This window comes from Ochotona princeps, chromosome 6 (genome assembly GCF_030435755.1).
Source record: "Ochotona princeps isolate mOchPri1 chromosome 6, mOchPri1.hap1, whole genome shotgun sequence".
NCBI classification, from domain to species: Eukaryota; Metazoa; Chordata; class Mammalia; order Lagomorpha; family Ochotonidae; genus Ochotona; species Ochotona princeps.
Genome location: NC_080837.1, coordinates 13,893,266 through 14,126,439, shown reverse-complemented (window position 1 = coordinate 14,126,439; position 233,174 = coordinate 13,893,266). Strand labels below are relative to the sequence as shown.

The 233,174-nt window shown below is 50.9% G+C and overlaps 2 protein-coding genes across 2 annotated transcripts; one reads left to right on the top strand and one right to left on the bottom strand.

Annotated features, from left to right (window-relative positions):
- The first annotated feature begins 10,560 nt into the window (after nucleotides 1-10,560).
- Nucleotides 10,561-25,141, top strand: FEM1B (fem-1 homolog B). The gene is made up of 2 exons (XM_004577949.3): nucleotides 10,561-11,286; nucleotides 21,089-25,141. Exons 1-2 carry the CDS (start codon nucleotides 11,039-11,041, stop codon nucleotides 22,719-22,721), a joined length of 1,881 nt encoding a protein of 626 aa, XP_004578006.1. The 5' UTR covers nucleotides 10,561-11,038; the 3' UTR covers nucleotides 22,722-25,141.
- Nucleotides 25,142-38,561: 13,420 nt separating this feature from the next.
- Nucleotides 38,562-128,731, bottom strand: ITGA11 (integrin subunit alpha 11). The gene is made up of 30 exons (XM_004577948.2): nucleotides 128,575-128,731; nucleotides 109,112-109,223; nucleotides 93,174-93,274; nucleotides 90,445-90,536; nucleotides 88,146-88,260; nucleotides 85,296-85,423; nucleotides 83,518-83,666; nucleotides 79,188-79,332; nucleotides 78,650-78,815; nucleotides 76,455-76,525; nucleotides 70,165-70,309; nucleotides 69,622-69,770; nucleotides 67,285-67,425; nucleotides 66,896-67,099; nucleotides 65,561-65,691; nucleotides 61,916-62,082; nucleotides 61,011-61,153; nucleotides 59,740-59,850; nucleotides 56,859-56,944; nucleotides 55,770-55,977; nucleotides 50,042-50,140; nucleotides 49,043-49,119; nucleotides 46,773-46,862; nucleotides 46,055-46,145; nucleotides 45,126-45,239; nucleotides 44,877-44,963; nucleotides 43,629-43,739; nucleotides 43,363-43,458; nucleotides 40,448-40,561; nucleotides 38,562-39,840 (listed from the first exon to the last, which is right to left on the bottom strand). The coding sequence occupies exons 1-30, from the start codon at nucleotides 128,624-128,626 to the stop codon at nucleotides 39,769-39,771; spliced, it is 3,567 nt and encodes a 1,188-aa protein (XP_004578005.2). The 5' UTR covers nucleotides 128,627-128,731; the 3' UTR covers nucleotides 38,562-39,768.
- Nucleotides 128,732-233,174: the final 104,443 nt, after the last annotated feature.

Here is a 233,174-nt window from a genome sequence, read left to right as displayed (position 1 = left end):
TTTTGGATGCCTGAATTATTCAGAAGTATTATTGACAGTTGTCTTGTCATCTAGGTATGACAGATGTCTGGCTTAAGTCCACAACCAAAGAACACACTTTGGGTTTCCTTTCCTCTGAAATTAGGTAAGGTTTGAGTGTGTCTCAGCATGTGCTTTACCTGAACATAAAATGCTCAATGTAAATTTGAAGAGATTGTGTTTTTGGTTGTTGTTGGGCAAAATGTTTGAGTTAATTAGCTCAATTTTTCTGGTGCCATTGCACAAATCTTTTATATCTTCACTGAGTTTGCAAAAAGATTTATTTGTTTTACTTGAAAGTGGGGGTTACAGAGAGGGAGAGTCAGTTACTTTAAAAAAAAAAGATTTTTTTTTTATAGAGAAGAGATACAGAAAGTTCCTTCATCTGCCAGTTCACTCCTCAAATTTGCAAAACGGCTGGAGGTGAGAGGATCCCAAGCCAGGAACCAGGAGCTTCCTCCAGGTCTCCCACATGGTGCAGGGACCCAAGGCTTTGGGCCATCCTCTACTGCTTTCCCAGGCCACAAGCAAGGAGCTGGATGAGAAGTGGAGCAGCCAGGGCACGAACAGGTGCCCATATGGGATTCCTGTGCTTGCAATTTAGTCATTGAGCCATTGTGCCAAGCTTGAGAGATGATTTTTAAAAAAGATTTATTTGTTTGAAATGCAGTGTGACAGAAAAAGAAAGACAGAGGGCTTCCATTTGCTGGCTCACTCCCCAAATGGCTGCAGCTGCCAGAGCTGGGCCAGGCTGAAGACACAACCCAGGAGCTTCTTCCAGGTTTCCCAAGTGAGTGCGGGGTCCGAGCATCTAGGCCAGCCTCTGCTACCTTTCCCAAGTGCATTAGCAGGGAGCTCGATTGGAAGCGGAACAGCTGGAACTCAAAGCAGCATCCACACGGGATGCCGGCACGATGCTGCAGGAGGAGGGTTAAACCAATGCATCTCGTCATTAACCTTCTTGTGCTTGCACTATCAGTTATCAGTAGCGGTGAGTTAAAATTTCCAGTCCTAAGTGTAAAGCTGCCTGTTTGTTTCACTTCTGTGTACATGCTCTATTTTTTTAAAAAAATTTTATTGTAGATGATGTTTACATAGTTGATCAAGGGCCAGGGAAAAGTGGATGTGATCATTGTTTCCAAGTTTTTCATTTCTTTTTCCTGCACCTGGGGGAAGGGGAGAGACAAGGGGAGCAGCCACACCCAGCCTTTCAACCACCCCAGCACCCAGAGATGGGCAATGACCACCTGATATCAACCCAGGGTCCTCATGTGGTGTACGTTCTGAGGGTTCTGCCCAGGTGGTTTCGATAGTTCTGAAATTTGTCTATCTTGCCAATCCAAGAGTGAAGGAACACTTTCAATGTCCATTGGCTGACACAGTTGACCTTAGCGTCTCCATTTGCCCTGATATTTGCTGTTGTCTTTGGGCTGGGGTAGCTGTCCAATCTGTTCTGTTCCTCCTCTGTTATGCTAACAGATGTCTTCGGAAGGCCCTAATGGCTCTGGGCTCCTGGCTTCAGATCAGCATAGCCCCAGCTGTTGCGGCCGCTTGGGGAATGAATCAACAGACGGAAGACCTTTCTGAATCTCCTCCTCTCTGTATATCTGACTTCGTAATAAAAATAAATAAATCTTAAAAAAAAAAAACACATCTCCAGTAAGTAGCAAATACTTGCTTAAAACACCCTCAGTGACAATTTTAGCCTGCTAATTGGATCATTTTACCTATTTAAGTTTACTATAACTAGTGATCTAATGCGAGTTACAGCTGCATGTGCTCCTTTTTAAAAAATTTTATTTTTGATAGCGTTCACCAAGTTGATCAGGGTGGGAAGGGCCAAGGATCAGGGGAAAGCGGGCCAGACCCTTGTTTACACATTTTCTTTTTCTTCTTCCTGTATCTAGGGGAGGAGGGAATATCATGGGAGACATCACGCCCAGCCTCCCAACTGCCTCACTACCGATGTCATCCCAGGGTCCCTGCGGTAGAACATTTTCTGAGGATTCTGGTGAAGTGGTTTTGATGGTTCTGAGATGCTTTCCTTTCCATGAAATAGCGTCCCACTCTTCCTTAGCTAGCTTGTCCTGTTCTATCTCCAATCAACACCTCTCTTCCTCCTCCGTTGCTCTCATGGCAGTGGCTTTGCTGCCAAGTGTGTTATTGACCGGTACTTTCCCCCTTGGTCTGGGGTTTTTCCAAGTTTTGTTCACTTTTTTTTATTGGAAAGTCAGATATACAGAGAGGAGGAGAGACAGAGAAGGATCTTCCGTCCACTAGTTCATTCCCCAAGTAGTTGCAACGGCTTGAGCTCAATTGATTCGAAGCTAGGAGCCAGGGGCTTTTTCCAGGTCTCCCACATGGGTACAGGATCTCAAGACTTTGGGCCGTTCTTGACTGTTTTCCCAGGCCACAAGCAGGGAGCTGGATGGGAAGTGGAGCAACTGGGATATGAACCGGCACCCATACGGGATCCTGGGGCGCATTCAAGGCAAGGATTTAGCCGCTAGGCAATTGCACTGGGCCCTATAGGTTTCTTGAATTACAAGCATTTTTCAGTCTTGTTGCGTAAATCTCAAAGTTTCAGTTATGCCACTACCTGCTACTTTAAGCTAGTGTACACTTAGAAATGTCGGGGCACTGAGCTATTGTCCTTGTGCAGCTTTATGGGTAATGTTTCATTATGTGAAACTCCTGGGTCAGAGATAAAACACCTTATGATTTACGGCAAAGCCAGTAGCCAGGGTCAGTGTTTTTGTACTGTTCTCTCAGATCTGATTCCTCCAGGGAACACTGCCATGTTCATAAGCAGTAGACTACATCCCATGAATGAAGACAAAGACCAAGGACTTCCTGGGCCAACAGCAAGTGTAGCAAGCAGTGAGGTTGGCTTGCGCTCTTTAAAAGATTAGCTCTAGAAACTGCTCGGCAGCAGGCACATCTTGCAGGAATGTTCCAGACATTTGGGGCCCAAGGTGGACCGACCCTCAACACTTGACCTTGTCACTTAGTGTTTTGGTGAAGGAGTGCAGGCAAGCTGACACCACATTTCACTCTTACATGTGGTGTACCTAGCTTCCACAATCAGCCCTGGGTTCCTACGTGGTGTGTTACCCTGAGAAGAGGTTGATGAGCTTAACCAGACTGCCGACGGTGTCCATGGCAACTAGCAGGGTTGAGACACTGATTTTCAAAAACATTTTCACCAGCGGGCACGGACATACAGAGGAGTGTTGATCGCAACCCTGTTACCCTGGTAAACAGAGCTTTCCCTGTCTGGAAGGCAGAGTGGACGGGGTCCTGGCACTGACCAGGGGGGGCAGGACTTGGGGGGGTGTCTCTATTGCAGGCACTTGTGGCCAGTTCTGCTTATCCGTGAGCTGAACTGTTCAGTTAATGTCACTCGCCTCAACAGAGCAAGAGGCAGAGGTGTGTTTGCACACTGCCTGGGGGTGAGAAAGGAATGTGGTTTCTGGACATTGATTCCTGTTTACCCATTACTGGCCCCTTGTCTGCAGGAGACATGTTCCAGGACTCCTAATGGATGCCTGACAGCACAGGTTCTAACCAGTCCCATGGGCACAGTGACTTTTTTCCCCTCATATAGTCACAACTGTGATGAAGTTCAGTGTGTAAGTCAGACATGGCAAGAGCATGACAATAAGCAAGATTAAAGCAAGACATTTGTTAAGTACTGAATGTCCCAGAAGCTATGTAAATAGGATCACACTCTCTTGAAAGAGTCTAGGCAAACAGACAAATCTGAATTTTTTTTGAGTTGTCGTTGTTTGTGGGTAATTGAGACTACGGCAGTTGAAATTGTAAGTAAGAGGAGAAGGCAGAGGGAAAGATCTTCCATCTGTTGTTTTACTCACTGAATAGTTGCAATGGCCGGAGCTGAGCTGATGCGAAACCAAGAGTCAAGAGCTTCTTCCAGGTTTCCCACATAGGTGCAGGGGCCCAAGGATTTGGGAGCATCCTCAGACGCATTCCCAGGCTGTAAGCAAGGAGTTAGATTAGGAGTGGAACAGCTGGGACTCAAACTAGTGACCATACGGGATGCTGGTGCTTGAAGGTGGAAGACTGGCCTGTTAAATCATGGGGCCAGCTCCAAAATAAAAGAAGCCCGACACACACACACACACACGCACGCACACACACATACACACACACAGAGGCAGGATTGGGGGGTGCTGCAGCCAGGAGTCCTGAACTCAGTTTGGGTCTCCCAAGAACTTGAACCATTACCCGTTGCCTGTCAAGGTGTGTGCTAGGATGCAGGGCTAAATACCTGCCCCTTTGTAAACACTGTGAATGTTCAATAATTAGGGTGTGGCTGCAGGGATTGTGACGTGCCTAGCTAGTCTCATAAACACAGCCATTATACATTATTACAGTAGCACATTTAATAACAAGAAAATATTCATGATCTTATGTTAAGTGCAAAAAAATACAGAACTCTTTAAGGGTATGGCTGTCATTTTGTTTATTGAACTGTGCATAGATAGACATGAGGATTATATGTGCATAGATAGATATGAGGGGGTTTTGAAAAGATCATGAGAAATTTAATGACAAAGGAGGTTTAATTTGGGGGCCAAAACAGGAATCCCATGCATAGCTCTTTTTCATAATATGCAAATGGACTGGAAACCTTATTGCTACTTGCATAATTCTATCTTGGTATCTGGCATTTAAAAATTTACAATGGAAAAAAGATTTCTCAATAAGTTTATGTTGCTTGGTCATCAGAGAAGCAAATGCATTTGAAAAAGGACCTCAGGATTAAAGCTACATGTATCAAAGTGCTTTGAAAGCCATATTTGCTCCGCCACAAATGTGTGACACTATTTGCATTTTTCCAGGGCTTTAGAAGCACAACCTGAGTAAAGCTGTGAAGTCGACTGTGAAGGGGTCCTTCTGCTGGGCTCCTGGGGCCCCGCCCACCTGCTCACCCTGGCCGCTCACGAGCCCCGCCCCGCTTCCAGCCCGGTTTGTTTTTCTTCTAGCCCTGGATCTTCCACCTTGCTCACGGGGCTGTCTGGTCTTGTCTCCCGGGTGATTCATGCGTCAGAAATGGTAGAAGCCTTAAGGCCAGGGCCTCTCTGCGAGAGCTGGGGCCCAGATTGCACGGTGACATCACCATGTGCGTGATGAGGGTTTTTGCCTGCACATTCCAAGCTGGATGGCAGGCGTGGGCGTCTCTAAGCTAAGCTGCGGGCAGGCTGTGATGCAGTGCTTAGGTGTTGTGGCCAGATGCAGGTGAGGGCAAGGCCACCACTGCCCCTCTTCCTGTGGACTCTCTCATCTCACACTGGCTAGTGCTGACTCATTCTCTTCTGTTCCTGAAGTGGCCACTACCAGGCAGGCTGCTTTGCAGGGAAGTGGCCTGATAGGAGTAGACAGGGCAGGCTCCCGCCCAAAAGCACAGACCAGGGGGATAGCTGGGACTGGGTTTGTAGCCCCTGAGACACTACCTACTCGGACACAAAGCACTTCTATGCACCTGCCAGGCGCAGTTCCAGGTGACAGTCCTCTATTAGCTCACTTGTTCTCTACAAGCAGCTCATTAGGCAGTTACTCTTGTCATCACACCCACCCTACAGATGGGGAAACTGAGGCACTGGTTGGCTTAGTGACTGGCTGCAGGTGTCAGGATGGGGATGAATCCAGGGGCCGAGTTTCTTGGGTACAGAGACCACAGTTGGGAGCCATGCTTGCTGGAGGAAGTAATCACATGACAACTACTGTTTCCCCAGCGCCAGGCATGGTGCTGGATGCTATGTAGTGATGTTCTTGTGCAGCCATGCCGATGCCTTGGCCGAGAACGAATGTCACACGAACTCCCAGCCAACAGGACAGGATACCATTTGTAAGACTCCACGTCAAGGACTGGGCTTCTTTGAGATTACTACAGCTTGAAGAGCCAAGACGTGTTCATAGATAACCATGACTCAGGCTCGCATCAGAGCTTGATGAAGCTGGGGAAGGCTCAGAGGTCACAGGGTTTAAACTCATTGGAACCAATGGCAAGAACTGACTTGCTTTGTTTAATCCTGCAAGGATTAAGGGGCAAACTCAGCAGGAGAATAATAATAGCCCACACTGGCTTGGTTTGGTGCTGTGTGTGTGTGTGTGTGTGTCTGCCAGTCGTCCAACCAGAAGCCAGAGGTACTATTATCATTCCCATTTCAGAGGCAGGGAAACTGACCCGTAATGTCACACAGCTGTCAAAGGGGGAGGGAGCGAGGTGGCCAGCCGAGGGGGATCCAGAGTGTGGGTCTGTCTCTGTCACGTTCTCTGCCACGTTTGGTTGGGCCTGCGAGGAAGGCACTATAGGGGAGAGTGCTTTGCAGGGTTATGACAAGCTGTACACCGAAGAGTTCTTCTTAGGAGAAGGCAAGGGTCTCAAGAGATGTGTCAAGTGGCAAGTTTGGGAAGATCGCCAGGAGGGCAATTTGCTCTGGACTTGAACCTGTATTCCCTAAGCAGTGCCCGGGGTGGGTGAGAGATAGTGTGGGTGGAATCACCTACATTTCCTCCTGACACAAGATGGCTGATGAGTTTCTCTACTTGGCTCCTTGGTCCTAGTGAAGTGATGGGAACCAGAAGGAAACCTCTGGCGGGTGCCTAAAGCTGGGATCCCAACTGCAGAGAGCAGCACGGGCTGGGAGGGGAGACAGAGAGGCACAGGAGGTGGCTGCCAGGAGCCGAGATGTCAGGCGGCTCTCCCACACTCTACTTGGAGGTGGTGCTGTGGGCAAGCTGCTCAGCATTCCTCTGCCTCAATTTCCTCATCTGAAGAATGCAAATGATGGTGTACTTCTAAGGCGCGGGTGGTTTCAACGCGCCAACCTGTGTAGTGTTTACTCCCGTGCCTGGCCCAGATAAGCATTCGATAAAAGCTGGCTGTTGTTATTTCTGCCATCATATTCCCAGGATATCCGGCTGGTGTCACTGTGCCAGGAGGAACGGGACAAGCTAGAACACATCCAATCCAATCTACCTTCCCAGTGTGTCTGAGTTGAGCAGGGGTGATCTGGTTTGCAAAATAACACACAGTAGTTCCCCACCTCACTACCTTTGGTTCTGTTTTTGCTCATCGATGGACGTATTCAAAAAAAGTCTAATTTTTTAAAAATCTATTTTTGAGGGCCCTGGCGTGGTAGCCTAATGGCTAAAGTCCTTGCCTTATATGCGCCAGGATCCTATACAGGAACTGGTTCGTCCTAGTTGTTTCACTTTCCATCCAGCACCCTGCTTTTGGCCTGGAAAAGCAGTCGTGAACAGCTCAAAGCTTTGGGACCCTGCACCTGTGTAGGAGACCTAAAAGAAGCTCCTTATGCCTGGCTTCGGATCGGCTCAGCTCTGGCCGTTGTGGCTACTTGGGGAGTGAATCAGCAGATAGAAGATCTTTCTGGCTCTCCTTCTCTTTTTATATCTGATTTTCCAAGAAAAATAAATAAACCTTAAAAACTTAAAAAAAAATTTGTATTATTATTTTTACAGAGAGAGAAGGAGAGGCAGAGAGAAGTCTTCCATCCACTGATTCTCTCCAAAATGGTGGCAACTGCCAGAGCTTCACCAATTTGAAGCCAGAAGCCAAGAATTTCTTCCTGGTCTCTCATGTAGGTGCAGGGTCCCAAGACTTTGGACCATCCTCTGCTGCCTTTCCAGGCCACAAGCCGAGAACTGAATGGGAAATAGAGCAGTTGGGAAAGGAGCCGGTGTCGATATGGAATGCCAGCATTACCAAGTGTAGGATTACCTCACTACCCCACCATGCCAGCTTCACTTTTGCTTTTTTTTTTTTTTTTTGCAAGATTTATGTATTTATTTGAAATGTAGAATTACAAAGAGGGCCACATACACAGAGGAAGAAAGACAGAGAGACTTCCTATCTGCTGTATAATTCAACAAATGTCCACAATGGCTGGGAATGGGCCAGGCAGCAGCTGGCAGCAAGGAGTTTTACCCAGACCCCCTGAGGTGGTGGCAGGGACCCAAACACTTGGTTCATCTTCCACTGTTTTCCCAGGTGCATGAGGTAGAAGTTGGATTGGAAGTGGGGCAGCTGGGACTCCTATGGGATGCTGCTGCAGCAGGTTGTGGCATCTGCTTTTCAGGCAAAGACAGAGAGACAGGGAGCAGAGGAGGCAGAGGTCCAACGGCTGTCTGTCCTGCAGCCTGGGCTCATAGAGGTTGTTCACCATAGGGTCTGGGCCATCACCTGGATTTCTGGAAACTCTCTTGTGTGAGGTTTGCTGGAGTTCCTACTCTTGTCACTTAGCCTCCCCACCCCAGCCCAATCCTGTGGGTTTACTCCCCATTTTCAGGGACAGGTGCATTCCTGCAGGGAAGATGCATGTGGGTGGGAAGTGCTTTCTCTTGCTGGGGGCCTCCTGGGCCGGCAGAGAGGCAGACAGGAAATGAGTGCATCTGTAAGAGTACATTTCTGTGGAGGACGGCCTAAAGTCTTTGGGTCCCTGCACCCGTATTGGAGACCCAGAAGCAGCCCCTGGTACCTGGCTTTGGATTTGCTCAGCTCCAGCCACTGCAGCGTTTGTGGAGTGAACCAGCAGATGGAAGATCTTTTCCTCTGTCTCTTTCTCTCTCTAATCTGCCTTTCCAATAAAAAAGGTACATTTTAAAGTGGTTACTGAGTAACCCAGGCAGCCCAGAACCCTCTCCTATGCAACAAACATAGACAAGGCAGCAGCTCAGAGCTCCTGCCTGGGGGTTTTTGGGGGCAGAGGCATCTCCCTGTCTGGCAGAGGAAGCCACAGAATGCAGGATCCGAGCCTCTTTCTGGTGTGCCTCTTGGTCCTGTCACCCCTTCTGGTCCAGTTTTATTCCTCAGTTGCAGTGGGGAGGAAAGAGGAGGTCTCTTATAGAGCAATGAACATCTGCAAGAATCAGTTTTCCCTTAGAAGGCAAAACTGGAACGAGGCACTTGTGTTCTGATTGGGAAGGGGGTGCTGCAGAGAATGGCCATGACAGGTGCTTTTTCGGGGGTGGGAGGCAGGTCGGCTTCCTGGATTGTCAGCTTTTGCCCAGATAATCCAAATTGGAGGCAGGGATAAGAGAAGCAGCTCCCGAAGTCTGTTCTATTAGCTCTCTCAGAGACACTTTCAGGAGCCTCATCTATGGCCCTGATTTTCCAACTGTTTTTAATTTGGGAGGGAAAAACCCAACCCTCATGTAAGGATTTACAGATAGGGAAACCAGCGCTACAGATTGGAGGGGAGAATTTGAAATCAGGCATGTGGACTTTGGAGCACAGCTCCATTTCTTGGAACCTCAGGAAAAAAAAAAAAAAAAAAGACGTGTCCCTCCTCTGGGAAAGGTGGGCAGGTGAGAAGGGAGAAGCAACTTCCACGGGCCTGGAGCCTCATCGCCTCCACTGGTACCATCCTGGGAGCCCAGCGTCTCCTCCTAACTGACCCCGCTGCTTCTAGTCTTAACGTCCAGATCATTGTTAAAACAGCAGCCGCAATGATCTTCAGGGGGGAAAAAGTACCAACAAGGCTCTTGTCATTTCCCTGCTCAAAACTCTTAAAACGCCTACCATCACCTGGCAGAACGTAAGCCCTGTGCCATGGGTCTTGGGCCAAGTGTATTCAGCTGCCTTTCTCTCTCCATCCCTTCTTAGGGCGCTAGCCACATCTGCCTTTAGGATCCTGAGCTGAGCCCACTGCTCTGCAGTGCCGGGCCTCCACACCAGCTAGTCCCTCTGCAGGACACCCTGGGGTTCATCCTGGGGGGGGGCTCCCATCACTCCTTTCATTTGTTTCATAGCCAAGGATGATAATGAAGTGCCTTGCCTATCGCTTGTTTATTGTCTGCTGGCCCCACCACACAAACCCCAGGGGAGAAGGTCCTGTTCCAGCAACTGAGCAGAGCCTGGTACACACTAGAGCTCTAAGTATTGGTAGCATAAACGAGCCTTTCACATCCTCACAACCATCTTGGGAGAGATGGGAGAACACGGGGGTTCCAGCACTGCCTGACCAGGCAGGGGCCACCTCGCCCCTTCCACTGCGGGGATGGCTTCCCCCTCCATCTTCCTCTCCCTCCTAAGCCCCCATCCCCAGGGAGGGCCAGCCGCACTTCCGGTCCCTTCGGAGAACTAGGGCGGGGGCGGGGTGGACTCGGACCCTCCCTGAGCCCCCCATTTAGCAGCAGAAGAGGCGCCCGCAGCATCTGTAGAGAAGCGGGGTAGAATTCCCCGGTCCCCTGGCTCGGGACTCCCACGGCCCTCAGGGTCGAGAGCGGGAGAGCCGGAGGTCCCGGGGGAGCTCCAGGAGGCCGAGGCCAGCCAGATCCGCGCGGCAGAACCTTTCTTCCGCACGGCCTCGCCTGCCCGCCGGCCGGCTTTGGAGGAGACACCTCGCCCCGCTTAACCGCCCCTCCGGCTCGGCCCGCCCCTGCCGGCGCCGTCGGGGAGGTGCGGCTTCCTGCCCGCCCCGAGTTCCGGCGGCGCCGCTCCCGGGACCGGCCACGCCGGGAGGAGCTCTCGGTCGCCGTCAGCAGCGGCCAGCGCCGGCGGCCCGAGTCCGGGGAAGCCCGAGGCTGAGGCGGCGGGAGGCCCGAGGGCCCCAGGGCGGAGGCGCACCCCTTGTTCGCCCTCGCCGCCGCCGCGCCGCACACGCGCGCGCTCCTCTCCAGCGGGACCCCGCCGGCGACCCGTAGCTCGGGCACGCGCCTGTCGCAGCCCGCAGGAAGGAGGGGTCCGGCCCGAGGCCCGGGGCGGCGGCCGCCATGGAGATGCGCTGGGCACGGGGCCGGCGCCTGGGGCGGCCGGGGCGGCCCTGAGCGCCCTGCTGCTCGCCCCGGCCGGGTGGCGGACGTGCCCCCGGTGCGCTCTCCGCCCGCGCTGCTGCCTGGGCGCGGCGGCGGCGGCGCCCTGTTGAATGGGCTGGGAGGGCCCCAGGTTGGAAGTGCTGGCGGACGCGGCCTCCGGGGGCGCAAGGCAGCAGGCGCGGTGGCGACCAAACGGGTGTTGGAGTTGGCGGCGGCCATGGAGGGCCTGGCTGGCTATGTGTACAAGGCGGCCAGCGAGGGCAAAGTGCTGACCCTGGCCGCCTTGCTCCTCAACCGCTCCGAGAGCGACATCCGCTACCTGCTGGGTTATGTGAGCCAGCAGGGCGGGCAGCGCTCCACGCCTCTCATCATCGCAGCCCGCAACGGGCACGCCAAGGTGGTGCGCTTGCTGTTGGAACACTACCGGGTGCAGACCCAGCAGACGGGCACCGTGCGCTTCGACGGGTAGGTAACAGCCCAGCTCCAGCCTCCCTTCCAGCCGGCGGGGTCCCTGCCCTGCTAACGCTGACTTAGGTCCTCGAGGCTTCGCTCTCCAGCCTCCTACTGGACTGGCTACCCTTCCTGGGGGGGCTCCCTAGCCGGTTCCCTCCGTAGGCTGCGTGGCCACACCCTGGTCTTGAAGAAACCGCGTCGTCGGCTGGACTGGACGAGCCTTGGGCGAGCAGGTGGCTGCCCTTCCAGCGTTTGTTGTCTTTCTGTCCTTGATAGCCGAGGTTAGAAATAAGCAGCGAAGACCTGTGATAGGACTGGTTCTCAGGCTATCTGATCCTTACCCACCACCCCTAACCGTGCTCCCGCCGCACCTGCTCCCCGCCCCGGGTTCCCTGCAAGTCCCGGGTCCCCTGCAAGCCCGCCGGTCCCAGAAAGGCGGTCCAAAGCAGCCCCCAGAACAGGCCGCAGCTGCAGCCTCTTGAGGCATCTCTCATGCAGCCAGACATCTCGATCCCGGCTTTTCCACCTTTCTGGAGTCCCCAAGGCTGGCTTCAGACAAGGCCCTGGACCTGCCATTGTTGAAGTTGCTGGTTGATACCCAGGAGGGAGGCCGAGCAGGTGCTTGGCTACTTGCTGGATATTGGAGGTTGGGAGGAGGACTTCTTGGTTAGGAGATGTGGCCTGTGAGTCTAAGTGTACGTGTGTTGGGGTGTCACGAGGACCGTGGAATTGTCTAGTTCCACCGTCGCCCCTTTTCTCTGTGCCGGAGGACCATGAGATGTCTGGCAGGTGACAGCTGCCTAAGGATTTTGCCTCGTCGGGGTTTGCTTTTGTTGACCTGCACCCGTAGGTGAGCCGTCTTAGTATTCTCTGCTTGCGAAGTGGACGGGGTGTAGGCGTAAAAAGCCCAACGTCCAGTGTGGGTGATGGAAAGCTGTCTCTGGCAAACCAGAGGGGAAGGGTAGTTCTTTCAGATGACTAGCATGGTGTGCATTCTTCTTTTTTTTTTTTTTCTTAGATTTAAGTCAAAAGCTTTTTTTTTTTCTGTTGGAGATGACAAAATATTTCTGAGCATTACATTTTAATGCGATGATAGCCCGCGACGTGGAGGCTTTTCTCCGCAGCCGCCTCTGTAGACATTAAGGATGTGGTGTTTCCACCCTCTCTCCCCCCCCCAGTTGACCAAAGATGGCAACCTGATTGGCGGTTGTTTTCTCTTGCTGGCATCTGTGCTTCCGTCATTCCCTGCATTCCCGGGACTACACCTTGAGGAGGAGGGCCACGTAATGACCCCTGACCCTGCAGGCGCCATTCCAGCTGGACAGGCTCAGGCATTCATCACGAGAGACATCTTGGCGGTAGCAGCAGCTGCCTTGAGCTTGCCGAGGCCTAGCTGGATGAGAGAGAAGAGTCTGGAAGGAACACAGTTTTCTCAAGAATTTAGACGAGCTTCGTGTGTTGCTGCTTTCCTAGATCAGTAAAGAGTGGCAGTTACAGTCGGGAGTGACTAGAGATGTAGCACTGAGACTAGGTACTGGCTTACCTTGCCCAGTGGTCCCTAGTGACATTAAGGGGTTTAGTCAGCGTCCGCGTGAGCTAGCTTCTGTGGTGGGTGCTGGTGTGCAGAGCTGAGTGACATAGTGTTCCCATCCTGAGGGAAGACTGCCCGGGGCAGGGAGGGGATGGAGAGAGGGCAAGATAAAGGGGGGATGGCTATGTCAGTGAGTAATTGCAGGCGCCAGCTCGTTTGCACTGGTAGGAATCTTGTGGACTGCTGAGGGTGAACACAAGGAGGGGGATTGCCCAGCTTTCCCTGGGAGAACTCGGACAGGTGTCAGCAAAGAGGTGATGTTGGAGTGCTGTTTTCAAGCTTGGTAGGACAAAAAGTGTTTGGGGGGGATGTCCCATGGTGTTTCAGTGCTATGGCACAGATTCTGGCTGCAAAGACTGGGTGACCAGAGAGAATTTGAGGGTTCTTGTGTGAAACACGGAGAATAAGGAGAAGAAGGAGAAGAAGGTGGTAAACCGCAGTCTTCCATGCTTCCATTCTTTGCAAGTTTCACCTGAGCCTTTTCTTGCAACTGTGTATCTGTTTAGCCTCTGGATCTTTATAATTAGGAATTTACTAGCTTCTGTGTTACAGTAGCTAGTATTTATTTAATGCCTATGATGGGCACCACCCCTGGATCATGTCCTGTGCAGGATGAAGAGGACATGTAAGGGTTCTTTTGAGGAGTTTATCCATTAATTTGTAAGAGAAAAGGACTGAATCTCATGGCCACCCTTCTACCCATTCACACCTCTCAGTGAGATTGTGCTGTAGTTTGTCACAGTCATTTTGACATGTCTGGACCAGAAAGTGTTGCTTGCAAACGTGATCATTTTCCTGTGTGCTCTTTGCAGCTGTTGTGAGAACGCCCCCTGAGTGATGCTAACCTTGGCGGTGCACTCTCCCTGCAGGGGCTGGCTGTGATAAGTGCTAGGCCTACACTGATTTCCTCAGCTCCTCGGACCCCTCCCCGCCCCCAGATGGGGACTGATAGCTTCCTGTGTTTGCTCCAGTAGAGTAGGGTTTTTTAGTTTTAATCGCTTGTGTACCATCTTGCCAATTTTTTTCTTTTAAGATTTATTTATTATTTTTATTGGAAAGTCAGATTTACAGAGAAAGAGACAGAAAGATCTTCCATCCGCCGGTTCACTCTTCAAGTGGCCACAGTGGCCGGATCTGAAGCCAGGAGCCAGGAGCTTCTTCCAGGTCTCCCATGCGGATGCAGGGTCCCAAGGCTTTGGACAATCCTCCATTGCTTTCCCAGACCACAAGCAGGGAATTGGAGGAGAAGTAGAGCAGCAGGGACAGGAACTGGTGCCTGTATGAGATCCTGGCACATTCAGGGCGAGGATTTACCTATAAGACTATCATGCCAGCCCCTTTCCCAATGTTTTCACTGAGGTATTCACCATCAGTTTTGCTATCAACTTTTAATATCTTTTAAAAAAATATGTTATTATTAATATACATCTTTAGACTGTCTCAGTTTTCTCCTGTGACCCAGTATCCGTGCCATTTCATATGCTAAGTTGCATGGACATTGAGTGCACGCATGTGAGACAGAGAGGAAGACAGATGTTACAATAAATATCAAACAATCTTAAAATATGTGTTCTGGCTAAACCTTTTATAATGCTTTAAGCGACTAAAGTAAACTGATGATACAGCCTCAAGCGGGGAGGGGATCACCCTTCTAGATGGAGCTCTGAAGATAGCTGAGCCTGGTGCACAGTTCTAGGAGTTTATATTTGAGATTATTTTACAATGACTTAGCATGTAGACAACAAGATGGATGTGAATGGAGTATAGGAAACTGTTCAAGAACATTATAGACATGGGGGACGTGGTGGTGCAGTGGGTTAAGCTGACGATCAGCATGCCTGCATCTCATTTCAGGTTGGCTGTGGTGGAGTCCTGCCTCTGCTCCTGATCCATCCTGGGAATGCTAACCCTGGGAGGCAGCATTTGATGACTCAGCTCCCCGAGCCCTTGTCACCCACGGGGGAAAGCTGGATGAAGTTGCTGGCTCCTGGTGTTTTCATAGCACAGCCCTTGCTATTGTGGGCATTTGGGGAGTGAGCCAGAAAGTAGAAGGTGTTTCTCCCATCTCTGTTGCTGTGACTTTATTATACATATATTAAAAATTTATTTTTGTTTGAGAGGCAGATTTGACAGAAAGAGAAGTTTTCCATTCACTGGTTCATTCCACAAATGGCTGGAGCTGAGCTGATCTGAAGCAAGGAGCTTCTTCCCATTTCCCACACAGGTGCAGGTCCCAAGGACTTGGGCCATCCTCTGCTGCTTTCCCAGTCCACAACCAGGGAGCTCGATGGGAAGAGGAGCAGCTGGGACAGGAACTGACACCCATATGGGATGCGGGGGCTGCAAATGGAGGATTAACCTGTTACACCACCACATTGGCCCCTAATATATTTTTAAAAAATAAACAAAAATCTTCAAAGAATGTTCTGGAAATGGAGCAGAGCAAAGGGGAGGTGTTCTGTGTCCAAAGACCAGATTGCTTGGTGTCAGTTTGTGGGGACTACCTGTCCTTGAGGATTTGCCGACATCTGAGAATTCCGACGGGTCTGTCACAGTCGGCACTGGTGCCCATGTTGTCGGCACACGTCCTGGAGAGCTCCTCCGTCAGGTGGCTTCATCCAAAGCCAGCAGCAATGTAGTAAGGAGCTACATTCGGTCTGATAAATGATTTTAAAAGTTCTGATCAAACAGTGCTGATCAGTTACATTTAATGAACTTTCCATTTAAAATGCATTTCTGTTTCAAATTGGATCCGGAAGTAAATGAGTTTGACCTTTGAATTTGTATTTAGTGTTCTCTCATCATGAACAATTCTGTCATCTGATAGATATCTGTTTTTTCTTTCTTTTTTTTTTTTTTAGACCAGTCAAGTGCAGTAGTGAGGAGGGGGAAAGAGTTGAACGAGGAGTTCGACCTGTAACTGACTGTAAACAATCAATTGTGATGGCTCACTACCTTCGGACCAGCCAGATATCTGTTTTTAAGATTTATTTATTTTTATTGGAAAGGCAGATGTACAGAGAAAAGGAGAGGCAGAGAGAAAGATCTTCCATCTGCTGGTTCACTTCCCAGATGGACAGTGTCCAGAGCTGAGCCAGTCCAAATCTGAGCTGACTGAAGCCAGGAGTCAGAAGTCTTGTTTGAGTTGCCCATGTGGGTGCAGGGTCCCAAGACTTTGGACCATCCTGTGCTGCCTTCCCAGGCCATAGCCAGGGAACTGGATCTGAAGTGAAGCTGCTGGACACGAACTGGTGCCCCTGTGGGAAGCCAGTGCTTGCAGGTAGAGGATTAACCTATTGAGCCGCCCACTGGCCCCATATGTTTTGCTTGAAAAGGTGGCTGTCTCATAAAATATGTACTAGAATTAGCATCTGGTTTTTGACTGAATCTGGGAAGGAGTGTTGTGCTACAGTATTTCTCCTTTAGGAACTTAGTGAATATTAATTTGATTACATTTTATGTTAAAATGCACAGTGTTTTTTGTTCTATGGCATCATTTTAGCTAGATTTTATAGATGTAGGAATGTGTTTGGTGTTAGGGTAATTCCTTTGAATCTGCTTAGTATTTTGGTTGCAGTGTAGCTGTCCTGAATTCACGAAGAGTAATGGATCTGAGGAACTGGCTGTCATTACTCTAACAGAATCCCCGAGGCAGGTGTTATTTTGGCTCATGGTTCTGAAGGGTCACAGTTCAAGATTGACTGGGCCCATGGGTTTGACCTCTGATGCTGGGGTTCTTATAGCCCCAAGCTGGTGCAGGGCAGCATGTGACAAGGGAGAGCAGATGTGTGTCTCTGTGTGTGTGACCCTTTTCTTCCCTCTAAAGCCACCAGGATTCCATTATGAAGGCTCCACCCTAGGGACCCAGGTCCGTCTAATTAGTTCCCTAAAGTCCTGCCTCTAAACCATATCTGTACCACTGCCATGGATTTAGAGTGTTAAAGCACTGTCTGAGTTGAGGCCAGATCCTGCACCAAACAGCAGCAGTAGCCATTTTATACATTTGCAATGAATTTTTGAAAAAGATTTATGTATTTATTAGAAGGGCATAGTGATACAGTGAGAGAGAGAGAGAAATCTTTTTTTAAAAAATATTTATTTGTTTTTATTGCAAAGTCAGATATACAGAGAGGAGGAGAGACAGAGAGGAAGGTCTTCTGTCCAATCATTCACTCCCCAAGTGGCCGCAGTGGCCAGTGCTGTGCTGATCTGGAGCCAGGAACCAGGAACTTCCTCCAGCTCTCCCACATGGGTGCAGGTTCCCAAGGCTTTGGGCCGTTCTTGACTGCCTTCCCAGGCCACAAGCAGGGAGCTGGATGGGAAGTGGAGCTGCCGGGATTAGAACTGGTGTCCATATGGGATCCTGGCGCATTCAAGGCAAGGACTTTAGCTGCTAGGCCACTGTGCCGGGCCCAAGAGAGACAAATCTTTGACCTGCTTGATTATTCCCCAAATGCCCACAACAGCTAGAGATGGAGCCAGGAGCTTCCTGTGGACTTTCCTGTGTGTGGAAGGAACACAGCACTTGGGCCATTGTCTCTGGTCAGGTACATTAGCAGGAAATAGGATCAGAAATGGGGAGTGACAGACACTAGAACCCAGCACTCCAGTAAAAGTTGGGGTATCTTGGGCAGGGGCTTAACATGCTGCACTACACTGACCAACCGATGAGTACCTATTTTAATGTTGCATTTCTTTAGTTTTAGGTAGCTTAGCTTCATATTTCTGGCATATAATAATTGCATAATTTAAAAACCAGTACAAAGAAACATTGTGATTAACCATGTAAATGTAACTATATATTAACTATGTATTTTTTGATAGATTATCAGTCAGCTTGACAAAATGCTATTTCCATTAAACAAAATGGAACAATGTTATACTGTGTTTTAATTTGATGCATTTTGTGGTATTCAGAGTGTGTTGGAACACAGTCAGGTGTCAGTGAGATGGACACAGAGTGTCTGATGGGTTCTACAGGCTGAGGGTGAGAGGAGACAAGACAGAGCTTAGCATGCTCAAAGGGAGGAAACTATTTGTGTTTATTTGTATGTGTGTGTGTGTTTCAAAGCCCTTTGATGTTTAGTGTGAAGTAGGAATCAAAGCCAATTATTTTCCATTCAGATTGTCTTGTTGCTCCAGCTGGTGTGAAAGAGCAAGTGTGAAATTCTACCTGAATTTCACTGGAGCCTTTGTCATAAATCAAATGATTCTTTCTCTTGGTAATACTTGGTATCTTAATTACTGTGGTTTGTCCTCCGACTTTTGCTTTGCCTCAGTATTCATCTTGTTTGTTTACATTTCCATGTGCTTTATAGAATTGGCCTGAACACGCTTTCACAGGTGCTTATATGCACCTACCAAAAATATATGCCACACAATCTGCTGGGATTTTGATTTGGATTATATTTATCCTTTTAGGGAAGAATTGACCTCTTTATGGAGTCTTCTGAACTATGCGTATGGAATATGGAATATTTCTCCATTTATTTAGGCTTTATCTCAGGAGCGTTTTTGCAATTTTCAATGTAGAAGTCTTGCATTTTTTAAAGAACATTTTTATTTTATTGGAAAGGCAGATATACAGAGAGAAGGAGAGACGAAGATGTTTAGTCAGCTGATTCACTCTCCAAGTGGTTGCAATGGCTGATCTGAAGCCAGGAGCCAGGAGCTTCTTCCGGGTCTCCCACGCAGGTGCAGGGTCCTAAGGCTTTGGCTGTCCTCGACTGCTCCCAGGCCACAAGCAGGGAGCTGGATGGGAAGTGGGCAGCTCGTACCCAAACCTGTGTTCACATGGGGTGCTGGCACATGCTAAGCGAGGATTTAGCCACTATGCTACAGTGTTGGGCCCAGTGTTCTGATTTTTTAAAAGAGTATTTTTTTTTATTTGAAAGACAGAGTTAGAGAGTGAGGAAAATAAAAAAGCAGAGAGCCTTTCATCTGCCTGGTTCCTTTCTGAAGTGGCCGCCGTGGTCAGGGCTCAGCTAAGCTGAAGCTGGGAGCTTGGGACTCCGTCTGGGTCTCTTTCCTCCTTGTAAGTGCCTGCTGGATACTCAGACTTTCCCAGCACTTCAGCAGGGAGCTGGAGTGAGAAATGAACCAGCCTGCAAATGGGATGCCAGTGTTGTGCCGACAGCTTAACCTGCTGTGCCGTTGCACTGGGCCCTTCTGTTTTTTTTTTTGTTTTGTTTTTTTTTTAATGCTTCTTAAATAAAGTAAAATGCATGTATGTGAAGTGTATAGTTTTATGAAAAAATATTTCCTTGGAATACCTATCCCTGTGGCCACCACCTGATTGGTTCAGGATCTGGTACCTTCAAGTGTGTCGGTACTGCCACCTCCTTCCACAAGTGACCGCTGTTGCTGAGAAAGTTTTTGCTTATAAATATTTTGTCATTATTTTAAATGGAAGGAAGTAATCACTTGAATTACTATAAAGCAAGAGTTTTATTTGCAGCAGAAAGGGAGAAAGTGTTATTTTTGTGTGTTGCGCTCTGGAATCAAACTTGTTTATGTCAGTGTATTTTGTGCTGCTATAGCAAAATATTTGAGACTGGGTAATTGAGAAAGTAATTCATTTCTCAAAGTACTGGAGACTAGCCCAAGATTAAGTTGCCTGTAAGTTTGGGTGTCTTATGAGGCCTGTCTCTTCTGGCAGGGAGCAGAGGGTCTTGATTCACAAAGGGCGGAGCCCTCTGGCCTCTGTCGCCTGGTTAAAGGTCCCATCCCATAATACTGTCACATTGCCAGGTTGAATTGTGGAGGGGACATGTTCAGATCACAGCACTAGGAGAATTGTTCTTTTTTTCGCAGATAACTGGCCCTGTGTTAGAGCATAACGTTGATGGGAGAAGTTCAGTAGTGAGGTTCTTGGTATATAGACTGGATTATGCTGGTGAATATTGCTTTGGTCAGCTTTTTTCCTTACTGTTATTGGTTCTAGCATAACATCTAAATATGCCTAATAAAAATCTGCTTTTCAGGCCTTTTGGTAAGTGCTAGGATGGAAATGAGTTGAGGCTGGAGAAAATTGAAAGAGTAATGATGAGAGGCTCATTTTGTACGTTAAGTAGAGAACCTAGAACATAGCGAATGTTCAGTGAGTAGTGAGTGTGAATCCATCAGGTCAGCCCTCTGGGAAGGCACCTGCTTGGTTTTTTGAAAATGTTCTTTGCTTCCTGCTGTTAGTAGTTTTTTTTTTCTCATTTAGTTGAACACATAGACTGTAAATACACTAATACATGCATAGTTTTAAATCATTAATATATCTAAAGACAAGTTAAGCAGCTTTTACAAGATGAATATAATGGACTGAGTGTGCTACTCCCATTTACTACCTGCCTCTGCCAGTGCATTAGCTTGTTGATTAAGAAGTTCTAATATTCCTTATATTTCTTGTGTGTTCTGGTGATTCTTTGTATTTTTTTTCTTCAGATTTATGTATGTCAATAATAATAGCTAGCCCTAACATTAACCCTCACCTTAACTCTGATCACAACTTTAGCCATAGCCCTAATTATAACTTTAGCCCTTGGCCTACTCCTGATCTTAAAAGTTAATGATAGGGCCTGGCGGCGTGGCCTAGCGGCTAAAGTCCTCGCCTTGAAAGCCCCGGGATCCCATATGGGCGCCGGTTCTAATCCCGGCAGCTCCCTGCTTGTGGCCTGGGAAAGCAGTTGAGGACAGCCCAATGCGTTGGGACCCTGCACCCGCGTGGGAGACCTGGAAGAGGTTCCAGGTTCCCGGCTTCGGATCGGCGCGCATCGGCCCGTTGCGGCTCACTTGGGGAGTGAATCATCGGATGGAAGATCTTCCTCTCTGTCTCTCCTCCTCTGTGTATATCTGGCTGTAATAAAATGAATAAATCTTTTAAAAAAAAAAGTTAATGATAACCCTAACCCTACCTCAACCCTAATCCTAGCACTGACCCTAACCCAGGTCCTGTCTTTAAGTCTAGCCTTACTCTATCACTTAACCCTAGCCCTATCCTTACTCTGGCCCTAATGCTCCTTTGAACATAACTGTAACCGAGTCTAACCCTAATCCTACTAGGTACAAGTGCCATGCAAAGTGCTTTTTGAACTATCTGTCTTTATTTTCACAGAATCTTGTCTTTTAATGTGCTAGAGAGTGAGACTTCGGTTGTTTCAGGGAGTGTATCCTTTGAACTTAAGACGTGTGGGTGGCTGCCATTATGTAATGGTTTGCTGTTTCCGTGCACAGGTATGTCATCGATGGCGCCACTGCTCTTTGGTGTGCGGCGGGAGCTGGACACTTTGAGGTTGTTAAGCTTCTGGTCAGTCACGGGGCGAATGTGAACCACACCACCGTCACCAACTCGACCCCCCTACGGGCAGCGTGCTTTGATGGCAGACTGGATATTGTGAAATATTTAGTTGAAAATAATGCCAACATCAGCATTGCCAACAAGTATGACAACACCTGCCTAATGATTGCAGCATATAAGGGACACACCGACGTGGTCAGATACCTTCTAGAACAACGGGCTGACCCCAATGCTAAAGCACACTGTGGAGCCACAGCATTGCATTTTGCGGCTGAAGCTGGCCACATAGACATTGTCAAAGAACTGATCAAATGGCGCGCTGCTATCGTTGTGAATGGCCACGGAATGACACCCCTGAAGGTAGCTGCCGAGAGCTGTAAAGCTGATGTTGTTGAACTTTTGCTCTCTCATGCTGATTGCGACCGAAGAAGTCGGATTGAAGCTTTGGAACTCTTGGGTGCCTCCTTTGCCAATGACCGTGAGAACTATGATATCATGAAGACATACCACTATTTGTACTTAGCTATGCTGGAGAGGTTTCAAGGTGATAGCATCCTTGAGAAGGAGGTTCTGCCACCCATCCACGCTTACGGGAACAGAACTGAGTGTAGGAATCCTCAGGAGCTGGAAGCCATCCGGCAGGACAGAGATGCCCTTCACATGGAAGGCCTTATAGTTCGGGAGCGGATTTTAGGTGCCGACAACATTGATGTTTCGCACCCCATCATTTACAGAGGGGCTGTCTATGCGGATAACATGGAATTTGAACAGTGTATCAAGTTGTGGCTGCACGCTCTGCACCTTAGGCAGAAAGGCAACAGGAACACCCACAAGGATCTTCTTCGATTTGCTCAAGTTTTCTCACAGATGATCCATTTGAATGAGACTGTGAAGGCCCCCGACATCGAATGTGTTCTGAGATGTAGCGTTTTAGAAATAGAGCAGAGCATGAACAGAGTAAAGAATGTCACAGATGCCGACATCCACAACGCCATGGACAATTACGAATGTAATCTGTACACCTTTCTGTATTTAGTGTGCATCTCCACCAAAACGCAGTGCAGCGAAGAAGATCAGTGCAAAATTAACAAGCAGATCTACAACCTGATTCATCTGGACCCCAGAACTCGGGAAGGCTTCACCTTGCTGCATCTTGCTGTCAACTCCAATACCCCGGTGGACGATTTCCACACCAACGACGTCTGCAGCTTCCCCAACGCGCTCGTCACCAAGCTGCTGCTGGACTGTGGCGCCGAAGTGAACGCGGTGGACAATGAGGGGAACAGCGCCCTGCACATCATCGTCCAGTACAACAGGCCCATCAGTGATTTTTTGACCTTGCACTCGATCATCATCAGCCTAGTGGAAGCTGGCGCTCACACCGACATGACAAATAAACAGAATAAGACTCCGCTCGACAGAAGTACCACGGGGGTCTCGGAAATACTGCTTAAAACTCAGATGAAGATGAGCCTGAAGTGCCTGGCTGCCCGAGCAGTTCGGGCTAATGACATTAACTACCAAGACCAGATCCCCAGAACTCTTGAAGAGTTTGTTGGATTCCATTAAGTGACTGGACATGTAAAATCGTTTAATGTGGTGCTAAAAAGTAAAGGATTTAATCACAGACAATAGAATTATGTGTTCATAAATTCCGCTTTTTCTTTCCACTACCCTTTCTCCCAACCCAGCCTTCCTTAGTCCTGTATTTGTTCTTCTTGCCTCCTATGGGAATAGATTTCAAACACACTTCAAACAAAGCCACATTGTTTAGGTGTAATTAAGAGTTTGAGGTCTTTGGATGTTGGTCACCTAGCAATTTGTTATTTTTGTTTTTCTTCTTTGAAGAAATGAATATAAAATATATTGTTTATGTAGCAAGGGACATTTATGATTTCAAGTTGGTGATGTTTAAACAGCTGCCTACACAGTATTTCTGTTAAGCTGGTGTCAGCATGTTTTCCATGCAGCAGTTTTGAGGATCTTGTGAAGAGAAAGAACCACAGAAGAAGGTTGAAAGTAGTGGGATTGTCCAGGTGTTCTGCACGTGCCAAGCTGCTGTGGGTAGCTGTCGCTCCGCCATTGTTTCTGTGGAGTGGTACAACCCGTGTTACCATCGGGAGGATTGAAAAAAAAAGAAAAGAAAACACAGCTGCAGATTAATTTCAACAATGTGCTACTTTAATAATAACAGTTGCAAATGTATAAAGTTAAATCCTTTGAAATTGTTGCATTTTTGTGGCTACTATATACAAAGTGATAGTAATCTTAAAAGCCAATTTTTCAGAGAATACTGATGAACTCTTTGCCTTTAGTGCAAATTCTTCCAAGCCTGTTTCAATGAAATTGATCTAAATTGCAGCAGTCTGCATTTGATTCACTTTATGGACATGTAAAAATTATGAATTCTGTGTTTTTGTATGCTCCAAATTGTCACAAGATGGTTACACTTTCTATTTCCTTTTTTCCCTTCCCTCTTGTGTTGTGTCTTTCACAATTTGGAAAACTCCTTTTCCAGAGGGCATCATTTGTGCCTCCCTAATAAGGTGTTTGTGACAGATGAAAAGGAACCAGGATATTTTTGATTTTTTTTTTTTAGTCATTCTTAGTCTGTGACAAGAAGTAGAAAAGCAGGAAAATTACTAGTGTGGTCTAGGAAATAAAATGTTTTTGAGGATGAAGATAATTCTTATTTCCACTTGAAAGGGATTTTTTTTTTTGTCAGAACTGCAAATTTTTCAGCCACCCAATGTTCCCTATTCTGACAGCTCTACAGAAGTCTTTATGATTTTGTTTTGTTTTGTTCTGTTTTATTGGCAACATTTTAACTGTCAGATACTGAAAGTATTCTGTGGTTATCTTTTCAGCATCACAAATTCAAGTAAAGGGTACACATCTCTTTCTCTTGATGTTAAAATTGATAAAGTAAAATTAGCTGTATCTGTAATTTTCTCTAGTGCCAAATGAATGCCTTAGCTACTCATAGTGCATGGTACTTACTGTAAGTGAAGACCTGCAGCTTTCTTTTCCCTTAATGAAAAGCATTATAATGATGTAGGTACATCAGATATACACTTAGACAAACCGATAAGGTTTCAATGGACATTTTGTGTATGGTTATTGCTTTCTCAAATCTAAGAGGAAAGTTGCAGTTGGATCAGTGTAAAACAATGACCAAGCCAAAATCAGCACCTAGGGCCTTAAATACAATGGAGATACCCTGCGGAAAGGAGTGCTTGGAAGGGTGGGAGGAGATGGAAGGGGTTTAACAACTTCTCCCTTCCAGGATGCAAGATGCTTTTATTGCTGCTGTAGTTTACACTTTTGAGTGTTGTCTTGCTTCAGTTAGGGAATGTTTTAATGAGAAATTCTGTCCTGTTGATAGATATATGATTTCCTAACATGAGATTTTATAAGAAAGATTTTTTGGGGATGGCTTAAAAGAAGGTATTTGAGCCCTAATTTGAAAATTACCAATCTGGATTCTGCTGGTATGAGTCAAGGAAAAACTTGTACCATGCTCTTGACAGCTTTCAGTGGCCTGAAAGAGAAAATGCACTTCCTCCTCCAGGTGAGTGGATCACACCTCCTCCACGGCTGCGCTCAGACCCGCTGTCCTTCACACCACAAGGCCTGCCCAGTGGACAGTCTGTGGAATCGCTACAAGACTTGGTGTTCAGTTGGTTCCATTCTTAATGTGTATGATTTTGAAACACCAACCTTGAAATATCAGATAACGTTGCATGTTTTAAAAACACATTTCATCCGCTTGGCTACCCAGGACCAGCGCTATTTAAGACATTGCTTACACAATGAAGAGACTGATTATGTACATATTCAGACATCAACATTTAATGTCAGTGTCATTGAGAAGGGAAGACTATGCTAGAGAAAGTCAAACTCTGCCGACTGGAATGCTGACAAAGATGGAGAAAGAATTGAGAGTGAAATAGATATGAACTGTGCTCATGGTAACTAGATTTTTTTTTTTAATTATAGTGTAGTAGTACATTGTGAGTTATCTTGCTGAGGATCTGTCTTGTAAAATCAATGTGTTTTGTGAAGCACCTGTATAAAACCATTCTTGAAGCAAGTTACCTACATGCCTGGTTTTTAAATTTTTTGGGGGTAGAGTTATTTAAAGGTGTGTTTAGCTAAACCCTTCCCCAACTTAGTATTTTTTGTTTGTTGTTTTAAAAGGAAAATAGATGATAAAGGTGATAGTTGTACATCTCGGCTCACTGAGAGCCCTAGGCTGTGTCTGTGTCCGTTGTGCAGCCACTTGGGTTTTTTGACTTTGATTATTGGTAAGACTCTGCACTGAACTGAAAGCAGCCCAGGTTCCCTGAGGACTTCTGCAGATCCTGATGAAATAGAGGCCTGGGTGGATGCTTTGTATTTGCAGATCTTGACTTAGTGGACTTTATACTTGTAAAGGAATTGAACTCTGGAGTTAAAATAACTCAAGGAGTGTTCAACAAGTCCACTCACTTCCTTGATGCCGAAGAACCGATGCTGACATCCTCTAAGTTGGCTCAGTCCACCCTGGCTTGCTCTAGTAGGGCCACAGCCCACATGCCTAAGGTCCTTTGCTGTGGAAACTTACAAACAGATAAACTAAGAAATGGCTTCTCTGCAGACCGTGGGCTTTCTCCTGAGGGGTTCATTTCGCTGATTATAGTGACTGCGAACAGTGAGACCATAGCTTGGTGTTAGGCACTGGAATGAGGTAGGATGGGGCAGCTGCTCCCCGCTGCCTAGTCTGTTCGGTGGTTTTGAAAGTCAGCGTTTCCAGGGAGCAACAGCCTTGTAGGTTTCCACTGTAGTGAGGCAGCTTACTTTCTGAATGAGACCACTTCGGCTAATTGAACCTGAAGCATTTTTTGTGGGGGGGGGGGTTGGGGGGAGGATGCAGATGGATGTGCTGTACCTGGGATGAATTACGGGTTGCTGGTTTAGAAGCAGCGGCAGTTGAACTAGCGAGTAGATGAAAGAGTGTAATGGGCTTATTTTCATGATCGTTTTTCTGTGAAAACCTTTCCTGTTCCACTTCAGAGTAGCCAGCTGTGTTAATGCCCACCCAGTTGGCTAGTCTGTTTTCCTCACTGATTCTACTATAACACTGAAAGGGGTTAAAGAAAACCAAACTTTGCCTTTTTCGCTCTGTGAGAAGATTTCAGTCCGGAAGGTTGTCAGCTGCGTGTTAGTTCCTCCCTTAGAGATGCGCAGCTGTATTCTGGACAGCACCTCATTGTGTGTCACATTGCAGGACTCTCACCTGTTTCTGGCAGACTTGCCCACAGTCCCACGGGCTGGCTTGTACAGCGTCCCCTCCCCCAGATACAGGATCTGAAATAAATACTACGTTGGTAGTGGTGATATGTTCATTTTTTGAAACTGTAAAGTAAATGTGGTCTCTAGTCCTAGGTTTGTGCTGTGTACTTTTGTGTTACTGTGTAGAGCAGGGGCAGTGACTTGAAGGCTATGGGGCGTGTCTTGCTGTGTGTGCAGGGGTGAGCACTGCTGAAATACTAACAGCTTTTCATTTGGGGGTGATCACGGGATGGGCGGCCTAACCAGAAAAATGACAGAGTGACGAAGCAAGCTTGCCAAGTGACGACATGGACAAGGGTCTGTATCTATTTTTTATCCAAGTGTTGTAAAATTTGTGCATGGCTTTTTTCATTGTTGCTTAGTAATTGGAGAGGAAAAAACAACAAGAAAAACCCTCCGCTTTCCTAACCAATCTTTGCAGGGGTACATCATTGGGGAGTAAAGTATGACTGGCCTAAGCTATTGATTGGAAGCATCTGTCCCTGATAATCTCCGCCCCACCCAGCAGTCCTCTGTGGGTGTACTTCACTGTGAATTCTAGCAAGCCAGTGATGTCCTTCGATTGTGTACTTTTGTCAACTCATCAATGTGACTTTAATAAACTAGTGAAACTTGCTGACTGCGCCAGAGGTCTGTTAGTGATTTGTATATTGCATGGCATTTCTTTTTTGTTTTTTTCTATTTTAGTTTGATAAGTAGAATCATTTTTAAGTTTGTGGCAATTGACAGTCCTAAAAATTGCTCAGCTAATTTGGAACTAACAATCTTGCTGTATAAAAGGAAAAATATGGTGTTTGTGTTCAGTAAATGTTTGAAAAAAGAAAAACCACCTTGTAGTTTGTGTCTTTATTGTTCATTGTGCCTAAGTTGAGATCATCTCTTGTTGGTTCATTAAGAACAAGTTGTTGGAATTATACATGGGCATGGCAAAGATTTCACATGGTAAAGAAAAATTCGGGCCCGGCGGCATGGCCTAGCGGCTAAAGTCCTCGCCTTGAATGTGCCAGGATCCCATATGGGTGCTGGTTCTAATCCTGGCCTGGGAAAGCAGTTGGGGCGGCCCAAAGCTTTGGGACTCTGCACCTGTGTGGGAGACCTGGAAGAAGTTCCTGGATCCTGGCTTTGGATCGGCCAGGATCCGAATCATCTGACGGAAGATCTTCCTCTCTGACTTTCCAATAAAAAATCATTAAATCTAAAAAAAAAAAAAAAGAAAAAAAAGAAAAATTCAAATAATTGCCTCCACTTCCTCTTTGCATTGTGCAGAGGTGGTGGGCAGCTTTGCAGTCTTTTTTCGGCATATAGGTGTGATTTCTTGTCCTAAGATGCAAGTGCACTTCTGGCATGTAATGCATTTTAGGAATTTTTTTTTTCATTTCCGCATGTGCAAATGTAAAAAAAGAAAAAAATAACTTCATGGCATCTAGCTCAATTGTCTTTTTTTTTTTTTCTTTGCTGTCTCAAACCGACCTGCGGGAACATCCTTCAACATGACTTGTATAGAACAGTTTCACTCCCAACACTGGAACTTGTGGGTTAGTGACTGGCATTGAAAGTCTTGACAGAGGTGATCTGGTTGCCTTCATCCCCCCCTCCCCCATACGTTTGTTAGCATCAGATATTACCTGCTTGTTTAGTCTGTCAGTGATTAGTGAAAAGTGGTATCTTGTGGTTTTGCTTTGTGTACTTTGCATTATGAGTGAAGTGGAACACTATATACTCCCTGTTGTATCTACCACAGTTCCTTTGTGGCACACATCTCATTCCTGGCCAGAATTTCTAGAAAGTTCAAGGAGATTTTATCATGTAACTTCGTAGTTTTTCTTAACCTGAAGTGTAGTTTTTATATTAGAAGTGTAAACAGTTATAAAAAGTTGATTTTATTTTGAGTTTCATATCCTGCTTTGTAAGGTTGTCTCCATTTAAACACCAAAACATGCTTTTCATCATTCTTGCTTTTAAACTTGGGAAAGATTTTATGGCCTTCCTCCCCCCCCCCCCTTTTTTTGTTTTAAAGGCAGATATACAGAGAGAAAATAAAGATCCTCTGTGCTCACTCACCTCCCAAGTGGCTGCAACGGCTGAAGCCAAGCTGATCTGAAACCAGGAACCAGGGGATTCTTACAAGTCTCTTACTGGTGCAGGGTCCCAAGGCTTTGGGCCATATCCTACTGCTTTCAGATGCCACAAGCAGGGAGCTAGGAGGGAAGTGGAGCAGCTGGGACATAGACCGGTGCCCATATGGGCTCCTGGCACATGCAAGGTGAGGATTTAGCCACTAGGCCGTTGTGCTGAACCTTCCTTCTCTCTTTTATGTGTTTAAGTTTTTGACTTACATTGCATTTATTTATTTTAAAATAGATGCGTTTGAAAGGGAGAGTTAGATAACTGCTAGTTCCCTTACCAAATTACCGCAGCTGCTGGAAATGGGCTGATCCAGGAGCTAGGAGTTGCTTCCAGGTCTCCAATGTGGGTACAGAGTTCCAAGGTCTTGTGCTACGCTCTGCTACTTTACAGGCCACAAGCAAGGAGCTGCATTGGAAGCAAAGCAGCTGGGACTTGTTACTGGTGCCCAAAAGGGATGCTCTTGCTATAAGCCGAAATTTAGCCTACTGTGTCATGGCACTTGCCCATATTTATTTTGATGTAAGGTTCTAGCTGTCTAAAGAATATAAATTCCCACAATGTAATTGTATCATTTCCTAGTTTGTTATAAACTCTAGGGAATAGTATCTAGGTTGAAATACTAGCTCTACCACATAACTAGCTCTGACGTTGGGCAGCTTCTGTAAATTGGAATGGTAAGATGATCTAGGGCCCAGCGATATGGCTCAGTGGCTAAATCCTCACCTTGCATGTGTGAGGATCCCATTGTGGGTGCTGGTTCCTGTCCTAGCAGCCCTGCTTCCCATCCTGCTCCCTGCTTGTGACCTGGGAGAGCAGTTAAGGACAGCCCAAAGCCCCCACGTAGGAGACCTGGAAGACGTTCTAGCTCCTGGCTTTGGATCGACTCTGTTCCAATGACAGTGGTTACTTGGGGAGTGAATCTTTGCACAGAAGATCTTTCGGTATCTCTGTAAATCTGCCTTTAAATAAAAATAAATCTTAAAAAAAAGATTATTTAACATGGGCTCTGATGAGCAAATGAGATAATTTTAATGCTTACCATACTGCCAGCTGTAGAAGAGAGTGCTTGGTTGAGGTTTATTATGTGTTATTAGGTGCACTAGTAATTCTTAATTTGTTTTTGGTTTTTTTGAAGTGGCAGGGAGAGATACTTATTTCATTGTGTATATCTCTTTCTACTTTGGTGTCATTTTATGTTGAAGTATTTTGATTAGCATTGGATTGATAAGAGTTTTAACTTTTCTGTCAAAGATTTGTTTATTTGAAAGGCAGAGTTACAGAAGTTGGGGGAGACGGAGATCTTCTCACCCACTGATTCACTTTCCCATGCCTGGGGCTGGGCCAGGCTGGAACCAGGGTCGGGAGCTGCATGCAGCCTCCTGCCTGGGGCCGTGTCGCCTTCCCAGGTAGGTCAGCAAGCTGGAACAGGCGTGGAGCAGCTGCGTCTACACTGGTGCTCTGATAGACGCCAGTGTCTCAGGCAGCAGTATAACTTGCTGTATCACAAGACCAACTCCAGTTCTGAGCCTTTAACTACAGAAAAAGGAGATAATTTTCATTTATCCAAGTCATATATGTCCTTCCTAAAGGAAATATCTGTTTTCATTTGATTGTTTACATTGCTATATATGCTAATAAATATCAGTGTTTTTACATGGGCCCTTTAATTATCTGACCTTTTTAAAAAAAATGATTTATTTATTTTTATTGGAAAGTCAGATAAACAGAGAGGAGGAGAGACAGAAAGATCCTCTCTCTCTGCTGATTTCACTCCCCAAGTGGCTGCAATGGCTGGAGCTGAGCCGTTCTGAAGCCAGGAGCCTCTTCGGGATCTCCCACATGGGTGCAGGGTCCCAAGGGTTTGGGCCGTCTTTGACTGCTTTCCCGGGCCACAAGGGAACTGGATGGGAAGCGGGTCTGTTGGGACACAAACCGGTGCTCATATAGGATATCCTGGTATGTGCAAGTTGAGGACTTCAGCCACTAGACTGCTGCGCTGGGCCTAATTATCTGACCTTTTTATGAAAAAAAAAAAGTTTCAGTAGCTTTTTTTAAAAAAAGTGTTTCTATTGGAAAGGCAGATTTTCAGAGAGAAGGAGAGAGAGAAAGATCTTCAGTCTGCTGGTTCACTCCTCAAGTGGCCTCAACGGCCCGAGCTGAGCAGATCCAAAGCCAGAAGCTTCTGGGTCTCCCATACGGGTGCAGGGTCCCAAGGCTTTGGGCCATCCTTGACTGCTTTCTCAGGCCACTGGCAGGGAGCTGGATGGGAAGTGGAGTATCCAGGACACAAACCAGTGCTGATATGGGATCCTGGGCCATGCAAGATGAGGATTTAGTCACTGAGCCGTTGTGCCGGGCCCCCTTTTATCTCTTTATTTGTGGTAGTCACACCTGTTTTATTTTCTTAAGTGCAGTGGTTACAAGATTGCCAGGAAGGCATTAAATGGTGGTTTTGGAGCCCATGCTTGGTACCTGTGTTTGAATTTAGATTTGGGATGGCCACGCTAGCTTCTGTTGTCTTCACTGTATGGTGTAACGCTCACATTATTCTGGACTGGAATGAAGGGACTTGTTTTTCCAGGTCCACACAAGAATTGCATGTGTTTGCAGATCAGAGCTCGGAGCATGCCATGGATTGACACCCAGAGTGTGCCCTTACTGCCTGGCTGCAGTCTGCAGCCCCTCTTCCGGGTCACCCAGCCTGGCTTCATCTTCCGTGTGAGAGCAGTACCTTGGTGCTGGCCCCAGGCTTTCTGGCTTTTTTACCCACAGAAATAGACAAGAGGCCCATGTGCTACCCAAACTGTTGGCACCCTGCGCCTGTGCTGACACAGGGGAGCTGGGCAGGGGCTGCTGTCAGCAGGGGAGGGAGTGGTGGTTCTCCTTGGGGCATGGCCTGGAAATGTCTGCCACTCTTCCCTGCCTCCCTACAGGTATTTGGCTTCACCCAGGTTGCTTCTGTGCAGGCTTGGTTCCTTTTACACATTACATTCTCAAGTGGCAGTTCAGCTAACTGCTCTCACCCTAGGAGTGACCTACTGCTCATATCAGGCTAGTCCGGGCATGTGTGTAGGCTGGGGAAATCCCACACAAGGCAGTGTGGGTCTTTTGCAGTTAGGGTCTGGATGTGCTTGGTTCTGGAGGATTTGAAGCTGTGCATGGGTACATGTCATGGGATGCAGTGGGGACCAGAATTAATCTCTCTCTCTTTTTTTTAAAGATTTACTTATTTTTATTACAAAGTCAGATATACAGAGAGGAGGAGAAACAGAGAGGAAGATCTTCCGTCCGATGATTCACTCCCCAGGTGAGTGCAATGGCCAAAGCTGTGCCTATCCGAAGCCAGGAGCCAGGAGCCTCTTCCAGGTCTCCACGCGTGTGCAGGATCCCAATGCATTGGGTTGTCCTCGACCGCTTTCCCAGGCCACAAGCAGGGAGCTGGATGGGAAGTGGAGCTGCCGGGACTAGAACTGGCGACCATATGGGATCCCGGGCACGTTCAAGGTGAGGCAACGTCGCTGGGCCCCAGAATTCAACTCTCTCTCTCTTTAACGTTTGTTTATTTGTTTGAAACATAGAATTACGAAGAGGGAGATACACACACACACACACACACACACACACACACAGAGCTCTTCCATCCAAATTCACTTCCCAAATGCTTGCAGTAATCAGGGCTAGATCTGGCCAGGAAGAAGCCAGGAGCTTCATCTGAGTCTCCCATGTAAGTGCTAGAGCCCAAACACTTAGTCCATCCATCTTCTGCTGTTTTCCCAGGCTCATTAGCAGGGAGCTGGATCAGAAGTGGAGCACCCAAGACATGAACCAGTGCCTATGTAGAATGCTGTTGTCACAGGCAGCGGATTAACTCACTGCACCACAGTGCTAACACCCCTGAGTCTTGTTTCTATCCTGTTTCAAGATGACTAAAGAAAATGTGGGGCATAACATATTTCTGCAGATACTTGGTTCAGAAAATTCTGGTATAAGAGGTATGAATTTCAAGTGTTTCACAAAACCTTAGCTTGTTGGCTAATTTTAGGTACAATTACCTTTACAAATTTGGGCTTTTAAAATTTGATGTACTCATTCCCTGAAAGTGGACACTGGGGTTTTTCTCTTGCCTCAACTAATGGGAACAAACTTGGGTATCAGCGACTTGGTGGGCACTTGTGTGCCTGGCAGTGAATGAGGTAAATGCATCAGAAGAAAGAAAGATCACCCCTGCCCATAAGAAGTTTGTCACCCTGCTGGATAGCCATGTTTAAAACCCAATTTTCTATTTTTTGGGGGGTGGGTCAAATTTTAATTTCCCAAGTAAACATAATTTTGTTTTGTTGTTTTTCTGGACTCAGGCCTCAGTCACCTTCTGGAAGCATTTCAGAGAACTGTACTATTATAATAATATAGGGGAAATCAGTGAGGGAGGGAGGATTTTGAGAGAGGATAAGGGAAATCCTAGAGCCCATGGAACTGTACCATAAAATAATAATAAATAATAATAATAATAATAATAATAAGGTCTTTAGCTCGCAGCCTACTTTGAGCCTGATGAGCTGGCTGGGTACAGTTGAAGCAGAGTCCTGATGGACGTTTCAGAGCTCAGGTACGAGGCCGCTAGCAGGTTAGCCCTGTCTCTTGCTGCTGTACCTGCAAAGCTTGACTGTTCATGTTTCGTTTGCTTTCAGAACATGCTGTCCCACTTGAGCGTCATGCCAAAAGTAATGGGCTTGCCAGTGACGCAAAAGCACTCAGCAAATTCTATTGTGGTCAGCTTGGCTTGACTGCCCTTTGAGACGCAAGTCGATGTGACTATGCTTTTTCGATCTTCTTCCCCCCACTTTTTAAAATTAGATTTATTTGTTTTTATTGGAAAGATTTCTCGAGAGAAAGAGATACAGAAAGATCTTCTATCCATTGGTTCAATCCCTATGTGGTTGTAACAGCTGAAGCTGAGCCAATCTGAAGCCAGAAGCCAGGAGCTTCCTCTCGGTCTCTCATGCAAGTGTAGGGTCCCAAGGTTTTGAGACTTTCTCCACTGCTTTCCCAGGCCACAAGCAGGGAGCTAGAAGGGAAGCGGAGCAGCTGGGGCACAAACCGGCAACCATAGGGAACCCTCACGCTTACAAGATGAGGATTTAAACACTGACTCATCATGCTGGGCCTGGTTTTTGAATCTTTTAAGCATTGTAGCAAGTAGTGCAGACTGAGGGGCTGATAGTGTGTCAGCTGTAGGTAGCAGCAGAGGTCAGGGTGATGCAGAAAATGGGTCATTCAGCCCGGGCACAGCTAGGGGATGGAGGCAGCAGGCCACCTCTTGTTTGGGGTGAGGCGTGGTTGCAGTGAGTCAGAATGCCAGGAAGGAGCATGGTGAAGCCTGCTGTTTTTACTGCAGCATCCTGGCCTCCTGGGCTGGAAGCCAGGGACACTGGCTCCTTGTGTCTTGTCTTGGGATAGTGTGGCACTAGAAGACACTCTTGATTACAAGGGTGCTTCAGAAAGCAATTGGAAAAAAATGGACTTAAAAGGTGTTTGTTTTGGTGTAAAAACATTTCACCATATCCATACCTGGTTGTTTCCTAATACACAGTTTTCACGAACTTTTTGAAAATCGCATGGATTTCACCTTTTTTCTTAAAACCAAAATGAACTTTTAATTTCTTAGCCCATAGATATTTTCAAGGCCACTTGACCTGTTGGAGGTGGCGGTTTATCTTGCAGAGACCTCCAGGCAGGGACGGGTCCCTAGAAGCTCCCAGAAACTCCCCCATATGTCCCCAAGTTCTACTTCTCTGCTGCGTTCACATGAGCATTTGGCCCCTCTACCTGGATACTTGTTTGGTTTAAGAAAAACCACCATCCCTGAGGCCAGCATGGTGACCCAGCACACTAATCCTCTGCCTGTGATATCGGCATCCTAGATGAGCACTGGTTTGTGTCTTGGCTGTTCCACTTCCCATCCAGCCCCCTTGCCTGGGAAAGCAGTGGAAAATGGCTCAAAGCCTTGGGTCCCTGCACTCATGTGGGAGCTTCCTTGCTCCTGGATTTGGTTCAGTTTAGCTCTGGTCGTTGCAGCTGTTTGAAGAGTTAAACAAGCAGATGGAAGATCTCAATCTCTCTCTCCCTCTCTTTGTAAAAATCTGCCTTTTAAACAAATATAAATAAATTTTAAGCAACATAACACCTTCCTCAGGGTGGGGCACAGGCATTTGGCACAGCAGTTTTAACCCATATGGGACAGCCACAGTTCATATTTGAATCTTGGTTCCCTTTCCAATCCAAGCTTCCTATTGAATGAAGATCCTGGGAAGCAGCAAGTGATGGCTGAAGCACTTGGGTCTCTGCCACCACTGTGGGAGCCCAGGATGAACTTCAGCCTTGTTCAGCCCCAGCTGTTGTGAGGAAAGTGAACCAGCAAATGGAAGAGCTGATTCTCTGTATCTGCCTTTCAAAAAACCATTAAAACAAAAACAACACCTTTCTTGCCAAAGTCAGCCCATTTTAAGGCACTGTTTCCATTGTAGGATGCGCTTTGGGGGTATTTTTTGATGACAGCTGCCACCAACAGCAGCCCAAGCATAGCTGGAGGGCTGGCTGAGACAGGGTACCCTATTTAAGAAACTGATGCTAAGGATTGCTGATTGTGCAAGTTTGACCTGCTTGGTCTTGGATCTGTGAAGTCCTGAGCAGAATCCTAGAGTCTGTGGTTGTCACTATGGTGGCCATGGGGCCTCACTCAGCAGCTCAGCTCAGATGGTGGCGTGTGTAAGGACCGCTCGACCCTGAGCCCACTTCATCTGCTGCCAGCTGAGAGTAGCCCACTTGTCTGGGTTCCTGCTCTCGGCTGGCCCTAATGGATGCCCCTGCCCCTGAATAATCTAGGTCCCCTGGAGGACCTGTCCTCATCGTGGGAACAGGGGTCTCCTGGGTGCAGGCTCTGCTGGCCCCAGAGGCCAGATTGGGCCACATGACCTTGCTTGCCTGTTGTGTTCCACAGCTCTTTGTTGGAGGTCTGTTCCTACTACAGGGCCTGGAATGTGGAAATCCTCCCAGTGCAGGAGCCACATTTAAAACCACTTCTGCTGTTCAGTTGGTTTACAAATCAGGCTTTACTCCAGGCAGTTTTCTGTCCTGGGCTGATCTAGTCTATACAGCCTTGGCTAAAGTGTGGCGTGACCATAGGAGCTCAAAGCCCCTTGTTTACACTGATGTCTAGAGGACCAATGGCGCTTTTCAAAGAAGGAAGTACTTTTCATTTGGTTGTATTTGCTGTTAACACAGGGGTTAACCCTCAGCTCCAAGGAAGGTGGGTAGAACATGATGAATTGCATCCATCTAGGAAGCACAACATACATTTGATTGCACGTGCGTGTGTGTGTGTGTGTGTGTGTGTGTGTGTGTGTGTTTGATTCACAGGAGTGTTTATTCTGAGCTCTCTTGAGATTTGTGGTCAATTTGACCCAAGCTTCATTGGCCCAATCCCGGGCACTGTGCCCATAGCCAGTGTGTGCAGAGGCACTGTTGCCTGAGGCAGGCATGGATGGAGACAGCCTCTGCGGCTGCCTGACCAACCTGCCTCTTCACTGTGCTCCACTCTGAAGCTGGATCATCAGCACTGCCTACAGTGCTGTCCACCCATGGGTATTTTAATGCGGTCTTTTTTTCTAAAGTTTTTATTACTGTTGGTTTTCAAATTAAAATGGTTTATTTTAAAGGCAAGCAGAGAGAGAGATCTTTTATCGACCAGTTCACTCCCCAGACAGATCAGAAGCAGTCAGGACTTGAGCTAGCACACAGTGGTCACAGTGCCAGCCCCTGAGAATTTTAAGTTTACAGAACAGAGCACAATGTGAATTGTAGTACTGATGTGAGCTTGCATCTGGGCTGCTTGCCTCCAGGTCTGGAGCTTGTCTTTTCAGACCGCTGTTCAGCTCTCCTCCTAGACCACAGCTCAAGTGCCCGGCTCCTCCAAGTGCCTCCTGGGGGGCGCCCAGAGGACCCAGCAAACTCAGGGATATCTGGAGACTGCCATAATTGGAAGGTGTTCTAGGATAGAACCCAGTTAGCTTTTCTTTTTAAGATTCATTTATTTCAAAGACAGAGTGACAGAGAGGGGGAAACACTCCTCTGGGTCTCCCAAGCACTTGGGCCCTCAGCCATTCCTTCCCAGGCACATTAGCAGGGAACTGGATCAGAAGTGGAGCAGCAGGGATTTGAACTGGTGCCCAAATGGGAATCCTGTGTTCGAGGTGGTGGCTTAACCCATTGTGCCACAGTGCTGGGTTAACTTGAGTGACACTGGTGACTGTAGAAGTCATGTGTGCATGGTAATCTGCTCGTTTCTTCATTCTTCAAACCCCAGAGTTCACTTGAGTATTGAGCTCAACTTGAGGGGAATTGGAAGCAAACAAACAGGATGCCCTGGTCCCCCTACCAACCAGTGAACTCTGAGTGCCTGGGAACTGGGGCCCATGTACCTATACCGCCTGAGAGCTTCCAGATGATTCTAGCAGGAGTTGGGAGTGTGAAGCCACTCTCAGCATGAAATTCTGCTGCCTGGAAGACATGTCATCTGTGTTGACCCTGCCAGGCTCTCTCAAGGCCAGCCTTGGGCAGTCATGCTTCAGGGCAGATGGATTCAGAAAGGGAGCACTGGTGAGAGTGAGGGGCCAAAGGGGAGAGACACAGGGTAAGCCTCCTGGCGTCTTCACCTGTGTTGACCATTGGCATTGGCCTGGGGTTCCAGGGCTAAGGCAGCTGGCCTCTGACTGTGAGGCCAGAGGTGGCAGTGGCCCCTGGGCTGCATCTGCCCAGCATGTATACACTCTGTCTTGCCCATGTGTCAGCTGTTTCAGTCGTTAAGCTTGTATGCCAGCCTCCTCAGAGTTTTCCACGATAGCAAACTCAGATCCCTTGACAGAGGAAGACTGTTCCAAATCACATGGTGCACTTTTGACTGTAGGCTTGTGAGCTCTTAGATCACCCCATCCACCAAGGTGGTGACTGAGGAGGTATATGATTTAGTCATGCTTCTGTCTGCTTATTAGAAGGAAGAATGGAGGCCTAGCATGATAGCCTGGTGGCTAAATTCTTGCTTTGCATGCCTGGGATCCCATATGGATGCTGGTTTATGTCCTGCTGCTCCACCTCCTCTCAAGTTCCCTGCTTGTGGCCTGGGAAGGCAGTCAGGGATGGCCCAAAGCCTTGGGACCCTGCACCCACGCGCAAGAGGCTCCTGGCTTCAGATTGGCTCAGCTCTGGCTGTTGTGGCCACTTGGGGAGTGAACCAGTGGACGAAAGGCCTTCCTCTCTGTCTGTCCTCTCTGTATATCTGCCTTTCCAAAAATAAATAAATAAATCTTAAAAAAAAAGGAAGAACAGATTTTGATACTGAGATTTCAGTCTTATTATTTTCACCTTTTGCTTCTCCTTCGGCCCTGCTGGCCAGGCCTGTAGTGACAGCTCTACTTTAGAGATGGTGGTCCTGTGTGCATCCTGGATCTTGCAGGGGGACCTCAGGCTCTCTCGTGAATGTCTCTGAACGTCCTCATTTATGTAAGGGATAAAATCAAGCCGCTTCTAAGGTTTGGCTACTTGGGGTTCCAAGACGTGACTGGCACAAGAATAGAGTGGGGATGCCTTGGTTTAAGAGCAGCTGGTGGACAGAGAAGTCAGAGTGTGCGAGAGGCCACATAGAACCTCCAGCCTGGAGAAGACTGGAGGGCGTGAGGCAGCCGAGCAGGAGCTCCAGTGAGGCAGCCGTGTCCTCTCCAGCCACACTAGCCAAAGGACAGAATGGGTGGTCTTGGCAGGGAGGGGGAAGAGGCACCACCTCTGGAGACAGGCATACTGGAGGCAGTAGTTGGGGCGCAACCACCTCCTTAACATTTAGCATTGGCTGGAGGGAAGCAGGGTGCCCTCTCGCTCCTCCTGTCCTTTTGAGAAATAGTGTGGCTTGCTAGGACATCTGCCCACAAAATGGGGTATCAGCACCTTGGTTGGTTTTAAACACGATTTTTTTAATTTCTTAAAAATACGACAGCAAAGGTCGTACTATGCATAGGGGAACAGATGCCTTTGATGTGTCCCCTTCAAACAAGGTTAAGGCATAAATTACTCTGCCGGGCAGCAGGCATGCCCCTTGTCATTGGGGTGCCATCAGTGGTGGTACCACTCGGTCCCGGTCTCTTCACTGCTGGCTGAGACATTGGCCAGTGAGGCTGCCCAGGCTCCCAGGGCCTTGGAACAGGTTTGGTTCAGTGCATTCCAGAGAGGGCCCCTCTGAGCCTTTCTCCCGCATGATGCTGGGCATAGAGGGGGTTGGTAAGCGATATGTTCCTGTGGGTACGCAGAGGGGTGACACAGGGAGGGAGTCCACACTCTGGTCAATGTGTCCACATCAGCTGCAGCCTGTGGCCAGGCCCCAGGCATTGCATCACCCACATGCCTCGCTTCCGCTTCTGTGAGGTGCCCAGAAACACAAGCAGCCTGGAAGAGGCAGCAGTAACTGGGGTGGGAGGGGCAGGAGGCTGGGAGCTGGGTTGGAAGGAGTATGGGTGGGAATGCACGTGCCAGGATAGCCAGCTGCCGTCCAGGCTCAGCTGGGTCCAAGCGTTCTGGATCCCACTGCCCCTCAGCACAGTCTCCACATCCCAGATTCTCCCATCAGTCCCTGGTGACAGCTGTCATCAGCAAGCACTAGGGTTCCATCTGGTTCATCTGTGGGGAGCCCTGGAGGCCTGTCTCGGGCTGGCATTGGGAGTGATGGGATGGCAGGATTCCCTTGTGCTGGGCTGCTGTGTTCTCATGGAGCCAGGGGGAGGCCTGGCCTGTGCACAGAGGTTCATGTTTATAGCCTTCCTCTCGGGCTTCTTCCCAGGATACGGATGGTGGCAATTCCTGGCACCTCAGTGGCCAGGGCAGCCAACGACTTCCACAGGGGTCCCTCAAGTCCCTAGGAGCTGTGCTGTGGGTGTCCCAGCCTTCCAGGAGTCGGCTTGAGTTCCATTCCAGAGGGAGCAGGTGCCATCACTGAGATGAGGTCAAGTGCAGAGCCAGCTGGCATCCTCTCGCTCCAGCTCGGTGGGGCCCCAGGCCTGGGCCTGCACACCGTAGGGACTGGTCCCCCCATCATCGCGAAGCTTCCTGCAGAACCTCACTCCAGCACTTTGGGGGCGGGGTCCAGGCCAGGCTCCCTCCTGCGCTTGGCGCTTTGAAAGAAGCCGAGCTGTGGGGAGACAAAGGCAGAAGCAAAAGTGTCAGGAGGTGTCTCCCTGTCCTGTGCCTCATGGGATACCCCAGCACCCTCTGAGTAGCCCACCAAGCAAAACTCCTTGTGCCTGTAGCAATGTTAGAGGGAGCCCTGGGAGGGAGGCAGAAAGTTATCCTAGCTGCCCCTGATAGGTTGTGTGGGCCCTGCTAGGGTCAGTCTCCTGCTCTGGGTCTCCCTTACTGCAACTGAAATGGGAGGAGATTGGAGACAAGGCAGGGGCTCATTTCAAAGATACAGAGGGCTTTGATGGATTCATTAACAAGCCTGGCACTGTTGGGATTCTGTGTATACAGAATCAGCTAAGAGGAACCCTGGTTTTCATCCGGTTCTCCAGGGGTCCACCCAAGGCTTGTAGCCTTAGATTGAGCGCCCTCTGCTGTCAGTAACCAATCTGCCTGCTGTGGTGATGGAGCTGCAGACCCAGGAACAGGAGGAGTTGCAGGAAGCCAGGGAGTGAATGCTGCAAGGGCCACTGGGCCTAGGGCTGGCCAAAGAACCCCACCCGGCCTGACTGCAGCTGATGCCTCTGCTGTGTCATCGTGGTGGGGTGGGGTGGCCTTACCTTCCATAGCGCCAGGACCAGTAGTGCCAGTAGCAGGAGGCCTCCCAGTGTGCTGCCCAAGATGATCCACAGGGGAACGTGTGACTCTTCCTCCTTGGAGATCTCAAACGTGATCTGTAGCGGGGAGAGGGAGGATTGACAGCTTTGCTGCATTGAGCTGGGCAGGGCAGCCCTGGGGCTCGGCCCAGCTGCAGCCCTGGCTCAGGAGGAGCCGGAGTGATGGGTGGCACACAGCCAGCCGGGGTCTCGGGGCAGCCGACCATGCACAGGGGACTCCTGAGTTAGGTGGCCAGGGAAGATTCCCTGGAGATGCTGGCTGTGTCAGGCCTGGGCATCTCTTTGTCTCCAGTCATGCTGCAGGTGAGCTCCAGACTGATTTACCCAGGAGTCACAGCAGGCCTGATGTGTAGGCCTCCAGGGGCCCAGGACTATCTGATTTTTTAAATTGGGAGAATGCATATAACCCTGGCTAGATTCTATGTGTTCACTGAGGTAGTAGCATGGTTGGATGATGTAATGTGATTGTAAGATTCACGGGGCTCAACCAGTGAGGGAGCCCTGCCCCTTCCCGGTCAGGGAGCCAGATGTAAGATTTGCCGACCACCAGGGAAAGAATACCTCAGCTGCATATATGAAAAGAATTTAGGTGGTCTTTATTCCAAGGAACCACGGTCACAGGCTTCCCTTCCCCGTGTGGCAGATGTGAAGGAGAGGGCTACAGAGGAAGAAGAGCCAGAAAGAGAGGCGCAAGGGAGATTTAAACCCCTCTTTACAAGGAAGCCGAATTGGGGGTCACTTCAGCTTTTTATTGGTGGAACGGTGATTTCACTGCTCCAGGCCCCCCCCCCCCCAAATTTTGTCCTTGTTGCAGCCTGAGATTGGGGCTCGAAGCAAGCTCTGCCCTCCTTCACTTACCAGGGCAACCGTCAGTGATGTCATAATAAGCACATATGATATTTGGGTGGGGAAAGGAGCTCCAAAGCCTGGGATTGGGGTCGGGACAGCTTCAAGGCAGTCCCAGAACACCCCCAGTCCTGCAGCTTTCATCCCATGCTGGTTGTATTGCAAGGAGCTCTCTCCTTTTCTGTCCCACCTACACTCCAGCTGCATTCAAACTCACGCATGTACTTGGTCTGCTTGGCCACCATGGACCCTGGGCTCCATCACCTGCCCCCAGCCCAGCCCTCTTCCATGATTTCTTGGCAGCTCTGTGCATGCCTGCTGCTGTCAGGCTCACACCTGCTTTCCCTTCTGGTCCCCTGTTGGAGGACCAACACTCCCAAACACCAAGTGTCACTCTGCCAGCCTCCAGCTTCTGTCTGGCCCCTGCAATCCACTGCACAGCAACTGGGGAATCTTTTAAACAGGAGTACTGTGCTCACAGCAGCTGCCAGGGGGCCCCGTTGGGCTAAGGAAACTGAAGTCCTGGCCTGGTGCTGGGCTCCAGTTCCCAGCCTCCCAGTGTGCTCCCAGCACCCCCTCCCCAGCATGCAGGCTCTGGCTCTGCTGTCTCTTTACTGGAGCGGCCTTTCCTTGCATGTGTGTGTTATCTCTTGTACAGCCCTTTTAACTACTCTGTCCTTCTTCTGGCCTAGCATGTTTCCTTCAGGGGAGTGGTGCCAGCGTAGGGAGTTTGGTTCTCTGCTTTGTCCTAGGGTGTGGAAAAGTGGCAGGGCTCTGAGTGCTTGACTGCTTTGGCTGCTGGCTGACTGCAGCTTGCTGCATCCCTCTGCCTGACCTGGTGCAGCCTCAGTTTCCAGATCAGAGCAATAGGACAGCAGGACTGCATCTCACAGCATAGTGAGGAGTAGGATAAATGAGGGGTGTCTGTTGCAGTGTCTGGGGGCATACTCAGCATGTACTGGATGCCTTAGGCACTTTCTTTCTGTCTTCAGAGCTGGGACATTGTTCTGCCTGTCTACCATCACCTGGTGCAGACACACACACACACACACACACACACACACACACACACACACACACACACTCTCCCGCTCCCTCCCTCCCTCAGCCAGGGGTTTAGTTTGGGGGTGGCCAACAGGCATCTGGAAAGCAGAAGAGGGATTTTGAGGAGTGAGGCAGGTGAAAGGAGGAGAATCCACCTAGGAGACACCTAGCAGACAATAGTGGGGACAGGGGTCTGTGGGTCCATGGGGTGAGGGGGCGTTCCGTACCTCCCTTCCCGTGGAGGTCTGGGGGATTCCGACATGTCCAGATTCGGTTCAGAGAAAAGTGGCTCCAGAAGGCTTTGCTGGGACGCCTTTGCTTGGACACAGCCCCATTGAAGTCCCCACCTCCCCCACTGCCATAGGGCTCACTCCCCTTGACTGGCCCATATTTTGCTGGCCTTGTCCCCTTCACATCCTCCACTGGCCTGAGTTGCCAGCAAGGGCAAATGAATAGAAAACACCCTTGGGCGGGGGTGGGAGAGTGTCTCCCAAGTGCAGCCCTTCAGCACCTGCAGCCCTTCAGCTTGGCATGCCCCACCCTGACTGGAATGGATGAGGAGAGGTGGTCTTCAGCCTCAACTGTTCTGTCTAGCACATGGCCAGGCCAGAGGAGGGCAGCAGTGGCCCAGATGCGGCTGCACTGGACTTTTCTTTAAGACCTGACTTTTTTCTGGTTCCAGGAAAAGTGTCTCACCAAGCCTCGCCACTCCTCTGTTCCCCAACTTAGGCAGGCTTGATGGGTAACAACTTGGCGTTACCCAGTTAGAACCCACCGTGGTACTGGGACAGCGCATGCCCGTGGTGTCCCTGCTTGTTAGCTCATCTGAGCTGCCTCCCCTTCCCTGACCCAAGTTCCAGTTTCAGCTTCCTAAGGGGCAACTCACACACTGCCCAAGATTGTCAGGGCTCTGCGGTGGAGGGGTGGGTGTTCTGCAGGGCTAGGGCATCGGGGTGGGGAGTGCTCACCTGCCGGCTGGGATCCTCCTCGCGGAAGATGAAGGGACTGTGGAACTGTCTCTGCAAGGCGGCGTTGACCGTGATTCTCAGAAACCTGTACTTGAGCTGTGTGACCAGGGGCCCTGTCAGCAGCTGGCTCCAGGCACTTCTCTTCCTGTCCCCTGCTCAGTAGCGCCCCCTCCCCCATCCCCTACCAGGGTCCAGTCCGCAGGGCCAGAAGTGAGGGGAACTTCCCAGTAGTCACCCCTCCAGCCTCCCTAAGGGCCTCCACTTACTGCTTTCAAAGACCTCAGCCATAGGTTCCCCAGCAGCTGGAAGTAGATTTCCTGGTTGGGGTTCAGCCTCACGTTGCAGTTAATGGATACAACATCAGAGTTGCTGTGATTCTGCAAGAGATGAGATGAGGGGCCTTGGGGACGAGTGGCTGGGCTGGGAGCCGGGGCAGGGGAGGAGGTGGCCAACCTGGAGGCAGCCTCTGAGGACATGGGAGGGCCTCCGGCCACCAGAGGGACCAATCGCTCTGGCTGCATGGCCTAGCCACCTGGGTTTTGATCCTGGGGCAGGAAGAGAGGTGGAGAAACCAGGAGTTGACTGGCAGACAGCGCTGGGAGGTGATGTTGCATTTGAGGTTGTACCTAACAGCCAGCCATGCTGGTTGTATTACAGGAGCAGAACTTAAGTTCAGCATTAAGGAATCTATAATTAACATATAAACAGATTAAAAGAAAAAAGATATGAGCCTGGCATCAGATGCAGGCAAAGGTATTTACAGATGCATTTTCACAGTCCTGTAGCAAACACCACACTCCTTTCCAAATGTGGTCAAGGATAATCCTGATGTTGCATGTATTTACCACAGACGGGGTGGGGGATGGAAAGTAATACGACATGAAAACCCATGTTTGAGGGCTGAGTGGGGACACTTGTGCCGGTGGATAGCCCAAACACGTTCTTTCTTCAATGATTGGAAGTCGTTAGGTGAAAGCTGTGAGTGCTGTTGCCTCCCCCGCCTGCCAAGCCCAGATCTTGGGCAGAGTGCTCTGCCTGGGGGAAGTAAAATCCGGGTAGGGAATAGGGAAAGCATGTTGAGGGAGAAGACACTGAGCACAGGAACTGGGAAGCCAGCAGGTGCCTTGGGAGGGCAGGGAGTTGAGGTTGAGTGGATTCTGGGGTGGGAGACCCCAGCTGACATGGCCCACGTCTCCAGCCTCGTGTACATGCTTGGCTCCATCTGGTCCATCCCTGGTTGCCGTTTGTCTGTATGGACAGGTCCCTCAGCTCAGGGCATGTCTGCATGCCTGCTTTTCCCTTATTTCCCATTCCCATACCTGATATGTCCCACAGGCTTGTGACCTGGCTTCCTGGGCACCTGCTCTGTGTGCCTCTTGGGAGATAGTGGCTCTTCCTTTGTGTGTCTCCTCTTGATTTAGGGTGGGCACTGGCAGGTGCTTAGGAAACTCTGACCAGCTATCAGAACAGGACAGAGCCTGGTCCCCGTGGCTCGTGGTGCAGGGGACACTCACCAGCTGTGGGGTGCCACTCAAGTCTTCCTCAGTTGGGGTGGGGCGGTACTCGGTGCTGTTCCCCCAGATGTTACAGGACGTGTTCACCTGTACAGAGGACACATGGCTGCGTGTGCACACACACATCCTACAAGCAGCCCTAGAGGAGACCCAGCTGCCCCAGTCCTGGGAGAAGGGAGCTAAGGACCTGGGAGAGCCCCTTGAGGGTGCATCTGCCTCCTGAGCTTGGCCCCAGCGGGCTTTGGGTACCTGGTTGGTAAGGAAGTCCTTCAGCATCAGCAGGCGGTTGCCAGCCCGTGTGGCAATAGGGATGGTGATTTTCATCATCACCCCATGCACGGGGAACAGGCCCAGGTTCTGGATCTGCAGCCGGAGAAGGGGAAAGATCAGCACCCCCCAGCAGCAGCTGTCGGGTTGGACAACAGGCCCAGCGGGGCCAGGGCTCGGGGACGGTCCATCCAAAGGCCCCAGAGTGGAGCTTGGATGTGAAGTCCCAGTTCCAGAGGCCAGCCTACCCCCATCTCTCACACTACTGTGTTGCAGGGGTGGGGGTTGATGCACTCAGCAGGTGTTGGAGGCGGGAAGCAGACCCTGGGGTACAATGGAGCAGAGATTTCTCAAGTTCCCCAAAATAATCAGAACAGAACCAGGACAGAAGGCCACATTCCCAGCCTTCCTCACTACCATTCTGGCACCATGACAGCAACGGGAAGTGTCAGGAGCTGCCTGGGCATTTCTGTAACAGGGGCTGGGTGGGGGTGGGGGTTGGAGGTGCATGTTCTATTTTTCATTCTCACTGCTGCCTGGAATGAGACTGTGATGTTTGAAAATGCAGCCGTTTTGGACTGGGAGGTGTGTTGGAGGCTGCCTGTCTCTGGCTGAGGATGATGGACTGAGGTAAAAACACACATGCAAGACGCTGACAGCTCGGGACTTCTCTCATGGTCATGATTGAATTTCACGCTGTGTTATGGCCTAACACTGTTTTATGGAGCAACTGCTCATCATCACTGACAAATCCTTTCCTGGGGCTGGGAGACAGGGCTGGGAAGCCCAGACTTGCCAAATGCCAGACCGTTGAGGGGATATGGGTCACAGACACAAGCCCCTCCCAAATGTGGGAGCTCCTGAGCTTCCTGTCCCGCCTTCCTGGGCACCCCACTCCCCTCTGGCCTTACCTTGAAGATGCAGATGAAGGGCGGCCCAATACCATGGTATCTCTCCAGTGAGCTGTTGGCCTTGACCTCGTAGTGGCTCAGGCTGCTGCTCCTGCAGAGACATACCACAGGGCCATCAGGGTCAGCAATATAGGGACATGAGTGATGGAGCGGGGTGGGGGGGAGACAAGCAACTGCCTCCCCTGGACCACAAGGACCCACCAGGGCTGTTGTGTGGGGGCAGGATTCTGAGGTTCCGCCCAGCAGGGGGACCTGAGCCAGGGAGCCACCTGTTGGTGTCTCTGCCTAGGGCTATGGTCCCTACACTGGGCATCCTTTCCAGTCTCCAGGGGTGGCCATGGGGAGCGGCTGGTGAGATGCTTGCCTCCTCCAGCTGCCATTTCTCTCCACTTTTAGACTAGTGGCATCCCCAGGGTGTGTGAGCAGCCTTAAAGCTGCTGGGGTGAGCCTCAGTGAGACACTGAACGGCAGGGGTAGGTCTTGTTCCCGCTTTTACCATCCTTGCAGGCAATGCTCACTCTTCTGGCCTGATCTAGGCTGGATTCCTCTCACTGCCCTACCCCACCCCTGCTGGGAGCTCCCCGGGCTAGGCCTGGGTCTCCTCCTCACTGCTGCGTGAAGGGCCGTGCTTGGCTCCATGTCACAGTCCTCCAGGCCCCACCTTAGGCCTTACCCCGCCACGTCTCACCTCCCTGGGCGGTCCCCAGGGTCAGCCCACCTGGTGAAGAGGACGTCGGCTTCGTACTTGAGGTGGAAGCGCAGGAGGGCCGTGTTGTCATCCTTGGTGCTGTCCTGCTCATCACTGTCACTGCAAGGGCAATGGGGCAGCGCCGTCAGAGCAGCTGCCGCCGTTCCCTTCCCCCACTACTGGGACAGCCTCCCTCCAGTGTCTGCTGGCCACACAGTGAGCCGGAGGCGTCTCCCAGGGGAGGATGGACAGGGACTGGGTTTGGGTGCCTTTGGCCTACCCTGGTGCCTTCACAGGTGCCACCCATCTGGGTGGCTATGGGTGTGTGTGTGTGTGTGTGTGTGTGTGTGCTTAAATTATTTATTTCTTAATTACTTGAAAGGCAGATAGAGCAAGAGAAACACACAGAAGAGAAAGAAATCTTCCATCTGCTGGTTCATATCCCAAAGGCCCATAACAGTTGGGACCAGTCCAGGTTTCCCACACAGGTGGCAGCAACCCAGAAACTTGGGCCATGGCCCCTGCCTTCTGTAGATCCCACTGCAATTGGCAGTGGAGTTGGAACTTGAACTCAGGCTCGCTGATGTGGGCTTGGGGCATTGCAAGCAATGCCTTAACTCCTGGGCCAAATCACATCCCAGAGGGTATGCTTTCATGGCTCATGGGTTTTAGCCACTACCTGCCCATGTGAGGTTCTCACTGAGCTGTGCCATGTGTCTGGTGGGCACATTCTGTACTGTGTACAGACTGTCGGGGACACAGGCCTGGAGGGTGATGGCACCTGAGAGAAGGCTGTCTGCCCAGGCTGGGAGGAACTGACCAGTCACAGCTCCTGTGCAGGCATGGGGAACCTTGGATTGGCCAAGGGCTGTCTGGACATTTCTAACGTCATTTGCAGGCCATACAAGGTGATCAACTTAAACATTCGCCTACTCTAGATGTATTGAATTTTGAGCCGTGCCTGTAATTGTCTTGGCAGGGCTAGGCCACACATGGGCATTCTCCACTCCTGCACAGGATGGTTGAGGGTGTTCTGTCCCAGAGGCAGCAGGGGTAGTCAGAGGCAGGTGCAGGGAGTCTTGTCACATGTACTTCTGCTGAGAGTTGAGCACCAGGGTGAATCATTGTGGTCGTAAGGATGTATGGTTTCTGCCTGTTCCGAACCCCAAGGCCTACTCCCTGTGGAGCATTCTCCCAGAGTGTTTTGTTAGAAAGAGGCTTGGCCCCAGACACCCCCTCATGTTTCCCTACCACATCTCTCTGCTGTGGAACCTGATTCCCAACTATTAGGCATCTGTGCTGAAGCCACGACTACACAGGTGCATTCATGCTCCTGTGAGAAGGAGGTTGTGTTTTCTAAGAGTAGGGGCGAGCACGAGGGAGGCTGGAAGATATCCAGGTTATCTCACAAACCTGGTCACAGGCCAAGTATGAGTTCTTTCAAAAGGCATTTGGTTATATTGCATGTGCTGGTGGGTGGTGTGCTGGCTGTCCTGTGACCACCAAGCTGTGTGCATATGTGTGTGTTTGCATGTGCATATATGTGTGCAAACATTCTGGTGTGTGTGCGCATGTACACATGTGTGCCTGTGTGTGCATGCATGACTGCCCTGTGCACATGTGCTGGCGAGAGCAGGTATGCCTGTGTGTGCATATGGTTGTGCCTGCGTATTCCGTGTGCATGGCTATGCTGCAATGGCGGTGTTTGGAGTGCTTCTTTCACAGGCACCCCTCCCTTCCCACACAGAAGTAATTTAGTGAAACAAGAAACGTGTGTTTGCTATGAATGCAGTGTGGCTCGGGAATGCCACCAGCTCAGGGAAGCCTGGGCAGATGAACAGACAGACCCATAGGGAGGAAGAGAAGGTCTCTGAGACATGGACACCCTTCCCAGGGGAGAGGGCACTGGGTGAGGTGCAGGACAGCTGGTGCAGCGCTACCAGGTGTGCTAGTCCGTGCTGTGCATCGCTGGGGAACTGGCTGTCTCTCTGGGCCTCCCCTTCCTCCCCTCTGGCTACCTGCCCTGGGACTGTTGGGTGCCATCATCCAGAACAGATGAGGGCTGGTGAACGTGCTGCACTTTCAGAACTGTCAGTGTGAAAAATGGCCACTGTGTGCAGGGAAGGGACTGGCTGGGCTGTTGTTATACAAGGCTCCTTGAGAATGAAGACTGGTGGCCACATGTAAGGTGGCAAGGTCCCCCCTTCCTGACCACCACTACCCCCCACCCCCGGTCTTGCTCCGTGGGGCGAAGTAGCAGGGAGGGGCTGTGAGGGAGGGGAGGCAGGCCTGACATTAACCTTCCCGAAGAAAGCTGGATCTCTAGGTGGTGCAAGAAGATGGACTTGCTGAATTCAAAATCCAGCCGGAAGGCCACCTGCAAGAAAGTGGGGCCTGAATTGGAGTGGGGCTTTGCCCAGATCTCTTTTACCCTCCCAGGTCTGACCCTCAGGAGCCTCCCAGGAGTCACAGAGGCCCCATCGGAGGTGGGAGAAGCCTGTTCCCTGTTCTGCTCCCCCCCTGGGTCCTCCCTCCAGAGCTCCCAAGTTTGTCAGTGCATCAGCCTTCAAGGCACACCTTGACCGTGGCCTCATGGGGAGGCTCTTCCCAAGGAGCCCTCATCCCCTGCCATGTACTGCCTTGGCCCCAGCCTCGCGGCCCCGGCTCTTGGCAAAGCTGTGCCACCAGCTGGCTGATCTGCCCCAAGCTCCCCTCTATTTGCTTCCCATGGCATGCAGTTTGACCTCAGCGAGGGTCTCTCCTGTTCCAGGACTTTCCATGGTTGCCCACTGCCCAGAGCTGGTAGCTAAGCACCCCGCCATCTGGTGCCCACCTGCTTTTCCCCTTTCTCAGCTACCTTGCTTCTCCTGCTACCTCCCCCCAGCCTGTCCCCCTTTCCATGTATGTGCCCGAGCACATGGCTGGTAGGCACTGGAGAAATGTTAGCGTTTCTTCCCACCCCATCCATGCACAGCATGGGGCAGGGGCTGGAAATCCAAGCAACCTAGAAGGAGAAAGGACCATGAGATTGGCTGAGAGGGGCCAGGAGAGTGAGGGGGCAGCAATAGGTACCCGCTCTGGGGTACAGGGGAGCGAGCACTCTGCTACGGTGGGCTGGCTGCCTCATTAAGGTCATTTGAAGGTCATTTCATAGGAGAAGGCACTGATTGACATTAAAGCCGCTCCAGAGCTCCCTGCCTCTCTCTAGCCTTGTCCTGTACACACTCCCATGGCTACCTGGGCCTTCCAGCACCTACCCTCTCCCTCCCTGCCCCCTTGCCCTTGGTCCCAGCATCCACCTTGGCCTTGGCCCGGAAGAAGGGGTAGCTGACATTGCAGACTTTCTTATGCAGTCTCCTCTCCTCATTCACACACTCGATACTGCCATCTGAGTCGTCCTGGAGCAGGGGACACGGGTGGGGGACATAAAGGCAGTGGTTAGGCAGGGCCTGAGATCCAGGGCCTGAGCCATCTTCACCAGCAGCCAGCCTCCCTGCCCCAGGTACCCCTGCTGTCCAGGCTGCCGCTCAGAGCACATCCCCCTGCTGTGACTGGATTGGTGGTGTGTGGAGACAGAGGTGACATGCTCTGTACTGGAGCGGGGGGATGTGGGGAGTGAGCAGGCCCAGAGAGGTAAGAACCAGCTCCAACTCCTTCCTTCCTTCCTTCCTTCCTTCCTTCCTTCCTTCCTTCCTTCCTTCCTTCCTTCCTTCCTTCCTTTTACTTCCCTTATAGATCTATTTTTATTTGAAAGACATATTTACAGAAAGAGTAGGAGGGACAGAGAGAGGGATCTTTCATCTGTTGGTGCATTCCACAAATGACCACAACAGCCAGAGCTGGGCTGGTCCAAAGCCAGGGACCAGTAGCTTCTTCCAGGTCTCCCATGTGAGTGTAGGGGCCCATGGGTTGTCTTTTACTGCTTTTCCGTGTGCATCAACAGGGAACTGAAAGTAGAGCAGTGTGAACTCAAATAGGTGCGCATATGGGATGCTGGCACCATAGGCAGACTTAATCTACCATGCCAGAGCACCAGCCTAATGGTCATGCCTCTTTCCATAGGAAGGATCACAAAGATCTCTCTGCCCCAGAAAAGGAGGTTTCAGGGTCTTTCAGGAGTTTGTAGTCCAAGAAAGCTGTCCTCCTGGAGTGGGGGCTGCGGGAGACCTTTCAGAGGCTTTACCCTGCCTTCCTCCAGGCCAGGGCTTGCTGGGTGGGTCCGGATCCCACCCCTGGAGCCATCAGATTGGTAGACTGTGTGAAGAGATGGTGACCCCACCCCCTCCAATCCTTCCCAGCACTGCCTAGGTCGGGATGCTGACAAGTAGGTCACAAGGTGGCTCTTGGCTGTGAACAGAAGCATGATTGAGTTCAAGGCGAAACACCACCTGGCTTGCCCAGGTGATCTCTTCTTTTCTCACAGGCACACAGGGAGGAACTCCTGTACAGTGCTGTAGGTTGGCCATGCACTGTGGTGGTTTGCATCTTCTTGCTCATCTGTTGGATGGGAGATGGGTTCTGTGTCTGTGGATTCCACCAACCAGAGATGGGAAATAGTCCTCTGAACAACTGTGATACAACCTAACATGTAGACTTTTCTTCCCCAGACAACACAATGTATCCACATAGCATGCATGTTGCATTGGGTTTTCTGAATAATTTAGAAGTGATGGGACGTATACGGGAGGATGGGCATAGTTCCATGCAAATTCTGTCCTTTGAGGTAAGGGACTGAGCACCTGTGTGTTTTGGTACTCTCAGAAGGTTCTAGAATGAATGCTCTCCATGGATAGGGAGGCACAGTTGTAATCACCTCATTCAGTTGTAATGAAGATTGAATGACAGGATGCATGCAAGTGCACGGCCTAGTTCTGTGCCCAGCATCTGGTATTCACTACATTGGCAGCAGCTCTTGTTACGATGACTGTGTGTGCCTGCCTGGGCTCTGTAGTGTTGGGTGTGGCCTGGGGAGGGAATAATGTGTATGTCTCTGGGCACATGTGTGCATGTGTGTGCATGACTGCATGTCTATGTGATGCTGCTTGTGCTACTGCCTGCATGTGGAGCATTTCCTCAGGCACATACTTGCACGTGGACTTGGGTGTTTTATGTGGGTATGACCAGACCCATGTGCATTTGGCTGAGAAAGCTCCCCTTGGCTGGGTGTGGGGAGGAGGGTGAAGAGAAATCCGGTTCTCCCAACAGAGTGCCCTCCCAGGCTGGGGCTGGCGGGGGCGTGGACTCTGGAGGAGGCTGGATTTGGCTAACCCTGTCCCCATCATCCTCCATCCTCAATGGGTTCAGCACTTCCTAGGACTCTGCTTCTACTTGTTTCTGAAAGCCATTGGATGCTACAGGAGCAAAACTGAAGTAGCCAGGTGCTGAGATCACCAGCTTTTTCCTGTGCAAACCACTGCCTATACATCCTAGAATTTGTGTCAGCCAAAAGTGACCGACATGGTTGCTGGCGGCATGCTCAGTGATTCTTTGCTCATGATGACATTGTTAAAATAAAATCACCACAGATGGCATTCCTACTCCCATCATGCACCTGATGTCATGACACGTGTGAGATTTCCAAAAAAATAAAGGCAAAGAGATGAACACCATTCAAGCTGTGTCTCATACCACTCGACCTATGAATGTTCAATTAACCCACACCCTAGGCTCCGCTCCCTGTACCTCCAGATTCCTGGCTCTGAGCCACCTATAGTGCAACCATATTCCCTCTTGGGGGGGGGGTACTTGAACTTTGCAAGCAAACAGCTCTTGTTTCTCTGCTGATCTTTACCGATGTCTTAGCCTTGCATTCTTGTGTCCGAGACAAGAACCTGTGTCCAGCAAGCCCATGACATCAGTGATGAGCCAGTCAGGAATAAGCAGGGGTCGAAAGCCTGCCCAGAAAATCAGCTGGCAAGTCTTCCTCCCTGTTATGGCCACCCTGGCATGTGATGGTCTTGGTTTCATTCTGCCTTCCTCTCCTTCACTCCATTGTGACTTACTGTGAACTAACTCCTATTTATTTATTTATCTAACAGAGTAACAGAGAGAGAGAAAGAAATCTTCCATCCACTGGTTAGCTCCCTAAATGGCTGCAATGGCCACAGCTAAGTCAGGCCAAAGCCAGGAGCTTGAAGCATCATCTGGAACTCTTATGTGGGTGGCAGGAGCCTAAATACTTGGGCCATCTTCCACTGCTTTTCCCAGGCCATTAGCAGGGAGCTGGACTGGAAGTGGATATATGAATCAGGTCCCATGAGAAAGCTTGTATCACAGGCAGTGATTCTGCCATACCATGGTACCTGCCCTGCCCCACTGCATATGTCACCACCCTTACCAGTGGGGTGTTTGGGCTTCATTGTAGTCTGCAGCCTATTTATGGCAAATAAATTCTGTCACCCCTGGTCCCTGGGAATCCTTGCTTCCTTTATGGAAAACTCTTAGGCTTATGACCACCCTCATGCTTCTGGGTCTAACATCAAGATGCTGAAAGTTCCCACCAATTTAGTTTGGGGTTCTGTTTGCTTCATGATTTGCCACAGTGTTATCATCCCCCATTTCCATGACAACATGCAGAGTGTGTGTGTGTGTGTGGGGGTGGTTCCTGACAAGACTGATGGGTTCTCTACGGAACATTTCACTTGAAAATTTCTCTGTGGACTCAGGCACAATGGCTCAATGGCTAAAGCCTAACTTTGGAAGTACCGGCATCCCATATGGGTGCTGGCTCATGTCCTGGCTGTTCCACTTCCCATCAAGCTCCCTGCTTGTGGCCTGGGAAAGCAGTGGGAGGATGGTCCAGGCACTTGAGCCCTGCACCCATGTGGGGGACCCAGAAGATGCTCCTGGATCCTGGTTTCAGATCAGCTTAGCTCCGGCCAATGTGGCCACTTGGGGAGTGAACCAGCAGATGGAAGATCTATCTCTGCTTCTCTTCATAAATCTGATCTGCCTTTCCAATAAAAGTAAGTAAGTCTTAAAAAGTTTCTTTGCATTTTTCACAGGAAACTGTCCTCCCTTCCTTTTGATCGACAGCTTCCAGGATCATTTCAATGGTCATCTCAAGCTGCTATGGGCTTGAAGTACCAAATGGGTTACTACCTTGCTAATATGTGAAACATGTGGAACATGAGGCCTGAGACCCCTCGTGGCTGGACCACTGCACTCCTCTCTTCTCCTTCCCACGGGACCGTGGACACCTGGGGCCCACAGATGCTGGGAATTGTGAATTATATTTGAGATCTGGACAACAGGTCTGTGTTGGTCCACAGGGGGCATCCCAGGGATATGTGGGACACTGAGGATGTAGTCAGGTTCCTGGATTGCTGACCAGCCTTGTCCACTGCCAGGCCTCAGAGTCGTGACCCACTTCTTCCCCTATCTTTATTTTCTCTCTTCAGTATCTGAAGAGCCCTTTTTTTTTTTTTTTAAGCCATGGTAACTCCTACCTGTCCTCATGAACTCATCCCTCCATTGCCTCATTTAAAGTTGGGACATCTGCGACTGGTACAACGGCTTAACTGGTTAGTCCTCTACCTGCAAGTGCCAGCATCCCATATGGGCATCCTGGCTGCTCCACTTCCCATCAAGCTCCCTGCTTATGACTGGGAAAGCAGCGGGAAGATGGCCCAAAGCCTTGGAATCTGGCACCTGTGTGGGAGACCCAGAAGAAACTCCTGGCTCCTGGATTCAGATTCACTCAGCTCAGGCTGTTGTGGCTATTTGGGGAGTGAACCAGTGAATGGGAGATCTTTGTCTCTTCTCTCTGTAAAGCTGCCGCTCCATTAAAAAACAAAACAAAACAAAACACAACAACAAAAAGCCCCACAAACCTTAAAATAAATAAACAAATAAATAAGTGAGGACGTCTTGTGCTACAGTGTAAGCTGCTGTGTGGAGAAGCCTGGCCAGGAAACAGGAGCCTCCACTTTGACACTTTAACGATATCCTCCAACCTGGGTTCTAAGGGACAACACGCTCCGAACTTCCTTCCACCTAGGCCTTCATGGCACTTTCAGGGCTCCACCCTTAGGGGGCACTGTGGGCTCCGTCATGCCTGTTCCCTTCTAGAGACCAGATTCGTGGAAGTCTTACAAGTGGGCATGATGCACTATTGGGTGGTCCTCCACCCAGGGCTCAACCCCCTGGAGCCCAGTTTGTCCCACTGCTGGACCCATTTGCCATGGGGCACTGAGAGTTACCATCCTCAACCCCATCCCTGAAGTCCCACTGTCTCTGTTCTACAAACCCATTTATCTTACTTGGCATCCATTCCCTCAGTCAGTTCTCAAACATCTTCAATTTAGCAGCTACAGGAGAAAATCTTACTAAACACCATGAAATGGCTTTGAGAAATCTGTCTCTGTGGCCCACCTTGAGCAACTTAGCTAGTAAAGATGAAGGGACAGCAATTAACAAACTCTAAGGTGGGGGAGAGATGATACTGATGGGGAGCTGATGCCTGCCCTCTCCACACCTCCACTTCTGTGCAGCAGAGAACTGCAGTTTCCACAGACCGGCTGCTTAGAACCAACATGGTTGTTGGCTGTGTCGCTGCCATGAGCTGTAGCTGACTGTAAGGTCTCTACAATAAAACTGCCATGACTGATTCTCCTACTCCCATCATGCACCTGGCACATGGCATGGCCAAGATTTCCAAAAATAGACAAGGATGTAGTTGATACTTAAACCCTGTATTCTATTTCCTTTGAACACTGAATTCAACCCCCCACCCTGGACACCATCTCTCTGCTTCCAGATCATATAAAAGGGTCCTGAGTCTCATTGAGCATGGGTATGCACATGCATGTGTGTGTGTGTGTCCCTGGTTTGAGGATCTTTCCTTCTTGAGGCCTGCACACTGCAGTCATGGGGGAGGAGGTGCTTTGCAGACACTGGTTCTGCCCCCAGCTACCCTTTCTGGGGAACAACAGTCCCATCAGCTACCCCAGAGACTCTAATGGGCATGCAGGACCTCCCTCCTGTGTCTTTGGCCTTAGGCAGACTGGGCAGCGGCCAAGGCCTCACCTTGTGGATCAGGCTGGCAAACTGCAGGTTGGCCGACTGCGAGATGTTGAGGACGGTGCTGTAGGCGTTCTCGCCTCTGTTCTCTAGTGAGGCCTCCACTGCCACCCGCCGGCGCGTGCTCTCTATGATGAAGACTGTGGTGTCGAAGGACAGAGTGTAGGCGGAGCAGTCCTGCACAGACCTCCGCAGCACACGCTGGCAGTAATCCCTGCAGGTGGGAGAGAAGGTGGGAGAAGGTCAGGCTGGGGGCACTTGGCTGGCCCCTGCTCCTGGGAGTGGCCGCTGGGAGAAGCAGGGGAGAGGATGGGAAGGAACTCACCTTGCCTCCAAGGCCTCTGCTCTTCCTGTCACAAACTGTCTCCTCTTCTGAACCCAGAGCTCATCACCTCCTCACTCATATTCCCTTCAGGCCCTGGCTGCCAGGAAGCTTAGCACTAAGGTTAGAGACCTGGCTGGAAACCTCGCATGCTAGAGTGTCTGCTTCTCCATGTTCCTGCAAGGCTTGGATGTGCTCTATGTCCTGTCTACCTCATGGTTTGCAGATCTTCCATCCAGATCATCTCATGCTCGAACAAAACTCAAGCATAAATGATGATGTAATACATGCATAAGCTTTAAGTAAGGTATTGCTTGTTCTTTTTTCCTCATGGGTGAGTTTATTTCTTCCATGGACCGTGGGTCCCCAGCTTACATCCTCTGCATGTTTCCATCAGAAGGATTGGAAAGCCTTGGGTTTTAGACATAGGACCCCAGGGGTTGCCCAGTCTGGTGTGGAGGATGAACACCCAGGACTGTGGGTCCCCATTTCTACCTGCTAGCCAGCTGGGAGCACAGGCTCCAAAGAATCTATCTGCTTTCCAAACAGCGTTGGAGGGGATTGGACTAGAGTAACAGTGTTAACTTTACGGATGCCCAGAGAGGGCCAGGGATTCACTGGGGGTCACACAGGATGGGAAGAAGAGCCTTAACTAGGAGTTCAGTGTTTGATCCCCACTGCCTAAGGGGAAGGTGTGTGCAGGAAACAACTCAGGAGCCCCCAGAGCTGCTGGCAAGGCTGGAGTCGGGGCAGAAGGACAGGTGCCGACTCACATGGCTGTGGGCAGATCGCTGCGGGCGTCCAGCACCAGGTCAGGGACGCAGTGCTCATCCTCATTGCAGCCATTCCAGAAAGGCACCTGTGCCGAGGAGAGCTGGCTGTGAGGCTGGCCAGGGCTGAGGCTGCCAGCAGCTGCCTTTCCCACCTGACCCTCGAGCCCGTGGCACAGCAACGGCTCCATCCACCCCACCAGAAAAGCCCCCTGCTGTACCTATCGCACAGCACCATGTAAATAAACACGGTATGAAATGTGCACAGAACCAAGAGAGGCAGAGGAGACATAAGGGGTAGGAGTCAAGGGGGCAGGTGGCTGTTCTGGCCAGTGGGTGGCAGAGCAGATTTAAGTTGGTGATAGGTATTGAAGGATGGGTGAGCTGTCTGGGCAGACAGGGGGTGGGGGGTGAGGAGGGGCTGTGCACGGCAAATTCTGGTGAGACAGATTGGGATGGAGGAAATAGAGAAATGGGTGGGGCCTTGGGTCTTGGAACTGACAGGAGTTCCCAAAGGCACAAGGCAAGGGTGGGTCCTGCCACACACACACACTGGAGGCTCCCCTGGCTGCTGTAGGAGGCTGGGCTGGAAGGGTCTGAAACTGGGAGCAGGAACTGTTCACTCTAGCTCTCCCACGTGGATGGGAGGAACCCAATCATTTGAGCCATCACTGTTGCCCCACAGAATCTGTCTTTTCAGGAGGCTGAAGCTAGGGGCCTGTGGAATCGAACCCGGGCACTCTGTGTGGGATGTGGACTTCTGAGCTAGTAGGCTAACCATCGACCCTCTGAATTTCTTTTTCTTTTTAAAATTTCATATTTATTTATTTATTTATTTGAAAGGCAGAGTCACAGAGATAGATGGATGGATAGACAGACAGACAGTGATCATTCATCTTCTGCTTTACTTCCCAAATGGCCACAATAGCCAGGTCTGGACCAGGTTGAAGCCAGGAGCCAGGAACTCCATCTGGGGCTCCCAGGTCACCCAGGCTCCACTGCCTTCCCAGGTACATTTGCAGGGAGCTGCATGGTAAGCAGAATAGCCAGGACTGGAGCAGGTGCTCTGATATGGGATGCTGGCATCACAAGGGGTGGTTCAACCTGCTGTGCCAAAAAATGGCCCATTCTGCACCCTGCCCCCTCCTTGCCTGTCTTTTCTAGGTATCTGGAAGCGTGGTCCTACCATTCAGGCACACATGCAGGGGATCAGCTGGGGATTTATGTTTGGAGTACACTGAGTTAGAGGTGCCTATGGCCTGTCTTGGGTGAGATGTCCCCGCAGGTTCCTGGGTATCCAATCTTGGTGCTGAGGGGCAGTACCATCATTATTCCCAAGAACGCAGGGCAAACCTTGGGAGGGGCACAAGGGTCACCAAGTTCATGCATAGGGAATGCATGGCCTTTTTCCCAAGGCCCGTGCACTCCTGTGTCCCTCAGGCCTACCTGTCACCAGGCGGATTTGCAGACAGAAGCAGGTACAATGTTGTGTGGGATGGTGCTGTGGGGACAGAGCTCAGGGTTGTCTGGGGATGTTTAGGTGCCCAGTGGAACAGCCCCTAGTTATCCTACACCTGGCCAAAGAGGTCTGAAAACCGTGTGAGCCACAGGCTCATTTCTCAGGGGCCCAGGTGCTACGGTGCTTGGGACAGAACCAGGCACTAGCAGCCACTAAATGGGACTCTGGAAGAGTGAGCAAAGATTCTGCTGATAGGTGACTACCCAGAAATTCAGCTGGCTCCTAGCTCCCTAAGGGCAGTCCGGCTTTGCCAGTGCAGCCATGTTGACTCGGTCAGTAGCGGGTGTGATGGACAAGAGTTTGATGGTGGAGTGTGGGAGGGGTGAGGAGAAATCAGGATGAGAATGAGAAAGGGGGGGCTGAAAGAACTTGCACGGGATGCGGGAGAGGCCAGGAAGTCAGGAAGTCCCAGAAGCAAGCTAAGACAGAGCGCCACCTGCTAGTTGGGCTCTGGCTCCAGAGGGAGCTGCTGTGCTTTCAAGTCTTCTGGAAGTCCTGAGGCCTCAGGCGTGAGATCTGCCTGCCTTCCCAGCACATCATGACTTTGTGCCAAGCTGCAGGTACAGGAACATTTGAGGGAGAGACGCCAAGGAATCTGGGCACTCCCAAGGCCAGGGACAAGGTCACATAGTCGGGGGATGGGGTGGCAGCCAATAAGCTGTCCAAGAGCCACTTTTAGGAGTGAGTGTGTGGGGTGCAATGGCTAGGTTTCTTCCAGGACACCTGCTTCCCATATTGGAGACTTTAGTTTGAGTCCTTGCTCCTCTGTTTCCCGTCCAGCTTTCTGCCAGTGCACATCATGGTGGCTTAAATAACCAGGTCCCTGCCAGCCAAAAGGGAGACCTGGATGGAGCCTCTGGCTTCTCACTTGAACTTGGCCCAGCCCTGGCTATGGTGTGTTGCACCTTTTGGGGCATAAAGCAGTGGGATGAAGATCTCTCTTCATGTTTCTCTCTGTCTTTTAGAGAAAGGAAACAAAATTGAAAAAAATAAAACCACCACTTCTTTGGGGACTACTTGGGAGCTAGCCAGGGCAGCTGGGGGAGGACCAGGCTGTGAGTGAGTGGAGTCACTCCTAGCCCTCACACCCTCCTCTGTTAGACAGCGACGACCGGGTAGTTTGGGTCAGGGTCCTGGATTCCCTGTCTCTTTCCATGCCAGGTTCCCCTGAGCTGGGGAGATGGGGAAGGCCTGACAGAAGGAAACCTGGTCTTTCTGTCTCTCCTGGGGTGGCTGGGCTTAACCCTCAGCAGGTGCAGAGGACAAGGTGTGGAGCAGGGGATGTGATGGGGAAGTGAAGCAGGGGGCGGTGAGGTGGGACAGAGAGGAGGAGGGAGGGAGCGGTTTTTCCTTGCCAGGGAGTACCGAGACTCTGAGGGTAGTGGGCCAGCCGTCGTCCAGCATGGGGCCTTGGTCTGTATCCTCTAGGGAATACTCCACCCAGAAGGTCACGGGCTTCACGTAGTCAGCGGTGTCCTGGGGGAGGGTGGTGAGAGAGCAGAGCGCACCTTCCTGAGCCCAACGGGCAGCTGTTCTGGGGGCCCCTGGTGGAGGGAGCTCACAGTGGGGGACCACAAGTGCAGAGGGAGCTTTGTGGAAAGGGGCCGGTGGCTCAGCTTCTGGTCAACCTCCTGCTTATCCTCTAGGGCAGGGTTCCTGCTGTCCCACGCCTAGGTCTTCAGCAAGTGGGCACCACTGTCCCTGCCACACCTGACTGTCCCTGCATTGCCCCACCCACCTGCCAAGCTGTCCTCTGTACAGTGCAATGCTGTCACTGTGATAGGGGTGTGTCAGCAGTAGAGTCAGGAATGAGAGCCCACAGACAACACTGGGCAATTTGGACAGGCCCTAGGTGCAGATGGCAAACGGAGAAACCTGGGAACCCCAGTGGTTTCTGCTTCGAAGTGGGGGTCATCAGAATGGCCTGGGGCTTCCCCTGGCCTGGTCAGTAAGTCTGAGATGGGGCTAGGAAATGTGTATTTCCAACATGCCTGGGTACTAAGGATGCTCAGAGCCCCAGGGCCATGCACAGGTGTCAGAGGGCCAGGCGACATAATCTCTCCCTGGGGCTGGTGTGGGGAGCTTTGAATGCCCGATTGCGGCTGCTGCCTGGGTATTTGGAGATTCTGGGGGGGAGACACATGTTCCACCTTCTCCCTTGCCCATCCAAGAAGCCACCATCCCACTAGGACAGCCCTGCTTCCCCTGGCTACTCGGCTGGCCCCCGCTCTGCTCCTCCCCTCCCTTCCCCTCCTCTCTGACTTGTCCAGACCTCAGCCTACCTGAACAAGCACTTGTTTCCTGTTGATGCCCATTTAGCCTCTCCTGAGGGACTCAGTCCCTGCTGGCTGACCCCAGCTCTAGCTGCCAAGCCCTTACCAAGCACATCTCCCTAGGGCATTTCACCCCCTGCTAAGGAAGCCCTGAACACCTGCACTGGGGGCTAGGGAACTTTAGGGGAGAGGGACGGAGAAGTGGTGGGGGTATGTCCAAGGCCTACACTCTACCCTTGGCTGGCCTCCTGGGTCTGCTGGTACCCTGGGGTCCTCGCCTCTCCCACCGCGGCTGTTGTCCTGCCTCCCTTCCTGCCCCTGCCAGTTTCAGGTCCCTTGTGGAGCCAGGGCAGCCCGACTCACCAGGACGTGAAAGTTAATCCGCTGGCAGTGCTCTTGGCCCGTGGACAGCAGGACAGCCAGGTTGGTGAAGCGGTCACCGCCGTCATCCAGGTGAGCGCGTGGTGTATACCGCCTCTCATCCATGGTGGCATTGTACCTGATGCCTGCAGGAGGGGGTGGGGCCAGACAGGCAGGTGGAGACTCAGTCCCACCTGAGACCATTTTTCCTTATAAGAGAGCCTCCTAAAAGAAGGCTGTCTCCTCCAGGTAGCCCACAGGCTGGCCAGGGGAGAGCTTCTGCGAGAAAAGGGAAAGAACGAAAAGGGAAAGAGCAGAAAGGGGAGGCAGAGGGAGAGGAAATGGTGGTAGAGGGGAGGGATGGGGCGTGGGGACAGCAGGGAGGATGAGGGGAGGTGGAGCAGGGGCCGGGGTGGCACCCGAATGAATCCCTCAAGTTACCCTCCCACACACTCCTACCCTTGTCTCCACCTTGCCTGTGTTGGCCTCAGCCCTGGGATCCCGTGCTGGGTTGGTCCCAGCTCCAGTCAGCAGGTACCTGGCTCTAGCCCCAGCTGGTGCGGGCTCAGCCAACTCATATATTTGAGCAGAGGTCTCAGTTGCTAGCTCTCAGCTTTTCCCTGCATCAAGTTCATGGCTGAGTTTCCAGGCTGCTCCATAACCTTTAGTTCTGACTCTTCCCTCTCCCGGGGCATTCAGTCCTGCTCACAGCTGCCCCCAACGATTTACCTTTGATCTCAGCGCATGCACAGGGCAGCTGACAGCCAGCAAAGGCGTCTACAGGTGTGACCTGGCCCTGAGAACCCACATTAAGGGTGGGGGTGAGGGATGTGACACAGTGCTCCTGCCCTGGAGTTGGGAGCAGGCTAGTGTGGAGTGTGCCGGGTGGGGTTGGGGGGCTGGATTACCAACAGTTGCTGTTTCAAAATGGGGTGCCAGGAAGACGGGTGTGAAACACAGGAAGGCGGCTAGGCAGGTGGCGTCTCTGCCGTTGCGCTTGCAGTCCTTGTGGAAGATGTTGATCTTGGAAGGCTCGAAGCGCAGGCTGGCATTGATCTGAACCACGGGCCGGGACCTGTGGGAGAAGGGCCAGGGAGCAGGGTGAGGCCACAGGAGCCAGACAGGGGCGGGGTCTGCAAAACTACCTCGGGAAGGTGGGGTGGGGCCCTGGATTGGGCAAAAAGGAGTGTGAGTGGATGGGGGCCCAGCAGCCTGCTAGCCCCTGGGGGCTGCCCCTGCTTGCTGACTTCCCCCCGCAATGATCCCCTGCTCAGGAGAAACCTCAGACACATCTAGATAGCTGCGCTGAAGCCAAAGGATGCCACTACCTGGCACACTTGAAACCAGTGCTACCTCAATGTGCCGCAAGGCAGGTCGTGAACCAGCAGGTGGCGCAGTTTCTGCACCTGCCATGCTCTACAGTGAGGCTGCTGGCACGGTGCTGGAACTGCTCCGAAGAGCCAAGTGCTGTAGCTTCCAGGGGAGCCATCACAGAAGCACAGTAGCGGCTTGGCGCCACTGTCGCGCCCAAACAGACACACACTTGCTCTCATCTGGGTCTTGACTGAACAGGATCCTGAAAGGGAACTTTTGGCTTCCTCCAAGGGTGCACGTGTGTCCCAAGAAGTAGGCTAGGGGGACTCAGGTGTGTCAGAGTCTCAACGGGGATGGCCACACCCATTTCTACGCTTCCAAGACACAAGAGCGCCATCCACTGCCTGCACCATGTGGGGAACGGTGGCGTGCCTCTGTTGGTCCTCACTGGCCCTTGGGTCACCTATTCCCCCCACACTTCCTGCTCTGTCCCAGCTCACATCCCCTCTCTGGTGTGAGAATCAAAGGAAGAGAGTGAGGATGAGCTCCGATGATGGAAACTGTCATGTAGACGCAACAAATTGCGGCTGTGGTTCTTGAACGTGGCTGCCCTTTGGAACCACCTGGAGAACTTTAAAAACAAAAAACTTGCTGTAGCCAGGTCCCTCCTGCAGAATCCTGCTTCATTCGGGTGGCTGAAAGAGCCTGGGCAGAGAGATTTTCAAGCCCCTCTACTCCCGCCCGCCGCTGGCCACTCCTATGATGCAGTAATACCCAGCATGGTGTTGGCCCATGCTTTCTTTCTCTGATTAGGTAGCATGGAGGCCTCAACAGCAAAGGTGAGAAATGGGCTAGTCTTTCTTGGGTGATTGAAATCTGGGGTGCCTGTTTCTTATTATGAGTTTAGGTGTCATTCTAAAGGGCTGCCAGGAGTTAGCGTTGTGGAGCAGCAGGGTTAGACTGCTGCTTGGGATGCCAGCATCTCATACTACAAGCCTGCTTCCAGGTCCCAGCAGCTCAGCTTCTAATCTAGCTCCCTGCTAACACACCAGGAAACAGCAGATGGTGGCTCAAGGACTTGAATCCCTGCCACCCAGATGGAGTTCCAGGCTTCTGGCTTCAGCCCAGGCTATTGTGGATATTCAGGAGTGAATTAGTGGATGGAAGCTTCCCTTCTTTGCCACTCTACCTTTCAAGTAACTAATAGAATAAATAAATATTTTTTAAAATAGAAAAGCTGCTAGGCCATGGCCACCCTCAACCCTCAGCTATCTTGCTGTTGGCTAGGATCTCCCCAGGGAACACCTGTACCATACCTTCTGAGTCCAGACTGTTGCTGCCACCGCCATCATCAAACACCTCAGAGCCAGGGTATTCAGGGCAGAAGACCACCCAGGAGACAGACACAAGCCTGCACTCCAGTGGGGCTGGACCCCTGGAGACCCTGGCTTCCCCAGGACTACCCAGAGGGCCAGGGCACACCTCTGCAAGTGTGAGGCAGCAGCACATGGTGCAGCTAAGATAACAGGAATCTGCAGGAGCCAGCTGTGGGGTTTGCCTACGTTGGCCCCCCACGATGACTGTTTTGCGGGGCTTCAGGGTAGATGACGAGATGCTGAGCAAGAAACTGAGGGTGGGGTGGGCACGGCTTGCTCAGCTCTACTCTCCCTCTTCCCTGCCTCATCCTGCTGCGGGGCTCACTCCACTGGCAGATGCCACATGGAAGCGCTGGCCTCAGCCTGGGTTTCCTAAGGAACCAACTGGAGATGGTCCCCACCCAGACCACAGGGCCCCCCAGGGTCCAGAGTACTCATGCTCTAGGACCTTCGCCCATGCTGCCTGGGAAGACACGTGTTTCATGCCTCACTTGGGTGGAAGAGGAATAACCTATTTATTCATTTGAAGAGCCAACACACACACACACACACACACACACACACACACACACACACACACCCAGAGAGAGAGAGAGAGAGAGAGAGAGAGAGAGAGAGATTACCAACCCACTGGTTTGCTTCTTAAAGGCCTGCAGCATTTGGCAGCTGGGCTGAAGTTGGGAGCTGGGAACACCACTTGGGTCTCCCAATGAACATCAAGGACTCAGCATGAACCGTCCCTCCTGACTCCATGGGTGAGCATCAACAAGAGGATGGGATCAGAAGCAGAGCTGGGACTTGAGTCCAGACGGGATGTGGGCAGCCCAAGCGGCAAATGACCATTCCCTGTGTAGCATCTTTTCCAAATTAGATAGAAAATGTGATTGCATTTATATAAGATTACAATCTGAGGAAAGGGAAGGGGAGGATGTAGGTCCACATAGGGCTGGTTTGGTTCAGGCCATGGAGTGAGAATGAGCTTTTCCTCATGCTGCAAATCTTTTAGTAACATATTTGGATGCAAGATATCTCATTGAAATAGGTCAGCAAAGAGCTCAAATGATCATTTCTTTCTGGCACAAATAGTAGTTGGTTTTGGGGCCTGGCACAATGGCTCATTGGCTAATCCTCACCTTGCACACTCTGGGATCCTATATGGGTACTGGTTTGTGTCCTGGCTGTTCCACTTCCCATCCAGCTCCCTGTTTGTGGCCTGGGAAAACACTGCAGGCTGGCCTAAGACCTTGGGACCCATGTGGGAGACCCAGAAGAAGCTCCTGGCTCCTGACTTCGGATTGGTTCAGCTCTGGCCATTGTGGCCCCTTGGGGAGTGAACCAGCAGATGGAAGATCTTCCTCTCTGTCTCTTCTTCTCTGTAAATATGTCTTTCCAATAAAAATAAACGAATCTTAAAAACCAAGTAAAATAAGCCCTTGAATAAGCAACAGGAAGTCAGGGCACTGGGGAGAAAGAACTCAGTCTCAAGTGCACGTTTCCACCTGGAGGAGACACTGCTCCCCAGCGGGGAGAAGCACGTTCGGCCTGGCCCTTCGAGTAGTGTGAAAAGCTGAGAGGAAACACCAGTGTGGTCACAGCCATCACAACAAACCCCAACAGGGCCCCGGGGCACTAGGCTCATCCACAGTCCTGGGAACCTGGAGTCGGGGGCGGATTTGGACATTAAGATCATTCATGGGGACCTCATCAAAGGAAACACTGACATTAGGACGGGATAAACAAGAGTTAGGCCGATGGTGGTGGTTACGAAAGAGAGGGACAAGGATGTGAAGTTGATCTTGCAACTCTGGGTCTATCATGACCCCCAAGAGGTGCCCAGAGTCAAAGAACGTGGGGGGCACCCACCAGAGAATCACGGCATTTCCCAGGGCACCCACGGCCAGGTCCACAAGCCCATCTTCATTGAGGTCCAGTTGCCCGTGGATGCTGCAGCCGAAATACTGGAGATCGGTGGCCAGCGCTGCTGCGGCGATTCTCTGTAGGCCAGGGACAGACAGCGAGCGAGCTCAGGGAGTGGACACGTGCAGGAGAGGCAGGGCAAAGACTGTGGAGACCACCTAAGAAGACCCCCCAAGCCCAGCTCCCCCAGCCCTGCGTCGTCTCCTCCCCTGAAAATTCCTCCAGGTCAGGTCCTTCTTTTCAATGAATATACCACGTCTTAAAGGAGTTTCCTATTAAGTGTAAATGCTTGTTACTCATCAGATAATCTAGAAGCATCTAGGTTTAGACTGCCTTAAAAATTTAAAAAATACATTACTTTTGTTTATTTGAAAGGCAGAGGCAAGAGATCTAGAGACATACATTTAAGTGGATAGATGATTGAGATCTTCCATCTGTTGGCTTAGTCCATGAGTGACTGTAACAGTGTGGGCTGGGTCACTTCCTGGGGCCATTACCTGCTGCTGCCCCTCAGGAAAGCTGGCCAGAAGCCAAAGCTGGGACGTGAAGCCAGGCACTGCAATATGGAATGCAGGTGTCCCGGGTGACACTTTAGCCATTATGCTAAGTGCCCAGCCCTGTTAGGCTGCTTTGCTAATAAAATGTGAACCTGGAGAGCTTGAACTTGGACCTGGAGAGCTAGGACTTGAAATGAGTTAGATTTGAGGTAAGCCAGGGGACGTCTCGGTAAAGTATTTCCAGAGACACATTTTCTGCTGGCCATCAACTGCAAAATGCTCATGGGAACCTGGGATCCATCTTCATCACGGTGATCGTTTGAGGGTCAGTGGGCAGGGAGAAAGCACCAAAGTAGGGGGCGGAGAAGGAGGGGACAGGAAGGTCCTGGAGAGGAAATGCAAGTGTTGGAAAATCTCAGCTCAGGGTCTCCTGCCAACCTATGTTGGAGTGCCAGTTCCAGCCCCAATTCCTGTGCTTCCCATTCAGCTTCCTGCTGATTTGCCTGGGAGGCAACAGGTTATTCTAGCTACCCACATGGAAGAACCAGACAGGGTTCAGAGCCTGCGGCTTCTGCCTGGCTTGGCTCTGGCTGTTGTGGCCATTTGCAGAGTGAACCTGCAGATGGAAGATCTCTCTCTCTTGCCAAACAAATTAACAAGAAAAAAGAAGAAGAGAATCTTGGCTCTAGGACAGATAGGAGTTTCCTTCCTGGGGGTGGACACAGAGGACAGCCCTGAGTCCCATGACCTCACTGGAGCGCACAGGCACTTGCGGAAGCCCTACCTGCTTTGGTTTCTTCAGGATGCCGCCCCGGATGCCATGGAAGACGTAGATGGCCCCCTTGTGGTTGTCCTCTAGAGGCGCTCCCACCACCACGTCGTTGTAGGAATCCTGGTTGAGGTCTCGGACCGAGGCGATGGAGGCCCCAAATCGTGCGTTCTGGTAGCTGTGGCCATCCTTGAGCGTCCCGTTGTAAACAAACCGGCTCTGCCAAGTCAGGCCCCAAAGACAGGCTCAGTGCGCCTTTGGCAAAGAGCTCCTGCCCCGCTTCTGCCCCACCTGCACCACCTGCGGCCTCAGCATCCTCCTCTCCTCTCATCTCCCCAGCACCTGCTCAGAGCAGACACAGGGCACTGATCTCCCTACAGTGGCCGAGTTTGTTCCCACAGTACCTGTTTCAGGTTGTAGACATACACCTTGCCCTGCTCACTGCCCTCGTTGAAGTACATAGGGGCGCCCACCAGCAGGACGTCGGTCACCCCGTCGTCGTCGACGTCCACCGAGGTGATCTCACTGCCGAAGTAGGAGCCTATCTGCGGGCAGAGGGGTGCAGGGCTGGGCTCACGCGGGCCCCGAGCGCGCCAAAGCCTCCCTCCACTCAGAAGTGATGCTGGACACATGCGGCTGACCCTTGCTGCCTCGAGTGGGCCTGTCCACCTTCAGTTTGGCCTTGTCCCCTCTTCCCTCCTGCTCTTGGTCATCCCCTTTCTTTCTTTCCATTTCCTAATTAGGCAGAGGGCCACTTGTTTTGTTTGGAAATCGTATATGAAAATGATCCCCCTGAAAAGGGAAATAAAATAAAACCCCAAACTAAAAAGAAGAAAAGCAAAGTTACTGATAGTTGCCATCAAAGTTTTAGTGTATTTTATTCTAGTTCCTTGCTTCTGTTTGAGTGCATACATGTTTCCATTTTAGTAAGTTGAGGTCATACACCAGATTTTTTAAAATCAGAGAGAGAACTTTTTAAAAATTCACTCTCCAAATGTTTGCAGTATCTGGAACTGGAATGGGGCTGGGAGCTAAAACGCAGTCTACGTTTTCCACATGGGTGGCAGGGACCCAAGTACTAGAACCATCACATGCTGTCTCCCGGGGTGTGCTTTAGCAGGAAGCAGAATCAGAAGCGGGGGAACCAGATATCTAATCAGGTACTCCAAACAGTCAATGTCCCAAGGGGACGACTTGGCACCAAACACTTGCCCATTTCCAGCTTTGAATGCCACACATCCTTTGTGACTCGTGTCTGGGATGGTGATGTAGGATTATGTGGTTACGAGACCCCAGAGGATGCTGTATCAGGAGATGGTGCCCCATGTGCTTCTGTTAAGACGTGCTGGGGCCTTTAAGTGGCGGGGCCTGGGGAAGATCATCAGGTCCTTGAGGGTGTGGCCTGGGAAGAGACTGACAGCTCCTGTGGGAGTGCATGGCCTTGCTGTCCTGCCACCTGCGTGCTGTCTCTCTCACATGCTCCTGCCAGGTGAGGCCACCCAGAGTCATTCTGGACACTAACTCAGCATCCCTTCAGCTTAAGTACTTGGCTTCCAGTATTCCAGTATATAACAGGCCATGGGCTACCGTAGGTGGTGAGGGACGGACAGCTCTACCCTGACTGAGTCCCTCCCTGCCTTGCCGTGGCACTGCCTACCTTGGTGAGGGCACTGTCTGGACCTGATCCCACCAGAACCTGAGGAATTCTCCCTGACTCCCACCTCCCCCCGCCACCTGCAGCCAGGCAGCAAGCCCTACCTGGGTCTACCAAGGTACCACCTGTGCCCACCTGCTCCTTCCCAAGCTCCTTCCTTCCAGTCCATCCTGCACTCAGCAAAGACCAATGTCGGCTGGTGGTACTCTTGGTGCAGGGGTGGGACTTGGAGCCAGTGGGGACTTGGAGCCTGGACATCAGGTGGCAGGCCAGGTGCAGCACAAGCTTAGGCTCAAGGGTGAGGGCTGTGGGGGCCATGCATGATACCAGCCAGGGGAGCCAAGATCTGGGCCTGTGTGTGGTCCCAGCAAAAGGCCCGAGTTCATAACCTGCCCTTAGCCATGAATCTGCCTCAGGACCTTGCAAAAGCTACACGGCCTTCCCCAACACTTGTCCTTGCTCTCTGGGTGGCTTCGATGTAGCATCTCATTTTCCCATCTTCTCTTCACTACCAACTCTCATCATGGCTTCCAGGGTGGGCTCATGATGGTTCAGTAATAGCCGCTCAGCAGTGCAGGCTGTTGGCTAACCCGCATGCGCCAGACAGGGCAATGGCATCGGGAGTGTGTCCTCCCAGGATTGGGGGTTGGAGGGAGTGGGTGTAGCAGCCTTGGTGAGCCCTGGGACCATGCTGGGGGTACTGGGGAGGGGTAGAATGCCTGCCCTTCCTGAATGCCTACAGACCCTGGCAGCCCAGGTTGGATGGCCATAGCCTAGATATTTCTTGGAAGTCTGAACTTTGGAACAGGGCCAGAGGGAAGCTGGTGGCAAGGGAAGAGGTCTGGTGAACACCACCCCCTTCTCTCCCTGAGGCAAGAGTTCCAGGAAAAGTGTTCTGATGCTGGGGTAGGGGCAGGCCAGATCAGGCACAAATGAGGTTTATGCCCCCCCAAGCGAGAGGGGGGGCTTCTGTAGGTTGGGGAACCTTTCTGTTGAGAGGGAAGAGGTGACTTCCCAGGCCCCCACAGCGCCCCCTACCGTTCTCCCTTGGTCGGCCACTTCCCCTTCCTGTCTCCCCAGCCCGTACCTGCTCGCCGCGCAGAGCCTGGTGGATGGTGAGGTTCCGGTTGTTGTGCATGGTGAACAGGATGACTTTGCCTGTGTGGTTGAACCGGGGTGCTCCAGCCACATACACCCGCCCCTGCCTGGAGGACACGACCGACGTCACTGTGTATCCTGCCACAGGAGCAAACAGGTTGGTTTTCTGGCAGGCCTTGCCAGGGTTCCCCTGGTTTGGGGCTCAGCAGTGCAGAGGATGGGTCTATGATGGAAGTGAGGTCAGGGCCAGCCAAGCAGGTGCAATTCCCAGGGACAGCTGTGGACGTCTGCAAGAGTCAGGGCCTGGGACCAGCAGACAGAGCAAGGGTGGCAAGGACTTTCTGTCCCACCTCCCACCTACTATCTCTGCTGTTAGATCCAAGTGGGACTGCGAAAGGAACTACCAACCTGGACACACCAGACAATCTCCCCACTCCAGCCCTTGTGGGCCTGGAGGCTCTGTCTCCCTCAGGTACCCTATTGGCCCATCCGCCACCTGCCAACCTCCCCGACCCTCAATCTGGGCCCTTACCCAGGTATGCACCGTGGTTCTTAAGCTCCTCAGGGAACTCCTTCAAGTAGGCCTCACGGTGTGGGATGACTTTCCCACTGCTCGTCTCCTTCAGCACGGCTCCATTCCAGTCGTAGGCACCCACAGCTCCCAGCAGAACTCCGTCCTGGCATCAAGTGAGGGATACCTGTCAGCTCTCTCCCCAAACTACCCACCAGGCAGTTACTGATCTAACTTCCAGCCCAGAATGTTGGCTTTGGAACGAGCCAAGGAGACTGTGTTCCATCCCATCCTCGGCACAAAATAGGTCAGGCTGTTCCTAAGGAGAGGAATTTAGGAAAAAAAAAAAAAAAGAACGTTCTAGGAAAAAAAAAAAAAAAAACCCTTCCAACTCTGGGGACCAACCTGTATGATACCTCTGGGTTTCAAAACTCCTCTAACAACTCTCTCCTTTCCTTGCCTTCTTCTGACAGCCTTGGATGCCGGGCCCCTGCGCTTGACCCCCGAGCATTTCTCTGCAGCATGAGCCATTTTCCTGTGTGCAAATTCCAGCCCCATTATGTTTTCTCAGTGGTTCCCTGAGCATCTGCTTCATACACTTGCAGCTACGGATCTTGTCCCTGCCCTCTCTGAACTCACACAGCTCCTCCCATTTATGAATGTGATAAAGAGAGCAGGAAAAAGCCCAGTTGGGTTTATTTAGACAGCCATGGGGGCGATGTCTATCCTGATGTTTGAAAGGCGAGGCAGGGTCAGGCAGCAGAAGAGTTGGACAGGAACCTGCTAGGAAGTGGCTTGTGCAAAGACCCTGAGGCTGGCAAGAGCTGCGAGGAACTGAAAGTTGTTTGGTGGTGAGACTGGGCAGGAGGAACTGGTACCGGGGACACACCATGATGGGCAGGGGTTCTGCTGGGGGAGTGATTTGCCGCTAGATTGTGTTTGGCAATGTCTGGTGACATTTTTGGTTGTCCCAGCTGCAGGTGGGGTGCTGCTGGTACCCACTGGGTAGAGACCAGGATGCAGCTGTTCAGCCTACAGGTGTACAGGGTGCCCCCAGCCCCAAAGGTGAGAACCTTTCGCTGAGAGGTTAGAGCATAAACTGAACACAGGCATTCTTGAGTTTTAGCTCCATTTCCAAGGTTTCTAGCTGTGCAAGTGTGACCGACCTGTTTCTCTCTCTTTCAGCCTCTTTGAGAAAATGGCTTTGCTGTGCGAATCAGAATTAGCATTCTTCATTTCTAGCTCAATGGCTAGTGGCCAGCGAACACTTGGCTCCTGGTAGCTCTTATTCTTGGGGAGAAAGGAAGAGGGGCAGTGGAGAATCTTCTCTGACAGTCAGGATGGGGGAGTGTGGGCTGTGCCATGATGGAAGAGGCCACCATTGGTGACCTCAGGGGTCTCAGGAACTGGTGACCCCTGGAGGGAAGGGAGGGTGCCTGGCAGGGTTAGGAAGGATTTTCAGAAGGCCCTCCACTCTAAGAGTTTACTGAGGGGATGGTCTCCAAATCCACACTTGTAGTTCTAGTCATTTAGACTCAAGTCCATAGAGATTCCTTGAAGGCTGATGTTCAGAGAGGCTGAACGATCTGAGCACATGGTGCCATGCAGCGCTGTCCTCTCACTGGGAGGTAATGCAAACAGAACCTGGTTGGCAGCATTTTTTCCTTCTGGCTCTTCTTGGACTTTGCAAGGCATGGAGTTGGCCAGAGGTCCTGTGTGCGTGAGTGTGTATGTACGTGAGGAAGGGGAGACACCCCCCAGTAGGCCTCACGGTGCCTATGTCCATCACCAGAAGCACTGCACAGCAGGCAGGACCCAGTTCCCTAGAACCCCTTCTGGGGCAGGTGCACCGTGCAAAGGGCAGGCTCTGCTCTCCTGGGTGGCAAAGCTTCTGGGCCTGCAAGGTTGCTTTCTACTGGCTCAGCACAAAGCCCAAGGAAATGATGAACGTTAGGCATTCAGGCAGACAGCGGGCAGGAGAGACTTAGGAGGCTCTCATTGTGTCGGTTGAGAGAAATGGTGGGGAGTGTGGGGCTATAGGGTGGTATGGGGTGGGGGCACCTGCTCATCTGTGACTGCTCACTCTAGATCAAGAGTGACCAGGAGTGGAGTGCTGGGCACGGCCTGAGACCACACAGTGGGGTTTAGGGGAACTCAAATGAACAGAAATGATTCCTGCCACCTGAAGTTGGCAATCGGATCAGGCTGGAGTTAGCCCTTAGCTGCTAGGTCCCTGCCTCCTGGGGAGGGGATGGGGACAGTGTTGACTGATGAGCCAGCAGGTGGAGGAGGGCCGAGGCATTAGGATCAATTTCCAGCCTCCAGCTGTCCACCCCCCAGTTCACCATCATGCTCAGTTCCTCTCAGAGATTTAATTTAGGGCCCGGCGGCGTGGCCTAGCGGCTAAAGTCCTCACCTTGAACGCCCTGGGATCCCATATGGGCGCCGGTTCTAATCCCGGCAGCTCCACTTCCCATCCAGCTCCCTGCTTGTGGCCTGGGAAAGCAGTTGAGGACGGCCCAAAGCTTTGGGACACTGCACCCACGTGGGAGACCCGGAAGAGGTTCCTGGTTCCCAGCATCGGATTGGCGCAGCACTGGCCCGTTGCGGCTCACTTGGGGAGTGAATCATCGGACGGAAGATCTTCCTCTCTGTCTCTCCTCCTCTCTCTATATATCTGACTTTGTAATAAAAATAAATAAATCTTTTTTTAAAAAAGATTTGGTTTACCTGTGAAATGAAGTGACAGAGAGAGAAGGAAAGGGAGAGAGAGAGAGAGAGACAGAGAGATTGTCCATCTGTTGGTTCATTCTTCAAATGACTGCAATGGCTGGGGCTAAATCAGGCTGAAGCCAGGAGTTTCAGGTGCTCAACCAGGGCCTCGCATGTGGGTGGCAGGGGCCCAAGCACTTGGGTCATCTTCCACTGCCTTCCCAGAGGAAGTAACAGGGAGCTGCAGCTGAGATTTGAACAGGTGTTCTGATCCAGGATGCCAGTGTAGCACGCCATGGCTTGTTGGTGCTGTGCCACAACACCAGCCCCTGGTTGACCAAGTTGCGACTAAATCAGACGGTGAAACCAGCTCCTAGGAAAGATGATAACCACTGCAGAGTTTAAGCATTCAACAGCTAAGCAGACTGGGTAACAGCTTATACCTTCAGTTACCCAGTGGGAAGCAGACAGGGAAGTGAAGGGAGGAGGGTTGGGAGACAGCTTGCGTGACAAACCACCCAAACACTGGGCATCTTGCTGGAAAGTGCACTGTCCTTGCTCCAGCCTTGGGGTTGGAGTTGTGTTTGAATTTTCAGCATTAAAGAGTCTCAGACTCAAATGCAATCGCTGTGGCCAATGAAAAAAATCCAAGTGGTTGTCATTTGGAATATAGAGACGTTAGGTTTGAAGGAAGGATCAGGGAATGCGGGAAAGGCCACGCTGGGTCCCTTTGGCATTGGGGAAGCAGGAACATTGTGCATCTGTGGAGCAGCAGTTGCCCAGGTCAGCGAGGGCTTGGCTTCACAAAGAGGGGCAAGCTCAGGCTCTGGGATCCAGAGGGAGCTGCTCGGGATCACAGTCAAGCTTTCATGATGCCTGAAAGCCCATGCTAAGCTTCCCTGTCTCATTAGATTCTACAATTGCTACACACACACACAGAGCCCAGTATTAGAGGAAGGGGGGAGTTTAGTAAGAGTCTTTTCCTCCTACTGAGAGTCCTTGGTCCCGGGGAGGATGTGTGTGTATATATATACACACACATATATCTTTATGGGAAGATGCTCAAAAATGACTTTGGGATACACAAAGGAGGTGGCAGGACACTCGTTTCCTCTTGCTGTCCCTGGCATCCAGGCTGGTCTCTGCTGCTTGTCCAGCTTCCTGCAAGCCTTGTGTACACACAGAACTTGCTGCCACCATGCCTGCTGACCCCTTGTCCTTCAGGGGCCTGCTTGAGTGTCTTCTCCTGCCTGCATCCTAGATCCTGGCCACCGCTGGTCCTGGCTAAACCCTTGACTTCCTCAATGGTCTGACCATGATGCTGCCTTGGTAAAGAGAGGCTGCTGGGGTGTGAATGCTGAAACTCAGGTTGGAGTTCAGTACCACTAAACCTGACCATGGTGACATTCAGAGCTGGGAGCCTTGTGATTGGATGCTGGCGGCTTTGAAGCAGAGGGAGAGAGACCAGACACACACACACACACACACACACACACACACACACACTCACTCCATATACACACATTCACAGCACACATTCTCACACTGTACAGATACAACTCTATCACACACTCACAACACTCACACTCCACACATGCTCTCTCTCTCTCTCTCTCTCTCTCTCTCTCTCTCACACACACACACACACACACACGCATGCTCTGTGTCTCTTGCCAATCAATACTCTGCACCAGCCCAAGACTCTGAGAACCAGAGAGCCACAGCCAGATGTGCCCCTTGACCTTGGGCCAGGGCTGTCAGCCCACATGGACCTCCTTTCTTTTCCATGTGCTCTGTCTGTGTGGTTGTGTGAGGGACACATATGCTCAGGTTGGCTTCCTCACGTAATCAGGGTCTTTGTTAGGGGCTTGTGGGCTGTGGCATGCTCCCACCCAGGAGGCAGCTACAGTTTCTTTCTCACTGCTGTCCAAGCCAAGGAATGTAGTTCCAAACGGTTTGCAAGATGACTTATCCAGTGGTAAAAAATTACTTCCAGTTCCCTTTGGTCCATTAGCTGCAATTCACACACACACACACACACACACACACACACACACACACCCGATGCCTTGAGTCAAATTGCATTTCCTTCTTGTGTTTTCTAATCAGCCCTGAACTCAGAGTCAGGAGAACAGGGCTGATCCTGCCAGAGCACCTGATTTCATTGCCACACCTCATGCACTTGCATGGACGACGCCCTCGTTTCTCAGTGTCCAGCTCTTTTGTAGTGGACTGTGGTGGGCTCCTGGAGGGTGGGGCTGTCACCTTGGTTTCTCCAGCACAGAGGAGATACTGGGAAGACTGGCTGATGCAGAATAACTGTTAGCACCTGCCAACACTGTAGGGCTTTTCTGAGCCAGATTCAGGGTGCAGGAGCTGCCTGGAAAGGTGGACGGTGCCGCGCATGACTACGACAGGGCAGTGCCTCAGACACTGTGTTGGTCCCCAGACAGCCAGCCCGAGCACATCCAGATGCGACTTGGGGAAATCAGCGCGTGACTCTTGCTTCCGTGCATCTGCCTGCCACAGGGCGTGCGTGTGTCTGTCCCTCTGCTCCAGTGTGGGATCTATGACTTAGCCCACCCGTTTCCCCCGAAGGCTCCTGGGGTCTCACGGAGGAGCTGCTTGGTATGGTGGAAACGTGTGAGATTAACAGTTCTCTCACTGACTAGTGGGTCACTTAACCCTCTTGCGATTTCATTTCTGCGTCTGTACGCTGGGAACAAGGATGCCTGCCCAGAAAGTCAAGGGGATGATGAAGGTCATGCATGACTGGAAAGGATCAATGGGATATTACTGGAAAAGTAGGAGGCCTATGCATACTCCCATGATGCTATCCTAGGCAGTGCATGCATGTGTAAGCACACACACACACACACCCCCCACGGGACGCCTGTCAGTCCAGGGCATGCCACATATGTGGACACACTAATTCTTGTCTTTATAGAACCATTTCACAGGGCTCACGTTCTCTGTGCTTCCAGTAGTTCTGTGAGGTCTTGCCCACCTCATGCGTTGCACTCTTAGATGCAGGTTCCGCAGACCCAACATGATGCTGGGGACGCCTTGTGCTCTCCCTCTGGGATCAGGCCTCTACAGTCTGTTGCAGAGCTTGCATCCACAGGGGACCACCCATGCTGGCTACCTGTCTGAGCACAGCTGGAATGGCTGGACCATCTACTGACCCAAGCAGATGTCCCCGCACACGTGCTGCCCCAGGCGCCTATGTTTTATCAGGGATTATGCATTTTATTTTGACACTTGATGTGCTTTTTTTTTGTTTGTTTTCACAATGCTCAAGGGGCTAGAATGGGACCCCCAGTGTGGGGAGGCTATGTCCCCGCCAGCATCCTCCCTGCACAGTAAGGTGTGTGTCATGCACCTGCCAGGAGGATGTGGGGAGGTCTGTAATCTATGTAACCAATTCAACTGTGATAGGGACTGGGGACAACATGAATGGAGACCTGAATGTCTCTCAGGCCACAGAGAAATCTCCAGAATGTCGAGGGGATGAGCTAGCCCAGAGAAGGCAGATGTCTGACCTAGTGGGCTGGGAAAGGCAAGTGCATGCAGATGAGAGACTCGGGGGAGATCCTTACCTCAACCACGTGTGAGGAAAAACCCGTCTGAGACATCTCCAGCCCAAAGGAGATTTCGTTCTTGTTGGTGCCTGTAACAGAGGAGCAGAAAGCTGTCAGCTCTGTGCCTGATCATTCAGCACCGGCCAGGGGTCAGCCCATACCTCCAGTGTCCCTGGGGCAGTGGAGAATTTTCAGGAGGCAAGAAGGGCCCTGAGACAGATGCGCTCCTGTCCACCCTGCAGAGGCATCAACACAGTCTGGTTTTCTAGGTGAACCATGCACCTGCCAGGTGTGAGTCACGCACTCACTTGTGGAAAGGGCTTGGGACCTGTTACAATACAGATCAGGCCTCCCATAAGACTGTTAGGATAGGGGACTAAAGAAAGAGCACATGGTAATAGCTAGTAATGAATTTCTAGCAGGAAGTGGAGTTTCCCACACTGCTCATGCTTTGTATTCACCAGATTTGATTATAGTCACCAATGGATGGTTCCTACACACCAGATCCACCCGTAGGAGGGAAACCTGGCTCCTAGCTCCCCTGCAACCCTTGATTTGTGTAGGAATCCCAGCTGTGTTGACAAGCTCTCCCCCCCCCCGTGGGGTCTCCCCACGTGAGAGCTCATGTCCTCATCACCTAAGGCGAGCAATTTGAGGAGGAATACACTGATTAGGGCACCTCCGTTCTGGTCTGAGCGCCACAGTGCACATATGTGTGCTGTCCTCATCTGTCCTTGCTCTCCAGGGCCATTGTGTCTCTTTTCGTTTTCCTGCAGGATGTCATTTGTAATGCACTGGGAACTTCTAAGACTCTAGGGCTCTACCTCTTATTCCTTGCTATAATCCTCCTATCTGTCCAATAGAGGGAGGGCCCACTACTGCTCCCTATGGTGCAAATGAGCTCAATGCAACTCAAAAACACAGCTGGGGGCCTGGCAGTGTGGCCTAGCAGCTAAAGTCCTCGCCTTGAACGCCATGGAATCTCATATGGGCGCCGGTTCTAATCCCAGCAGCTCCACTTCCCATCCAGTTCCCTGCTTGTGGCCTGGGAAAGCAGTCGAGGACAGCCCAAAGCCTTGGGACCCTGCTTCCGCATGGGAGACCTGGAAGAGGTTCCTGGTTCCCAGTTTCAGATTGGCACAGCACCGGCCGTTGCAGCTCACTTGGGGAGTGAATCATCGGACATAAGATCTTTCTCTCTGTCTCTCCTCCTCTCTGTATATCTGACTGTAATAAAATAAATAAATCTTAAAAAAAAAACACAGCTGGGGTGATGGAGAGATGAAGAACCCATACCCAGAGTGCCTTGGGTGGGGTGAAAGGCAATGGCATACAGGGATTGCACACCTCGGGCTGCAGGGACAGACCCTGCTGGGTTCAGCCAGGGCTTCCAGGTAAACTGTAGGTCATCTGCTTAAATTTGCGTTTTGGACAATCAGCTCGTTTTTTTTTTATATAAATCTGCCACAAAACTGTAGTTTTCATTTGCTGCATTTGGCAATCACAGTTCAAATCCCACTGCCTCCCCAAGCTGGAATATGGATTCCTTTAAGCCTCAGTTTACTTAGCAGTAAAATGGGGAGAGTATGGGCAAGCCCTCCTTTGCAGGCTGCTGGGAAGGGTGCCAGCCTCACACCTGGCATCACTGTCAGCATTTAGTCTTCAAAAAGTTCATGGGGGAGGCTATATCATCCAAAAGGCTGCATGGATTTAAAAACAGCTTTTGGCACTCAAGTGTATGTTTGAGAGACAGAGAGTGAACTCTCCATGTGCCTGTTCACTCCCCAAGTGTCCACAACAGCTCTTGAGGGGAGCCGGCTCTGGAAGCCGAGAACCTACTCCAGGTGTCCCCGTGGCTGTCAGTGTGGCTGGGGTGTGTGCGTGTGTGGGGGGACATCGCTGCTGCCTCCCAGAATGTGCCTTAGCAGAGAGAGAGAGAGAGAGCAAGAGAGAGAGAGAGAGAGAACGTGAGCTGGGGACAGGCAGGGAGCTGGGACTCACACACAAGCCGCTGATGGGGTTAGGCAGGTATTCTAACCTCAAGACCTAAAGTTGGATCTTAATTCCATGTTCCATGAACTTATGGAAGTCCCCTCGCCTTGCTGGCAGGAATGAGGTTGGTCTTGCTAAGTCTTTGCACTCCATGGGACTGGCCTTTCTGTGGGATTTGCAAACCCAGGCTGGCACAGCCTCTGTCCACACCCACCCCTCACCTTCCAGGCTGAAGATCCTGTCCCCCAGTGCGTCAACAATGTCCTTCAGTGCCGCCTCATCAGTGACGTTGAAGAAGTGCTTGTCATCGGGGTCGCTGGCAATGTATTTGATTTCATTTAGAAAGGTTTCTGGATTGATTCCCCTGCGGTTGTAGTAGCCCAGGACCTGGCAGGGAACAGGGTCAGGGGTGATAACTGGGACATGACACAGACTGCCCCACAAGCCTCGCCTCCCTGGGTCCTGACTCCAGGATGGGCCAGGCCCAGGGCTGGGCAGCAAGATGAGTGGTCCTTGGGGTGCCTTTGTGCAGCCCCCATGTTGAGCAAGAACTCTGTGAGGCAGGGCCATGGGAGTAGCCATCTGGTTGATTGTCAGGATCCCTGGCAATGAAGGAGAAAAATCCCACAACTTTTGTGGATAAGCCTGAATGATGCCGGAAGATGTGAGGGGTGGGGGAAGGAGCCTGGACACATGCCAGGGGGTGATGGCAAGGCCTACATGGCGCATCTGGAGCTCTCGGGCCAGGGCAGCACTTACAGCCACTGCGTATCTGGTCACATTGTCCCTCTCGCTTTGCCGGATGACCTTCTTCAGATCCGGGCTGTCATGAGACTCCCCGTCCGTAATGACAATCATCACTTTCTTGGCCCCTTTCCTTCCGCCCTTCTGGAAGGCCTCTGACCTGGAAGGAGAACACAGTAGAAGGTCCCTGGAGGGAGAGGGTGGAGCAGCTCCAGCTGGCTCCTCCTGAGCCGGGGACCAAGCCCCGCCCCCGCTGCATCCCTCACCCTGGGAAAGCCGACAGGTGCCAATGGCTGGACCAGGAGGCCCGGCTACTTGTTCAGCAGCTGCTTAGATGGATGCTGCAGCTGCTCATCTCTCAAACTGCCTTTGCGGTGTTGGCCTGGGTGCTCGGGGCAGGCAGAGGGAAGGAGGAGGACATGGGAGGGAACTGTAGGGGCAGATGGCAACTTTCAGAAGAGCTAAGTCAGGGGTTCAAATCCTGTGTGCTACACACCTGGTAAGGCATCAGAAGAAGGCCCAATCCCTTGGACCCCTGATACCCATGTGAGATTAAGAGGGAGTTCTGGGTTCTTGGTTTCATCCTACCCAGCCCTGGCCTTATGGCTATTGGGTGAGTGAACCAGCAGATGGAAGTTCTCTCTCTTTCAACCAAAACAAACAAAACCCTGCTGCATATTAAGATCTCCTGGAGGGCATTGCAGAAATACATGGAAGTCAAGAGTTCTGAGACAGTGAGCCACCAGCTCCAGGTGTGTCCATGGCCAATGCCCCACTGTAGTTTAGGTGTTCAACATCCCCTAAGGGCTCCTGGGTGTTGAAAGGCTTGGTTCTTGGGATGGAGTTATTGGGATATGCTGGAACATTTGAAGGTGACCCAGTGGTAGGTTGCTGGGTCTTTAGGGGTGCATGCCCTTGGATACTTTTTTTTGTTGTTGTTAAATTGGAAAGGCAGATTTACAGAGCGAGAAGGATAGAAAGATTTTCCATCTGCTGGGTCACTCCCCAAGTGGCTGCAATGGCCAGAGCTGAGCTGATCCAAAACCAGGAGCCAGGAGCTTCTTCCAGGTCTCTTACGTGGGTAGAGTCCCAAGGCTTTGGGCTGTCCTCGACTGCTTTCCCATGACACAAGAAGGGAACTGGATGAAGTGGAGCAGCCAAGACATGAACTGGTGCCCATATGGAGTCCTGGTGCATGTAAGGTGAGGGCTTCAGCCGCTAGGCTACTGCACAGGGCCTGCAAAGTGCATCTTATGGCAAAGTTGTTACAAGGGCTTGAATGTGAACTCACTTGGTCTCCTTCCATTCCTGTTTGAGATGTGTCATGCTGTCCTTTGCCATATGACACTCTGTGCCATCTTGATATTTCACTGGCATGAAGAGCATCCCCCGAGGCTGGACCCATGAGATGTGCCTGATCTAGAACAGTGAACCCTCGATCAACCTCTTTCCTCTGTAAAACCAGCCTCCTCCAGTGAGCCCCTTATAGTCTTGCATAAGTTTGTGGATACTTCTCCTTTTGTTCATTGGGGTTCTCAAAAACACAGGCCATACCCAAGAGCCTGGCCCAGCAAATGGAACCTTCCAATCAGGATCTAAAAGTAAGCCTTACTCTGAGGGTCTGCCATAATTGCTCAAGGGCCTGACTGGTGGGTGGCCAGGCAGAAGGGATGGCCCACTAACTGAAACTCCATGAGCTTTGGTTCCTGGAGGGAGGGGCGGGCAGAATCTCTTAGCAAACTCAAGCTGCTGCGCATGAGTCAGATGTTGAGGAATTCCCCACACCTGGAACCAGTTAGTCTGGCACATGTGCAAGCTACCAGCAGAGGGGAAAAGCCGTCTGCCATTCCCCCAGCAGCTCCGTGATCTGTGCGATGTGTTGACTTTGGCAAACCCTCCGTGTCAGCATGCACTGCAGATGGAAGGCTGCAGGGGCACCGTCAGCATGATGAGCGCAGATCTGAGCTTCGGCATGGCCCCGGGGAGAGAGGCAAAACTCAGCTGCTCTGGCAGACACGGGCTACTTCCGTGACCTCCCTGAAGTGGCCAGGCCCAGCACGGAAACTCCAGGCAGGAAAGCAGAGCAGGGGGAAAGGCAGCTTTTGCCTTCGCTGAAGACGTGCTGAAGGCTCGCGCCACTCTATTTCAAACCATGGCTTTGCGTCAAGCAGAAACGTGGCTTCATTACATGACCAAGTACCTGAAGGCAATGAGAGTGTTACGCTCCCAGTGTGTTCTACAGCCACAAGCACAGGAGTGGGGCACGGACACCCAGCGCACACACCTAGCCCACTCCACTGGTTTCCCGGAAGCCCTGTGCCCTGACCTGGGTATACAAGGCTCTGTGTGGTTCGTCCATCCCATGCTCATCCTCTCTGAGTTAGGGGTAACAGGAACACTTGCCTAAGGTCCCCTCTCAGACTGTGTTGAACCATCAAGGCTCCCAGTCCTCTCCCACCAAGTTCAAGTCCTCCAATAGAGGTGCAGGAAACAAAACAAAAAAACAAAAACCAGCCGTGTCCTATAAGCCAGTGAGGAGAACAGGCGCTGACTGTCCTTTGGGACATGAACTGGGCAGGCTGGGGTTCCCCTTAGTGAAGATCGCCACCCCAAGGATTGGGAGTCATTAATGACTCAAACCACCTGCTGTGCCACGTACCTTAATGCCCTGAGGTGGTTGGGTTGCAATTGAGGGGGTATCAGCCAGTGAGACCCACAAGTCACGGTTGCTGTTGCACAAGGGTCTCACCCCAAAGATGGCAAAATAGCGAGACAGCCAGTGTCTGATGGGGTTAGGAAGGCAGCAATCTTCCCGGGACCAGGAAATGCTCAGGATGGCTTTATTAGCAAGCGAGCAGTAAGGTGCTGATGGGGCAGTGACTTCATCCCAAAGGGCTGTGAGGTTGGAAAGTTTTCATTTTCTGACCACATGAAGTCATGCTGCTACTCAAGGCCTCTGACACGGTGGAATTCTGCTATAGGCATCCACTCACCCTGCCTAAGATGGAATGATAAGGTAGCTAGCTGTGGGCTCCAGGAATGTGACACAGTTCACATTCAGGGAAGTGAAATTCATGTATTTAAAGTCTAAATGCCTCTGATCTTAGTCTTCTTGGGAGCTTAGGCCTTGGCTCAAGAACTCTTGGGGAACTGCCTTAACGACTGGCTAATTTTGGGGACTGGCACAGTGACGCAACAGACTAATCCTCTTTCTATAGTGCCAGCATCCCAAATGGGCACCGGTTCTAGTCCTGGCTGTTCTAATTCACATGATTCAGGTCCCTGCTTATGACCTGGGAAAGCAGTCGAAGATGGCCCAACTCTTTCAGTCCCTGCACCCAAATGAGAGACCCAGAAGAAGCTCCCGGCTCCTGGCTTTGGATCAGCAATTCTGCTTTTGCAGCCATTTGGGGAGTGAACCAGCAGATGGAAGACCTCTCTCTGACTCTTCCTTTCTCTGTAAATCTGCTTTTCAAGTACAAATAAATAAATCATTAAAAAAAAAAAAAAAACAGACCGGCTAACTTCGGGGGGGATGGGTACCTTGTTTGGGGCAAGAATCATACTCCAGGAATGAGGCTGGCACTTCCATGGGGACAACGCCTGGCTCCAGGACACCCTTGGCTGAATGAGCTGAGGTGTGAGTTTTAAGGAACTAGCTTCGTTTTCCTGCAGTTTCAGGTGCAGGATGTCACCGTGTTCTTCATACTCCGTCAACAGCAGCCATGCCAGCAGGAGATCCTATCTGCACAGAATCCAGTTCTTTTTCATGCAGTGTCTGTGCCAGGAATCATCTCCCAAACATTCCGTATCCCCAGTAACTGCCTGCAGGGGACCCTGCTGCCCCTGCACTGAGCGGCAGGAACAGTACCTCTGCCTCGAGTCTGGCTTGGCCTTGGTAACATGTCTGTCGAATGCAGCAGACATCACAGAGTGTTAGACTCCGAGGCTACGTCATGGGCAGTTCCCAGGACCTGCCTTGGTCTCTTGGGGACACTCCCTCTTGGGACGAACCCCTCTCAGAATCCAGGTGCCGCACTTGAAACAGCAAGCCATGGACCCACTCCTGGATCTTCAGGTCACTGGCCCCCGCCTGGCTCCCTGCCCACAGCCAGCACCAGCTGTCAGCCATATGGCTGTGCCATTTCAGATATCCAGCCCACTCCAGCCTTCGGATGGCAGGAGCCCTAGCTGGCATCAGCCTACAACCACAGGAGAGGACCAGAGAGAGAACCAGCAGGACTCAGTCAACCCAGAACATCAAAACATTGCCATATTTTGTGGCAGTGTGGTATCACAGCAATAGGGAACTGCAGCTGAATTGTTTGTTTGTTTGTTTTTTTACCGAGCAAATTCAATGCCAAATGCCGTCCGGGTCTCTGTGCCTCCTCTCTGCTCGATGTGGCTGGCTGCCTCCACCACGTCCTTCACAGACTTGTAGTCGTTGAGGTGGAATTCATGGACCGCATCCTCACCGTACTGGACCACTCCAACCTGCAAGCCAGACAGGAGGGCGGCAGAGTGTCTGACTCCTCACACTCAGCCCTCTCAGGGTAAGGAATAGGGGATGGGGGAGACTGCTGCTAATTCAGGAACCGGGAAGGCTGACGGTCTTCCTCAGCGGGTCACTACATGGGAAGCAGTTTTTGCAAAGTTCCAGGCAGCCATTGATGGCTTGGGGGGTGGCACGGGGAGGGGAGGGTGTATGGATGAAGGAACCCCAACAGTTTCCCGGAGTGGCAGATGTTTGCTGTAGTGGTTGATGAGTTTGCCGGGGCCTCCTGCTTCCCAAGTCAGAGTGCCTGGTTTGAGTTCTAGCTCCATTTCTGGTTCCTGCTCACGCACACCATGGCAGGCAGCAGGTGATGGTTCAAAGTACTTGGATCTCTCCCACCCACGTGGAAGAACAAGACTGAGTAGTTTGTTCTGGCTTCAGCCTGGCCTCGCCCCAGCTGTTGTAGGCATTTAGGGATGTGAAACAGGATAAAGTATATCTGTCTTTCTCTTTCAAATGAATAAAAATAAACCAGTCAAAACTTTTAAAATGTTTATGGGAGATAGGTTTATTTTGGTGCGAAAAAAATCTATATCCATTACATTCAGGCCAATGAAAGGTTTTCAAAGAATTCATGAGAAATGTGTTTTATGTTAAAAAAAAAAAAACATACTAGGGGGCCTGCATCGTGGTGTAGCAGGTAAAGTGATGAAGTTCTTGGCTCCTGGCTTTAGCCTGGCCAAGCCCTGGCCATTGCAAGCATCGGTCTACATGTAACTCTTTCACATGAATAAATGAACCTTACAAAACACAAAGTATACATGGATTTCAATTTGCTTCGCACCACAATAAACTTGTCTTTAAAGTCCATTTTCTGTGTACTTTCTGAAGTCTCCTTATAGAGCAAGGAGACTTTGCCATTTAACAGAAGGCTCAATGGGTGATGTTTCTGTCAGAAAAAGATGAAGCTCGAGGATAATATCACAGTCTAAAACACTAGGAGGCGTGTGGGTGGAAGGCCACAGTGTTCAGACCAAACCCTGCCCTGAATGTTCCTTAAACCTTGAAGACAAGAAGTCCTTTTATTCCCCAAAGCTAGTGAGGTATCCATAGCATCAACTGTGTCCGGGTAACACCCTCAAGTCCTAGGGTTGGTATGTAGACCATGAGCTAACTGTCAGAACTGACATGGGACAAGTGCCCTGGATGCGATTATGGGGGTGCTGGGGTGGACGGACGATGAAGTGCGGATCGCTTTCTTCAAGAACATGTCCACTGTCTCTTAACAATTCTAATTGCTACAAGGGATTTCTGAGATTGGTTTGAAATCCACCACCTTATGTCTTCTCTTCCGTGATCTTCGTTTGAACCAGAACAATGGGGAATAGCCAAGCCCTCTTCAGACAGACAGCATTCCAATTATTACCTCCTCCCCCGTCATCCCCCCTCTCAGATCCATCTGCCCAAGTCTCCCCCAGGCCTCACTTGGCTGGGTTCCAGTGTCTGCCCTATCCTTTCCATCTCCCTTCCCACCTTCCCCCCGATTCCAGGTTTAGCAGGTGGGATGTAGCTTCCATCTCCCTGTCGTGGAGAGGGCGGTCCTGGAGACGAGCCCCAGGCAGACGTACCTGGATCTGTCCTGGGCCGATGTAGAACTTCTTTAGGATGTTGATGAGGAAGTGCTGGACTTCCACCCAGGGGTAGATGCTGTTGGAGCCGTCCAGGACAATGACGATGTCCATGTAGGTCTGGCACCCTGCGGAGTGGGGTTCAACATCATGGCTGCCCAAGGGAGCAGGAGTCGCCAAGTCTCGGCTGCTCCAGGGGAAGAGGCAAAGGTCGCTGCTGCACATGTGGAGCTGCAGGGACACGCAGCATCTGGGGTGTTTCCTGTGGAAGATGAGCCCAGGAGTCCCTGGCTGGGTTCTTCCACGCCCCTGCTGCATGACCAGGGCTGGCACTGACCTCTCTGCATCACTTCTTTCTCGGGCACTGAGGCATGGTCAGTGGGGAGCTGCCAGTAGCAGCAAACAATGCAGAGACTCCTCTAAAGGACGGAGCACGGGGGCCAGAACTGCGTGGAGCTCAGCCAGCTGTGTTTTCATGTCTTTTAAAGCAAACTGCTGGGGGGGAACTTGGCTTTCATACCATCAGCTCAAGTTCTCAAGCTTTTATTTCTGCCCTGAAATAAAAGTTTCTAGATATCCTTATCATATCAATACTGAATTAAAAGGGATGGCACTGGGGTTGGTAAAGTGGCATAGTATGCTAAGCCTCCGCCTGCAGTGTCAGCATCCATATGGGTTCTGGTTTGAATCCTGGCTGCTCCAATTCAGATCCAGCTCCCTGATTAGGGCCTGGGAAAGCAGCAGAGGATGATCTAAGTTCTGGGGACCCAGCACTTGGGTGGGAGACCCAGAAGAAGTTCCTGGCTCCTCGTTCTTGGCTTTGGACGGGCACAGTTCCGGTTATTGGAGTTGTTTGGAGAGAGAACCAGCTAACAGAAGATCTCTCTGTTTTTCCTCGTCTCTGTAACTATGAATTTCAAGTAAAATAAAGCTTAAAAAATAAATCAGTCAAGAAAACAGGTCAGTGGCTGAGAGCTTAACCAATGTAGAAGACATCTCATTTCACCTCTGAGCAATTTCTCTCTATTGGTTAAGGCTCCGGCAACTGGGAAATACCAGCCCCGAGCTGCATCCACCCAGACCTCTCCTTAGTTTTCTTCTTCTTCTTCTTCTTCTTTTAAGATTTATTTATTTTCATTGGAAAGGTGGGCTGTACAGAGGAGGAGAGACAGAGAGGAAGATCTTCCATTCGATGATTCACTCCCCAAGCGGCTGCTGGAGCTGAGCCAAGCTGAAGCCAGGAACCAGGAGCTCTTCCTGGTCTCCCACACGGGTGCAGGGTCCCAAGGCTTTGGCCCATCCTCGACTGCTTTCCCAGGCCACAAGCAGGGAGCTAGATGGGAAGTGGGGTCGACGGGATTAGAACCGGTGCCCATATGGGATCCCAGCGCATGCAAGGCATGTACCTTAACCACTACACTATTGTACTGGGCCCTCTCCTTAGTTTTCTTGGAGAACTTCCATCCTGCTCCACACTCTGAAGGCATTGGAGGAGAGCACTGGGTGAGCCTGCCAGCCCCAATGTCTGCTCCATGAGCAGCTGGGTGCTGACATCAGCAGGAAGGCGAAGCGGCACTTGGGCCAGCATTTCGGTGATGCAGTTGCTGAACCAAGACCAGCCCCACAGCACACTGTGGGCACACTGTGTGCTTGACAGATCTACTCTGTCCCAGTTTGGCTTAGCTGGATGCACACGTACTGAGCAGCCACCAGGCACCTGAGCTCAGTGTGCTGCAGGCACTTTGATTCAGGAGAATCTAGGATCTAGTCTTGGGGCCAGGCATCTCTTAGTTAGAAACACATTTTATTATTAGAATGCACTGACTGCTGCTGATTTCTTATGATTTCAGGTGTTTCTTTTGAAGATGTTCTGTGGAAGAACCTGGCTTTAGATGTGTGGTTCCTAAGCATGACCCAACACTTCTGGTGTGGGGGGGAACTCACACATATCTCCACATGTGCATGTTCATGCACACATAGATTTGCATATGTGCATGCGCACAAGCACATTCATGTGCACGCACACACGCTGGTGGGACCAGCTCCCTGGTGGGAACTCCATGTGCCCTGAACTCAGGCCTCCTTTCTCACCTGGACACTGTCTTCCTCAGACACTATGTGCGAGCTGATGGAACACACCTCCTTATGCCCCAAGGAGATCATTTTTAGGCCCTGCTGCACAGCCACTTCTTCCTCCTCCTCCGTCCCCTAGCACTGTCCTGGCACCTCTGACTGGGCCTGTTGTTCGGAGGTTCTAATCCTCTTGCCCTCCATCAACAGAGCAGCATCAGCAGCTGGGGTGATGATGCTCAGCTCTGAGGAAATGGTGAGACCCAGAGCCATGATGTCTGGGTCTCAGGAGGCATGGCCTCGGTGTGCATTCCCCAGGTTTCCTGTGACCCAGGCATCCCTGGGTGAGTTGGGTAGCACTCCCCAGTGTGTGTGGGGGGCAGGGGGTAGGAGCACTGGCTTGGGGGGTGACATCTCCAGGACCCCTGTGTGTCATCAGGAACACCACTCACACTATAGTCTGAGTGAGTTGTGCAGTGCATGGCCTGCCTCCTTTACTTGTTGGCTTTGCAGGTCTTCGCCATGAGCCTCCCTCAAGGGCAGGATTGTCTTTCTACCCTGAGCTGCTTTGCTGTCTCTGCCGTCACAGCTTGATGGAGGCTGGAGCTGGGGATGATGCCCTTCCCAGGGCTCACGCTAGGTGGATCAGAGTTGGGGCAGTGCAGAGCAGAGCACGGCAGTGCAGGGCAGGGATGAGGTCCCAATCGTGCTCCAAGCAGTGAGCAGAGCCCCAAATTTCTCCACCGCTCAGTCTGGGGCTATGGGGCTGCAGCCACTTACTTTGCAGGGCCGGGGCCACGGTCTTGGAGAACCTGAAGTTGGAGTTGACGCGTGAGCACATCCCCGTGGTGTAGTAGGAGCTCCCACACTCGTGAGACCAGAGGGGGCTGCAGGCCTGCGAAGCACAGGGCAGACCCCAAGTCAGTGGGGGTGGGGTCTGTGTGGGGCAGGGGTCCAGGCCCAGTGGCTTGCAGCCCCTTCCCAACATCCTGTGTGTGAATAGCGGAGGGGGGTCCTTCCCTGAGTCTGCCTGAATCCTCCCTTTGTGAAAGGTACAGTGGGAACTTCTGGTCTTGGAATCCTCTTGTGTGGCTTCTCCTAGGACCCATTCTCTATCCTGCTATTTGGGGCTGTAGATCTCCTCTGTCCCTCATCCCCTAGGATGGAGAGGCTTTTCTTGTCCATAGGACTGACCCATCCAGAGACCCAGACTCCTTGGTTTGAAGGGTTCCCCCTTGAGTGTCCTTATCGCAAAAATGTCCAGGACTAAGGCTCAACCACCTGCTGTGGGCTTTGTCAGGGAAAGACAACAGATCAACGCTGCTCTCTTCCTGTGAAGTTGGCTACCAGCCCCTTGTTTAAGGACTGAGTGGTGAGCTCCTGTCTGGATCAGGGTCATTGAGCTGCAAGCACAGCTCCATACTTGTCCATTTTTGTTCCATTGTCAAGAAACCTGAGGTAAAGTTTTTGTTGCAGCTTCTTTTGGTTTTAGGAAGTAATTATTCTACTTCCAAACTCATTCTTTAACTAGCTTACTTTACCTTTTTTACCTATATCTCAAAGGTTACGTTTTATCTGTGTTTGTTAAAGCTCCTCTAAATACTTTTGGAAGTGAAGGAGAACAAAGACTGGCTAGATCCATGGATGAATAGAGAGGAGATGGACAGATGAGTGAAAAGATAACTAGGTGACTAGGTGGATGGATGGATGGATTAATATTCAGAAGGGAGGATGATAATGTATGTATGGATGAGTGGATTGGTAGGTGGACGGATAACCGGATGGGAGAATGAGGGACAGATGGATGGGTGGATGGATGAATGGATGGGTGGATGGATGGGTGGATGGGTATATGATGAGTAGATGGATGGGTAGATAGATAATTGTATGGGAGAATGATGGATGGATAGTCAGGTTAGTAGATGGGTATGGATAGGTAGGTGGATGGGAGGGTGGATGGATGGGTAGGTTAGCGGATAATTGAACGGGAGGATGATGGATGGATGATGATTGGATCAGAAGATGAGTGGGCAGATTGATGTATGGGCAGATAACATACAGGTAGAGGAATGGATGGATGACAGATGGGCATGGATGATTGGTGGGGAGTGGACTACTGAATGAGTCGACTACTAGGTGAGTGAGTGGGTGAGTGAGCAGAAGCTGTTAACATTCACCAGGGAGTTGGCCTCACAGAAGCCCCAGGGGACGCCTCCCAGGCCTTCTTGCCACTCTGTGAAGTAGGTAACATCATAAGTTAGTAGGAACATGGCAAAGAGCCTCAGGGGGGAAGGGGACAGGGACAAACGCCCTGGTGGCCCTGGTGGATATGAACATAGGGAAGGAAGGAGGGCTGTAGGCTGAACATACAGGCCACCTTCTGGCTGGTCTTGACAGGCCACTACATCCTCAAGTCTCCAAGATGCCAGCCACCTTGTCCTGGAGCCTGGCACACCACATCCTGTGAAGTTTTATCCCTGGACAAGTGTGACGAGCAGGTGGTGCTTTCTTACTGGTCTTGCTGGGGGTTTTTCTTCCACCCCACTTGCAGCTGTTCTGAAGAGCAGTTAACCATAGAAAGATCTTATTCGTGCCCCCATGTTCATGGTGGTTCCCACCAACATGGAGCCCAGGAGCTGGCGGGGTGGCAGATGAGGTCGCCATCTCTGCTCACCCCATTTTCGGCTTCCCTCCGAAGTCCTTCTAGGAGGTGTATGTGGTGTCATGCCCTACTTTACAAACCTTCAGCCTTTGCCCCCAAAACACCAGCCATGGGTGGGGAACCCATGGGGTGGGGGACTGCTGCTGTCTTTATTCTTGTCCCTTTTCTGGCTATCTGTTCTCCAGACACACACAGATGGTTGGGCACAAAAAGAGCTCCCTGTTTTTGTTCTTGCCTGGGCTGTGACCCTTAACACCCAGAGTGGCTAAAGCAGGAGGCAGGTGGAAGAGCTGCTTGCTGGCCTGAGGGGAGATGTCCCTCCCTCCCCACCCCTACTCTCCTGAACCTGGTGCAGGTGGCCTGCAGGGGCAGGAAGTGATGGGGTCCCAGAGAGAGGGTGGCACAGGCCACACTTACCAGAAAGCTGTTGTCTTTGGGGTTGGTAGTGAGGCTTAGGCCTAGGCGCATGTTGTCTTTCCGCTCGGACACGTTGGACAGGGTCACCCTTCCTGGGGTAGGGAGAGACGCTCAGCTTGGCTCCCAACTGCCCGCCCTCAAACCCCAGGCTGCACGGGCCTTGCCCTCGCCTGCCTTCCCTGGACATGGTCTCGGCACATGTGACATGAGCACATGGAGTCCCAGAGAGGTAGGGCAGTCTGTCCAAAGTCACCCAGTGAACCCATGACTGAGCCTCCCAACTCCTCACCCACAGCTTCCCACCTCCTGCCACAGCCTGGACCCCATCTCCTTGTGCTTCCCCCCACAACACACACACAGATACACCACAGCACCCCAAAGTCAGCTTCCCCCTGGGCAGGGTCTCTTCCACGTTGCCTGCAAGCCCTGCTCACCAGTCCTGGCCCCAGTCTTTGTAGGGCCCTTACCTCTGCTCATCTAATAAGTGGGTAGATGAGAAAAGTGACATTTTCTCTCCCAGAAAACCAACAGGTGACACAGCCAGAGCCCTCTAGAGGCACCGGGCCTTGCCCAAGGTCCATCTGCAGATGGCTGCCCTAGAGTTAGGAACACAGCTACCCGCACACTGAGGGTAGGGAGGGCGGCTCTGTGGCCAGTTAGAGTTGTAACACATGCCATCTATTAAGACCTCACTGCATCCATCCTCTTGCCAGGATGAGGGGAAGGTGGACTTGGATCACCTGTCTGGTAATAAGAGAGGCTCTGGTTTGTCCTGGCTTGGCAGGTGATCTGTGTGGAGGTCAAGCTGGTACACGGTTTCTGCCTCCCAGCATAGGGCCAGCCTGGTAGGCTCATGTACCCTCTCAAGACTCTGCCCTGCCATGTCTTTACAACTCTGACTCCATCCAGGTATGTGGAAGCAGGCAGTAGCGAGAGCCCCACTCTTTCATACTGAGGTATGAATAGCACCTGCTTAGCCCTCCCTGGAGAGAGGGCAGCCTGGGCAGGGTGCAGTCAGACACCTGGATCCTGGCCCTGTGGGAGCTCATCTGGGACCTTCCTGTGTGTACTTTCTTTTGAGGGGGATCCCCCAGTTCACTTTGCCTCCCCAGGGACCAGTCAGAACTGTTTCCTGGGGAGTTGATCGGTATCCTCCTTCCTCTGTAGGGGATGGGCTGCACACCAGACACCAGGCTAAGAGAGAGACATGGACTGACCAGCTTGCTGTCCATGCCCTGTGTGGTCCAGGAGCTGCTCTTGATGGCAGGGACCCTGAACACAGGGCCTGCCTCCTCCTCCCCCATCCTCGCTCATGCTGCTTGAGCTGCCGTCCTTCTTTCCGTTCTCCAGCTCAGCAAGCCTGTTGATGCCTTAGGCTTCTGCACATGCACCTGCTCTGTCTGGAATCTCCATGTCCACTCGAGCCGGCCACCAGCAGGCCTCTGTTGGAATGTGCCCTGCTCTGAAGGGCCTTCCCCGGGCCCTCCCCATCCCTCCTGTCTCACCTGCAGTTACTGTGCTGCTTCTTTTGACCACTTACTTCTTCTCACTCCCTGCTGTGTGCCTCACCGGCAAGGAGCACCATGCTGGGGATTTTAGGTGCCCAGCAAGGCTGGAGGACACACAAAGAGCTGGACCCTGGGGGTCCTCGATTCTACCCTCCCCACTGCACGAGCAAGCAGAGGTTCAGAGAAGCTGGTGTGAGCTCCCCACAGACACACAGCCCATTTGACTGATGGTTTCTTAATGGCGATGACCACGAGCCAGAGGCCACTGACAGGCTCCAAGCTGCCTCAGTGTCTCTGCACTGCAGTGTGAACCCTGCCCCCCACAGTGTTGTGGTGCAGGTTTCCCACATATGGTGCTGATCCATCCGGCACTCCAGGGCAGGGGATGAGTTCTTAGGACTTTTCCCTTAGATGCCTGCCTTAGTATCCCTCTATCTCTTGAAACCCTTACCACAGTGGGGAGTCCCGGCTGCTGCCCGCCCCACCCCAATCTCCCCAAGTCTCCCAGGTGATTGGCAGGGACCCTGCCTTGGACAATAGAGGCGAGGCCTGGAGCCCCATATGGCTGGCTACTGGCTGACTCTATTCAAGGCAGAGTAGAAGGGCAGTGTGGGCTGGTGTGTGCCTGGGTGGGTCCACACGTGTGTACACAGATGTGCACACCTGTCACATGCATGTGTAGGTTTGATGAAGACTTGGAAAGCTGGAGGGTGCTTGTGGAAGAACTGTAACCCCTGGGAAGCCCTTCAGTAAGGCGAGGCCTGGGAAGGCAGTGCTGCCCAGCTGGTAGAGCGTAGCCAGGGTCTATGTGTCATGGTGTTCAGGCTCTGTCACCCACAGGCAGTGATCCTAGGTGGAATCTGTCCCACGGTTCACTCTCCACTGGGCATTGGGGAATCTCAGCTGTGAATGCATGAGTCTCAAATACCCCCGAGTGTGCATGCCATGAATGGCATGTCAAGCATCGCCCAAGATGCATGCTCATCCACTATTGCTGTTACTGTTCCCAAGTTGAAAGGGACATAGATGGATTTCTGCTGCTTGGAGAGAAATCTTGAAGTTGAAGGGCAGTGGATGAGCTGCAGAGAGCCATAGCTGGAGCCCTAAAAACCTGGGGCTGAGCCCCAGCCAGCTCTCTGGCTTTGGCTTTCCCCATCTGTAAAATACTAGAAGTGTGACTGTGACCCTGACTGGTCCTGGATAAGAGCTGACCCCACTCACCCAGGTTGAGCTTGGTGCAGTTCCCATGGAGCACTGGACACTTGTACACATCGCCTGTCTTCTGGTGGCCATTGGTTTCCAGTGGGGCACCCACCACCAGCCTGGGGAGGATGAGAGGGTGAGCAAAGACACCAACAAGGACCCGTTTCCAGCAGAGGACAAGGTCTGCTGGGTGATGGCTGGGGAGGGAGGGAGGAAAGGAGAGGATTGGGGGAGATCCTGGGGCCACCCTCAGACTTCCACCTGGGGTCTGGGGGAGGGAGGCTGTGTGTTCAGTGTTCGGTCATGGGCCTGGAGCCCAGGGCTGGGCCTGCTGAGAGGCAGATTTCAAGCAAATGGTCTGGAGGAAAGTCTGGCAGTAGAGTGGGTATGCTTGAGTTTTTTTTTTTTTTAATTTAGAATCGGTTTTATTTATTTGAGAGAGAGAGAGAGCAAAAATTCCCATCCTTTGGTTCATTACCCAAATGCCCATAACCACCAGGGCCAAGGCAAAGCCAGGAGCCTGGAGCTCCACCCAGGTCTACCAGGTGATTGAGGGCCCCAACTCCTTGTGCCAAGACCTAGTGCTGCCAAGATGCACAGCAGCAGGAAGTGGAGCTGGGACTCCAGCTAAGCTCTATGACATGGACGTGTGTGTCCCAAGCCCTGTCGGAATCACTATGTCAAACAGGCTGTTCTGAACAGCGATTTTCTAATGACAAGAGACCGTAAGCATGTTGCTGTGGAGTTCCTGGCCGTGCCTGCAGGGGCTTCCTTTCTGGCTTCATCCGGCAGGTGTTTTGGCAGGTGCTCCTGGGAAGGCTCAGGGTGAAATGAACAGCTTGGGGTATCCATCAGGTAGCACCCGCATCTCTGTGATCTTACTTGGAAAAGGCTTCTTTGTGAATAGAATTAGGACTCTCTAGTCAAGACTTCTGGAATTCCCTTACGGCCCTTGCTGAGAGACATGGGGAGAAGAGGGCCTGCAAAGACAGTGGCAAGAGTGAGACTGCCACAAGCCAAGGCTGCCTGGAGTCCCGGGAAGCAGAAGAGTCATGGGAGCCTCCTCTGGAGCCCTGGGAGCAAGTGTGCACCTGCTGTGAGCATAAACACGCATCGCTGTGGCCTCAAGCCCCCGGCTGGCTATACTGCCTGCAGCAGCCCTGGGCAGCCTGCAGCCCTGCTCTGACTTCTAGGGAGAAGGAGTGGCCACTGTCTCTGAGGGGACTGGGCTTGATAGGGGTCACCTCTCTAGAGGCTAGAGAGGAATACACCTCCCTGGTGAGTGCCCAAGCACTGTCCTTAGCACCTCTGTAGTCCCTCCATGCCTCCTCCTCCTGGTTGCAGCACCTGCAGGGGTGGTCCAGGAGGGCCCAAGGACTCAGTGGGACCCCCATGGGACCCAAGGTGCTGGCCTACCCACATCCATGGCATGCTATCTGGCATACCTGGAAGCCCTGGGCCTTGGGTGTCTGTCATACAACTCAGGTCCTGATGGCTTACAGTGACTCAAAAATAATAACCCAGGGGCCAGCATGGTGGCTGAATGAGTTAAGCCACCATCTGTGGTGCTGCTATCCCCTAGGAGCACAGGTCAGAGTCTGGGCCACTCCACTTCTGATCTAGTTTCCTGCTAAAGTGCCTGGGAAAGCAGCAGCAGATGGCCCATGTCTTTGGGCCCTTGCATACACAGGATGGAGCGTCTGGCTCCTGGCTTTGACTTTGGGCACCACCAGCTCCTAGCAGCCCCTAATCCCCCTGACTCCCCTCAATACCCCTGCAATACCCCTGACAGTGAGGAGAAAGATGGAGCTCAGACCTCAGGGACAGGCAGAGCACGTGGGAGCAACCAGATTCCTGGAGGCTTGTAAGTTCCCTTCTGGAAGCTTCCTACTGCCCAGCAGCACAGCTGGGAGCAGCAGGGCCCTCCCTCATGTCCTGGCTTCCCAAGGTCAAGTGGAGCTGGCCCAGGGAGGGGGCTGAGGACCCCTGCAGCCCCTGCCCACCTCGGAGAGGGCGGGAGAACCAGCTCTGAAGGGCCTGCGAACAGAGCTCTGTTTGGAATTAAGAGTCTGTGAAATCGGAGCTGAGGTCTCTTCCCTGGGGAGTCAGATAATGACAGGCTCTAAAAATAGCCTCCTATTAAGTATGCGGATTTGGGACTGGCAGGAATTAATTGATCCCATAAAATCTGTTTGTCTAGACTACGACGTGAATTTTGGCTACTTGGTTCTGAAAGTGATTGTGTGGTCAAAACTGCTTCATTCTTTCCAGCAAGAGAGAAAGAGTGAGGGAGAGAGAAGGGGGGAGGCAGAGATGGAGATGGAAAGGGAGATGGGGTGGGGAGAGAGAGAAACTGAGGCAGGTCATTGAGGGAAGCTGGGTTCCTTGCTGACTTCCCAACCATGCTGGTTGGTGCTCAAGCTCTGAGATTTGGGTCCGAGACTCCCAGAGGTGCCCCCTGCTGGACACCACTGACACAGGTCATGGTGGGTGCATCCTGAAAGTAGCAGTGGTTTTTGGGGTGCCCCCACCGGGTGCCTCAAGGAGTATCAGGCACAGAGAGTACAGTCTAGATTAGAAGGCATCGTCGTGTTCTAAAGCAGCTCTCCCCATACCAACCTGTCAAGGGCAGACACCTCACAATTCTCCCCATCTCACAGAGGGAAATACTGAGGCTCCCTGTGGCCTACTTGGAAGGGAGCCCCCAGATAGGCAGTGAGATTCTTGGATTCTTCCTCCCAGCCATCTGTCACTCACTGGCCATGCGGCCTTGGGAAATTATTTAATTTTGTGGGATTTGGCTTACCAGGCTGTAGAATGGGTCCACAATCCCTGCCTCCCACCTCTGTCCTCCTGGCCCTCCTTCCCCAGGGGTCCTTGGTCCTTTATCTAGGGAGCAGGGTGAAGCTTACGTCTGCACAACACATAGGCAGTAATGGGCCCAGCCCTGTCGTCCCTCCCTCCCAGGCAGGGCTGGCAGGGCATCTGCTGTGTGTCCTCCACAGCTTTTTGTGCCCTGAAGGACAAAGCCCTGGGCTGGTTGGCTTCTCTGCTCTCAGGCGTGACGTGTGCCTGTTGGGCCTGAGGCTTGGAGGGGATGATTCAGTCTCACTTTGCGGGGATGGCTGCTGCGGTGTAGGGAAAATGTTCATGTCACCACCCCAACCCCTCCATCAACCCCGACACACCAGCCAAATCGTCCCTGGGGTCTGGCAGGCCTGCCATGCCCTGTGGCTTTAAGCCTTATATAGCCATCAGCAGGCAGCCTCGGGGCCCCGGGGCACACTTCGTGGGCGCTGGCATGGACTCCCACTCTGGCGGGTATGGCATGGCATGGTGGGGCCCTCCCCTCTCTCCGTGGCCTTGAGCATGAATCACCTACCAGCTGTGGGCTCCCAGCATTCCTGCCGTGGGCCTGGGGCTGATGGGAGAACTGGCGGCAGGCCTTTCAGATGCAGCCTTAGAAGCCCTGTCTCTGGTGGCCACTTTCTAAGCATGGTGGGGAGGACACAGCCCGCTGACCTCCACCCCTGGCACTGGGCAACTCTGTGCTCACAGGATGTGGGCTAAAAGATGTGACCCTTGGCTCCTGGGCCCTCCTACCCAACCCCCCCACCTTACGCCCTCTCCAACTTGGTTCCTGGGTCCCCCGTTTGACTCTCCACCTCATGCCCTCTCTACCTTGGCTCTTGGGCACCCCATCTGACTCCACACCTCACACCCTTGTGGGGAGCGGCTGACCCCACGTGTATGTTATGTGGTCACAAGATGGCGGCTGGCCGAGGGCCAGGAGGCGGGATTTGTCTTGCCAGCAGGTAAACAGGATAGGCTGGTTCCCCCGCTGCGATTGCTGGCCTATCAGATAGCCCCGTGGACCACGGGCAGAAGTGATTGGTGGAAAAACGATATAAAAGTAGCCGGTAAAAGCTGGACTCGGACGGACGGATGAAGACGGGGGACAGGACACAACTGGAGCGAATGGACAATAGAAGACTGGGGGGCGATGAGGAGACTGAGGGGCGATGAGGAGACTGGGGAATGAAGCAGAGAGTATGGGAAGAAATGTGGGAAGAAGGGTGGTGGAAAACAGGAGGAAGGGTGGTGGAAGAAGCGGGTAGGAAAGCTTAGACCAATGGGTACAGGAGCGGAGGAGAAAAGGTTTTAAACACAGCCGCTTTTGCCAGTTTTCCCCGGACCTCCAAGAGTATGACTCGCCGTTTTTAGTGTCGGCCGCTGCTGGCCGGCGGCGGCGACACACCCTCTCTGGCCTCTGGGACCCTTTGTTCTTTCAAGGGCCATTGGGACAGGTATAGGTTGCAGAGCCAGGCTGGATCCAGCTTGACAACAACCAGCTGTCAGTTTCCTGGACTTGAAGGCTCATTTTGTGACTGCATGGTCAGGGCCAGACCAAACGATTTCAGAGGTGTTCCCCGCCCCTATTTGATCAAAACTCAACCTACCTCCTGCATCCTCTTGCTCCATCTTTCCAGGTGTTATGGTGCCCTGAACTGGAAATAGCGAAATCTTATCGGGAAGAGCAGAGACAGGCTCTACTGCCGCTAGCATGGTAAAATCACAATGTCAATTACACCAGGATATGACTGTCATCCCGTAGATTAAAAATTAACAATCTCATCTCTTTATAAGCCTCCATAGCTAGTGCTCTGTTTATTTTTGTCCCTCAAGTGTATTGTCTGGGACACCCCGTGTAATGTGCATCAGCTCTTTCAAAAGCAGCACAAGTTCTCACCTCCTCCAGAAAGCCCTCAGTGATTGCCTCAGGCTTTCCCACACAAACCAGCATGGGGACCCTGCTGCCCAGTGGTGTGGTCCATGTTGTAGCATCTCCAGTTCCTGAGGTATAACATACCCTAGTGTGCTCTGCTGGGCCAGGCATGTCTAATTCTGCCTTGGCCAGACTTGGTGGGAGAGAAGCCCTTTGCTCCATAGCACCTTACCTTCCACATCCACCCAGAGAGGGACCCCTCGCCACATGATGCTGGTTGCCTGGCAACTGACATTACACATTATCAGAGTTGGGGGCCGTGGGGACAGGACAGTCCCTTAGTCTAGCATTGGGTGAACATCCCAGGCCCAGAGCAAGCCCAGGCAGGCGGTGTCCAGCCAGGACAGATACAGTCTCCTGGTCCCAGGACAACACTGTCCCCATGGCATAGAGAGGCACAGTTTCCCGTCCAGCTTTGCCTTCCACTGGCTGTGTCTGATGAGGCGCGTGTGAACAGCTTAGCTTCCCAGCAGATGGACCACACGCATGGCCATGGGCACAGGGAGGCCACTGAACCTCTCATGCCAGGAAATGCTCCTTCAGGCGAATAACTTCCTTTGCAGCCAACACCCTTGCTTCTGATCGCCAGCCTGGCAGGGCAGGCTTGGGGCATGGCAACCACACTGGCCGGTCTCAGGGCTGGGACTGCACATGTGGCGCCTTCTGCTCTTTCACTATAGAGAAGCACCTGGAAGCTTAACAGTTCAAGCTGGGCCTGGACTCTGGCCCACAGCGTGTTCTGCTGCCCGTTTCTCTCGCAGGGATTCAGCACTCAAAACACCCTTGCCCCCGGGGGCCTCTACCCCACGTCTCCCCTGGCTGCTTCTCTGCTTTCCTGAAACCTGATCAGGCATCAGGGTGGGATCCTGTGCTGCAAACACAGGAGAGCCTGTTCGTTCGCTTTGTGGCCTCGCCTCTCTCCCTATGGAAAATGCAGTGCACTGCAGCCCGCCTGGCATGAGGGCTTGGCTGATGTGTTCAGCCTGTGGCTGGGGCAGGGGTGGCCACAGCGGCCACATGCCTGCTGGATGGGACCCGGGTGTGGGACAGAGCCTGTTCCAGAGGGAGAAGTCAGCACCTGTGGGCCCTCCTGGGCTGGCAGCAGGGCCTGGCTCCCTGCCCTCTCTGTCCTCTGTACCATGAGGGACCTGGGCAGGTTGAGTTCACAGCAGTCGGTAGGGGGTTACTTCCCATACGCGGGACATTGCACATCTGCAGACACAGGATTCACAGTCTTCACCTGTGGGCTAAGGAGCCCAGCAGGGCTGAAGGCTGAGGCTTCAGGATGGGTAACAGTAGCAACCTGGGAAGACTTCCTGGAGCAGGCAACTCTGGAGCAGAGACTTCCACCATGAGCAGACAGCACTCAGATGAGGTGGGACCAGGCCCATGGTGAGGAGGATGGCTCTCAGGAGGCCCCCCACATGGCAGTAGCACTTGCATGGGTTGCTTCCAAGCATCCTTCCATGGGACAGGCAGGACATGGGCTGGACCCACAGGGCAGGGCACGTCCCTGCCTCCCCACAGCTTGTGGCTTTGTTGACCCCAGGCTGGGCCCAGGCCGTGCTCTCCTGCTCTTCCTCCCCACTCACACTCCTTGCACCCCGTTCCTTTCTCTCCCATGTCCTCCATTGCAGTTAGAAGCTCTCAGTGTGGACAGTGGTCAGGTGCCTAGAGGGGTCGGCCAGTCCCACACTGTCCCCAGTGAGGAAGGGTGCCTTCCTGCCCTTGATCACCACCAGTGTCACCATTGCCCCTCGCTATCAGCCTGGGAAGGGAGTAAGCTTAAGAATCCAGGAGAACCCCAGGCCCCTTTAGCTATGAGTTTCAGTGTTTCTGGCTACTGGGCTTTAACCTCACCTGGGGATACTTAAAATTCAAAATTCTAGGTACGATTTTGGGAGTGGCTGTTTTGCTGCACATTGTTTTATAATGTTAAGAGTCTGGACATGCGTGTTTGAGACGTAAAGTTTTACCAACGCTTTGATTGGCACTTGGCTACCTGCAGGTACCGAATCAGCTGCAGAGGGCTGTTCGCTCCAGCCTTGAAAATTCACTTGGGAGGCAGTCCTCCTGGGTCAAGCACTTGGGTTCCTGCCACCCACATATTAAGACTCTGGTCTGGCCTCAGCCTGGCCCAGTCTTGGCTGTTGTGGGCATTTGGGGAGTGCACCAGCAAACAGAACATCTCTCTCTTTGTCTTAGTCTCTCCCTGTCACTCTGCCTTTTGTCAATCAATTAGAAATAAAGTTAAGCACCCAGAGTCCTAAAGGCATCCCTTTTCAGAGCCCCGGGGGGTTGGCAGGATCCTACTGCCCCAGTGCCCTTGAGGGAGGTAGAGGTTGACCCTTGGTGGCCCCATCTCTTGCCAGGGCTGAGCACACTGAGAACCTGTGAGGGCTCCGTTTTGTTTTCTCAGCAGCCCCAGGAGGAGGCTTCCTGTTCATAGAGGCCCCTGGTCACCTCCGACATGGCAAAGGGTCCCAAGTGGGCTCCGTGGCACTGGAGACAGGTAGATCTGATGGTCCCCAAAATACGTGATGGCTTCAAAAGACAGGGGCTGAGATGCCTGAGAGGGCTCTGCCTTCTGCTACTGTGTGTGTCTGTGCGTGTTGCAGGTAGAAACTTCTCCAAGCTGTCAGGAGCTGAGCTGCAGGCACTTCACCTGACAGGAATTGGGAGTTGGGTGTGCAGCGGGCCAAGGCGTACGTTCAGGGAAGTGAAGCGTTTGCCCTGCCACCTGTCCACCTGTCCACCAGCTGTGCACTCAGCGGCCTGTGTCCTAGACGCTCAGCGAGGCTCTGGGCCTGCCAAGCAGGACATGCGCCACAGGCACCTGAGGTGGGAGGCAGACGGCAGGTGGGGTCACCTCTGGGGCAGATGCTGGTCTTCCCCTGGCTTATGCCTCACAGGTGACAGTAGAGATTTGAACCTAAAGATGCCCTGTCTCCATGCCAGAGTCACCAGGGACCCTGCCTGCCTTCTTGCCTTTCTCTCTTTAGATTTATTTATTCAGCTGAAAGATAAAGTTACAGAGAGACAGAGATATGTTCCAGCCGTTGGTTTACTCCCACATGGCTGCAACATCCAGGACTGGGACCTTCCTCTGGATCTTTCCCACGTGGGTGCAGGGGCCCATGGACTTGAGCTTTACTGCTTTCCCAGATGCATTAGCAGGGAACTGGATTGGAGGCGGCAAGCCGGGACAAGAGCCCGTGTCCAAATGGGATGCTAGCGTCACAGCTTAACCACCGATTCACACTGCTGGCCCTTGCAGGCCCAGGAGGTTGTAGACCAGGTGTGCAAGCTCTGCCTTAAGGGCCGGAAGCCAGGTCCATGTCCAGGAGGCAGTGACAGCCTGGGTTGGCGGCATCCACCAAATCGAGTGTCCAGTGATGTGGTTTCCATTGGGCTGCTTCCAGGCTGTGAGTGACTCAGTGCTCACTTCTGCTTTGCTGATGACAAAATACACGCCTGTTTGTAACCTGCAAGGTCTTTGATCTTGCTTATCACCTGAAGTAGGTACATTCACTCCCATTTGACACAGGAGCTTCTCTCCAGGCCTGCCGGGGGGGTGGGGGCGCAGAGCCTCTGCACCTCCACCTTGGCTCTTGAATTTCTTCTGAAGGGCTAAATGACCCTGCCCCCACCAGGGTCATGCAACACAGTCAGCTTTGTCCCCCCAGGGACAGTAGCTTCAGTGCCCATGGTCAGCACCAACAGGGTCTCTTGGTAAGATAAAACTCTTGGCGTGCTGCCTACAGGATGTGAAAAGTAGGGATGGGGGCGGGGGGAAGAGCAGGAAGGGGAAGCTGCCATGTAAAGATGTGTCATGGGGCCCATGCTTGAGAGGCCCAGTTTACATGTGGCTCAGCTCCCTGCATCCCCAAAGGTTTGGCCCAGCTCAACTGTGTCTGTCAACAGGCTTAGGGCCAAGCAGCAGCAATGGGCAGACCTTGCCTACTTTGGGCACCAGCTCCCTCCTAGGATGTTCCTGCTGGCCATTAGCCAGTTACCTCTGTCTGTTCACCTGTGCAAACCCTTGCAGACCCTGTTCCAGTGCCCCCTCCATGCAGCCCTGCAGAGACCCTAGGCAGAGGGTGTGTCTGCTGTGATCACCACTCTGTGCCGACCGATCTTAGGCCACAGGCCATGAAGTTGTGTCTCAGAGGGGAGAAGGGCCTTGGACCAAGGGGCTCCAATATGAGAAGAGGCTGGGCAAGGGAAGGTCATTTGAGGTCTGAGAGAAGGATCTAGAAAGCCTTGATGGAGAAAGTAGCCTTGTCAAGATGAATGCAATTAGCACCAGTTCATATTTTGCTTTGTGTGGGTTTTCACTGATTCCAAGGATGTGAGTGCCGCCTCCTCAACTGGCCTATGCGCTACTGGAGAGTGAAACCACGTCTTACTCAGACCAACTTTCTGCAGAGTCTGGAAAATCTACTCACAGATGCCCAGTAAACAAACATCGGTCAGAATGACTTCTGTCTGGGGGGAGTCGGCTCAGCTTTGTCCCTAACTGCGCCCAGCATGTGAAGCATGTGGGCGAATCTCATCTCACATGGGCTGGAGCTGGAGGAAGATTTCAGTCGTGAGTTCAAGTCTCTCAGGCACGTCCCCGGGAGCACCTGCCACAGGCCAGGGTTATATTTCAGGAAGAATGGCAATGAAATGGGCAAAGAGTATTCAGGTAGAGAAATCCCTCGAAAGAGGAATACAGAATCCAGTGATGGGAAGAATGTCAGAGCAGGTTTCTCAGAGGAGGTGATGACCAAAGTCGTGTAGGTGATGGCCAAGGTTGTAAAAGGATATGAAAGAGGGACTGGTGCAGTAGCCTAGCGGCTAAAGTCCTTGCCTTGCATGTGCCGGGATCCTGTATGGGCGCCGGTTCTAATCCCGGCAGCCCCACTTCCCATGCAGTTCCATGCTTGTGGCCTGGGAAAGCAGTCAAGCATCCTGCACATGCATGGAAGACTCAGAAGAAGGTCCTGGCTTCAGATTGGCTCAGCTCTGGTCATTGAAGCCACTTGGGGAGTGAATTATTGGATGAAAGATCTTCCTCTCTGTCTCCCCTCTCTGTGTATCTGACTTTCCAATAAAAGTAAAATAAATCTTAAAAAGAGAATCAAAACTACTTAAAAAAAAAAACAAGAATATGAAAGAGGGCCTGATTAGCCACCACCTGCAATGTAGCATCCATATGGGAACACAGGCTCCGGTCCTGGCTATTCTGCTTCTGATACAACTGCCTGCTAATGCAACCTGGCAAAGCAGCAGAAATGGCCTTCTTGGGCCCCTGCCACTCATGTGGGAGTCCAGGATAGAGTTTCAAGTTCCTGGCTTTGGCCTGGCCCAGCCTTGGCTGTGGTGGGCATTTGGGGTATGAATCAGCAGGTGGAAGATCTCTGTCTTTGTCTCCGTGTGTCTGTCTCTCTCCTGCCTCTCCCTCTTTCAAATGAATAAAAATGTCTTTGAAAATTAAATCTTACAAGATCAGAAAAAGAAAGAATATGAAGGAGGGCTTTGGAGTCCAGCTGTGAACAATTCTGAAAGCCGGATGAGAATGCGGGCAGCAGGTCTTTGCAGGCACTGCACCGCAACCAAAGCAGAGCAGAATATCTGAGAACACAGCATACCTGGCTCCGCTCAGCCTTGCCTTCTTTCTGAAGGCACTCTTCTGTTGCATCGCAGGGGAACAGAGTGTAGACTGAGAGTGGGAGTATCCCTGGATGGAGAGGAGGCCCAGAGCAGGGGTGACCAACATCTGAGAGGGGCAGGGACCCAGAAAAGAGAGCCTTGGGAGAAGACCTCCCCGGCTTCTGTTAAAGCTTCGCTGGGACCTGGGCTGACTCAGATATGTCTTTTAAGGACTAGCCATTGAGGGCAGAAGTTTCAGAGCTTGCCCTCCGGGGTTGGGATGTGGTGGGGTCTCTGCCCTTCCCAAGTGGGGAAGTCTTAGTGAATACCCTGGGATTTGATGAGACTGGAGAAATTCTGTACTCCAAAGAAAAGACCGCTGTGTCACGAGCAAGGGCAAAATCAGGTTCGACCTGTGCTAGCCACCACCCAAACCCTGTGGTAAGATCTGCATGAGGTCACTAACTGCCTCACAGAGCAAAATGCAGCCTCCCTTAATGTATGGCAGCATGGTCTAGTCTCTACAACAGATTACCCACACTATGCAGCAAAGAATAACAAGTCACTGTGCAAAGAATCATGTTGCTGATAACCATGAGATAAAACAGCCACTAGAAGCAGACCAGAGAGGATCCAGACATCTGAGTGAACCAATAAAGTATGATCAATGTTCAAGAAAAAAATGGTAAAAGATGGAGTGAGGGGATAGACAGAGAAACTATAGAAAGAATCAAAAGGAAAGCCAGGAACTAAAAAATACAATTACATAATAGAGTATATGGGGTGGGTTTAGCTGCACACTGGATACAACAGAAAGCAGTGTTAGTGACCTTTAAGGTAGATTAATAAAAGAACCTGGTGTGAGATATACTAAGGGAGAAATGGAATAAAACAAAAAGGGGGTATATGGAGAACAGGATAAGATAATGTAGCACCCACTCAGTTGGAGTCTGAAGAGGAAAAGGAGATCAGAAAATGAGACAAAAGATAAATAACTTTCCAAATCTGATGAAAAATATCAACTACAGCTTTTAAGAAGCTTAGGAAACCCCAGGAAGAACAAATACAAACAAAAGGACACTTCATTACATCATAGCCGAACTACTCGCACTGGACAAGCAGGAATCCCCCCCCCCCACACACACACGACCTCCAAAACAATCATGATAAAGGGCAGGTTTCTGGTGCCACTGGGGTGTGCGGTGCTGGAACGCCTAGCTTTGTGTCCTAATTCTGGCTTCCTTCCTGCTAATGAGCAAGTGATGGCTCCAATAGCTGGGTCTGTGCCAGCCATGGGAGACTTGGTTTGAGAGCCTGACTCCTGGACACTAGGAAAACGTCTGTCTCTGCTTCTAAAATGAATAAATAACTATTAAAAAGAATAATGATAAAGCCACAGGTTAATGTCTCAACAGAAACTAGAAGTCCAGAAAACAGAAGAATGGCTGAAAGAAAAACTGCCAGTCTAGTATTGAGGGTGCTACTAAAAAAAAATAAAGATGGCAAAAAGATTACCAAAACCAAAAGGACTATGGTAAGAATATCTGCACTACCAGTAATACTAAAGAGAGCTCTTTGGCTGGAGAAAACTTAACTTGAATGAAAACATGGAAGATTTCTATGACAATATGAAGACCACCATAAAGGGTAACTCTCTGGGTAAGCAGACATAACTAATGATGGTTTACAGCAGCCACAATAATGCCTTATGGAACTTGCAGCAGATGTGAAGGTAAGATGTACCACAAAACTGAGACAAAGACTAGGACAGGCAACTGTAATCAAACTATGACAAAGCTCTAGTGTTACCCAGGAAATGGCAAAAGTACTCATTTAAAGTGGATTCTAATAAAACAAGAATATATAAGACCAGTAAAAGAGTACCAATAAAAGCTAACAGCATAGAAGAAAAATATTCAAAAGAAGTTCAGAAAAGAGAAATACAGGGGCATAGAAATAGGTGAGACAAACGGAATCCACATGATGGAATTCAGTCCAGCTCTCAGCCATTACACTGAGGGTAACGAGTCAGTTAAAAGGAAGGGGTTTCTAGACCAGATTAAAAACAGCACACACTATTTACAAAAGACATGCTTTAGATTCAAGAACATGGAAAAGCTGAAACTAAAAGCATGGAAAAAGAGAATCCCCACTTTGGCAAAAAGATGGCTGATGTGGCAATAATAACACAAGACGAAGTAGATTAAAATGCCAGAAACATTAAGGAAGAAGAATAGCTTATCATGTTAAATGGATTAATTTTTTTAAAATGGATTAATTTAATAGGATAGATAACAGTCAAAAATTTGCGATTGTCTAAATAACATAGCTTCAAAATATATAAAGCAAAAACTGACAGCATTGAAAGGGAAGATGAGGCAAAATGTCAAAGATGGCTAGAGAATTTCATATGAAAGAAGAAAACAGGTAAGTATGTGGATGATTTCAATATCACAAACTTTATTAACACATGCATATATAAAAATTAATTATAGACATGCAGTCTTTTCAAATGTACTTAGAGTTTACTGAGATCAGGCTCAGCAAGATGGCGCAATGGCTTAAATCCTCACCTTGGCAGCAAAAGGAGCCTGGTTTTTATCCCGGCTCCTGTCCCTGCTTGTGGCCTAGGAAAGCAGCAGAGGATGGCCTTGGGACCCTGTGCCCTCATGGGAGACACGGAAGAAGCTCCTGGCTCCTGGTTTCAAATCGGCTCAGCTCCAGCTATGGTGGCCACTTGGGGAGTAAGTTAGTGGATGGAGGAGTTTTCTGTCTGTCTCTGCTTCTCTCTATAAATCTGTCTTTCCAAAAAAAAAAATAATAAATAATTCTTAAAAAATTAATACACCTTTAGCAAGCTTGATCAAGAACAAGAAAGACAAGGCAAAGTACCAATGAGAGAAACAAAAAAGACAACAGGAAGTTAACAGGCATCATAACTCGTTAACAGAATCTAACAATGGACAAATAGTTTCCGAAACACAAATTGCTAAAATGAACCTAAGCAGCAACAGGATTTCTGAATAGTCCATTATCTTCAAGAAGTTGAATCTGTAACTGCAATTCTTCCCAAAAGAAAGCTCCAATGCTTTACTGGCAGGTTTTTCTAAATATTTAAGGAAACAGAATACAAATCACATGTTATTCTAAAGAATAGAAAAGTGGATAACACTTTCCAATATTCCTGAAAAACATGGATCATTTAAAAATATTTTCATTTTGTCTGAAAGAGAGAGAGAAATGGTCTGTCCCCTGGGTTCAGTCCACAGATGCCCACAGCAGCTGGGGTCGAGCCAGGAGCTCCCTCCTGGGCAGCACAGGCACCAGGCATCACAGGAAGCTGGGAGTGGAGGTGGAGCCGCTCCTAGACCCTAGACACTCCGGCTGGGATGTGGATATCCCTAGCTGCATTTTAACCACTGCACCAAACGCCTGCCTGCAACATATTTGATGAGATCTGAACAACTGTCACATAAAAACCCAATGGGGATATTAGAAAAAAACAAACTTTATAGACCAATATAATTCATAAAGTAAAATAAAAACAGATATCGCAGAGAAACAAAATCCCTAAGCACACATGGTGACCATGTGGGGCTTATCCCAGGAATGCAAAATTGGTTTAATACCAAAAGCACTCGTCCATCCATCCATCCATGAAATTAACCACATTAACAGAATAAATAAGGACCACAGAATCATTTCAACTGTTGCAGAGAAAGGATCTGATAAAATTCAATCCTGTTCACGATTAAGGGAGAAAATCCCAGAAGATTAAACAGTAGAACACTTCTTCCATCTGAACGTACCTAAAACAAATGAATAAACCATAGCCAACATCTTATCTAACTATGTGATATTATATTCATGACCTGAACAAATGTTCTAAAAATTTCATTTCTTCCTAAACTTGTATATGAACTCAAAACAACATCAACCAAAATTTCAACTCATTTTACTGGGGGAAAATTCTCAAGCTGATTCTGAAATTCACATGGGAAGAACCTAGTGTCATGAAAAGCACCTTGTCAACAAAAACCAAACATGAGGACATCTCCCTGCATGAGCTGAAGACCGGGGGACTATAATGATCCAAATAGCTTTTTGTTGGTGACAGATTAGATATCTAGATGAACGGAATAGAACAGTATTAAGAAATAGTCCTACCTATATATGATCAATAAAAATGAGTTCATTTTCCCATTAGAAGACACAAAGATGTCAGTAGTGGCTTCATTCAAAAATAGCCCCACATGAAAACAAGCCAAATAACCATCAATAGTAGGATTGAATAAATAAATAAAGATACATTAATTCTCTAGAGTATTACACAATTGTGAATGTGTGACACACAAAACATTCTTGAAGATACCATGTTGAGTAAAAGCAGTCAAATACAGTGAGTCCCACCTGGTAGAATATCATCCAGGCAAAGTTCTAAGCAGATGAAACCCACCATGGTGAGAGGGGTTGGTGCACACTCACAGGGTCGCGTTCCAGGCACTGCACACGTGTGCAGGCATAAGCAGAGGCTTGCAGCATTATACACTCAAGTTACTTTACTGATGCAAGTCATCCTTTCATAGGAAGATAATATGATACTCCTTTTCTAAAAAGTAGGAGAGAAAAGGAAGCAAGCAAAAAAGAAGACCTGGGGGAGAATTACTCAAATTGGGCAGCTGGAGTGGGTGGGGAAGGTAGGAGGAGGGAGAGCTGGAAACCGCAGCAGGCACAGCAGGCACAGCAGGCAGCGGGCAGACCGGGAGAAGGTGGCTGAGAGCAGGGCCCACTCCCACTGCTGTCATCATTTTCCGGGGTTTATTATTCATAAGGTCCTTCTCAAAGTGGAACCTGCCACCAAAGTGGAGGCTTGGCACCTGCCACTTCAGCTGTGGGGGGTGGGGTGGGGTGCACTCCTGGGTGAGTGATCTCCTGTCTCCATGGCCACATAACCTTGGTTAATATGCTAAAAGAGCCCAGTCACTGACTGGCATGCATGAGCTGATCATACAATAAAGTGTACTGTGATTATAAAATGGGGAGGTATGTCATTTCCTTCTCTTTGCTGCCCCTGGTTGGAGGCGTCCTGGGTCTTTCTAACACCAACACTCCCAACTCTCACCTCACCACCTCAGCCTCGCGCTCTTTGCTTCTGCCTCAGCCTCACTAAGCTCTACTGTCCATCCCTTAGGGTGGGGAGACACCCCAAAAACTCCCCTCATGGGCAGGAGTAGAGGCACTGTTCCTAGTTGAGGAGACACAGGTCTCTGAGGGGCACAGCAAGGGGCCAAGGATGAGTCCCCAGAAGCCTAGCACTTGCACTGTCACGTAACCTGTTCCAGTTTCACAGATGGGAAGACAGGGCCAGACCCTGAACTCTCGGGGTGCACAGCTGGGACAGGGTGAAATCACTGGAAACGGAGTGGCAGGCAGTGGGGGTAGGATAGGGCGTTGGCGCCTGGGAGAGGAATGCGTAGGAGGTGGTCACACAGGGGGCAAGGTGTAGCCAGCACTGGGAATGGGCCTCACTCACCACTTCTGGTCGCCGATGTCATGCTGCTGCACCGTGTAGCCAAAGAAGGCACTCCTGGAGCCTGCGATGATCCGGGGCTTCTTGGTGTCCATGTTGAAGGAGTCTGTGAACCCTGGGGCAGGGGCAGAAGCAGAGGAGAGGCTGGAGTCAGGCCAAGGAGAGAGAGGTAGTGACCACACTTGCAGGAAGGACAGTAGCTCCTCTGAGGAGCATAACACAGTTGACATGGTCTGTGCTGGGGAGACCCTACAGTCTGATGGGAGAGGCCTCCTAGGGAGAGCCCATAGACTGATAGGGGAGGCACAAAAAACTATTGGTAGGAAGATGTGGTTTCCGTCCCACTAAGTTCCCAGCCCCACTCCCAGCTCCAATCCTGCTTCTTCCAGCTTCTGTTGGTCTCCTATTCGTTCCTTCCTCTCTCTCTCCTCTTTCTCTCCTTCCTCCCTCCTCTCATGTCTGCCTGATAAAGAGTCAGAAAACTGGTTTCCCACGGCCTTGCCCAAGCCTGGGACTGCTGGCTGACCTCTTTCTTCTGAACCCATCTGCCAGACTCTGTCTGGCTGTAACTGACTGTCACATCACTGGGGCAGCTAAGGATAAAGCAGAGAGAAGTTCCATCATCCTTTAGCCCTGCCATCCCACACCCACCCAATCCTCCCTGATGGGCTATGTCACATAAGCCCTGGCCCCCTGATTGGCTAAGTCACATGTCAATGAACCGATTCTTCCAGTGGAAGCCTGTATGTGATTGGTCCACACCTCCCCACTCCCAGAACTCATGCGGAGGTTCGAGTCCACCATCAAGGTGTTCGCAGTGGCCACGGGGACATGTGCAGATCCTAGGGATGCACTCAGGATTGGAGTCAGTGGGCCAGGACCACTGAAGCCTGGATCAGCTCTTGCAAGGGGTGATGATTTGCGATTCTGGGGATTGGACTGATTCCTGTGAAGTGGTTGCTCAAGCCAAGTGACACTTGATGTTTGGCCTCTTCTGCATGGGCCTCCACTGGCCACTCTCGCATATCCTCTTGCCACAAAGATGCTATCAGCCAGCCCCGAGGCCCTCATTCATAGGAAACCAAGCAGATCCCAGCACCACATGGTTGGGCTTCTAGAATCATTCAGACTCATGTGTTTTGTTATAGTAACAGAAAATGCACCAAGATAACCACATTGGGCTTCTCTGCGTCCTCACGCCTGCCACCCTCTACCCTCACAGGGCCTGGCGGGAAGGAGCCAGCATAGCCTGCCCTTGGCCAATGCACTTGGTACAGCAGAACCCTGTGACTGCTTCTTCCCCACAGGCACATGTTGGGGTGTGCCTAGCACTGGTCCCCATCCAGACACACCTCTGTTTTGCTGTTACCACTGACAGGACCACCAGACATGGGACCCTAGATACGTAAGGGGTGGGATCCTGGCAGGAGCTTTGAGATAAGTGAAGTCCAGCAACAGAGAAGCACTGACACTCCTGGGGAACATTTCAGCTGTAGGCATGCTGCCAATTGGTCTGCATGACAACCCCAGTCAGGACAGCTGAAGCTGCCCACCCCCCAGGCCCCAGAGCATGGCCCATGGGGTGGGGAGTAGATTTGGCAGGTGAGGTTTCTTACATGCTTCTTGTCTGCAAGGTCAAGGGTGAGGCCCTGGACACGCACTCAAGCAGTCTACAGAAGCCAAGCTTGATTATGCCTCTTGAATTATCCAGCAAATAGACACAGTCCTGACAGGCCTATCCACAGAGGTGCAACTGGAAGACTTGCCAGTAGGGACGTTTGTTGTTACCTCACTTACCCATGCAACCATCAGTGCTGCCAGGAGCACTAAATTAGGAAAGATGGTCTGGGCTCAGTGGACAGTAGTGTGGCAGATGAGCAGCACTTGCTGGGCAGGGGAGCAGGAGGGGAACAGGGCAGCAAGCAGCACGGAGCTGCCAACCCTTGTCTTCCACATTAGCTTGGTGCGATGACCCCAGAGAGGAATGGGGGAATGAGCCCATTGGCTCCTTCATGTTTTGCTTACCAATCCCATTCCCTGAATGGGCAGAGGACTCTGCTCAAGTGAGCCCAGGGAGTGCAGAACACAGCCCTGGCCAGGGAGGGAAGGACCGCAGTGTTGCCTGTGCCAGGATCATACACAGAACAGGCAAAGATATGGAGCTGAGGTTGCAGAGACGACAGCTGGCTCTGAAGATGTATGAGAAGGAACACAAATGCAAGTGCATGCATACATGACACACACACACACACATTTGCACGCACATGCATGCACTTGAATACCTTTGCACAGGCAATGCACGGTTCCTTCTTTTTATCCAACTTCCTGGCACCCCCTGGAGGCTAGGCTCACTTCTGCTTGCTTGGGACCCTGATGTGGGTGGTGGTACTGCAGAACCTATTCTGGCTTCCAGGCAGTTCCAAGCACCCACTGAATCCCGGCCTTCAGAGGGGTGAGGGTCAGTGAAGTGTCCCCGGGTCCTTTGCTGCCTGGTGCCTCTGGCGGTCTTGTGCAGTCTCAGCCAGACGGACACCCACCTCCAGACCCTCAGCTCTGTGCCCTCCTTCTGTCTGTCTCCACCCAACACAGCCAAAGTCCAAGTTCTCCTGTGAGATCCTTAGCTGACTACACGGCATTGCTGCTCCCAGCTGCTGTCCTATCCCACCTCTCCCATTGCCCTTGGGAGCGACCATGTACTCCTGCTAGCTGCTAGTCCCATTCTTTGCTCAGCTTCCATGCCCTGGCTGTCCTCTCCACCCGCCATGGCCTTCCTCCTGCTGCCTCCCTCCTGCCACCAGGTTTCTCTTTTGATGACATGCTTTCCACTCCCAGAACACCCCCTTCCTCTGCCATGGGGTTCCCGCTGGAAGGGGAGACAGGTGAGAAAGTGGACTCCCTTGTGCTTCTCCCTGTAGTGGCTAAATGAGGTGCCCTCTGGCTAGGACTGGCCCTGCCTCCTCTGTACCCATCCCTCGCCTTCAACTCTCTGGGCAGGGATCAAACAGCTGGCCACAAGGAAGAGACATTAAGTTACAAAGTGTTGGTTTCCTTCCTCCAGATGTCACCAAGGTGCATCTAACTTAACACAACAAGCCAGATAAATGCATTTCCTAAACACCAGGTCCAGTTCCCCTCCTTGCCCTACCCCGCCCCCTGCCAGATCACCTGACCTCTCTTTCTCACTCAGGGAATGGGCTCTTGGCAGGGATTTATGACCCTCACACGGGCCAGGTGCAGCGAAGTTGTTGCTGATGGGAATCAATGGCAATGATGAGTCCTGTTGATGACAGCAGGAGGTGGGCATGTGTATGGGGGTCTGTTCTGTGAAAGGGGGTGGAGTCATAGCAATCAACTTGAGCATCACAGAGCACTCACCATGCTCACACCACTCTGCGGTGGTTTAGATTTTAAAGGTGGTGGCCAGCGCCCCTGCCAAAAGGGGACAATCCAAGTCCCCAGAGTTGAGGGACCAGTCCCAGCATCTGACCCCAGCAACCCAGGCCACATGTGAGAGCAGGCGAGGCTGCCCCGAGGTGGCAGCGGGAGGCCAGGCCACATGGACGAATGCATGCTCATCTCAGAGTCAGACCTGCTCAGGAAGGAAAAGCTCCAGCTAAGGCTGAGGACTGTGTGCAGATCTGAGCCAAAAGCTAGGATTCCAGCAAGTCATCAGCCAGGGCCCAGTCACTGGCCCTTGGAGCTGTCATGTCCCTGCCTCTGTGTGGGTTTCTGGACATACCCAGGTGTCAGGAGTACTGAGGTCCCAGTGGGGGTCCGGAACATGTGGTGGTCCCCTTTCCACAGAAGGCTCAGCGCAGCCTCGGAGATGCATGGGACTGCGGGAGCTTCGGCCAGGGCAAGTGGGCGGGGGGGGGGGATGTCCATCATGCTTCTCTAAATTCAAACCTGCCAACCCCAGCCTACATGCACTGCCACTGCAGGGCCTTGTTGCGCCTGTGTGACCTTGAGATGGCTCAGGTTTCTGTACCCCTGAGATCTGTGTAGGAAGGGGTGAGCTGACTGTGTTGCTGGGGAGAGAATGGTTGGAGTGGAGCATGCTCATGTCAAAGGCCATAGGCTGGGCACCTGGCTTTAGTCCAGCTAGTGTAGGGACTCAGAAAGAGGAAGATGGGAATGGAAGGCTGAATGACTTTGAACCAGACACGGCCCCTTTTTGGGCCTCAGTCTCCCAGGAGAGCTCACCATGTTTATCAACCCAATGCTGTGTGTGTGTGTGTGTGTGTGTGTGTGTGTGTGTGTGTGTGTGTGTGTGTGTGCTCATTTTCCTCTGGGTTCATTTCTAGACCCATCTCCCTTCGTCAGGGGCACAGCCCTCCCTCAAGGGCTGGCTTGGCCATTTCCCTGCAATTCTCCATCAGACTGGCCTCTAGGACACAGAGGGCATTCCCTGCTCCCCTCTGGCACCTGAGTCCAACACAGGTGTCCCTCAACTTTGGGTCACCTGTGAGAGTCACCTGAGCCCCTGTTCCCTGTGGCTGCTGCTGGCCTTGAGTTTCTGGCCAGCGACAGAGAAGGACAAGGAGCCAGGCGGCTTCTGTGGAAAGCTGTCGCCCTCAAAGGCCTCTTGCAGAGAAATGAACTCACTGGGGAAGCAGCAGGTCTGCAGCCCATACCTACAGAGCAGGGGCAGCCCATAGCTCCCAATGCCATGGCCACCATGTCCGCTATCAGAAGCTGAAGGTGTGAAGAAGGGCCTGGAAGGAACCAGAAGGCTTCTGCACGTGTCGACGAGCAGCTGTCCATGGTCATTTGATGATCTCCAGGGTGCGTGTTAGTGGAGTCTGGGACACCTCTCTGGCCTTGCTGGAGAAGCTTGGAAAGGGCTAGGGATGTGCTTCTTGGGACGAGCTCATCAGATGAACCTGACCTTAAAGGATTTACTAAGCGGGGCCCAGGACAGCTTTTCTTCCCCCCACCGCCCTCTGTCAGTGCCAGATCCCCTCTCTGTAGCCTTGCCCTAGTGTAGCCTCATGGCCCAGGCTGGGCAACCATGTCCTTGTAGCACCCTGGTCTGGCCGGCCGAAATCTCCCCACAGCATCAGTCTCGTCACCTCATCCACATGAGCACCTGTTCTCTGTCCCGTGATTGCCATAACCTCCCACACAGCCACAGCCCCATGAATGGAGGTCAGATAGTTGTTGGAAATGGGATTCCAAGTCAAGCTTGTTTGCCACTAAAATGTGACCCCAACCAATAGTATTTTTCACCATATGTGTTTTCTATGACTCTTTTGAAGATCATTTGTAAGAAAGAATCCTCTCAGTCACAAATGATGAGTCAGGGGATGGTGGTGGCCAGGGTCTCTTGGATGGAATTGTGAAGGAGGCTGAACCCTGGTTAGGGCAGGTGGCCTGAGAGCTGGAACCAAGATGCCCACAGAAGCACCCAGAGCTCAGCAAGTGCCACTGATGGCCCCAGTGGTCTTGCTTTATTATTATTATTATTATTATTAGTAGTAGTAGTAGTAATAGTAGTATTTATGGAGAGGTGAGGGGTGTACCAATGTGTCAGTTAAGCATATGTCAAGGTCATGGAAAGCAGATGTAAGAACTGAAAACATGGAACTCAGCCGCAGGGACCCGTTTGTCCTCCTAGCCTTGGGGGGCTGCCCTACATGGTCAGAGTGTGCCATAGCATCTCCTTCAGGAAGAAGAGCCATCATTTTAGAGAAGCCAGAGTGCCCTAGGTGACAAGACTCCTGCGCCTCCCCAAGCTTGCCTGGACAGCTGCAGGAGCACCAAGGGCCACAGTGTGAGCATCCAGGAGCAGAGCTACGTGGAAAGCTAGAGTCTCAACAGATGAGACCATAATTGTACACCTGCAGGGTCTTGTTCAGACAGGATCATCTGGCCATACAAGCTTGGCCTGCAGCTGCTGTCTTCCTCCACATCCTCGGAGTATCATGGGGGCATTACACCTAGCAGGGGTGAAGGGCAGGTCTTCTGGCATCTTACTCATCCCATATGAAAAGGAATCAAGGTTCTCCCTTCCAACCTGATAATGTCCCAAGCCCCACCCCCACTGTGGGAAATAGCCACTGAACACTCCATCTCTGCGCGTCTGTGTTGGATGTGAAGAAATTGAAATATACCACACACTTCTATCATTTTCTTTGGCCCTGTGCCCAACCCCTGGAGTCACTGCACTATGCAAACCCAGAGGGTGTTGTTTGCAAGACCATTGATGTAAGTTACACGGTGCACAGCCTGAGCAGCTGTATGTGGTGGCCCTACCCTCCCGACCCTGGCCATGAACCGTTTCAAAGAGAGCCAACTTGGGCAACAAGTCCCTCCCTTTCCTAACATAGTAACCAGCTCCAAGGGCCCAGACAGTTTGGTTTTGGTTTGCCAACTCCTCAGGCTTACAACCTGCTTATCATCAGCATATGGACTCCAAGTCCCGGGCATCCAGGATTAGCCCCAGTTCCAGGGAGTGTTTGGGTAAAGGGAGAGCAAGGCAGGGCTCCGAATATGCAATTTGTGGCAGGGTTTCCCTTTGGAGGAGAGGAAGCAGGGTAATGAGGACCTAGAGGACCTCTTGGCCAGCCTGCCTCTGCTGTTTGAGCGTAAACTAAAAGGGACAGAATTATGGGGCCTCTTCCCGCACCAGCCAGCAGTGCCTGGCTGGCAATGGAGGCACCCCTGCCCATCTGAGAAGTCTTCTGGGGGTGCAGAGTTCAATACACATCCACCAGCTGCCCCTGGCTGGGCATGGGGGCACTGGGAGATGCTGTGGAGGATGGGTTGGATTCCCCGGGGAATCATTCAGAAGCCCTTATGGTTTTCATTTCAGGTCACGTTTCCATGTATCTACCACCATGTTCAGGGCCATGGCTCAAGGTCTCAACTCCAAGCGCCTGTGCTTAGACCAGAAGGAACTGCCTTGTGAGACGGTGAGCTCCCTGTCCCCAGATGAATGTAAGCGCAGGATGGCCGTTTGGGATGTGTGTGTTAGGAAGGGCTCTCTGTGGCAGGTGTTCAGTGCTGAGGCCTCTCAGGGACCTCCTGAACTGCAGGGAGGCTCAAGAAGCATTGAAGAGGAGTGGTTGGACCCAGTGCAGTAGCCTAGTGGCTGAAGTCTTTACCTTGGGATCCCAAATGGGCTCTGCTTCCTTTCTAGCTCCCTACTTGTGGCCTGGGAAAGCAGTAGGGGATGGCCCAAAGCCTTGGAACCCTGTGCCCACATGGGAGACCTGGAAGAAGCTCCTGGATCCTGGTTTCAGATTGGCTCAGACCTGGCCATTGTGGCTACTTCGGGAGTGAACCAGTGCATGGAAGAGAATGGAAGATCTTTCTCTAAAAAAAGAAAGAAAAAAAAAAAAGAGGAGTGGTCTACCTCGCATGAGGTCCAGCCATGTGCTGGAGGAAACTATGTTAAGATAACAGTTGTCACCTCTTGTCACATCTGGTTTCAGAGCCAGGAGAAAGGCTCTATTTCAGGAAGGTCTTATGAAACATGGAAGCTATCAGCAGCATGGCCAAATGTGCATGTGAGAAGGGATTGAATGGAAGTCTTGAGACAGGTGCATGTATGGCCCAAAGCGAGGCAGTGGTCACCTGAGCTAGTGGTCAAGAGGCTGTTTTCAATGACCATACCCCATATTGACAGACTTGAGTCCTTGCTCTATTCCTGTTTCTGACTTCTTGCTAATGCACACCCTAGGAGGCAGCCAAAGGTTTCTCTCGAGATGAGAAGAGGTTGGGGCATTGAGTGTCTTTTGCAGACAGGATAAAGAGGACTGCTAGAGTGAAGAGGACCTCAGAGAGGAGCAAATTGGTTTACAGGAGGCTGCCCAGCTGGGCCCAGGCTTGTTCTTGCTTCCTGTGGCTCAACTAACTGGGTCCCTGTCACCCATCTGGGAGACCTGGAGTGAGCTCCTGGCTCCCAGCTTCTGCCTGACCCAGGCAACAGCTGGGTGGGCACCAGTGAGTGAGCCAGTGGGTCGATGATTTCTGCTATGTCAGAACCTGAACTTGACCCAGCCGTCTTCGTGCACAGTGCATAGCTTTTTCCTTAGCCTGTGGAACATCCGGGTAGGGAATGTGTCACGCAGCCCCAAGCTTTGATTTCCAGGTCAGTAGTCTTCAGGCTGGGCCTGTCTTGGTTCACTTGGACTAAGCCGTGATGATAGCCATGCATCTTCTCCTAGAAAGCGTTGGCAGAGGCAGCGTCTAATGTTCGCTCAGCTATGAACTCTTCTGTATGAATTAGTTTGTAGCTGTTTCCCTGCCTAGCAGGCTAAGCGGAGCCCTAGTGCAAAGAAGAGGGTGTGCTGGCAGGGCCCTGAATAACCCTGGGCAGGCTACTAGACCTCCGAGCGCCAGTCTATAACCTTGTCACTGGGGCCACCGTTGCTAAGTCACTCGTGTGTCAGTTGCTCCCCACACTCCAGCCATCATCTGTGCCGGATCACGTCTGGGTTATCATTTCTGATTTCTCACACTAGTCCTCCCAGGCAGGCAGTGTAGCTCCTGCTGTCTATCCCACACTTGACCTCAGTCAACACACTGGGTCTTGATCCCATTATGTCTTCCCAAGAGGTGAGGTTGGGGCTGGCCCCACTGTGGGGTGGGCTAACGCTCAGCCTACCCAGCCAGACATGGGTTTTCACGTCATCCTGTAAGCCAGTAGGCCAGGTTCTGGGCTAGTGCACCCCAAAGGTTGCATTAACACTTAGGGTGTATGTTCATCCCCCACTGTCTTCTCTGGGCACACCCAACCCCCTGTGGGCCCTATATGAGCTGGCCAATCACTGCAGAGTGCCAGCCACAGGGTAGTTAATACCCTGTGTGGGAGAAAGGAGGCCTTTAATCTTCCACTCCACCTCTTCACTTTCTAGACAGTTCCTCTGTGATCTAAGTTGTCCCTGGGTCAATGTAAGACCTTTGCAAGTGTCCCTGTGTCTCTTGAGCCACAGGAAGCAAAGACAAGCCTGGGGCCAGCTGGGCAGCCTGCTGTAAACCAATTTGCTCCTCTCTGAAGTCCTCCTCACTCTAGCAGTCCTTTTTCTCCTATCTGCAAAAGCTACTCAATGCCCCCAACCTCTTCTCATCTCGAGAGAAACCTTTAGATAGCAGGTGGCCAGGGCAGTGTCACGACTGAGCCTGTGCCTACCTAGTGGACTGGTTCGGAAAGGGGTGGTGGCTGGTTGAGGGAAACTTCAGTACCTGTTACAGGCTGGTGAGGAGGTTTGTGTTGGTTGGTTTGTTCCTTCTGTAGTTGCCTACTGCCTGCCTATGCTGGCCAGGCATCGATCTGGGCCTGCCTATGCAAATAAACACAGTATAAAGGGACCCTGGCTCTCGTTGGAATGGTGTACTGTCAGGGCAGGGGATACACAGGCACTTCAGCAAATTTATGCAAAATGGTATTAAAATTTAGAGGTCAGTGTTTCAGCACAGCAATTTGGTATTCTGTATCAGCCCAAGTCATTGGTTGCTTTGCTTATGGCCCAGCTTCCTGCTGATGGCCATGAAAAGGTAGCCAAGGATGGCCCAGGGAGCCTCCATTCTTGTCACTCACGTGGGGGATGAGGATGGAGTTCCTGACTGTGACTTGGCCCAGCCGCAGGTGTTGTGGCCATTGGGGGAGTGAACCAGTAGATGGGAATGCTTGTTATCTACCCTCCCCGTTCCCGGCTCTCTGCTCTTCAGGTAAATACATGTTTTTTAAAAGGATAAATCTTTTTGGTGCCCACAATTTTGAAATTCATGAAGAGTTTCATATGCATTTTCTATGGAGGTCTTTCGAGGCCACCCTTTCCCACCCTTTGAACATGATGTAAAGTGAATAGAATAGGTAATACTGTTAGGTGGTGCCCCGTGGGCCTAGAGAGGAAGCAGGTATGGGATGGGTGCTGGGTACATGAAAGCACCTAGAGCAGTGCAGCCTCAGGGCCTGCAGTGGTGACCTGAGGGTTCCAGGACCTTCTCAGCAGGAGAAACAGCCAGGGCAAAGCCTCAGTTGCTGTGTGACAGGAGCCACCTGACTCCTGGCACATACATGTAGCTGGAGCAGAGGGAGGGCTGGAGGAACCACACCACGCAGGATTTCCTGTTGGGTCACAAGGGCACAACCAGGGCTGAGAGGAGGTAGGAAGACCAGAGCTTTCTGACCTAGGCCCATGTGGATCTGGCTGGGGTGGGAGTAGGGGGAGAGGGCTGTGTTTGCTGGGAGAGGAAGGAGGAAGAAGCAACAGAGTAATACTTGGGACACATGGGCCTGTCCACTGGTGACTCCTGGGACACATGGGTCTGTCCACTGGTGACTCCTGTTACAATAGGCCTGTCCACACCTCTGGCTTGGCCAGCCCCCATTAGTACTGGTACATGCACACATGATGTTGAGTGTGTGGCCTGGGCTGACCTCTGTGGGTGCTTTCTGGCTTGAAAGACTTTTTTTTTTTTTTTTAAAGATTAACTTATTTTTTATTGGGAAGTCAGATACACAAAGAGGAGGAGAGACAGAGAAGAAAATCTTCTGTCTGCTGATCCACTCCCCAAGTGGCCGCAACAGCCAGAGCTGGGCTGATCCAAACCCAAGAGCTTCTTCAGGGTCTTCCATACAGGTGTAGGGTCCCAAGACCTTGGGCCATTCTCCTCTGCTTTCCCAGGCCACAAACAGGAAGCTGGATGGGAAGCAGGACCAACGGGACTAGAACTGGCACACATATGGGATTCTGGCATGTGCAAGGCAAGGACTTTAGCTGCTAGACCACCATGCTGGGACCTCAAAAGGCTTTTAAAGGCAGAATGTGAGCTCTCCCTAAGGTTTGGGACCTGAATCATGGCTTGGGCCTGGAAACAGGGTGGGTGGGCTGTGGCTCCATGCTGCTGGTCAGTTTCTTTCTTTCTTTTTTTTTTTTCTTTAAAGATTTATTATTATTGGAAAGCCGGATATACAGAGAGGAGGAGAGACAGAGAGGAAGATCTTCCATCCGATGATTCACTCCCCAAGTGAGCCGCAACGGGCCGGTGCGCGCCGATCCGAAGCCGGGAACCTGGAACCTCTTCCAGGTCTCCCACGTGGGTGCAGGGTCCCAGTGCATTGGGCCGTCCTCAACTGCTTTCCCAGGCCGCAAGCAGGGAGCTGGATGGGAAGTGGAGCTGCCGGGATTAGAACCGACACCCATATGGGATCCTGGGGCTTTCAAGGCGAGGACTTTAGCTGCTAGGCCATGCCGCCGGGCCCCTGCTGGTCAGTTTCTTGTGCTCAGGTCTGCAGGCTACTCAGTACTTCTCTGTGCGACCTGCTTCCAGCCAAGAGCACCTCCACCTGTCCCAGGGACCCAGCAAAATGAATGAATGAATGGGTCCAGACCTGCCCAGTCTCCTCTGCGTAAGCCTTCTGGTCCTGCCATGATCTTTGTTCAGGTCAGGACCACTGCCCTTTCACCTGCCACACTTTCCTTTTCTGGTGACCAGGCCTCTTTAGGAGCCATTCCTAATGTCCACACCTCATTCTTTTCCCCATCGTCACAAGTGCCAGCATGCCCTTACTAGGCTGCTGCAGCAGTCATCTTACTGCCAACCTGCCCACCACCCACCTGCCCACCACCCACCTGCTCTCACCCCACCTTCTCATCACCCACTTGCTCACCACCCATCTGCCCACCACCCACCTTCTCATCACCCATCTGCCCACCACCCACCTGCCCACCACCCATCTGCCCACCACCCACCTGCCCACCACCCATCTGCCCACCACCCATCTGCCCACCACCCACCTGCCCACCACCCACCTGCTCAACCACCCTACCATTACTGTTTCGTTGCATCAGACCCCAAATCACCCCTCAGGAAGCATCTCCAAACACAGAACATGACACTGTCCACTCCCAGAAACCTCCCATGGCCCCCATCTGCTGTATCTAAATGCCTTCCTTGGTCCTCAGGCCCTCTCTTGGGGCTCTCAGTCTGCTATCCCTCCTTGCAGTTCCCATGGCACACTCTGTAACTCCCTGAAGAGCAGACACCAGGCAATCTGCCCAGATGGCCTTCCTACCCACCGCGCTGTGAGGTCAGCCCTCCTGGGGTACTTAAGAAGACTTTCTCACTCACCTTGCAAGTCCCAGAAGAGTCCACCCACAGCTCTCTATAGTCCATATCATTTCCTCTGTTACACAGAAATTTGCTCCACTAAACCGTTAGCTCCCTGCCAGGCAGAAATGACTTCTCATCTTTTATCCCTCAGGGCGCCCAGCCCAGGTGCTCCTGCAGGCTACTGTGTTAGCAGCACCTGCGGGTTGAAGTGCAAAAAAATATCGTATTTCTCTTTTGCCTGCAGCTCTTGGCAGCACCGTGGACCCACAGCTTTTCTGTGCACGAAAATATCTCTGCTGAGCGTCTGCTATGGCAGGCACTGAGAGCCCCTGACCCAGCAGCTGCTCCAAGAAATGGGGTGCCCAGTACTGCTGTGGGGAAGCACAGGGTTCCTGGAAATCACATGTGTGAGGTTCCTGTGCTGAGAAACAGGGGAGGTTTCCCAAATGGAGACCTGGAGCATAAGCACAAGCCAGCCAGGGTGGCAAAGAAGGAAGACAGGGTGGTATGGGCTGCAGGGAATAAGACCAGCGGAAGCTAGAGAAAGCCCCATGTGTTTGGGAACTGCAGGGTGCGGTCTTGCTGGGTGTGTGTCGGGGAGGATGTGAGGCTGTGCAGGTGCCTGGTACTACTACAAGTGAGTACTAAGTAGGGCCCAAGGCAACTGTTCTGGGGCTAGTGAGTGCCAGAGTCTGGACTTGGCTGATGGCAGCTGGGAGTCATGCAGGGTTTAAAGAGGGGAGTGAGAAGCAAGTTAGCTTGTGCTTTAGCCTCGCTTTGGAGGAGGAGCTCAGGGAGACCCAGGACTACTGCTCTGCCCCTGCCCCTTCAGGCCAGTCTTTCCTTCCATTCTCATCTCAACTTGTCTCCCTTCACCTGAACACGTTCAATGGCTTCAGGCCTACAAGACCTACAAGACCTCAGCGCATAGAGCACTGGCTAAATCTTGGCCTTGACCCTGATGCATGGCATGGCCCAGGGTAAGGCACGTCCCTTCCACTTCACTGCAGCGGGGGGCTAAAATCATGTCCGTGGTAATTCTCTGCTGTGGCTGCCCCCAGAGTGGGACAACATGTTGGGGAGTGATTAGAGCAAGGGGTCTGCCTCATACCATTGTCCCTCCACTCGCCCAGGATGGAAGGTTCTGGACTTGCTGACCCTTCTGTGCCTGGCTAGCACTGACAGTCTTGGATAGACAAGAGGGGAGCCCCAAGTGGGCGGGTGGAAGGGCTCCCTGTGTATTCAAGGTATCACTCCAGCAGGCCACAGGCCACCACAAAGAGCAAGGGCTGCGAAAAGCAAAGAACTGCTTGGATTTGCCCAGGCACCTGCTCCAGGGGTACCCCCAACAAAGATTCACAGAACAACCTTGAGCAGCCACCACAGATGGAGGAATCTTCTGAATTCTGAGGCCTACAACCACCCATATGCCTCAAGAATAGCTCCATGGAGTCCCTGTTCTCCCCGGCTAGCAGCCCTGGGCTGAGACCAGCGGCCTGTAAGGCTGGTCAGCTTCCCCACTCCCCATATCTGGGGCTCAGGGGGTGCTCAGTCCATGCTGATGCAATGGACCAACCCCTCAGTGTTGTCCTCGGCAGCCTCATGGGCATGTGACTACGCTGCAGCAAGGCTGCTCTGCCCTTGGTTTAATGCTCTGCAGTGGCCATCTCAAAATTGTTAATTTTTAAGCATGGAGGCCTCACACTTTCCTTCTGCCTCAGGTCCCACTGAGAATACTAAGTGGTGTGAGCTGTACCCTCCTGTAAGTTACGGGCTTGGGCATCCTTGCCAAACACTGGTGGTGAAGGAAGCAGAAATTCCAGAGGACAGGAGAGGCCCTGGAATGTGGGCTGAGAAGGCCCACAGTGATCCACAAGGAGGGACTAAGTGGCCTCGTGCTTACTACCTGTCTGCCACAGACATAGAATGCACACCACTCACGCTTCATTCCTTTGGCTGAATGGTTACTCCTTATATTCCCCTTGATGGGTATAGCCCATGAGCCTGTCCACCTTCCCCTGAGCCAGAAGCCCTGATTCCAAGTCCCTTTGCGATCTTGGGAGAACTGCAGCAAATCATACCCATCTTAAAGCCTCACTGTCTCCATCCATGTAATGGGCACATCAGCTTTGGGTGGTCCTCTGGCCTGCCCTGATGGATAAAGCCACCACAGTGGTGAACCCTCTTTGCAGACTTCCCGGAGCTGTACCCCCTTGTCCATCTTCCAAGGTCCAGCCTTCCACCTGCAGGGATGAATTGGGCCTTGGAAATCTCCCCCCGCCCGGTGTCAGAGTTTTGGGGCCTGGGCCTGCTGGACTGGGCGATATTGCTGGGGAAACAGGCTGCCAGAGCTGTAGCAGAGGCAGGAACCCCCCATCTGTGTCATCCTGTTTGGACTCCTGGAGGCGTTGCTATGGGAACTTGCCCCATACGCCACGTGGAAAACCCTGTGCCCGCTACAGAGCAGCAGAGTCCAAGCCACAGGCAGGGTGCTTCCCCATTGGTGGTCGAGGCTGTCTGTCATCACCTAGGGCTGGACAGGGGTGTGTCTGCTTATGACAGAGAGAGCCAGGCTGGGCAAGATATTCCTGCCACAGCTACTTCCTGGGAAGGGCCATGGGAGGTAGGGCATAGTTTACCCTTTATTCCTTTGACCAAAACCAGAATGCAGTGAAAGATGCAAGCCCTTTGGGGCAGGGCACAGGGCACCCTGAAGTGCCATCGCCCATCAGTGTGATTCAGCGGGAAGTCACTATTAGGCCTGGAGCTCAGAGTGGGCTGGGGTGACAGGACCAGGAGCAAGCGGGGCTGGGAGCAGAGTCTCACATGTGGATTAAGAACTTTGTTTGGGGCTAGCACACTAGATCAACTGAGTAATCCTCCACCTACAAGCACTGGCATTTCATATAGGCACCTGTTCACATCCTTCTCCTCCACTTCCCATCCTCTTCCCTGCTTAGAGCCTGGGAAAGCAGTGGAGGATGGCCCAAAGCCTTGGGATCCTGTACCCTGTGTAAATCTGCTTTTCCAATTAGAAAAGAATAAATGAAAGAACAGCACCTGTGGACTCAGGCCAATCCTGATCCTGATATGGCCTCTCAGTGTGCGGGCAGGAACCTGGGCGAGCTGTAACTGTACACATGCAGCCTGCGGATGGTCATGATGGCATCTGGCAGGTGCAGCAAGGCCCACACCACACAAAAGAGCTTGGCACTCCCCCACTCCCTCCAACAATAGGCAGGGAGGATCACAGTCTTCAGTTCACGGAGGACTTCCCGGGAGGAGGGCGCTGTGGGCACCACCCCACATGCAAGAATCACATCAGATCATTTCACCGGAACAGCAGCTTGGGGCATGGCTATTCTACCCATTTCACAGTTGAGGAAGATAAAGCCTGGGTGGGGCATATCGTCAGGAGTCACTAAGCAACAAACGTTTGAAAGCAGGGCAGTCTGGTTGGGGTTAGGGCGGTCCCTTCCAGGCCATGTCCCACCACCTCCTCACCCCAACCAAGACACATGCGCTGAGGGCGTGCAGCTTTGGGGGTAAACTCCAGGAGACTACAAAATGTTTGTGGAAAAGTAAAATTAAAAAGTGAGCTTATTTTGATGCAGAAATGTGAAAATTCCTCTAAACTTTCTCACAATGCACATTGTGCATGAACTTTGTGCCGAGTGTGAGTTGGCACAGGGTTTCAACAGCCAGGAGTGCTTGGTGGCGTGTTACAGCAGGTGGGGAGGGGACAGGGTATTTAGCGCGGGGCAATGCTTCTGCGATGCCTTGGAGCATGGCGAAGGCTTACTGATGGCGCCACTGCCATCAGTGGCGGAGGAGGATGCTTTGTGCTACAGCAGTGTGAGAATATGACTCCCAAATCTGAACTTCTGCAGGAAGACAGGGACAGCCCAAGCCCGCAAGCAAGAGAGAAGCAATGTGTTTTGAATTCCCCCAGCTCCCTCCCATCTAGCAAAAGCTGAGCAGGGCCAACTCAGAACATGGTTTATCCTGGGCACTGGGGGGTGGGGAGACAGGGAAGGAAGGGAAGGAGCGGGGGTGGGGAGGGAGGGAAGTCCCCTGCTGTTGGGAGGAGGAGGATTCTAGAATTGGCAGGGGCAAGAAAGAGGTTCAGAGTGGGGGTTAAACAGCAGTGACATGCTGTAGGGGTGGGAGGGGGTGGCAACGCTGGGCAGGATGGAGAAGCACTGTGGGCTAGAGGGAAGTGGGATGGGTGTATAGGGAGAGGGTGAGGGCCCCTAGGGCTGTGTGTGACTTGCAGGGACCCAAAGCTCCTGGGCTGGTCTAACTTGGATGAGCTCTAGGCAAGGTGGGCTTTAGACAAAGGGACAAGCTTTATCCTCCCTCCACCTCAAGAGCAGGGCTTGGCATTTTTTGAGTCTGTACACACCCATGGTGCCTAGCACCGTGCTTCCCCTAAAGGAGACCTTAGTGACCAGGACCCCCTACCCACAAGGACACCCCAAGGCCACACTCCCCCTCTCCAAATACTGCAGAACACACTTACCCTGAAACCACGTTGACTCAACAGCCAAAATCCCTGAGTTTCCATTAGGGGCAAGACCTTGGACCTGTGCTTGGAGAGAGGCTCCAGAAAGGTGTTGGTTTAAGCAGGTGTCTTGGCAGGCCAGCTCCTCTGAGCCTCCAGCACACTCATGCTGAGTTTTCTCAGAGACGTGTGTGTGAAAGCTCCGTATCTGGGCACCCTCAGATCCTCACTGAACTGTCAGTCCCTTGAGGGATGATGACAAGAACAGTAACAAAGACGATCTGAAGTGCTCACTAGCTCATCTCATCATTGTGCTAACCTGATGCATGTTATCACTAGCCCCTACTTTCTAGTGAAGCTATGGAGGCAGAGCCCAGGGCAACCCTAGGCAGGGGACCCTAGGGACCCCGCACTGTGTCTAGTGTTGCTCTGGGCTGTATGTGGCCTGGCACACAGCAGGTGTGCCATGAGGACCACATTGTTAGAGGACCATCAGCCGCACAGCAGAAGCCTCAACTGGCGAAACCCTCATCAGTGGGTCTGATTTCTCTGAATGTCGGCTGGAAGAGTCTTTGGATTTATTTCCTCTTTCTTTGCCTTAAGACTTTCTCAATACTTTTGTCCCCCACCCCCTACCACCACCACCACCTTGTGCAGCCTGCAACAAGAAGCTCACAAAGTCAGCGGCTCGGAACTCTCAGAGGCCTAAAGGAGAAAGCACTCTACACCCGAGCCAGCCTCAGACAGGTGCCCGTGCAGCCAGAGTTGGCCATTGTCAGAAAGCAAGCTTCCTCAACATCCTCACGTCGACAGTACCCATGCGATGCACAAAGGAGAGACTGACGCTGACCCTGCCCTGGGGACAGGGGGTTGGACCCAGTGACCCAGAATCCATGCTGACCAGAGTCACCGCTGGCATTTAATACTCCCAGGGGCCACTATGTGATACTATGATTAGTCTCACTTTAAATCCCATCCACACATTTGGCACACTCCTTCAAGGGCCCAGTGCCAAGGATGTCTCTTCCTCCAGGAAGCCCCCACCCCTACCTGACCGGCTGACATTGTACTTGCAGTGTGCCAGGCACTCCCACTGCCTCTCTTTGGCACTCGCCAGTCTGGCCTTGATCTTGGCTGTAGCAGAGCCCAGACTGCACGCGCACTGGGGCCCCTCTTCCTGCTCCTTGGGAGCAGATGTGGGTTACTCCAACGTGGATTGATATGTTTAATGAATCCCATATTTCCAGAACCCAAACTGACCAGACATAACTCCATGTGGTTTTTCTCCACATGCAGGACGCTCTGAGTCACAGATCCTGTGTCATCAGAGGTCTTTGTCCCTGTCCTGCTCTCCCTCTCTCCCACTGACAGCCGTGGATGGTGCCCTACTGTGCGCCAAGCCAGGGGTGGGGTGTGGGGAGGGCAGGCGTCTCTTCTACAGGCCCTCCCTTAGGCACAGGGACAGTGTGTGGGTTTGAGCTTCCACCCCCTCTCCATACAAGGGGTAAACCCATGTGAGGGGTGGCAGAGCCTCCAGAGTGACACAGGGGCTGGCTGTGGGGTCAGAAGAGGGGTCTGATCTCAAAACCATGGCTCTCAGCTTCTGAAAGCCCCTCAACCCTAAGGCAGCTACTCTGTCTCCAGCTCCTTGGGACCACCATTCTGGAACCACACGGAAGTGCGGCCACTCTGCTTGTGGCTGTCCTGCAGTATTGACCACTCTTGATGTCTAAACGCATCAAGAAGGATTTCACCTGCCGTCGTTGCTAGGGTCTGCTGGACCCATGGTGGTTCTTCTCCTCCATCCCACTTGACAAAATTGTCAAGGTTGGCTTTAAAGTCAGACTGCAGAGGCTGTTGGGAACCCCACCAGTCCAAGGTCTTGTCAATTACAGAAGATGGGACAAGAGGGATACACTTGTTCACCTTAGTGCCTGGGGACCTTGGGTTGAGCAAGCACAGGCTGAGGTGAGCAAGCCAGTCACCTGCCATTTCCAGAGGACCTCTCCTGCTACCACTGCTCGTCTCTAATCCCTGCCCAGCCGCCAGCTGGAGCCCACAGGGAGTGGGAGTCTAGGCCAATCGCAAGGCGCTGGCCCTGCTGAGGCGTTTGGGAGAGGCCACAAGCACTTTTCGTTGGCCACTGAACAAGTTACTGGCCACGGCCCACTCACGGCGCTGGCCGTGTGCTGAGGCCTGGGCTCCCGGACCCCAGGCTGGTCTCTAGCTCCCCGCTGCGTGTCCTTCCGGGCCCCAGTTTCACACTGCCCCTGACACATGGAGTGCATTAAGCACAGCACGCATCTAGTCAAGAGCAGCTGCGTTCGAACTGCTGAATAATCGCATAATTCTGGCGTGGTTTGGGTGGGTGCATAATACCAGTGCCTACCCTGTATAACTATCAGCGGTCCTGGGCTCCAGGGCTGGACGCTGCAGCTTTGGCCAGGGCTTGTCACTGCCCAGGGACCAAGCACGCCTGGGCTTCGCCGCGCCCCACCATCGCCCCAGTCCTCCCCGGCCGCCAGGCCAGATGATCCGAATTTCCGAATTTCGAGAGGCAAACGGGCGGCTGAGGCTTGGTCGGCGCGTCCTGCCCTCTTCCCCATCCAGGGCCGGGAGCCGTCCGCGCTCCTGGGACTCCCGCGTGCCCTGGTGGCAGCAGAGGGAACCCCAGCTGGCACCCCAACCCCGGGGAGCCGTGCAGCTCGAATCTCTCTCTTTCCCAACAACTCCAAAGTCCTCGTTCCAAGGCGCCCAGGCGCACCTCCTCTCTTGTGCAGAAAGAAACCGGGGGGGGGGGGTGCGATCCACATCCCCCCTCACGCCGGGCTCCTGATTGCGGGATCCCAGGTCTGCAAAGACTCCGCGAAGTAGGAGACGCGCGCATCAGGGCACCTACCTGGCCACAGGCTGAGCGCCCAAGCTACCACGAGGCCTCTGGGCAGGTCCATTGCTGGCGGCTCAGCGGCGGGGCTGGGGGCGCGACGGCGGCTGCAGTTGGGGGCGGCGAGCCAGAGCGGCAGCCTGCTCCTCGCGGCGCCCGGAGCTGCACTGCTCGCTGGGCTCCCTGACAGCCTCGGCCAGGGCGGAGGAAGTGGGAGGGCCGCGGCGGCGGGAGGGGCGCGGTCGTCATTTGGGCGCTGGCGCCAGCCCAGGTTCGGCCCCTCTGCCACCTGGGCAGGCGGCGGCGGCCGGGGCGCTCTCTGGAGCCTCGCCCCTTCTCCCCCACAGCGCGTCTGTCCGAGGTGGAAATGGCAGGGAACGACTCCCATGAACCCCGCTTCGCCTCTTGTCCTGCACTCCCCTCCCGTCCCCCACCCGGGGCCGCCGGCTCAAGGGTCTGCTCCGAGAAGGGAAGGTGACTATTTCTCAGAGCAAAGAAAGCCCCGGAGGTGAGCCGGGGACACCCGCTGCGACCCAGGCCTCTCTTGATCAGGCAGCTGAATGGGCCTCTAACGCCCCATTTTGGGACATTCCTGGCCTCGGAACGTGGAGGCCACAGCGGATGGGGCACTGCATCCCTCCCTTCTCCACGCCGGCAACCTGCACACCAGACACCCTGTGTGCACAAGGGCAGAGCTCCCCATCAGGACACACGCCCTTCCTCCCTACCTTTCTGGTCTGCTGCCCTGCACATGTACGGTAAGAGATTCAGGCCCCGGGCTGGACACCAGCCTCCAAGCTGGCATGGCGGCAGCGGGGGTACAGCAGAGCCCAGTGTGTGGAAGCTGGTGCCCAGAGCCCATTCCAAACCCTGGGAAAGGCCTCCCTCCCCTTGTACCTCCGCTGCTAGGGTCCTGGCTGCCCCTAAGCCTCTCCTCTTTCTCCTTCATCCTTTTTTCTTTGCATGTCACAGAGAAACTAGAAGGCAGTTTACCTGACCGTGGGATTGACTCCCTTCTTTTTCCCTCCCTGCCCAGACAGAAGTCTCTGGTTCACAGCTGAGGACCCCAGCTCTGGGCTCTCAGACAGGTGCATGGATGGGTGAGTACAGGTGGAGTGTGGGCATATAGGAACTGGGACCCTTCCCAGAGGAGGTGACTGCTAGGTGGGGTCCCTGAAGATGTACTGGGTGCTGGGTAAGCCCAGGCTCCGTGAGCACAGCAGCAGAGTTAGTCTCTTCACTGTCACTCTCTTCTTGCTAGCTCTTGGCTTGAGTTTTGAGATCTTCTCTTCTTCCCTTCAGCTGCAGATTGGAGATGCCTGTTCCATCCCCACAGCCTGTGTGCACGTATGCATGTATGTGCATAATGTGTGTGTACATATGTGCATTGTACGTGCATAAGCACACACATCTGTACATATGCATTGTGTACATGTGTTCAGGGTACATGCACGTGTGTATATGTAACTGTATATATGTATACCTATGTGTATGTAACTGTATGTGTGTGTGTGTGTGTGTGTGTAGGGAAGCATGTGGCTCAAGCCAAAATGCATCAGCATGTACCAGCCCAGGCCACAGTTGAAGAAAAGATACTACGACAAAAGAAAAAGGGTTTCTGTACAATAAACATTCTCGCTCTCCTAGAAGCTCCTAGGATGAGTGGATGGGTGAACTAATCCGCAGCTGACTCACCCTCTCCGCTCTCTCTTGCCCCCACCACCTCGCCCAGGCTGGGAGTTGGGGTTGGGATGCAGAAAGGGGAAATACGGCCTCAGGGTGAAGCAGACAGTGGGAGACATAACTAGAGCAACCATGACCAGGGGAATCTTGCTGAGTCCCCAGATTGAGCCACCGCCTCCACCGGCTTCCCCAGGGCCTTGCAGGCAGCAGCACATCCCTGAGTGTCCTCACTGTTGGAGCCGGCTGACCTTGGGACGCCTGGAACCGGGGACTCCCTGCCTGATCTCCTCTTTCTCATGGGCTGCAACCCACTTCTGTCCTCGTGTGAATTCACACTCTCCCTCCTGGTTCTCAGCCTGCAGGTGCATCAGCCATGCTTACAGAGCACCTGCATGGGGTCAGGGCATGCTGCTGGGTACCACAGACTCGTGATGGTGCTCTACTGCCGTGCACTGCTTCCGGCCTTAGGGCTCACAACCCTCCATTTGGCAAGTTTCCTAATCCTCACCAGATAGACAGGGGTCCTAAAAACCAGGGCATGTGTTGTTGTGCCACGTGGGAGGCTGGGGAAGAGCCTTTGTTCTTTGAACAAATGCCGGCTATATCCTGGCGCCCCAGCAGAAGCCCGCAGCGGGGGAGCCGGTGATGGAGCTGAGAAGACAAGGCAGAAGTTCAAACTGATTCATTTAATCATGGTTTGCAATCCAGACACTTACTTTAAATAATTTCTTCTTTAATCTTTATTAAACATCATTTTAGCAAATGGGAGACAAATGCATAATCCAGGCTCCTAGGCTGGTCAGAGAGTTGGATGAAAGTCTTTATGAAAGTCTGGATTCTAAAAAATAATTTATTTATCTGAAAAGCCTAGTTACAGAGACAAAGCAGTCTTCCATTAACTAGTTCATTTCCCAAATAGCTGCAACAGCAAAGGCCCAGAGCCAGGAGCTTCATTGAGGTCTCTTGTGTGGGGCAGGAGCTCAAGGGTTTGGGCCATTTTCTGTTGTTCTCCCAGGAGCACTAGCAGGGAGCTGGGTGGGAAGTAGAGCAGCCAGGACTTGAACTGGCACCCATATGGGATTGCTGGCATTAGAGTTGGGGGTTTAACTCACTCTATCATGGCACCAGTCCTGATAGTTTGGATTACAGAAAAAAATATATATATTTGAGAGAGAATGCTCCCTTCTGCTTGTTCATTCCGCAAATGTCCAGAACGACTGACTGGGGCTGGGCTAGAGGCTGGAGCCAGTAGCCAGAAACTCCATCCTAATCTCCCACATTGGTGGCAGGTGCCCGGTGGCTTGAGCCATCACCAGTGCCTCTCCAGATCTGTGTGGATAGAAAGTTGGATCAGGCCCTGAATGTAGGTACGTTGATGTGGGACGGCGGTGTCCTGGCTGCTTGGGCTAAATCTCCGCTCCTGGGGCTGGGATTCAAGTGGACCAATAAAACTCATCCTGTACAAGCCTGTGGTACTTTTATTCATTTGTTTTAATATTTATTGAGATATAATTCACATGCCATAAACTTTACCATACCCTCAGTCATTTCTAGTACGTTCATACTGTAATGTAACTGTTACCACTGATGTCCCAACGTTTTCATCATCCCAAACAGAAACCCTGTAACCAAAAGCAGACACACCTCATGCCTTCAGTTCAGCCCTAGGCAACCACTAATCATCTCTCTGTCTCTATGGATCTGCGTACTCGGGACATTTCATGTCCATGGAGTCACCCACTGTGTGGCCTATGGAGACTGGGTTGTTCCACTCAGCGTCACTTCCCAAGGTTCAGCTACCCTGTTGCACTATCAGCATCTCCCTCCTTTCTGCTGCTAAACACATACCCACTGGCTACATGTACCACACGCCTGTCATTCACCTGGGGGCTTCAGGTGGGCGGTTATGAAGAAAGCATGCTCGTGTTCCTGTGAACTTATGTTCTCAATCACCTCGGGTAGATGTGAGGGGACGTCAACAAGGTCAGGAAAAAATGAAATAAAAAGGTAATTAGTTGGGTGCAAAACGTTTTGGTGTCAAGGAGCGCATTGTGATGCAGTCAGTTGAGCCTACCATGCCAGCATTGCATATGGGCACCAGTCAGAGTCCCAGCTGCTCCACTTCTGATCCAGCTCTCTGCCAATGTGCCTGGGAAAGCAGCAGAAAGATGACCTAAGAACTCGGTCCCTTGCCACCCATGTAGAAGACTCAGGTGGAGTTCCAGGATCTTGGCTTCAGCTGGGCCCAGCCCTGGCTTTAGGCAGTGAACTAAAAGAGGAGATTCTTCTATCTTCCTCTCTGCCTTCCAAATAAATCAGTGAATCTTTACATATAAATTCTTTGACATCTATGCCTAAGAAAAGTCTAAAGAAATCTGTAAAACATTTTTTATTACTGTGGAAAAATTATGAATTCGAAAATTCTTACTTAGTTCCATTTACCCATGAGCTTTATGAAGAATTCTGGCGTGTACGTCAGGTGCCACACAGCACCATTTTCGCCCATGGTGGTGGTCCCGTGGAGCCTAGGTGTGAGGTGGGTAACATTGGGCTCGTGGGCACACACTCTGATTTGCAGCAGCAAGCCCAATTATCCAACTAAGTGCTTCTCAGAATGTCCCCTTGTCCTTAAATGCCACATGACTGTACCTAGGGGTGGAATCGCTGAGTCATGTGGTAAACTGATGGTTAATTACTTGAGAACTACATGTTTTTCATCATTGCTATATGTTTTTGCATCCCTACCAGCAATATATGATGGATGGATGCAACTTTTTATTCTTTCTTGAAACTCATTCACAGAGAGAGCCAGAGCTGGACTGAGAGAGAGAATGAGCCTTGGTAAGAATTCACTCAGTTGTAACAAGCAGAAACTCCAAGCTAACTGAACTGAGAGGGAAACCTGAAGGCTCATGTAACCAGAGATGCCAAGGTGACTGACTGCAGGCATGGTTGGATCAAGGGTCTCAGGTGAATGCACCTGCCGTGTCTTCCTATTATTTTGCTGCACTGGCTTCCCTTTCCTGCAGCACAGGACTGTTCTGTCTCCAGAGCCAGCTGCTTTTCAATGGATTCTGGAAGGAGAGAGGCAGCCTTTCCTCCCAGTTTCAGCGGAAAAGTTCCGACCCTGGGTTCAGGCCCACCCTGAAGAAATCATAGTGTCTGGAAGATACAACATTCTAATTGGCCCCGTCTGGGACCCACGCCCAGCCCTGAGGGGTTGGACAGAGAATGGCATGGCAACTGACAGCCTCATCAAGGCCACATATTCCAGAAAAGGAGCTGCCTGCCAGAGAGAGGAATAGGGAAGAGAGCTCCCATGCAGGCATCCACAGTCTCTATGTCCAGCCAGGATCCTGTGCTCAGAGTGGCACCAGCTTCGCCGAGGCCCCATGGCTCCTGCTTGCCGGAACAGCATTGGAATCCAGATGTTCTGCTACCTTGCCCGGCTGCTGGCCAAGGCTGCAAGGGCACAATCAGCCCCAAGGGAGGGCCCAGCTGGCAGGCTGAGTGGCACCCTCTCTGACTTCTCTCAGAAGGACAAGTGGCAGAGACGCTATCCCCTCACCCACACCAAGGGAGCCTCGCAGGGGATTGTGGCAGGGAGAGTGGTTTGGACCTGGGCTCAGCGAATACCCACATGCACGTTTCCCAGAAAGGTTATTGTGATGACCTGATCCATACTCTCTCCAGAGAGCGCCCCTTGCTACTCTATGTGACCCAGGAGCCACTGTCCTGGTTTGCCCAGGGTCAAAATCAGGATGATCTCTGGCAAATTGAGGCAGATGGATGCCCCTAGCCCCCATCCTGCTCTATCCTGGACCCCTCAATCTCACTTTCTCCCACTGACTTCTCAAAGGCTAGTGTCTCTGTCTCCAACAGCAGCCCTCTCCAGCCCAGCCTTGGGTGATCCCTCTCCTCCCTTGCCCTCTTACAACCCTCCACCCTTGCCACCGCTCTGCTTTTAGGTGCCTGCAGCACAGCTGTTCCCCAGAAGTCTACCTTGAGGTACCACCTGCCCTCTCAGCTCCTCACCAGGCACCTCCCTACCTCCACCAACAGAAGGCCTCTTCCAACCAAGCACCTGTTCTGGGCTGCCCTGGACTCTTGAATCTGTTTCTATAGTCTTCTGCACCATCAAATGAGCTATAGCCTGATGCCAAACCCCTAAAATTAATTTATTTAACAGATAGGGAGATGGGGAGGGGAGGGCAGAGAATGAGAAGAGGGGAGTGAACTGTCATCTACTGGTTTGCTCCTCCAATGCCTGGGAGCCAAGAACTCAACCCAAGACTCCCATGTGGATGTCTGGAACTCAACTATGTGAACCACCCCTGCTGCCTACCAGGGCATGTGTGGGCAGGAAGCTGGCATAGTGATTGGAGCTAAGACTCGATCTAGGCACTCCAGTGTGGGATGCAGGCAATATCTTAGTCACTGTGACAAATACCTGCTCAGAGAAAGAGCCTTCATAGGGCACAAAATGGGTGTGATTGTGCAGGAAGCTGGTTTGTGATTGTGCCCCAACAGGGCAGTGGAGAGAGTGAGGAAAAGCCACATGACTGGCTGTGCCTCGTAGCTGAGAGTTAGCTAGCCTAGCTTTTAGTGCGAATGTCCACCACCTCCAAGAGCGTGTAGGGAGTTCTGAACATCCTACATTGTGTAACTGGCCTTGGAGGTCAAAGAGGAGAAGTGAGAAGTGCACAGCCCAAGATAAATGATGAAAGATGTTCGTGACAAAGTGGCCAGTGAGCAAAGTTACGGTCCTAGCTGGCCTCACAAGCCGGCCCTCACTGAGCCAAGTGGCCAGAGCACAGGAAGGATGCTACTCCTTTCAGCCTTCCCTCCTGTACGGGATTAGGGAGCTGCTCTTGTCCCTGGACCAAATGCCCACCAGGCTGGCGCAGCCACCAGTGGGTTAGAGACCGCTTGTGGACACTATTTCTGCACAGGACAAACTTCCTGCTTGGGGCTGGGGGGTTGGGGATTGAGGAGGCTCTCACAGACTGCCCCAGCTGCTGCACATCCTCATGCATGTACAGAAATAAACATCCCCCAAGCAATTTGCAGCTGGGGGCAGAGGCCAAAGGGTGCAGACCGTGATGGGGGAAGGTACCACGGGTGTGGATGTTTTAGCTGATGTTTGGGTAACAAATACTTAACGAGCATTTTTTTCCCCTGCTGAGGACTTGGGAGAAAAATGTGATGCAAGTGTTGGGCTGAAGGCCTCTTACAACTCCCCCTGACCTTGGCAGCGGCCAACATATTAAGCATTTTCTGGAGGATTATTGCAGTAGGGGGAATGAAAATGGTGCTCCTGAAGTTGCTTCTGTTGGTGGAGGTAGGGAGTCGCCTGGTGAGACATGTGGGTTCTGGGTCAGAGCGGATTGAAATACCAGCCCAGTTCTTCAGCAGCTGGGGAACTTGCTGCTTGTAGCCTCTAACATGAAAATGACAAAGCAGCAAGACACAGTTGTAAAAGCTTGACATATGTCATCCTCACTAAGTAAATTGCAACCATTCTATGGTGTAGCTTTTACTGCCATTCGCCATTTTATAGGTGGGAAAGTCCAGGCATGAAGGAGAGCCTTGCTTGTTTGGGGATGCTCAGCCGGTACCAGGAGGAGCCTGGGCATGGCCTCAGGCAACCTGGCTGCAGGGCTTGTGACCACACAGTCTCCTGGGTGGCTGGGAGCAATAGATAGAGTGCAGCCCATAAAGGGCTTGGCACAAGCTCCCAATCAATGTTAGCTTTCATTATTAACAACATATGAAGAAGCAGTAAACAGCTGACTTGGGCTGTCTGTATCACTTGAGATGCTTAACCAGTCCTGACATTTGTTTGGGTCTGTGTATCATCCAGAGGGGATGCTCCACTTATTATGTCTCCTCCCACCCTCCCCAAAGCCTTGTGAAGGCACTAGGGACATTTAGAACAAGGGGGTAGGAGGTCAGAGACTTGTGGCTGAACCCACACTGGTCACTTCAGCCTTCGACAATCTATCCTAGAGCGTGAATCACACGGTGTGTGGGCTGGAGAAAAAAAATATCAGAAGGCCATCTGAATGGGACCCTTAAGTATGCTTAATCCAGATTCTATTGACACAAACATTTTATACTCAACTTTGTAAACTGTGATATAATAGTAACCCACTAATTGTTTATACTCTATTTTGAAGTAGGAATCTGAAAGGATTGCCATAAAAATAGATATTATAAATTCATAAAAGCACTTCAAAGTAGCAAAGCAAGTAGCAGACCAAGAAGCTAACAATTGTACTAACTTTTGCACAACATTTTCCAGTTTATAAATGTGAGTAATCTCATACCACTGGACAAGACTGTGCCATAAACATTGGGCTTAGGGGAGCTACTTGAGAATGACACGAAAGTGTCTGGATCAGCCTTTTTTTTCAAGATTTATTTATTTTTATAAGAAAGGCAAATTTGTAGAGAGAGACAGAAAGATCATCCATCTGCTGGTTCACTCCCCAAATGGTAGCAAAAACAGAGCTGAGCTGATCCAAACCAGGAGCCCGGACCCCTTCTGGATCTTTCATGCATGTCAGGGTCCCAAGGACTTGGCCATCTTCTGTTGCTTTCCTAGGCCATAAGCAGAGAGCTGGATGGAAGTAGAATAGCTGGGACGTGAATTGGAGCCCATATGGAATGCTGGCACTTGCAAGTGGAGGGTTAGCTGGTCAAGCCACTACATTGGCCCCAGATCTACCTTTATTGAGTAGCCCATGTGCTGTGTTAGTTATTAAAGGAATGGTGTTAATGTATCCCAGTATATCTTGGTACAGATTCAAAGAAATATCATTTCTAGCATCCAATGTTATACTTCACTAATAAATGCAACTTGGGGCAAGTTAGTTAAGCTCTGAGTGTTGCTAAATTCTCACTGAGTGAGAATAATAGTTGTAGATGACTGTTGGAAGGATTCAATGAACTAAGACTTGCAAGTCACGTGACAGCTAAATACTATCTTCTTATCAAAAATAAAAATGAAAATGATTACTTATAAAGATTGGAGACTTGTGTCTCTCAAAGCTCTGTCCATTTTTTTCTTTATAGATTTTGAGCACAAGTTGTTAACTGCATACTAATTTAGACTTGTTGTATCTTCTTAATGACTTGAACCTTTTATCATTGTGTTTATTTTTAGCAATGCTTTCTTGCTTTAAAATCTACTTTGTCTGGTGTTAACAGAGCTTCACTGGTACCAGTTTGTCCAAGCTTCTCTGCTTCTCATCCAGCTCTTTCCTAAGGTGTCTGGGAAGCTGACGAAGTGCTTGGGTCCCTGCATCCACATGAGAGACCCAGAATAAGCTCCTGGCACTTGGCTTCAGACCGACCCAGTTCTGGTCTTTGCAGCTGTCTGGAAAATGAACCAGCAGATAGAAAATATGTCTCTCTCTGCTTTTCCCTCTCTCTTTCCGTAATTCTGCTTTTCAAACAAATAAATAAATACATCTGAAAACCAGAACCACAAACCATTTTTTGAAGCCATTCAATATTTAGATTCACCCGTACATTTATATGTTGCTTTTCCTGCATCTCTGACTTTGTGTGTGTGAGATCATGTTCCTTCTGTGGCAAGGAAATCCCTTTGCTATTTCTCTGGATGGGATTTTCCAGTGCCAAATTCTCTCAGTTCTTGTTTGTGCGAACATGTCATCAGTTCACTTTTATTCTCGAAGGATACTTTTTCTGGGCCTAGAATTCTGAGGAATGCTTTCTTTGGGGAAAGAATTCCAGATTGGCATTGTTCTTTTCTTTAGCACCTTGAAACCATCCATCCATTGTCCTCCAACTCTTATTTCTTTGGAGAAGTTGGTTTCATTTACCACTGCCACCACAATAAACATCTGTCACAGTTCCCAACAGGATTTTGTCGCTTCTTGCTTTCTATTTGTATTTCCTGTTGTTCTCCTTTTATGGCTCATTTTAACTAATTTTTCCATCCTTGTCATTCCTCAGCTGAGTCTAGTTCCATTTTTCAAATTCTACATTTTGGCTATTTGATTTTGTTTAAGAATTTCTATTTAATGCCCCATCACTCTCTGTTAAAATTTTAGATCATATCCTTTATATCGTCACACACAGCAAAGTCATTATTTTGGAGTCTGGGTCTGATAAACTGGATTCTTCAAGGTCTGTTTGTGTTGCATATTGCATCTTCTGACACTTCTGTGCCTTCTGGAACTCCCAAACTTTTATATTTGGCTTTAGCAGCCAGTACATGACACACCCACATCATGACTGCCTACTCCATCAGCATGCAAGCCCCTATATGCATGTAAGTAGGCATTCAATAAATGCTTGGTATGAGAGCAAACAAGTTAGTGGATGGATGCATTCTTGTTGACATACAAGAATGAGCATGACCCTGCCACCATGAGGATCACCTTTTAGGGGCTTGTATGCTGATGAAGGAGAAAGGAAGAAAAAGAAGGGAGGGAAGGAAATTGATGAAAAGATAAACTATCCTATCCCAATAAATGAGCTCTTGATTCAGTGTGGTGCATCTGCTCCCCCCTGCACCACACTCCTTTCAGGAAGGTGTCTGGAACCACTCTCCTGATCTGATGAGCCAGAAAAAGTCTCCTTACCAGAACATGGAGTTACCAAACAAGCCAGGCACATCCTCCTAGGGAACCAGGGGATGCCACACCCTCTTGACACTATGAGTCCCGCCCCTACCCCCTTGCTCATTCACTCCTGACTGTGGCCCCTATGTGGAGTACCGTGTTTTCCCTTGGGATGTGAGTCCATCTCATCTACCACTGGAAGCCCTATATCAAGCTATTTCTGAAATCCTTGAGAGCTACTTACTCTCATCAAATATGGGCATGAGGGGGCAGTCAAATAGAAAAAAAGTCACACAGATAATGAGACATGAAGCTGGGAACCCAAGCCTTTGGTGCCAGATTTCATCTTCACTTGCTTGTTTATTTGAAGGTATGTGTGTGTGAGAGAGATTCTACTCACCAATTCTTTCTATAGATGGTTGTAACAGCCAGGGTTGGGCCAGGCTGAAGCCAGAAGTCAGGAGCTTCATCCGTGTCTTTCACATGAGTAGCAGAGGCTCCTGCAACTGGACTATCCTCTGCTGGTTTTCCTAGACCTTGAGCAGGGAGCCACGTCTCACAAAGCTGAGCTACTGCAGCATGTCTACCCCTGCCCACATGTAGCTGTGAGACATCATCTCTCATCCTGCAAAGGGAGGGAGGGAGAAGAGGAGGCAGAAGAAGCTTATTGTCCTTATTTTGCACAAAGAGCTTATGGTAAGTGTTCAATAATTACCATCCCACCAGTCCATAAACAGCACAAAGTTAAAGGCAGGTCTCATCAGTAAATGCATTCCTAGGGACTAACAGCACCTGCAGGATTAAAGAGGACTAAGCAGAAGGATGAACTTCACATTTCTGAATGCTAGTTTTCTCACCTGAAAAAAATGAGAATAAAAATTGCCATTTAGCTTGCTAGAGACAGTTTATCAAAGAGGTTAGAATCGGTAAGTGTGACCAGGCCACAGCACATACTGGTGCATATGAGAGCCAGGTTTGGCAGCAGGCCAGCAGGGGTTCTTAGGGTTCTCTCTGATGAGGTCACAGCATCTGCTTACCAAAGCCAGGTCTGGAGGCTTGCTTGGTGGGAGTCCTCAGGGGAACTCCTCAACTAAGCCACAGCACTTGCCAGCAAGTGCGACAGCCAAGGGTGGGGATGGGCTGGGTATGTGTCAGACCTGGATCTGGGGGACGGACTGGTAAAGGCTCTTAAGTGTCTCCCCAACTAAGCCATAACACACACAAGAGTCAGGGCTGAGTGTAGGCTGGGCTACTTCACCAGTTAGAGCACATGAAAGCTGGGTCTGAGGACTAGAATTGGAGGGGTTCTTGGAGACATCCCTAAGTGGGATACTATATTCACTGATGTGTGCATGGCCTGGAGCAATGGGTAGGCCCACCTGGGCTGCTGCACCCACTGGCACACAGGAGAACCAGGCCTAGAGACTAGCCTGGTTGAGATTCTTAGGGGGTCTTCCCTACAAGACCATTACACCCCATTTCCAACCTCAGGGAACAGCACATAGATGTGTAGTCTAGCCTCAGAATACATGATGTAAGGCTGGACTACTTCTGTTGCTGACTCCCATGCAAGGATACAACAATATACCCTATGCACATGGAAAACAAAACATCTGGCTCCTCTCATACAATAGAAGCCCCCATGTGCTGAATCAAAAGGTGCAAAGAAAAGCAGGTTCAACAGTGCTACTTGCCAAGTTCTCTAAGGCTGTTGGACATACTGAAATAGACAAGAACAGCCAACAGGCATTAGAAGTACGTTTTCACCTCTGGCACAACAAAGCCAACACCATCTCAGAACAACTGAGACTATTCAGATGACACCCTCAGGACATTCTTCCCTGCATCAGGATCTGTGGGGTTGCTTCTTGGCCCTTTTGGCTAAGATCAAGTGTAGGATCTATGGGATCACACCGGGGTCCATTTCTGTCCCTTGGCACTGATGTGATCTGGTAGCAAAGTGCAACATAGCATCTTCCACCCACCCCAATGTCATACGAGGGAGGGCTTCACCCACCTCCCTGCTGCCCTGCCCCTCTCCATCCTATTCAGTGGCCCACATGGGTCTGCAACCTTTCTCACCTTTGTAACAAACATTAAAAATAAATAAATAAACCTAAAAAAGGGGATCATAAATTGTGGAACCAGGTGTTCTGGCTTACCTTCAGCTGTGTTACCTCGGACAAGCTCCTAATCATTTTGTGACTCCATTTTGTGGTTATAAAGTGAAGGTAGCAGTAAGGAAGGCCTGTCACAGGTCTAAATGTTTCTGTAGATACTCGGTGATGTCAGCCATCATCATGATTGGCTTACAGGGTTGTTGCAAAGGACATATTCAAATGCGTATCCTGGAGACTTAAGTTCATGGTTGGTGATGTCTCTCCATTACCCTCAGCCCCTAAGGGAGACACTGCCGGCTGCCTGGCTTCCCATTGGCTCCTCACTTTTTCTCCACTCACAAAATCCCAATTTAATTGAAGAATAAGTCTCCCTCACAGATGAGGCAAGCAGTCCAGACCCCTCTCCAACCAGGACCAGGTGGGAACTAGGCTAAGTCCATCATGATGATTTTATTTCTTCTTTGCTGGTGATTGGTACAACAGTGGGCTAGGAATCCAGTTCTGCTCCTTCAACGTGAGGAAAGATAGCTGGGGCTTCTGGGCAGTGATTGTTGTCCCTTCTGGACAATTCCATGGTTGGATGGGATCAACAGAGGCAAGACAGGTGTCCTCCGTGTGGGGCTCCTCTGCTCCTGGACTTACTCTGAAAGGAAGCAGTGTGCTCACTCATTATTTAAGCTCACTGGGGCCCCACTTGGTAGTACTTGCAGACACAGCATCACACTTGCTGTAATTCTGCTTATTCTTGGCAACCTCACCCTCTTCCTATTGCAATCGATTGCTTTCAATCAATTTCCATCTCAATCTCGCATCGCATCTGAGTGTATTCTTCACTCCACTCTGTCTGGATTTCAGCTTTGTGAGAGAAGATGCCTGCTCTGCCAACATCAGGTCTGGGACATGGCATTCACCTGAGAAATATTTGTTGACTCAAGGAATGAGCCAGTCTCTATCCTGGAAGTAGCTGAGTAGGACTTGGAAATTTTAGAAGTTTTTCCAGAAATCTCTAGCTGAATTTTATGAGATATTATGAAAGGCCACTGTGAGGAAATGACAGTCATATTTTTCTATTAGACATCTAATTTAGGTAGCTTGAGTAATCTAAACAAATTCTTCCTCTAAGAAGAACTTGAAAAACTACTCAAAATACTTTCCAAAAATGAACTTGAAAGTATGGGAAAGCCATCAAGGTAACAATAAAAAAGAAAGACTGGACTAAGATCTGAAAGAGGAAGGATGCCCAAAAAGAAGTGAGCCTGGCAGCTGGGGATGTGTTTGCCCTGGAGGCATTTGCAAATCCCAGAGATGCAGCGGAGAGACTGGGAAACATTTTGCTGAGTATCCATGGATAGGGTGAAATGTTGTAGGCCCAGGATCTGCCAGCATGGGAATGTGGTAAAGCTCTAATGCTTTCACCCCTAAAGGGCTGAGGGCAGACCCTCAGCAAGCCAGCACTCAGGCTGTGATCTAGCTTCTAGCTATCTGGGGACTCAAGAACGTCTTCACCCCTGTCACACGATCAGGAACCTCACAAAAGCTAAGAATCCTCTTTAGAAACAATGACCTATATACATGAAGATAGCCAGTATGCAGTATGCAGCTCTACTTCCAAATCAAAGATGCACTCTCAATGAAACTACTCAATATATCTTGACAATAGGATGCTGGACTCTCTGCCATTGTCCATACAGTGCCGGGATACACTTAAATAGCAGAATGATGGACTCATAAAATAGTTTTAAATAAATTAAAATAATAATGATAATATAATAAAAGATATATACAGAGAGGAACTCCGAGAGGTGAGGCATGATGTGTAAAGACCCTGGAATGTACTCCAAGGCACCCCACTGCAGTCTCTTTTACTACCCCCATGACAGTTAGGGCTGGTGACCCCACTGTTTCCGGGCTGGAAAGAGATTTCTCTCTGGGATATCGGGCAGCAGACAGACCTGAAGAAGCACAGGGAGGCGCTGCCCGGCTCTGTCTGTGACTGCCACTTGCTGCTGTGGTCTCAGGGCTGTGCCTTCCTCTCTGTGGCTCTTTGATTTTTAAGGTGGAGACCATGGACTGGCTGGTCTGGGAGGTTCTCCCAGCTCTGCCGGAGCGTACATCTTTACATACAGTGTGGCATTGAGACCCTGACTCCACAACTGCTTCTGAACTTCCTGTACTCTCCCCAGAAAACCACTGCCTCCTGGTCCACACAGCACACTCCTCTGGGCAGGGAGCAGCTGTTGTCAGATAATTACTTCCAGGAGGAAAGTGAAATGAAACGACAGCTACAAAAACAAGAGCCAGGAGGAAGAGAAGGCCACAGTTGCTCTGTGGGTTGGCCTTTGAAGTGGGGCATGTTGTATTCATTTGAGCAGCCTGACCATCTTCCAAAACAGGCCTCAGTTTTACATCGGACAGCGGCCATGGTCTGACAGCTTTTGAGATGCCGTGGTTGGATTTCAGAAAGAAGAGCCAGCTCTGCAGTTTGCTCAGAGTCCATTTGTTGTCTGCAGGTCTGGGAGGGAATCTGGCCAGGCTGGAGCAGGAGAGAGGCAACAGCCTGCAACCACAGCCCTAACAGGTAAGAAGCAGCAGGCAGACAGTGAGGAGGCTTCACCTTTTCCACCTGTGGGTGCAGCAGATAGCTGCACCCAGCTCCCTCTCTGTCTGGTGTCCACAGGGTCAGAGCTTCATCAGAGCCATGCGGTGGGCTCTTACCTGTCTGGGTTCTCCCCGCAGTCTGGGAAAAAAAGGTTCTTCATAACAGTGAAAGCAACCAGGTTCCTAGATAGGACTGATGGGAAGGCGTCAAACTGTCTAGAACCAAGACAGTGGAACATTGAGGGCCAGGTCCTTGGTGGTATATAAATGGTTTCTGGACCCTGTCAGAAACCGCAGGATGTTGGAAGACCCGTGCCAGCCTGGCACAGTCGTTGATCAACTGTGTAAACTTGGTCCTGGTGCATCTCATGATTAGATTATCCAAAATGTTGTAAAGCCCTGGGAGGGGGCTCAGGATCATGGTCTCTGGAATCAGACAGACCTAGTTTGGGTCCTAGCTCTACTTACCAGGGTCAGTCACTGAGCAAGCCCTCCTGACAGTATTGGAACAAGACAAGACGCTGCCTATCCGGGGGTAGCACAGGCCAAATGTGAGTGAAGCATCCAGTAAATAACTGAAGAACTCTGGAGATGCTGAAGAAGATGAGCCTGAGAGTTGGTCAGCTTGCCACCTTGCACCTGATTGGATCAAAGTTCAAGTGCAGGGACTGGGTGAGCTGTAACAGAACTCAGTTTTGACACTGTTGCCTCAGTTTTGAGCATGTGCCTCAGTTTTGAGCATGTGCCATTCATGGAACTACTCAGCATGGATCTACTCAGGTCCCAAAGTCCAGTAATGAGCTGCCACCTGTCTGCTGACTGGCTGTGGATGATGTTATCCACTCTGGGTTTGATTAATTTGCAAGGACAGCCCATGGACTCAGGGAAGCTATCTATGTTCATCTACATATTGCAGAAGGTATACATGGTGGGGGGCAGGTGCACAGATGGAAGAGATGCTACAGGAGAGGGAGATGGAAAAGGGCCGAGTTTCTGCTCCCCGAGTGTGCCACCCTATTGCTAGTCCCACACAGCCCCTAATCAGGGAGCTTTCCGAAACCTGTCCTTCTAAGGTTTTGTGGCGATTTCATTCTATAAGCAAGATTGGCCATGTTATTGGCTATTAGTAATCAATGCCAGTCCTGGATCCTCCACTTCTGATCCAGCTCCTTGCAAGGCGCATGGTAAAGCAGCGGAAGATGGCCCAAGGGCTTGGACCCTTGCCAACCATGTGAGAGACCCAGATGAAGCTCCTGTCTCCTGGCTTCAGATTAGCCTGGTCCTGGTCATTTGGGAAGTGAACCAACAGATGGAAGATCTTTCTTTGTCTCTGTTTCTCTATATATAACTCATGCAAGAAATAATCTTTAAAATAACAATACTGCTAATAATAATGCCAATCTTTCACAAATTTTTCCAGAGAACATCAAAATAAGGAACACATCTTAACTTCTTTTAAGGCCCATATAATCTTTTTTCTTTTTTTTGAAATCAAAATTCATTTTAATGCATTTGTGGCCAATAGTATATATATATATATATATATATATATATATATATATATATATATATATATATATATATTTTAAAAGGTTTATTTATTTTATTACAAAGTCAGATATACAGAGAGGAGGAGAGACAGAGAAGAGCTTCTCTCCGATGATTCACTCTGCAAGTGGCCGCAACAGCCGGTGCTGCGCTGGTCTGATGCCGGGAACCAGGAACCTCTTCCGGGTCTCCCACGCAGGTGCAGGGTCCCAAAGCTTTGGGCCATCCTCAACTGCTTTCCCAGGCCACAAGCAGGGAGCTGGATGAGAAGCAGAGCTGCCGGGATTAGAACCAGTGGCCCATATGGGATCCCGGAGTGTTCAAGGCCGAAGACTTAAGCCGCTAGGCCACGCCGCTGGGCCCCGGTTTACTGATTTTTAAAAATTTATTTGAGAGGCAAAGTTAAAAAGGGGGGGGGGGGTAGGGCTCAGCGGCATGGCCTGGTGGCTAAGGTCCTCGCCTTGATCCCATATGGCTGCTGGTTCTAATCCCGGCAGCTCCACTTCCTCTCTATCTCTCCTCCTCTCAGTATATCTGACTTTGTAATAAAAATAAAATAAATCTTAAAAAAAAAGGGGGGGGGAGAGAGAGAGAGAGATTGATTTTCTTTTTCTTTTCTTTTTTTTTTTTTTTAGATATACAGAGAGGAGGAGGAGAGACAGAGGAAAGTCTTCTTTTTTTTTTTTTTAGACTTATTATTATTATTGGAAAGCCGGATATACAGAGAGGAAGAGAGACAGAGAGGAAGATCTTCCGTCCGATGTTTCACTCCCCAAGTGAGCCGCAACGGACCGGTGCGCGCCGATCCGATGCCGGGAACCTGGAACCTCTTCCGGGTCTCCCACGCGGGTGCAGGATCCCAAAGCTTTGGGCCGTCCTCAACTGCTTTCCCAGGCCACAAGCAGGGAGCTGGATGGGAAGTGGAGCTGCCGGGATTAGAACCGGCGCCCACATGGGATCCCGGGGCGTTCAAGGCGAGGACTTTAGCCGCTAGGCCACGCCGCTGGGCCCGAGAGAGATTGATTTTCCATCTGCTAGTTCACTTTCCAAATGGCTACAATGGTCAAGTCTTGGAGAGACTGAAGCCAGTAGCCCAGAGCTTCTTCTGGGTCACCCACATGAATGCAGGGGCCCAAGCACTTGAGCCACCTTCTACTATTTTCCCAGGCCATTAGCAGGGATCTGGATTAGAAATGAAATAGACAGATCTTGAACCAGTGTCCATATGAGATGCAGACATTTGCAAGCAAAGGCTTAATGTGCAACAACATAATGCCAGCCCCTGTCTGGTTTTTTGAAGTACCCATGAATGATGAATGGCAACAAATTGCAATGGATAATTTCAAAGGCAGAATTCATTAGACAAAAGAAAGAATGTGTGAACTTGAAGCTAGGACACTTGAAATTATCCAAAGGAGAGAAAAGAAAAGCAGAATACATAAAGAACTAAGAAACTTTGCAGGATTTTGGGATGTTAACAAGCAACCCAATGTATATACATTATGATAATTTCAACAGGATAAGAAAGAAAGGAGCAAAGGCTCATCTAACGAAATGGCTGAAAAATTCCTAAATCTTGGGAGTCATATGAACACCAGGTCCATGAAAGTTACACGTCCCCAGACAGCATCAACCCAAACAAGGCAATGTGGTGTGTAAAACCCTTCATCCCTGTTATAAAATCCAAGCTACAAACGCATTAGAGAAGCTGGAGATACAGCAAGTTGCTCATGGATTCACAACATAAAAAGGCGACATCAACCACACAGAGTATGGAGGGGAGAAGTAAACATGAAATGTTTGTATATGGTTGAAGCTGCATGGCTATCTGATTAAAACAGACTGTTGCAGTGAGAAGATGTGATGTGTAAGCCTCCATCGTCGGGATTGGAAATTTTGGTCTCCAAAGGACACAGCCAAGAAATTAAGACAATTAACCTAGTGGGAAAACGTTCACAAATCATAAACCTATTAAGAGATGTGTTTCCCACTTGTAGAAGAAGAAACCCAATAATATTACGATAAACAGATTATGCTTGAAGTTGGCAAAGGATTTGAGCAGCAAATATAGAAATGATAAATAAAAAGATACTTGGCTTCACTCCTCACAAGGAAGACTCAAGTCAACATTGCAATGAGATAGCCCCTGCGCACCTACAACATTAATGATGACAAAATTATTTATCTTGGCAAGAATATAGATTAGGATTTTCAGTATTTATTAATAGCAATGTAAAATTAATACAGTATAGGCACTGTGCAAAAACAGCTTGGCAATTTTTTGTGGGATTATCATATAACCAAGACATTCTGTTCCCTGATGATTATGCAAGAGAATGGAAAACATACGTACACACACACACACAAAATTGCTCATGGTAGAGTTATTCACAATGGTCCAAAAGTGGAAAGGACATACAAACCCATGGCTACGTTAAAGCTCACATTGAATGTAGACTGTGCATACTGTAGCAAGAAAAAAAGAATGAAATATGGGGCATGGCATAATAGCTAGTGGCTAAAGCCCTTGCCTTGCACATGCTGGGATCCCAGATAGGTGCCAGTTCACATCCTGTCAGCTCCACTTCCCTTCCAGCTCCCTGCCTGTGGCCTGGAAAAGCAGTTGAGAATGGCCCAAAACTTTGGGACTCTGCACCCACATGGGAGACCTGGAAGAAGCTCCTGACTCCTAGTTTTGGGTTGGCTCAGCTCTGGCTGTTGTGGCTGCTTAGGGGAATGAACCAGCAGAGAGATCTTTCTCTGTGTCTCTCCTCTCTGTATGTCTGACTTTCCAATAAAAATAAAAAATCTTTAAAAAATAATGAAATATGGATATGTTCTGTAAGTGTATGCTAAATGAAAGAAGTCAGGAAGGACCACATGTTTTATGAGTCCATTTGTGTGAAATGTCTTGGCTAGGAAAATTCACAGGATGTTTCTAGGTTAATGAAGCCTAGGACAGAATAGGTGAGAGAGAAAGCAGAGGAAAAGAGAGTGATTGCTAATGGGGATAAAATGGATAAGATTTTTTTTTTTTTTAGGGGCTAGCATTGTGGCATGGTGGTTTAAGCCTCCTCCTGGAATGCCTACAACTCACATGGTGCTGGTTCATGTGCTTTCTCTCCCTGTGTGTGTGTGTGTGTGTGTGTGTGTGTGTGTGTGTGTTTTAACATTTTTATTTGTTTGAAAGGCAGAGTTACACTGAGAGAGGGAAAGAGAGAGATGAAAGAGAGGAAGCGAGAGGAGAGATGTTACAGCTCACTCCCCAAATAGCTGCTAGGCCAGGATGAAGCCAGGAGCCCAGAGCTTCTTTTGGATCTCCTTGTGGGTACAGGGATCTTCTGCTTTCCCAGAAAAGTGAGCAGGGAGCTGGACTGAAAGTGGAGCATCCAGGTCTGGAACAGGCACCCATATGAAAAGCAGAAGATGGCCCAAATGCCATGGAGAGCTGGATGAAGCTTCTGGCTCCTGGCTTTGGTCTAGCTTAGTTGTGGTCATTGTGGCCACTTGGAGAATGAATTGACAGATAGAAAAATCTCTCTGATTCTCCTTCTCTTTCTGTAACTCTAACTTTCAAATGAACACATAGATAAATCTTTTAAAACTATTTCTTTTGGCTATGATGAAAATGTTCTAAGTTTAGACCATGGGAATGATTGCCAAATACTATAAATACTTCAGTAATCTTTGTTATTTGTAAATTAAATCTCAAGCCATGTGAAAAAAACCCACACACGATGGGATTCATGTTCATTCTTGCCAGAAGAGTTAAATGAAAAACACAGGAAGTATCGACTGGTGGCAAGGGTGAGGAGTTCCCAGAATGTTCTCGCCTTGTTGGTGGGAATATGAATCAGTTTGATCATTTCAGAAAGGCTGTAGGCAGGCTCTCCCAAAGCTGATGCCCTCTAACTGGGGAGTTCCATCCCAGAATGTATTTCTGAGAGATATGTACTGGAATGCTTCAATTACACTACTCATAATAACCTCAGACTGGAAGCGACCAAGTGCTGGTGAGCACCAAAAATAAAATACTGTGTTACAGTCACACAGTGTAACACCATGTTGCAACCAGAACCAATAAGGAAGTCAGGCCTTAGAGAGCAAACACCATGTAATTTCATCTAGTTGGAATTCAAAACCAGATGAAACTATTTTGTACTCATTTGAAAGAGGCGAAGTTTCATTAACGTTTGGTCCTAGTGGATAGTGACAGGCAGAAGGCATGAGAAGGCCTGGAGGATGCTGCAGGTGTTTGGTTTCTTGATATGGACGCTATCTAAACAAATATGTTCTGTTGATGAAGGCCTTCTGTTCTGAAGGTTCTTGACTTGTTATATGATTTTCTAATGTGCATCAATATGAGTTCTAAAAATGCCAAACATAAAACATGAAAAACATCAAGGATGCAAGAATAAATTTAACAGATGGGCTAGCCTTTTATGGATAAGATTGTAAAACCTTATTTAAGACATCAGAGAAGACTTCAATCAGTGTAAAGAAAAGTTATGTTTTGGATAGGAGGTTAGCATCATGATGTCAGTTCTTGGTCAGTGTATAAATTTCGCATGATTCCAATTAAAATGCAGGTTTTTTTCACTTGAACAAGTTGATTCTCAAAGTTATGTGTTAACGCAAAAAGGTCTAGAATAGCTAAACACATTTTGAACAGAAACAAACCAATAGATCAGGTGGTGGAGTTACTGTCTGATATCAGAATGTATCATAATGATACAATAGTGTGATATTCATGTGGGATGAGAGAAAACAAAGAGCTCAGAAATAAGCCTTCATGTATGTAAAAACTTGACTTATGCAGACCTTACTTACAGATCTTTAACGCCAGGACAATTGGTAATCCATATGGAAAGGGTGAAATTAGATTCCTACCAGATGGAATGAAGGCTTAAATGTAAGTGGAAAAACAATAAACGTATTGGAAGATAATACAGGGTAATATATTTCTAACCTCAGGGTAAGGACATATTTCTTAAATAGAGAGCAATAAGTACAAACCATAAAAGCAAAGATTGGTAAGCTTACATTATAATCAAGAACTTCTGCTCATCAAAAGAGAACATAAAGGTGGTAAAAAGATAAGTCACAAACTGGGAGAACACAACTGCAATACACAGAAATAAAACAGAATTGGATGCTATCCAAAATACAGAAATGAGGAAATGATATTGAAATGGTAGGCAAAAGATGTACATCAGGATTTCACAGAAGAGAAAACATAAAGTGTAGACAAATAAGATCAATTGCAAATGAGTAAATACAAATGAAAACTAGAGTGAAAGACAATTACCCCCTAATGAGAGAGGAAAAATTAGAGTCTGACAATACCAGACGTTGGTGAGGTTTCCGAACCACAGAACTCTTTCACTGCCAGTGGAAGAGAAGTCAATGGAACTAATGGGAAAATGATTAAATACTAATTGCTCAATAGAATTAACTTGCATGAATATCATACAAATCCCTTTTCTAGATAGACTATAGAGATAGAGAAGGAGAGACACAGAGAGATCTTCCATGTGCTCATTCACTCCCCAAATGGTAGCAACAACCAGAGCTGAGCTGGTCTGCAGCTAGGAGCCAGGAGCTTCTTTCCAGTTTCCCAAGGCCCTGGGCCATCTTCTGCTGCTTTCCCAGGCCATCAACAGGGACTGGAATGTGCTGTCCCCATGTTTTCTTCTTTATAACTGCAAACATCACTGCACATGTCTGTAGTCTATCAGAGCAAACAGCAAGTAGGAAGTGAGGGTATTACATGAGATGGTCTCCCAGCGTCCTTCTTGTCCAACTGGTCTCCAGACTCAACAATATTCCCAAACTAGGAAAGACAAAGCACTTGTCCCTCGTGGGACCATCTTAAGGGGATGGGATGACCCCGCCTGGCTGACCCTGGCCTCTGGGGGTCGCTGGCTGGCTGCCTCCCAGACAGCCGCAAGGGGGCGCTCATCCCACTGATGTTCAGCTAGGCACCGTCAGACGCCTGTTAACTGTCAATCCCCAACCGTGTCCACACACAGACACCACGGCAGGGAAGGGTTATATTCATGTGAATAAAACAAATGCATCTGATGGCTAAGCCGGATTACCTCAGAACTCACTTGGGGGCGTTCACATTGGTCTCCCAGAAGGGGACTCCCTCACCACCTGTAGGAAGTGGCCTTCCCGCTCTCTCTTCTCTCTCCCATGGTAGTGACCGTTGTGGTGAGACTGGAACCCTCAAGGTTTAGCGCTGAGATTTCCAGCAACTCTCACACCATCAACAAATATTCCCCAAGTGTGGACGGTGCTGGGAGCACAGCCCTGAGCCGACCAGAGCTCCAAGTACAACCGTGGAGGCCGGGTACATGCAATTAGCCACACTGGTGAGAATACAGCGACAGTCTATGATCAGTACAATGAGAACGCCAGTGTCTCATTCATCAACACATCCCACCACGTGGGCACGTGGCACAGGGAGGGCGGATGTGTAAACAGATGCCTAGAGAAGGAGATGAATTTGTTACGTGAGAATGCTGTGCTCACAGGCATGGGCTGCCTCTCTTCTGCACTCTGGGTACTGCCAGGGTTGGGCTGGGCACCCTCCTCCCTCTTCTGCCATATGTCAGCCTGCTCCATTTGACCTGCATATTCTTCCTTGTGACTTTTTCATCGGGACACAGTTTAGACTTGCTTGATGCAGGGGTCAGTCCATGTCTGAAGACTGTTTTATTTCCTACCACCCTCATGCAAGTTCTCGGGGCAGTACATCCTACAGCTGCCAGTGCCCACGTGGCTGTCCCGGTGCTGCCACCAGAGAATGCTCAGGCAGTAGGTGGGGAGGAAGTGGGTCTGGTGGGTGAGGAGCCCTCTGTGTGGGCGGAGTGGGAGCTGAGTGAATGGAAGCCCAAGTGAGGGCAGTGGGTGGGTGGGCCTGGACGGGGAGGGGATAGCCCTGAGGGCCTCTGTCTGAGGAGCTCTGAGCATGCCCAGAGAGGCCAGGGCGGTTGCCACCTGCTGAGGGCTTCCAGAAGGTGTCACTCTCTGCTTTCTGGGGTTATCAAATCCTGTGTGACAAGTGGATGGGGTTGCTGTCATTGGGGAAAGCCCCAAGATCCTCCAGTAGCTCCGCCTATGACCGGACCTGTGACTTGGAGCTATTTCTTCCCTGCTGATAACCTCAGTTTCCCTATCTGTAACACCAAAAACAGGGCCCGGCTTGGTAGTCTAGCGGCTAAAGTCCTTGCCTCGCATGCGCCGGATCCCATATGGACGCTGGTGCTAATTCTGGCCACCTTGCTTCCCATCCAGCTCCCTGCTTGTGGCCTGGGAAAGCAGTCAAGGATGGTCCAAGCCTTGGAACCCTGTACCCACATGGATGATCTGGAGGAGGATCTTGACTCCTGACTTCAGATTGGCTCAGTTCTGGCCATGGCAGTCACTTGGGGAGTGACCCAGCAGGTAGAAGATCTTTCTCTCTCTTTTTCTTTCTGTAAAATCTATCATTCCATCCAGTAAAAAAGAAATCTTAAAACAAAACAAACCCCAACAAACGAACAAAACAGAAGCACGCAGCTCCGCACCCTCACCTTGCTCCTCCTGATGGCCAAAGCCCAGGTATTCATCTGGTTCAAGTTCTTAGGGAGGCTCTGTGAGCAGCCCTCCCGGGCTCTCAGACTCAGTTAACAAGGCAACCATTGTTTCTGGTTCTGAACCTCAGGACTAACTGAGATTTTTGTGAAAACATCTTTTTAAACAGATTGGCCCCAGACTATCCCATGGGGCTGTGTGGTGGTGGCAGAGGCTGAGGCCTTGGGGTTGGTGGATGGGGCTGTTACCCATCACCCAGCAGATCCTGGGTAAGGATTCCAGTCTTCCTCTTGTCTCTGCCATGTGGCTAATGGTCCCTGCTGGCAAGGTGGCATGGCAGGTGGAGTGAAACACGCATGTGTGTGTGTGAGAAGTTGGCTCTGAGATGGGTGTCTTGTTCGTGCACAGCATTGATCTGTGGCTGTCGCAAAAGTCCTGTGGGCCCCAGCAGATGCTCTTGTCTCTGTCTCCAGATGGGGAGACTGAGGCTCAAAAGGAGCAAGGAATGTCCCCAAGGCCGCACGGCCAAGGCAGAGCTGGGACTAGAAAACTGTTGCCAGATTCCTTGGCCCCAGGAAAGGATTCCAACCACAGGATGCAAGACCAAGCCCTTTTCTGGGGCAGGGAGTGGAGTCATGGGGCAGCATGTTCTCTGATACCTGGGGAGCCCTCTTGGGGCCTCGGCAGCAGGAGCTCTTTGGCCCCTGGACCATGAACAGAAGGCCCTCCCCCAGGCTGGGATGGCCACGGGAGGGTGAGGCAGCGCCATGTGGCTGCTGACCACAGTCACCAGCAGGGGCCTCCGATTCCAGTAGCTGTCCCGGAAGTCACAACCCAGGCCTGTAATTTTCAGCCTGGGCCTGGACCAAGAGCAACCCCACTGCTGAATCAGTCGGTCTCAATGGATCCTGTCTTAGTGGATCTTGGCTCCCCATTGTGGTGTTGTATCACCTCCAGGAAGCTGTGCCCAGAAGTCTGCCTGGTGCTTGGCACGCTGGGCTTGCCTCACCGCCTCGATCCCAATCCCTTGCCTGCAATACATCCAAGTCCCTTACTCCAGAACCGTGAGCCCCCAGCCTCCCTCCAGAGCCTCCCCCATCTCTCGCAAACCTTGCTGGCTCCATCCCACTGTGCTGATTCATGCATTTCTTCTCCCCAAAGGGTCTTGGCTGGGCTTTCTGTCAGGCAATCTGACAATCTCTGCAGATAACTGCAGGGCACTTTCCCACAAGAAATGGGAAAACGGCCCAGAAGTGAGAGAACTGGCCTCCTGGCCTCCCCGTCCCACCACTCTTCCCCCAGATATCCAAAGAGGGGACAGAGCGCAGGGGGACAAAGCAGGGCCCCGGTGCAGTCTGCAGGGGCTTGGGGGGGCTTCTGAGTCCCACATCCCTTGCATACCTCAGTGCCCTGCAGAGGAAGCTGTGGATGATGGCAAATGAAGGTTGGCTGCTCACTTCTGAAGGCATGGGCCTCGGCCCCCATTGCCTGGACAGTGCTGGCTCTGGACCAGAGTCACGTTCCAGCAGGGATCCAGGCAACCCTGCTGGTCCTCTCCCTCTCTTTCTCCCACTGTGAGTCTGCCATGACCCCTCCTTACCCCCTGTCCATGACGTCTGGCAGCTCTTGAGAGACCATCATTATCATATTCCCAAGGTTCTGTGTGGCCCCCAGCTTCTTGCTGGAAACCCATGGCAGCTCAGGCATCACCAGCCTGGCCTCACTTCTCCAAGACCATACTCCCCCACACAGCAGGATCCTTGTACTTGTAGCTCCCTCTGCCTGCAGCTCTTCTCCCCATGTCACCTGACCAATACCTGCTCACACTTGGGCCTCCGCCCACGTGTTCCAAGTTCAACTCAGCCCCAGCCCTTCTTTCAGCATCACAGTCCTTCTCCTGCCTCCACCACAGCAGAGGTCCAGCACAGTCACAGGTATGTCTCTGTGGTTATTCAATTAATGTCTGTCTTCTCCACAACAGTTGGGAGCTTGCCTGCTTTTTCTCCTTTACGTCATGGCTCTGGTCAGGTGTCACCTGGTACCAATTTGTAGAATGGGGGAAGAAAATACCATATCTTCTGGGTGCCAAACTCCTGTGGTCCAGGAGCTCCCAACCGAGGCCATGAGGGGGGTCTAGAGACTGACACAGCAGGATTGAGAAAGGCAGTATTCATTTGCCTGTGCACAAAAGATATGGGTGTGCAACCTCAGTGTGTGTGTGTGTGTGTTCCCTTCCAACATACTTACAAGCAAGCATCACCCATGACTCAAACCCCAGTTGGTGTGCAGTTGCCACTTCCACATATCAGAGAGGGTCATCGTGTCACAGAGGGGACATTCCAGTGCCTGCAGACCTATCTACCTATCAGGCAGAGAAGGTATTTAAAGCAGAGAGCCCGAGTCCAATGGGCTTGGGTTGGAATCCCAGCTTCAGCAATGAACAAGTGCTTAATTCCCCAGGGCATCAATTTCTTTCCTTGCAAAAGAGATGCTGATTTCCACCCTAGTGGATTATGGTAGAAACTCAATATGTCACTGCCTTTAAGGTATTTTGCACAACACCCAGCAAGAATTCAGTTTCTAGCAGTCAGTAGCACTGCGGAAGCTTGTATTTAACCCTTCCACGAATAGGCGTTTGGTTTTAACTCAGGTCCAGCTGGATCAGGAGTCAAGGTTTTCATCACATCCCTCAACTGCAGATCCACTCCCCAACATCAGTCATGAAACATGAGGATTCCAAGAAGGTACCAACGTTGTAAGTTGTACCCCACAGCACAATAACAAAAGCACCCAGTTACCCTCTTAAGAGGTTTGCTCTCCCTAAGGGTCTCCTCCTATGCCTCTATTTCCCATATAGCAGCTCTTAGTTACACTGTCCTACAGTTCAGCTCTGGCCCAGATTTGCATTCAATGATAAGGACAAAACTCAGAGGTTCCCAGCCAGTGACGTGCCAGCAATGATCACAGTTTGATGTGGAAATTTCTCTCTCTCGTTTTTTCTTTCTCTCTCATTTTGCCTGCCTTTCAAATTAATAAAATAAATAATAAACAAATAAATAAAAATAAGCACAATTGTACATCTAAAAATGCAGATACTGGGCTTCATCTCAGACCCACTGAAATGAGCTTGATAAAGAATCTGACAGGGGCTAAAAGCAAGGTTGTGTGTTATGCTCTGCAACATAGCACCAAAACTCCATAGACTTTCCTGGGAGACAGTTGTGATGCAAGCTGAAGTTGCAAACCAGAGTTGTAAGGAAACCAGAGAGGCAGTGAGCCAAATGAGGATTCCTCACCCACTCTGTCGCTAGAGATTTGGCTCTCGAAGGATGACATTCTTCTGGTAGGGAGGAGAAAAGTGTGATTTGGGGTGTTGAGAGGAAGCTGCTTACCAGTCAATAGAATGTTCCCTCCCTGGGACTGAAGTGTCATCATTCTTGGGGCCACTAAAATTCCAAAGATGCTCCAGACATCTTTGGAATTAGCTGTTCCGGGGAACAGAGATGATGCTAAACTCACTGGCAGGTTGCTCAGATACCCCCATGTTTTGTTGTGCTCCTGCCAACAATTTATCCTGTTTAGGGAGTGCTTGTGTCATGCCAGGTTTGGGGATACCTCAGTGAGCAAAAATAAAATGTCCTATGTCCATGGAACTTATTTTAGGGAAAAAGGAATCAGCCCCCAATGGACAAGGGAGGAAGGAGACACCCGCAGCAGAAGATGGGGACGTAGGAGATGAGCACTGGTCGTTCTCTTGGTGGATAAGATGCAGTAACATGCGAGGCTGAAACTACTAAGAGACCTTCTATGAACAGATAGTAAAGCAGAAGGCCCAAGGATGGAGGCTGAGGAAGACTCTGAGGTTGACCACGGGCAAGTGTCTGGTGCCATGGCAGCTAAGACTCCACTTGGGATGACAGTCAGCATGCCAGGGTTCAAATCCCAGGTTCTACTTCTCATCCAGCTTTCTGCTGATGTACAGCCTAGGAAACAGCAGGTGAAGGCCCAAGTACTTGTGTCCCTCTCACCAACATGGAAGGTCCAGATTGAGTTCCTGGCTCCTGACTTGGATCTGGTCCAGGCCTGGCTGTTGTGGGTATTTAGCGGGGAGTGAACCTATCTCTCTACCTTTCAAACAAAATAAAGCAAGTCAATAAAAAGTATTTCAAAAAGCACTCTTACCAAGAAGAGAATGGATCTTATGTCAGATGAGAGGCATCAAGAACCCTGGCGGTAGGTTGGCAGTTACAGACTGATAGTAGCTATAGCTGGGACTGTAGGAATACAGACAGGGAAATGGACTTCAAGCTAAGCAGGGTAGGAGGGCAGAGAGGCTGCCAATATTCAGGAAAGTGAGCTATAAAGCTGGGCACACAGGAAGATGGATCACTGAGCAGGCAATTTTCAGGATTGGCTCATCCTTGTGTGGTTCCATGTCAGTCACATCTGGTGTCCTGACACAGCAGCCATGACAGAGCTGGGGACCTGGCTCCAGGGCTCACCAGAGGCACAAAATAGGCAGGGGTGCCCAACACCTTACGGGGGCAAGGGACACACACTCATACATGTTAAACTTTGCACATGCATGCTCACACACACATATTCACAGCCATCTTCTTTTGATTATGTTATGTTTGGGGTGAGGGGCAGAGGCTACCACGCATGGTGGGTACACTTAAAGGGTAGGGATCAGAGGAGCAAAGAGTGCTGTCTGCCCACCTCTGAGGGGAGGTCTCTGGCATTCCCACCCAGTCCAGTCCGCTGCTTCCCCTGGTCTGCCCTTGACCGTCTCGCAGTGAATTAGTAGTAACAGCAGGCACGAAGGAGCAAGCTCCTCAAATAGCACTGCCTTGGCTTTTGTCCTCCTGAGGGGTGGAAAACACATTTTTGAGGCCAGATTTTTTTTTTTAGTAGCCAGGAAGTTGTGTTAACCAAAGCAAGGAGCCTAGAAACGTGTCATTGTTGACAATAACATTTGTGTTCATTTTGTTTCTGTAGAAGACTCATTCTGCCCTTGAGGAACAACTGACCTTGCACCTGCTGTGCAGCAGGCTCCCAGATCTGAGGTCAAGAACACAGTGAAGACCAGGATGCATGAGGCCCAGTGTCTCGGGCCCAGGGAGCCAAAGGTTTGTGTGCCAAGCAGGGCTGGGAGCCCTAGGAAGCCCTGCTGAGCAGCCTTCCAGGCGCCTCTTTCATGAGAAGCGTTGCTGCCCTTACAGAGAATAAGGTCATGGACTTGCGACCCCTGGGCTGGGGGTTGTGTAGCAGAGATATATATCCAGTGCTAGCAGCTCCTGACAGGCCACCCACACCAGCCCTTCAGGAGAGAGCTGGCAGATCAAAGACTCCTCATTCCTTCCTCCAGAGGGTGGTTGGAGAGGGTACAGACCCCCTGAAGGTGCAGCCATATTCAGAGGCCACACGGGTCTGGGTAGGTTTCTAAGCTCATTGCCAATGTCCCAGTTCTGTTGCACGCACACAGCCTCCAAGTCTAACCACGCCGGAGACTTTCTGGACCACCAGCTGTATTCAACACGTACATCGAAGCCAGCTGAGTACTGGACACGAGAGTGGGTTTGGGGAAGCAGAAAAATGTGAACCAAAGTCCCAAGCCTGCCCAGAGCAGCCTCATGGTGGGGTGATGGAGGCTGGGACAGGGAGATGTCATGAGCTTAACCAGATGGCTTCTCCCTTGAAGCAAGCTCTCCTAGGGTAAGGCTCACTCCATGACATCACAGCGGTCCCAAGGCCTAGCACAGAATCAGGTACATAGCAGATGTTCACTAACTATTCATTGAGTAAATGACCTCAGAGGACCTGCTCCTCTCTTGCTAGCCATGTGACCAAGCTGGACTGCTCTGGGAAAAAGCGCTGTTCCCGCTGGTGCCCACCCAGTCTCTATCAGATGAGCAATACTGTGTTCTTCATGGTTTGGTTGCTCTGAAAATTCTTGGTTGTATCTTCAATTCTTGGCTTTAGAGTGAGGAGTGGACGTGCTAAGTTCTGAAGGGGTCGGTGAAGGTTCAGACTTGTATGAGAGTGTAGCGCCAAGCTCTCCAAGCACATGGATGAGTTCATCTCCCCACCAGCAGTGTGTCGGAGGCGGGGAAGGTCTCCCTGCGCTGATATGGAATAAATGGCAGAGGATGTTGTGAAGTTCCAAAAGGCAGTCTAGTGGCGCATGCACAATATGTCTTTTCATGTAACAAGAGAGGCAAGATAAACCAGAAAGCAATGAAAATCAGGCTTGAGGGATTGGGGCACACTGGCTAGGGGAGGGTCACTTCTCTCTGAATCTACTGTTCTTCAGTTTTGTTTTCACATTGTGCAAGCACAGGCATTTTCTAAAAATTCAAAAAAAATGAAAGAAAAGAAATGGGAAGGGGGAAAGATGCCAAAGCTGAAATAAACGAATCTAACTATATTTCAAATAAGCATATTCACTGTACTCACACAGAAAGAAAGAAGCACAAAGCCAAGTAGATGATGAATCTAGTGTTTTGACTGTATGGCTTCAGATTTGAGTGGGACACAGCAGAGAGAAACAGTTTTTGGTTGTGGCGGTGGTATGGGTGAAACAAGTTTGAAATCATCTTGGATGTATTAAAGCATTAATTAAATGAATGAATGTTACTATGATTGGGATGAAGAGTTCCAATGGAGGAAGAAGTGACAAATCGGGAATAAGGGAAAGTAAGAAAGACTGGGAATCAACTGAAATTGGGAGTATCAGGGCAAACCCATGATTTTAAAAATAGGTATGTGTTGGTCCATGTACATGTAAGTGTATGTAAGACATTTTGTGCACATATGTGTGTGTGTGTACAAGGGTACTTCAAAAAGTTCATGAGAAATTAAATTAGAAGGTAAGTTTATCTTGGGACAAAAGTTTTTTTAAGGCCATGCATATGAGGGGGTCTTCAAAAAATTTCTGAGAAATAAAGAAAATGAGAAAGCTGCATGGATTTTTTAAAAAAATGCTTCAAAATCAACATCTTATCATTGTTTTGACAGAAGTTTTTGTAGGATTCACATAAACACATTAATATGCTGTGAGTGAGGATGATTCAGTGTGTGTGTTACCTGGCCCTGGCTGCAGAAGGGCCTAGAAGCAAAGACATCTTAGTAACAGTGATTACCATGAATGCATGGAACCTGTCTCTGCATGTATTTCCCAATAAAAGGAACCAGGGCTCCTTAGAGAAATGCCTGATTTTATGGCGAGGACAGAATAGATACAAGCCAAACCTGAAATATCTACTTGTAACAAAAAGAAAGGAAATGTCCCCAAAATGATGAAGGCATGCCACTAAAACCCAAAAATCAACCTAAAAGAATTCTGATTTGCAAACTGAGGATAATTTGAACAAATACTTTGGAACACAAATGAATTATTAACTACTGAAAAAGTAGACATGGTAGAGTCCTTAGCCATGGTAACAGGACAAATAAGTAAATACACACAAATGGTCTTGTGTGATTAAGTAGCCATGGTGGGCATGTGGAACGCACAAGCTGGCCAGCAAATATAGAGGGGATGCTGGAGCAAAGATGGGGTCAGGCAAGCTTCACCACTGGAAGCAAACACTGTGGTGACGAATAAGAATCTGCATGGTTGAATGCTGTATCTCCACATGTGGGTTACTCACTGTCAGGGGAAAATGATAGCCTTTCGGTGGAGAAATTATACGATATTTTGAGGAGATAACCAAAATTAGTGTTCCATAGGGAGACGAGGTGACATCATGTGTCTGCATGCAACTGCAACTGAGATATCAGAAGGACCCTCCAGTACTTACGTAATATTCCAAGAGGAAATAATAACTTCCGTCACAGCATGAGGAAGCATTCAACAAATGCTCCCCCGTCTCCTTCTGCTTCCACTTCTGCTGCACTTTTGCTTCTTCTCTTTCCATTTAGGTTTTGTCTCTTGAACTGGATCATTTTCTGTTTAAATTTTAAAGATATTTATTAGAGAAAGGGAGGAAGAGAGTGAAAGGAGAAGAGAAACAGAGGGAGACCCCATCCTTTGGTTTGCTCCCAAATTGGCTGCAGTGGCTGGGGCTGCGCCAGGTAAAAGGCAGGAACCTGGAACACCATACAGGCTTCCAACACGAGTGGTACAGATTCAGGCACCTGGGCTATCCTCTGCTGCTTTCCCAGGCACATTAGCAGGGAACTGAGTAAATTAACTCTTTTATTCTTTTCACACACTGAACACCAACATTCTGTCTTTTTCTCTCTGGTTTTCAAACAATAAATGTTTTAATAAAAACAATACTAACAAAAATTCGCTCCGCAAAATATTTGGTTAAGTGAACAAAAAAAGCAAATTACAGGCTGACAAAGGACTGGAACCAAGATAGTTCTCAACATTCAACAAGAGAAGCCCCAAGCTGCCCTTTAGGAAAAGGGGGAAAGATGTGCTCAGGCATCTCACCAAAGCGGACACGTGGATGGTGAGCAAGCACATGAAGTGATGTTTGTCACTTCCTCCCTAAGGTGGTGCAAATCGGAACTGCCAGTAGCCATCACCACAGAACCGCTAAATGGCTACGAAGAAAGACAGTGAGGGTGCCAAGCAAGTGAGTCGCACACACTTATCTGGAAAGAATGTGGAATGGTATTGCTCCAGAAAACAGTTTAGCAGTTTCCTAAAATACTAAGCATAGAACTCTTGTCTGACCCAGCACCTGCACCGTGGACATTGATTCCTGAGCAATGAAGATCTATGGTCACACAAAAAAAGCAAACTTGAATGTCCATTACATGAACTGTTACTCAGCAAGAGAAAGAAATGGTTATTGACATAGGCAATTGGCTGGAGCACCAGACAAATACATTGAGTGAAAAAAGTCAACCCCAGAAGGTTATGTGTTGTGTGACTCCATTTACCTCATGCTCTTTAAATGATGGAATTGTGCAGGTGTATGACTGTCAGGCGATGGCCAGGCTTCAAGGAGAAGGTGGGGAGAGGAAGGACAGTACAGGACCCTGGTGGTGGGAAAGGCTCTGGTCATCTTGGCCACATCAGTGTCCGTGTCCTGGCTGTGATAGTGTCCTCTGGATTGATAGGACATTGTCACCAGGAGGGAATGGGGGTGACAGGGGCAGGGAAGGATTTCTTGCTGTTAGTTCTTGCAACTGCATAGGACTCTACAGTTTATCTTCATGTCTGATAGCTTTCTGGGGATGGAAAGAAAGTGTAGGTCAAAGTCATTTGAAAGGTAAAAGGAACACTCTAGATATGATAGCTGCCAATGTTAGCAGGGAGCTAGATGGGAAGTGGAGCAGCCAGGATACAAATCAGTGCCCACATGGGATGCCAGCGACACAGATGGCAATTTTGCCTTCAACACCACAGCGCTGGACCCTGAGTGATGGCTCAGTCTTTGACTGATACCTGAACAAGTGATGACTGTTATTATGCCCTTGATCATGCTGGGTCTGTTCCATTGGTTCTAAAATAGGTGTAAGAATAACAATTTCACTGTGTTTAACACATTACGCACATCAATACATTCTCTTTTCCCTACCCTGAACCAGTTGATTGGTTTGGGTAGTCATAGGGAAGAGTAGCACGGAAATGAAAGGAGAGACTCTTACAGGTTGCTTAGCACCCCTAACCCAGTGCTTTCTTGAGTCTTGTTTATGGTAGGTATAATAAAACCATAATGTGGGCTGGAGGCTCAAATGACTTGATGGTATCAAAGTTTTCTGCACAAAACATAAGAAAATAGTTATTATTTTACAAGGTACTTGTGGTCTGGCAACAGAAGACTATTCCAAGATTCTTCTAGACAGAGGTTCTTAAATGTGGTGCACATTAGACCGGCTCACTGTGGTGCCACACTATGAGAGCCCGGGGACTGCAGAGGGCACAGGAGGGCTTGGAAAGCAGCCCTTCAACCCTTGCTGCTGATCATCAGAGAAGGGGCCGGGCTGGGAGCTGGGTAAGGCCTGGAAAGGTGGCTCCATGGGACACAGTGGGGCCCCTGGAGGAAGACTGCATAGGTGGGGTTCTCTCAGCAGCACACCTGGAGTCCAGTGATCAGAAGCAATGGGCCAATGAACAGTGCATGCCCAAGGAACAATGATGAGGGAGTGGCTGAGGAAGTATGGGCAAGCACAGGTGTGATGGCAGGTGAAGCTCCTGCTCAGCCTGGTGTTAAGAGGGACGCTGAGGGCCCAGCGGCAAGGCCTAGAGGCTAAAGTCCTTGTTTTGAACCCACCGGGATCCCATATGGGCCCCGGTTCTAATCCCAGCAGCTCCACTTCCCATCCAGCTTCCTGTTTGTGGCCTGGGAAAGCAGTCAAGGACAGCCCAAAGTCTTGGGACTCTGCACCTGTGTGGAGACCTGGAAGAGGTTCCTGGCTCCTGACTTCAGATTGGCATAGCACCGGCTGTTGAGCTCACTTGGGGAGTGAATCATCGGACGGAAGATCTTTCTCTCTGTCTCTCCTCCTCTGTATATCTGGCTTTGTAATAAAAATAAAATAAGTCTTTAAAAAAAAGAGAGACACTGAGTTGTGAGTGACCCCTCAGACTCCCACACCCTGGTAAGCACTGAATATGCATGTGGGATGGATGGGGGGTCAATCTACCCCCACCCTGCCCCCGAAAGTCACAGGTGCTAACCATGGGCAGTGACGCCCCAAGAAGCGTAAACATGGAATCTGTGGGAAGGTCCATGTCCGGCAAGGCTCAGGTAAAAATACAGGGCACCTAGGAATGTCACCCACCTCTTTACTTCCCTGCCCCACTCCCAACTGGCACACACAGGAGAGGGAAATCTTTCCCACTGTGCCCGTGGCCCCTAGAGTCTCCAGACAGGATTCCACAAGAAGGCTGTTTTCCATCCCACCTGCTGAGCAGTGCACACTGCCCTCGGATGGGAAAGCCATTCACACTGGGAGAAGCAGCCAGGGTGGCTTAGTGGAATTGGCAGCTTCCAAATCTCTCCACACAGCAAGGGAAAACCTGACGAGCTCCAGGGAAGTGAGGTGACTTCATCTGGGGGCTGATTTACTGCAAGCAATAACACATGAGGCCTCCAGCTGCTGTGGCCCATTGGAATTTGGGGATCAACAAAACATTGCAGCTAGAAGGACTCCTGGGAGCAGATCAGCAGCCTGACATGGTCATTACACAGACAGGCAAATTGAGGTCCCTGAGCAGGGAAAAGAAACGGGTCTAATATTGGTCAAGTGAAGGTGCTACAAGGCCCAGGCCCTAGTCTGGACAGTTTTTCTAGATTGTTCCATGGGAACCCTATCATAGCATGGAGTGCGGTGGGTGGGATTAAGCACACCATTGTTATAAAAAAGAATGCAAGCTCAGAGAGGTAGCTGAACATTCTGTCAAGTCACACAGCTTAGCAGGGTGTAGAGATTGGAACCCAGGCTTACCTGACATCGAGCCAGAGAGCTTCTTTGTCTTGGTCAACCTTCAGGATGAATTGGAATGAACATTCCCACACAGCTGTAAAGGAGTCTGGGCCTGCGGTGTTTCCATGAGCAGCAAGGCAGCACAGGTGTGTGCAGGTCATCTCTGTCATCCATCTCCATTCCCCCAGAGCCTAGAGGGATCACGAGCATGTAGCAGGTGCTCTGCAGGCATCAGCTGAGTGAACGAGCAAAGAAGCAGACATGCAATGACTTGTCAAGCGAAAGAAGAAGCTGTCTTGTCCCCTGGGGTGCTCACATTTAATTTTGATCGACAGAATTTGCATGTGGAAAATGCTAGAACGTGGTCCTAGATCACACACACACACACACACACACACACACACACATTGTTGTCAGCTTTGGGGACAGGTGTATGTCTCCATCCCAGCCAGACCTCACGTAAATTCTGGTCTCAACCAAGACCTTGACCTAAAACAAGTTCCTGCTGACTCCTCAAGGGCAGGGTCCCACCAGCCTCCAGGCCTCAGTACCGTCTCCTACAAGTCTTTCCTGATGTCTTCTGATGTGTATCTTCCTTGTGGCATATAGCTCACCACCCCCCGACTGACTCCAAGATGGATATCGGGCTTGCCACTGTGGCCTCAAACTTCTAGAAGAGGGGTTTGAGCCATTGGTACTCCCAATCAGTAGGTGGATGAAGTGATACAAGTTGCTGTATAATTCACTCTTCTGATCAGGAGGGCAGCCAGCAATGTCCTGGAAAAGTCACCTGTCCTGGGCAAGGGTGCGAAGGGAAGACTGAGTGACCAGTCTGGCAGCTCCAGTAGCTGGAGACGGAGTTCTGCTGAGGACAGCAGCAGCAAGGGACTGGTGAGGTTTTGGGTGAGGTGCAGGTGCAGGTCCTGAGCTTGCACTGGCTCAGTGGCAGTTACAGGGGCCCAATGAGCCCCTCCACACCACTGCCCATCACTCAGGCACCTTCCTGACAGCTCGGAAGGGGCCGATACTTCCCAAAGCAACAGGACAAAGAATCTCAGAATGAAAATCTATGGCAGGCCTTGTGGTATAATGGGTAAAGCTGTCACCTACAATGTCGGCATCCCATATGGATGCCAGTTGGAGTGTTGGCTGTTCCGCTTCTGATCCATCTCCCTGCTAATGTGATTGGGAAAAGCAACAGAAGATGGCCCAAATCCTTGGTCTCTCCCTACCCACATGGGAGATCTGGATGAAGCTCCTGGCTCATCCATGGCCATTGTGCCCATCTAGGCACCCAGAGGATGGAGGATCTCCCTTCTCCATCTCTGTCCCTGCCTCTCACTGTAATTCTGACTTTGAAATAAGTAAATAAATCTTTTTTTTAAGAGACAAAACCCACAAAAGCAAATCTGGCCCTGAAATAAAAATAGCCAATAGTTGAGATTTTTAAGAAAGAGGAAAAACAAAAAACAGCTTTCAGATCATGAGTCACATTTACTTCTCTCAAATGCCAGCATTTGGGCTCCAAGGAAAGCTGCTGACCAAGGAGTCTTGGAATGCTGGCAGTGGCGAGGATCCTAAGCCAATCCAACCCTCCTGTCAATCTCACATCTGGCTCTTTCCTGTGCAGGCAGATGCCCTCACCGTCCTCAGTGTGCCTCCTCCTACATCTGGACCCTGGAACCTTCCCAAGCCATGTTCCCTTGGGCCTCAGCGTCCCTCCCTGAAAAGCCAGGAGTCTCAGTGTTCCTCTACCTTCTACGCTATCTGGTGTGCTTTGTTGTGGCAGAGAAAGCATCAGAAGTCACCATGTGGACATGTTTCAGGGGTGTGACTTTTGATCAGCAGACTCAGGAGAGCCCTGAGGCCTGGCAGGGGCTCCCAAGGAGAAGATGGGGAGGAGGCCTGCGCTCGGTGCTGTGGTTTGAATATTGGTCCCTGGGGTGGTGCTATGTGTGGCACGGTGGAATCTGGAAAAAGTGGGATTGGGGCAGGGCTGGGAAAGTTCTCAGTTCATTAGCGAAGGAGCCTTAGAAGGAAGTGCTCACAAGAAGGTTGCTAGCAACATCTGGGGCAGGTGTTTGGCACTGTGGTTAAGACATGTGGTTGAGACACCTGCAACCCATGTTGCAATGCCTGCATTCCAATCCCAGCTGCACTCATGATCACAGTTTCCTGCTAATGAGCATCCAGGGAGGCAGAGATGATGGCTGAATATAGTTGGGTTCCCAACACACACATACACACACACGCACGCACATGAGTCCCCGGCTGAGTTCTGGGTTCCTGCCTTCAGTTTGGTGCAGCCCTGGCTGCTGCAGGCATTTGGAGGAATGTATAAGCATATGGGAGCTGTCTATCTGGTTCTCTCTGTGTCTATTTTTCAGTTAAATCAGTAACAATTTAGAGAAAAATAAAAGCCCTAGTTGGGACCAAACTGCTCCCTGGCTGCTACGTGATCCTGCACAGCAGTTCCACCATCCTCATCCTCTGAAGATGCAAAACCAACAGGGCTGCCCAGGGTCAGGCTTGGTTCTCCAGAATGTGAGCTAAAGAACCACTCTCTTCACAACATTACTGCCTTGACTAACACACTTGGGAAACAGCCATTCCTGCTGTTCATTGGGAAGAAAGGGAAAAAATACTGTCATGGGTGCGACTGGGCTGGGAGGCTCCTAGAGGACATAGTCTTGGGTGTGAAGAATGGGCAGGAACCACCTGTTTGGGCTGGTTCAGGGGGATGGACGAGGTGACCCCTACAGAACTCCCTGCCTGCTGCAGTTTGAATAGGATTTGTCCCTTGCAAAACTCCAGGTCAAAACTTGATTGCTTTCCTTAATGGGGTCTGGAAAGGAGCCTTAAAGGAGCAGGCTCAGTGTCTAAGAAAAATTAATGCCAGCTCATGGGTCTGGCTTTACTCTCTTAGAAGTGGGTGTGTTCTGACATTCCTGGGAGATGTCCCATGTGCTCTGGCCTGTCCCTGTGTCCCCACTTATCCTTCTTCCATCCACTGTGAGCGAATGTAGCACAAGACCCCCACCAGCAGACAAGCAGGTGCAGGTGTCATGTTCTGGGACTGCTCAGCTTCCAGAATTGTGAGCCCAGAGTTTCCTTCCTCTATAAACGATCTGTTCTTGAGTATTCTGCTATAGCACAGCCAGTAGTCGAAGACACTGCCCTCTCCACAACCTCAGGACTGGCTGTGGCAGAGGCGGTTTGCCCATAGTTGGGTCTGCAGTGCTGTGCTGCACCTACACATGCCTTCCTTTGTGCAGTGTTTGGTTACTTCCAGCGGCTAAGGCACAGGTACTAGAGTGAGCGTGGTAGAGAGTCTGGGAGCGATACCAAGTGTATGCTACTCACAGAGCACTCAGCCAGGGCTGAGGGAGAGGTGGCTGGACACTGGCGTTCCGGACCAAGGCTTGCAGGGTCCCATTTTTTCATTTATGTGTTCATTTTCAAGACAGAGGGAAAGAGATGGGGTGGGTTGGGGAAGCAGAGATCTTCCACTTGCTGGTTCCCCCAAATGGCTGCAACAACTAGCTAATCTGAAGACAGGAACCAGGAACTCCATCAGGGATCCCAAGCATATGGGGCGATTATTGTCTTCCCAAGAGCATTATCAGGGAGCTGAACGGAATGCAGGGCATCTCAAGTGGCAACTTGCTGTGCAACACCGGGTCCAGTGGTGCGCCATTCCACAGAGTGAGGCACAGAGCCCCTGGTGCACAGCAGGTCTGGGACAAACAGCCTGGTGGTTAAGAGGCTCCTGGAACCTGGAGTGAGGCAGCTAGCATGTGAAGCCTACCACTGCTCTTACTGACAAGTGATGCTGGGTAGTGCCCTGAAGGAAGTAGCTGTTTGGGCACAATGTGAAGGAGGGATGCTTTACAGAGATGTGCACAGGGGTGTGGGTACTTGCAGAGCCCAAGGCAGCCCCCACAGATGCAGGGAGGGGAGAAGAGGGCATGGTGAAGGGAACTGGGGACAGCTGGAGCCCTGGCAGGGTGGGCGTGTGGTCAGCAGCAGACCTTCTGCCAGGGCCATGGGCTGACTCCAAGTGGAAGCTGAAGGAAGAGGGCATGGGGAAAGCTGAGTCCAGGCACCAGCTCCCAGGGCCCAGAGCAGGGGCAGACAGAGGGAAGGTGGCTCGAAGGACAAAGAGCACACGTGAGCTTTGTGGATCCCTCATTTGTGAAACGGTGATGATGATAATCCTTGTAGCAAAGCGCTGGTGTCAGAATTAGCTGAGTCAATCCATCTCTCAGTACCCATCTCCACAGCTTCATCTCTCAGTCATTCATCTACTCTCTACCTACCTGGCATTATCTACCATCAATCCTCTCTTTTCTGTCATCTACCATCAACCTATTTATCTATCTTTCCCATACCAGACCGACAGGAGGTGGATAAGAATGAAGGCATATCTTACCATACTCTTGCCATACATTTATTCCTTCCTCTTCCCACAGCACCCAAGTTTCCTCCCTCTCATCCTACCTTTTTTCAATCTGCTCTCTGCCTGCTGGCTCCCAGAAGAGCCTGCTCATCCGTTCCCAGCAGGAGGCCACTCCCCCTTACCCTGGGGCACTTGGGAAATGCCTTTGCAGCCTGAGCACGTGAGGGTCTAGGAGTGGAGTCCCCAGTCATGATCACTCTGAAATGAAAGGCGAATGGCCTCCCTTTCCTGCCCTGATGAACACTAATCAGTTGTGGGGGCGGTGGGGACTCTGGGGTGTGTGGAGGATTCCTGTGGCCTGGAATGCAGAGTGACCCCTACTCAGGGACTGGGCCATGAGCACTTGAAAGCTGGGTGCCAGCTCGGGTTCCCCAGGAGGCAGGTGGTGTGACTGGGTTTGCAGCAGGAGTCCTTCCCCTGCCCCTCTCCTGCTCAGCCTGGAGTCCTTCTCTCACCCCACTGGCCTACTCTGCAGACACACCCCCAAGCGCTCAGAGACGTTTCCAGGCAGCCATCTGACATCACCAATTGGCCACGAGCAGCTTGCGGGGTGTGCGTGACCCAGCGAGGGTTCAAGTGTGATTGAGGCTGCTGGGGTGAAACGTTCCCCTGTTCTCCACTCTGTCCAGCCCTGGTCACCTCAAGTCCTGGCCTCTGTGACTCCATTCCCATTACTGGAGGTTCCTCTTGAGTGTGGCTTCTGACGACCTCAACATGACCCTTCTCTGCCACGGGGACTGAGCGCCCTCCAGGTTGCTGGTCATGCGCTCTGGGACACCCGTGTGAGTGGCTTGTTTATGCAGTGTTTGCTCACAATAGCAACAAGTGCAGTGCTCTGTAGCTCCCCGATCTTGTCAGCTAGGAGGGGCTGTAAAACGGCTGGCATGCAGCAGGAAGCCTCCAAACACTGGGCTCGGGCTCAGGAAAGCGTCTTCAAAACAAGCTCAGAGTCAACAAAACATTATATAAAAAAAAAAAAAAAAAAGTGAAGCAAAAGAAAAACCCAGCATCTTCAGACCCAAGCCCTTTCCCCGGCTCTGGTGCCAAGGTCATGCCCTTCAGTCACATCTCAGCCTTGGGAGCCTTTGAGACTCTGAGGGACACCCCAGCTGCCCTCTGATGCCACAGCTGAGGGGAGCAGGCACCCCTACATAATCAAGCTCTTGGACATTGAAAGATACACAGCTTTCTTGTATTTCAAACATTTATCAGATTCCCAAAGGGGTCAGGATTAGCAGGTTTGAGTAGACAATGCCATGAAGACACAAGATCCCCAGAACCAGTGGCTGATGATCACAGTGAACTCACACAAAACCACTGTTTGATGTCAACTCCCCATCCCTCACTGCTACCCAAAAGCAAACTAAACCAGGACAGGTGAGCACGTCCCAGTTGTCATACTTAACTACCTTTGATGTGGCAGGTGCTGGAAGTAGAGGAAGGGACTGAGGTTCACAGAGAGAAAATGAACGGCCCTGAAGCTATCTGGCCAGTAGCCAGGACTGACTGCTGTGGCTGAACCGACACACAAGCAGATTTCCAACCATGCTGTGACTAATCCTGGCATTTGTGTTGTGAGGAGGCATTTGCAGTCCTTTGGCAAATACTGCTGAGGGCCTCACACCTGCTGGGTGCTGTTCTAGAGTGAATGAAATTGACACATGGAGTGGATGTTCGGTGCACCTGTTGGAGCACTGCTTGAGGCACCTGCATCCTGTGTTGGATTGCTTGGGTTAAAGCCCCAGTTTCAGTTTCCTTCAGTATCCAAGAAGCAGTGAGGATAGCTCAAGCTCCCTGGTCCTGTTAGCATGGTGAAAGACAAGCATTGAACTTCTGGCTCTTGGCTTTGACTTGACCCAGCACCAACAATTGGAGGTATTTGAGCAATGACCTAGCAAATGGGAGATCTCTGTCTCTAATGAGCGTATGTTACAAATCAACCCAGTGCAGTGGGAGGGGGAAAGGATGGATTCGGGTAGCATAAAGGTTCTCCTTTATGGATGGACTGAGAAGGGTTTTCCCTGGAAAGGATGGAGTCTGCTGGGACTTGGGCAGTTTAGCCAGTTCTGTTTCCTAAGCATTTCATGGCCAGCCAGGCTGCTGTAGTACCTCAAGCCCCGGATGAACCTTGATGAACTGTGGGCTACATTCATCCTTTTGTCCCCAGTTTAGCTGGGATCCAGCTCAGAAAAGACTTTCCCCCAATTTGCCCAGGAGGAAGGAGTTACCCAGTGAATGAGTAGATGCAAATGGATGGAAGACGATGGCTGGGTAGTGACACCCTCCTGCTCCTGGGGCTTCTGGGTCCTCTTAAGGTGACTTCCAAGGACCCCCTCCTCTTCTCCCGATGTCTGGTGACTGATGTCGGCAGCATGTCTGTGTGACTGGACAGGCTCTTGCTGCGTCTGCCCAAATGGGGCCATGTGTCAGGCCCCAAGGCCGCCTCCTGGTTGTCTGGGTGACTTCACTCAGACACAGTGGCTTCCACGGGGAGCATGGGGAACCTGAGCCAGCAGCCCTGCTGGTACATTGGGAGAACTCTTCAGGTCCCCCAGGGAGCTGCGCCTGGGGACTCTGTGGCTAGCGCTCATGTCTCAAGGCAGACGGGTGTGACTGAGGGAGCAGAGACAGGAAATATCTTCTCCCAAATACCTCTGCCTGCCGCAGCCCGCCCAAAATTCCACCATCTGTGATGTACTCCACCACCCCCCCTACTTCCTTTTGGGGGGCCCAGTGTGGCCCATCTCCTTGTAAGTCCTCCTCTGGAAATCTTTGGGCTAGAAATGGAACTTTTATCAACCAAGTTCACTTTGGATGACTTTTAGGGTACCAGCCCAGGCACAGCAGACTGGAATAGCTACAGAGGCAACGTTAGTACCTTTAATGCCATCGCTGTTTATTGAGCATTTGCTATTCTATATGCAGCTTCCAATAGTCCTTATCCAACCTTAGGAGATGTATGTGTGTGTGTGTGTGTGTGTGTGTGTGTGTTTGACTTCTTGTTACAAGAGAGGAAACCGAAGCAGGAAGACTGAGCTCCTGCAGTGGAACACATCCTGCCAGCCTGGCTGCTGTGGAACAGGTGGAGTAAGATCTGCTTGGTGGAAGAGGACCAAGGTGAAGTGGAGGCAGGAGGGGGAGGTGTATATGGGGACGGGGAGAAGGATCACGAAGGCGGAGATTCTAGTCCAGCTGGTTCTCAGAGGAGAAAGGATGGCTTTCATGCAGAGAGGGAAAGAACCAGTGAATCCAGAAAAGCAGCAGGGTCCAAGCCACAGGTAGTGCTATTGCAGATTGGCATCAGGAAGGGTGGAGAATTCGGTGAGTGGAGGAAGAAGCAAAACCACAGTGGGGTGGGAAGCAGAAGGCAGCAGGTTTGGCGATGGGTGAGCCTTTGAAGGTTTGCTCAATGAAAATCCATGTCTGCTTTCACAAAATTCTTCTGCTCGAAAAACTGTCCCGGACCAGACAGGCTAAGGATACTAAGGTTAACAAAATGCAGTGATGGGATCCTGAGACAGAGAAAGGAGTATTAGTGGAACCAATGGCAACCATGGAGCTGGGTGTTGGATCAAGGCCAGGTAGCAATGGGAGAAGGCGGAGTAAGTGTTTACAGAAATTCTCTGAAAATCAAAGTTTCTTCAAGTAAAAGCATACACTCCTCCTGTGGGCAGCATGGAAGACAGAACTGAGTGGGGAGGGGCTAGTGGCAGGGAGAGTGTGTAGGAGCCACCACCATCCTCCTGGGGTGAGGACCTATGTCCTGCCAGTAACAGAGGCAGAAGGGATCCACCAGCAGTGGGTGACACAGCATTTAGCACAGGCTGGGAAGGCAAGAATCAAAGGGGACTGCCCTGTCCTGAACCCTGTGACGGGCATGCAGAAGACTTCATGAAAGGATGAGGTTGTGTTTCAGTCATGTCACTTCCAGTCAAGGGAAATTCAGTTCTTCAACCTATACCCTGGTGGGTGAGACAAATACACTGAGCATGTGCAGGGATGGCAGGCATTTCCAAAGTGCTCTGGAAGTTTCTGAGCCGTCACTCTCTACTTGTCTTAGCTTCCTGCAAACTGGTGCCATGGCAGATTAGGGACCAGCACTGATTCACTTCAGACGTCCGTATTAGGTGGTTGTGCGTGACTATCACAAACTTCCTGAGGCAGGTGAACTTAATAAGGGAAAGAGGTTGCTGTATCTCACAGTGCTAGAGGTTACAGCTCTGAACAGCATGGTGCAGACTATGGAGGGGGCCCTGTTAACACAGCTATGGTGCCAATCACACCAGCCTGCAGGGAGTGAAAGCTTGCTTCCCATCATCGCTCCACGGGCAGGGCTCCTAAGTGGCCTAACAACCTGTCACCTGGGCATGACTCTTAAAAGTACTGTCACCTAACTCTGCCACACACGAACCTCTGGGGACCTACTCAAACCATGGCCAAAGCATGATACCTCTGTCCAAGTCAAGAACCATGATCTCTGCTTGCAGAGCAAAAAACCAGCATTCAGGGGGCAGGGGTTCTAACCCTGGTGAGATCACCTCCAGCAGGGGTTGGGGGATAATGTGAACTGAGCTCAACTTGCCTCTGGAAGTACATCACCACTTACCTCCCATGTGCCGTGAGCAGCCACAGGCAACCCCTCTGCCCTTATGGCGTCCCTGGGATGCTTCAGGTTGTTCTGGAAGTTCCTCCTGGCTCCTGCTCCCCAGAGGCTGAATCACGGGGTTGCTTTGGTTCAAGAAAGCAGGAAGCAGAGGGGAGTGCCTGGAAAAGCCTTTGCCAGAGGTGACCTCACACTCTGTCTCTGGGGCCCTGGAGGCTGGAGAGTGAGTGTGTGGTGCTCAGGCCCACCAGCCCTGATCCCAACTCCATTCCCAACCCAGTCCCTGTCCCCTGGTCTCTGCCACCAACAGATCGGGAGGAAAGGGACTCATGTTGGGCCAGGCAGGACTCAATGACAGCTCCTGACACCCACGCGGGAAGGCCAGCACCTGGCGTTGAGAGCAGAGACAGGGCCAAGGACACAGGCATTCTTTGCTGTTCAGTGCTGCTTGGGAAGTTATTCCTTTCCCACCTGGGGACTGACGCTGAGCTCTGTAGCTCGCTCTCCTTGGAGACTGCAGGGATGGAAGGGAATGGATTGGAAGCCACTTCATTGCCAAGGTTTCCCAGGAGGCATATGCTTACAGCTCAGATAGTACTGGACAAAGGGGCAGACAGGGCAGCGGGGGCAGGCCAGGTGGCCACAGAGAAGGGGAGGCTCCCCAGGCTCAGCCAAGGGTCTGGAAGACTGTGGGTTTGTGAGTCTAGGGCACTTGCCCTGGGGTCTACCTCTCTGGTGCAGTGGCTGTACTGCGTGCCTGGGGGAGGTCTGCAGCCTCTTCAAAACACTCATTCACTCATTCACCAAGGAGTTGCCAGTACCCCCGGACCCCCATCACCACCACCAAAACCCATAGTGTATATGTGCCTGCCTAGGCTCTGAGACACAATGAGCCCAGATACGTAGCAAGGAAGTAACAGCACACTTCCGGTCAGCCGTCTCTCTGCCCTCCAGGTCTCTGCTCATTCATCCTGTCCCATGGCAAAAGACACTCTGCTCAGAGCCTGGCTGTCCAGGAGTTCCATTTCAGCTCTCAGCCTCCAGCCCAGCAGTAGATGAGCCCCACAGCTTGCATACTGTCCTTGATCCCCCTCATGGTCATCCCCAGCCTTGGCCCCCATCCTCCCAGCCTCATTTTCCAAGCATAAACTTCCACTTGCTACAAACTCTGACAAGTGCATAACCACGCCTGACAATTCTCCACACTCGGTTCCCTTTCTTGCACTGTTCCATTTCTCTGTGTTATATGTATTGAATATTCATTATTTGTTTATTTGAAAGACAGAATTACAGAGAAGTGGAGAGAGAGAGAGAGTGCGCTTCCACCTGCTTCTTCTCTCCCCAAATAGCCACACTACTGGAGCAGAGCGGGGCTGAATCCAGGAGTCAGAAAGTTCCTCCGGGTGTTCCACATGGGTGCAGGGGCCCAAGCTCATAGAAAATAAAAGCAGAAGCCCTTGAAAACCAAGAAAGATAGTCACAGGCCCTAGTGGGCTCAGCTCTGAACAACAGTAACATGAGCACCACCATGTTAGTATCAAAGGGCAATTCAAGTAGAAATTATGATGCAATGACATTGAAAAAATGGGAATTGGGGGAGTCTGTGGAGTGTGAGTGTGTGTGTGTGCACACATGTGTGCGTGCATGTGTGTGTGTTTGTGAGAGAGAGGCTGAGGGAGAAAGCATAACAGTTATTGTTTCCATCTTTGGTGGCAAATAGCTAATGCCTACAATTTAAAAATCAGAAGTCAGGGTCCAGCAGATGGCTCAGTAGCTAAATTCACACCTTGCACACACCAGGGTTCCATATGGGTGCCGGTTCGTGTCACAGCTGCTCCACTTCCCACCTTGCTCCCTGCTTGTGGTCTGGGAAGGCAGTAGAGGATGGCCCAAAACCTTGGGACTCTGCTCCTGCATCGGAGACCCAGAAGAAGCTCCTGGCTCCTGGCTTCGGATTAACTCATCTCTGGCTGTGGTAGCTTGCTACTTAGGGAGTGAATCAGCAGACAGAAGATTTTTCTCTCTGTTTCTCCTTATCTCTGTAACTCTGACTTTCCAATAAAAATGAAAAAATATTTTTAAAAATTCAGAAGTCAATGTCAAAAATATAACAGTCCTCGTGGGCTCATTGTAGCATCAGTCATTGTAGCCAAGACATGAAATCCACCTCAGTGTCTGTCAGTGGGTGAATGGATAAGGCAAGTGTGAAATATTACTCAGCTTTAACGAAGAACATCCCATCATTTATAGCAACCTAGGTGAAATAAAGGACATTGCTGCTAAGTCGAGTTATCCAGGAGCAGAAAGACAAATACCACATGACCTTATTTCTATGGACAATCTAGAAACGTCAAACTCAAAGAGATGGATTTGAAATGGTGGCTACCACTGGCTGGGGTTGGGCCCAGGGACACAGCATTTCATTTAGACCTTAAGAGGAATGAGTTCAGAGGCGGACAGTGCATCCTGCTGACGCACCATCAGAGGAGCGTTAGCAAGTGTGATGGAGTGGTGGGCATCATGGCACAGCAGGCCAGTCCACCACTCTGGGATGCCAGTCTCCCATACGGGCCCACCCAGCTCCCTGCTTATGGCCTGGGGAGGCAACAAAAGATGGCCCAAAGTCTTGGGACCTTGCACCTTCATGAGAGACCTGGAAGGAGTTCCTGGCTCCTAGCTTTAGAAGATCTTTCTCTTCTCTGTAAAACTTGCCTTTAACATAAAAATAAATCTTTTTTTTAAAAGGCTCATAAAAGATGAATGTGATGAAAAAAAAAAACAATGCCTGAATTTAAAAACGTGTGCAGCAAATTGAACACTTTTTGATCCTCTCATTGCAGCTCAGAAATGTTGTGAGAGTAGATTTCAAGTACTCTCACCCTCTGAGATAACACACTCTCTGAGCAGCTGGATTTCACCATGCTGCACTGCACACGTCTGCAGGTGTCACACCCGATAAATCCATGCACTTTGCACTTGGCGATTAAAACATGAGGAAAAAAGGAGCTATCAAGAACAAGAAATAGAAGCTGCTTATGTGCCAATAAGTGTGCCCCAGAGAGTGCTGAAAACCTCTGTCCACAGTGGCTGTGGCATCTATCTTTGATATAAACTTTACAGTGGCTACTTAGCGATTAAAAACCAAGTGCACACAATGCTGTGATTAGTTACTTCAACATTGACCAGTGAGAGCCAAGGGGACTCCCTTCCCTCCCAAATGGCTGCCCCGGTGTGTTTCTGCCCTTCTCCCAGCAGGGAGATCTGCAGAGCCTCCCACCCCCTCCTCTGCCCTCCTGGGCCACTCCTTGGCTGGGGCAGGGCCCATGGGGAGCAGCTCCACACAGCTGCTGCATCCACTGGTGCTCCAACTTCACGGCTCTAGAGCTCGGAGACCCCAGGCTGCTGTCCCAGTGCCGCATGTGTGTGTGTGTGTGTGCCAGTGCAGGAGCCGTAGACTCCTCTGAGACGGAAGGCTGCTTGAGAAACCCGGTGAGCTGTGCTCCTTTTGTTTGTTTTTCTTCTGAGACCAGACACTTCTGGGAACCATTGTTCCCCAGTGTGGTTTTTAAAAACCTTCTCCTTTGCAAATTCCACCAGCAGCCCAGACTGATTCGTCCGTCTAGGAATTTGAGGGGCCAGGAGCAGAAATAACACTTTACAGGAGCCGTGGAGAGGAGGAGGGGATCCAAGCCAATGGGCTCTCTCTGTAGGACCTTACCCAGAGCTTGCGCTTGCAAGCTCACACCTCGTTAATGGGGCCTGGAGGCCTCAGTGGGCTGGGCCACCTGCTCTTCAGTGGGCTCTGGCTCTGTGTCAGCCTTTTCCAGGTCAACTGCTGCTCGTCCTGCAGCTGGGCTAGATCCTCAGTGGACTCCAGGTGGGACCAAACCCCTCCATCAAGAGGGGTTCTTGTGCTTTATCTGCTACCACTTGTGGCTCGGATGTCTCTGAAGGCCTCTCATTCTTTTGGCAATGACTTAGGTCATCCAGCAGTCCCTTCACACCATGCAAATCAGCGTGGGGTGGTTGGGATTATCTGCCTCCATTTTAGAGGTTGGGAAAACAAAAGCTCAGATACTTGGACAAGATTGAAGGTTAGAAAGGGTTAGGAGTAGGATTTAGGGCTCCCATGCCCTTGAACAGTGCTCTTCTCATCACCATATGCCTAAAGGGGCTGTCTCCAGCCTCCAGGCAGTGACCTCTATGTAGCCCTGGGCTGGCACACCTCCTGCCTTCTGCAGAGCGAGCTGGGTCTCCAGTTCCCTTCCTGGCCTCAGCTATTCTCCTAGGGCCCAGCTGCTGTCCCTAACCTTCAATGGGGTGGGGAGGGTAGGCATGTGGGCACTCAGTCCCTCCTCCAACACAGCAGACAGAGGCCCAGGGTGGGACATGGGCTACAAAATCTACTCTGTGATGTGACAGCTGTTGCCTCTGTGGCCCTTTGCCTTGAGTAAAACATTAGGATGCTCAGGACCTCCGCATCCTCTTTATTGAAATGAGAACAGAAATGCACATCTCAATAGGGTCTGCCTGGATCAGAGATCCAGCGTGCACATTAAGTGCACGGAGAGGGAATGTGAGGGTTAGTGGCTGCAATGCCTGCGAAGATCCCACATGGTGCCCGCCTACTTCACAGCTGGGAACGCTGACTGTTAGAGACAGCCCTGGACTGCGTGCCACACAGGGCGATGGGGAACAGCCCCTTTAGAGCTTCCTTTGGTCTGGTGTTCATCCAATGCCCATTCGATTAGATGTCCCTCATGCACCTGTTCTAGAACAGATCTCTTGGCTAAGAAATATTTTACCAAAAATTTGTGTTTGGGTGAAAAGGTTTGAAAGGTAGTTACAGACTGACATAGATGTTTCATCTACTGGTTCACACCCCAAATGGCTACAATAGCCAGATCTGAGCCAGGCCAAAGCAACCAAGCACTTGGGCCATCCTCTGCTGCCCCTGGGGAGCTGGATTGGAAGTGGAATAGTTGGAACTTGAACTGGTACCTATATGGGTTGCTGATGCTGCAAGTGGTGGTTTTAGTCACTATGCCACAATGATGACCCCAGCTCTTAGCATACTTTCTGCCACAAGTAATGATTCTTAGCCAAGACACAAGGAAAACAGGTAACACCAGGCCACAAGCACTCCAGCGAGCCAGAGCTGGTGAGTTTGGGGCACAGTGGCACTGTCATTGAGAGTTAAGGTGAGTGTGACCGGAAGGAGCTCCAGCAGCCAGAGCGTGTCCTGGCGTGTGCACTCCTTAGCAGCGAGAAGGGTTTCCAGGTATGTTTCCTAGCCCCAGCAGAGCGTCCTGTGTCTTGTTACCCAGGCCTGCATCACACGCCCAGTTACACCCACCTCTGGCAAAAGGTGAAGAATGATTGAGAGTGGCTCAGTTGCATTAATATCTACTCCTTGGGTGGACCTGGGGCTGAATGTTGCCTTCCAGAATACATGACAGCGTGAACATCTAAGCAACACCCAGAGCTGGGCTGTTGAGTGGAACCTTCTGCAAGAACAGCCATGGTCTATTTCCTCCTGTGCCACATGAACACTCTCCACTGCGAGCATGTGTGTTTGTGTGCGTGTATATGATATGTGTGTATATGAATACCTGTGCACACATATGTCTGCCTGCTTGTGCATATGTACATCTGCACATGTGCATTATGTGGCTGGCTTGTGCACATACATGTATCTGTGTGCATGCGTGTGACTGCCAGTTTGTGCATGTGTGTGTCCACATGTGTCTGTGTGTATGGCTGCATTGTGTGCACATGTGACTGCCTTGTGTACATATGTGTGTCTGTGTTTTGCATGTGTGTCTCATCCGCTGCCAGTTCCCGGCTCTCCCTGGACATTCAAAGGAGAAACATCACCCTTCCCCAAGTGCGCCTGGCTTTCCCAGAGCTGCTGCGGGTTTCTGCTTCCCAGGAAAACACTCTCTCCAAGTTGTAAATGACCTGAGCTGTCAATGCGGGCTTTGTTCAGGTGGGGGCCTGGGAGCGGCTGCAGGCTAATTCCTCTATGTGGGCGGGGCTCGCCAGGGATGCCGAGCCCAGCAGTGCAGCCCACCCAGGTGGTGGTAGAGAGGGCTGGGACCCCCATCCTGGGCACCCAGCACACACACAGGTGGCCCAGGCAGAACACCTCTCTTGGCAGACATTACCATGCTCCTCCCTCCTCCCTCCTGTTTCCTCTTGTCTCCAACCCTGACCCTCGGGTCACATGCTGGTATTCAGTACTTCCCCACCACCTCACCTCCTGGCTTCTCTGCCTCATCTATATATGTGGTTTTATCAAGTCCTGGAGTCCAAAGCCACCTCTTCATTGAAGCCCTCCAAGATTTCCACCCAGAGGTGAACAAGCATCTCCTTTGTCTCCAACAACCCATACACCCAACGGACCAATAGCAACAGCCCTGTTAGAAAAGCAGTCTAGACACAGGTGATCCCCCAGCCCTGCCCACAGAGACAGAGCACCCCAGGGTGGCCAGAGACCCAGCATTAGCCAAGTACAGATGCCTGTTGCACAACCTCAAATGCAGCTGCCTAATGCAACGGACACTGATGAGCATTTACAATAACACAGTTTCTGAGGAACAGGGACATGGGAGCGGCTCTGCTTAGAGTCTCTCCCGGAGTTCTCTGGCTGTGGGTGGGGGGCTGCAGATCTCCAGTGGGAGGGATCACTGCTGCCACTATTGGCAGGGGTCTTCCGTCCCTGTTGTTCCGGGGAGCTGGCAGACATAGACCAGATGAGGGTGGGGGCAGGTGCTGTGAGCAAAGGCTGCAGTGTGGTTTATAACCCAGCCTCGGTGGTCATGCATGCTCACTCTAGTTCCTGCAGACCAACCAGGCACTGAGTGTGAGGAGCCTGTACCGGGCATGGGCAGCAGAAAGGCATGTCCCTGGAACTGCCTTGGAGTGCAGCTGGGGAGCCATCACCTACTGCCTCCTTGGGTATGCATTAGATGCATTAGCAGGGAACTGGATTAGAAGAGTACAGCCAGGAATCCAACCAGAGCTCTGGTATGGGATGTGGATGACCAAGTGGCTGAACCTCCAGTGCTGCAGCACCTGCTCCTAAACAGTTGAATTTCTGATTGGACGCTCCCCCAGGAGACACAGTCCTCAGGATTCTGACTGGGCACAGAGCCCCTTGAACGCTGCAGGACAGGGTGTGGAGTGTGGCTCTGCTCTGAACACGTGGCGAAGGAAGGAGAAGGCCCTGGGGACGCCACAGCTGGACCTCCTCCCTTGGGCACCTACCTATCCAGGTGCACCGTGAGGCAGGGTCTGAGAAGGAGAAGGGGCTCATTGGGGAGGGCACAGCAGTTGGGCTGGGTCTTAAAGGAACAGAAGTTGTTTGGAGGCACAGGAAAGCAGGGTAGAGAAAGCTGAGGAAGAAAAGACACAGAATTCAGGAAACAGTGGGACATGTCTACCGCCCAGGAACATGTCAGTGTCCCCCTTACCCAGGTACATGTGTCACCCCGTCCAGGAGGATGTGTCACCCCTGTCCAGGTACATGTGTCACCTCTGTCCAGGAGGATGTGTCACCTCTGTCCAGGTATTTGTCAGTATCACCTATGTCCCAAGTAGGTGTCAGCTCTGAGCTTGGAGACTTCCTGACTGCTGAAGTGTCAACTCCACCCACCCATTCCTGGGCCTCCAGCTGGCAGACAGCAGCTTGTGTGATCCCCTGTGCCACCTGCCTGGGTCCTTCTCAAACTGCCCCATGTCTGGCCCTGCTTCTGCTGGAAACTCAATCACTGGTGGAAGAAGCAGAAGTGGGCTGCTGCAGAGTCTGCCAGAAAACTCCTGATGTGTGAGCAGGTTGGTTTTCATCAAAAGAAATCTCTGGACAGCCAGACGTGTCTGTTTGGGGTAATGACATTTGCAGGCCCCAAGGCTGTCTCCTAGCTGCCATGCACAGTGGCTCGCTGCCTCCCGATCCTGTCACTTTGGAGTCCCCAACTCCCACCCCCTGCCAGTGCCCTCTGTGGCCAGAAACCTTCCAGGATGGGACGGAATCTGATCTCTGTCAACTTGGCATTCAGCCCCTCCCCAGGCCTGCATCTTCACCTGATGGCACTCCCCTCCAGCCACACTGGTCAGTGAGGTCTCTCCCTTGGCGCCACTGAGGTTTCAGCTTAGAGGTGAACTTGACTGGGCCATGAGACACTCAGATGTGTGCCTAGGCATGAGTTCTACTTGTGAAGGGATTACATTTCCCTAACGGATTACTGTGCACCCAAGGAATCCTGTGTCCCCCTCACTGCCCCAGCATGTGAGCTCCTCCGAGCTGCAAGGGCTCACAGGCAACATGAAGGCAGAGTTGGAATGTTCTCTCCATTTGACAGCCCTTGTGTTGATGCTTCTCGCTCTCAGAGCCTCCCACTTGCACTGCTGAGCACAGCCCAGCTTCCAATTAGGGGACACCTCAGCCTCCACGGGCAGGTGTAGTATCATCTGGTCCCATTGCTCTTGAGAGTCCTGACTCATCCAGCACCCTGATGAGGATTAAGAACCCCAGGAAGTCAGGGCACTGGAGGCCAGTTCCTTCTCTGCCATGCCTGGTAGGTGAACTTCCTGCAAAGCAGCTCCCTGCCCTCAGATTCCCTGGATACTGTCCTGCCCTCCCACTGCACAAGTCTGCTTAGCAAGTGGGACAGTGAGTTCATGGAGCATCGCCCACTGCTGCTCTTCCGCCATTCCCACTCCCCTGTTTCCCAAGATCCCAGCATTTTCACAAAATTCTCCCCTGATCCCATGCCTCCAAACCAGAGATCTTGAAGGGAATAACACTTCTGTATCAACACATTAGCCAACATTTGGAGCTATTTTGCCCAGCTTGCCTGACCTCCAGGCCTGGACCATGTGATCATCAGTGGGAGTTATGACCCACTAGGGGAATTTCCCACGTTCCCCCACTTGGCCCACTCCCAGACCCAGATCTCATACATGCCAGTGGGTGTTAGGCCCTTGCCCAGCAGTCTGCCCTTTCATCTTGGCCTTGTGCACATTGTGGCCCTCCCTGCCCCACAACCTGTTTTTGGACGCACATGCAGGTGCTACAACCTAGACTTGCCTAGACTGTTATCGGTCCCTGAACCTGTGAGGAATGGCAGGTACCATGGTCACACCTAGCTCAGCCCATCACCACCCTAATTCTTGAGCTAACCAGTAGGGCTTGTATTTCCACAGGGTTGGGCAAACACATCCCCCACAGAGCCTACCTCTGGACCTGGTTTTCTTGTGTGCTGGTTAGTGTCATGGCCCTACCTAATGTGACCTGTCCCCTGTTCCGACATTCAGTCAGGTACTGGGATCTAGCCCTGCCAGACAGCCCCCAGTCATAGCTTCCGCAGTAACATTTACTTTCATGCTCCCTGCCTCTGGGTGGCAGCCAGGCAGGACAGTGTGAAATTCAAGGTTCTTCCTCAGGGAACAGCACAAGAACCTGGGGAAGGGTCTGGTTGTCTTTGGGTTTGGGCAGGAGTCAGGGTGGCTGAGATTACAGATGGAGATCCTGATAGAGGAGGCAGTTAAGTCATCACTGGGAAGCAGAGCCCCCAGTTCTGTTTTTGGAGCTGGGCAAGGGGCTTCTGCCACAGCAGCAGGAGCTGAGTCAAGTTCAAGTTCTTCCCCTTCACAGGCTGTGTGCCCTTGGGCCAAGAGCTTTCCCTCTCGGGCTCTGTCCCTCTGCAATCTGTAAGATGGGTTAGAGATGTAAGTTGACACTAGTAAGGGGGAAAGATGGGCACATTCTGAAAAGACTCTGATGGGAAAAGCAATCTCAAAAGCAAAGTTGTGATAAAACCCAGGTTCTCTTGCACCTCGTCAGCGCCACTGACAGTGGTGCCTCCGATTGCATGCTGTGGTTATTCTTGAAGACCACTGGGCCCTCAGGGGCGGACATCACACCCACCCACTGAGATTCTGCTGGGGGAAAGGGTGTGGCAACGTCTCCTACCTTTCTTGGTCTTGCATTGCATGAGAAAGAAAGCAACCCAGCATGGAACAACAGTTTGCCTCCTCCTCCGGTTTCACTGCAAAAGAAAACCAGAAAATGATCCCCATTCTTTTGACTTCCTCCACTAACATGAAATTGCCATTTCTGTGCCCTCGCCATGTGAAAGCAGCTTTTGGTCTCAGTGCCACATCCAGCTGCTGTGGCTGAAAGAGCCTTTAAATAGTCATTAAGTTGAACACCTGGGGTTCCAACCATTCAAAACATGAACAGATAAAGCAAGAACAATATAAGCAGCTAGAGCCTGCACTGAGAGCTACACACAATCATCAATCATTCCCTGCCTGCTCATGAGACCGTGTAGCTTATAAACCCATCCTGGAGCTGGCATTAGGGCACTGCAGGTTAAGCCACAACCTGTGACACCTCCAGCATCTCATTAGTGCTGGTTCGAGTCCAGGCTGCTCCACTTCTGATCCAGCTCCCTGCTGATGCACCTAGGAAGACAGTGGGAAATGACCCAAGGGCTTGAGCCCATATTCTCATGTGGGAGATCCTGATGGAGTTTCAGGCTTCTGGCTTCAGCCTGGCCAACCACTGGCTGTTGCAGCCATTTGAGGAGTGAACTAAAGGATGGAAGAACTCTCTCTCTCTCTCTTTTTGGTCTTCCCTTTTCTCTCTAATCCTATCTTTTAAATAAATAAATAAATCTTAAAACAACACACATCCTGATTTCAGAAATGTTAGAATGTGGCTCTCAGAAGACATAAATTAGAGTTACTAAGGAAGATGCCAATTTTTAGAAAAGGCTTATTTACTTTATTTAAAAGGCAGACTTTAGAGAAGGGAGAGACACAGAGAGAGGTCTTCCATCTGCTGATTCACTTGCCAGATGGCTGCAGCAGCCAGAGCTGAGCTGATCCAAAGCCAGGATCAGGAGTTTCTTCTGGGTCTCCCACACGGGTGCAGGGTCCCAAGGAATGCACTATCCTTCACTGCTTTTCCAGGCCATAAGCAGGAAGCTGGATGGGAAGTGGAGCAGCCAGGACACCAACTAGTGCCTATATAGGATGCAGATGCTTATAAGCAGGGGATTACCTTGCTATGTCACTGCACTAAAGATGCCAATTTTTATTAAGCAAGATACACATGTATATGTAGAGATGGCCCTGAGCTCCCCTACCCAACCTTCTTGGGAGGGGAGGGGAGGGGAGGGGTCTAAGGGTCCCACAATGAAGACAAGCTCGGCTGAGCCACCTGCTACCTCTTATAATACGAGCGAAGGCATCTGGTCAAGCTCTGAGGGACTTGGGGCCGGACTGATCAGTCTGGGGCTATGGTCAGAGGTGGGCTGGAAGTCAGAGCATGTAGTTCCCAGCAGTTGGAGGCAGCCTTTGAGGGTCACTATTCCAGCATTACCCAGACACAGTCCATCTCTGTGTAGTGACTATGTAATGGGTTTGGAGCCACTGGTCTGTGTATCTGTGTTTCTGTGTTCTCCCAGGGTTGAGGCCTATCTAAGGTGTGGAGGCAACATGTGGCTGAAGTCAGGGACCACAGGGAAGCCCGCTGGTGTTGTAAGCTTCCTACACATTGCAGCTTCCTACACATTTCAGCTTCCTACACATTGCAGGGGGCCTCTTGCCTGCTTCCCTTGGCCAAGCAGCCTCTGCTCTGGGCATCTGTCCAGGGCGTGCTCTCGCCAGGCCCTTCCTGGTGCCCTGAGTTGTAGCCAGTGCCGGCCCTGCTCCCTCACAGGGGCTCCACTGCGAGTTCTGGGGAGAGCCCAGCCCTGCTCCCAGCGCAGCCAAAATGACCATGCTGGGAGTTAGTGCTGCCTGGTGCAGAGTCAGCACCGGCTACCTTCCCAGAGGTGCTGGTGGCTCACCCAGGGAAAGAGGAGTGGCCACAGCAGGGCTCATGGCTGTGTAGTGCAAGCCTAAGGGCACCTGGCTCACTCCATGCACAGGTGCAGCCTCAGGCCTCCAGCCCTGCTCCTCCCTCCATGGAGTGTGCCATCCCAGGGGAAGAAGGATGTCTCTGGATATCAGTTTTTTGGCCTGTAAAGTGGGAATCAGATTTTCTACAAGGAAGAGATGGGAGAACATGGTGAAATTGATTGTGAAACGGTAAAGTAGGGGATGATGAGGAGGAAGAAGATGATATTGACAGTTACAAAACAGTATGATGGGGCCCGGCACAATAGCATAGCGGTTAGGGTTCTCGCCTTGAGCACGCTGGGATCCCATATGGGTGCCGGTTCTGGTCCTGGCAGCCCCACTTCCCATCCAGCTCCCTGCCAGTGGCCTGGTAAGGACGGCCCACGGCTTTGGTTCCCTGCAACTGCGTAGGAGACCCGGAAGAAGCTCCTGGCTCCTGGCTTCAGATTGGCTCGGCTCCGGCCATTGCGGCCACTTGGGGAGTGACCCATCAGACAGAGGATCTTCCTCTCTGTCTCTCCCCACTCTGTATGTCTGCCTTTCCAGTGAAAATAAATAAATCTTAAAAATAAAAAAAAAAAAAACAGTATGATGGATACCTGGCCTTGTCTTGGCCACAGAAGACACCCTTATCCCCGTTTTGTAGCTGTGAATGCTGAGATGGAAGATGGAGTGATTTAACCAAGGTCACATGACTCAGAAGTTCTTGGGCTCCTGCTTTAGGACTTGGGCCATGACCCCAGGTGCCTTAGTATGGAGTGCTTCTGATGGATGCTGTTTCCTTCCTGTCTCCAGAGCCCACCTGTTGTGCATGTCACAACACAATGATAGCAACCATTGGGTGTGTGCTGTGAAGCTCAGTTCTTCAGTCAATCCTTTCACGTCATCGAAGTAGCATCTGTTTCCACTGCAAGCTCCCAGGAGAGAAGACGCAGGGCTGACAGTGAGGGAGATTTCTCACCGCAGTCTGTGTCAGCCCCAAAGCCCACACTCACACCACAGTGTTAACCTGAAACTGCAACAGCCAAGCCTCAGTCCCCAGATTTCTGCTCCTTGCTCAGCCTGCCCACCACACCTTTGCGTAACCCCCCGCCTTGGGTAGCATCGTCATCTGCGGAAGACAAAAGCCACAACCAGCTCCTTGCCAGAAATGCTGAAGGATCAAATGGATGGAAGAACGCACGGAAAAATCACGTCGTTGCAGAAACAGAAAGGATGCTGAACATGCCCAAGACTGTCTGCTCCCAATCTCTTCTCTCTCCACCACCAACAGAATTAGGTCAACAGGGACAGTCACTTTGAAGGGGTCCACGCAGGGTCCACCCCTTGCAGAGGCCTCACCTCCCAACCTTCTGAGGGTTTCCCAGCTTGTGGGTTGTCCCCAGTGCAGCCCCCGAGAAACCTGTCCTTCCTCTGTGGGCAGCCTTGCCTGGTCCATGTCTGGCCCCTGACTGTGGCCTATGTTTCCATGTCCAAGCTCTCGCAGGTTCTATTTTTACTTCTCTTGCTGGAGGAATTTGCAGAGGCCAATTTCAGCCCTACGGGCCCTAATTAACTTCCCCTGCCTTTAAATATTCTTTTTTCAAAGTATGTGTTTGAAAGGAACATTGAAAAAAATCCCATCACTGTGGAGACGGGTTCTGACGTCCTTCTCGTTGCTTTGCGCTTGGAAGGGAGCCTGCCCGTGCTGCCCAAGTGGCCTGGCTGCAGTCTCTGTCATGCAGCTGTGCAGCACTCACCGCTCCTCCTCTCTCCTCCTCCCCACTCCCTTGCAACTGTAAGCCACCCTCTTGGGCCACAAAGAGCCTTACATATTAGAGCCTAGGGGGCCCAGGAAGAGAAAGAGGGTCCTGGTTAAAAGCCTGGCAAAAGTGAGAGGGCGCCAGGGGGCCTTTGGAGGCCCGAAACCCAACGCTGAGAGCACTGGAAAAACCATCAGGGCAGATTCCTTCGCCCTGAATCCCCGTTCCCAGCATGGCCGCGATGCCAAACCATACATGCTGGGTGGTGATTGATTCCCGATCTGGCCATCCTGACTGTGCCTTGGTACTCCTCCAATTGTCTGTGTCCTTGTGAGGCCGCGCAAGCCCGTCCAGGAATCCTGCCCACCTCACACCCTACCCCGTGGTAGGGGAGACGCTTTTTTCGATAGAGAGTGCTGGCTTGAGGGAGGCAGCTTTCTCCTTTGGGAACCATTCTGCTTTTCAAGTTATTCATTGAAAAGATGTTGTTTTGAAAGAACAGATGCTTTTTGGAAAATACACCAGAAAAGGCCTCTCCTTTGCAGCTCTCAGCTTCCTGAAACGAATCCTAGAACAAAGAGGGAAGCCAGAGTCAACGAGAGCTGAGCCTGGGCCTGGGCACACTCCGAACCTGGATCGCCCAGAGTCTGGTGCTTCTCACTCTAAGAGTCTGGGCACCAACCCTGGAAAATGCAGCTTTCTCCCAAGGAGCTTGTGAAAGGTACGGGTGGCAGCGACGGCGGAACGGGCCCTGTCTTCCTGCTGCTCTCTGCTCCCCTTCCCCGTTCCCAGTTCCCCTTCCTCTTTCCTTCCTCACCTGCTCAGCAGCCTTTCTCTCGCCTCTCTGGACCTTTCTCTCCTCCTCCTTTGAGAGGGCTTTCTCCCCCCATTACTCTCTGGGAAGCAGCATCCAGTCTCTTAATGTGGATTTATTGATATTTTTTTTTGGTAAAAATTCCTTTTTATTTATTTGAAAGAGTTATATGGAGAGAGGAAGAAAGAAAGATACACACACACACACACACACACACACACACAAAAGAGAGGGACAGGAACAAAGGGAATAACCTGCTGGTTCACTCACCAAGTAGCTACAACGACTGGGGCTGGGAAAGGCTGAAGCCAGGAACCAGGAGCTTCTTCCAGATCTCCTTTTTACGTGGAACAGACCAAGCACCTGCATTATCCTCAGCTGCTTTCTAGGCACATTTAGCAAGGAGCTGGATCGGTACATGAATAGAAGCCATATAGGATGCCAGCATCACAGGCCAAGGCTTTAAACACCATGCCACAACATTGGATACGTAAAATATAACAGAGAGAGAGGAAAAAAAAACTTTCATCTGCTGGTTCATTCCCCAAATACGCACAATAGCCAGGGTTGATCCATTCTGAAGCCAGGAGCTCCACCTAGGTATCACACAGCAGTGGCAGGGACCCACGGATTTTACCCATTATCTGCTCCCTCCCAGGGTATCAGCAAACTGGATCAGAAGCAGAGGTAGGACTCAGGCACTCAGAAATGTGATGTGGTGTCCCAAGTGGCAGCTTAACTCTTTGCAACATGATGGCCACCCCGTGGACCAGTCTCTTCGCTGAGGTGAGTCTGATCAGTGGCGCTGCTAGAAGTGGGGCAGCCTGGGTGTGGACTTCTGGCTGAGCTCCACCTACAGGCTCCCCAGGGACTCCTTGGTGGCCCTGTGATGGCCTCCATGGCTCTTCTTTTCTGATGGAATGAAGATGGGCAGCTGAGAAAGAAAGAAAGAGGTTTTCTCCTGAATACTGTGCAACCCCCAGGCTGCTTGGGCTATTAGACCCTGAGGCTCCAACCTCCAGGTCAGCACTCTGGAATGACTTGCAGCTCAGGAGGAGTAGCCCAGGCTGAGCTCTGTTCTCTAGCCACCTATTTCAGGCAACCCAGTCCTACCCCCAAACCTGCACATGCAGAAGCAAAGGCAGGGCCAGAAATTGCATAATGCATTATGAGGCAGCCTGCTAAGCTGTAAGCTGCAATGTCAGCATCTCATGTGGGTGCTGGTTTGGATCCAGTGTCTCACTTCTGATCCAGATTCCTGCTAATACACCTGGGGAGCAACAGAGGGTGGTCAAGTGCTTGGGGCCCTGCCACACTTATGGGAGACCCAGATGGATTTCCTGGTTCCCGGCTTCAGCCTGGCCCAGGCCTAGCACTATTTGGAGAGTAAACCAGCAGATGAAAGAGCTCTCTATTTCTCTGCATCTCTATGACTTTGTTTGTTGAATAAACAAATAAAGATCTTTAAAAAAAAGACAAAGCCCAGAGAACCCTGCCCTGGGTGTACACTCAAGCACATCAGTGCAGGTCCTGTTACTGCAGCACTGACTGTGGCCTGGGCTATACTCCACACCCCAGGTTAAATTGTCCTGCAGAGCTCCTCGGGAGAAGTCTGATCCAAACATCCTTAGGAAAGTGGGGTGAGGGCAGACAGAGGTCCAGCAAAGCTGACTCCTGTGAAAGGTACAGATGCATACAACACATACCCATATATACGTGTGGTCGGAGTCCCAGAAGAGGGAAGCAGAGGACCTGTAGGGAAGAAAAGATGCTTGACCAAACAATTGATCAAGACTGTCAGACTGTCAATCCTAGCTTACTCATTCTGTGTTAGGTCTCCAAAACCTAGGCAAGATGGATTACAGAGGTGCACAATCAACATCTGTCTCCATAAATTTGTTAGGCATTATTATATTTTCATTACTAAAATTGGTACTTCGTGTCCTTTCTCTTTATTTCTTTATTAGTGTTTCTCAAGGTTTATCATTTTCATTATTCTATTAAAAATGGGGGTGGAGGGTCAATGCTGTGTACAGTGGGTGAAGCTGCCACCTACCATGTGAGCAGCCCATATGGACGTTGGTTGAGGCCCTACTGTTGTTTCTGAACCATCTCAGAAAGCTGCAGAGGATGGCGCAAGTGCTTGCTATCCTGTGCTCATGTGGGAGACCCAAAAGAATCTCCTAGCTCTGGCTTCAGCCTGGCTCGACTCTAGCCGTTGCGATCAACTGGGAAGTGAACCAGTGGATGGAAGATCTCTCTTTCTGCCTCTCCTCCTCATTCTGTAACTCCACCTTTCAAAGAAGTCAATAAATGTTTCAAAAACAACTTTTGATTTTATTTTTCTTTATTTCTTTGTTGTTTGTGTTGTTAAAATATGTTCTTATTTCTATTACTTGTTTACCAGGATTTTTTTTTTTAAGATTTACTTTATTTGTTTGAAAGAGTAACAGAGCGACAGGGAGAGATCCGCTGGTTCAGAACCCATGGTTGCAATGGCTTGAGTTGTGCTGGGCTGAAACCAGGAGCCTGGAACTCCACCCAGGACTCATCCAGGATACACGGGGGGCAAAGCCACATTCAGCTTCTTTCCCAAGTGCACTAGCCAGGGAGCTGAATTGGAAGTGGAGCAGTTGGGACTCTAACTGGTGCTACAACATGCCAGCATTGCAGGCTGTGGTTTAAGTTACTGTGCCATAATGTGGGCCCCTCCTTGGTGTAATTTGCTGTCCTTTTTTAAATTTCTTAGAAAAAATACATAACTCATGTTCAGTCTTTCATTCTTAATACTATGTATGCACTTTAGACTGTACTATGTGAAATTGTTATTTTTCTAAGTGAAAAAGAGTTTATTTTATATGCTCAATCTAATACCTAAAGTTTTATAAGCAACATAGTTTTCAAAAGATCTAGTCTGAAAATCTTTCTGGTTTTGGAGTGGTATAATTAGTTCATTTATATTTAATTACAGCATATATTACTTTGGTAGATAAGTTTGTTTTTCTATCAGCCATATTTCACATTTTTCTTTCAGTTTCCATACCTATCATGTGTTCCCTTTTTTCTGCTTTATTTTGGGTTAATATTGTTTCAAGGGGCAGATGTTTGGTACAGCAGTTGACCTGCCACTTGGGGTATTTGTATCTCAGTGTCTGAGTTCAAGTGCTGGCTCCACTTCCGATTCCAGCTTCCTGTTACTGACACGCACGTTGGTGGCAGCAGGTGGTAGCTCATCTCATGTTCCTACCACCCATGTGGGAAGCCAGAATTGAATCCCAGGCTACAGCTTCAGCCTGGTCCAGCCCTGGCTCTTCAGAGCATTTGAGGAGTGAATTGGTAAGTAGAAGATCTTTGTGTGTCTGTATTTCTGTTTCCAATGAAATGAAAATAAATTATAAATTTGAAAATATTCTATTAGCTTTTCAGCTTTATATTCTTTCTATTTTAGAGATTAGCCTAGAGTGCTTAACTTATTAGAGCCTAATATAACACAGGGCTTTTGTACGTTGCTAGATAGTTCTAGAAAACCTGGAACATCTTGCATCCATTTACTGCCTGTCTCCTCAGGCATGGCTGTAATGTTTTTAGTGTTATAATAAACTTCACCTTGGGTCTTGTTGAGTCGATCTCTATGTAGACTCACCACCTACTTAGCACTTCTGTTGTTCTTCATTCCTTCCACGTCCTCCATCTGGAATTGTTTTACTTCTTCCGGAAGAACTCAATTTGCTGTTTATGTGAATATGAGGCTACTGGTGCCGAATTCTTTTCATTCCCATCTGTCTGAGTGTAGCTTTATTTTGCTGGCACTTTTGGAAGATATTTGCACTGGGTATAGAATTCTATGTTGTTCTAATTGTTTAGAAATTTGAAGGGGTAATCTGTTGTTTTCTGGCTTTCATATTTTTAAAAAATTTATTATTTATATATTTCACTTATCTGAAAGGCAAACACTTACCTACATACAACATGGAGAATGAAAGACGGAAGACTCCCATCCACTGGTGAGTGTCTTAAATGCTCACAACAGCCAGGCCTGGGCGAGGTCAAAGCCAGGAGCAGAAACTCAATCCCACCGAGGTGGCAGGGAACCAACCAGCTGAGACATCACCTGTGATCTCTCAGGGTATGAATTAGCAGGAAGCAGCCATGAAGAGCAGAGTGGGGACTGGAACCCACGCAGTCAGATGTGAGGTGCAGGTGTCCCAGGTGCTGGCTTATCTGCAGTGCCAAACAAATACCCATATGGGGTGTTCATTTTTGCGTTTTGTGTTGGAAGATTCATGACTTTCTCCTGGGCTCCTTTGAAGAATCATTTTATGTGTTGTCTGAAGCTTTACTACAATGTGTGATTTGCTTTCCATGTGTTCCCCCCGGATTCTTCCCACTTCTCGATTTCATTAGTTTGATACCTTGTCGTTGTTGGGAGATTCTACACCCCCTCTTGGGATTCCAGCTAAGATGCCCGAGAATGAGGTTACTGTGTGAACTATGTTATTTTTCCATTTTAGAACTTCTGTTTGATTTTGTGTAGATTGCAAACCTGAATAAAAGTTCTCTATTGTGTCATATATATATGTATATGTATATATATATATATATATATATATATATATATATATATATGTTTGAACACACTAATCGTGGTTATGCCAAAGTCACAATTGAGACTCTCTAAATCACCTGTTCATTTGCCTTTCCCATTCTATTGTGTCTTGGTCTTGTCACCTGATACACCTGTTGGTATCCCATTAAGATGCATGGGGGCTTTGGATGAGGTCACCTTCCTGTATAGACAAAGCTTCTGCTACAAGCACTTTCTTGCCAGTCCACATTGGGCCAAACACAGGAGGACCTGGCTTGGCAACAGGCTTCAGTCTTGTCCTGAAGACCCTTCCTCTGGCCAGCTTTCCCTCCCTAAGTACAATTTCCCAATAGCTCCAGGTTCAGGGAGCTTTCTGGAGTCCTTCAGCCTTGGCAAACCCTGAGCTCTAATGTTGGTCTCCCAGGAGCTGTACAAGCTATTTGGCCACCCTTGGAATCTTGGCATCTACAGCCCTAGCTGCCTCAGGAGCCTGCAGCTGTGCTTGTCTCACTGCTCTGTGAGATCCCCCAAGCTCTGCAGGCTTCTCCTGCTGCTGTCAAGCACCCCAAGCTGCCTGGGGAATCGGACTACTCTTCAGAGAGGTGTTTGTTTATTAAGAAGTCTTTATTAACCAAATTTGGTGATAATAGAGCACACTAGAAGTAGCAAATCATAAGTCCATATGGCAATCCAACCAATCATAATCCAACCAATCACAATCCAACCAAACATAATCCCAGGAGGAACACATGGTCATTACCTTTAAAACCATCCATTAAGCTGAAGACCTTTGTCCCAGCTTCCCCAACAATATAAGCTATCCTAAGAGACATGCAACGAATAACCTGGACACACTTAAAAAGCTGCAGACATTCACCTCTCTCTGGCTTCTCTGTCCACATTCCATCACTGCTAGGCCTCCCCTCTCCTGGAACTCCTGATAGTACACAAACCAGAAGTAACATTGCTATATCCATTGTCCCATCTAAGCAGTACACAGAGACCATGCTCAGGAGACTACCTGTCCTGGTTCAGCCAAGAGCAGAAAGGTTTTAAAGAACATCTTTCTCAGCTTTTAAATTTGATCTCAGAGGTAACTCTGGCCTGATGCAAGGGACTCCGTTAGCACCTAACTTCCATTCTAATGATTGTCAAGTTAATGGCATCTGTTGTCTTTCCTAATGCCTGTGGCTGTTCTGCAAGGGAACAAACCTCACAGATGCATTCAGACATTGAAAACTGACATCTCTTGGGCTCATCTCCCCAGTCATATTTTCATCAATGAACTTCATAGTTTCCTTGCATTTGTAATTTACAAGGTGCATTCTCTTTGCACTCTTTTCTTTTGAACTCACCCAAATCCTGGAAGATCAGTAGGATTATTTTCCCATTTGGCAAGTGAGGAATGGACACACATTAAAACGTTGCATGTAACAGAAGTTACACAAATTCTTCTAACATTGCTGATTAAATAGCAGGATCATAAGAGCCAGTTAACACTCTGAATCAAAGTCTGGCTGCAATTTATGCTTCTCATTGTAAAAAATTTTATTTGCTTGTTTTGTTTGAGAGAGAGAGTGAGAGAGAAATATCTCATATTTGCTGTTTTATTTCCTCAAATAAATACACATAGGCCTGGGCCAGGCCAAAGCTAGGCCTGGAAATCCATCCAGGTCTTTCAAATAGTGGAGAGGGACCCTTGTATTTGAGCCATCATTTGCTTCCCCAAAGATGAACATTAGCAGGAAATTGAAATAAGAAAGAGTCAGTACTCGAACCCAGGCACTCCCAGATAGCATGTGGGCTTCCCAAACTGCATCTTAGTTACTGAGCCAAACACCCTCCCCCAGGCTTCTTTTTTACCATCGGTTTCCAGAAGCCAGAAGCTCTTTGTAAATATTCCACGGGGCTTCCCAGAGGTCTCCATTTCCAGCAGGTACATTTGAAATATTTATTGAATTGATGTGTATGGTGTCCCAGCCCCTGATCACAGACCAAGGCCACTGCCCTGTACAGGCCCATCACTGTTGCATCAGATTTTATTAGAAAATGAATTGAGAACAAGAAATCAAGGCCTGGTGCCAAAAGGAACCCACAGGGATTGATGAGAAATATAACATAAACTCTCTGAAACTCTTACTCAGTATTTGCTTCTGTCTTTTATTTAGCTTCATCTGGGTCTAACTAATTCAGGAGAAGTTGCCCCCCATCAGCCAGGCAGCTTCATTGCCACTTGCCTTCCCCATCCCTCCTCCAAAGACCCCCTGAACAAAATAAATCCAACTGACATCATGCCATGGTTCATGGGGCTTCTTCTGTTCTACCACGACAAGCACGTCGATTAGAGCCACTTCTGAAATAAGTTCCAGGGCCAAGAGTGGAATGCAGGTTTTATTTTCCAAGTTGATTCTGGAATCTCTTACAAAGAAGGCAGAGCTTCTCCGAGAGGTTGTTGAAACTGCCGGCAAGGACAGATGTTTTGAGGCAAATTGCTGGTGAGCTTGTCGAAATGTGGGCAAGGCTAGCTCCCCTCATCCCGGGTCACCGGAGGACTCTGTGCGCTTTGTGTGAGCGCCCCAGCTGAGCCGAACTTGACTCCAGAGGCAGGTTCTTGCAGGGTTTGGGGAAAATATTTTTCATTTGTTAAAAAGCAGCAATGCAATTTCAGTTTGTTGCTCATTCAATAAAAATCTCCACACTCCAGTCTCAAATTCAGCCTCATTCCTGTCTGTCCACAGTTCAGAAACCCAAATGCCTGAAACTCATCAAAAATGTCAGCTTTGTTTACAGGACAGGCTGCTGGGTGGAGAGTCAAACTTGGCTGGCTGGGGTTTTCGAAAAATGGTTTTAATCAACTTTATTGCCTGCACTGAAGTGTTATGTGTGTACACACTCATACACATGCTTCTGTGTGTGTGTGTGCAGCAAACTGCACACTAATAAAATATACTTTTTTCCCAAGATTTATTTATTTGAAAGGCAGAGTTGCCGAGAGAGAGGGAGAGAGGGAGGAAGGGGAGATCTCTTTCATCTGCTGGGTTACTACCTGAACAGGTGCCCTGGCTGGAGGTAGGCTCAGTCAAAACCAAGAACTAGACCCTTCTGCATCTCAACATGGTACAAGAGCCCAGTTACATAATGCTGCTTTCCCAGGTGCATTAGCAGGGAGCTGGACCAGAAACAGAGTAACAGCTGGCCCTGGATTCAGCTGAGAAATGCTTGTCTGTTAGGAGCCTTACTGTTTGGGGTGATTTGTAGATGGGATGTGTGTGAGGAATCAAGGTGCAGGTGCCACAATGTGGATATCTGCTTACTTCAGGGCCACTTATTCAACAACTGTCCTTTCCTTTATGGACACATATTGAAAATCACTGCACCGTGTTTCCATGGCTCTATTAAAAAAGATTTATTCATTTTTATTTGAAAGGCACAGAGAAGGAGAGACTTAGAGATAAATCTTCCATCTACTGTTTCACACCACAAACAAGCACAATGTCCAGAGCTGGGCTGATCTGACGCAAGAACCAGAAGCTTCTTCAGGTCTCCCACATGTGTGCAGGTTTCCAAGGCTTTTGGCCATCCTCTGCTGCTTTTCCAGGGAACTAGAGCAGAAGTGGAGCAGCCAGAACATGAACTTATGCCCATATGGGATACCAGTGCTGCACATGGAGGTTTAGCTTGCTACACCACCTTGCCAGCCCCTTGAGTCTATTTTTAATTATTATTATTATTATTTTTTTATTTTTTATTTGTTTTTACTGGAAAGGCAGATTTACAGAGAGCAGAAGAGACGGAGAGAAAGATCTTCCATTGCCTGGTTCACTTCCCAAGTGGCTACAACGGCCTGAGTTGAGCCAATCTGAAGCCAAGAACCAAGAGCCTCTTCCAGGTGCAGGGTCCCAAGGCTTTGGGCCATCCTCTACTGCTTTCCCAGGCCATATGCAGGGAGGGAAGGAAAGTGGAGCAGCCGGAACGTGAGCAGGCACCCATATGGAATCCCGGTGCAAGGATTTTTTAGTATAACTATTTATTGGAAAGACAGACCCACACACACACAGAAAGAGAGAGAGAGAGAGAGAGAGAGAGAGAGCCGAGTTTCCATCCAGTGGCTCATTCCCCAGATGATTGCAACTGCTAGGGCTGGGCTGAGCTAAAGCCAAGAGCCTGGCACTGCTCCTGGATCTCCCACATGGGTAGCAGGGGCCATCATCTGCTTCCTTCCCAGGCACATCAGCAGGAAGCTGAATCAGAGGTAGATTATCTGGGACTCAAACCAACACATAGGAGGTTTCTTCTCTTTGCTTAACTCCTCTGGATAGGATCTCTAGGACAGTTAGCTCAGAGTGGTCTGGGCAGATGCTGAGCCTTGTCTGTGGTGTCAAAGTCTTTAGCCCTTGGCTGGCCAGCTCAGCAGAGTCTCCTGGTCAGGTCTCCTATTGCTATTCCATACAGAATCTTAATCACACACAACTATTGGACTTTTAATATTTTCTCAGCACCGTTTGATACACACATTTTAGCCTTCATTCTTTAATGTGTTGAAAACATTGATTGATTATTAGATGTTCAAACAACCTAACATTCCTAGAACAAACTACTTTTTAAAAGGAGTTATTGTGTATTTGTTTGAACAGCAGAGTGACACAAAGCGAGAAGGAAGAAGAGAGGAAAAGACAAGTTTCCATCTGCCGGTTCACTTCCCAAATGGCCACAATAATTAGGTTTGGGTCAGGCCAAAGCTGAAAACCAGAGACTCCAACTGATCTTCAAGGTAAAAGATGTGAGTCCAAGGACTTGAACCACATTCTACTGTTTTTCCAGGTGCATCAGCAGGAGGCTGGGTCATAAACAGAGCAGCTAGGCACTCCAGTATGGAATGCTAACATGACAAGTGATGGCTTAACCTGCTGGGCCACAACAGTGACCTCTGCTCTATTTTTGCAACGTGTACTACTCCTTAAACAATCGACCATTTTGTTTATTTCTCGACTATTTTTCGTGAATGATATTAGTCATAGTTCTTTTGATTTGTAGCCTCTCTGTCTCTCAGCCCTCTCCCTCTCTTCAAGATTTACTTATTTGTTTGAAAGACAGCTACAGAGTGAGAGAGATGGAGAGATCTTCCATCTGCTGGCTCACTCCCCGAATGACCACGATGGCTGGGCCTGGTCCAGGCCAAAGCCAGGAGCCTGACGCTTCATCCAGGGCTCTAATTACGAGTGGCAGGGCCCAAGCACTCAAACTGCGACTCAAACTGGCATTCATATGTGATGTCAGTGTAACAAGTGGTGGTTTAATTAAATGCACTATAATACCAGCCCCTCTTGTAGTTTCTTTATGAAGTTTTACTATTTGGCTATGATATCCTCATAAAGAGTTAGAAAATATTTCTTCCCCTCCCTTTTCCTGAAAGAGCATTTTGTTTTGTTTTTAAAATTGCCATTATCTATTTCTTCAAGGATTTTTAAAATTTGTTACTGAAGCCATTTGTGATTTGGAGTATTTTGGAGAGAAAATTATAAATTACAAATTCAATATATTTGCTTGAGATTTGTTTTCTTTATTTGAAAAGTAGAGTTGGAGAGAAAGAGAGAGAGAGAGAGAAATATCTTCCATCTAACTACCGACTCACTCTCCAAATAGCCACAACAGCTAGGGCTGGACAATGTTAGCTGAACCTACAACTTCACTGTGATCTCCCACATGGGTGGCAGAGGCCCAAGGATTTGGACTGCATATCGCGGATCAGATTAGCAGCAAGCTGAATGGGAAATGAAGCAGCTGATCCATGAACCGGCACTGTCACGGGATAGTGGCGTCTAGGCAGCAGCTATACTTATTACACCACAACATGAGATCCTGAGTTGAATGTCTTTAATGAGTGTGTGTTGTGTTTGCGTTTCTAAATGATTATTTTTGATGCTCCTCATTCCTTTTAATACATCCAAGTTTCCATTTAGTAACATTTCATTTCTGCCTGGATAATTTCCCTTTGGTCTGTTGTTTTTTTTTTTTTTTTCTTAATATAATGTGTGTGCCAGGATTTAATTCTGCTCTTGTTTGCCTGTAAGTCTTTAATTTGTCTTTGCTTGTGAAGGCCATTTTCACTGAATATAGAATTCAGCTAACAGGGTATTTTTTTTTCTTGCAGCATTATAAAGACATCTTTCATTGTTTTCTGCTGTGCACGGTACGTGACAGCAAGTCTGTGGTTTGGTGACGCTGTTTTTTCCTCTAACGTAGGCTACTTTCTCTGTAACTGCTGGGAATACTGTCATCGCTGCTTTTCAACAATTTGACCATGATGTATGTTTGATTTGCTTGGGATTTGTTCTGCTGGATTCTGTGGGTTTACTTGACTCATCAAACTTTGAAACGTTTTGCTCAGAATCTCTTTACATATCTTTCTGCCTGTTCTCGCCTCTGAAACTGGGGCTAGCAGTGCTGAATGCTGCTCCTTAGGTGACTGCTGCTGTTTCTCTGTAGATCAGCTCTTTACCTGTGTTTCGATTTACATGGTTCCCATTGCTTTCTCTCCAAGTTCATTGAATTTTTGCCCTAATTTGCTCTTTATCCTTTCTGATGAGTTTTTCATTTCATACATTCTAGTTTTATTTTATCGTTAGAGGTTCCATGTTCTTTGGAATCTTCTGTTTTGTCCTCATCAGGTTGATATTTTCTTTTAAATCTTTGAGTGAATGGAGCCTATTCACAATATCTGCCTCGAAGACGTTGTTTGTTAATTTCATCATCTCCGTCATTTCGGCCTCTCTTGTGCTGATCTTTGCTTTTCAGCCTCATAACCCTGGTTCTAGACGTGTCTACTCATTTTAAACGGTCTCGGCTGTGATGCAGGAATTTGCTGTCTTCCTTTAAAGATCTATCTTAACTGGCTCCCACTGCCCAAGTTAATCCCGTGTTGAGCACACTAGGAGTTGGATACCCCATGTGGTCAGCCGCATCTCCTTGCTCTTCCCATGGTTACAATATCTCTCTCCCCTCTCACCCATGGGACATCTGTATGCTGCTCCACTTCAGCACCCCCACTGCTTTTCCGGAAGTCACAGTGTTTCCATCTGCATTGCATGGCTTTCAATTCAGCACAGACTCAAGGGGACTCTCAAGCAGTTTCTAGAACTCTCTTTCCTCTCAAGCCTCTTCTGAGCTCTAGCCCTCTTCCAGCCAGCTCAGCATCACTGCATGTTGGTCTCTGTCTTCTGAGTGCTTCCCCGAAGTTGCTGGCCTCCCGTTGTTTCATTCCTCTCAGAGCTTAGCTGCCCAGAGCCAGTGTCTGAGAACAGGTGTCTAACAAAAATTTTGGTCTGTTTACTAATGAGTTGAAGTGGAGAGGCCAGTGTGAACCTTGTTGCTCATGGCCAGAGACAGAAATCATTGTGCTGGATTTGAACTTGGAAGTTGTCAGTGAGGCTGGGGAGAACAGAGGCAGGTTTGCCGATTAAACAGATGAATAACAGGTGCACAAGAGTGTTGTATGTAAACATGAACAAATAAACAGAGAACAGACCAAGAGAGAGCTGGGATAGCATCACTGATAAAACAGACAGAGGTTGAGGCTGGCACAGTCACAGGCTGCCAGCTGACTAGAGAGAGATGGCAAAGCTGGGCGAGCCCATGAGCACGTGAGGTCAGGGAGATAAGTAGCCAGGCCACCCCAGGCACTATCTCAACAACCGGTCTCTTATCAACATTTCCAACGGTTCCTTTAGATGTGTAGGTAATCAAAATGATAATTCAAAAGATATTCTAGCAGTTGATGCCAAATATTCCAATGAAAAGCTGGGTCTACAACATGAAGGGTCAGACCAGGATAAAAGGGTGTGCGAGTGGAAGACTATTATGGTCATGCACCCTCACTCTCCATGTATGTATGTGCACATGGCTTCCCCCCTTAAACTCTTGTGTTCCGTAGTTTCCCATAGGTTATAGGGCAGATCAAGGCAAGGCCTATTCTGACCCCACTCTTTCCACTCCCGCAGCCTTCCAACATGAGTTTCTACTGCCCCTCCATACCCACTAGGGTCCTTTTCCCTGGAGAACCTGTTTGCTGGGGAGACTTCCTGCCACCTCTGCCAAAACTACGCCAAATGACTTCTTCCTTGTCCTCCTCAATTTAGCCTGCCACCTCCAGCTGCACACAGCTTCCTCTCTCCTCACCACTCTACACACGCATTCAGCCACACACAGAGACACAAATGTGCCTGTGCACACATGCACTTTCACACACCTGTGCTGCCCTGCTACAACTGCCCTTGCACTTGATTGCTGTTCACTCATCTCTCCAGAGATGAAGATGTTGTCCTTTGTATTTTTATAGTATTCTACCTACCAATCCAAGACCACGGTAGATGCTCAGACAGCAAGTATGAATCAAGAGCTCAGTGCTACCTGCGAACTTTATCTGCCAGATGGAGTAGAACGCTCGGGTCAGCTGATCCACGCACCCCTCTCCCTCCACACTGTCAATTAAAGTTGTGCTCTTGGAAAGTCCTCTGAAGACTGTTACCTTGCCCGTGTGTCTGTTCTTTCTCCAAGTCCTGACCACTGAGTGCTGTGGAAGTTACATGGGGAAATACTTGAGGCTTCGCCAGGCCTTAGTTAGATTCGCACCTCCCTTGGCTCCTCACCGCTGGTCACCGTGGGAAGGATTTTTTTCCTGCAGGTGGCTCCTTTGATTGTTTTCCTGCTGGATTTTAGCGGCCTTGATCCCAAAGAATAGGCTAGCCTTTTCCTGGGTTTTGTCTCAAAGCAGGGGGCGGGGGTGAGGTGGGATTTCTAGAACCAGCAACCAGGGTTGGAGATGTGGTGGGCATTGTGGTATAGCAGGTTAACCCACCTTATTGGAGTGCTGCTTTGATTCAGCTTCCAATCCAGTTTCCTGCTAATGCAGCTGGAAAGGCAGCAAATACAGGACGCTGTAACCAGGAGCCAGAGCTTACAACCGAAACCAGAAACTCAGATATGGAATTTAGATGTCTCAACCAGCATCTTTTCTTTTTTAAAGTTCTATTTACTTTTGTTTGAAAGGCAGATTTACAGAGAGAAAGAGAAACAGAGGAAGAAAAGAATCTTCCGTTCGCTGGTTCATTCCCCAAATGGCCACACCAGATGGAGCTGAACCAGACCTAAGCAAGGGGCCTGGAGCTTATTTCTGGGTCTCCCAGATGTTGAATCATCCTCTGCCATTTTCCCGGTCCAGAAGCAGGGAGCTGGATGGGAAGTGGAGCAGCTGGGACTTGAACCAGAGCCCACATGGGATGCAGGTACCACAGGCAAAGGATTAGCTTATACCACTGCACCAGGCTCTTTACCCAGCATCTTAGCTGCTAGGCTAAATACACAGGTCTCATTCTGGTACTTTAAATGTTTATTTTCAGTTTTATTTGAGTGAGCAAGAGAGAGAGAGAGAGTCAAAGAGACACACACAGAGAGAGATTTTATCATCTGTTCTACTCCCCAAATGCCTATACACAGCCTTGACTGATTCAGGCTGAAGCCAGGAGCCAGAACTCAGTCTGTATCTCCCACATACCTCAGCCATTTTCTGTTTTCCCCCAGCATGTGCATCGGCAGGAAGGTGGAACAGAAGGGGAGTATGCACTGTGAGGTGCAGATGACTCGTCACCGTGCTGGACACCCCCACCTCCACCTCTGGCCCGGGTCTGCTGCTGCATCGTCATGTGACCTCAGTCAAGTTGCCTCCCCTTTCTGAAGCTGGGCTTTCTCATCTGTGTAATGAGGACATTGAGGTTCGCTGACAGTGATGTTACTTCAAACAACAATTCAATCAGAAGGCTGTTGGGAAGATTAAATGTCCAGAACTTTGCCAGCACAATCAAATAATACTAATTATTGTCACTAACCCTTCGTACACTGACAGTGCTGCCTCTCATTCCCTCCGCTTCCCGCAAGCAGATGAGCACTTGGAGAATCCACTGTGAATCCGGACAGCCAATGGAGGCGCCTGGAGAAGGAGCAGCTGCTTGCCGCTGGCCTGCAGCGGGGAGTGGTTTGTGAATGTTAACCTGGGAAGAGACACAGTTAGCTCAGCTGGGTGCTTTGGGAAGCGGAAACCATGAAGGTCACCTCCCAGGGTGGCATGGAATCTCAGGATGGAGATGGGTTAAGAACCCTGCTCCATTCTGGACACGTGGTCTCTCGGAATCGGATGTGTTTTTACAGAAACTGAAACCCGAAGGCTTGCTGTGCGATTCTAGACACAACAGCTCTGAGGGACTTGGGGGTGATTCTGGAACACGGGCCTGTAAACATGTCCTGTGATTTGTAAGCTTAAGCTTTTGATAACCTGATACCACTTTCTAGCTGTATGTGCTTTTGGAAACCTGACCTATGGTAAGTTTCTGTGGTTCTGGAAAGTTGGTTTATTACAACATTTTGTGGATCTGAAGACTGGGCCTGAAGGGTGTGCTTGGCACCAAAATCCTGCCTGTCAGAATAGTCAATGGTATCACCGCAGGATTCATAATCTTGCTCTACAGGAATAGCACAGGGCTCTGGAAACCTTGTCTACAGGACATTCAGGGTCCTTCTGGAATCTCAAACCCACCCCCTCCCTGTACCTTGGCCTGCAGGAATCTTGCCTGAGTATAAAAGCTGGCTTTGCAGGAATTTCAGGAACTTGTGGCTCAAAAGAGTCTCCTGTGACTTTGGAAGGTTTATTTACTTGGTTTTGTAATTCTGAATTTCGGCGAATAAAGCTCTTACGTAAATCTGGAATCTTGGCCCGATGGGATGTTATCTAATGCTAGAACTTTGGCCAACAAGAATCCTATGTGACTCAGAACCCCTGGATTCTTAGATCTCAGGGTTTCAGAACTGTGGCCAGGGAGGGCATGATGCGAGTGCGTAATCCTGGCCTGAGACAGCATAACATGGTTGCAGAATCTTACCCTTTATGGAGTGTGGTTAGGAGGCTTCGAATGTCGAAGACCACTGGTTATCTGCTCACATCTGTTCTTCCTGTTATAGACCACCTGGGTTTTTGAGTGCGTGGCCACCCGAAACAAAGTCTCAATTTCTCATCCTTTCCTGTTGCTAACTTTGTCCTTGTGACTAAGCTCTGACCAATGACATGTAAACAGAAGTGGCACAGACAATGGAAAATATCCACTAACAGACGGGTGAGGCCCTGCTTCCACCATCCCCTCTCTGTTGGTTGGAACGTGGATCTGGCTGCAGCAGCCACCTCAAGCCACAGAATGATGGTCTCAGGGAAGCCATGAATGGTGGCGCCTTGAGATTGCAGAAACCAGAGCTGCTGACCCAGAGAGCATCATCTGAACCCAAGAGAGAATTTAATTGCCTCATTACACACTTCTCGTTTTGATTTTGTGTCACCCGCCCAGTTAAACTAATCCATGGTTTTAACCAAAAGAGCTACCGATGGTTCTACAGCCTTGGTCTCTGTATGTCTGGTGCGGTAGCCTATAAACTTTGTAGGTCATGCTGAATTATGAAGAAGCAGCTGAGAACTACACTTCCCAGAATTCCCTTGAAGATTGTTCTGGATCCAGGTTGGCCTATGAGGGGCAAGGTCTGGTCACTCTAGCTTTGAGCAGAGGTTAAAAACTATAACCTCTAGGACAAATCGACTCACAGATTAATTTTATAAATAAAGCTTTATTGGAAATGGCTATGTTTATTGTCTGGTTCCTTATGGTTCAATGGCAGGATGATCAGTTGTTTCAGAGCCCATTGGCAGGCTACAAAGGCTAAGGTACAAATTTGCTGATTCCTGCTAGAGAGCGAGTGGCTGGAATTCAAGAATTTAGCTGCTGAGGATGCCATGGTACCAGCTGTCTGGTGTGGGGAAGGAAATCTTCATCGCAGAGCAGGTAATATTGAGGTCAGATGATAAATTATGCCCAGGCTTAAACAGGGTCACAATCCCACCTTTAGATGCTGAGAGCAATCGATAATGCTATTTTCTTCAAGAAATGATACACTCGCCTTCCAGGCACTGTGTACCGGGTATCAGAGGCAAGAAATCCTGCAGAAGCCATCATAATAGCTCAACTGGCTAATCCTCCACATTCAAGTGCCAGGGTGGCATATAGATGCCGGTTTGTGTCCAGGTTGCTCCACTTCCCATCCAGCTCCCTGCTTGTGGCCTGGGAAAGCAGTAGAGGTTGGCCCAAAGCCCTGGGACCCTGCACCCATGTGGGAGAGCTGGAAGAAGCTCCTGGCTCCTGGTTTTGGATTGATTCTGCTCTGGCTATTGCAGCCATTTTGGGAGTCAATCAGTGGATAGAGGATCTTCCTATCTCTCCTTCTTTCTGCAAATCTGCCTTTCCAATAAAAATACATAAATCCTTAAAAAATTCTACAACTCAGTCTATCCCAATAGCTTTTCATCTTCCATTTCTTCCTCCCCTCTCCAGCCATTCTGGGGGTAGAGGGTAAAGTGAGCTGCAGGAAGTGGCTCACAAAGCCCCTTTAAATAACGTTTGGCTGCTTAACATAATTTCTCAGTTCCAAGTTGTACATGGTCTCATGAGGTCAAAAACATTACGCTTCCCCTGCACCAGAATGCCTGATTGCAATCCCCAAAACTGCTTCTGATTCCAGCTCCCTATTAAGGCGCACGCAGGAGGCAGCAGGCAATGACTCACACACTCGTGTCCCCCAGATGGAGTTCTGGGGTCCTGACTCTTATCTGGGCCCATCCTTTGACTGTTATAGACATTTGAGGAGTGAACCAGGCGATGGAAGGTCTCATTTCTGTCTCTTTGTCTTGGGTATCTCAGGGCAGAGGCGGAATGGATCCTCACACTGGCCACAGTGTCCCTGGGGTTGCTGGCCTGGGTTCTCCCTGGTAGGGATTGCATGGAAGTCTGGGGTTTTGCTGCGGCAGCCCCCACTGAGATCTGTGGTGCCTGAACTTCATGGTGGCCCTGCCTTTCTCTGTCCCAGCTGACTTGATGCATCTTTGGCTCTTCTGTAACTCTGAGGGAAGCCTGGTCTTCAAATGTATGCTAAATGGATGGCTCTTGTCCTGCACCGAGGAAACTCACACATTCACACAACTAAGAGATCAGCTGTCTCATTGCCTCCTAAGCCCCATGCCCAGCAAAGGAGAGAGAAACTGAGGGTCTGGCCCACCTTCCTGAGGAGGGGGCTCGCGTCATTCCAGCAGCTGCAGCTTTCCTCCCTCCCTTTCTTCCTCCCTTCCTTTTTTGTTTTTCTTTTTTCCCTTTCTCTTTCCTTCCTTCCTTCTTTCTTGTTTTTTCTTTCCATTGGAAAGACAGATTTACAGGGAGAAAGAGAGACAGAGACAGATCTTCCATCTGCTGGGTCACTCCACAAGTGGCTGCAATGACCAGAGCTGGGCTGAATCTGAAGCCAGGAGCTAGGAACTTCTTTTGGACCTCCTACTTGGGTGCAAGGTCCCAAGGCTTTTTGTTTTCGCAGGCCATAAGCAAGAAGCTGGATGCAGACAGGACATGAATCAGTGTGCATATGGGAAGTGGAGGGTTAGTCAGTGGAGTCATCACACGCCCCAGCTGCAGCTTTTCAGACTTGGGGTCTTGCTGTGTCTCCTCAGGGGCAGAAAGACAGCCAGGAGGCTCTCACTTCCACGAGGCAAGCTTGTTTGAATCCTTGGAAATGGGTGATCTGGAAATCCATCAGTCCTTTCCAATCACTGTATCCCAGGATGACCATCACGTCCTTAGGTTTCTGTTTCTGCCTAATTTCAGACATCTGTGTGACATTCGGTGTGTGTTCAGTTGTTCCACACCTAAAGGCTTCTGTTAACGTGGGAGATGGTCCAGTGACCCAAGATAAGGTATAGTCATGATGTCCCACAGCAAGGTGTTGGAGAAGCCAACTGGAACACTGTGCAGGGTCTCTTGCGACACCTGTCATTTGTCACCTTCTACTGTCCAACTCAACAGCCTACTGTCTGTCAGTGGAAGGAACGTGAAGGGCCCGCTTCATTTTGTTATACTGGCAAGGAAGGGCAATTTTACAACTGGGAGTCAGCAATCTGGTGACATCAACAGATGGATTATGTCTACCCATGATTACCACAGTAGAAAAACATTGAGTATCTACCCATTCCTTTTCTAAAAAAAGCAACACATCAATTGCTGTATTACACATTCTGCATTTCACACACAAATGCTCACCATGCTGAGGCATTGAGTTGGACCCATGTAGATAACTCGGGAAGGCTTCCAGCAGAGAGAGGCATTATGGAGCCAGCAGTTGCCACAGCTCCCAGTGGCCTGGGCTGAGGCCAGCAGGTGCATAACTTCTCCAGCAGTCATCCTTTGCAGACAAGGTCCATACTGTAACCCCGAGCTCCCACCCTGGAAAAGGTGGGTAGTGAGAATGGAAATTTCCAGAACAGTGCTTGACTTGTTCCCTTCCCTCTAGCTGGGAAATGGCTCTCTCTTTCTCCTGGACTGGGGCCTGGGGTTGATTCACAGCCCCAGGCAGCCCAGGGCCAGGTCAGCCAGTTGTTTATCTTGGTGGCTGAGCCCATTCCTGACATTGTAGAGACCAAAACGAACAGCACAAGGGGCTAGAGAGCCCCTACCCCCATCTGTGTCCCATCTCCTCTCCTTCCTCCCATCACTCTAGGGGCTCGTGGGAATGATTGAAAAATGCAATTTAACCCGCCAGGCCAATTTCCTGGGGGCAGAGTTCTGATTTCCAGGGAGACCTCCTGTTGGTTTCCTTGGGGTGGTGGGGGGAGCTTTCCTTTGGGAGGAATGATGTGAGCTCATTAACTCATTATCTCCTTTCCAGTCACTGTGCCTGCCCCAGATCAGGGGGCTCCCTTTCCTCCCCATAGCAACAAGGATGCCTCCTGTCTGTTCAGCTCTCCATCCTCCCCACCCATCCTGCTCCTCACCAGCAAGCCTGGCCTCCCAGCGAGAGCTCTGCCTCCTTTACAGCCCCCTTCTCACGGGACAGGTTGAAGCCCTATGACAATTCAAGGACGCTGTCCTTCTCCCTCCAAGTCGACTTGGGCCCTTGCCACCTGTGTGGGAGACCCTGATGGAGTTCTTGACTTCTGGCTCAGCCTGGCCCTGCCCTGGCTGTTGTAGACATTTGGGGGCAATGAATCAATAGATGGAAGATCTGTCTCTGTCCCTGACTTTCAAAGAAAACTAAAATGAACATGAAAACTAAAACTATTTTAAGAAAAGGACAAAGGGCTGATTGTAAATTCCAGTAACTACAAAGCAGTTTCAGGACCACGTTCTAAGCTTGATGTGAAGGTACAAGGGGCTTGTGAGAAAGTGGGATTAAAAAATAATGCAGCAGACTCGCACTCTGATGCTGGGTGCCCTGCTTGTGCACCGGCACCAGGTGGCTTCTGAGGTCTGTGGGGAGTGTCTGTGGGGAGACCAGGAAGAGAAGCTCCTGGATCCCAGCTTCAAACCAGCCCAGCCCCGACCATTGTGATTATCTAGAGTGGACCAGCCAATGGAAGATCTCTCTGTGTCTCTCCTTTTTCCATAACCCTTCAAATAAAAATAAGCCTTTAAAAAAGATAATGTGTATGAACAGACATCTCGCAAGTGCTGCCTGCACGGCTGAGGCTGAGCCAGGATCCAAGGATTCCACCTGAGTCTTGCATGACAGTGGCAAGGACTATGCTGCTGGAGCCAGGATGCCTGCTGCTTCAGGTCCACACTAGGAGGAAGCTGGAGTCAGGAGCCATAAGTGAGAGTGAAGCCAGGGAGGGGCACGGGGGTCGTAACATGCCTGCCTCTCTGTGAACTGTCCAAGGCCTCTTCACGATCTCTTCGCCCATCAGGAAAAACTTATTTTGGGTGCTGATTTGTTTTGGAATCTTTGCAAAAATTTTCTATGGACATTGTGGAGGACCCCTGTATGCGTGGACACTGTGGCAACCTGACGGGGGGCATGTGTCAAAGGAGAGGAAAGCGCAGGGAAGGGAAGCGCCCGCTGGGCAGCTGACCACGGTGGGGCCATGCAGTGGCGGCTCTCAGCCAGGTGAGGGCAGACGAGGGCTTCAGATCTGGAAGGAGAGCGTTAGAGTTGAGGCGAACAGGTGCCTGAGAGATCTTCTCCCAGTCAGATGGACTTACAGCCTGGTGCTTCCACAACCTGAAGCCCCAGGGCCACAGAGCTGGTCACCACCTTCTGGAGAGTAAAAAGGAAGTGAGCACCCACGTCCCTATCGATCAGAACAGTGACCCGAGTGCCCAGGGCTGGGGTGGGAAAAGGCACGCTAGATAGCAGAAGAGAGGTTCCAGCGTTAAGTTCTATTTGATGTCCAGGAATCCCGGCAATCCTGAGTACCAGAATATCGGAGGTGTGTACCAAAGCATTGTGTAGAAATATAAAGACTGCAAGTCTTGAAAATATTAGGCCATCTGTACCCCAATATTCCACTATGAGAGACATTTCTGGAGTATAGTTTGGGGTTTCCATTTTTAAACCATGAATTTTGTTTTTTTCTAAAAAAAAAAAAAGCAATTGGTATGGGGAGGCATGAAGGAGTTTACCTGCTATGGGGTGAGGGGCAGGAAGGGGTACACCTGCTCTGATGAATATTTTGGGGACCTTGGTGAGACAAGGTATAGCCAGCCGATGGCCTCTGGATTCCAGACAAGAGGGCCGTGCCCACAGGCCACAAACCCAGAGTCACGCAGTTGCCAACCCTGCCCGGGCAGCTCAGGGGGCCGTGGCACAGAGCCTGCTGGTGTGGCACTGGCGTCCTGCATGAGGGAAGACACACAGCAGGCTGGCACTGAGCTCAGGGCACACAGCATGGCATCTCCATGGCACCTGTCCTGACCACGGGGCAGGCTGGGACAATGTCACTGACACTACAGAGAGGATAGGACAGTGCCAACCGCAGGAAAGACACGCCGTCTAGCTGCCAGTGGGATCTGCCGAGTGCAGGAAGGTCAGGAGCAGTGAGTGTCCGCACACAGCAGGGAGTATACTGCCCCAGGCAGCCCCAGCAACCTCCTCCCCTAAGACCTGGAGTCTGGGAGCAGCGGAAGATGTAACAAGGACACACGCGGGTGCAGAAGTCCATGTAGAAAGACATCCACTGATTTTTTTAAAATATGTATTTACTTTTCTGATATTTATTTAATTAGGAAGGCAGATATACAGAAAGAAGGAGAGACAGAGAGAAAGATCTTCCATCCACTGATTCACTCCTCAAGTGGCTGCAATGGCCAGAGCTGAGTCAATTCGAAGCCAGGATCTTCTTCTGGCTCATGATAGTACAGGGACTCAAGGAATTGGGCTATCTTCTGTTTCTTTTTTTTTTAAGATTTATTATTTATTTTATTACAGTCAGATATACAGAGAGGAGGAGAGACAGAGAGGAAGATCTTCCATCCGATGATTCACTCCCCAAGTGAGCCGCAACGGCCGGTGCGCGCCAATCCGATGCCGGGAACCAGGAACCTCTTCCAGGTCCCAAGGCTTTGGGCCTTCCTCCCACTGCTTTCCCAGGCCACAAGCAGAGAGCTGGATGGGAAGTGGAGCTGCCAGGATTAGAACCGGCGCCCATATGGGATCCCGGGGCGTTCAAGGCGAGGACTTTAGCCGCTAGGCCACGCCGCCAGGCCCTATCTTCTGTTTCTTTCCCAGGCACATTAGCAGGGAGCTGGATCAGAAGTGGAGCAGCTGGGACTCAAATAGTCCCCATAAGGGGTGTTAGTGTTGCAGGAAGACTTACCCTGCTATGCCACAGTGCCAGCCCCAGCCTCAATTTGTGTGTCTGTAGCAGCCCACAGGCCTGTGAGGAGCCATGAGTGTGTCTTTGCACCCAGTCTTAGGTGATGCTGATATGGGCATGACTCACACTTGAAGAACCACTTTCCTAAGCTCTTGAAAGCACTTCACAAGGCTAGTGTTTTGGCCTGGGGCTGTTAGACACCCGAGCCCTGTTTCATTTTGCCGGAGGGGGGGTGGTGTCAAATGTCAGCCCTGGCTCCTAACTCGTTTCCCATTAATTTACATCCTCAAAGGCAGTGGGGATGGCTCAAGCAGCTGGGTCCCTGCCACCCATGTGGGAAACCTGGATGAAATTCCCAGCTCCTGGCTGCAACCCTGCCACGTCCCAGGCCACTTCAGGGTTTGGAGAGCAAAATCAGTAAATGGGCTCTCTCAGCCTCTCAGCCTCACCAATCAACACCAAAAGGCAGACAGTGGGGCCTGCGCCGAGGTGTTACAAGACCTAGCCTGGGGCAGTCTGTGCCCTGGCTGCTCCACCTCCCATCCAGCATCCTGCTTGTGGTCTGGGAAAGCAGTCAAGGACAGCCCAAAACCTTCGGACCCTGCATCCACTTGGGAGAGCTGGAGGAGGCTCCGGGGTCCTGGCTTTGGATCAGTGCAGCTCCGGCTATTGTGGTCACTTGGGGAGTGAACCCATGGACAGAAGATCTTCCTCTCTGTCTCTTCAATAAAAATTAAAAATCAATCTTGAAAAAAAAGAGTTCACCCTCCTGGAATCTGGCCCACAATGCACTGTGCTCAGCCAACCCCATAAGCAGCAATTTGACAGCAAAGAGCCCTGAGCAAGTGGGAGGGGGGAAGAGGAGGAGGCAGAATGGGGGGCAGGCAGGGACCTCCAGGGATCACATCAGGGTGCAGGGCACAGGGAAGGGAGCATGCATTTAAAGTCAGACAGATCCAGGCTCATACTCTGGCTTTGGACAGCTCATTGACTCATAGGCCTCAATGTCTTCATCTGTGAAATGGGAATATTAACCTCTCTAGCATGGGACCAGTACTATGGCACAGCAGCCTGGGCTGCCCCCACGGCCAGCATCCCATATAGGTGCTAGTTGTCCGCTCAGATGCTCCACTTCTGCTCTCGCTGCCTGTTAGTGCACCTGTGAAAGCAGCTGAAGATGGCCCAAGTGGTTGGACCCCTGCCACCATGTCGGAGACCTGGATAGAGTTCCAGGATCTTGACTTCATGAAGCCAGTTAGGAATGGACCAGAGTTTGGAAGATCTCTTCATCTTTCTTATATTTGAAAGAATTAGAGAAGAGACAGAGAGATATTTCAACTGCTGGTTCACTTCCCAAATGGCTATACCAATGGCCAGGCCTCTGCCAGAAGCCAGGAGCTCCGTGAGTCTCTCACATGGGTGCAGGGGTCCAAGCACTTGGGCCATCTTTTACTGCTTTCCTAGGCATATTGGCACCATAGGAGGTGTCTTAAACTACTGTGCCACCATCCTGGATCCTAAATAAATTTTTTAAAAAAGATTTATGTTATTTTTATTGCAAAGTCAGATATGCAGAGAGGAGGAAAGACAGAGAGGAAGATCTTCCATCTGCTGATTCACTCCCCAAGCGGCCACAACGGCTGGAACGGAGCCAATCCGAAATCAGGAGCCCAGAGCTTCTTTCAGGTCTCCCACGGGAGTGCAGGAACCCAAGCCTTTGGGCCGTCCTCGACTGCTTTCCCAGGCCACAAGCAGGGAGCAGGATGGGAAGTGAGGCTGCCAGGATTAGAACCAGTGCCCATATGGGATCCTGGTGCATCCAAAGAGAAGACTTTAGCTGGTAGACTATCACGCCAGGCCCTCCTAAATAAATTTTTTAAAATAATTGCAAACCCTGGCACCCTACCCAGTACTAGTATGTACTCAGGAAATAAGATGCCAGGACTCACCCCAGAGCAAGCTTTGTTGTCACAGCCACCATCATCCACCCTCCCTGCCATGGGAAGAACTACAGAGGCACAGCTGTGAGAGGTGGCAGTGGGGTGTTCCCTTGATCTGGGCTTTGGCCTGTCAAATCCAAGCCATCCCTTAGGCACCCAAGGGCATGGGCATCATGAATGTCAGAGTTCAGAGGTCAGGACGACAGAGGGGGACACAGGAGACCTTCAATGCCTAAAGACACAGGACCAAGGACACGCTAAGGAGGGAGTGTGGATGGCGAAGAGGAGGACCTAGGTTACTCCTTTGGATGTGGAAACAAACCAGCCATTCCTTGAGGCTCCCCACACCTGCCCTTGCAGGAGACGAGGCCCAGGTCAACCTGGCCAGCAAGTGGCTGCAGGTGAGTTTACCTGGGGACCTCTTCATGTCCCCCCAGGTCAGGGTCACCTGCAGCCTGGATTTCTTCAGCATTGGTCAACTTTGCAGACTTTCACACACAAGTAGTGCTCTGTATTTGTAACATTTGTTTCCTCACTGGGCTTGTTTTGCGCATCTTAAAGGAATTTTTAACTGGGTGCCGTTTGTCAAGGTGTGTGGAAACACCAAAACAACTCTAAGTCTTTGGAATCAGCAGACTCACACCCCAGCAATCAAAGGTGGCTCAAGCTTTCTCTGAGGCTTAAAACTAGGGCGCCTTCAGAGTCCTTTGTACTTTGGAAAATACATTTTGACACACAGAGAGAAAAGAAAAAAGACCAAATGATGTAGTGGAAAGAACATTGACCCAGAAGCAGAAAACCTCAGCTCTTGATGGAGAAAGTAGGGCTCCAACTCTTGTATTTATGGTGGGACAGCCTAGGAGGAGGAAGACCCCCCCCAGCATGGCCCAAGCCAACAGTGCACCCCAAACAGAGTGTCCCTGTTTGGAGACCCCTGGGGAGGTGTGGCAGGTTCTTCCTGGGTCTGCGTAAGGATTGGCCCAGGAAATGTTGATGGGCCGGGGAACGGGGAACCGTGGCACCCAGCTGGCTCACAAAGAAGTTTCCTGCCACACTCAGGGTCTTAGTGGTAACCTTCATCAGCCAGGCACTCTGGAGTCCCCTTGGCTAGCTAACGGCAGCGGGGCTTGGCAGGCAGGTGGAAGCATTTCCACATCACGTCTTCCCTCCACCTCCTGGCTGCACAGGGCCCCAGCGATGCTCAAACACCCCTAAAGTGCAGCCTGAGGGTCACCTGCTGCCATTGTGACACCCTCGAGGGGTGGCGCCTTCGAACAGTGCTTCAGACCTGAGGCCTGAATCCTGAGCTGTCGTGGGTACCATCCTGATACATGGACACGTTTGCCTCCTCCTTCCGGGTTCCATACCCTGAGTTCCACCACAACACTTCCCTGATGACATCCTGCCATAGGGCAGTAAGGATGCACCCACCCACATCCCACCCGAGAGCCTGCGTGTGACACCCACCCACATCCCACCCGAGAGCCTGCGTGTGACACTCACCCACATCCCGCCCGAGAGCCTGCGTGTGACACCCACCCACATCCCACCCGAGAGCCTGCGTGACATCCGGCTCCACTCCCAACCTCAGCTTCCTACGTGTGCTCTGGAAGATGGCAGCGAGGGCTCAAGGCATTCTCTCTCTCTCTCTCTCTCTTTCTCTCTCTCTCTCTCTCACACACACACACACACACACACACACGGGACAATGGATTAGGTTTCTGTTCGCAGCTTCTGCCTGGTCCTGCTCTTGTTGCCGCCACTGGGGGAATGACCCAGCAGATGGAAGGTTTCTCTCTCACTCTCTCAAAAGTCAAAAGTCAAAACAAGTAAAATAAGAGAAACCTTTACACAGCACTGGACCTAGGAGCAGCACCCAAGTCCTTGGCCACTCTACATTCCCTGCCCTGCCCTCCTCAATCCCAGGCCCTTTCCTGTCCCTGCCTCATGCTCTGACACCTGTTTGTCTAGGACTTGATTCTCCAGCGATTTCCTCTTTATCAAAACCTACACTCTGCCGCTCCTCGCCTTTGCTCCAGGATTTCTCTGCAGGGGCACAGGATGGCAGGGAACAGGGTGTCTTTCCCCATTCTTATCCTTTCCCTTCACCTGCTCAAGCCTACTCAATGTGTGTGACTGAAAGGTCATCTCTTCTAGGAAACCCTTCTTGTATGGGAATGTTTGTCTCCAGACATTGCTGAGGAGGGGCTGCCTTGGGATCAAGATGCAGTCTGGCCTCACAGCTGCACGCTGCTGTCCTCACTGGCCCAGCTGGCCCAGAGGAGCAGGTCTACAGAGCTGTGTGAAGCCATCAGGTGTGTAAGTGAGCCTGCGGGGTGCATGGCCAGCTGGGCCAGGTGACTGTGCCTGAGAAGCTGGCCCACACGCACCTGTCCCAAGCAGGCTCACGAGCATCCAGGAACCCCTGTGCCTGCTGCTGGCAGAAGCTGGTAGCTCTCACCACTGGCCACTGCGGGCTCTTCCTAGGAGTGGGGCCTCAGGGTCTCAGTGGCCGTGGTGCCACCGAGGGAAGGGGGGACAGTCAGTTGGGTCCACGCGTGGCGCCAGCTCCCAACCCAATGGCAAGCTCAGGAGTATCCAGAACCCCAAACTTCTCCCAAATGGCCTGGGGCAGAAGGCATGGGGGATGTTAGGAGGGCGGATCCTGGCTGGCCCAGGACTCCCTCATGGGCACCCCATGGATTGCATTCTGTTGCTCCTCTCCCAGGCCTATTCCATGGGCTCCAGGGTGGCCAAATCAAGTTGTCCACTCGGTTGTGAGGGCCTCCTACGTGGAGCTGTTTCCTGCAAGGGTTAATGTTTCCCATCAAAGTCCTCACACTGCATGCCCATGCTTATGTCACTGACACATCTGATTGTCTTTGTGCAAGCTCCCGTGCATGCAACCAGGCTGTTGGCTGCTGCCCAGTCACCTCCATAGCCCTCCGGGCTGCTTTTCGCGCCTCACAGATGGGAGCAGGTACAGCAATCTCGGCTCTGTCTGCTGGGAGAACACCTTCTCTTCATTGCTCCTTGGGGACACCAGGAAAGTGACCACGAGGCGACCCCTGCTTCCTTTGTGTGTGGTTTGTGGAAACAGACTCATTCTGAACCAGACTCAAGAATTTCCCTCTGCTTCCAGGTGGTTGCATAGGATCCATCCTTCCTCCAACACACACCACAGATGCTCCCTGGCAGAGGGGATCTGGGGCAAGCAGGGTGCGTGACTTGGGACTCTGGATAAACCAGGCGCGTAGCTTATGCCTGTCCCTGGCCCTGCACAAACTCGATGGAGACATGCACCTCATATGCACAATATGACTTTGTGACCCAGAGAGAGGCCATCAGATTTGCAGGCAAAGGGCCTTTGATGCCCACTGATCCTGTGTGGGCCAGCAGGAGTGGCTCCATGCAGGCAGGGGGTTCTCTGTTGCAGGTGGCAAGGCCTCATTCCAGAGCCCCAGGGGTCTTCATGGTGACCTTCCCTGGAGTCGCATGCCCTTATAACACGGCCAAAGTCCACACCTGGTGCCGAGGAGGGCAGGACACAGAAGAGCTTGCATCGGGCCACTTCAATGCTGAGATGAACTTCCACACCTACATGATGTGGGGACTGAGACTGAGGCAGGAGGCGCCATCAGCAAAGGAGCCGCACAGTCCACTTCCCACCCAGAGAGCCAAGGGAGGCAAGAACAGCTCACTGCTTAGAGCAGAATAAGGTGGGCTAGGAGAGGGGGCGCTTAGGAGTCCCCGTGCAGAGGCCACAAGACCCCTCAGGAGGCAGTGCCAGGCTCCCCCTGGTGCCATTGGCCTTGCCAGCTTTTCTGGGACCTTCAGCTGCTCTCTGCCACTCTCCTACGTCCCACTATTGGGAACCCTCAGTCAGAGCCCTGGAGCCAACATCCACACCTCAGAGGGCCCGACAGCCTGCTAGGCAGACTGGCTACTTGTCTCTACTGAGCTGGGCAGTGGTATTTTTGTTTTCTCTTATTGAGCTCACAGACTCGAGCACTAACCCCTTTTGTCCAACATGTGGATTGTCAGCTCCTTCCCTCGTATGCCCACTTTGCTAGCCACTGGCTGAAACAGCCCCGGGGCCTTCTCAGGGGAGGCAGAGCCGAGGGAGTACTGGGATGACAGCAAGGGAAAGGCCCGTGCTGGTGTCTGGGTCACCCCATCCTGGCTCCTCCATGGGGCTGCCTTTGATCATGGCCTAGCTTCTCTCCACGTTGACCAGCGCTTGTTCCTTGCTACCTGAAACAGACAAACTACTCTTGGCAGGTATCCTGGATGGCTTTCTTGCTATAACAGAATACAGAGGAGGAAGTTTGTAGAGAGAAGAGTGGGCTTTAGCTGAGGGCCCTGAAGCCCAGGGAACCATTGAGTCCTTCCCAACATGGCCAGCAGGTGGCGCCATCTCAGAATAAATCCCGTGGCTACAGAGGAAGGTTTGCTCTGGGGGTCCAGGAGGCCAGGCTGGAGCCACAGCACATCTCAGAGGCGGGAGGGCTGGCGGCCTGCAGGCCCCTCATTCCGGAAGGGGCCCAGGGATTTAACAGGATGCATGCTTTCCTGCAGGAGCTAGAACCTACCCTCCTGCTACCCAGTCTTCCTCCCACTTTGGGGCCGTCCCCCACCCTCTTGGTTGGGGTGTGTCTGCATGGGGAGGCCATTTCCTGGGGGAGAAGGAAACTCGGGTAGCCTACTTTCCAGGACCCTGAATAGGGGGCCCCACTCCATCGTTCTCAACACGCAGATGCCAAGGTAGGCTGAGAGAATTGAGCGGTGGGGGGGCGGAGCATGGGGCCTGACCTGAAACTGATTCAGCTCACAGAGCCCCTCCCCACAACCCGCCTAGGGACTGGGGACTAGGAGGCCCAGCAGGTGCCTGCAGATCTCCTCAGACTGAGGCCAGTCTGGCACTCATGGCTTCTCATGCCATCTTTCAAACCCCTCGCCATGAAGTGCCCATTGTCTCCCAGGCCCCCCAAAAAGTGGGCAGCCCCAAAGTCCGGCCACCCATAATGATCTGGCCTATACAGTCATCTAGTTCCCTCTGCGGCCCTTATTCAACCATCTTCCATCTTCCATAAGGGTGCTCCTGGGGAAGTTCCTGAGGAGCTGGGGAGCCAGGACCCAGCAGGTAGACAGTTCCATTTTGGAGGACCGAAGTGATTTTAAACATGAAAGATGGCAGATGGAGTGACAAAGGCTGGAGCTGCTGTGAAATGTTTGTGGTTTCAAATGAGTGACACGACCAGTGGCTTTGTAACCTCCCTTGGCAATGTTGACTGTGTACACGGGGCCCAGCAGCCTCTTGATTCCTTGCACACACCTTTAGATCCAGACCTGGCTGCCACTGACCTGGGGGAGGCAGTGAGGGACAGGAACTGAGGGCCCTAACACGTGCTCAGCCACGCCCCCAGATTCTAGAGGCAGAATGTGGGGTCCAGCTTGCCCATAATCCCTCTCACAAGTGGTCAGCAGGTACAGGCAAGGGATCATTGGCCCAGCAGTGCCCCACTGCTGAGCCCACATGGCCAGCTGGCTCCTGCAGCCCACTATGGCACAGACAGAAAAGAAGAAACAGCCCAGGAGCTTCAGGCTGCTCACAGCAAGGCTGCCTCGGCCCTCTTGACACATGACCTTTAACTTGCAACCTCAGAACACCCAGGAGATCTGGTCCCATCTAAGCACTGGTGCAGTCAGCGTGCATCCTCCCCAAGTGGGCAGAGCCTGCAGTGCGGGGCTTGTTGCTCGCAACCAGCTCCATCGGTTGCCTGGGTGACAGCCCAACCAGGAGGATGTGTGGAAGGTGTGCAGGTGTGTCCCCAATGTCTTCTGGGGGGGAACCCAAAGTCACCCACCTGCTGCATTGGTCCTCGTCACTGCCATCCACGCCTCCAGCTCCCCTCACTACAGCCTCCTGGGGCTTCCAGGTTTGGGATCAAACAGGTCTCTCAACCATGAGGGGGCAATCAGGAGGAACAGGGACCCTCCCAGGAGGGAGCTGGGCTCCACCACTCTGAGACTGAAAGAATTGGCATGTGGTCACCCCTGGGCTTGGTCAGCAAGCCTTGTCCTGGTGCCATTGCCACATCAGGCTGCATGCTGGGCCTGGGAACTCCCAATCCCTGGCTGGGAGCAGCAGGGTGAGGCTGTGTGTGTATGTGTGTGTGTGTGGGGGGGTGCGGGTGTGGAGAGGCGAGGTAGGGATGCATGAGTGTATGGGAGTGTATGGGGGTGTATGTGTGGGTGTGTGTGGGTATGTGGCTGTGTGTGGCTGGGTGGGTGGATGGGGACAGGAAGCACCGAGAGCAGGCGCTCACAGCACCAGGAGGAAGGGCCAGGAAGCCAGGCAGGCAGACGGCCTCGCAGAATCAGCTTCTCCAGCTCTCAGCCTCTGGACCGCGCTGTGTCCTCTGTGCCAGGCTTGAAGTGGTTCGCCCCCGTGCTCCTGGGAAACACACCTTCGTTGGAGGACTTCTTGGAGGCGGTGGTGTTTAACAGCAAAGGAACAGCAGCAGCTGCACTGGCAAAGGCTGCAAGCCAGATCTCTCCATTTCTGCAAGGTGAAGGTCCCAGACAGCAGGGGCCTGACAAGCCACGGGGAGGACCCCATGCTTCCCCCAACCCCCACCAGAGCCCTGGAGAGCCAGGAATGGTTAAAGCCAGAGGGCGGCTGAGTCAACGTTGGCGTCTTGGGGAGCCCACTAACTTCTGGAGGGAGGAACGGTGGTAGCGGGAAAGTCTGGAGCTGAGAGACTGTGATGAAGGCTGCCGGCAGGGACGAGCTGGCGAGGTGGCCATGGAGTGGGGTGCCTAGAGCCCCGCAGTGGCTGGTCCTGGAGCAGGAGAAGCAGGCTCTGCCTGGGCCTGTGCCAGGGTCACGTGGTGGGCAGGACCAGCCGGAGGACGGGATAGGGGAGTTCTCCCACATGAACCTGGCAGAAAGTCCATCCCAGCTCTACCTGGGGCTCCAGGCCAAACCATCCAGGGGCCCTGTGGTGTGTGCCAGAAGCCAGGACACCCCTCCCAGAGAACTGGTGGCTGCCACAGCCTCGCAAATCTTTTCTCCCAGCTCCAGGCATGTTCCTTGGGCAGACCTGCCACAGCGGCACCTGAAAGCTTCCTGACTGCCCACGGCCAGGGCTGCATCCTCACATCATCCTGGGGCTTGGAGAACCCAGGTGCAGCCAGTCGTCCTGGGTTTGGGGAGTGCCATGGGAAAGCTGAGGACCTGAAGTTGAGCCCCCACACTTCCCGGTTCCCCTCAGAAGAGCTGGTGAAAATGCCCCCTTCGTGCTCTGTGGGGCTGGTCTCAGGTGAGGGGCTAGCACAGACGGGAAAGAGGAATCCATATTATGAGAAACCAGAGAAATGACGATTTCCAGGCCAGATGCAGCCGAGGAAATGAGAGAGCTGCTGCCAAGGCTGTGATGCAATAGCAGCATTGGTCACAGGGCCTTGGGGGTGGTGGAGCGGGGGCCCCCACGGGGAGGGGCCATGTGAGGCCTCAGCAAAGGGAGTTTGGGAGGTCAGCTGGGCCTTGCCAGTTGTCCATGCCAAGTTGTCCATCTTTATTAAAAAGAATTATCTATTGTGCCTGGCACAATAGCCTAGCGGCTAAAGTCCTCGCCTTCCATGTGCCGGGATCCCATATGGACACTGGTTCTAATCCTGACAGCCCCGATTCCCATCCAGCTCCCTGCTTGTGGCCTGGGAAAGCAGTCAAGGATGGCCCAAAACCTTGGGGCCCTGCACCCACATGGGAGACCTGGCAGAGGTTTCTGGCTCCTGGTTTCGGATTGGCTCAGGCCCAGACGTTGCAGTCACTTGGAGAGTGAAGCAACAGACAGAAGAGCTTCCTCTCTGTTTCTCCTCCTCCCTGTCTATCTGCCTTTCAAAAAAAAAAAGGGGGGGTTATCTATTAATGCATTTGAAAGACAGTAACAGGAATAGAGAGAGAGCAAGAAAGAGAGTCTTCCAGCCACTGATTCACTACCCAAAAACTGCCACAGAGAGGGCTGGACCAGGGAGAGTCAGGAGCTAGGAGCCAGGAATTCCATCCATGTTTCCCGCATGGATGCAAGGGCCCAAGCACTTAAGCCATCTTCCACTCTTTCCCCAGGAGTATTAACAAGGAGCTGCTTCAGAAGCAGAGCAGCTGGGACTTGGGTCAGTGCCCATGAGATGCCAGGGTTGCAGGCTTACTTTGCTGTCCTGCAATGTTGGCACCTAAATTTTTCGCAATGGTGTAACCTCAACCATTCCAAGAAATTCACAAAGAATCATAGAGATAATGCACCACAGGGAAGCTTCAACGGGAGCTCCACTTGGTGCTTAAGTGTTCTGGGTCTTGTTTTGGTTTTGGTTGTGTCTGAATTTTCCACATTTTCTACACAATGACTTGAGTAAGTAGGAAGGAAACGAGCCACTAGCCAGAAGGTCTGTGTGCCAGGAACGTGGCCACTCACAAGCCCAGGACTTTTCTAGAACAGGAGAGCATTGAGTCCCCAAAAGGGCACAATGACAGCGTGACAGCCAGATGGTGCTTCATGCATAACCCGGTCAACTGGGTGCTCCTGGCTCTGACCTCTGCAGGTGCTTGGCCTGTGTGCACCATACCTGCCCAGCTCCACCTGCAGGGCAGTGCTCGACCATGCTGCCTACCCCCACCACGTCATGAACAAAGTGCTGTCCTCAGCTGATCAATGAAGAAACAGGCTGAGAGAGGCTGCGGAGGCTGCTGGGCAAACGGCCCAAAGCCCCAGAGCGAGGGAGAGGTAGAGCCAGCGTCTGATACAGTACAATGGTGACAGCATTACAGGCCCAGGTCACACAAGTCCAACCTTGACCTGAGGGTACAAAACTAGTGACTCCTAGTCCCAGGGGATCTCCCAGGAGCCCTGCAGTGTGGTGCAGCAAGCCGTGCAACCCAGCCTCTGGCAGCTTCCAAGCCCATAGCCCTCACCTTGAACCAGAGGCCTGGGCCCACCACAGCCTTAGAAGACCTTGTCCAGGAGGCCTGAGACAGGTGTGTCGGGCAGTGGGGGAGGAACATGTGGAGGGGACCCTGGGCCAGTCACAGATCCCGAGCCCCAATCTGCCAATACTCCCCGCACTCCTACCTAGGGGCCATGCTCTGCAAGCGAAGCCCCAACTCTCAAAAAGACCCAGCTTAACTTGGACAGCTTCAGGAATGCAGGCGTTGGGGGCAGCGCGGAGACACTTTAGGTTTCACCGCTGCCAGCGACGCCTGTATCCCATCTGAGCTACCTTTTATGTCTGTTGCTTCACTTCCAATCTAGCTTCCTGCTAGTGTGCCCAGCAAGGCAGCAGCAGATTGCCCAAGTGCGTGGGTCCCTGTACCCGTGTGGGAGACCTCGATGCAGTTCTGCATTCAGCTTGGGCTTGACCCAACCTGGAGAATTGTGGCCATTAGGGCGGTGACCCAGTGCACGGAACATCGCTCCCCCTCTCTGCCTTTCAACTAGATCAAATAAATCTTCTTTAAAACAACAACAACTTGTTTCCTCTCCAGGCCTCAGTTTCCCCACTGGTGGAGTGATTTGGGGGTCTCCCGGGGAGACGGTGCAGATCACCCAGCGCCTCCAATGCTGGGGTGCAGGTGCAGTCGCAAGAAGCGTCCACCAGAGGGCGGGGTGGTAGCATCCTTCGCGGTTTCGCGGCGTAACAGAACAATCTGTCGCCTGGGACGCACACGATCATGCACGCCGAGTGTGGCTGCCAGCGTCGTGATGGGGGCTCTCACTTATGACGGGTGAGTTGGGAGTGAGCGCTGCTTGGCCGCGCTACCTGCACCTTTTGCAGTCAGACGCCTCACAGACTGCCCCTGGCTTCCCAGAGACCCTCTTTTGCCTCAGCCCCTTGCTTGCACCCCCTGCCGGGGCGGACCCCAGGCAGCCTGAGGGATCCAGTGCCACGGAGCCCCAGCCCTTCGCATCCCATACTGGGATTCGTGTCATTCAGCACCCACGCTCCCGGCTCGCCGCCAGCCTTGGGGACCAGATCCACCATGGGAACGCATGGGGAGCTCCGAGTCCTGGGATGTGGTGAGCACGCGAGGGCGTGGAGTTGTAGGTTTCACTGACTTCCTCCTGCTACCAGCACGGCTGCACCTGCGTGGAGGGGCGGGAGATGGGGGGGGGGGCGCCAAAGAGGGGGCTCCCGCGTGCATCAAGCTGAGCGGCCCCTCCTCCCGTGCTCTGGGCACCGACAAAGCCCATCTGCCACAGCAGAGACCTGGGCAGTACCGGCAGCGCCCCCTCCCAGGGCCAGATGGCCACCCCATCCCTCCCTCCTAGTCCCGCTCTGGTCTCCCAGCCAACTCGATTCCCGGCAAGGCCTGGACAGAAACCTCACTGCCTCCCAGTCTCTTCCCCTTCCCCCTTGGAGCAGCCTGGGACCCCATGTCCCAGTAGAGGGTCTCTGGGTGTCTTAGAAATCAGGCCGGTGTATCCTCCCTCAGCTTCACCTACAGGAGAGAGGCAGGTGACCTCGGTGCGGAAGGGGAGAGGGGCTGGGAAACGTGCGCGCGCACACACAGGCACCTGGCAGGTGCACACACTACAGGCACAGGAGAGTACAAGGAGGTGAGCACAGCAGGGCCTGCTTCTCCCTCATCTGCTCCCTGGGCCCGTGGCTGCGGACGGTGCATTCAGCAAAGATGCGCCTGTGAGCGTGGACGTGAGGTACCTTGTGAGGGGTGCCCGTGCGTGTATGGACGGTGCGAACGCTGTGGGTGTCTGTTCCCCTACTGCCCTCCTCTCTCCTTACCCCAGAGGGAGCCCATCCGGGTAAGCGCCTATCCCTGCAGCCTGGATGTGAGTGTAGCGACCAGGAGAAGGTCCCGCAGCCCTGGATCTCAGGAAAGGGCAGGGCCGAGGGTGTAACCCAGCCAGCTGAGCCCCAGGACTTGGGCTATGGGAAGCTGGGTGGACTGTGTGTGTGTTGGGGGGCACTCAGGGAGGAGCAGAGGCTTGGCTCAGCCCCTGGTCTTCCTAGGAAGAGGGTGCCGTCCCTCCCGCTCCCTGGAAGTCCGGAGAGTCCCCTGCACCGGGGGCCTCCCCAGTGTAGGTTCTAATCTTCTCCCCTTTCACACCAGCTGTTCCCAGGGAGTGGAGCCTGTGCCTTGACACCCTCAGTAGAGTAAGGCTTTCAGTCAATTTTGAATTTCAGACTAAAAAAAAAAAAATGGTGTTTTATGGTGGGGCAGGGCGGGGAATGACCCTCAAATGTCACTTAGGAAGTAAGCTAAAAAGATATGTTTTACTGAAATTCAAAGATAATTGGATGGGCTCAACATAATGGCTCAACTGGCTAATCTTCCACACGCAAGCGCCAGTGTCCCACACAGGCACCAGTTCATGTCCTCACTGCTCCACTTTCAATCCAGCTCTCAGCTTATGGGCTGGGAAAGCAGCAGAGGATGGCTCAAGGTCGTGGGCCCCTGCACCTATGTGGGAGACCCAGAAGAAGCTCCTGACTGCTGGCTTTTAATTGGCTCAGCTCTGGCCATGGCAGCCACCTGGGAGCAAAGCAGTGGAGGGAGGGTCTTTTTCTCTGTCCCTTCTTTCTATGTAATTCTGCTTTTCAAATTAAAAACAAAATTAATTCAAGAAAAAAAAAAACAACTGGCATTCTGTGTTTTTATTAAATCTTGCAACTTTATACTGGAAGACCTCCCTCTCCCCAGGAAAAACAAATCCAATAGATAATGAAACATTGGCTAGAGCCGTTAACTATACATAGGAGTAACACATAAGCTAAAGGCAAAAGTCTTTTCAAAAGCTGAAGAAGGACATCACATATTCCTAAAAGAGCAAATCTGTTAAGAAGGTATAAGCAGGCCGGACATAGACACACCCACCAGCAGAGCCTAAGGGGACACGAAGCAACCCAGCAGAAACAAAGCAAGAAACAGACAGCTCTGCAGTAGCAGCTGGAGATGCTGCTACTGCACTTCCGACGACGCAGAAATCAGCGAGAAGACAGCGGTGGGGGAGCCTCCAGCTCAGAGGTGAACCCATCGCGTGGAGGGCCTGCCCCCCATGCCAGACCACCCATTTCAGATGCGGCTTCCTGCTGACCGGCACATGGCAGGTAGGAGGCCGTGGCTCAAGAACTTGGGTCCCTGCCCCCCATGTGCGAGGCCCAGATACAGTTCCTCTCTCCTGATTTCAGTCTGGCTCGGTCCTGTCGGCGGCAGGCATTTGGAGAATGGATCAGCAGGCGAGAGATATTGTGTGTGTGTGTGTGTGTGTGCCTGCCTCTGTCTCTGCCTTTTGAGTAAATAAATAAATATTTGAACAGATAAGAAAACAGAACTTGAACCACACTAAGGCACCAGCTGGCTCACAGGTACTTACAGGCTGTCCCCCAACACCTGGGGGTGGTGAGCACAGGTGCACTCGGAATATTTCCCGAGATGGGTTATGTTTCAATACATTTCAAGCTTTACTTATTTTTAAAATTAAGAATCATTCCAAGTAATATCACAATAGAACGAAGACTCTGAACTTAAATAAATCTCGTGGAAAAAGAATACACACCATACAGAAAGAAAGAAAAGTAGGGAAAGTTAAAAAAAAAAAGGCGGGGGGGTTCTTTGGAAATACCATCAAAACTGACATTCTTTTAGCATTTAAGGAAAACAAAGAAATAAGACTCAAACTACAAACATCAGAAATGAAACGTGGGACATCACCATCGGCCTTGTAGGACCAAAGAAGGTTGGAAGAGAACAGGAACCAGTTGAATTCCCAAACTGACAAATTCCTAAACAGATACAAACTCCCACAACTGACAGGCGGAGGACACCACGTGGGGTGGCTGCATCCTGCTTCCAGTGCCTGGGGGTGTGGCCGATTCCAGCTCCCAACTCCAGTGTCCTGATGATGGAGGCCCAGTCAGGGCAAGAAGGGCAGCAGTGCTGGCCCAAATGATGGGGTTCCCACATCTGGGGAGTTAACCGGCAGCCAAGAGCGTCTTTCTGTCTTTCATTTACAATTAACAGGAATCAAAGAGCATGGATCAACAACCCAGAGCCCAGGATCAGGTGACTTCCCTGGAGAACTCCACAGAGCTCTGGATGAAGAGCAAGCACCCATCCTCCACTCCCCAGGCCAGCCAAGAGCAGCACAAGCAGAGGCGCCTTCAGACCCTGGCTCTGAGGAAGGGACACCATGAAATGCTTTTACACATCACTGGTGCCACCCAGGACCCTGGTGTGCGCCAGACCCAGTTAAATGAGCTTGCTTAGCAAACCGTTTGGATAAGGGGAACTTTCCGTTTCCAGCTGCCGGGCTGGTGTCTCCCAGGGTCCTGCTGGCAGAGTCACTCCAGGATGAAGAGAGAACTTGAGTCCCCCCCCCCCCCCCCCGCCCCTGATTTCCACAGCAGCCGGCCAAAGTCACACCGATGTCTGTCACTTTTGACCCAGTGTCTCTTACAGAGAAAAACTCCAGGAGTGTTCTGAAAGGGAAAGTGTGCTGGGTCAGGTATTTCATAGGAAAGTTTCTTGGACAGCGGAAACATTTGAAAACCACCATAATCCATCATGAAGAAACAAATATATCAATACTACTGAAATTTTTGAAATCTGCTGGGGCATGGAATCTTTAGCATCTTTATAAGACTTGCTTTTTCAGTTAAAATTTTCCTAATTATGTATGTGCAAAAGTAACATTTCAAGGACTGGAATGATAGCTCAACTGCCTAATCCTCCTCCTGCGAGCTTCGGCAGGTTTAAGTCTGGCTGCTCCACTTCCCATCCAGCTCCCTGCTTGTGGCCTGGGAAAGCAGTCAAGGACGGCCCAAAGCCTTGGGACCCTGACCTGCTTGGGAGACCCAGAAGAAGCTCCTGGCTCCTGGCGCCAGATGGGCTCAGCTCTGGCCATGGCAGCCATTTGGGGGAGTGAATCAGCAGTCAGATCTTTCTCTCCATCTTTCCTTCTCTCTGTAAATTTGCCTTTCCAATAAAAAAAACCCTATATAAAAAAGTGACTTGTAAAAATTAAAATTAAAGTTTTCTCTGATCAATTATGAGCAAAAGTAGATGAATAAACATGGCACTAGTGTCCACTGAACAAAAATTTGAGAAGATGAAGTTTGAGATTATCATGCAGAGTCTAATATTATTTGCCACTGTGACAGGACATGTGTCCATGTAAATGTTTTCTTTGTCTTTAAAAGCACACTAACATTTTAAAAGCCTTAATCCATGATTATCTTCCTTCTTTGGCATTTTAATTTGTACTGATCTATTGAACTGTTACAATTGTCAACAAAATATTTTTCCTGTCTACAATTCCAGTTTTAAAATAAGTGTGCTTTTGTTTTGGACTGATTTATTGTCATTTTATTTAAAAGGCAGAGAGTTATATAAAGAGAGGGCTTCCACCTGCAGGTTCATGCTCCCTAATGTCCATAGCAACGAGGGCTGAGCCAAGCAGAGCTTCTTGTGGGTCTCCCCCATGGATGGCGACAGGGGCCTGGGCACTTGAGCTGCCGTGAGTGTGTGTATGCAGGGAGCTGGCTCAGAAACAGAGGAGCCAGAACTCTAACCGTGCCCTCTGCTCCGTGAGGTCAGCATCTTAGGGTACATCAACCCCCTCGGCCAGTGCCTGCCCCATCTGCATATCTCTTGCAGCCATGTGCATTTTTTCTGTTTGTGCAAGATGACAACCGAACATGACCTTGTCATGGAAACAGGAGGATGACTCCACACTGGGTGTCACACGTTGAGCCCTGAGGGACCAGGCCCACCCAATGCGCCATGCCTATTCACTCCTTTTAGAACCGTCCAACCCGATAACAGAATGATGCCTGCTTCCTGTTGGCTGTGTCCCTCTCCTCTCCAGCCTGTGTCTGGGGCCTGTTTCTGTTGCCAGGTGGTTGGTCCCAGGCACAACCCCCCCCAACGCTGCCAGCCAGCAGGGAGGCAGCCGGGGGTGGGGGGTGGGTGAGAGCAGAAGGGAGTCTCAGGGTGTTAATTGGTGCTAATAAATTCTGCAGCCCCGGTGCCCTCCCCTGATGCTGCTGCGAGCCGACAGCTGACAGCAGTGTGCCATGGTTGCACTTGGCAGACGTTGGCCACCAAGCAGCACCATTCCCCACCCCACAGGTGCCCACCCACTCTGGTGAGGAAAAGGTCGAAGGGAGGAAGAGGACACAGCCCATCACACGCATCTCCAGTGTTCTCTCTGCCGAGGTCCTGGCCCACACTTGACATGCACTTCAGCCACTTGACCCTCTTCTGGGCGCAGTAGGCTGAGACCTAGCCCTGAGCCCTTATTGGGCCTATGCCTGCTGCTGCACCAGGCTCTTCTTTGTGAAGAAATGGGGGATCCAAGAGGCTAAGTCGTCCTCCCAAGGTCACACAGAGAGGAGGGTCAGGTTGACTGACTGCAGAGTTGGAGGAGTCCACTTTAACTCTGGCCTCCAGCTCTAAAGGGGTTGAGAAGAGGCATCCGTAGCCAGGCAGGTCCCTCCCCTATAGCCTAGGTCACCCCTGCTATCAGTTGGGACCCTTGGGTCCTCTTGGTAGCCCCAAGGCGACGCGTGGCTCCCCTGTCCTGTCGCTGTGTGTTGGCGGGTCAATCAGTCTGCGTGGTCCTCCCTTGGCTAGAAGTTGGGGACCGAAAGTCAAGCTGAGAGACCTCCCTGGGAGACAGGGTGTAGCAGCTGCATCACAGCATGGTGTGTGGCACACTCCCACACATAGACACACACACACACACACACACATACTGAAACACACTCCACTCAAATACACACACCCTGCTACACACTCACGCACATGGACAAGTCACATTTACAGTCACACACTGACAATTCATACTCACTCACACATGCTCAAACGTACTCATACACTCACAACTGACACACACCCATTCACACCCACTCACCTACACACATGCCAATGACTCACTCCCCAAGTGAGTACAACGGCTGGTGCTGCGCCGATCCGAAGCCGGGAACCTGGGTCTCCCACGCGGGTGCAGGGTCCCAATGCTTTGGGCCGTCCTCAACTGCTTTCTCAGGCCACAAGCAGGGAGCTGGATGGGAAGTGGAGCTGCGGGGATTAGAACCGGTGCCCATATGGGATCCCGGGGTGTTCAAGGCAAGGACTTTAGCCGCTAGGCCACGCTGCCAGGCCCTACTTTTGTTTTTAATTTAAGACACACATGTGGAAGGCGAGAGGAGTTCCGTGGGCTCCGTTTGGGCAGTTTACTTGCCTGACGCATCTGAGATGGTCCAGGCAGGAGCTAGGAGCTGAAAGTCTAATCTAGGTGCCCCAAGGCAGGATCCTGATTCACTGAGCCATCAGCACTGCTTGCTGAAAGCTGCGTTGGCAGGAAGCTCTAGTCAGGAGCCAGAGCCAGGAAGTGAACCCAGGCACTCTGGTGTGGGAGGCGAATGTCTGAACAGCTAAGCTATCCACTTGGCCAGAGGCAAGGATCACTTTTCTGCTATTGACCTTGAGTCCCCGTTTCTGACGCAGCAGAGCATGCTTACTCAGGATTGCATCGTTTGGCAATTCAGGGACGTTTCAGTTTTCCTCCCAGGGACTCAATAGCTGAGTTCACTGAAACTGAGGATAGACAGTTTGGGAATGGTGCACAGACTCATTTGCGCATGTGTGTGCTTGGGAGCCACACAAAACAGGAAACTCCAAGAAAGGCCAGGTGGCCTTGGGTTAGATACCCACCTCGTGGGGGAGGGAGAGAAGCAGGGGCAGAGGTGTGGACTTGAATGGTCCGGCACAAGGTTCTCCAGGCTCCCTGCACAGCCCTAGGCTTTCAGCCCCTTCCCCTGAAAGATGAGTTTGACCTTCACCGTTGGTTAAACTCACAACATGGAGACTCTTGTGCAGCCCTAGGCTCTGATACAGGAATGTCAGCGTGAAGTCCCGTCCTGTATCTTGGGAGAGAAGGATGACCCAGAGAACAGCAGAAAATCATCGAAACCCAGAGGCTGCATGTCTGGTGCCTGCGTAGTGAGCGACTGAAGCCACCACCTTGCAATGCTGCCAACATCCCTTGTGGGTGCTGTTTCGAGTCCTGACTGCTTCACTTTCTATCCAGCTCCCTGCTAATGTACCTGGGAGAGTAGCTGATGATGGTCCAAGGGCTTGGGCCCCTGCTATCCAGGTGGGAGACCAGGAGGAAGGCTACATGTACAAGGGCTATAAAAAGACCGATTTATTTGAAAAGTCAAAGTTATTTGGAGAGGGGAGATCTTCCATCTGTTTCACTCCCCAGATAATCACCATGGCCAGGGCTGAGCCAGGCAAAAGCCAGGAACTTCCTCTGGGTTTCCCATGAGGGTGGTAGGGGCTCAGGTACTTGGGCTGTCTTCAGACACATTATCAGAAGAGGAACAGCCAGGACTGGAACCATTGCCCATATGGGATGCCGGCACCACAGGTGTCAGCTGTATCCACTATGCAACCCCAGTTGCTGTCTGTCATTTTCTGAGCCCTAAGGGGAAGAAAGAGGGAGAGTCGGTAGCAGGTGGTCATCTTGTAACAACCAGGGCCCTGCCACAGGAGAGTTTGGGAAGATGATTCAGGTGATGAACAGGATAGGGGCCAGGAACCTTTGCTGGCCCCCTGCAGTGTCCATGGGTGGATCTTCCAGGGAGGTGTCACCTCACAAAAGGTGTGCAAGCACAAGACTCAGCAGAGGGGCACAGTGTGCGGAGGAGCCAGGGCTGGGCATGCGGAGGGCAGGGGGCAGTGAGGGACAGGCTGCCTTCCCCCAGAGGCTCAGGTGTCACCCCCCCCCTGCGATTCTGGAGCTGACAGCCACACTCCTGGGGGAATCGCCTGTTAGGTGGGGTGCAGGGGTGGTGCTGTGGTGAGGGTGGGATCTGGAAGCTTTTTTTTTTTTGGCTCAATATTCAGTGCTGTACTTAAGGGGTCTCATTTTCTGGGCTCCCTGCAGCTTCTCTGCAGTGAACATCCCAAGAATAAAAGCTCACTATTTTGCAAATCCTTACTAATCTCCCTGTGGAGTCTTCCCTTCGCACCTTGCTGCAGCCGGGGACGCCCTGGCTGAGGAACGAAGGAAGCAATGGGCATTAACCCTGAGCTACCAGAGTATCCGGAAATGAGAAACAGCTCCCCTGCACACCTGCAGCTTCCCTGGATGGGCTCTGAATTCAGAGGAGCCAAGCTTCATCAAAGCACAACATCATCGGCAAGCATGGGAGGGAGGTCCAGAGGACTGACACACTGAGCTACAGAAAGGGCTGGGGGCTTGGGCTAAGAGAGGGAAGTGGTGGGAGTGGGATGGGGAGGAGAGAGAAGAGGGGCGGTGGGAAGGGGAGGGGAGCCAGGGGTGGGGCTAGGGTGGGAGGTGCGGAGTGCAGCTTCCTGTGGGGAGGGAAGCTTTGCAGGGGCCAGAAGCTGTGTGGAGCAGCCTTCCGCCTGATCCTGGTATTTTTACTCCTGTAGATTTCATCTGTGGATCTGGGCCTTGTCATGCAACAGGACATTTTTCCGGAGCTCTTCCCGTGTCTGCAGTTTCTCAGAATAACCGGCTCAAAATACGCCAGAGAAGCATATTTTGGGGTAGTGTGTTCTGTTCGCCCACAGTTCCGTTTTTGGGGTGGTCTGTCCTGACCACCAACAAGAGCAGACTGGAAGTAAGAAGATCCATGTGGCATCAACACGAACAGGTCCCTGAGGGACAGGACCCCATGCAGTGCTGTCCCCTTTTCCTCACAGTGGGAGACAAGAAGTCAGCCGTAAGTGGCGTGGTGGGCAATGAAGACCACAGAGAACTGGCGCTGTGGCACTGCAGCTTAAGCCTCCATCTGCAAGACTAGCATCCCCTATGGGAGTGCTGGTTCATTCTGTCTATTCCACTTCCAATCCAGTCCCCTGCTATTGTTCCTGGAAAAGCAGTGGAAGATGGCTCAGGGATTTGGGTCTCTACCACCCACATGGGAGGCCTAGAGGGAGTACCTGGCTCCTGGCATCGACCTGGCCCAGCCCTGGCTGCTGCTGCAGGCATTTGGGGAGTGAACCAGCAGATGGAAGAGATTTCTCTCTCTCTCTCCCTCTCTCTCTCTCTTTGTCTCTCAGTCTTTCATATCAATGAATGAATGAATCCTGTAAAAAAGAATGCTTCTGAGAGTCTACAAAGTATCGTCACATGCATTTATCAGGTAATAAACAAAACTGAGTACCCTCCTCTTCCTGTTCCTGCAAACCCACCATGGATACATCTCAGTGCCTCATATTCCATGACGCATTTCAGGATAGTTGGGTCCCAGGCACAGAAATTTGCCCAGGGACTAGTGCTGTAGTATAGCGCATTAAACTGTGGCCCGAGGCACCGACATCCATAAGCCACAAGTCCTAGCCGCTCCATTTCTGACCCAGCTTTCTGCTAATGCACCCAAGAACATAGCAGAAGATGGCTCAAGACCTTGAACCCCTATACCCACATCAGAAGAAGTCCCTGTCTCCATTTGGGGAATGAATCAGCAGATGGAAGATTCTCTATTTTTCTAACTTTGCCTTTGGAGTAAACAAATTTCTTTTAATTGTCTTGCACCTTCTCAAGAAGCCTCATCCGTGAGCAGTAGGCTCCAGGACACGGCCCTGGGCTGTGGCGGGGCTCAGAGGTCCCCCTTGCTCCCCAAGTTTGAAGAGCATCCCACTCGTCCAGGGCAGGCAGGGTTCTTTTCCTTCCCATCCGGGAGCGCATCCTCAGACTCAAGTCTCAGAGAGCCCAGGGGAGTCACCCAGGGAGGCACTTGGACCCACTCTCTGCCCAGGAGGTTAAGTCAGAGCTGGAACCTTCCAAGTGGCCACCCCTGCTGGAAGCTGTTTTGGGGTCTTACCCCGCACATCCCTTCTCTCTGGGGAGACTTGAAGGGTTTCAGCTTATTCCTGTTGCCTAGTTGGCATGACAGTCACCCACCCTGGGATGTAAACCAGCCGTGCCCACCCAGGAGACAACAGCTGAGGCTGGGGTGTGCATTGCATTGGCTTTCTGAACTACTTGGTGTCAAATTCCAAGAGATGTGGGTGCTGGCTTGGAGCCCACTCAGTGACACCTGCTGGCTGGGGTGTGCTTCACATGAAGTTCCATTAAGTATTGGAGGCTTGGGACTGATGCCTGAGTCCATGCGCTGCCCCCTGCTGGAGGCTGTCAGCATGGCAGGCCCATTTCAATAGTTCCAAAACAGGTGAGCTACCAGTAACCAGTTCTGCAGTCAATAGGGCTTGGGTGGGCTCTGGGGCCTAGGTCAGCCCCATGCTCATGTGGCAGAGCTGGAGCTGGACTCAGGTGTCCAGATCTCTCCCTTCCCCTGGTTCCTTGCACAGGGAGGACACAACTGGGAGCTGCAGATAGAGGAGAACACAAGCGGTCAGGTTTAAAGGGAAACAGGGCTCTTTGCTCCTGGGATGGTGGGTCGCCTTCAGAAGCCGGGGGTCCTGGGTGGAAGCCAGGGCTATGTAAGGTGCAGCAGAAGTGCAGTGAGACCCGTACTGAGCCCACAGTTCACCATGGCCACACACACCTTCTGGTCTTTGCCATTCATGTCTAAGGCCTGAGCTGAGATGGTCTGCAGAACAGCAGGGTGAGATACAGGAGGAGAGACGGCTGCCCCAACATTCTGGTGCTAAGTTGTAAGAAGGGACTCTGACCCAGAAGCCAGGATCCTGTACAACCAGACCACATAAAAATAGAAGGTTTGGGGATTCTGTGCAGTAGCCTAGTGGCTAAATCCTCACTTTGCATGAACCAGTATCACATATGGGTGCTGGTTCATGTCCCAGTTGCTCCACTTCCCATCCAGCTCCCTGCTTGTGGCCTGGGAAAGCAGCAAATGATGGCCCAAAGCCTTGGGTTGCTTGCACCTATTTGGGAGACTCGGCAGAAGCTCCTGGCTCCTGGCTTTGGATCAGCTCAGCTCTGGACATTGCAGCCCCTTGGGGAGTGAACCAGTGGACAGATCTTTCTGTATCTCCTCATTTCAGTAAATCGTCCTTTCCAATAAAAACAAATTTCTTTTTCTAAATAGAAGGTTCAGGACTGGTGCTGTGGCTGTACTCAAACCGAATTTTGGCTGTTCCACTGCTGCTCCAACTCCCTGCTAGTACACCTGGGAAAGAGGCATAGGATGGCCAAAGTGTTTGGCCCAGCTGCAGTCCTGTGGGAGACCCGGATAAAGCTCCTGACTCAGGGCTACAGCCTGGCACAGCCCCCACTGTGTCCATTTAGGGAGTGAACCAGTGGATGGAAGATACCTTCTCTCCTTTCTCTGTCATTTTGCTTTT

Excerpts from the sequence above, each read along its gene's own strand:
- FEM1B (XM_004577949.3), top strand. The coding sequence starts at position 11,039 with ATGGAGGGCCTGGCTGGCTATGTGTACAAGGCGGCCAGCGAGGGCAAA. Across the intron at positions 11,287-21,088 it reads GGCACCGTGCGCTTCGACGG|GTATGTCATCGATGGCGCCA; the intron begins GTAGGTAACAGC and ends TTCCGTGCACAG.
- ITGA11 (XM_004577948.2), bottom strand. The coding sequence starts at position 128,626 with ATGGACCTGCCCAGAGGCCTCGTGGTAGCTTGGGCGCTCAGCCTGTGG. Across the intron at positions 93,275-109,111 it reads GACATCGGCGACCAGAAGTG|GCTGGTGGTGGGTGCCCCAC; the intron begins GTGAGTGAGGCC and ends CATCCTCCCCAG. Across the intron at positions 45,240-46,054 it reads CCTTCATCTGCATCTTCAAG|ATCCAGAACCTGGGCCTGTT; the intron begins GTAAGGCCAGAG and ends CTCCGGCTGCAG.